Source organism: Haemorhous mexicanus, chromosome 3 (genome assembly GCF_027477595.1).
Source record: "Haemorhous mexicanus isolate bHaeMex1 chromosome 3, bHaeMex1.pri, whole genome shotgun sequence".
In the NCBI taxonomy this organism is placed as follows: Eukaryota; Metazoa; Chordata; class Aves; order Passeriformes; family Fringillidae; genus Haemorhous; species Haemorhous mexicanus.
Window position 1 is genome coordinate 106,807,751 of NC_082343.1, and position 285,597 is coordinate 107,093,347.

The 285,597-nt window shown below is 39.3% G+C and overlaps 5 protein-coding genes across 13 annotated transcripts; 3 read left to right on the forward strand and 2 right to left on the reverse strand.

Annotated features, from left to right (window-relative positions):
- The first annotated feature begins 83,959 nt into the window (after positions 1-83,959).
- Positions 83,960-169,237, forward strand: VSNL1 (visinin like 1). Of its 2 annotated transcripts, none has more exons than XM_059842921.1 (4): positions 83,960-84,059; positions 123,088-123,254; positions 167,091-167,306; positions 168,249-169,237. In XM_059842921.1, exons 2-4 carry the CDS (start codon positions 123,093-123,095, stop codon positions 168,444-168,446), a joined length of 576 nt encoding a protein of 191 aa, XP_059698904.1. In that variant the 5' UTR covers positions 83,960-84,059; positions 123,088-123,092; the 3' UTR covers positions 168,447-169,237. The 2 variants fall into 2 exon arrangements, with proteins under 2 accessions (XP_059698904.1, XP_059698905.1); XM_059842922.1 differs by lacking the exon at positions 83,960-84,059 and adding an exon at positions 87,940-87,956.
- On the reverse strand, positions 168,137-212,745 carry SMC6 (structural maintenance of chromosomes 6). Of its 7 annotated transcripts, none has more exons than XR_009485976.1 (30): positions 212,171-212,415; positions 206,897-207,045; positions 204,909-205,026; positions 202,835-202,940; positions 199,216-199,352; positions 198,588-198,649; positions 197,708-197,788; positions 194,984-195,085; positions 194,676-194,795; positions 194,493-194,588; positions 193,210-193,356; positions 192,761-192,849; positions 192,043-192,207; positions 191,139-191,317; positions 189,969-190,170; positions 189,734-189,848; positions 188,233-188,393; positions 187,124-187,259; positions 185,801-185,881; positions 185,003-185,173; positions 182,814-182,951; positions 181,944-182,089; positions 181,158-181,283; positions 180,399-180,504; positions 178,443-178,595; positions 176,645-176,742; positions 175,248-175,364; positions 173,985-174,186; positions 171,922-172,108; positions 168,137-168,422 (listed from the first exon to the last, which is right to left on the reverse strand). XR_009485976.1 is itself a non-coding variant. In XM_059842915.1 (28 exons), exons 2-27 carry the CDS (start codon positions 207,038-207,040, stop codon positions 175,256-175,258), a joined length of 3,288 nt encoding a protein of 1,095 aa, XP_059698898.1. In that variant the 5' UTR covers positions 207,041-207,045; positions 212,171-212,415; the 3' UTR covers positions 173,981-174,186; positions 175,248-175,255. The 7 variants fall into 7 exon arrangements, 5 of the variants coding, with proteins under 5 accessions (XP_059698898.1, XP_059698899.1, XP_059698896.1 ...); XR_009485975.1 differs by lacking the exon at positions 168,137-168,422 and adding an exon at positions 168,883-171,602; XM_059842915.1 differs by lacking the exons at positions 168,137-168,422; positions 171,922-172,108 and having other exon boundaries at positions 173,981-174,186.
- A 159-nt stretch (positions 212,746-212,904) lies between these two features.
- On the forward strand, positions 212,905-234,398 carry GEN1 (GEN1 Holliday junction 5' flap endonuclease). 2 transcript variants are annotated; one of them, XM_059842918.1, is made up of 14 exons: positions 212,905-213,096; positions 215,905-216,111; positions 217,600-217,786; positions 219,157-219,333; positions 221,926-222,036; positions 223,974-224,047; positions 224,527-224,618; positions 225,409-225,559; positions 225,680-225,716; positions 225,818-225,898; positions 226,666-226,796; positions 229,596-229,657; positions 230,201-230,344; positions 230,559-234,398. In XM_059842918.1, exons 2-14 carry the CDS (start codon positions 215,951-215,953, stop codon positions 231,962-231,964), a joined length of 2,814 nt encoding a protein of 937 aa, XP_059698901.1. In that variant the 5' UTR covers positions 212,905-213,096; positions 215,905-215,950; the 3' UTR covers positions 231,965-234,398. The 2 variants fall into 2 exon arrangements, with proteins under 2 accessions (XP_059698901.1, XP_059698903.1); XM_059842920.1 differs by lacking the exon at positions 212,905-213,096 and having other exon boundaries at positions 215,973-216,111; positions 217,646-217,786.
- A 14,642-nt stretch (positions 234,399-249,040) lies between these two features.
- MSGN1 (mesogenin 1) lies at positions 249,041-249,607 on the forward strand. Its single transcript, XM_059843404.1, has one exon. It carries the CDS (start codon positions 249,041-249,043, stop codon positions 249,557-249,559), a length of 519 nt encoding a protein of 172 aa, XP_059699387.1. The 3' UTR covers positions 249,560-249,607.
- An 8,797-nt stretch (positions 249,608-258,404) lies between these two features.
- Positions 258,405-274,132, reverse strand: LOC132325735 (uncharacterized). Its single transcript, XM_059843312.1, has 21 exons — positions 273,995-274,132; positions 270,815-270,867; positions 268,622-268,752; positions 267,673-267,800; positions 266,867-267,010; positions 266,195-266,278; positions 265,471-265,638; positions 265,305-265,401; positions 264,990-265,213; positions 264,096-264,249; positions 263,813-264,021; positions 263,611-263,728; positions 263,258-263,463; positions 262,676-262,793; positions 261,962-262,131; positions 261,145-261,218; positions 260,938-261,065; positions 259,948-260,137; positions 259,386-259,527; positions 258,728-258,824; positions 258,405-258,421 (listed from the first exon to the last, which is right to left on the reverse strand). Exons 1-21 carry the CDS (start codon positions 274,130-274,132, stop codon positions 258,405-258,407), a joined length of 2,790 nt encoding a protein of 929 aa, XP_059699295.1.
- Positions 274,133-285,597: the final 11,465 nt, after the last annotated feature.

Sequence of the window (285,597 nt, forward strand, 5' to 3'; positions counted from 1 at the left end):
AAAACTCTCTGCTCTTTCTTCCAAATGGCTGTGAACTCAGATAACTCCTCACTGTGCTCTCTGTGCCTCCTCCCAGCCCTTCAGTGTAAAGGCCCAGATTCAACAGGACAGAGAGTGAACATTCATATTTCAGCTTAGCTTAGAGCCCTGCAGCTTGGACCATTTATGGCACTGGTTTTGTTTTCCTGAATAAAAATACATGAGTTTGAGTCCTTTGAATTAAAGACCTAAAACTCAGTTTCTGTAATTTTTTGGCTGCTGCTTTAACCCCTATGAACTGCAGGAGAGAAGGGCTTTCAGAAAAATGTCTCCCTTTTTTAATTTACAGTTTTGTAGGCTAAATTTCTCGTTCTGCAGTTCCTCACCCAGGGAAGCCAGGTAAATCTAGTTTCCATACATGGATTTTAGGAATTTAACATGAATGTTTGAATTTCCTGTTTTCGTTCTATAACATTTGTTTAATCATGATGCTCCACTTAGCTGAACCTTTTTCCAGAATTGCTCCTAACTGTGGCTATGTTTTGTACTATATAATGTCGAGGACATATGACAAATACAATTTTCCTATGAAATTTCACAACAAGAATAATTTATTTCCTTTTTGTTTTTCAGTACAGCAGATCAAGAGTTGTTATGGGGAACAAAAATCATAGTAATTTTATCTCTGAATACTAGCTGTGAATGTAAAATTCAGATTGGAGAACACTGATCTTTGAGAGATTTTATTTTTTTACAAATTCCCCATAAAAATGATCTTCAGGGGCTATTTCATATACTTTTTATCCTGTCTTGAATGTTCTGGTTCAGATCACAGGTCCCAGTATCCGTAAAATAGCCATTTTATAGCTACAAATATTCATCTTTGCTTCAAAGACAAAGGATTGATGTCTAATGTGAATAAGTAAGGGTAATTAATGGCAACAGAAGTGCCACTAATTCACAGCAGGTCTATAAAAGGAAAAATAATCAGAAGCAGGTAAAAACACCTGCTCTAATGTTCACCTTTCTCCAAAAGCTTCCTGCCAGGACAGTGTCAGGATTATGTGCTCACTGTGACCCTGGGGAAATGCAGGAACCCAGCAGCTGTAAGAACATCTCAGAAGAATGAAGATGCAGTTGATGCAGGGACTGTGTCTGCACACCCTGAGGCTGCACTGTGGCTGCTGCTGCCACACCTGAGGTGTGCTGGGGGTGTGATCCATCTGCAGCTGTTGGTGAAATCCTCAAAATCTTGCAGAAAAGCAGGCATCTTGAGAAATATCCCCTGGTTCAGAACCACTGCCATGTGGCTGAGAAAGAGGACTACTGCACAGCATTGAGCCCCCAGGCTGGAGGGTTTGTATCAGTGGATCTCTCTCTTTCCATGCCAGGATGTATGATTTGTGCCCAGTATCATCCATTGGTGCTGCTAATTGCACCAATTTTGTAGCAAACAGGAAAAAATACAGGAGAAATACTATGCTTGAGCCTACACATAAAGAAATGTGTTTAAATTTCCCTTTAGAGTGAACAGAAATCTTTTCCACCCCTTTTTTACCAGCTTTTGGAAGACTTTGTGGTGGATTTTACAGACAATTTTTTTCCCCAGTATTGTACAACTCTGGTAACATTCACTGTCCTGTAAATATAAAGCCATTTAAGCAGACTGCCTATTCTCAGCCATTCTCTTTTCCCTTCTTCTCCTTTCCTCCAGCATCTTCATTTCCCTGCCTTGCTGCCCACAAGCTGCAGGCTGCCAGACCCAGTTTATTTCCACATGTACTCAGCCCTGGCCCTTAGTTTCTTCCTCAAGTGTTTACACTTTGATCAAATTTATCATGTTTGACATCTCAAATCTTTGTTTTCAACAGCTGCCATTGGCTGTGGGTCCTGGAGGAGAGAGCAAGAAGGGATATCAAGGGTTGGTCATTTCTTTAAAACAGCAGTAGGAAGCCTTTGGTTGCTATAGGGCTGAAGGACAAGAAAAGACCCCATACAGACTAAGCAAAGCAGAGACCCCCTTTCAGCAGGAGCAGCTGTGGTGGGAATTTTATTCTCCACATTCAAGGCCAAGGAACTCAGCTTACTCTACAGCAGCCACAGGGTGCTCATTACTGGTGGTAATGGGGTGGCACACAAGAGTTTCTCAGAGAAGATCTGTGTTTTACTGTAACTACCTTAAATATTTCAGAGCTGGGTAAATCTTTGGGGTAAACAGTGCATATTAAAAAAAACCACTAATTCCATGATATAATCTTAAATAAATTGTAATTTTAAAACAGCCCAGCATTAGCATATTTAAATTTTGTACTTTTATGAACTCTATTAGATAATATGAATTTAAATTAGGAAGGGTTTTTTTCTGTAATGAAAGAGAAAAGGATGTAACTTTTTACTAATTTGTTTTCTTCATTCTGATTTCTCAGCTAAATAATGAACTATATTAGAAAATACTTTATTACATATTTGCCCAAGAGACCTGAATGGTTCAATAGGAACTGCTTGTTCTTTCAGAGAATAGCCAAGCCAAGCTAATTAAATTCCAGGTTAAACTAGCTCATTCAGTTCAACTCCATCTGAATCTCTTCTCAGAAGTTCATTAATTCTACTGATTCATCAATAATTTCCCATAAATATAATTACTGAACACAATGACATGAGGCTGTTCCTTAAAATGCTGTGAAGAACATGAGTGCAGGTCCACCTGACAGGTCCCACTACTAGACCTGGTCTAACCCAATTGTGAGATTGTGAGAAAAATCCTGGATATGCTTGTGAGAAAATCTCATCAGTTGGCATCTCATCAGTTGTCTCCATGATACAAGTGGGCAGAGCAGAGAAAAGCCTCTGGGAGTCAGACAGGAAACAAGCAGTGACTCAAGGTCTGCTCCCACCCTAGGTGAGAGCTAAACCATTTAGCAAGGAATGCTCTTCCACTGCTTTTGATTCCCTCCTGGGAAATAATGATTATTTTAATTCCTCAATGCCTAGCTCCCAAAAGATGATGTTTCAGAATTAAGTAAAAAAACAGAATAAAATAGTTTAAGGAATTGTATACCAGGATGCAAGCAGCTCCAAAATAGCTATATGCCTAAACTCTGAAATATTTCCAATCACATCTGTGCTGGGTCAGTCCTGTTTTCCAGCTCCTGTAACATCCTTTCCTTTCTCCTCCTCACACCAGAGATATATCCAGAGATATAACTACTGTGGTGTTTGTTCCCCACAACAACTCTTGATCTGTACTGAAAAACAAAAAGGAAATCAATTATCATTCTTGTTGTGAAATTTCATAGGAAAATTATATTTGTCATATGTCCTCGACATTATATAGTACAAAACATAGCCACAGTTAGGAGCAGCTCTAGAAAAAGGTTCAGCTAAGTGGAGCATCATGATTAGGAGCACTCACAGTGTTTGCCAGAGGGAGTTCATCCTGGAGGGATCCAGTTGGCTGAGAGGAAGTCTGGGACTCCCAATAATACCAAAACACAGCCTCTTAGCACAGTGCAGCCAATTGTGTCTAAGCCAATGTTTAAAGCTGTTCTAAACAAGGCTTCTTAAATTTGTTAAGAAGTATTGCTAAAGGGCAAAATCATTCTCTGCCTTCAAACTAACTAAAAGGCAAATTCACAAAAGCACAACTGGGCTGAGGCAATGAAGCATCCATTCCTGCAAGCTCTCACTTCATACAGCAATACTCAAAATGGCAATGAACTTTAAAAAGATAAAAATAGTAAACTTAATGATCAGGGTGGCATCAGAGGTTTTGAGGAACGAGTATTATGAAAGGAACTTCAAGAACACTGTCCCTTGCTTTATGACTTCTGATTTCTGAGCAATATAGTTGCATACTTCTGAATCATTAGTGTGATATAAATATCTCTTCAGCTGACCTGTGAGATTATCTGCTGTGAGGATATATGTCATTTGGAAAAGCAGCTGCAAGTGTGAATGTTTTGACCAGACTTGAGCAAAAAGCAAACAAGAAAACCTCAAAATGGCACTTTGGATTTTGCCTTTATTATTTAAATTCAGGATCTGGCACAATATTCTACACCAATGACAAAGCCCTAGTTGTCTTCTAGCATGAAACATCAAAGAGCTAAATTGTAAAAATTGTGTTAAGAATAGGGTAGAAGTATCTCAGTGTATTAAGGTATGGGTTATACAAGGCAAGACATTTCTCTAAGTCTGATGCTTCAGACCTTATATCTTTCCAAAGTGCAAAATTCATAGTAACCAAGTTAAGAAATTTCTGGTTTAAAACACTAATTCTGTGGATGATTCATTGTGTTCTGAAAAGTCTTTCAGGAGACAAGTACAGCTTTCTGAGCAGGACAACACTAAAGATCTGTATGAAGACAAAATTTTTAGACTATATTTTTCTGTCACCTGTCTAACTGACACCACTACATGGAGTAACACAGAATCTTTATTAGCTAGCTTTTATAGATTTCACATTTTTATCACCACTGTGTCCTGTTTTTTGTTCTCTTAAAACAGAAAGTAAGCTGGACAGTTCTTGCAACCTGATAAATTTTTTTTCTTAGGTCATAATTATGTCATTAGGGGAAGAATCCTGACCATAATTACGTTTTCTAGACTGAGTATCTAAATATTTCTAGAGAAAACCTTTATTTATTCCTATAGTGTTTAGAATCAAGTTAATAACCCTCTTTTTTTGTAACTGAAGGGGGATGAGAGGAGAATTAATCATTGATTTATATACAGGCAGAAGGGAGAAATGAAACTGGATGAAGTTACAGTTCAACATAAAACATTACTTTTAAACTATTTCTTTTTCTAAAAGTTTTGTCCTCAAACATCTAGTAATGCATCCAGCTCTCAGAGAGTAAACAGATGTATGTGATGGGTTGACCCTGGCTGGATGGCACCACAAACACTCTGTCACTGCCCACTCATTTGGGCAGGAGAGAGAAAACACAACAAAAGGCTCATGGGTCAAGATAAGGGCAGGGAGAGAACACTCCCCAGTGACTGTCATGGCAAACTGGACTCAACATCAGAAAATCAGTTTAATTTATAACCAATCAAATCAGAGTTCGAGTAAAGAGAAATAAAGACCAAATCTTAAAACAGCTTCCCCCCCCTCCCCTTTTCCCAGTTTCAGTTTCAGTTTCACTCCAATTACTCTTCCTCCTCTCCCCTCGTCCCCCCCACCAGCACAGGGGGACAGAGAAAGGGGCTGAGGTCAGTTCATTATTTGTCTCTGCCACTCCTACCTCCTCAGGTGAGGACTCCTCAGGCTCTTCCACTGCCCTAATGTGATCCTCCCAAGGGATGCTGTCCCTCAGGAACAGGCTGGTCCAGCATGGGTCCCCCATGGGGTCACAAACCTCCTCCAGTGTGGGCTCCTCTCTCCATGGGCCACAGGTCCTGCCAGGAGTCTGTTCCAGGGTGGGCTTCCCACAGGGTCACAGCCTCCTTCAGACACCCCCAGCTCCACTGTGGGGGTCCTCCATGGGCTGCAGGTGGATCTCTGCTCCCCCATGGTCCTTCATGGGCTCTCAGGGCACAGCTGCCTCACCATGGGCTGCACCAGGGACTTGCGGGCAATCTCTGCTCCAGCACCTGGAGCACCTCCTGCCCCTCCTTCTGCACTGGCCTGGGGTCTGCAGGGTCTCTTCTTTTGCAGTTGCAGAGGAGTTTTTTCCTCCTTCTTAACTCAGTTATCCCAGAGCTGTTACCACCATCACTGATGGGCTTGGCCTTGGCAGGTCCATCTTGGAGCCATCTGGCATTGGCTTTGTTGGACATGGGCAGCTTCTGACAGATCCTCACAGAAGTCGCTGCCCCCATTACCAAACCCTTGCCATGCAAAACCAATTTAAAATATAACAAGAAATTTAACAAACAGTCTAGACAGGTTGCACATGGCCAATTTGAACAATTCTTTTCCCTCAGCCATCCGGTCAAATCTTGATTGTAAACTGCTGGAAAACTTCAATGGTGATACCACTTTTAATTTAATAAATTACCAGATGCATTCCTAGCAAACTTGCCATCAGAGTTCTGATTCACTTGTATTGGTAAGCATTCATTTCATACATCCTCCTCCTGAGCACTGTTTTATTCTTGGCTTGTTCCAAGGTCCCGTGGATTTCTGGCTGAAGTTCTCACAGCAAAATTCAGCAAGAAAGATTGCAGAGCCAGGAGATCAGAATCCAGCCACAGAAAGAATAAGAATTAAATTAGCAAAACTATGGATAGAAGCAACTCTTTAGAAATTAAAATACTAGAGCTGTGGTCTCAGTCTGTAATGTCTCTACAGAGAGTTGTAAAAAATTCTTTCTACAACTTGGTAACGTGATGTGTTGTGGCATAGGATGTGTGTTCACCCTGTTCCTTGAAGGTACTTTTTTTAGAACCTGGTGGCACATGTTGTACAAGGACCACCCTGAGCAGCAAGAAATAGCTGGCAGCAGGTGAGACTCGTGCTTGGAAAAGCCATCTGTTCCTGTAACCTGCCTCAGCACTCCCCAGGCAGCATCCTCCCAACTCTGCAGGCAAAGGTATGTGTGGTCTAATCCTTCACCACAACACCTCCCCATGGAGAGGCTGTAAATGCCCTTCCACCCACCTGCTAAATGAGATCAGATTGCTCTTCCAAGGTCACCAGTGATTCGTTGTTCATTTAGTTCTCTGAAGGAAGAAAATAAAATAAAATTGCTTTAGTTCAGTAACTGTTGGTAAAACCACAGTTCAACTTCACTGAAATATATTCAGATACAAATAATTATATAAATTCTTGAAAAGCAACTTTTATTGAGGGCTCTTTTCAAAAAGAAAGGCACAGGTTACAAATGAAGGGGTGAGAAAGAATAATGAACACTTGCACCACCTCTGATATCAGAATGATGCAAGAGATCATGCCTAGATGTCATACTTTGGAAAATGTAATCTGCTGACTTGATTTCATCTATTATTCACCAGTAACAAAGATTGTATATGACAGTCACAAGCAACAAGCAACTTAATTGAAACTAATTACTGTAACTCAGGAATGTTTGAAGAATCCATGTTAGTCAATTATCAAGATTGCTAAAGATAAAAGGAGTCCTGTACATGATTAATTCTTTTTAAGAAGGTATCTTTAATTAAATTTATTTATGGACTAATTAGCAAACACACTTATATAATCTCTAAAATTCTATTCTGTTCAAACAATAAGAGCTGTAATTTGGAGGATGCTACTACACTCTTTGTGGATAGCAAAGATATTGAACGCTGTTCTTGCTTTAAAAAAATCAGAGCAACCCTGTATACAGAGAAGAAAAGTCACCATAATAGTGAACATCACAGACATTGCATAACGTTTGATCAGATGAATAGATGTGTGTTACAATCTGACAGCATTACAATTACTGGAACACAGCAAACTTGTCACTTCATATTGCTCCATCATTTTGAAGCCCTGGAGCTGGTGTTGTTTTATCTATTCTTTGTCCTTACCTTTTTTTCCCTGAGAAAACCACATGAAACCCCTATGGTTGCATTGTATTCCTGTTTCTGTGCTGTATTACAAATGCCAAGCAGGAAATCTGAAGTTCATTAAGGGCACTAGTCAAAACCAAGAGGTAAAAAATGGGTTGTCATACAGGCATGAACCACAGAAAGCCATGTCATGTAGTTTTAGGGAATGCAACATCCACAACTCAGGAAGAGAGGTCTTAGAGCCATCAGTGTCATGCCTCTGGTTCTGTGAGCAGCAATAGCTGAAGTGGGACAGCAGGGCAGTGAGCAGTGTAAGGAAGGCTATTTAGATGGAAACAGATATTGGATAAAACTTTGGGATGACCAAAGTTTTTTTTATTATGGTGTGAAGTTCTGATTCTTTCCTTTTTTTCATTTCCCTCAGAAAAACAAAGTGGGATTATAGAAACTCCAGAGAAGGGCATCTAAATGTGTAAACACCTGCCTTAGAAAGAGAGACAAAATATTTTGAAACTTCAAATTGCCAAGATGAAGACTGGAGAGTCATATGGTTGGGATTTACAAAAAACATGAATAGTACATTAAGTTAAGATGGAAGATTAACTGTATGGAGACCTCAGGAGATCATCTTCTGACCTCAGAAAGTCATGGGGTACTACTTTCTTCTCCAGAAAGGACAACTTCAGATATGGAAGGTTGTGTAAATTTAGCATGGAATTGGCATTCACCAAGTCCAGCAATATTACAAATAAGGAACACTGAAACTGATTTGCAATCAGTTAAAACAAATAAAATAAAGTCCTTTTTTACTTAAAGAGTACTGAGAATTTCTGGAATGATGGGTTTTGCAGTCTAATAATTAAAGCATGTTCAAAAAGCTGTTAGGCAAGTTCACAGATGACAGATGCACAGGCAGATTACAAAGGTGTATGCAGGGATGGACCCTGTATCATCCCTAATCTAATTTTGGGAAACAGCAAGGGTGATGACCTGTAGAGAGTGGGGTTGCTCATGCTCTCTTCCCAAAAATCATCTCCAACAGTTATTCTTGGGAACAGGATAGATGGAGCACTGAACATCATAGGTAATTCCTTATGGTCCTATTCTGTCCTGAATAGCTCTGTTGAAAAGCTTATGTGCAAAACAGAAACTGTGTTTTTGTTTTGTTGATTTGGCTTGTTTCCTTTTTTTTCCTGACATGTCCTATATATGTCTGAATAAATATTTAGCCTGAAGCTTTAGAAACAGAACAGGCTTGCACGAGACTGTAGCATCACTGCTCCTTGTCCTTTCCCTGCATTGTGCAGGGCACCAAATCCATGAGGCTGGGATGATGTAATGCTGTGTTCTCAGCTGCAGGATGTGCAATGTCTTCCTGTCTTATGTAAGGTAGAAAGGACAGAGGATTCATCCCAGCTTTGCTATTTTTGTGAAATGCTCAAGTACCTGGTATATTCTAATCCTAAATGAAAAGCAAATGGCTCTCCTGCAAAGATTTCCATCTCCTGTTATTTCCAAAATAATATCTTCAAAATTACTTTCCTGAAGGAGTCAGTGAATATTTCTATAGTATGAGATTTGTTCATTTCAATTTACATACCTAAACCTGATCTGCTTCTTCTGGTACAGCCTAATCCAGACTTGGACTGTCTGTCAGATATGCATTGACTTGCATCTTGATCAATAAGATTAAAGAGCCTCTTTCTTACCTTGTTGCAGAAAAATACTTAAAAAGCTGTGATAAATGTTCTGTGTCTCAGACTAAAAATGATATCTCTCCTACATGCAGATAAACAATTTCCTAGGCAACTCACAAAAAAAAAAAATACATACAGAGATATTGCTGAAGACTTTTAATCTCTTTAAGATATTCATGCTTTCTTTTAAGTAGTCAAAACTTATTCTAATTACATATGGGGCAAAGAACCAATTAAAGGACAAATCTTGCAGAAATTCTCAATACTGCCATGCAATTTTTAATGTAGTTTGTTTCCCAAATTGCTATGATGATGACTTAAAGCCCATAGTATTTTGTGGGCATCAGAAAGTACTGCCTAATATCATATGAATAGAATAAAAAATATAATAATCTAATTATTAATAACTCCTTTTAAGATGAGAAGCTGAGCTCCATTACTGACTAATGAAACACACTTCTGTGCTGGCCAGGGGAATTTACAGTGACTGATTAGTGATCTCTTGATACATAGCTTCAAAGGACACATGCACTCCTCAGAACACACAATGCACAGGCATTCCCTGAGCACTGGGATCTCTCCTTTCACTTTTCTCTCCTATCCTTGTTCCAGAGGAGAGGAGCCCTCCAGTGCTTACAGGAGTTTGCATTTGGGTTGCTGGTGACCTACTTGAAACAGATGGAGAGAGAACAACCTATTCTTATCCTCATGGTTTGTGTGCTCCTCTCTGCAATAGGCTCTTTGAATTCAAATCCTGCATTTTCTCTGTCTCAGACAGACCTCAAAAGAGGTCTCACATTCCAGTAAATGCTTTCAGTAGCAGGCTGCACAACCCCCTGTAGGCTGTCACCACCTTATAGGTACCCGTGGAAGTTCAAGCTGTGAATCCCACCTTCTCCCAAGCCCCCTCTGCCAGGCTGCCAGGCAGTGTCTGAGCCCAGCAGACAGCAGGGTGCCTGGCCACAGACCTCAGTCCTGCAATGCCTGTCAGCTCCTTAAGCTTCAGTAGCTACCTCAGCAGTACAAATTCTGCTCCCAGAGCTCTTAGCTGTCAAGTGTGCAGACGTTGCTACAACAATGCCTACGTGTCTGTTTGAGTATAGCCCATGGGCTTTGTTGGCTTAAGCTTCCCTCTGGAACATCAGAATAACATCAGGTTCCCATCACTGAGGTCAGCTACACTAAAGAAGTGAGAAATGCAGCCATTCCAGCCCTGTCCTGCACAGTGGTGCACATCCTCAAGACAGGTTTTTGTGCAAAAGCTAACCTACCAAAAAAGCCCTTAGTCCAGCTAAGTGAGCCATCCTCAGGCACCTCAGTGAAATAAGAAGAAACCCATTTTCTGCAGGAAAACTTTTCACAGATTCAGCAAGAGTATGTACTTTCCTCAGTCCTAAGCCAGCTAGCTCCCATAGGTTTTTAGCAAGCCCTGTGCTGCTGAAGGTGCCCTCTGGATTTGTGTCATGATTTAAGTCCTATCTCTCATGTTGCTCAGTGCTCATTTTTTGGGTCGGCATAACGCTGTGGGGTTGGGGATTTTTTCCCCTCTGTGATATCTGTATTTTGAGTCCTCCTTTTATTCTTTTTGGCTCAGCCTTATAAAGCCACACTGTACACTTTTATAGCTCTGCAGATGTTACATGATCCAATCTGCTCTTCTGCCTCCTACACTGCAGTTTCTACTCTGGCCAACTGTTCTTGTTCAGTAATGTGTCTTGTCCTACAGCCCTATGAACAAAATCAAAGCAGTAACTCTGAGGTGGTGTGGCTGTTCAGTGAGTGATGCATCTGTGGTGGTGGTCTTTGCCATCTACCCAGGATTTGGGAAGAATGATAAAGCTTCTCGTAACTTGATAAATCAGTGATCTGGGAGCTGGTTCTTACTTTGTATTTTCAATGTTCCATTGGGAAAAGCTGACATACAGTGTCCAGTTCTGCTTGTGTTCCCCTTTGATTTTTTTGTTCTCCTTGATCTCTGTCCCAAAACAAAAAGTCGGTCATAAAATATCAGAACAAGTGAAGCTATTTTTTCTCTCAAGATAAGAAGAAATATATATATATATTATATATATATATATATATATTGTTTGGACACCTCTTTCTAGTCAGTAACAACTTATTTTGCAAAATTTTATTTGAAATACAAAGGAAACAATTCTGGAGTTTGGTACCATCTAATGCAAGGATAGAGAACACTGATCTCTATCCTTGTTTTAAAGACAAGCTTTCAGGGAAAGTCTTGAGATGGCTTCCTGGACTGTCTGAAAAGAGACAAGGCAGCTGTGCAGCAGAACTATTTCCTTTCTTAGGTTTTATTCAGTTCATGTAACCAAAGAAGCACCAACCCAGCCCATGTAAACTCTCCTGTGCACCCCGAGGTACCTGCTCCTCCCATTGACCAGAGAGGCAGAGAAGATGACAGGCTAGAACCTGAAGGCCTTAGAGTCAAGAGAAGTGAATCCATGCCTTAAATTTCAGAAATATATTTTAAAATATTTCTCAAATTTAATTTGTGATTTCGGGCTCCATTCTTTGGCGAGTGCACATCTGAAATTTACTTGGCACTAATGCTACTTGAATTCATAACAGAGCCAAGGAAAGGAAAATGCTTCTTTTATTTCTCTAGGAAAAAAACCAACATATTTTCAATAGTTTTATAGAAAACTCTTGGAAATATTAATATTTTGAAGCATGTTTGTTGCATTAGCCACAAAAAAGTGTATTAGAAATCACTCTCAAAACTTAGCCACAGAACTGAAAATGAAAAGAAATAGGAAAAAGAGCTAAGCAAGCCCAGTTGCTACTTGTCTATTGCTTCCCTAGGCCCAGGCATTAATTAATTCAAGATAGGAAATAGTCTCTGCAAATATATTTCTGCAGAATTTTAAAATTAATGATAGCTTATTCATTGGGGCAGACTACAAATTCTGCCCATGGAAACTCCAGCTGATTTTAAGGTCTTTCTGGTGTCCTCCCTCATGAGCAATACCACATGTTAAAGAGGTTGAAAACTGGTATACTGGTCTTTGCCACACTGAGCTCCTGCTGGTCTGGCCCGGTGGATTGTCCCAAGGATGTCAATGCCCTCCAGCAGCACTTAAAACACAACAGCAGCCAAGTGGCTGCACTGAATTTCTGCAGGGCTCAAAGGAGGCATAGAAACACTTCCACTCAGAAAGATGCATGTTTCTTCAGGAGACAGAGACCCCGTGCTTCTGCCTGCTAAAAACTGAGGCAGGGTAGGCAAGGAAAGGAAAAAAGACAGGAAGGTGTTCCCTAAAGTGTCCCTTAGCTTTGCTGAAAAAGATTGCAGGAAAATTCATTGCTGTAGAGCAACTGGATAGCCAGAGTCTTATTCTTTGTTCAGTCGAGTGAAAATGAGGAGCCCAGAGGCAAATGAGAAAGATAGCATCTGTCTTCTCCAAAAGCTTCAATTTCTGTAACCAGGGCAGAGCTCTTCACACCTCTCTAGCACTGGGAGCCAGGACATCCAAACCAGCCAGGGCTTTGAAGGGTTTTGTTCTCTTCAACTGAACACAGAATACAAAGAGAGCTATGAATTACTAGTTCACCATTTATGACTTCCTAAGAGAGAAAAAAACAAAGTAAGAGAGAATTAAAGAAAAAAAAAAAATTTGGAAAAAAAATCTCTTCTTCTCTGCGTCCTTGGAAGTTCCTTCTCCAATATTATTTTGAGTACAGCAAATTTTGGAGGCTTCCTGACCTGCAAAGAATTTGACACAGCCCATTCAGGAGCCTTTGGAAAATCCCCGTGATCTACCTATGGTCACCCCCCAATCTTCTCAGAAACTCCCTGGTCTCTGTGTCTCAGTCTATTTTTTCCTGTGGGCCATTCTCCCCCTCCTACCACATGCTGAACATCATAAAGTTATTTGTTCTCTCTGCAGAACAGAGATCCAAACCTTTATTCAGCAAAGACAAGCCTGGCATTATAAAGGCTGGCAATCTGTTCCCAGTTTTATTCAGGATATCTGTCTCCTCACCTCATGCTTTACAAACTTTTCCATGCAGATATCCAGGTATGTTTCACCTCATCAAAACACACATGCAGCAAAGAGTTTTCCAAAGCACCAAATCTTATGTGGTGGGAAATGCCATCTTGAAGTGACTTTTCCTTTCCACTGACTATAGAGGGAGACACAGAAAACCACACTTCTGGCCCAAGTAGTACATTGCTTTGTCTAACATTAGAGGAGATTCATTTGTGCCATATTATTTAAATATTTCATAGAGACAGCATGAAAATTAGTTGCATTTTCTGACATATCAGCTGCCCATCCCTTACCCAGTCATTTTCAAATCTGGAGATCCTTCCAGATGCATTTATTGTCTCAGAGGTGTAAGTACAGGCCTGGCATAACATATCTAGGAGGATTTTTTGCAGCATATGGCTTTGATTTGCACATCTGGCACATATCCTTGAGAAATCCTGCCTGAGCTTGAACTGCGAGGTGTGAGGAATGTGGTACTTTGAGGGTACATATACAAGCAAACCAAACTGTGGTGGCACCTGTCACTTCTCCTTTTGACCCATGCTACAAGGGTTAGTCCTCAGAATGTGCATCATGTGGAATGAGGGCTCACTACACAGGTAACCCTGTGGCACCAACAGCAGCACAGGTACATAATTTGGTCTGATGGTTCCTCCAGGGATAGAAATTGCATCTAATTTCTTACCGAGTAAATTCACATTTTCTCAGGAACAAGGTGTCCTTTAAACTTGAGTCTGATGTCATCAGAAGTGTCAGATTATGCCCTTTTCTGAATTCTCTACAAATCCATTTCCCACAGAAAGAATGTCTGGTAAAGCCAACTTTTTTAATTCAGTAGAATACACCTATAGGATAACCAGGATTAGTCTTTAAAGGTTAAGTTCAACAAGAGTTTTAGTTTCTAATATGAAGATAAATGTACTTCAAAATTTTCACCTCACTGTAATCTTCCTCTTGCAGCTTCCCCAAGTGTTACTGCTGCCTATGTCTATGCTATAATCACAGATGTAATTAATCCTCATTCTGGATTCTCCCTGTCCTATTCTGCTGAGAGACCAGATCAATTGGACTAAACTCCAATTGAAATCCTGAGACTTAACTTGTTGCAAAAAGTCATGATGCTTGACATTCCATGACCACAGCTGTGTCCATTTTACCCAGGTGCTAGACCTCTTACCTGACAGGTAGGTTTTTATTCCTTTTCTTCCTCAAGGTTTCAAAACAGGGATTTGGCCACACACATCAAAACAGATTTCTGATTCTCCAAGTTCTTGTTTTTCTGTGAAAATTACCCTGCATCTTCCATTTTTACATTATTTCAGTTAATGTCTTTACTTGCTAAAAGACCCAGAGAGAAAAGTCAACTTCTAGGGCTCTTAGTCTAAGTACTGTGAGATCTGAGAAAAAAAGAATAAAATTCAAGTTGCTGTTCCAGGGCTTAATGAAATATCTAAAACAGAGCAATTTCCATAGAGTGAGTGAGTGCTGTGCATCTCTGCACTTACAGCAGTTCCCTACATATACTCTTTCCAGCTCTTCAGAAAGTCTCTCCTTAATGTGCAGAGATTTCTTCCCATCCCCCTTGAACTCCCTCACCACTTGCTGTGTACAGATTCTGCTTGAGGGAAGGTATGGTTTTGTGTTTTCCGCAGTTTTTGTTTTCCCTGCTTTGAACACTGAACTCCAGAAGCATCTTAAACAGCAGCACTAAGCAATTCTGGAAAATTTTCACTCATTTGGTTGCTTTTATTTTGCCTAACCTTTTCTGAGGTATCAGGCATGAGAAGCTCATCAAGGTTTGCAGAGAGCAGAACACTCAAGGGTTAAGCATTTCAGCAGTGAGCTCTGTAGAGCAGAAGATTTTGTAGATTTATCTTCAGGCAGAGTGAACTCGAGTTCCCTATAGCCTTTTCTAAAAGGCTGTAAAGGACATGCAGTTTGCGAGATTCTGATAAACAAGAAAAGCTATGTACTAAAACCTGACCCAGGAGGAAATATGAATGGCATGGGAATGCAGTTAAAAAATAAATCTAAGACAAAAACCAAACCGTTCTACAATGCTAAGATATATGTTCTTTCAACACAAATAAAACACCATTTTCAAAACTCTGGATATGTTTTTTCTTGGCCACGGTCTTCTGTAATAAACATCTGAGAAAGAAACACCAAAAAAAGGAGGTAGTCTCTGATGAGCTAGAATACAGAGATATTGGTCCCCAGTTCTAGACAGTCATGTTTTTAAAATCACCTGCCCAAATAATTCTTAAGGAATAACAGTAGAGACAATTTCCAGCAAGCTGTGTGACCAGCTAGAACAGATGGGGCTGCACAGTGACTTCAGCTGATGCACACAAAAGCACTGCTCCTGCTTCTCCCGAGCACAGAGCCCGGGCTGCTGCACAGCTTTGCTGAATTGGCTTCCAGGTGGAAGCAGGAAATGTTTCTTCCTCAGAAGAAACCCCAGCCACTCTCATTTCAAAACAAAACACTCATTAGTAAGCAGATACCAAAAATATCTTTGCACTGTGTTTTGGTGACTTTCCAAAAGAAATTCCCAAAACTTTGATCATTGCTATTTTTTGCCTACACTGAACAAACAAACCATACATTTTACTTTCAGACAACACTAGACAGACAAACAATTCACAGGTCAAAGACAAAATGACTTTTTGACGCCTTTAGCTTCTGTGTTGCTACAGCTTGACACAGAGATCCCTCTGACCCCACTCAATTTTATCAGCTCATGGGAGCACACAGAGAAGAGGTAAAAAGAGGGGTCATGTCCTGGACACTTCCCTCTACCCTGCCTGTGTACCTCACTTATCCCTCTGCAGAATTTCATTCCATCAATAATTTTTTCTATAAAAGAGATGAATCAAACTAAAATCCTACCAACTTGCCTCCTGCCCTGCCTTTTGGTATCCCAGACTTTTTACATTTTTAAAGGACATCGAGAACAATCTTTCATTCAAGATGTACTTCAATTTTTAATGCTTTAAAACCTATGCTTCAGGACTTGAAAGAAAATATTTTTAATTCAAATGGAAGACTCAAAGTGAATATTCCAGTGCTTGCTTCTCCTCCCATTTCTTTTGATGGGATCCAGGAATACCTCAAGGGGAATGGAGCTGCATTTTATTAAAGTTAGCATAAAAAAGGTCAGAGTCAGAAGGTCTGAAACAAATGTATTGGTGCCTGAAATATCTGGGAGAAACTGTCCAGTGGATTCAGGTTGTTATAGCAGAAAGCCTTGTAATGACTGTAGATTGTTTGTAATAGAGAATCTCTCAGAATTCTGTGCCATGGTTTCAAAGTGTCAGTCCCCTCTTTAGCCTCTGCTTGTGTTCCAGCTGCCTCTCCAATCACACAAGTGTCCTCCTCATCACAACACACTTGGCAGTCAAATAGATACCATTATGTACTACAAACACTGGGGCCAAATCTGTGCTGGAAGTGGGATGTTTTTGTAATAACATAGCATGTGAGAAAACACAGCACAGCCACAAGGCCAGAAGGACCCTGTGGTTTCAAACCCTTCAGAACAAAACAAACCATTTCATTTACCTGAGCTGAACTTGTAAAACAGCTCTTAATGGAAGACTTATTTCCACACATCTCCGATTTGTAAGATGATGATATACTTTCTATGACAAAAGCCTGTTTCTTCAGGTTTTTACTCTGATGCATATGTGAGATCAAAGGCAGAAGCTGACCTTTAGATGTTGATTGAGGTAACTGTAGGAATAGACTGTGAAGAGATATTAACGAGCATCTTCAATATTTCTTCTGCTACAAAGGGTAGGGCAGGCATGCTGAATTTTTTCTACAAGATGTTGATTACTGATGACACTGAACAAGCTAATACAATTCCAAGATAATTTCTCATATCCCAGGTGAAGCTTTTATTCATGTCTGTTATTTAGAACTTGAGGGTTTCTGGGGGGGGTGGGTTTGTCCTTTGCCAGGTATCTGGTCTTGAGACAGAATAAATCTGAACTCAGAAGTGCCAGTTATCTATCCAGGATTGAATTCTTAGCTACTTTTCTTCTTGCTTGCAAGAAGTTTGTGATATCATACCTGCCTCAGGTCCCCTTATACAGATAGGGATATTAAAGGCGCCATAGAGTGAATATGAATGTAGTCTTTATTTTTCAATCAGTGCATTCCTTCTCACAGAAAAGACATATTTAAGACAACTCAGACACACTTTGCTATGCCTGCCTCTCCAAATGGGCTCATTTTCCCTTTCTCCTCCTAAGTTCCAAAATGCACTATGAATACCTGCTGCCTTTTTCTATTTCATCCCAGTGTCTCTCCAATCCATCTTATTCCAAGAACATTTAAATCAAATTATTGTTGTCAATAGAATCTACCCAAATATCTGTTTCTCAGGGGTGGTATGAGGTAGGTGTCTAAGTTCCCATTACACACAATGAATTAAATTGGAGCAGTCAGTGGAGCCTAGAGAGAAATTCAGCTGACAGGAAGCTTAATTCAGTAGACTAAAACATAGGTACTGAGTGCTATTTTAGGTGCCCTAAGGAACCTGAGACACTTTGTCATTAGGCTGACAGATATGACAAAGTACCTACAAGATACCCCTTTTATCCTTGAGCATGAGATGGGAGGCAGGTAAGACACCCCAGAGCATCTCAGATAGCCCTAGATTCCAACATCTGTAACAGCTGTATCCTCCCTTCAGTGTCTGTTTCACAGAGAAATATGTTGTTAAGCCCTATGCACAATTGTGGTCCAGCTTTTCTGTTTTCTTTCAGGAAAATAAATATTTCAGGTATTCTAATTGAATTTCTATTACATAATTTTGTAAGTAGGAATCCCTTTACTTTAGTGAAAAGCTGACTGAAGAAGGTGGGGAAAAAACATTTTTCCAGGATAAAAAATAGAGAAATCTGTCTCACCTCAATAAGTCAGAAGAAGGAGAAAAGCCTAATGTTGAATCTTAAATGCATACTCTGGGCAGATTTATTCCAACACAGGACAGTGAGCACAGAACCATTTATCTCTTCTGGAAAACAAAGCTGTATCCTGATCCTTTAGCTTACTGGTCCAGCATGATCATCCCCATACAGTATCTTACCATTTACAGCGGGGTGACTCCCTCTAAAATATGGAGAATAGTTACTGGGTGACTTTCCAAATGGTTCCTGAAACTGGGGGAAGTGCTGTCTGACTGTCAAAACCAATCAGACACTAAATGTTTAAATGTGATCAAGTTCCTGTGTTTAACTGACTAGTACTGTTGTCCAAGGCATAAAAGGAACACTCAGAGGTGAGAAAACCGTTTCAATGGATCCCATCAATTTTTGCCACAGAAGGAATTAGAAGGAATTCCACAGAAGGAATTTCCCACCCAGGAAACCTTGTGGGGGATGGAGGAACTCAGCAGTGAATTTCTGTGAGATTGAAGGAACAGAGGAAGTGAATATGGTATGAGTAGACCAAATGAACTGAAATAATTCATCAAAACCACAGAGAATTCATTAAAGTATTTTAAAAGATCTGAAGGATGGAACAGCTGAACTACTGAGATCTGTGTGTAAACTCTCACCTAAACTTCTTGAAAACTGAAAATGGAGATGAGAAAACCAGTGGCCAATCTTTAGAACTTTTAGAGAAGTTTGGGAAAAGTTTGGGCCTGTTAGATGAAAACTGAATAACACAGAGAAGGAGAAGTAGTAGGAGTACTACTAATAAATAAATAAATAAATAAACAAATAAATAAATAAACCCAGATGTGAAAAACCTCTTGCTGTTCTTTGAATGAGTTGGCTGAGCTGGCACATAGATAAAGATGAATTGTCTGAATTTCTTCAATCTTTTTTGATAAAGACTCTCATTCAAAGCTCTTAGAGAAATTAAGTAGTCACAACAGAAGTGAACAGTTGATAGGGGAAGGAAAAATGTGCCAGCTATTTAGAATGGTTAAATTATCTGCTAAAATATAATAAATAATTAAGGCTTCTCAACAGTGAAGAGAGGTCAACAGCCATAGAAGGTTGTGCTGTCCACTAGTTTTATTTTTAAAAATGGACAAACAAGAGAGCAGAGCTATGAACAAGTTTTTTGAAGTTGCAAAGTTCTTCATGCTTGGAAGAACAGGATCTAATTGTGAAGAATTACATAGGCCTTGAAAAATTTGCAAATGAACTTCAGTGTACACATGCGTAAAACTCTGAACACAGACAAATAAAATCCTGAATTCTAAGAAAAAAATACCAGTCTTTGAGATGAGCATTACTGCTCAGGAGTGAGACCTTGGGATTATGACAGATACTTCCATTAAAACATCATCTCAGGACTTAGTGACAGTCAAAAAAACAAACAACCCAGACCAAAAAATGTCCCTCCCCCAACTGTTAAGAATTATTACTAGAAAAATGAATGGCAAGAGAACAAACACAACAGTGTCACTCTACAAATCCATTACTCATTCACCATATGCATTTCTGTCTTGTTAGTCCAAGGAAGGACATACTGAAAATCAAAAATTTTCAGAAAAGCTTAAAAAGGATGATCAGCCTTCTGAGAGAGTATCCATGTGTGGAATAATGGAGCAGTCTGGGGGTCTTCAAACCTGGAAAAGAGATTACCAGGAAGTACATGACACAGATATACAAACCATATTTGTCATAGAAACAGAGGAGCTGAAATGTCTGTTTAATACCTCTTCATATAGTGTTTAATCCCAAAAGGAACTCTGTCTTTTGGATTGCAAAATTATAGAGTTTAGATCAGACAAAAGGGTTAATCACTGTAAAAAGAGCTGCCTGATATTCTTGATTTATTTCACCTTTTTAGTTCTCAATTTTGCAATACTAGAGATGTCCTTTTTATTTTTTTGAGAGAAAGAATTAATATCATATATATTAATTGCATATTTCTTTATATAAAGTCAAATATTGGGCACTAGGGATCATAAAATATGTTACATCAAGCTTATATTGTGTGGCTTCCTTTTGTATGCAGGAGCCCCACTGAATTATACAGGGAAATGGGAATGATGAAGCATTATTGCTAAGACATAATAATAATTCTTCAACTTTCATATCTCTGAAATAATTCTAAGTGTAGAGATAAACCACAAAATAATTTTATATATGAGAAAGAAAAATACTGAAAAAATATGCAGTGTAAGAAATGAGGAAATAGAGTGTTGTGAGTGTGCACATCTGCCTTTCTGGGTAGCTACAGCTCTGGTACAGCTGTGGTGCAGCTGAGCTGTGTCATTGAGGGGCTCTTGACAAGGGCATGCAGTGACAGGACAAGGGGAAATGGCTTTAAACAGAAAGTGGGGAGATTGAAATTAGTTACTGGGGAGAGATTCTGTGCTGTGAGGGTGATGAGGCACTGGCATCAGTTGCCCAGAGAAGCTGTGGATGCCCCATTCTTGCAAGTTCTCAAGGCTAGGCTGGATGGGGCTTTGAGTAATGTGATCAGTGGGTGTGGAAACCCAGGGCACTGGGAATATTTCTGTCTGCTCTTGGGTGCCCTGACCCCCAGGAGAGCACTGACTTTGACCCCCCTTCATGGAGAAAGTTTCCTAGACTTCAAGATGGACTAGAATCCACAAAAGTGTGAAATAGATTATAGAGAGTAGTGTAGGTGTATCACCAGGGGAGAAATTTAGGTTTTGGGATTTTTAGTGTGTTGTGGATGGAAGAAAGATGGAGGGCGCAGGGTGTAGCCCTGGGTTTCTTCTTCATGCTTCTTCCTCCTTCTTCTCCATGAGCTTGGGTGGCACTCTGTAATTGGGCAGAAAATCTGCATTGCAGGCTCTGTGAGATCAGCTATTTGCTTTAAAGGGAAAATAATCCAGGTGTCAGTATAGTTTAGTCTTAAAAGACCTTGTAACAAGAGATTGTTGGCCATTTTGTGCCTTCTAATGAAAAGCTGCCAAACTCATGGTTGTAGACTGTTTTACTGAGAAGAAATAATAAACACTTGAGTCCCACCATGAACCATCATCTCAATGCCTTCAATCCAGACCCAGAGAAACCAACAACCGGGACCCTGGCAACTGGGAGGTGTCCCTGCCCATGGCAGGGGGGTGCAACCAGATGATCTTTAAGATCCCTTCCAACCCAAACCATTCTCTGATTCTCTTGCTATATCAGTATGATCCAGAATAAAATAATTATGGACAGACCTAATAGTTTTTATTAGTCCAACAGGTATGCTCAGGAAAAGGCAGAAAATCTTTCAGGCACACAAGACCTATGGATGCAAAAGAAGCAGAGAGAAGTTGGCTTCCAATGCTTTAATAAAGCTTTGATTTCCCACAAGCTCTGCCTGCTAAAACCCAGACTGCAGCCAGACTTTTGGAGCTCAACAGATGTACAGAAATGCTCTAGGGGACAGATGCTCAGTGTGGTTATTTCCAAAGCCATGAGAAAATATGAAGGTAAAACCAATGATGTTTTCATGGAATGAGAATCAGATAAAAAAATTTTCTCAAGACCTCCCATCCTAAATTGATCCCTTCCACAGTCTTTTTTTCTAGCAGAAGGTATCTTCCATTTTCAAATTAATCTCTTCAAGACTTTCCTGAAGACAAGGGACACTGACTCTCTTCTCTTTCAAATAAGACTCTGCTGGAGAGGACACAAGATGGCTGAACAGTCTTTAAACAAATTGCAGGATGCTGTGGTTTAACTCCAGCCAGCACCAAGTACCATGCAGCCACTTGCTCACTCCCCCAGAAGCAGGATTGAGGAAAGAATCAGAAGAGTAAAAGCTGGAAAACTTGTGGAATGAGACAAAAACAGTTTAATAGGGGAAGAAAAAGCCACACATGCAAGTAAAGCAAAACAAGGGATTCTTTCATCAATTCTCATGGTCAGCCAGGTGTTCAGCCAGGACAGCAGGAGCCCATCACACATAACAGTGACTTGGGGGGACAAACACCATTAAACCAAATGTCCCCTCCTTCCTTCTTTACCCCCTCTCCCCACCATCTTACATGCTGAGCATGATGCCCCATGGTCTGGAATATCCCTTTGGTCATTTTTGGTCACCTGTCCCAGCTGTGTCTGCTCCCACCCTCCCATGCACCCCCAGCTTCCTCCCCAGCATGGCAGCATGAAAAGCAGAAAAGGCCTTGGCTCCGTGTAAACCCTCAGCAATAACAAAAACATCTCTGTGTTATCAGCCCTGTGCTCAGCACAAATCCAAAACACAGTCCCATACCAGCCACTGTGAAGAAAATTAACTCTATTCCAGCCAAAACCAGAACACAGGGGGAAAAAAACAAAATACAGACAGGGAAAAAGGCAAAATAAAATGTATTTGTGCTCAAGAAGAACTATACAACAGCTTGGGTTTGGTTACAAGACAGTTGTCAATGAGGATTTAAAACTCCTTATGAGCAAATAGTTCATGAGATCTTTTCAGAAACGAGCATCATTTGGTGACTTTAATGCTCAATTTTACATATTTCTACCACAGAATTAATTTTTTTACTACTACAAGTAGTCATAATTTTCACATTTCTAAAGCTAATCCTTTGATTGAACATCAAATGTATGAATGCATACAGGCATGGAAACTTATACAAAAAATGTTTGTCAAATGCCGTGAGAAATAAACAAGAATATTGTCATTTTAATACTGATTTTCATCACAATTCTTTCTCATAAGATTGTCAGGTGGGATGATGTTTATGTCACACTGATGGAAAGGGAAAAGCATCACCCCTGATCTGAGGAACTCACTGTAGGCACCACGTTTTCACTGCAGATAAGTTGTTTCACTTTTCACAGCATTAAACTGTTTAAATTAACCTTTGAAGTTTCTTTGCACATATTTGTTCATAAGCTCTTTAATCTGCTACAGCTCAATGCTACAATGAAAGGCAGAGCTGTAAACAACATATTTACTGTCAGCATTTCCACTTCATCTAATCCTGTAAGTTTTTGTTACCTTCCATCCATGCGAATAACAAAGATTTAGACCTTTCAGAATGACATTATTATGTATAATAAAAGCCATGCAATAACACCCAGACAGCAATACTTATTGATTTTTTACTACTTTGATGTTTTCTTTCAAAGTACAAAATTTGCATCATTCCAGATCAAGAAATTCTGGTGCCAAAAGGCAAGCCTGAGCAAATCCATTCTCCATGCTGTGTGCCAGCTCTCCTGACTCTGGCTCTTCAGCCAGATGGTGGAACAGGCTCCCCAGGAAAGTGGTCACAGCACCAAGCCTGCAGAGTTCAAAAATATTTGGACAAGGCTCTCAGGCTCATGGTAAGATACCTGGGGAGTCCTGCATGGGCAGGGAGCTGGACCTGGTGATCCTTGTGTGTTCCTTCCAGCTCGGGATGTTCTGTGATCCTAGGACTCTGTGACTCAGGCAGATGGGACCTTTCCATGAGCATCACATGTACACTGCAAATGAAGATGGACTTCAAAAGGAAGTCTGGAAAAGTAAGACTCTGCACACCACTTTTGGCAAAAGTTTAAGCTCAACAGCTTTAAATAACTTGTCTGAGGTCAGAACGAGCTGAATTTGGAAATAAGGCGAGTGAAATGTCAACCCTAATTAGAGGCTGTCATTAAAATAACAGCACCGCAGATGAAAATTCATATTGAAAGAGTTCAGTGATAAATGTTAACCCAGCAAAACATATATGGATACCATGATATTTTGACGATACTATTTAGAGATAAATCTTGGAGAACAGCTCTTTTCAGAATAATTGTCTTGAATATTAAGATTGCTTTATGTAAGTATCCCTAATGCCACAACAAAAGATAACACAGAAGATAAAGGGGCTTCTTGCTATGAGCAATTTGAATACTAAGTGCTAAAATTAATTTCTAATTTTCCATTTTTTGATTATGAGTAAATCAAATACAAAAATAGTGAGCAAGGGCACTTCCACATTTGTCTAAATGCATTTTATTTTAACTTGCTTTTCAGAGCAGACTAAGTAATTAAATCAACAAAACGTTTAAAAAAAATCTCAAGTGGCATTTTGTATTGTTCTGTAAAAATATGCTTTCAGAGTTTATTTTATTTTATGGTTATTTCAAAGAAGAGTCATTGTTTAAATAATTGAATTACATGCTCTTGAATTCTATGACATATTCTCATCCTGGTTTTGTAATTGCTGATTTCTGTATATTGCTCAGGAATACTTTTCTGAAAACTGAACCTGAAATTTCTAATTTGGTGTCCTGGATTAGCTGATAACCAAAATGTTTCCTCAAGCACGCCGTCTTCCTCAAAGCTTGTCATGCACTTAAAGGTTCTTCCATTCATTTCAAGATTAATCTTCTTTCTCAAGAAGATGAGTAAAGAGATGAGCTGAGATGGTCTTGGCAGTCCTTTGAGTGCTGACAGTCTTGCTCATTTCTTACAAGTACCGGTAAACCCTTGTTCACCAACGTCAGTGAACAAACACATCAACCCAGAGGCTTCCCTTGTTAAAATTATAATTTATTTATTTATATGCATTATTGCAGGATAAAGGTGCTAAGTATAAAGAAATTTTGCCTCTGGAATGCATCAATATGTGTGAGATTAAAGTCAGAACAGTGATAGGCTGAGAGTCTGACTGAAATTCCATAGGAGGCTCACATGAGGTTTGAAACTTATACAAAAAAAAATCCATTCATCTGTTATTCAAGGATTTTATATTCAAGACCATCTCTTTTACCTCTAAATTAAATTAAAGGCATTCAAATCATATTTAGATGATTTTTGATTGAATTTTCTTAACTCCATTTGACAGGTGGAAATACACCTTTAGCTTTAGCTTATTTATTTGTTATTTACTTATTGAGAGGCACTTATGCCTATTAGTGTAAAAGCCAGTGCTTGCTTTTCATATTGATTCCAAAATTGTTCCTCTAGAAATAAGAATTGCATCATTTCAACAGCCTAATGTTAGAGATATTTCTAAATGAGTAGTATTGAAGGGGAGAGGAGAAAGAGCAAAACAAGAACTGGTATAAAGAGAAATGTCTGAAGGGATACTGTATTATTTCCCTCACAACCCAACCAGAGCCATGTGTGCACACCTTTCCAATGAGCTATAACAAAATAAATCTGGTTTTCAAGATCAGTGAGAAAATTTGGTGACCCAGGCATCCTCAGCCACATACTTTGGGACACAGCTACAAACTGTGAGTGCAACTGGGTGTGAAAAGGCAGCCACATCTCGTTGGAGCCTGGGTCACTTTGGGATGTCAGTCTCTAGCCCAGAGCTGGAGCACTGGATTAGTGAACACTGACAGTTGTTACCTAACAATAAAGGTTTCATAATCTGGGGATGGGCACCAACAAATCAGCCACGTGTTGGTGTCAGATTATGAAAAGGAAGCTCTTTAACCTCCAGTTGCTGTAACATATTCCTCTTCCACTTAATGCATAAAATGCATTTAAGAATAAAATTATTTAATAGTACAGATATGGGCTATCCTGTGCTGTCCTCAATTGCTTAATTTCCTAATTAACTAATGACATAGCCACAAGATCTCTTTTTCTCCCCCTCCTCCACATCTTTCTAGTTGGATGGTTATTTTGCTTGAAATTTAATTGCTTCCCCTCATTAAAAATCTCTTCTGAATTGTCAAAATGTGTCTTACCTGTTTAAAACAGTCTTGAGACCTGAACTTATCACACTGTAGTGAGTTTTCTTAAAACAGCAAAATGAGTGTGAACCAGAATGCAATGAAATTACCTCAGTTGCTACTGTCATGAATGGTGCTATTTGGGGAACTGAGAAAATTTAACAGATTATGGGCAAACTTCGTGTGGGACAAGATAAATCTGATAAAAGGTTATATTCTTTGTATATTTCATTTGAATAAAATACACTATAACACCAATATGCATTGACATCATTAATAATACATGTGCTATTAATAAGAGATGAGATTTTCATTAACATATTAAGCAATCCCTAATACTTTCAATGACTTTTTTTTCTTATTCATTGCTTTATGGACTTAGAAAATACAGCATATGGATAAATCAGCTACAAAAAGTATTTCAATATTCTGGAACCATTTAAAAGGCTGTACTAGATTTTCATGGAATAAATATTTCAATGATCTCCAAAACAGAAGTAGGATTTCATTGATCTAAACTCTATTACGCTGTTAAATTGTTTAGAAAAAGACTTACATTGCTGGTGAAAGATAATCTAATACTTAGCAGATGGTTCTAGCTCTGATTTACAGATAATCTCTGTTAAAATGCATTTACTTTTCCAAGTATGAATTTTTCCACCTAAAATTTCAGTGACAAGAGTTTGTTTTGCTTATTTTGTGTATATTCCACACAATAAATTGAAAATATTTAAATATTTAACAGAAAACATGATTATGCCTGTTTTGGTGCCTGAGGTGTAAACCCAGATACTAAAAATCCAGCTGTGTCAATTCCTCTTAACACTAAAGAAACCTGTCCCTGCAACTGGGGGAGCTGAGCTGAACCTTTGTGACAAGAGGAGAAACTGTATCCATATCTATATGAGCTCATGGAATTATGGACAGATTTGGGTTGAGTTGGAAGGGACCTTAAAGATCACCTTGTCCCAACACCCCTGCCATGAGCAGGGACACCTTCCACTGATCAGGCTGCTCAGAGTCACATCCAACCTGGTCTTGAACACTTCCAGGGATGGGGAATCCACAATTTCCCTGGGCAACCCGTGCCAGTACCTCACCAGTATCCAAGCAAAGAACACCTAATCTAAATCTCTCCTCTTGAAGACTAAAACCATTCCCCCTTGTCCTATTCCCATCTATCCAGGTAAAAATGCCCTGGCATGCAGCCTCTTTTCAACAGAGAAACAGAGGTTTTCATTTTCTAGTGCCTGTCAAACTTCTATAAACACAGAAAATGCCTTTAAGGGTAAACACACTGAATTATTTAAATCTAAGAAACTGGTTACCAGTTATGCACATTAATAGCTGATCAGTAATAGTTTCACTTACATACATTAAGTTTACAGTGGATATCTGGCAGCTGCCTCCCCCACTGCCAGCATCTCCATTAATTCTTGGTGAAGTTTGTTCTGCAATTACTCATTTTCCAGGTGAACTGGAAAGCAACTGCAAGCTCAACAGCTGCTGTGCCATTTCTAAGGCATTCTCTTCTGTTAATAAATCAGAAAACAAACCACAAGACTAACAAGATGTTATGGTCAACCTTGGGGTTTTGTACCATCTTTTACTACAAATTAAAAAATTGAATTTTAGGATGTAAAGATTGGAATTAGGGTGTTGCTATTGATTGAATTATCTGAAATGATATATCATAGATAGGAAAAAAGTTTTGATAGCCAGGTACTAATTTTCTCTAGTTTTTTTCTGTAAAAGTTTGAAAATCTAAAAAATACTAGGTAAAGAGCTTTTCACTATGATCTATTTCAATTAAAGGTTTACAAAAACTCATGTATGACTTATGGCAATTTCAAGCATGTATTTTCTTGAAAAAGGAAATCTGTAGTTTCTCTTGCATTTCTATGCCACTCTTCCTTGGCAATATTTTTTGCAATTTCCACGGAGAGAAAAATAAAGAGAAAAAATAATCAGAAAAAGCCGAGAGCTTCATATCATACTAGCTTAGGGCAAACCAATCTCCAAGAAAAAATCAGAAGTAGAGATAAAGATGGTGGGCTAACCTAGTTCACCTTTTTCCTGTGCTACAGGGCAGGGGAAAGGAGAAGGGGCATGGGGGATGAGAGGGAATAGAAAGGAATGCTGCAAAAGCCAGGCAAAGGATTGTACACACTGAGCACCTGGATCTCAGACATGGATGCAAATAGACAATGCTGTGGGCCTCTTACAGCCTTCCTGAGAACTAGTTAACAAGATCTTAAAAGCAAACCAAAAAGAGTTTTGACAATCCCAGTGCTTTCCCTGATGGATAACTGGAAGAGTTCTTTGAAGGGCTGTGTTTGAAGAGGCAGGACCAGAATTATCATCTTTTGGATTCACAGTGTGGATAAAGAATGAACATGTGGCTTTGGATTTTGCTTTTTCACATGCAATTATCAGCACATCATTTCTGCTTTAATACAAGTGCAAATACATTATGACAATTAATTGAGGTTTCAGACAAGGAAACTGCTACTTACAGGAAAACTGAAGTGAGGGCACAATGTAATTCAAAATCTTCAAATGATATCTATAGAGAAGTTAAGAATGGGTATAAAACACAACCTATATAAAATCTGCCTGGGAACACATCTTTTCATGATGTTTCAGAAGCAGTAAATATTTACATATATCTTCACCAAACTGGATTCCAGTAGATAGATAACCAGAAAGTATCACCGTAATTTATTTTTCTGAATCAGTCTTTCCTCTCAAATCACCAGATCTCAAATCCCAATGGTGATGGGCTGTGGTTCCAGATCCTCATTTACTTCTGCAAGACTGTAAGATAAAATAGTCCACACAGATAATTCTACTACATTTCCCTTCTATTTTGTCTTTTCAGAGGACCACCAAGGTTTTCATTTCCACTTGTGCTGGCTGTGCATTACCCTTAGTTCCCTGGAGTTTGGTGAGTTCTGGGTTGCAGTGGAGTTAGCCAAAAGCCAGGTTCATTAATTGCAATTACCTCTATGAGGGAATAATTTCTCATACACTAAGACAGTTCCTTGTTTGAGGACATTTTAAATATCTTATGTAATTTTTTTTTTTTTTTGCAAAATAGGAAATTTCAGCAAATATACAGGATCTAATTAAAACCTCCTCTAATTTAACTTGATTCACCAAAAGCTCACTTGAAGTTAATTCACTTTTGATCTTCAAGTGCTAGAACAGCTCATTACATGAACTCAAATAATGGAAAAAAATATGTATTAAATTATATAAGTAAATTACATGTTTATTCTTGCATTTTAACATACATTGAATCAAAAAGCAGTTTTTAAGAGTTTGGTTTTGTTTTCCAGAAAATACTGATTTATTGGAAATGAAACCTTTTTTGCTAGGTTTTATTCAGCCATTTTTTTGGAGTAATTTTCACAAACAAAAAAAATTCATTTCACAGCTCATAGCATAAAAACCTGTGCAACAGTTAAATATTAATTTATTTGAACACTTTTTGTAAATGTTAAAAAATCCACCTAGGTTTCCTTAAATCAACTAATGTTACATCTACGTGAAAGAGGATTTTGTTATGGTGTCTTTTTTTCCCTTTAACATAGAATGAAAATAACCTTGATTTAATCACAGTGTGGAACAGGACTCTTTTTTGAAACACCAATATATTGCCAGATGATTTTCCACTGAGACCAATAAACAACACAAAAGGTTTTATAGAGTAAATTAATGGCACTACAAAAACACACAATCAATGTGTGTAGTATGTTTATTGGGGGAGGATAAGTTTCCCTCTTCACCCATGTAATGTGTTTCTTGTCCATGTAGGATAGTAAGCTGATTGGGAACTCAACACTTTTACTCACTAGAGATTTTTCCCTTTTAGTGAAAGTTTAAAATGCATCATGGGAACAAAAGCCTTAGAATTGGAACATTTTACATATAATTACATTTTACATATATAACTACATTTTACATATATTCACAGTAAAATGGAGAGCACTGTATATTTTCAGTTGAGACAGGCAAATACTGATCAGGTTTTTCTTGTACCTTCTAATCAGAAAACATTTCCACCTGTAAAAAATGGAAGCTGTTTATACTAGGAATATAACTTCAGAATTTCAGTATGACACTGGTATAAATGATTGCAGAAGTTCAACCAAAATTTTTTATTTTCCATTTTCAGGTTCCTAAAATTCAAGTGATCATAGTACAGAAAACTGAATAATTATTTGACCAGCTTTTCATGCACCTGTGCTGCTTCACTATAGAAATTAAATGTATAGCTAAATCAAATGGGAAAATGCGAGTTTGGTTTAGTCTCTTTTCACCCCAACAAAATCAGTATATATCTGTTCGGTGCATTTTATTTACTGAACTGGGCAAAGAATTACCTTGTAATGGTTGCTGGGTCACACAGCCCCATATATACAGACCCCTGCACATCCTCCCAACACCAGACCCAGGTCACTGTTTGATTTGTTGGCACAGATGTCACTTCTGTGTCCCAGTCATTCTCAGGATCTCTGTTAGCGGTGAAAATAAAACCCCAGTGGATGACAGGTCCATGCCAATGAGTGGTCTTTAACAATCAGCACTGCTTTGGTTTAGAAATATTCTACTCCAAAAGTCTGTAGGGAAACAGGAGAGAAACCATTTTGAGCAGAAGCCAGGAGAGGGAACAGACTTCTGCCACCGATGAACACATTAGCCTTGTTACAACTGGCTCCTGACTCACCAATAATTGACATGTCTCATCTCATATTCTAGGATTCCTCTAGTACATGGAAATGCATGTCAGAGAAGTTCTTGGAAACAGAGGTTCAGCAGAAGTGCTGCTTTTACGTGTCTGTCCCTCTAGGACCTCACTCAATGCCCACCTGCTTACATTACACAGCACATTACCATGGCAGGTAATCTCAGGTGAATTTGGGAATTTTGCTGTTTAAAAATATGTCATAAAACCAAGTTGTGCTTAATTTCAAAAGGAAAAGAAAATCCTCTATCTGCCTACAATATTTACTACTCCTTTGCAGCCTCTTTAGAAATTACCTGATTAAAACCAGGGCATGATAGATATGCCTTTCACCTTTTTGTCAAAGTAATATTCATTCATCCCTTCACAATTTTCCAGCAGTCCCAATAGGAAAGTACTAGAAAATGAAGGATAGCAGCATGAATCACAGTGAATGTAATCTGAAAAAGACAGCACAGCGTGCTTAGGAATTTTCCTTTTGTTTCAAGCATTTGAACTTCATTTCTCCGAAACACAAGGTGATGGACTTGTTGCTTTCTTTCAAGGTCCTTTCCAAAGACAAAGGCAAAAGTAAGGGCTTCTGCCTTTAGAAAGGTGTTTGAAGCGATACCCCCACCTACTTCTGGTGACCTTTTCTTGAAATTTAATTTTTAATCCTGCCCAGCTGGGAACTGCTGATCTGTACATTCAGAACCTGGGCTTTCTACTTCTTTTTTGCACTAAAGGTATCAGAGCTGTTCTAGGAAGAGTGAGTTGCCACATTACCATTTATTTCATGATCAGTTGGATGCTTTTCCTTCTCAATTTTAAATTACCTTTCCAGAAAATTATTTTTTACAAAAAGTAGGTTTGTGTGCCTGAAACAAGGGCAATCGCAACTTAGAATTTACTAATTTCTCAGAAGGAAAAATTATTATTTAAAAAAAGATCTAGTCAAGATTCTGGTTTTGAAGTAATTCTTTTAATACCCATGGTAATTTTTGGTACCAAATTCACAATAGAAGTGTATGTTTAGATATCAAGGGCATCATGCAAAATGAGAGGGCTTAATTGTTGCAGCTTAGTGAAAGTGCATGATGTGAAAACACAAATTTCATTATTAAAGAGTGAATCACTTTCCATCTCAGACATTTCCCATCCCTAAAAATAATCCTTTGACCTATTTGCTGTAATGCTCATCTCTAACAACTACATTTATCATCCAGTTGTATCCAATGCCTTTCTCTAGAGAACCTCTACGGCTCTTTCCTCTTGGACCCATTTTGGTCTCTGTCTAATGAGATGATAGATAAATAGCAAATAAAAATGGTAGGTTTTATTTTCTTATTGCCTCTTCTGCCCCATACTTCCATGCTGTGCTCTGTTCCTGGGAGTAATGATCAATGGTAGTGAGACAGGCTCTCCATTCAAACCCTGGCAATAAGATTTAGTTTATAGCAAAGCTTGCCAAACCCTAATTCATAGAAATACCATATCATCAATTACAAAGTTTTCAACTAAGCCCTATAACTCTTCTTCAAGAGCTTCTCTACTTCTTGATATAGGCAATGAATCCATACGTGTGCTCATGGTGTTATGCAGCTCACTGCCATGGCCTAAGAAATCCGAGTAATTGATAGCACGGATAAGTTAGACATTATATCCCCCATCTCAGCTAGCTGTGGGCACTTGTAGGAATTTGGGTGCCTTACATATCTCCTGAAGTCAGCCAGGAAATACGGACATCACTGGAAGCAAATCAACTCAACTCCAGTTTGAACTGTCCTCTGGAAATGCAATTCTGCTTCAATGGTTAAATAAGGTAGGATGAATCTGGGTTTGTGAGAATGTTTGGTATCTTAATTGGCAAGTTTGTTGGGAAAATAAAGAAATGAAAGACTAGAGTCCCTCTATCTCAGTTCTTGAATCAAATTGCTTTTTCTGAACTGGATGAGCAAACCCTCCATGTCAGTCCTTGGGACTCAATGGAAACCTTCCTGACTAACTGAGACACAATTTTTTAAAAAAGAAACAAAGAATAGTTAGCTGCTAATTCTTGTGTCAACCTGTAAAGACATGAAAATCACTGAACTCTCTATAGGAACATAGAGATACATGATTTCACTATTGGATTGATTATTTCAAATATAGAAATAGTTTTTACGCCTAGAAAATTCATTGGGGGAATAATATGTTGAATATATTTTGCTTTCAAAATAAATTGTATCTAATTGAGATATTTCACCTGACTTTGTCTGCTTCAGCTTATCCCAAACTAGACACAAAATAGACTAGACAACCTCATTTTGTTAGAGTTATTTACATTTTTGCACATAACTGGAACCACAGGAGTCTAAGCAAGTCCTGTTTCCCACCCTGGGTTGATTTAGAATTAGATTTGGTTCTGCTCTGCTGTAGTGCAGCAGACATGACTATGTCTTGTTTAGAGCACATTTAACACATCTGCTCAATATTTAGAGTCTCAAAAATGAATGCATGTCCACTTAGCAAGCAAAATCCAAAGAAAAAGCTGGAGTCTGACTTTTTTATAAGAACTTCACTGTATTTGGAGCACTCATGTAAGAGAAGCTCAGTTGCCACCTTATCCTAGAAATCCGAACCTTTCACACAACTCAGACTCTGCTCATTTCTCAGGAATCAAGAATGTGGCACTATGAAGAAGAACCTGGATCAAAAAAAGTGCTTCAAGCAGCAATATCCCAACACTCAACACAGAGTGTGATTTGGCTCTGAGAGCAAATCAGGATACATTTCTCAAGTGAGCTCCTAATTTCACAGCTGGCAGAACTTTTTCTTTGTTTTTATTCCTACTCTGTTAAAGTACAACTAGTTTAATTTAAAATCACAGTGGTTTCAGCAGACAAGCAACACCAGTACCTGTCACTCCCCACAGAGCTTGTTCTGAAAATATGTATTAGTTCTCATAGTGGAAGTCAAATATGTTTCAGGTATAGAAAAGTGAAAAAGGAGAAACCCAGCTAGCAGCTCTCTCCTGAGAGTCAGGAGGACTCATCTCTGCTGCCACTGCCAAGCCAAAAGTGGTGTGTGGCAGCAGGAACACTTTTCTTCCTTTGCTCTATTTCAAGTTAAACAGATTAATATAAACCAGTTATACAAACCACAATGACATAAGACAACAATGAAACACAACAATAACTTCATCTCTACCCAGTCATGGTTTCAATACCCCACCTATAAAGGGACACTATTTTACAAGCTTAGAATGATATCTGTGCAAGGGTATGAAAAGTTGCATCATCCTACTTGGACCCAGGGAAGTGTTTGGTGTAAGTGTCCCTGGGGCTGGTTGGCTGACTGCAAAGAGCTAGAAGATTGTGCTGTGTGCTCAAAAAATATAAACATGGTTTATACATTTGTCAAGAGACAGATAAACTGTCCTGATACCACAAAACTCTGTGTTGATATCCCAAGCACCACTGAGTGCTTATAAAATCCAATGAGAGTGATGACTGTGTTGAATTCAGATTCAAGAGTTTAATGAATGAAGTTGTGGTTTGGAACTGAAGGTTCTCTTATGACACAGAACTGAGGACATCTGAGAGCAATTAACTCTCCTGAGCCAACTTTAATGACAGAATTAACACATACCTTGGTATTTACTATTCCAGCACCTAAGTGTGTCCCTGGTGGTGAGATAGCATTTACAGGAATTATAAAATGAAATTCAATCATTCTCAACACTTCCAGGTTGACTGGATCAGCTAAAAAAAATCTATTTGCAGTACATATAACAGTGAAATTTAAAAAATTGTCTTTGTATTTTTATAAGCCACTTATAACAAAGTAGGGGAGCGTGGAGGAATTCAAGGTTTTTCCTTGCTCTCACAGCAAGGAAGAGAATGACCAGCAGCTTCTTTGCTCTCCTAACAAGTTCATTAATCCTCATTTGTAACTTACTGTAGAGAAAGAAGATACGTTTCGGTGATGGGAAGCTGCTGCCTTTACCATGTTCTTGAATATTAAATATTGTGCTGCAGCCCACAGAACAACCTCAGTTCAAAGATTCTCTGTTGGAACAGGTCTGGAGGAGGCCACAAAGTTGATCAGAAGGCTGGAACACCTCTCCTGGGAAGACAGGCTGAGAGAGTTGGGTGGTTCAGCATAAAAAGATGGCTGCAGGGAGACTTTATAGCAGTTTTCACTACACAAAGGAGCTTATAAGAAAGACAGAGAGAGACTTTACTTTTTACCAGAGCCTGTAGTGACAGAACAAGGGGCAACATTTTTAAACTGAAAGAAGTAAGGTTTAGGTTGCACACAAGGAAGACATTTCTTTATTATGAAGTTGTTGAAGCACTGGAACATGTTGCCCAGTTGTGGATGCCCCATCCCCAGAGGTGTTTGAGTCCAGACTGGATGGGGCCCTGAGCAAGCCTATCTAATAAAAGATGTCCCATGGCAGGGGTGTCGAACTGGATGATGTTTAAAGGTCCTTTAAGCATCAGCCCATTCTGTGGCTCTGTGGAAGATCATTGATGCTCATGCAAGTTATACTTCTGGCTTTAGTAATACTCTTGGAGCTAAGCCTGTATGTCCACTCTTCATGGCATGGAAAAATGCCCTCCTGCAGGCACAAGGATTTGCAGCACTCCCTCACACACTGTCCTCTGTACCCCCTGCAGGGAGAGCACCTCAGCTAACAGGGAGAAGATGCACTCCAGTGGATGGAGTTTGTTCTCTGCTCCTCATGCTACAACCACACCTTGGAGAAGAAAGATACTGAAGAAAGACAACAAACACTTCCATCAGATCCATGGACTTGCTGCTCCTCTTCTATCCCGGAGAAACTTCTCCTAAGGCTATAAGCAGCATCCATTGTAATATTTTTGATGTTTGCAGAGGGACAAAACCACTTTTAAGTGCCAAAGAAGAGAGTGGTTTTGGGTCATTGTGCTACAGGTGTCTTCCTTCTTCTGTTCCATTTATGTCTCCAATGAATTCCCAACTGTAGCTGCTCAAACCTTTCTCTGATGACTTACCCCTGGATGGAATTTGACCTGTGGTAACAGCTTCTTTTTGAAACAGGCAGTGAAATGGGAAACTCTCAGCAACTGAGTACAGAACCCTGCATGTGCTCCCCTAACAGGAGTGCAATGAGCCCCTCCCAACCCAGCATCCTGCCACAGAGTGAGAAGGGCAACAAGTGAGAGCAAGCGGGAAGGACAAGCTGTCTCCTTCAGAGGGCTTCTGTCACATTTACCTGGATAAATACTCAAAGTACAGGAGAAGAAGTCGCTATCTATACATATTATTTTTGCATTTTCAAAGGTTTTTTGGTTACATTAACAACATTAAAAAGTTTTCTAGCAGTCAGATGAGGAAAGTGAGGCACTCCTGCTCTGATTCACTTTTCAGACCAGTAAAAAAAAAAGGAGTAATGTAATTCCAGTTATCTGTTTGGCACCAGAAGAGCAGTGATACAATGGCTGAGCCCAATGAAGTCAGCAGTGATCCTAGAAGCCATTTGGTCTATTGATTTTAAATGGGCTTAAAATATCTTTTTAAAAAGGCCTTCTGGATTGTTTACTAAGCAGAGCCAAATTGGAGAGGCCTGCCTCTGCTATTACTTGCAGCAGTCTTGAAGTCTAGTGCCAGGCATTTCAACTCTAACAGTTAAATAACATAATATGTTCCTGAAGTATGTCACTGAACTTTTACAGGATGCCAAATAATTTGTGATCTTAAGCATTGCCACATTACTACTCTAGTAGTTACTGCACTACTGTTGCTTTGGTACATGGCTGTACTTTCCATAAATGTAGCTGAAAGCCAGCTCTCCAAAGTATTTAGCTCAATAAGAATAAAAAAATGAAAAATCAATCTCAAGTGTTGCAGGGTAGACTTCCTGAATCTCTGAATTTGTGGAAACAATTGCTTAGTAAAATAGGAATAGTTTCCTTTTTGAATTTCAACATTTAATTTACACATGGGCAGAGGGATTTCGCTATAATTGTTGATGCTCATTAAATAGGTAGGTCTGAATTGTCCTGTATTTCATAAAGACATTTGCATTTGTTCTTGACTTGAAATTGAAGTCAGAATCAAGCTCCATCTAAATATCCTAACTCCTGGAAAGTTTAGAAATATTCAGTTAAACTTTTTGCACTAACAATTTTTTCTGCTGCACATTGGTTTTGGTTTTTTCCTAGTTATCTTTGGGGATGATCACAATCTGTAAGAATGGCAATAATTTAAGAGAACAAAGTCAAAATAATCCATGTGCAATCCTATTATCTACATAAATATGAGAGATTCCAGCAAATGTGCAGCGAAAACATACAGTGACCAGGAATCTGAAGCTTGAGTTTTGACATATACAAAGATGTTTTTTGCCTGAACTGAAGAGTGAGGTTTCTGACTAGTTTTGAGGCAATGAAAAAAAATTATATACATTAATCATACCAGAAAAAAGGTTAGATTTCTGAAGAAATGTTCTGAGTCTAAGCAGCTTCTAGCTTAATCTGCAGTTCTCCAGCTCATAAGTGCTCAATAGAAACCCCCAAAGTAAGAACATAAAAACTTTGCTCAGAAGAGGTAGGAGTGATCACTCACAACTCACAACTGAGTACACAGTGGTGCAGGCCAAAAGGTCAGACCAAGATATTTGATTTTTATTTATTTTTCTTAAAACTTGTCAATAGTGACATCATCTGAATGATGATGAATAAGATTGTTTTATCTGAGTTCTATTACCTGTGGGCAACCCTGCCACTCCAGCGTAGCCTATGTCTGATTTCCTTACCATGGCATTAACTGGAACATACCTTGGACCATGGCTCCAGTTCTGTGGCAGAGTTCCTGGGAATTTAAAAATTGTGGATTCCTGGACATGAATTGGACACTTAATAAAAAGATTAATAAGTGCTATATGAAAAGTACCTTAGTTCATCCCCTCTTCTTTCATGTCAGGAATAAAATGTTATAGTAAATCTGCAGATTCCATAAAGAAATCATAACTTAAATTCATGTGTCATAAAATTCATTTATGTTCTCCAAATAATTTTAGGGTGATTTAAGTAGTAACTGCTTTGCAATCTTAAAATACTCAGAGGTTTCACTTTGAATTTGGAGATCAATAAAAATTAACAATGTTTGCTGCCACTATAGCCCAGAATCTTTTGAGACAAAATGATCATTAAAAAAGGAAGTCAGAAGTTTACTGAAGGAAGTTTATTAAAACTGCCATATCTTACTAAGGCAATTTGTTTATCAGCTTCTCACCACACTTTTAATTTTCTAGAACAAACAAATATATCAATCACCCAATTAATTTCGTTTCGGTCATTTTAAATGGCAAGATTAAAACCCAGGCACAAAGAGAAATCATTTGCAACTTTAAATACAGAGAGTGAGTGTATCATTAGAGTGTCCTTCAGGCAAAAGAGTCTGCCTTAAATCAGCATGATGTATGATGCTAAATTATTGGATTTCAGTTCACAGAAGGCATTCCTCATTGCCATGATGGGCCCTATGACAAACGCGAGTTTAGTATGTGTTTCATTTTTAATTCTCCCTAATAATAATGTGAAACAGATAAAATAAAACTCAATTATAACTGGTAGAGTGGGATCTTCCTTGTAAATTACCCTTTACACATTAACTGGAGGAAAAACAAGATAACACGATGACTTCATTTAGAAGTACTTGTTGCTATCCAAAGCTTGTCTAATAGCTGATAATTCTTATGTCACTGTTGTTCCTGACACTTGGTCACTGCTATCTGCTGCATGCTAAAAATGTCTGGGCTCTGAGGACAGCTTTGGCTCATGTGGGGTTTATGTTTGGGGTTTTCTTTCCCTTTTGAAATCTGTATCCAGGCATCAGTGTATAATTTTCTTTACCCCATCTGCTTTTAAATGCACATCCCCTGTATCCTCTGCATTGCAGATAAATGCTGTAGATCTTATTGATTTCAGCTGATGCTGCTCGATTGGTTTTCCTTAGTTTCCAGTAAAAATTAGAGAAATGTCACCCATGCCCTTCAAAATATTTGTCATGACATCTCTACACACATAAATACAAGAACTTTTATATCAGAAAACACATTATTCATCTTCTTTTTAGTATTTTTGTTTTTACATCAGTTTTTGTTATCCTTCTTAGCCAGTTTCACATGAAACAGTTTCTTAATATGATAAGCCATGCCTAGCATTGAAGAAGTCTGCATTTCAATTAGTCTGCTGTTTAAAATGTTAATGCTTTCAGCCTTTTGATCAGATCGGCTTTAGCAATTTTCTTGTGGGTCTGCTGCAACTGCTCATATCTTCAATTAGGAGAACCACTGATAACAGCTATAGCAAAGTATCTTTTAAAACTCAGCCAAATTATTCTCAAGGTAGAGGTACTATATATACTTGTACTGGACATCTGCCTTACCTTGAATTATACTCAAAAGAACAGTTTCATCTATTCACAGTCTTCATTTTAGATGCTGTTTATCCTTGAAAGAATGAGCAATGTGAGAAGTCTGATATCTCTCAGCATGTGAGACCGAATCAGACTGATCAGCCTATTTCATTCCATAAGAGCAGACACATACATTTTAATTTTCTTTCCTAGCAGACCGTGCAAAATACTTCTTTTTTTTCAGATACATCTAACTCTTAAGTGACCACAAAAATCTCTGTCACACTCAATGTAACTACTACCTGACTCATGTCAGATATATGGGGCAGAATGCACTTTCCAAAATCCATTTTAACCAGCTGGCTAAATCTAATCATCTAATCTCTTTTCTTTTTTTTTTCTTTTTTGTTTTCCTTTCTTTTTTTCTTTTTCATTTCTCTCTAAGAGATAACAAAAAGTGCCTCTGTGCATGCCAAGCCACCCTACTGTGATTAAGTATCAGCTTAGGCTGATAGGTATCAGCACATCTCTCTGAGGAGCCTCTGGGATTCTCAGACTGTATCAGATGCTGACAGAAGCAAACACCCTGCAGGAAACATTTGTTGCAGTACTATCTACCTTTCACACTGCCATTTCTGTTTGAAGTGGGATGAATTCTCTTTGCAAACTTAAGAGGTAAAATCTCCATCTCCCAATCACAACAGGTAGCTATTCCTGAAGGTAGAATGAGGATGGAGGATGATATCCTAGTCTTCCCCCCTAAAACAATCTCACTGTGAGAAACCCACTCAAATTTCTCTAGGCCACATTGCTAATAACATTTAGTAAACTTATGTTTAGGGGATTCAGTAGAAAGAAGAGACTTTTGTCTTGGTTTACTACCTGGAAACTACTTCTGTATTTTTTAATTAAATAGAAATCATTTCTAGGAACAAAAACTACACCCAAAACCATCAATGGGTTCCTTTGAGTTGAGTGCCTACTGATTAAATTATTTTTAAAATAAAAATAACCATTATAAACATTTTCTTTCTGGGTGAGTGAGCTCTGAGAGGTGATGCTTCTCCTTTATGTGTAGGAAATTGTCTTCCTACATGTAAAAAGGAGCTCCTCAAGGCTGGAAAACCCTCACTGTTAGAATATTTTCAAGTGAGGTGAAAAAACTGGTTTAAATCTGAGGCAAAAAACCAAATGGGAATGTTCCCATTATCTCAATTCTGTATTTATGGAGGTGTATATATGCAAAGTTATGTGGCACCATGTTCCAACCTGCACTTTTTGAGCTGGGAGGAAGTAAGAGTTGGTATCTCAGATCCTGACAATGTACCATGACAGTGGCCATGAGCTGCACCTTTCCTCCTTCAGCCCTGCTGCCTACTTTGTGTAGATAAAATATTTGCTGCATGGTTGAATCCAAAAACAAATTGTGAACACTTCTTCCCATGGAACAAAATGACAAGGGTGGTCTGTAAACCCACATCTGAGACACCTGAAACCAAAAAAGAGGACCGAGACCTAAGAGGTGCCCTTGTTGTCAGCTTTTTCTCTCCAGTTCTAGGAGGTTTTGGTTGGCATCATAACAGTTTTGGGTTTGTTCTGATGTAACATTTGACAGGAAACTGTATTTTCTCTGAAAAAAAGATCAACTAATTCTCTTTTGGAAGGAGTTTTAACTTTTGACCAGGGTGTTTGCAAGCCCAGATAAAATAGTTTTGACAAAAGAATGCAATGATTCTGTATAACTGCCAAGTTGCAAAACCTTTTATCTACCTGTGTTAAATTTCTTTCATTATGAGAGAGAACTGGTTCAGTGGCACCCAGTGTCCCTGTGGCACAGTGACCTTTCAGGAATCATCGCCAGTTCAGCTGGAAGCTGCTGGCATTTCGCTAGCTTGGTTAGAAATTCCACAGCACTTACAAAAAAAGGTAAGTCTGAATAAGCTGATTTGTGAACTTCAAGTCAGCCACCAAAGCCTCAAATGAAGCTCTGAATTTCAGACGCTGTTTGAGTCGAATGAAAATTATCACAAAAACACTTTTTATATGCAGGACACAAGTCTGCTCAGTGAGATTGATTTAAATAATAGCAAATTTTGCTCCTGTCTTTCCTATCCTTGTTTTCAGTGCATTTGGCATGAAAAAGCCCTGTGCAGTCTTAGAAAAGTCTCCCTGCCAGCGCCTTGAAGCCTGATCATGTGCCTGCTCTGCTAAGGAACCTCCTATCTTCTCCTGTGCCTGAATTGCTCCCAGTGTGGTCTCTGTTCCTTCCTCCCTCACCTCCAGAAGTTTTTCCCATCCATGAGCCCTCATTATCTCCCCAGGAAAGAGCAAGCCCACCTGTCTGCAGAGCTCCTCTTGAGGGCGAGAGCCACACAAAAAATTATGCCTAGGACAAAACCCCAACAAAAAGTGCAATACTATCCATTGCTCTTGGGTTGAAATAGTGATGATACACAAGCTTGAGTTAGCGATCCTTAATTGTCCCCTAGGGTTCAACTTGAACTTTTAAGATGGGCTTAAAAGCAGCTAGTTGTTTACAATAAATAACAATTTATTCTTATTTTGGGCCTGAGTTGAAGCCATTCCTCATTATATAAATGCTGACGTGCCCTTTATGTGCAGAGGTTTCACTTTTTGGCTGAAATGCGAAGTCTGCGCAACTTTCTTCTCTAATGCTCTTCAATTCCTTGGTTCATTCTTCAATTCCTTAATGCTCAAGTGCTACTCCTTTAAAAGTCAGGGGTTTGCTGAAGTCTCCTGGCCAAGCACCAAGTTGATGCTTGGAAAATTGTGCCCAGCTCCACTGGAGTTTCTGGGTGACACAGTGGGATTCCTTGCTGCCTCCAGCTGCTGATGGGGCTCTGCCTTGCAGCTCACAGCAGGCTGCTCCCCCGGGGTGCTGGCAATTCCTCACAGCCATGTAAATTTACAGCACTCTGGTGGGAACGTGTGTGTGTGTCTGCAGAAGATACAGCTTCTAAAAGGTTGTCTTGAAGTAAGAGAGATCTGACAGAGACAGTAAATCCTACTGCAAATTAGTTTTGCAGAAGTAGAAGGAAAAAAATTGGCTTTAATATGTACAGAAAGTTCCAAGGAAAGGTATTCAGTCCTGGCACAATTACCTTTTGGCTGACCTTTGCTAGATTTTGGAGAATGAATATTAATGAATCTCCAGCACAAAAGTAATTTAATGAGAAGAACTTACTTAACACAGGATTTTAGCAGCGGGAAAGCTACTTCCTAGTTACCTAATAGATCTATTTCCTACATTTTGGAGTAAGAGCACAAATGTACATTTAATGTTAACATTATAGTGGGGTCTTTGTTTCAGAGCATGATAAATTGGGAGCTTGAAATTGAAATAGACTTAGGAGAGATTAAAAATATTTCATTCAAACCCCAATATGAATTTGCATCAGGTTTATTTACAAATATTGTGTCCTGTGATCTTTATACTTTCTAATATTTGTTTCATTTTTTCACTCAAAAAACCAAAATCATAGTATGCCCAAATAATTTTTCTCTCAAGGTATAATTAGTTGAATTTTTTAAAGTAGGAATTATCATTCATAATTTATATCGTTTTCATTGTATATTTTTTATGCTTTAATTACAAGAAGGACTAAGAATTTACAGTTTAATTGCAGCTAATGCTGATTTCACTTTGTTACTAAATCAGTGACAGTGAAGAGCAAGATGTCTAGAAAGAGGCATCAATTATTCTGATTAAACATCAGGACTTATCCAAAGCACACAGATTAAATTAGTGGTATCCTACTGACTTCAAGAGGCCTTGAGAACCCAATCAATAACATCAATCAGAATTGGGAAGGAGTAGCCAAATCAGTTGCTGAATCAAGAAATAGCATTTAAAACATGCTTAAATGGTTACAGAAAAGTCAAAAAATGCCAAAGAATTTGGTCGATTGATATTTTGATGAGTCGTGTTCCTCAGCTAACAAAACACCTTTCTGGTTGTTTTATTTTGCTGATTTGGGAAAAAAACCCTTTTAAATTGGAACAAATTTGCCTACGCTACCACTGGAGAAAGTGTAGGATTAAAAAACCATTTTACAAGAAACATGTTGGAGCTGCCGTGGGTTTAAAAACAGTGGATTCATGATAGCACTGCAGACAAAATTATGATTTATACTGACTGCACTGATAACATCCTTTTTCATGGCATTTGCTTGTGTGTCCTCATATCCTCTCAGAACAATTTCAGGTTCTCAACCTCCATATTACTTTGCAGGATCAAAACCGAATTTATTCTTATCAAATAGATTGCATTAGAGTATTATAGCTGAAAACAAAAACAACCTTCTTAATCTACTGTAAAATAACATGTAAGCCACTCATGAATCTATATGAAATTGGAAAAAAAATATTTTCATCTTAAATTCAAGAATACTTTATGACATGTCAGATGAAAATTTTGCTAAAATTACCTGCTGGATCATACCAGCTACCTTCATCTGCTCCTTACTATTATTTTCTTACTTTAAACCTGTGGTTTCATGTGGCTGACATCTGCAGATTGCAGATCTGTGAAGAGATGAACAGATGAGTAATTGCAGAATATTCCTCTGTTTTGCTGGGTTTCAGTGTTATGCAAAAAATATTCCAAGCAGTGTAAGCAGCTTCACATCTGCTCTCAGTCGGGAAGCACAGCCTGATGCTCAGGCAACACAGCACACTGCTCTCTTTAGCCAAACAGTGCTCTCGCAGAAAGCACATAGATTTTGGAGGTTTGTGAAAAGATGTTCAGTCTTACTCTATAGGAAAGATTAAAAAGAGCCTGCATTTTGAAATCATATTTGCCTGATATTTTTTCCCCCCTTCTTTTTTTCTGACTGCTTGTATGATTCCCAGATCTATATTAAATAATTTTATCATCTTGTTACTCGCAATTTTCATACAATGTTGTTATTGATGGCAGCAATCCTCTAACTCATATCAGGAAACAAAAAATAAATAATGCAGCACCCTAAGAAATACAAGTAAGTGTGCATATTCTGGAAGTTTGCCTTGGTGTGGGTTCCCAAGACAATGTTATTTAAATGTTATGACTATCATACTGTGTTGTGTTTATCCCCAAGGAAGTATGATTTTTATTGAGAACAGGGCCTTGAAGGGTGCCAATACTGCTGGGGCAAAGTCCAGAATTATCCACCACAGCCTGCTTTAATGAGAGACTGAGGACTTCAGTACACATAACCTCTGTCTATGACAGGGAGATGGTTAAATGAACATCATGAATTCCTTGCCTTTATAGGATAGAATACTTTCTAACAGAGTGTCTTAAATTCTGAGATTCAGGAAATTAGCACAAACGTATGCTCTACATGACAAGTAAATGAGAGCATTAATAAAACACTCCAACTCCCTCAGTTTCCAAAAAGTGTCCAGACTATGAAAGTGCTTATCAAGATGTTCCAGCATAGCTAGGAAGTGCTGCAGGAACTTCAATTGCTGCCCCTTTTACCTGGACCACAGCCTCTCTTAAAACTGGTTTACTAAACTGAGAAAATGACAAGAGCAGTTTACAATGAAGGTAGGGATCTTGACAATCAGATCACTTTAATCCCGGTCTTCATAACAAAAAGAATGGTCTGAAACATCAGATTTGGATAATAAACAAATTATAATTTCAGCAGTTTCTAAAAGACTAGTTTAAATTCAGCACAGCTTTTAACTGTGGATAAAATAGCATTTGATACAGGCAAAGGAATAAAAAATAGTTTAAAAATGTTTCCATAAAAGTGAAATTAAAAGATAACATCTTTCTGGACAAAAATTATAATGTGGAGTAAGAAATACAAGGAAAGAAGAGAAGTTGAAGCCAATTTTCTAAATTATTTAAATATGAAGGCAGTGTGAAGGAGAACGCTTCTAACAGACTCAGTTATTATGATTTCATAGAGGGATATAATCTCAAATGCTGTGGTTTATCACCTGATATTGCTGAAATAAATATAAAAAAGAGGAGCTTTACTCCTTTGGACGGCTCAGCTCATGAGAGGGGCAGCTTAAAGGAGAGTTGCACTTCTGCTTTAAAATACTCATAACTAGAGAACTTACCTTTCAACATTAAATTATTTTTCCTGTCACTGAAAGGAAAAATGATGCTTCATAATGGGATTTGTTCAACTTCATCACCTTAGTATCACCATTTAAATGAGTGAGGTGGTTCTGGTTTGAAAGAGTATTGCCTGTGAAAATGGGTTGGACCCAGATTTATCCCACAGCTTGGGTTTTCAAAAGAAGTTTGGGAAAATAATCTTTAGCAGCAAATATTAGGGTATCATTACAGTGAACAGAAATAACATGGCTTGGAATAACACCCCCAGTTTAGTTATAGCTAAGCATAAGAGTTTTTATTCATTTTTTGAAGTATCAGAATGAAACAAGGAGAAAGTTTTGGAGACTAGCATTAGTTAAGAACATATTGCAAGCTTTTTAAAAGGTTATATACCATTATAACACCAAAATCATAACCTTTCTAAGCAGATATACTTGGATTTGACTGCTCTGTGGAGTGGATTCCAGTGAAACTGAGACTGAATACTTAGCTTCACATACTTCAACTTACAGTTGTCTAAAAACTGAAGTGATCAAACAATCAGTTAGAAGTCAATTTTTTATTCAGAAGTCACAACTCATTAATAATATCATTGTATCAGAAACTAATCCTCCTTCAAGAACTGATGCTAACTGCTGAGATCAAGATGGAAAACAAATTCTCTTGGTACATGCACAGCTCCTGCTCCAGGGGTCACTGTGCTCTGCACAGTTTAGAACTCAGTGACACAGGAAGATAAAAACTTCTCTATTACAAACAAAACCATTTGCAATTATGTTCAGCAAGGCCACAAGGAAATAACAGCAGTTTCACAGTGCCCACTTAAGAATGGGGATCTCAGAAACACTATCTCAGAACACAGTATGGGACCACTGCAGTGGCTGTAATGCTTTCTCAAATAAGTGGTTCCAGTTTCTTCTTCTGAAGCTCTTTCATCTTTGCAAATATTCATGAGGGAGGAAAATTCATAAGTTGAGAATGATGTAACAGGTTACACACACACTTCTTGAGAAGGTAGAACAAGCAGCTGTCAGTTCCTATTAAAATAATTACACAAAGTAGAATGTCTGCAGTGGAAGGACTGAGTGAAGTTACACCCATGCAATGTAACATCTAGAACATGCATCAGGCAGGCAGAAGGTGAAGAAGTGATGTTTCTTGAGGAAGGATTTAAATGCAAGCCCCCCACATTTTGTGCAAATGTCCTGACTACTCACTGAGGGCAATACTCCTGGACAGTTTCGTAACTGGTGCTTAACTTTTAGTACTGTAATTATATTGTTTACTTTTGTTAGCACAATCTCCTCTGCAAACAGAATGTTATGTTTAATGTTGAATTGTTTCCTTGATCCACAATGACTATCTTCCAGTACTCCACTGCTATGAGAAAAATTCTAAAAATAAATAAATCTACTGCAAAAAGAAAATCTTAAAAACAAACAAACAAACAACAACAAAGCCCCCTCCAATTCAGGCAATCCTTCTCAAGTTTGGCTCAGACACCAATCAAAAAGCAGCCTATTGCACAGCCTTAAGAGAGATCACCTTTCCTATAAGGGAACAGTATGGCATAAACTGTCAGTAACTCACAGAGGCGCTGTGAGAACTACAGCAGGACAGAGGGGGACAAGTGTGGGAGCAACAGATCCAGCATCCTGCCATGGGTCCAAAGTCAGTGCCACAACAGACAGCCTGGTAGTGGACACAGGCAATGGCAGGCTCAGCTTGACCAGCAGCAGCAAGGAACACAGAAAGGAAAGGTGAGTAAGCGGGAAACAGAAGAAAACAGTAGTTTAAACTTTTAAAAACCCACTGTTTTTTCCAAAGTAAAGCAAGGAGACAGTGAGTTGCTTACTAATGTGGCAATCAAGGGGAATCATCTCCCTGAAATGCAGATGTCTTAGTGCCAGAGAAAAAATATCAATTGCTTTCAAATTGGGAAGCCCAATATCAGCTTCTTTGGTAGTCCAGAATCATTGATGATGATAGAAAACCTCTGACACCACAATTTTCCTGAAGAAGTTTTTAATATTGATGACAGGTTTTTACACCCGTATTGTCCAAAAGCATCTATCTGCTGTTACTGAGACATTCCTGAGCTCTTTGGAAGAGACTGCCAAGGGCAAAGCCACAGCTGGCTCTGTGCAAATTCTAGTGCAAACACTGACAGACTCCTACTATGCCCGTGTGTGATTGCCCCAGAAGCATCTCATACCTCCCTGTCATATTGACAAGCATCCTGGAATTATGGATTCCTGGACAAGTATCTCCAGGAATCCATAAGGACCTAAGAATCTCTAAGGAGTCTCCTAAGGATCTCTAGGAATGTGGCTGATTTTGATTTTTCTCCCAATAGTTTCTTTGCTAGAGAAAAGCAGCTTGCTACAAAAAAAGTAGTACAAGTTTTGGGCCTAAAATCTCTCAATAGCCAAACAACCTCATATTTGACTTCACAATTTAAGAAATCATATCAAAGAGGGACTATTTTCTCTCTCCTTCCCCCTGTTTTCCTCCTCTTCTTTCCTTGGAAGCTTCAGAAAAATAGGAGCTTTAATAAAATAAGTTGGACTGTATGAAATATTGCTGCACTTAGGATTACTTTGTGCCCTTAATAACATATTTCATGTAGGTAAAGATGCATCCTAGAGATAAAAGCAATTAAAATACAATTCCATGTTCAATATTATTAGTTCAGCATTTCAGTAAATAGTAAGATTCCCATAATGAATCCTAACATGGAACTATTTTTATTCTCTGCATAATCTAATTTCATTAACTTATCTGGAAAATGCAGGAAATACATTATGCTGTTGTTAATGAATGTGAAAATACATTCAGCAATGTGCAGATGGAAACTTGTTGGTATGTATTTCTGGGGCAAAATGAAGGGTAGGTGGAGAATGAATATAATGAAAGACCTGATACAAGCTCAGACTGCTGATTTCTTTAATGGAAAATTTTTTAATAGAAGAGCACAAACATGTATTTTTTTAAAGCTGGATGAACAAATAGGAATAGCTCTGGGCAGATCTAATCTGCGTGGCTTGCACTTACAGTATGCATTAAAGAATTCAAGCTGACATTGACCTTGGCAGCACTTACAAAGGAAGAATTTTCACGAGGATGAACATGTCGTGCGCTGTGTTTCAGTTTTGTGAACAGTCTTGAAATTTTTTTCAAATGTTCATTTCTCATGGCTCCAGTCTTTGTACCCTATAATTATTTTCAAGCAATAGCATTCTAAATCTATGGGATAAAAGAAGAGCAGTGTAGTGTGGCAAGCAAGCTCAATTCAAGCTTTCATCATCTTTAAAAAAAAGTCCTCTTCTGAAAAATATCAATGGAGATCCTCTTCTGAAAATATGTCAAAATTTTTCTACAACTTTCCCTTTTCACAAAAGTTTATTTTTACATATATATTGATAATAAGAGGGTTTTTTTAAAAACAAATAATAAAATATACATATAAAACAGAAATATACAGGCATAAGAGGAAATAAGCACAGAAATATTCACAAACACTTTACAGGAAGCAAAAGTAGAGTTATATTTTAATTCTCACAGCACTCTCCTTATGACTGTGGCTCCAAAATCAATGTCTTGTTCAAGTCCCCTTGGCCATCACACTCCACAAGACCCTGGGAAATGGAGACTTCTAATCCTACTGATTTTTAGAACCAACCCTGCTCACCATCTCAAAGTTGGGTAAGACTTACAGAAATGTGGTGAGGGAAGAACAGTGAGACCATTCCCCACCCACCCATGGCCAAAGAACCTCTGTCACAATGAAAATATTGGACAAGACCAGTAGTTCATGACAGCTGCCCAGTTCTAGGGCACGTCTGTGGCACAAGCAAGGTAAGTTCACAGCTTTGGCAAGCACAGGCAGGTAAGTTTTACTGGAACGAAGCTGAGTGTGGGAAAGTCTGACTACATTTGCTTTCTACCAAAGTGGTGGAACTTCAGAAAATTCCAGCATAAAAGAAGTTAAGGAGAGGGAAGAAAGTGAGGCATGAAGAAGAACAAGTTGATATGTAGGATAAGGCACACAAAAGCTGGCCCAAATGGGAAATGTTTTCTCCAAAAAGTGTGAGATTGTTTGGAATGGATGAGAAGAATTAAATTCAGAATCCATCTCCAGACTATCTATAGGACACTGCCTTTGCCAGTAACAGTTGTCTGCCTGTTGCATACATGTAACCCATCTCTTCACTCATGACTCCATCAGCACCCTTCTCCAAAGAAGTAGAAATATTTTTAAATTGAAAGATTTTTTTATCTACCATGTAGAAATAAACCAAAGATTGCTTTCTTTAAAAACATTTTTTTTTCATTTTGCTGGCTTTAAATATCATAGTAATGAGCAATAACGAAAAGTAAATTTACAGACTGAAAAAAATTACTTGCAAAACCTCTGGGACAGAAACCAAGTCATTGTTGCAAGAGTGTGCAGTAAACAGTGATTTGTGAGCAGAGATCCTGGATGCTGCTTGAATACAGACCTAAGAGTAACAGAATTTCAATGCTAGAGAGCACTTTAAGTAGCTAAGTCTTCCACCCTTAGGTCCAAGTGACAGATAAAAAAGATTTTTCAACTCTTCCAGTCTGTTGAGAACACTGACTGTGGCAAAGCTTCCCCTAGGTGCCCCCACTGATCAATGGAGGAAGACAGTTCTGTCCCAAAGGCAATTCAGGTCGCCTTAGGGCCCACCTTACTTCATTGGCTGGGGTTTCCCAAATCAATTCAATCTGCTTCTCATCTCTCCACATGCAGCCATAACATCTGTTACAATTTCTGAAATCTATCATTGCCAGTGTGTTGAGTTACAGGCTTCAAAATGTCATTGGTAACAGGAATATATATTTTGATAATACTTTACACATGGTAGGTTATACATGTGCATATATATATATATATTTATATATACATGCTGATGCACTTATTTTTCACATTTGTTTGGGAAGTTTTGCATATTTCTGCATATTTAAGCTTTGACAGAAAGTGCTTTAACAGCAGATTATTCTATGCATCTTAGTTCATACATTGAATATGATTTATATCAAATTTTCACTACAGCTCCTGACTAAAAATATTTTCATAATTGAAGGGGCCTTGTAGTGGGAAAATTTCAAATAATGGAGGACACACTTCTGTGGTAACATTGACTCAGACCAAATGCCAAATGGTAGCATACATTTTATAAAATAATAATCTCTTACTTTTATTATTTTATCAGATTATGGTAAATTAATTTTTCTCATGAAATTAAACATAAATTGTTACATTGTTGCAGTTCATAAAGACAACTATCAACTGTTCATCTACCACACAGACTGTCAATGGACAAATGTTGAAACGAGTGCCCTTATTTACATTTTTACCTGAACCATTATTGACAGAAATAATTTTGAACAAAATTAACTTTTCACTTTCCCAGATATTTTAAAATGTACTTCTAGTTTACCTGACACTCCATTTAGAAATGCTCTACCTGTGGCTCAGCAGGAACACAGCAGGTGAAGAGACCTCAGTGTCTTGGCTAGGGGAAAACAGCAGGTACATGCTCCAGTGGTGTGTGGGAATAACATGATGGGATGTCCATGCTGGGAGAAGAAAATAAAAATCCAAACTGAATGTGAATTTTAAGACCAAAAGTGGAACTCCTCCCTAACCACATGAAACTTGGTACAGTGTATTCACAAAATGCCTTGGCACCATCTTTCTTAATGCACAACCTTTTGATAGATATCTTCATTTGAACATTTTCTCCAAAGCCTTCCCTGAAATTTGTCATCTGTTTTGGTTTGGCAGCTGTCTTCCAACAGTAGAAGTAGTAACAGGACTTCATTACCTGTTACTTCATTGCCTTCATTACTTCATTCAATTCCCTGATAGAGAAAACAGCCATACTTCTAGATACAGGAGTTGTTATTAAACAGGATTTCAATAATCTTGCTTACATTCACTCATTAATTGCCCACATTTGTTCAAACTACACTGAGAAGAGCAGTTTTATCTTTGTATCCAGTCATTCCAGGCAGACGAAAAAAATACATTCAATTACTATTTATTAAAAAATCACATGTATTGGTAGATATAATGGAATTCAAGGTTTTCAGTAGGCTATAATTGAATCCTTTTGTGTTAAACAAGCCCAAGATATATCTATTGTTCTAGCAGCTGATATAAAATGATTCAGAAATTATATTTAAGCTTTCCTGCATAATTATTAAAGTATAATGACACTGCATTTCTGTTACAGTCAGCATTAGCAAGCTTAGAGAACTTGAAAAACATCGCCAGATATGGTGTCTGAGATGGAAAAATTCAAAATCTATACATACTGCTTCAATCATATGCAAAGACATATGACAGGATCTTGGCTTGGCATTTTCCCGTGCAATTCCCAAAGTCCCTGGAACAGCGCCAGCTTCCATGGCAGCTCTGCACAGCTGAGTGCTCTTGTGCTGCTCCCCAGCAGAACGAGGTACCTGAACTGACGGTGGCTGGGGAAGCTGAAGCTGGCAGAAGGCCAGGCAGCATTCCCAGTGCCAACCCTTCCTCTGTTATTTAAGATGAGGGCATGTTGTTAGCAGCTCTCTCCAGCTGAATGAGCAGTCAGACATAAAGTTTACATAATATCTCAGCTGGACTATTCTACTTCTCTGCATGGTCCAATTTTTGTTGTTTTGTTTGACTTATTGTCTGGGTTTTTGTGTTTGGATATTTTCCAGACTCTTTTCTAGGATATCTGGGGACATTCTTGCACAAGCTGCACCATTAAACACAAGGGAGTTTGCTACTGAGTATAAATTCAGTGAATTAAGACTTTATCTCTTGTCCTGAAAAAGTAGCCTGTGTACCTCTGTCTTCTGCAGACAAGAGCACTGTAGTATTTTCTCATACAAGCATCAGATAAACCGACATATTTTAAAAACAGGTGAGTTCATTGATTTAAAAATAGGCAAAAGTGTTCTTCAGTGGAAGGATGATTAGCTGTATAAATAATGCTGTGGTCATTTCATGGAATCTTTCCATGATATTAATTTCTGCAGTTTTCAGACTGATCTGAGTTTCCAGGCATCCCAAATTTTACTATAAGGCAGAATAAAATTGCCTAAGTATTTCAAGGAACAGTTTATCCTTCAGTTTCAGAGTTATCTATGTGAATGTTCTTTACGAGTATGCTTTGGTGGGGTCACATCATCTCCATACATGACTTTGTATTGTAACTGATTTCAAAATGACAAAGGACATTTTCTTGGGTCTGTTGGACACTATTAACTAGGAATCAAAGTTGTGAAGCCTCCATATTAGGTATTTAAAATTACAAACTTTGACCAGTCTGTGGTGTGGAAGCTGCTGGTAGATACACATGGTCTGGTTGCCATCCTTGCCCTTATCTGTGAAGTTCTGTGCTTAGTGGCTTTTTAAGGCAGCTGAAACTTGGTATTGCCATGCTCTGAACAGTGGGAGCACAGATGTGATAGGACAGAAATTATATACCTTTTTCCAAGCCATGGCCACCAGAGCTCCCCCACAATCATTGAAAATGCAATGCTTTAATTATATTCCCTGTGTTATTAATGATCACAGGCCAATGGCACAAGAGGATATAGGAAAATGACTCTATGGGGTAAAGACATATCTCTGTGGGAGATGAAACAAAGAGAAGCTTTCCCAAAGAATTCCTAGAATGGGTTGTAAATACAGAAGTATCTCTCCCAAATCTTAAGAAATCCTCCTATTTTAAACATCAACCTTTAGAAATATGGCCTAAAAAGTTATTGATAAGACATCATGCCTTAAAGCCAGTTCATATCTGGCAGCACTTGAAAACTGTTTGCCCAGCTGTGAGGACAAAACTCTAGGGGAACATTCCAACGCCTATAGATCAGCTCCCCTTGCTCTGTGCCAGCATCCAATTAACAACACTCAGCTAAACGTTTGTGATCAGCTTCTTCTTGCTGGGATGCAGAGAAGCTTAAGTTGTTACTTCTTGTAAAGCACTGAGAAACCAGAATTCCTCTACTGACCCTCAGCTGACATTTAGAGATTGCTACCATTCATAGGCCCTCAAGCTGCTCCTCAGTGTCACCCTGTGGTGCCAAGTTACCCTCTCTGAGACAGAGATGTGTGCTGCTGGTGGTGGAGGTTCAAAAGTCAGCCATCCATCCATCCATCCATCCATCCATCCATCCATCCATCCATCCATCCACCCATCCATTCCTGTCCAGCTGCTGCCTCATTTGCATACTCCCAAGGGAGTTGTCTAATGGCCCTGCCCTTCTAGGAGCTGCTTCTGAACATGTGTCCCAGTTCTCCATTTGTTTAGCCCTTTTAAACTTTTCATAAATTAGTTATACTGATGAAGGATAATGTCTTGTCCAGAACTATGCTTTCCATTAGCATGTACACTTTTACATTTGCATCACCAAATTTTCACTGGGAAAGTTAGCAACTTTTGTTGTTTAAAATTACAATAAAATTTAAATTAAAATCTAAACCATTTAAAGGTGCACACCATTTACTGTACCTTTTGCACAATCTGAGGTCAATAGATCAGTTTAGAAACTTATTTCAGAACCAGCTGTTCCTAGAAACAAATTTTCATCTGAGATTCTTACTATTTCATACAAAAGGAACTATGAACCAAATTATAATTATTTTTCTAGATTTAATTTTTTCATTGATTTCTCTCAATACTGTGGACTGAATTTTTTTCATATTGAGATCCTTATAACATAAACATACTGATATGCTTACTTTTACATATGATATATCCTGAATGTCACTGCTAAAGAAATTAAACCTTCATGTTACTTAGTCTTTGCACTAGTGCTAGAGATTCTATAAAATATTTTATCTGCAGATAAATTCCCTATCAATTCAGCTTGCTCAGTTTCCTTGTGTCAGCTGCAACCACATAGTATTATTTTTATAGGGGTTTATCATCATTCCATCACTGTTCCATAACACTTTCTATACTGGAATACTCTCTTATCCACTGCAGGATGAAATATTCTCTGTCTAAAAAACTGTGCAAGAGGGTTTAAATCTTTCTTCTGAATACCTGAATACCTTCTGATTACTCTTGTTCTGACACTTCAGGAATTTTTGTCAGACTTCACTCAGGTTTGTTTCTTGCTGGGCTTTTATTCAGTTGAAACTGTCTCTATTCTTTGTAACAAAAATATCAGTACAATAACAATTATAAGATGTCCCTAACCAAGATCTGCATGCTTCAGAGCATTCCAAGTGTTCCCATTTCTCAAGATACATAATCTCCAGAATTTATGCACTGTTATTTTGCCGCCATGATGTATGCAATGGAATCAGTACCATCAGAATGAGACAATCTGTCTGTAGCATTTATAGCTTTATTCCTTTCCAACTCTTTGTCTAATGGGACAAGTACATGGAACTGGAAGTACCTCAAAGGAAACTGCCACTGAAACCTAAAACATAATCTTCCTTTTAGCAATCTAAACTTAACTTCCTGAAATTCTCTTCTACATCACTCTAAACATTTGTAACAAATCTCTTTAAAAATAAAGAGTTTTAAAAACTACATAAACACACAGAGGATTCAAAGGATGTATGGATGTGACAGAAAATTTCAACTGTATATTTTAATAGATGAAAAATACATGACAGATTTTATTAATATTACATAAACTTTAAAAGGAATTCACCCTTCCATTAAAACTTCTACTAGTAAACATTCATTATAAATCCCTTTGCTATCAAGTATTCACTGTATTTCCTAAATAAATCACTAGCAAATACTGAAATATTAATATATAAAACCCCCTTAAACCACAAAGATCAAAGTACCAAAAAAATTAACGTTAAAGCATCTCAACAGTTTTCAAGCAGAGTGATCCCAGATGTGAAGGTTGGTAAAAGAATCCAGGAAGTCATTTCAGATAAGGATGAAGCTTCTTTGGCCGAGCCTTTCTTGACAGCCCAATCCTGATGGGGCCCTTGCATGTTTTGAGAGGCTGTACTCTTATGATGTCACGAGACATAAAGTATCCTATATTTAAAAGAAAGAATAAAAAATGAAAGCAGACCCAGAATTCTGTATGATATAAATAAGAACTACATCCTGACAAGATAGATAAATTAGACCAATATTAACTAAGCAATCCTTTGCTACATCCTATCCCACCTCAACTCTGCTGCAGAGCGTCTAACGGATTCTTTCGGGCTGAGAAGGAAATGTTTGCGGCTGGGTCACGTGCAGACTCCTTCTGATTAGAACAATCCTCGACCCAACATTACATAACTTTCCTAACAGACTGCAAAGGCACACAATTTGATACAAGTTAACATTTCAGGACAGAGTGGACATGCTGAGGTGGATGCACTTCAATACTCACTATTAGTCTGATGTCTTGCTCTGTGCCACTCATTTTACATAAAGCAGAGTAGGAGGATGTCTGTTTTCTGTTCCACATTCTGTTAGGTAAGGTATGCACCAGGTAGTGATCTGAATCAGTGTAGTATCAGTCATCCTTTAGAAATTGTTTTGTTTTGCATAAAATAATATTCACAGGGGCAGAATAGAAGAACATAACCTCGTTAACTAGAGATTAAGACAATGATTCATCTAAAAGAAGAAGGGATCAAATTTCTCAAGATCTTTTCCAGTTTTATTTAGCATAATTCTATAAAATGATGAAGCACTGAGCAGTTAGCCAGAACATAAAATCATGAGTGTATAAGAGCCTTAGGTATTCACCTGGTATCCCAGTAATGGGAGAGAAAAATTTCTCTAAGCCTTTTTCAAGAATTTTGAATGGTGGGATGAGAAAAAATCCCAAAGTTCCATTCTTAAGTCAATGATGAGACAGCAGGGCTGCTATGTCTTTTCTAAGACTCATGAGAGCCAGCTAGAAGAGGAAAGGCATGCATTGAAAGTCAGTCAAGTGTTGTGTGTTTATAGGTAGCCAGGTTGTTATAGATAGCATGGTTGTTAGTCACAGTGAACTGTTAAGCTACTGGAGTATAAATCTTCTTGTCCCACCTAGGTACCTCCTTCCCAAAGCAGCCAAAGGTTCTGTGACAAGATGTGATGGCTCAGAATCCTACTGAAAAAAATAGAGGGAGACAGTCACATATCAGCATAGCTGCTGACATTAACTCCTATCAGTACAGTGAGTATAGTATTTCCCCTGACAAAACCTGGTTTCAGAATAACCTCCAGGACAACTTTCAGTGTAAATGGAAGAGAACTGTCTCTGCCAATGTACCTCCTCAAGGAAAGATGATACTCAACAGTTTCCTATTTGCCATCAACTGAGAAGGATGATGAGGCAAACATTCAATTTTTCAGGCTCTTTTACTGGAAGAATACTATGCTCCTGTTGATTTTGACAAAATACTGGAAAAAAGGAATAAAATGCCCTAGAAATATGCCACTGCCCTAACAACCTGCACAATTCCTCAGCAATCATGTAGGAAAAAAGAAGACACTCATTGCTAAGGTCGCTTCCAAACATTTTTGGAGAAGCTCAGATGGGAATTTAGAGAACACCAGAAAACAAAGGAAAGGAAATAGACATAACAGCAATGGAGAAAACATCTAATTTCCTTTGCCCTTGACCCTGCAGCCCAAAACAGCAGGGAAAGAAGAGGAAAACCATCCAAGTTCAGTCATGGGAGGAACAATTTTTCACTGAGCAAGCTTCAATCTCAACTGAACAAGATTTCCAAGAAGATGTTAATATCAACTCCCTTGGTGTGTTATGCACAATACAGCATTGTGGAATCTGAATTTCCCTAAGCAATAACAATACCTACTATGTAAGTCAGAGACTAGAATCCACATCACAAAAATTATAAAATCTTAGAGAGTAGTGACAATCAGCAAAGAAGTAAAGCAGAATTTTCTGTAACATTTTGCATGTGGTATATGAAATATTTTCACAACATGACATAACTTCAGTAAAATATAGGTGAAAAGAACACCAGAGGTCATTTTTAACTGTTTTTCAGTCTCTGTATTTCCCAGAATGGCATGAGTAAAGAAAACAGTTTCTGAATTCTTAAACCAGTAAGTTGTGCAACAGTTTTAAGAGATGCAGTGGGGAATAAAAGTCAAAATAGCAGTAGATGATTTCATTAAAAAAACCAGAAATTTATCTATAGCCTTTCCTTGACAAAGTTTTAGAATTTCATTTCAGAATAAACCAAATGCCTTATTTTACTGTTTCCATACGTTGGCTGAACTGCCAAAACATGCTTTTTGAAATGCTAAAAGATCACTACACAATACCCTTCTGAATTTCCTTCCACAATGAGTACAAAACTGCGGATCTTCAAAAAAAGTATAACGAATCATGTTCTCCCTGTAGTATATCTCGGCTATATCACAATGATTGAAGGCCCAGAGATGTTTGTTCCAAATGGCTCCAAAATAAGCAACAAAGGAAACCCCATGTTGTTAAAGTTCTTTTCTTCTCTCCAAAGAACAAAAATACTCATCAGCATGGCTTGTTCTGTGAACCAAGCTGAAGACAGGACACTTTTCTAGTAACCTACAATTAAACCAAATGTGATTTCTATAGAGATAGAAATAAAAAGAGAAGAAAACAAATACAAATGTTTGAGAAGTAAGTCTATTAGCACTGGGATTTGTGGTATAAATTGCAGAATAATAAAATGATTACCTCCTTCTTTTTGTAAATTATAGCATTGTTCCTTAAAAAGTGTGCTGGGTAAAAAAGCTGGATCCCATGTGTATGAATTTCTATAGGCTGCACCTAGTTAGTGTTAAAACAAAAAAATTAATACATTTAAGTTTTTAATTTGATCACTAGAAACAAATAATCTTGTAATTAATTTGTGGTTCTTGTTGATGTGATTAAAACATGTATGTATGCACTATAGGTAATGTTAACAAAGCTACAAAGTCTCATTCTTTGAGGCTTGCTAAAAGTTGCTTCTACACCTCAGGAAGTTTTCCTTTGCATAAATGCAATAATGCAGTTTTTAATCCTCTGGTGACATATCAGTTGCTCCACTTGGATCTTCTTATTCCAGGCTTAGGCAGAAAAGTGATCACTGGCTGAGCCAATTTCCCAGTATCTGTCAGGTTTTCACGCTCTGCAAAGCATTCAGGTGTAACTTGCAGCACATTATACTGTTAAAGCTCTACTGAACAGAATTCCTTCTGGGGTTTTTCTGTGACACTTTAACAATTTTTTCCCAGACACTACTTGCTTTCATAACCCCTCTGAAATGTTCACTTTATAAATTTAGAGCCAAATCCCTGAGAAATTTAGCTCTGATGACAATTTTGAGATAGCTACATTTTCATCAGGTAATTTACTAAATGTGACCAAAGCATAAACCTCACCAATTTTATTTGCAGCTGTGAGAACTCATGACATCAGCAAACTGAATTTCAGGTCCAAAATCTGATAAATACACTGTTTTAAGAGGGTTTTTTTAATCTTTTACTTATCACTTTTGAGTTATTTATACAAGAAGGTAAAGCATTCACTGGGTTTTCTTCCCAGTGTCCTTCCTGCACTCATTAAATACCTCTTGATTATGTTGCAAATGGGGTAGGAGTCTTAGAGTCTTATGACTCTAAGATATCTTATTAATCAGATTTCCTCATATCTTCTTTGGGATTGAGCTTCTCTAGGGAAAAAATTTTGAAAGTGTTAAAACCAGCAGCATTTAAATTTTGAACAAACATAACTGTATTTATATAAGTTGTATGAGTTATATAGATATATTCAAGATCAGGTTGGACAGGGCTCTGAGCTATCTGATCTATTTGCAGATGACCCTGTTCATTGCAGGGGGTTGAACTTGGTGACCTATAAATATCTCTTCCAACCCAAACTATTCCATGACTGAGTCCATGACATCAGTGAAACGAAACACTGTGAATTGTCTCCTTTGTAAAGGCTGTATCATGTTTTAATTGAGACTTTTTCTCTCTTTGAATGTGCATCTCAATGTGGGTTTGACTCTTTTAGGGAATTCAGGACCCATTGTGATGAAATCAGACAAAATGAATAATAGGAAGCAGAATGTGCATTAATACAGGTTGGAGCAAGCCTGGAGCTGACCAGCTGAATTCTGAGCTACACCTGCTACAGTACAGTGTGAAGGTAGCTGCAGTAGTGTGGGATTTTGATTTTGGCTATTCATAGGCAAGTATATTTGTCCACCAAACTCTGAATTCCATGAAAACGTGAAAATTATTTGAGTTGAGAAATATACATTTAAAGCAAATCAAATATTGCCTAAAATTTAAATTTTCTTAATTACATAAGAGAGTAATTCCATGTGCTTACCTTCTACAGGAGAGTGCAGCAATTCTTTGCTTGACATTCTTGAAATAGAATATTCCTTAGATACTTTCTGGTCTTCATTTTCAATGAATATCTTTTCATGTAATGGACTTTCATTATTATCAGTTATGTGTTTTTCTTTTGTGGTACCACAGATTGGAGAAGAAATACGTATTTTCTTTTCAGAATCCCTTGCAATGTTTTCATCTATTCCTTCAGTATTATTTAATTCACAGTAAGTGTTGGGCAAGTTTGTTTCCAAACTAGATAAATTGTTTACATTTTCTTTGCTAATTTCATGAAACATACGTAGCTCCTCTAGCACTAAATCAAATTTTCTCTTCAGTTCAAAATCGTGGGTGATTTTATTTTCTAAGGGTAAATACTTATCTTTTACATCTTCAAGATGTCCATTGTTCATTATGGATAAAGGCATTTTTAATTCCTCGTCTGCAGCAATGAATGTTTCAGATTTATCTTCTGAATATGACATAATCAAGTAATTCATAACAGTCTCACATTGACTTTCATTAGTTACATGCATTTGTTCATAATTTCTCTCTTCCTGTTCTTTTACATATTCAAGATGTTGTTTCAAAGTCGCTGGCTCTGAATTGCCGGTCTTATTCTTCTGTTCCTGGCCTTGTACAGAAAACTGGGCAGTTTCTTTAGCCTGTAACTGTAAGTATGTATCTGTCACAGCAGGACTGCCCAAGGATAGATACTGTACCACGGCAGGAATTGTTTCACTTGCCTTTTGTTTGTCTGCACTTGAGGAATTCCTGCAGTGCCCATCTTCACTTATTTCTCTGTTGACAAAAGAGCTGCTATCCAGTGGCAAAGTGACAGACTGATAAATATTTGAGGAACTAGGAAATAAATTTTCAGAAAATAAAGTATTTTGGTTGTCTATTTTTTTATTTTCTAGATGTGGGCTAAAAGTATCTAAGTCTTTGCAATTCTCAAGTTTGTTTGTTTGTATATCTAGCAACAGGACAGAATTATATTCTTCTGTGGGTGCTTTTGGCTGCTCAGATAGAATTAAGGCATCATTTGATTTAACAGGCAAACACTGAATTTCTTTTGAACCAGTGACTGCACTTTCTTCCCACCTTTTTTGGATAGAACTGTCTTGCTTTACAAGTGGGATCTCGTCAAAGTCTTCAGAATCAGTGGCTAGGGGAATTTTTTCATATGTGTCAAAAATAGAAAAAGATTTTTTAGAAAGAAAATCATGACAATTCCTTTGCATCTCTTTTGGATTAACACATTTTTTTTCATCAGCATTTCTATAACTAGAGTTACCCAAATATTTTTTCATGGTATATGTAATTTCATTAGTGACTTCATTTGTAAAAGTTATGCCATTTCTATATCCAGTTGTTTTGTGCTTCTTATTTTCATATAAAACAAAAGGGATAGCTTTAAATAATTCTACATGAAAAGAACTATTAAGCCTTATGCTTGCTTTGTTCTTTTCCTGCTTTAGAGTATTTACTGATATTGCCTGATTTGTACTTTTCTTATGTACACTTTCAAATTTTGGTTGTGAATCAGCAGGAAAGTAACTCCGGTATCCAAGACTGGCTCCTATCAGATACTGTACTTTTGTGATGCTGCAGCAATAGACCTTGTGTAGTGAAGAGCCCTGCAGCAAGATAAGGTATTTAGCAGGTAAAATTTGCTTCTTCACACTGTTTTTGTGGCTGACTGACCTCAAATGAGTGCTAAACCCTTCACTCACTCTGGATAAGAGGTGGTGTTTCCTGACATGTCTTCCCTTACATAATCTGCTTTTTTGGTTATGAAAGGGAACTCTTCTTTGAAGGAAAGTGTACTCTTCTTCACCTAAAGTTCTATAAAAGCATCTACTCTGGTGTCCCTTATGCAACTCAAAATCAATGCTTTCCACAAATTTAGAACTTACGAATCCTGGATAAGTTTCATTTTCTTTAAGAAATCCTGTGGTTTGCTTCAAAGAATCATCTGTGCATGAGTTTAACTGATTTTGCTTTCTGCCACATAAAGACTGTTTCTCTCCTCGCATAGACTTCCCCTCAGCTGTCAATATAGTATTTGTGCTACTGAAAAAGGAAGCGAGCATTTTCTTCAGTACCTCCACCTTCAGATGCTTTGAAACAACAGCCAGCAAACACATGAATATTTTATCATTGTGGTTCCTATTTATAGAGCTCCTTACCAACTCTTGAGACCCACACTGCTCTTTTAATGTGTCGCGGCAATGAGACCAAGGTGTAACACTGTCATCCTGACACGTGGGCACATCTTCATGGAAAGACTCAGTCCACATCCTGACCCACCCAAACAACATGTTTTGAAATAAAAACTTGACTTCGAGCATTTTCTTCCCCATAAATACATTGCAACTTACTCTCTTATCTGGAAAATCCTGCGCAATAATGCAAGGACAATTACTTTTAAATGCAATATTTTTTGTTACATCACTTTGGAAATCAAGTATTTTCTTTGTGGAGAGTTTTGATTCTGCTTCATACAAACAAATATCCCTGTTGGAATCATGCACACCACAGTGTACATTTAACTTATTTTTCTCTAATGCTTCTGTTGTTACTGGAATACTTATCTGCATATGAAACCTTCCCACACACTCATTATTGCTCTTCCTCCCCCTTCTCTGCAAAAGATCATTAGAGCTGACACATTTCTCATTCTGTACATTTTTAGCACTAATGTAAATGTGAATCTTTGACTTCTGGTCATCATCACTCTCTGAATTCTCCATTATTTTATCTTTGAAGTAATTTTCAGCAAATATTTTATTACATTTAGTGTCAGTGCTGTTGCATCTGAAAGAAGTTCCAGATACTTCTTCTGCCAAAGTGCTGTGCTCCTGTTTGTTAACTGGGGGGCAATTTTTTTCTTTAAAGTCAGAACCAGCAGTTGAAGCTCTTACACCGATTTTATCATTTTGCATTTTTTGTTTCCCTATCTCAGACATTTTTTGCACGCCAGGTATCTGTTTAGATTGCATTAAAGATGGCTCACCTTCAAAATTCTTCCAGTCTGTTTCCCTAAAGTTAGTTGATGATTGTTTACTATTTATTTTATTTGAAATCCTAGGAAATTGAAAATTAGGGATTTCCAGTGGTTGTATACTCTTAAGAGGTTTCAATGTTCGAATTGTATACATTGAATTCTTTTTCTCTTTATTATCTTTTTCTGCAGTAGTTTCCTTATTGCAACTGGAATAATTTTTATCTTCTGCAAAACATAAATTTTTCAGAAATTTACTTTTTTTATTTTCTACACATGAAAACACAGAACTTGTTCCACTCAAAAAAGGAATTTGAAAAAGCTGGTGTTGCTGCCACTTGTTATTGGAGACAGACTTTTGACTTAATAATTCTGTCTGAAACATGTGTCTGTTTAATGATGTAACTGAAGAATTTTGTTTGAGCTCATTATCTTCTTTTCTTTTATTATTTTGTTCTATACTGTTGTTCTGCTGCACTTGGGGTGGGTTTAGTGCCAGTAGATTTTGACATGTGTCAGCAGTGCTCGACACGTTGAGCAGCTCTGTTTCAAGGGGCTGTCCACCTACAGTCAAGGACATGTCATCTTCTATAGGACTTTGGTCTTCCTTTTCAGGACTCCATTTTTTGGTGAATGCTTCATTTTCTGATATTCTGCATGCTAATCCTTCATTACTACAAGTTTTAGAACTGAAAAACTCCCTCACAGAAGTTTTTCTTGCTGTATCACAACTCTGTTTTTCTAATGCCCAGTTGTTTTGTCTTTCTGACAAATAGAGGAGTTCACGTGGTGATGTTTGGTCCCCGCTCCCACAGCGTATGCTTTGTTCTAGCTTTTGCTGCTCCTCTTTCCCTCTGATTTTTTGATCACTTTCTGCTTTATTTCTCTTTGCATAAAGGTAACATTCAGTTTCATCTGGTGATGCAGATAAAAATCTTTTGGAATATGCACTTTTCATGCTCACAAAAATGAGTACTATATTTGCAGAGACAGTCCTGAAAGCTAAAAATATTAAATTTTTAGGCATAAATTGTATCTTAATGTTTTCAGAACTCTGTAAGGAAAAAAAATCAGTAGTTCTATCATCTGTAGAATCTATTGCCACATTTATATGTGCTATATATATGTACATTACAGACCTGAGATAAAGGCAGGATCACTGAATAACATTTAAAGCCAAGATCTAGAACTTCAGAAAAAAAAATGGTTTACTAAAGTTGAAGATTTTTGCAAAAATAAAATGGATATTTTGATATGTTGACAAATTAAGGAGATTAATTGCATTTTCTAATGCCTTTGTTCACAGTATTTTTGCTGAAAAAAACCCTGAATACTGAGAACAAATATCAAGAAAGTAATAACCATTGATGAAATCCTATGAGAGTGGATCCTTTAAAACTCTTAAAATTTTAATTGTTAAAAGAAATTTCCACTCTTGTCTTCACTGTGTGCCAAGTTGTAAAGTACAACTGTAGGAAAGTTTATCAAAAGCTCTCGGGTATGCCAAAACAGGTTTTATCCTCATATGCAAAGAGGTGGTGCTGTTGCAGGTACAAATCTGGGTTGCTAAATGTCCTGGTGCTGGTGATGTTTAGTGCATGTTTCTTCAAGGTAAATGTACCCATCAACTTCATTTAAAAAGTGATCTGCCTCGTGGGAAGAACATAAATTGAATTAAATTCTGTATAGTGATTGAGAGGATTTATCACACTTGTATCAGCCTGCCTCGTCAATGCCTCTGAACAACCCAGTCACAGCACAGAGCTGACACCTGAGAGACAACAGGGAACATGTTCAAAACCTTTCATTAACTACATAATTAAGACAACTAATTTTTTTTTAACCAGGACTGAGAGATTCAGTAATCACGTACTGTTCCTAACTTGACAGATTTACTTTTTTTAATGGCATAGGAAAATCTATTTTGGCAAGGAGCACAGTGACTGCGGGATATACCTGTAAAATGAACCCTCACATTCGGGACTTTTCCGCCCCCCTTGAGGCTGCTCGGACCCTCCCTGAGGGGCTCCCCTCGCTGCAGTGACAGGGTTCCCCTGTCCTGTCGCCGAGGTGATTTCCCTCTTGGCAGTCACCCACCCTCTTCCCTCCTCTGGGAATTACGTGTGAAGGCAGCCGTCTCTCCCTCTCGGCTTGTGTAATCGCTTGTAAGCTTTCCCTTTTAAGCCTTCCGCAGTGCTTATCCGAGAGTCCCGGTCCCGCCCTGTGGCACTCGCCGGCGGAGCATCCCTCAGGGTTCCCGCGCAGCCGAGCCGCCTCCCCTCGCCTCCTCCGACCCCTCCGGGCGTTGTCTCCCCCCGGGGCTCGGAGTTCCCGGCGTTCCCCTGCCCTCAGGGCTCGGGGCGCTGGACTGCCCAGCAGGGAACCGGGAGGCGCGGGCCAGGGTCCTGCCGCCACCCTCAGGGGGCTCCCGCCGCTGCCAGCGCCCCGGGGCGGGAACAGCCTCGGAGGCGGGAAAGCCCGGCCGCCCGCCCGCCGTGAGGGCCGGCCCTGAACCGGTGTCCCTGCCCCGGCGTCTTCTCCTCGGCCCGGCACCGAGCGGCCGGTTGGGATCCATGCGCCAAAGGCTGCGGGTCGAGGCGCCCGGCGGCACAGAGGCTGCGGCTGGGGTGGAAAATCCTTTATTTGCTGTCTAAGCGAGGCGTGCCACGGAGCAGAGCAGAGCATCCCGACGCCAATTATTTCCGCAAGCGGGATGTGTTTTGCCATATCCCCAGATTCCAAAAATATGAGGTCCTATGTGAGCAAAAGGTCCACGTTCCTTTCCAGAGCAGACGTTGCATCCCTGATCTTTCTTTTCATCGTATCAAGCACTGATCCATCAAGGAGTTTATTCCCAAAATAAGCAGTATCTATATAGCTCCAAGCTTCTGAAAAAGACCTCTCCTCTCCAAACACTGGAATGTCCAAAGGGTTATTTTTCAAAGTTGGCACGAAACTAGCAGGTCCCTGTAATACCATTACAGATGGGCAATAAAAATAGAAACATCCTGAGGGTCTGTTGCTACACATATATTTTTTTTTTTAAGGTTTGTCATCCAAACTACAGTGAACAAATCCACTGAAGCCCAACAGAGCCATTGTTCCTGGTAGTGAATGTTACACACAGGAATTGTATAGAGCTGAGCTTTAAAATAGCTTTCTTCTTAACAGTTCTGCTTTTATAAGTTAAGCCAGACTAAAATCTACTTCTAATACTTAAAAATATAATTAATTAATCAATCTTTACTTAACAAGATATAGATCCTATTAAATCAAGATCACATACAAATCTTAAAATATTTAAAATACCATATGGAATGAAGGTCATCATACAAACCAGAAACAGGATTTTAAGGTGTGTGAGAGAGATTCACCATGCTGCTTATATTTTCTACTCCTGTGTGTTGGAATAGCATCTACTTTCCTGAAGCAAACTCTTGTATTTCTCTGAACAGAAATGCTGGAGGTTTCACCACTCTTTCTAAAACATTCTGAACAGAATATTACCCTCCACTCCCACCTGCCTACAGTCTCTTACTGTGTTTGGTGAGTTGCAACTAAATAGGAGCCAGTTTAAAATTATTCAGGTGTTTGGCCAGTTAAACCAACCAGAATTACATGAAAAATAAAGAAGACTGCTTTTTCTTGCATCTACACAGCTATAAATAAAAATTGTTTATGAAACTCTATCCAGCTGTTCCACCTCCATGGCTTACTTTGCTGCATATAACTTAGATATCCAGAATAAACTGACAGACTTACAGTGGAGCATATCTTGCATGCTCTGCACTTTCCAATTTGCAACTCATGAAGAAGATTTATTTGTAAAGCTTATTTACTTCTAGTACAAATTTGGTATAGCATATTTTTTGTAATGGAGTAGAAAAAAAGACATAATGGCTTTCCCCACTCCTTGGTTCAGTATTATTTAATAGGATACAAACACCATGCTTTCATTGTAGAATTTTGCTATTTTCCAACTGTTACTTTCTTTCAACTCTTATACTGTGCTTGCAAGTTGATGAAGTGGGTTGTAGAGCAGTCTTTTGACAAAGTCATCAAAGAAGTTTTGGTACTGATGCAGCAGCCAATTCCTTCCCTTCAAACCATTATTTAAAACTCTTACAAAAGGTTTTGCAGCTCTCATTCTCTTTTATTTGGTTTTTTTTTTTTTTATTGAAAACTAACAAAGAAAAGCATTGCAAAATATTTAAAAGAAAGGTCAGGAATAAATTTTTTTAAATTAAGTTAAATATCCACAAAGACAGCACCAAAACCAATTATGCTATTCAATATGATCTGTAAGACACTAAATTCTGACAATCTTGATTTGTCAAGTGAAACAGTGCAATTTGGCTCAGGTCCTTTGTCTCAATTTAGCTGTGCTGGCTTAATGACTGCAGCCTTGTGCTTAGAATTCTTTGTGAGTAAACTGCCTTTTCAGAACCTGAAATTTCAAGGCTGAAGGACTGTTGTAATCCATCATGTTTGTATCATGCACTGTAATGCTATTATTTCCACTCTGAAAGTAGCTCACCTTATATAACATTGATTCATCAAAGGTCATAATTAATATTCCGAAGGAAATTTCCTGTTTGACTAGGAAAAGGTTCAATTTGATACTAGTTTTATGAACAGGATATTGGTCATCAACTGTATGAAGCTGCATTTTATAAATTACCTTTTAAGTCATCTTACTGACACTTCAGACAACCACTATTCTTATTAAGTAATTATTTAAAATAGTCATTAAAAAATTGGGGTGTGAAAATGCTTTCAACCTTTTCTGCAGCCTTAATGCACATGCTTCCTATGTATCCATATAATTTTGAAATAGCTTAAATAAAAACTTTAGTCCTTACTTTTTTTCAAGAGTATTTCATATTGTCCCCAATAACTAATACTGACACTTGTTTATTGGCAATAAACGTTTATTTGCTATAATAGAGCTAGAACCTCATTTTTACCCAATGTACTTTAAATCATAAGGAAGCTGTTCAAATTTCTGTTTGCATTGCAGGTATTAATTCCATATTCCCAACAGAGTATCCATATTGATTAAGAAAGAAAAAACATCATGTGGAAGATACTTGGTGTTATGATCAGCTTCCATGTATATGCAAGAAAGCATCCTGCAGTGATTCAGTGATACGTTAGTCCTTCCAAGCTGGGTCTGGAATAAAACTGCCCTGAAAATCAGAGACTCTCTGAAAAGTTAGTTAGTACAAGTTTATTAACAGCTCAGTAACATTTCTTGGGATGCTATTATTTTAATATTTCTTCCCGTTTTCACTTTTTCTATTTTTATAAACACTTTATGATCAACACAAAAGTAGCTTTCATAAAAGAAGGAAGCTGTTCCATAAATCTTTTTTTTCTTGTAGCTCCATACAAAGCTAAAATGAAAGTCAAGCAAAGAGGTTTTAAAATTATGTAAAATATGAGCTTAAAGGTGAAGATAGGACTAGATTTTCCCCTTTGCAGCATTTTACATTATTCCAATTGATTTTCAACTCCCAGTTTATTGCCCCATCTCATAAGGTCTTTCTACAATTCTTCACATGTAGTTCTCATTTTTACTCCTCTAAGTCCATATTATCAGGAAACTTTGTTACATTGCTATGCATTCCCCTTTCCAAATAATTTGTGGCTGTGTTGAATTCCTTTCTGGACTAGAACTGCGACATATAAGAAAAAGCACTGTTCCAGAAGCTTGACACGACCCAAGTACAGCACTTTTGCTATATATAATTGGAACAAAGGGTGTGAAGGGATTCAGAAGGCACTGTGTCTAAAGCCAGGAGTAACAGGAAAGTACAAGACAAAGCCCGCTCTTTAACTTTTGGGAAAAGGGCCCACACCACCTTCTCCTTGCCCTGGTCTTCACTGTTGTCTGACTACCACAATGACCAGCTCTGATTTCCAGTGGGAATAGGCTCCAGCATTGCTTTCAAAGGGAGTTCTTTTACATCTTGTGGGATCTGAAATGAACACACTTAAAAAGTGTTTAGGAACTTGAACCAGTTCTATTGAACTGGAGGGTGACTCATACCCCTCCATGAGCCCTTTATTTTGTCCACTGCAATGAAGTCGCTGCTTGACTGCCTCATCCTACTCATTTGACAGCTGCCAAGTTGAATAAAAACTGCTGTTTATTGGACTTGATATTTTGGTCACATTATCTTTCACCTGATACACTGCTTGATCATACTGCTCCCTTGCTGTCACCATATCATTCTCTGTTCTATGAGTCCCTGTACATCTCAAAGATGTTTTCATTTTCCAGTTGAAACACCTTGTTTGTAGCTTAATTTCAAAACAGAAGCAGAAAAAAAAGGCCCTTTGTATACGGAGCACTAAACATAGAGATACAAATGTTTTGCATCAAATTTTATTTGTTACTATCCATCTTCTTCATAAAGGGCAGTGAAAATAGTTCTGCCTGTCAGACAGTTCAAAACCTGTTTGTTGAAAGTCTGCAGTGCTGCTGAATTCAGGTCACACACATCTCGAGGCATTGAGATGCAGCAATCTTTCTTTCATTCTAGCAGGACAATTAACTCAGTGTATATGATCCCTAATCCTATTTTACTTTTGCTCTAGATAGTGCATAGAACATACAGGCTTGTTCACAGAGCCACAGATAATTTTGTTTGCAAGGGAACTTTGGAAATCATCTGGACCACACTGCTCAGAACATAGCCAGCTTTGAAGTTGCATATAACTTCAGTCCTTCATCATCAGGCTGCTTGGGGCTTTTCTAGTCAAGATCTGAATATCACTAGGGTTAGAGAATCCCCAATGCTTCTGGAGTGCTTGCTACTAAAAGCTGGTTATACTGCTAAATTTTAAGTGATCCATATTCTCTTTTCTACTGTTCAGTTATTTTACTCTATGCTGATCACATACGGATTAACTAAACCATGTGTAATACATTAGAAATACACATAGATCTTCTCTCAGTCTTACAGAATTAAATATTTCTGATCAAAAGGTTTTTAATAATAACAGATTACCTTTAAAAAGCAACTCTTTTTCTTTAAACACATAATGAAGATGCAAAATATCTGGACTTCTTATTTTGCTCTTGAATACTCTTTACAGATACATAAGTGATGTTTCAGAATCAAATAATAAAACATAGTATTAGCCATATCTGCTTGTCAGTAGTTCTTTATCCCCTTGGAAATAAGCCTGGTTGACAACAAACCTGGTGCCACGTCTGCCATTACTAGCCAGGTATATTGTAGAAGTTGCAGGGCTTAGCTGCTAAAGCAGCTTCTCAGACAAGTGGAGACATTCAAAAGGTGATAAAGTAATGCAGAAACTCTTGGGAAGTACAGTTTATGTTGGGGGGTCTGCAGTGTAAAAGTTAAGTTTGATCTGCACCCACAAAATGCTCCTCCAAGGCACATAATCACAGTGCAAAATATTCATGGGGCAGCGGAGGAGTTTCACGAGGTACTTTCCCTACATCCAGTGCACCTCAACTCCTGTATGAAAAAATGGACAGCTAACATAGATACTCTACTGCCTTAAGGCAATAAAACATTGCAGGTTAATTACTTGGGTCCCTGAACTCTTACACAAAGGTATTTTGCAAAAGTGTATTATGCATCATTTCATGATAGTTTGGGGCTGTATCAGAAACAGGAAAATGGTAAACTCTTCTAGTTCTCTTATCAGGGGAATTCTGAAGTCTTGTTCTGCCACTTCCCATCTAGCTTCTTAAAATTATCCGGATTATAATTCCTGCTTTGTTGGCAAGAACAGATGAAAATTAAGTGTACAAGATGAAAGTGCCTTTGAAGGAGAATATAAAAAACTGAAGTGCACTTTTGAGGATTGTGTATTTAGTTTACCTTTGAGCATCAAACTTCACATGAAAACAAACTGATGTGCCTGACAAACCCTTTATTTGTTCTCTTTTTATTTCTGAAAAGCCTGTGCTGAGAACTATGCTGTTTGACATACTCATAAATTACTTACTATGTAAGAAAGATCACAGGTATTGGAGGTAGTCAAAGATATAGCTGGTCAGAAAGAGCCCCAGAATCATCCTCCAATACTAAACAACAGCAAAATAATAAAATAGATCAATTTCATTATTGATAAAAGGGAGTTAATATATAAAAGAAATATAGCCTTCTCTTTACAGATACATTTAGTATATATTTATTAGTTACTTACTACTGTGAAAAAAAGATATGGGACATTCTACAGAAAATTTCAGAAAATGGTAATTCAACATCCACAAGCAATCAAAAAAAAAAGAGACAAAGTAAGAAATCGTTGGGAAAATTATATTTCTAAAATCCACAGTATGTTCAAATCTTTAACAATGAGTTGGACTCCAGTCATCCCACATTTAAAAAAAACCCAAATGAATAGAATTGGAAGATGTAGAAAAAGCAACAGTGATGATCAGTGTAAAAGAAGTTTCCTATGGAAAAAAGAGTATATATTTTAACTGAATGTATATGTTTTAACTGAAGAAGAGAGATCATTAGTAGTGAAGAAGATATGGGTCCATAAAATCTTTGATAGTATAAAACAGGGAACAAGAAAAGGAGTATTCATAGCGATGAAGAGAGGTCATATGGGAAAATAGTCATGGATTTCTTTTCTATATTCAATAGAGAGATATAGAGAGTTGTGATTACTCAGCCTGGAGGAAAGAAGACCCTGGGCTGACCATATTGTGGCATTTCAGTACCTGAAGAGAGCCTAGAAGAGAGCTGGAGAGGGACTGTTCACAGGGGCGTGTAGTGATAGGAGAAGGGGCAATGGCTTTAAGCTGGAAGAAGGTAGCTTTAAATTCTATATTAGGAAGAAAATTTTTACTGTGTGGATAGTGAGGTACAGGAGCAGGTTGTCCACACTAATTGTGGATGCCCCATTCCTGAAAGTGTTTTAGGTCCAGGTTGGATGGGGCTTTGAGAAACCTGGTCCAGAGGAAAGTATCCCTGCCTATGGCAGGTGGGGTGGACCTAGATGATCTTTAGTTGATGACGGTGTTCTCAGGGGCCCCAGGATGAGGGAAGAGATGAGAAAGTTGACTCCATGTTTCAGAAGGCTTGATTTATTATTTTATTATATATATGTTATATAATACTATACTAAAAGACTAGAAGAAAGAATTTCAGCAGAAGGCTAGTTAAGAATAGAAAAGGAATGAATAACAAAGACTTGTCTCTGACCGAAACAGTCTGGACAGCTGGGCTGTGATTGGCCCTTAATTAGAAACAACTAAATGAGACCAATCACAGATCTACCTGTTGCATTCTACAGCAGCAGATAATCATTGTTTACACTTTCTTCCTGAGGCCTCTCAGCTTCTCAGGAGGAAAAAATCCTAAGGAAAGGATTTTTCATAAAACATGTTGGTGACATTTAGTCCCTTCCAATCCAAACCATTCTATGATTCTATGATTTCTTTCCAATCTCCCTTTAATTCCACATAAACTTTTAGCACCCACAAGATTTAAGGTCAAAGAACTGCACTTCCAACTTCACCTCAACAATTTTACAAAAAATTGTTGAGGTGAAAAGACCTTGCTGTCTTGCATTAGAAATACACAGTGAACACTCAGTCCCTACAGAACCCTGACAGGCTATTCATGTTTCTTATTCCTCTATTACATCATAATGAGGAATCTATTTACAGATTGAAGTAGAGCCTTATTTGGTTGATGCCACTACAAGAAAATTCCACACTTTTGATAATCCTTGGTGCCCTTCTCTGAGCCCTTTTAAATTCTACCATACAGTCTGTAAGATGAGGGATCAGAAGTATATATAATGGTGAAATTTCAGGTGCTTCACATATTTAAGCATCTGCATATTAATATTATTTCATTTTAAGGTTTATTCTTTTCCCAATAATTTTTAACTTTTAGCTTGATTTCTTGACTGCTGATGATCACTGACATTTTAGCTGAACCATCCATCATAACCTGAAGAGCTGGCTCCTCTGCAGTAAGGGTCATTTCAGAGCCCATCATTTTAAATGTGAAGCTAGGACTATTTTTTCCTCTCTGCTGCATTTTACATTACTCTAAACAAAATTTCAATTTCCAGTTTATTGCCCCACCTCACAAGGTTTTTCTTCAGTTCTTCACTTGTTCCCTTTTTTGCTACTCTAAATTGCTCAATATCATCAGCAAACTTAATCAGTTTTCTTTGCATTCTCCCCTTCTAGATAGTTTCTGTATGAATCAAATAAGGTATTCCATATTCCTTGCAGGACCAGAGCTGGGACATATCACAAAAATTACTGCTTCAAAAGCTTAGTATAAGCAAAATACAATATTTTTCATATATAATTAAATTGTGGAACTCATGGTTGCATGTAGTTATGAGGATCAAAGATATGAAAGGTTTAAAAAACAATTCAAATAAATTCAGGAAAAGAGACCTCCATAATATATTAAGCACAATGACTTGACTATAAACTGAGATTTAAAAAATTGCAAAATGCTGATCATCAGAAGCTACAAGCTACCAACTGTAGTATTACTTTATATTTGGATAATTTCTTTTACACTTTCTCTAAACATCAGCTACAGGTCAGTGTTGGAGACAATAAACTGTGCTATCTGTATCCAGGGCCAACCCAAACAACTGATCTACTATGGGTATTTTTACTTTTTTTTTTTTAATTAGATACATATTTTGGATTGTTATCTATGTTTCAAAATTGTGCTGTATTTTTACATTTTCAGAAGATACCGTATGATGAAATGTGCTACTAATGAAAGGTAATCAGGCCTAAATATTTATGAAACAATAAATCACTGGCCTTAAAAACCCAATGCCCATTATACAAGTTGAATATCTATCCCTCTTTAAATATGTTAAATATGTTTGAATGAGTTCTTCCTTGCTTTTTTGATCATTCCTGTTTGAAATTTCCTGAAAAATGTACCTCTTTAGTGACAAAAAGAAGATATGTTGATCTTTCAGCAGACAGAACAGCATAATGGTACATTTTGTTCTCATGATAGACAGTTTTGACTTTGAGAACAATTGACTGGAATTTGTAGAGCACACTACTCCATGGCAAATGTTTCAGAGGGAGCTTTCATTACATATTAACATCCCATAAGTTCTTCAAATTTAAAATCCCTTATTTGGTCTTCAGAAACTGTTTTCTGTAATGGGATTACAATTGAATAAATAATATTTCTTACCAAAATCTCTACTCTCAATTATTCACATATGCAATCCATGGCTAAAGCTCTCCTCCAAACACATGCTCCTCTGTTCCTATATATAAGCAATGATAAATATTTTCTAATTTCTTTAATTCAGTGCTTACACTGTAAGGGAACAGGCACATTTTAACCAATAGATGCATTATTTTTCTTTTTTATTGTCCCTTACCTTCCTGATCTAACACAGAGTCTTAGTTGTGGACGTAAAATGTGAGCATAAAACACATTCAGTAACACACACCTTTTCATTAATTTAATATTAAACCACTGGAAGGATATTGTGGCTTACTGTAAATACATTAGATTCTATATTAAAAATTATGACCAAAACATGAATGATGCAAATGAGATTGGCAAAGTTGAAACTCCCCTAACTTCCTAAGCAGAAACATTGTTGATAGTATTTGAGGAAACTGTAGGTTATAATGATGAAATACTCTAAATGGATTATAATTAAAATCCAAATATTTTTCCCTGGGAAAGCACAATTCAAAATAATCTGTCAATAATAAGACTTTGACCTCTTGTGCAGTATTAGTAAGGTGAAACCAAATGAGTTAAAAATTTTTTATCCAGATCAATTTTAAACATAGTGGATGACTCTTAGCGTCTTTTAAAGCTATCTTGATATTAATAAGATGGTCTAATTTTAATAACACACATAAAACCCTTTAGATCAAAGTGCAGATTTTAATTTGTTAGTGTGCAAGACTGAAAAGTCTAAAAAAATGAACAACATGATACATTAAGGAATGGGAATGATGATAAAAATTGCTATGTGTCCATTCATATGAGCAATCCTTCACCTGTTAAATACAAAAGAAATAAAACGAAATAAAATCTATATTCATTTTTAGGATGTGAATAGTGTAAAATACTGGTTATACAACATTAAAAAAAATACATGATTCTGTGCTTTTATTTCTTTATTTCTATATTCAGACAATAGGTTATTATATTAAAAAAAACACTGCATTTGTCTCATTATCTTGAAAAAATAGCAGCCCTTTGTTCATGCGTTTTCATCTAGAAGATGCTCTCTGATATATACTATGAAATCACAGTGTGATGTTAATTTATACTCATCTATTTATTTATAAAAATCTTCTCCACGGACACAGAAAAACACTGGAAGACAGGAAAAGTTGCTGAAGTAAACAAACACAGACATAAAATGTCCACTCATCTGTTGAGTGGGCTGGATGGGAGTACAGTTTCCAACGGGAGTATATTTTCCTGTGATTCCAGGCATGCCTGGCACAGCTGTAAAGTGCCAGAGCGTTGTGCCTGTACTCAGCAAGCCCCAGGAATCAGGCAGAGCACACAGGTAGGCTGGCTGCTCCTCTCCTCTCTTTCACAGCAGGCAGTGATTTGATACAGCTGAAGGTCGACACTAGAAATGAGACATCCTAGCAACTGGTAAATGGTTTCCACACTGACTGCCTGCTAAAACAACTCGTAGACTACTTTGATTTAATAAGCAGCTCACTTTTAAATTCAGCAATTATTCTTTCTAATCTATTTTAATCTATTCAGGTGCTGCTAGTTTGAAAGAGACACAGAATTTCATTAATACTCATGGTATGAATAGGGATCAGTTAATTATTTAAAACAGAATCTCCCTTTTAAATGTTTTTCACATTTAGGTCTTAGGAAAAGAATATTGGTGGAGGAAATACAGGAAGAATTTAATGTCCTTTTTTCAAGAATATGAATCAGAAATTTGTGTTGAATTAAAGACTTAGGCGGTAAAATTCCTTAAGAGCGTGGAACTTTTTCTTAGGGTTGATGCTGAACAACTGCAAAATAAGAGAGTTTCTGGCTCCTTCTTGGCTCAGTCTTAAACATGGTCAACTACCAACATGAGAAAGTCTGCAGGCATTTATTCTAAAGTATCTTGTAAAATGATCATCTGGTCTCACATAAAAGATTGACTAATTACATACATACTGGCTTTATACCTGTATGAAATGATCATAGATATTTTTGTATATCACAGTTATGTACATTTACACTATTTTATATGAGGCATTTTTATGTGTAAACACATGTATAAATTAAAAATTACACTCCAGTAAGTCTTTACAAAACTCCTACATTCAACCCCCATTTCAATGGTGGATATAAATTAATAGACTCAACATGAGGAAAGAAAGCTGGTTAAATATCTGTGAAAAAGCTCAGATGCCCTGTAAAACATTTATGAAATATCTCAGACATTTTGTCAAACATCAACAAATTGGTAAAAGAGATCAATCCATAGGAAAGATAATTCCTATAGAAAAGTCTCTTTCAAATTACTCAGTTGCCTAAAGAGCAAACAAGAGGGAGGTAAGTAGTCAATTAAAAAATTATAAACAAATTTTGTAAAGAAGACAATAAATCATTTAGCACGTGAAATTTGGCAGTAAATAATACAGCTTTACAGTAGGTGTGTGTGTTTGTGTGTACTTGCATATACACACACTAATTATGTATGTACACTAACCTACATTTAAACAGCCTGGCACATTTGGTGATTTGGTGATTCTCTGAACTCATGTAGACCATGAGATAAATTTCTCAAGAGAAGCAACAGAATCTCAGTTACACTACTGCTCATATTAAATTAAATGGGACAAAACACTTATTAGGACTTTCAGTAGTTTGAAGTGGCATCAGAGTTAAGGAACATGAATGCATCTGTTTTGTAAAGACAAATAATCTAGAATACCATATGACATTAAAACCTAACCAGTGCTTTCCTATAATGTTGCCCCTGTAAGGGATCATTGTGGTAATAATGATCTAGATTAAAATTGAAATTCATCCAACTCAATATTGCTTTCAATTCTTTGCTGTTCCTGCTGTGATGCAGTGTTGTGCTGTAATGTACTGCCCAGTTAGTAGCAGCCTGCAGTCATATAATAAAGAACTAGGGGCAAACTTACTTTCACAGTGAGTTGATTTTAAACTAATGCAGTTAACACCATGATTTTTGGTTCACCTCCCAAATTACAGACACTGATGGCTTCATTATTTAACTAAACAGCACCTGAGAATGACTTTAAATATGCTGACCAGAACATTACACATCACATAAAAAATAATTATTGGGACAAAAATTATGATCATATGAAAATGGTCTGAAAATTGGAGGGAAATTATTAATATAGTGTACAGTGCTGTAAAACATGAAATAAACTGAATTAAAAATAAAATATCAAATAAAATATAAAATACCAAAAACTAGCAAAAATTAAATACTACATTAAAAAAATATAAGTAAATAGCCAGGTTGAAACTTAAAAAAAATATGCACACAGTAAATATTTATTATTGCCATACTATTCCTAAATTGGGTAAGCTAGTAAGTATGTGAATATTTTTCAATAGTTTCCAGGGACATAGATATCTCAGGCAGCCACAGACCAATAAATACAGCTGGAGAAATTTAGAATGCTTATTTGAGACAACAGTTCTGCAAAGTATCTGCTGCATTTGTTTTAAGTGTTCTGGCTTGCTACATATTTATTTGTTTATGACTGTCACACCTGACTGTTCTCCTTTCAGCTTTGTTTACTCTTCCATCAATGTTGAAAAAAAAATCACAAGAGCGAGTGAAAATATTAAAATTCTCCTTCTCTTGCATAACAAGATACATACATAAGATAATAAGCTATATCTTAAATTTAAAATAGAATATGTACACAGTCACTCTTTCTCACTTTTTGATAGGACTCTCCTCTGGGAGGAGGCAGCTGTTCTGGAAGAGGGAATGGAAAGGGGTTGGTCGGTGCATCAGAGAGCATGGGACAGGCCAGGGATGAAGGAGCAAACAATGATGCAGGATGGTCAGACAGGGACTTGAGACAAAAGTCACATTGAATGGAAATTTAACAAGAGCTACCCACAGGGCTTCAAAAGGGAGTGGAAGGTTTTCACGGAGGGAAGAAGAAACACTTCAAAACAGAGTCTGATGTTTGGCTAAACTACCTAGAATGGCTCTCACAGATAAATGATTTTCAAGTGCATAGTGTTTTAGGAGGTGGGTTCTGAGAACACAAACCCTCCTCGTCTTCCCCTCTTCATCTTCCCTCATCAAATTAGATAAATCAGTCCCCAGGAGCTCCTTGAGGTCTGATTGGGGAAAGGCCCATGAATTCTCTAGCAAGTATACATGGTGACAGAATATGCTACAGAACACTTGTTTTGAAGCTTACCTTTTTTAAAAAATCAGAATCAGTACAATTAGTTCAGTATTAATATATTATCTTATTATATTATGTATTTTAATGAATACTTAGAAATTAGCATTTTCAACATTACTTCAAATTAATATGTTGATATTGCTCAGTTATATTGCTGATATTGGTTTTCAGTGTGGCAGGACATTTTTCATCACTGAATATGAAAAATGGGTTCTAGATTAATGGTATGGGTAAATATCTTTTTCACATATCTAAAACTTAGTTAAATGTAAAACTCATTGCAACAGGAAGGTACAGAAATCACAGACATAAATCCCTTATTAACAACAACAACTCATTACTAAGTAGTTTATCCCTACCACTTAAGGTTCCTGATCCAAAAGTGTACTCCAGCTCTGCATGTTCCTAAACTTGAAACTGCTACAAAGAGAGGAGTTCCTGTAAAAGAAACATTGTGTAACTGCTTTGCTTTTGATAAGATTTTCTTAAGCTAAGATTTTTCTTAAGCTCTGATACCAGGTACAAGACCAGATACTGTGTGACGTATTCTGGGGAGTGAAGCAGTCGCAGGATTTTGACAAACAGAGATGCTGGCAATTAGAAAGGTATGGGCAGAGGACTGCTCTTATGTTAGGGGTTAACAGAGGCAGGAAAAGATGACCTAGCATTAGAAATTGAGAGATTTCATTGCAAATGGAATTATTAAATAAGTTTTCAACGTTTTGTTTAACATCTCTTTTCTCTGATGGTTCTTTTCTGTCTGTTGGTTCTGAACTGATTTTATGTCCAGTAGTCCACTTTCTGAGACACATCTCTGCTCTTAGCAGTACATCCTGCTCTTGTGATTATGGTCCAAGAGTGCTGATTCACTGCTGTTCTCTCAAACCAAATCATATTAAAAAGTATTACCTCTGAAATAAAGACTATCATACGAAGTCATCATGTCTCACAGGGCAGTTTATTTACACAAAGGTAGCTATCTATGTATCCACCAAGTTGTGAGTAAACTTTGTCCATAAGCAATTAAACAGTCTGCTTATTCTCCATCTACCATTCCCACCATTTTTTAGTAGAAAATACACTCATATCACAGCATTGAAGTGTCTTATCACACAGAATCACACAGATCTGTATGACAAACATTAATAATAAAAGTAATGGCACAAACAAAAAGCTGAGTAAGATAATCTGGTGTCAGAAAAGGTTAGGAAGACTCTTGTTTGCTTTGATGTGTGCTGGTTAAAGTAAGAATTCCATTAGTAACAAATCTGCTACCTAGCTGCAATTTGTGTCCTTTTCCTCTATTTTTAATTTAATGATTTGCTATTACTTCTACAGTTGTGTTCCAATTTTTCCATGTCATCATTATAATATTTTAGCTAAGAACAATCACCCACAGATCAAATAAACAAACAAAGTCCAAATGAAGTTGGAACATCTCAAGGCCACATGACCAGTGTGACTTCACAGGAATTATTCTGTGTATGTAAAAGTTCTGCCTTGAGCTAAATGGCAGAGGAAAGCTATGTTTAGGACATTTGTAGAAATGAAATGCTTCTAAATTTTGTCATTCCTATCCTTCTAAACACCTATTATTTACTTGAAGCTTATATTTCTCAGGTCCAGAATGTCAACCTTTTATTTCTGCTTGAGCAAATGCCTCACTTAAGAAGAACAACTGGAACAGCTTCTCTGGGAAGCAGCCTACTGGAGTGAAACCTGGGCTCATGCCATTTAGCTTCAGACATTTCATTTAGGTGCCAGAACTTAAATATTTCTTTTCTTGTCTCTTGCTAGCCAGGTTCCCAGCCTGAATCACCCTATTACAGTTTCTTTGTATTTTCATTGACATGAAAGAAAATGCAAGCAAATAGACAAGTATTTAGTATCAAATGTAGGCTCTAAAGTTAGGCATTGCACACACTCCCCAGTTGTGACTGTATTATACAACATCAGAGATGATGTTACATAAATGGTATTTTCTTTGCTTTTCATGAGCCTAAGAAATTGAAGACTAATAAATGGTCTCATTAATAAAAAGGCTGAATTATAATTTATTTGGTTTGACAAAAAGAAAGGTGATCTGCACGCAAGAAATCACTACATTTCACAAAGAAGAAAAATTGCATTTATTAGTAAAATAAGTTAATTTTGTTTTATCTTTATTCTTAGGGGCATTATTCTTATAAAAATATTTTAAAATGAGAGATGAAAATGAAAGATAATATGTATATATAAATGTCATTTTCATGTAATTATATATAGCATATTAAGAAGCAAGACAATCTACAGTCACTTTGAAAGTGAAAAAATCAGCCATGCTCATTGTTTGCTGTTGAGCATCAAGAATCTCACCCCTTTCCAACTGCAGTGTGTTTCAGCAGCTTCCTTTAATCACAGAGCCTTGAAGCAGCTCCCTTCTGCCAATCCTTGCAGCCGCATTGCTGCTTTCAGCTCCCCATCTAACAGACAAGTACATCTCACTGTGCAAAACTGCACCAAGGGAACACAGAAAGAAGAAAGAAAATCATTCCTTCAAAAGGCCTGGCAGAACATAAAGCATATAGCTAGAGATGTAGATATAGACTCAAACTCCTTCTAATTATATTTTTTGTGCTGTTGATTCTCGTAAAATATATATGCAAATATATTCTTAGCAAGTATTGAGCATTAAAGAGAGAGGGGAAAATGCAAACCTCAAAATGGTATTCTGCAATTAAATTGATGTCTGCAAAACAGGAGATCATGCTAAATTAAAAAAAAAAAAAAATCGCATTACCAGTAAGCCACCTGCTGAGATAGTGAGTCCTCTCAGAGACTACTGTGTCTTTTAATATTGAATTGTCTACTCTGGAGTGCAAAGGAGGGAGAGGAAAAAGGGGAGGAGGATCCTCGACTTCATTAGATTTTGAATTTCCTTCTGGAGGTGCCTATCTATCTCCCTTGGCAAGATCAGAGTCTTAGGGCCTCACTTGTCTTCTTTCAAAGGTACAAGCAGCACATTCAGGAGATTGAAAGCCAAAAGAAGACCCATGTAAGGCATGGAAGACTGTAAAAGAGCAGGTACCCACGTTGTTATGCTATTCATTCTTAAGCTAAGAATTCTTATATTTACACTATTCATACTGAGGGTAAAATAAAAAATATACACTTTCAATAGAAAACTTTGGGTCAGACCCTGACTTCTTTTAAATTGCTGTAGCCCCATTATGAGCATCATGTTATTTAGGTTAAAAAAATCATCTGAAGTTGCAACAATTAGTTGGCAACAATAAGTTGCATTTGCAAGACCCAAAGAACTGTAGAGCAAGAAATTAGAACATTCTACCATTATCTATCTTGAGAAGCAAGCGTAGTGAATGCAATTCTCCACAGTCTACAATACAACAGTATTTGCACAAATAAAAAAATGAATGCTAAGTGTCTGAAAATGCCAACAATCTGAATTGGTAAACTTTTACAACCAACTTACAAAAGCCTTCAGGAATTGGATGCAGTGTAGGACAGGACCATGTTAGACATGTCATAATAGCACACACTGGTAATGTCATTATTACCTTTCTAGTGATAATGCCACAAACAGAATAGAGGTAACCATTCTATTAAATTGCTATCTTATTAAATTGTTGATCTGCACCAAAATGAAGCTTTTTCATCGGAGCTTTTGACTAAGCACTAATAATGCAAGTGGAGAGGTTTTCTATGTATATACATTTTTCAAATGGGATTTTGAATTGCGTGGTTTCTGTGATGCAGTACATGTAAAAATAAGGCAGTTTTCTAGAATAATACTGTAGAGTACCTCTTTTTTAGGATGATCTTGTTTTCAAATGCATTTGAAAATGTAGTCTAAGTAAAATGATTTTATATGGAATTACCTAAATGTAGACAGGAAAGTCTTATATGAAAACACTCTACATAGTACATGCTTCTTAATCTACACCTTTTTGTAGCTAATAGGAATTCTGCCATTTAATTTGATTTAAAAAAATACTATGATGTTTAAAAAGTCCTATTTAAATGTCTTTTATCCACTTTTTTTTTTTTTTAATTCAATCTATTATTTCTGCTTTTTGAGGGTAAGCAAATGTTCAAGTTTTTGCAAAGGATGACCCCTAATGATGGGGAAATGGGCATCCTCTCTAAGTCCTAGTCACACAGTAGACAATCAAGCCTAAGGCAGATTTCTTGCAGGTGCCTGAAATAGTGCTACCTTGGAAGTTGTGGGAGAACACACAAAACTCAGCTAAGACACCAAGTACATACCTGAGTTTAGAGCCACCCCAGAGCTCTGCACTTCCATAGCTACGCTGCTGCCACTAGAAAAGTTACAAAGACGAGATGAAGTCATGCAGTAACTGCAATATGGACAAAATCAAAATAGGTCACACAGAGTGAATGTTGCACAGTGGTGGTAAAAGACAAACTTATAAAGAACTGAGCAAGAGACAAAAAATATGAGGTAACAATGTGGTTAAAACTTAAAAGCAGATGTTACAGCATTCTAAATTTCATTATGCTAGAGATGATTATTAATGATCTGCCAGGCCAAGAAAGCAATGAGGTAGCACAATATGAAGATGACAGAAAATAATTTGAATTAATCTGAACAAATAAAACATGAATTTCTGAGATACCCAGTGAAGTGTATCAAATCCTGTTTCTTTCTGCTAAGCCTGGAATAGAACTAAATTTTTAGCATTTTCAGGCGGTATTTTTACACATCTAGAAAATCAAAACATGAACTGAAGAGAGGGGTGCACTGGGAAATTTAAAAAAAAAAGGCATAAAATCATAAAATTGCTGGCCTACACAAAAAAAAAATTCTGGGAGCAAAATTGGTGACTTTCGCCAATCACAAAAAGACAACCTAAGAATTCAATTGTCTACATTAGCATACTGAAAATACTGTCATTTCTGGGACATTTGTACACATCAGCTTGTGTTATAATTTAATTTTTCGGGCATTTCAAAGGTAAATGAAAAATTATTTCCATCTATCACTTACTACACAATCTTCATGCTTTTGTCTTTCTGAAATAATAGGAGATAGTTAAAAACAGGCAAGGCGTAATTCACTCTTTTTTATAAATGTCATTATTTTGCCTCCCTTTCACCTCCTTGCCGTATCCATCTGCTTTCTGCAGTGTTGTGGTTAGGACATGCTAAATATGCTTAATTTATGTAAACAGTCAGTGACAGAGCTTGTCATGCATGAAAGTAAACACTGATGTATGTCTCTGCCTTAGAAAGGACCTACAGTTAGCTACACGCTGTGCAGCGTCTTGTGAAGGTGCCCTGATAGTTTACTCCTACCACCAAAGCTACTGCTACGGTGACAGCGACAAAAGCGAGGGCAAGGCAGCCTCAGTCGGGCTTTATATTGAAGAGCCTGACCAGCTGAATTTCACATTTCAGGGGATGGATGATGTTTTAAAGCTAAGCTATGTAACACCAACTTCCATGATAGTTTAAGAAGCTTGTGGACAAGAGCCAAGGTGTAAGCGTGGCTTGCAACGGAAGATGACGCCTACACACACGTGTGACAACTACAGGCGGCTCGGGGCACCGACAGCGCTGCCCTCCCCTTACCCACCATGGGAACCAGACGGAGATCGGCCTCTTCTCGCAGGCAACTGCCTGTACGAGGACACAGCGTTGGGCTGTGCCAGGGGATGTTTAAGTTGGACATTACAAAGAAAATCTTCACAGAAAGGGTGATTAGATAGCAGAATGGACTGCCCAGAGAGGTGGTGGAGTCACCATCCCTGGAGGTGTTAAAAGACTGGACGTGCCACTCGGTGCCACGGTCTGGTTGACAAGGTGATGTTTGGTCACAGGTCGGACCCGGTGATCTAATTGATGCTGTGATTCTGCGATCACCCCGCGCCACCCGCGCACACGGCGCTGTCCCCGCACGCCGGGCGCAGCGCGGTTCCACGCGTGGAGCGAAAGAGCCGCCCAGCGAAGCGCAGCCCGCCGGGCAAGGCACGGACGACGTCGGGCACAGGGAGCCTGCGCTCGGCCGTGAGTGACTCCGAGGCCACGGGGCCGAGCCGGTCGCCGTGCCGGGCCGTGCCCCCTGCCCGCGCCCCCCGGCCCCGCCCGCCCCGGGGCTTCCCCCGCTCCCGCCCGCGCCGCCCGGCCCCGCGCGCATGCTCGGAGCGCCGGGCGGCGCGCGGGGCGGCGGTCCTGCAGTGCGGGGCGGCGGCGGGCGGCGCGCGGGGCGGAGCGGGGGCGCGCACAGGAGCTGCGGCGCGAGCGGCGGCGGGCGCGCACCGAGGCGGCGCCGCGTGTCCCTCCGGCCCCAGCAGCGCGCGGGACCCCGGGCCCTGCGCCCTCCTCCGCACCGCGGACAGACCCCCCCGCCCGCAGTAAGTGCGGGGAGGGCCCGCAGGGGGAAAGGGGGGGGATCCGGGCTCCGCACCCGCGCGGTACGGGCGAGAACCGGCTGCCGGGCTGCCCCGCGCGGGGCTTTTCCTCCCGGGAAGGCGGCGGGATGGAGGCGCGGCGGGGCTGAGTGGGGGCTGCGCGGCCTCGGCGCTGCTCGGCGGTCGGAGATCATCCTCACCGGGAAAGTTGGTGTGCGCGGTCGGTGTGCGGGAGTTGTTCCGCTGGCGAGATGGAGGGAAATCGTACCCGCGGCGATTTGCCGTTAACTGGGGAGAGATGGGACCGAATCCCCCACCGATCCGGATATGAGCACCGACAGCATCCAAAGGAAGAGCTGAGCTGTCGCGTAACAATTTGCGCTTGGAAGCGCTTTGGTGGAAGAGGGAGTCTGGCGCTCGTGTTCGTTTGAAAAGGGATAGCGAAAAGGGCGTGATTTTTTTCCAGTAGGGAAAGGAGAAAAAAAAAAAAAAAAAAGAAGGGAGAAAAGACCGTGCGAAACCAAGCGCCAGAGCAGCCCTCACAAGGTCATCACACCACGAGGGAGGCAAAAGTGCTCCCGATCCATGCGATCGCTGTATAGCTTTTCATACTGCGTGTAAGGGATGTTTTTATTTTATCATTTAATTTATTTAATAGGCGAGGTGTCTGCAGGTGGTAGCGGGGTAGGTGCGGTGTGGAGGTGCCGCTCCTGCTATTTACTAGGGCATCAATCGGAGTGAAGATGGAGGTGGGAGGAGATAACAAAAGCTGGTGTGCGATCCTGGGCATCTCCCACACGAAGGCGTGAGAAGGAGGAGGGAAAGGAGACGGCAGGAGAGAATTTCATTTCCAAAGATCAAAACAAAAGGTGGAGCAGGTTGAGGCAGATCGTGAGCAGCCGGGGCGGAAAGCGAGGGAGGCGATTTCCGCGCTGACCCGAGCGGAGCGGAGTGCGGGGGCTCTGCGGGGGCCGGGATGTGCGCGGCTGCGGAGGGAGGGAGCGAGCGCGGGTGGGGGCTCCCCGACCGGTGCAACTTTGCGCGGCAGCATCGCTTGGAAATAAGCTGCTCCCACCGGGAGAGACGTGCTGCTTGTGTGGGGCGAGTGGAGGAACGCCTGCCGGTACCCCGAGGGCTTCTTCGCCCTCCTCCTCCATCCCCCGCCGGGAAGGAGCGGGTCCTAGCCGCGGGGTGCGGGGGGAGCGCGGTGCTCAGCGCTGCGGCGGGGACGCTTCCCCGGCGCCCGTGGTGTCGCGCCGGGACACGGGGGCTCAGCGCCGTGCGGGGCGCTGCCAGAAAGGACCTCAGCTCTGCTACCCTCCCGCACAGCTCGGTCCCCGGGCACCGCGAGCTCCTCGGTCCCCGCCACTCGTTGCCCTCTGCAGCGCTGCCCGTGCCGCCGGCTCCCTCGGTGCGAGGCTTTTTCCCGCCCGCCCAGAGGTGTCCCCACCCCCCGGAGTCCGCCGCTCTCCCCACTGCCCCCGCAAGAGAACGCCTCCCTCCTCCCACCCGGGCCAGGCGGTCCCCTTCCTGCATGAAGCCCCTTGCAAGGTTCCCTTCGCCCCAACTTCGCATCCCGTCCCCAGTGCCAGAGCTTTCCCCTTTCCTCTGCTAGGTGTTCCCCTGGCACCTCCCTGGCTTGCCCCATCCCGGGCTGGCTGCTCCGGCCTCCGGCGTGCGGAGAAACCGTCGGGGATTGGGAGGGAAAGGCGAAGGGGAAGGGGGGAGGGGGGTCGGTGTTACGCAACTGCAGACCCTCCGCTTTCCCGGCCCTGGAGGAGCCTGTTCAGAGGCTTTTGGGAGGTGGGACGGGGCTTTCCGCCTTCCTCGGGCGAAGGGCAGCTGGAGGCGGAGCGGGCGGAGCTCCCGCTGCCGCACAGGTACCGCGCTCCCGAATCCCGCACGACCCGGAGCGGTGCAGCAGGGCGGGGAGGGGGTTTACCTGCACCGCCAGGCTTTTCGGCTGACAAGCAAACGTGCAGATGAAAACACCTGCCCTTTTCATTAAAATTGAAGGGTGATTGCTTGGGCATTAAACCCATAGCCAATTATCAAAAGGCCAAACACATGAATAAATTCCGTGGTCTTGTACAGAAGATGTTAATGTAACAGATGGGTTTAAGCAATACAGATACTTCTCCTGGAAAGATATTTTTAGCAATGTTTTGTTACTGGTGTGCCTTTGGATAGACATTCTCTTCCTTCACATATTGGAAAGTTCAGATTCAGAGGTATCACTTATCTCTTTATGAAGAATAAAAAGATGGACATGTTTTATAACCAGAATATGATATGCAACAGATTAATCTCACAGCAAAATTAGAGTATGTGGAAGCTCAGTCTCTGTAGAATACATAATCGCTGTCCCTTTCAGAATGCGTACTTCCTTGTAGTTGTTTCTGTCACACATTTTCACAGTCATTAGTTTTCACTACTACCCTATTACTTGACAGAATGCCTTTCCTTTTTAAAGAAGAGAGTTCATTTAAGAACATCAGTTTGCTTGAAAGATCTTCTAGTACAATGTTCATGCAGCACAATCTATTTCAGGTTTATGGACTGCGATCAATTCTAATTAAAACTTTAATTATGTTTTTGTCCATTCAAACAAAGCATGAAGTAGTCTGGGCTGATGTTGCTGTCAAGGAAAAGTAAGGAAACATGTTCTTCATCTTGGTTATGTGTTATTCCTGCCTCTTAATTAAGGACTGAATCCTTAATCTTGTTATTTATCCACAACTTTTTATGACATAGAGCTGCAGTATTTAACCAGTTTTCGGGGTTGCCATGTCTTCTTGACTGATACAAAGGTATACCTGCACAACACTGATTTTTCAGTGTGCTCCTTGTTCTGGAACATGCAGCTATTGCCAGCAGATCAGTTGTGTCATCAAGCGGCATCTACTCCGGAGTATCACAGCGTTATGTAACTCACAACACAGAGCAAATGCCAGAGATGTCTCTGCTGCTCCCGTGGTGCGGTTCCCTGTGTGCCTTCCCCTGCTGTATTGTACCAGAACATTCAGAGCTAATACCACCCCACAACACCAGCTAAAGGGAATCTCTGCTCTGACTGGAATGATGAGCCCATGTCTAACTGGGATGTGATGGGGCAGGCTAGAGCAGCAGGGGAAATGAGGCTGTGCAGGATGGAAGCGGTGCAATGCCGCTGGCTTTGGTGCTGTTTGGAAGAGGCGCCACGTGTCCCAGGCTGCGACATCCCACTGACTGCAGGGTGTCTGGGGTCTGGGGGGATCCCGACGTTCCTTCCAGCAGGGTCCTCCTAGAGAGCTGCAGCACCAGTGTGCTGCTACGGGCCTCTTGGCTTTTCTTTCTGTCTATACACTCAGTATAGCTGCAGGATCTAAATACAGGTTCCCTTAACAAACACATGAACGTGGTGAACTTTGTTGTGGGTGATTCCGTAATTGTTTACATTTCAAGCTGTTGTCCTGGTTCTGTTTTTCAGTTTTGGAATTGAAATGTTATGTCTGTCTGCGCAATGGATTCTGAAGCTTTTTTGTATTGTATCTGTGCCTCACTCCCATTTTAGGTATTCAGTTCTGTCAACCTTTTCAGATGCCCATAGATTTCCAGAATTTTATGTCACTTGGCCAAAAACTGCTGGCTCATCCTCTAATTGTGAATCAAACAGCAATGTACACTAATTGAAGATAGAGTTAGAAAATTTAAAGCATGGTAGACAGATCTGGTTTTAAAGTCCTAGGCATTGAAACACGGAGCACTTATCCTGAGCAGCTGTGCTCCTCATCTGTGATGCTAAACATTGTCAGCACTGATCTTCATCCTTTTGTTTTTAATAGGTATTTTTTTAGCAGTGTGCATTGGGGCTAAATACCCTTTGACATTTGAGTGGTCTCTAAAGAAGCTTGTTTCCAGGTGGGTTTGATTGCCCATGGATGCTTTGCTTTCTTTAATTTTGTCTTGCATTGACAGAGAAAAGCACTGTGTGATCCTCCTGCATTATTTGTCGTGCCTAATTTTGATTCAGACTACTCTATAATGAGCCTAGACCAATTAATCTGTCCCCATTTTCTTTTGGGTTACTGTTACCTGCATTTGCACACCTTTTGCCATTCTCTGCATGCTTGGGCTTTTTCTCCCTTCACAGTGTAATTTTGTTCCTTCTTTTTTGTGTGTGTTCATTGCATCTTTGGGTCGCTTTCCACCTGACCAGTTATTTTCTTTTCTGTTTATTTCTTTCTTGGGAAAGACCATGGTTAACGCTATAGCTTTTCTCCATGGCATTGCTGAAAGCTTTGTGTGGTACAGGAGTACAGCACCAACAGGGAAGGCTGTGAGCATTTGCTCTGCTGGAAGATGTGAGGATCCAGATGGGCTCCCATCACAGGGCGGCGCTTTCTTACCTCAGCTCCAACTACTTGTCTTTATTTATAGAGAGAGAATCTTATATTTTGACTTTCATGCTATTGGTCTGAGAGTAATAGCTATAAACTGGTAAGAGCTATAAACCTTTCCAAGGAAAATTAAACAGATGATAAAAAGGATATTTGTTCATGGAGTGCAAAATTTGAATAGTGCTACAAATTTTTATTGCTTTTTAAGTTATAAAGTGCTAAAATATATATGTATTTTTTATTTTTTTAACTATGTTGATGCTATCCACAGGGTCTCTGCTTTCAAGAGCTTTTCCACATTTGGATGTGAATGTGACTGAAAGGACAATAGTACACTTATAGGAAATTAAGGCAGACCATTAGAGATGGTCTCATAGATGAAAGTTAAAAAAAGCAAGTAGTTTCAAGGAGACAGTTGAAGGAGAAAAAGATAAAAGCCACTTGGCAGTCAAATTCACTGATTTGTTTATAAAAATATCAAGCTGTTTTCCTTTTTGATTATTCCCCTGAGGAAAGTAAGGAACAGAATATGTTTAGTAAAATAACTTGTAAAACCACAGCTAATTGAAATAAATTGTGCTCCTTGGGAGTGAAAGGAAAGCTGCATCTTATTTTGAACTGAGAATGATGTGTTCTGAAATTATGATATCAAGGACAAAGGAATACACATCACAGATATTTTTGAAGATTTTCTCCCTGAAACAAACCCTATAAATTCATATATATATGATCCCAAACTAAAAATTAGTGGAATGTATTATAACTTTCTCATTTTCACTGTTTTGAAAAATCAGGAGTTTGCTACATTCTTGAGTTTGTCAAGAACCTACAAGCTTTGAAATAATGAGAAATGATAATTTGAGAGTACCACGTGGGTCTTTTAAGATAATTATAATAAAATAATTTCTTAATAGAAAGAAAAAGAATTTTAAAATCACTTTACCATTACAAAGCCTTTTGAGGAAGATTATCTACATAATCTGTGGTAAAAAGTCTGAGTTGATGTGCAGGAAAAAAGATGTAATGGTGATTCCTATAGCTTTTACACTAATATAAATATGAGATACTAAACTTTTTGGTTGAAATGACCTTTAATCACTTTTGGCTTAAAGCAGATTTAATCTTAAATAATTGATGATTTCAGAGAAGCATCATGCAGCACTATTAAATAACAGGAAAAAAACATTTTACATATTTCTTGTTCACTAACTTAGACTTTCTCAAAGTTCATTTGTGAAAAGATCTAAAAACGGAGATCCATAATAATAAGACTTACAAGTGGTGTTGAAAAATTCTTTTTTGGGCATGTCAAGGTATTTTCATACCTTGAGTAGTTGGGCATAAAAAATAGTATATTTTGTTTTAACTCCTAATGAGTTGAATCAACCAATATAATATCAACTAGTGGGATTCCTCTGATTGCTCAGACTTTGTCCAAGTCAAACTGTATACTCAAAACAATTTGTGACAGTAATTTACAGAGTTTTTAGACTAATAAATATAAGGCTCTAAAACTTTTGATGGAAATTACTTTTATTAGTTTTAACATCTAGCTAAATAGAAAGTTTTCTGTTAGAGAAGAAAGCTCTTAGGTTCATAAATGTTTAAATCTACAAGGGAGATTAATGAACATTTTAACTGTGTCTAGCAGAGGACTTAGCATTTGACTCAGTGATGCCTTTACTCTCCTTTTACATACAAATTTAGTGGAGGGGGGAAAAAATCAATCTTGATTTAAAGACCATGGAGAATGGAAAATGTATCTCTGTTCTCGCTAAGCTTTTTTAGTAATTAGTTATCCTTAGTGTTAAAATGTAATAGTTCTGGACTTAATTATGAATTCTTGAACAATCAATCCGCAAAGCAGTTTAAAAAAAAAATTTAAATAGATCAGCTGTTGAGCCTGGTGTGTGTATAGTACCTATGACTTGATTTTAATATCTGAAAATTATTTCACAAAGGTAATATGTTACTGAAGTTTTATTTTTTAAATGAAAGTTTAGTGTTCCACTTTAGAGAAAACATTTTTACTCAAAAGTAGATATTAAGCCATTCACTGTAAGATGGAATCAAATACAGTGAGGAGACATGAGTATTATCCTTTTTGTGAACTGCATTTGAGAATATATGTGGTTTAATTAGACTTTATTCAGAATGGAGTAGTCTAAAATTAGAAACTTGTTTATAAAAGCTCTTACATTACAGCATATTTCTCTGTACTCTTATCTGCTATATTTAGAAATACAAAGTAACTGAAGACTCTTAGAGAATGAAATATGAGATATTAGTTAGTAGTTAGAATTAAAATGCTTTTGTTTTTAGTAGAAGCTGGTATAAGTAGAGGAAAAACTTATGATTTTCTAACATTAGTGAAAGTGAACATTTTAAAAAGTTCTTAGCACTGAAAATAAAATCAGCTTACATAATGGATAATGCTACAAAAAGTTATTTGTGCAGTTATTGTTAACGTCCAGCACATATCCAGTCAATTTCATTACAGTCAATGTTCTTTCATTACACCAGAATATATACAATTTTTTAAGCAGTCATTTTTCTTTTTAAAATATACATTTTTAAAACCATACAAATGAGTATTTGTGAATGTTCTTAAAATTCATGTTTTGAATGGCATTTCAAATGCCAGTTTGGAAGACTGATAGCCTGAAAAGTGGTTTTAGTTTGATGCATGAAACATCTGATGATACTGATGATTTTTGCAAACCAGACTGGCTTGTACAAAAGGACTGCATCTTCAAATGTCTAACAAAGTTTGATCTGTTTTTTTTTTTGTTGTTGTTGTTTTTGGTTTTGGTTTTTTTTTTGGGGGGGGGGATTTTGTTGTTGTTAGGGGATTATTGGCGTCCTTTTTTTAATCTGATTTGGATATGTCACATCAATCACATTGTAAGGTCGAACAATGCTCAACATAGAGCTCCAGGTGATTTGAAATCTGGTCCCTGCAATCCATGTGCAATGAGAAAATTTAAAAGAATAGCATGAAATCAGTATGTTACATGTTAAAATTTCATATCATACATTCTTAAATAAAGAGAGTCAGATAATCACAAACTGGTTTTTCCATATGCATAAATATTCTTGCCTCCTGTCAGTGAAATCCTAACAATACACCACTGTTATTTAAATGCCAAAGTGACTAACAGAACTAGCTTCTAAGATTCCTTTTGCTCCTCAGGTATGGTAAGAAGACCACAAAGTAGCCTTGATCATTCTTCATAAATAGGTTTTGTTTGCAAGAGCTGTCCCCACACTGGGTGAGTTCTTAGCTGCTTAGTTCAGTGGCTGTTGTTTAGTCATTTTAATTCCTGCTTGGGAGAATAGGACAGTTGGAAGGGGCTGTGATGTTTTTACATTTTTCTCACGTGTCTGCCACAAAGAGGTGCTACTGGAACACAGATCAGTAAGTAACACTTGTTTCTACGTGGTTTAAGAGGTGAACATTACTCAGTCAGGCTTCCCACTCTGTTATATGAGAATGTAATCCTGAAGTGTCAACAGGTACTAACTGCCTCATGTCTTATCTCATCCTTAGCTTTTACTGATCCCTTTTTTCCTCCCTCTCTGGCTCTGCTTCCTGTCTTTGGCTCTGCTCCCAAGTCTCCTGTTGCCTAAGAGCTTCCCTCTCCCTGGCAATACTGGCTGTGCGTGGGTAACCATGGTGGATGCCTCCTTCATCTTGCATTTTAGCTGTGGTTTTGTGTTTGTTTTTTAAACTGCGAGATTTATGAAACAAGGATCTGGCCTTTGCATATGTTCTGGAAAGTGCAGCTGTATGTACAATGCTATAAGGGTGAATACTTTTATTTAAATTCTAACAACATACAAGATATGTACAATGCCTAGAGCCTGTGCAGAAAGATGTACGGGGCGGAATGGAGTGACTTTGAGCCAATCCATGCCTGGTAGCAGGGACTGGGTTTGCCTCCTGCAGAGCTAATTAGGATACATTCATAGGTGTTCTGCTTCCCCCCGTGGGGCTGTTCACAGTGGCGAAGCCAGAGAGTGGAGAGCTGGCTGAGGCACACGCTGTTCTCCAGCCCTTGGGCTGTGGTGTAGATAGACCCTAGAATATGTCCTAAACAGCTGGGTTTGTATATAGATAGCTCTAGATATGTACAAGGTATCTGGTACTTTCAAAGATAAGCCTGTAAGAAGTCACAGTACAATGTAAACAGATGTTGAGTACAGCTGTTTTCTTTCTGTGTGTCTGTCTGCTTTTTCTGTTGAATCACTCTCTTCAGTGCCTTAACTCTTTATCACAGTGCAAGACCCAAGATGTTCTTGTAAATCTGCAGAGTAGAAACACAGCCTGTGTACTTTTTTTTTCTGGGATGTGGAATTTTGGGGTAAGAAAATTCAATAGAGACTGAAAATGTTACAGTAATTTATCATGACATTCTCTGTGGTTTTTTTTCCTGTGCTATAAATAGTTCTATTTTATGTACCTATCATCTAACGCCATTGTTGTCAATTTGCTTAACAAAACCTATCACTGCAAGTCCTTCAGTTACAAAGCAGTTTGCTTTCTTTAGATGAGAATGAGCTGGAGAACTGTTGGCTAGTTACTTCTATTGTTTGTGAGGTACATTATTTTAGATTATTACCTTCTTCAAATATTTGTAACCAACTGTAGATTTTTTTCATAATGTTCAACTATAAATAAATGAAAACAATGTAACAAAGATCTGAATTGTTGCTTGAGAAATCCATGGTGAATATAAAATACAAGACTAACCTTTATTTCAGTATCACGTGGTCCTATCATTACTTTGTGTTGCTTTTTAATGTTGGTGAATTAAAGCCAGTCAATTTTAAATAAAAAAATAACACTGCAACTTCATGTGCTTCAAATACATGAAAAATAACTGTCTGACTATGATCTGAGTTTTAGTGGGTGTCTTGCATTGCACAGTCAGCTGAGGAGGAGACGGATATTTTTTAAATTGCACTTTCCATATAAATTGCAAGGTCTTGCAGTATGTGACTCACTTCAGCTGCTAGCATCTCCCTGTTGCCAACAGGGGTATATTAGTGAAGACCAATAACAATATATCAGTGTCAGCTCATCTCCAGATAAAAGAAAGTTCATGAAATGTTCAAGGTTGTTCTGCTGTTGTATGTTACAGAGATAGCTGGAGATTGTAGTTCTTGTATTGCCCATCCATTTACTGTTGACAGTATTGATATATTCAGAAGGTCTTCAACATCTGAAGCTGTGTGAGACAACTAACACATTCCCCTATTTTTCCAACTCTGCATTTTGTTACTCTAACTTATGAGATTCTCAAGTCTATGAAGACCAACACAGCAGCTTGCAGCCATTTCAGTCTTGTACTTTTGTTTTCATTTGAAAATACCTCCAAGACGTTGGCAGAAATTAGCATTTTTGGTTTGTTCTGAACGGGGAAAGTTAGTGGTATCACTCTGGGCGCTTGACGAATGAGGTACTCTGGCATAAACATTGAGTCTGGGAGAAAGAAACAAACAAACTAAAAAGGTAGCAAATTCATACAAGTTACAAAAGCAAAGTCACCCTCTGATAACTGCTATGCTACTTTGCCATGCTTTAAAAATTCAAATTACAGTGAAAGTGAGTTTGATGTAGTTGTTTAGTGAGAAGTCTGTGCTGTCAGTGGGCAGTGGCATTAGCAGCACTATTGACAAATACTGACATCAGGAAATCTTTAGGAACTCATGAAAAGATGGCTTGATGGTCATTGTAAAAAATTACCATAGAGTTAAATGTGAAATGGAGATTTCTGGGTTAATTCCCTTCCTGAAGTAACTGGACCACAGTCCAAGGCCATACAAATGTAAGGACTCATTCTCTGAGCTGATGTGTCTCATCCCTACTAGAGAAAATCTGGATCAAGGAATGGATTTGAATACTGCAGAGTACATGCTAAACCACCAAAACTTGTCTGTGAGTGACTGGATTTAAACACATGGGGAAATCTGTTGCTTTGAACACACAGAGTTGACTGGAAATGTAGGTGTAAGTGTTCAGCAAGCTCTTAGCCTAAAGGAGATGAGACTCGGGGAAAAGGAGAAGGTGTGATCATGAATCATGTCAGAGATGTAGGCAGGATCAGATCTGTGAGGATTTCAGTGCTAGGGAGATTGATTTTAGATGAATCAAAAAGGAAGGAGGGAACAAGGAAAAGGAGTAGCATAACATTTGAAGATAGCAGAAGGCAAAGGTGTCAACATCTAGGAAACACTGAGTGGAGTCTCTCACCAAAAGGGTGATTAATATGAAAAGGACTAACAGATGCACTAGTTTTTGTGATTTTTTTTAGGTTGTGAGAAAACTCCACAGGGAAAATTTGAATCTGCAGGAAACATTGAATTTAATGATAAATCCATCTGATTCTTGCCACTCTCCTCTGAACTGCTCCCTCTGATGTAGTAACAGACAAGCTGCATCAGAACTGTGCCAGAGCAAAAGCATCTGAGTTAGGTGCTCAGGGAAGCTCCTACTGAGCTGCCAATGACCACGTGAGCTGTGATAACTTCTCTTATACTGTGTGTCAGATGGGTGATAGCTGTGTAGCTGTTGGAGAAAAGGAAGGAGAATTGAGATGGTTTTAAGTCACATACGAGTCCTAAAAATGACCACAGAAACACCCCCAGTGCAGGCTCTCTCTGACAGTGAGCTCTGTGTGGGTGCAGGGAAATTTGCTCATCCAAAGGCATTTGGGACGTGAAACTAAGTGGGGAGAAGGATTGGAAAATAAAATGTGAAGTATTTGCATAAGACTTTATATGTTCTCTCATCATATGATTCATTGATCTTATGACTGAACAGCTGTTCTTAAAAATTCTTCTTTTCTGAAGTAAAAACCTGTTTGGAGAGCTGATTTTGAAGAATTTATGTGACAAGTTGCTCATTGTTTTGCATTTGTATTTATGTGCCACGTATTTTTTCACTGCTGATGTCAGTTTTGAATGGCAACTACAGTAGTGGCAAATTTATAGAATTTAACATGATTTCATTCACTTAGTATTACGTGATGATGATGCAGAAGGCAGAAATGTACCTTGTCCAGGAGATTTAGAGAATGGATGGCAAAGCAGAGGATGGAATCCCAAACCCTTATTCTCAGAGAGCTGTAGTCCCTGTTAGGCATGTGCTTGACCACAGTGCTAAAACTGAGTTCCTGTCGTGGGGGGAGTTCAGTTAGCACTGATAAATTTAAAGAGTCTGTACAAAACCTCAAACATTTTCTAGTTGTTGCAAGTCAAGGTGGAAAAACATTTGGCAACTTGTGTAAATTTTTCAATTCTAAGTACTTCAGTGCCATCAGTAAAGGCCAATCTCTGCCTCAGAAGAGTTGTTCACACCGTTCTGCTATCACTCCCATATCGATGACTCTCTTCTGTCAGAGACAAGTAGAAGAGGATTTGCAGGGGGGTGACCTCATCTGGGATTTTAAAAGAATGAAGATGCAGGACTAGAAATTTGGATGAAAGCAGTGTCCCATTGGACTTCTGGTGTGACACTGGTGTCCCCCAGTCTGTCTGGGTTATGTCTGACTGCCCCAGCACCAGGTGATCTCCTGGAAGCAGGAGGGGGAACATGGCACCAGTTTGAGCTGAGCTCTCCCTGCAGCTAACCCAGTCTTTCCTGGCAAGGCTTTATGGCCTATTTTTTTGTGGTTTATCTCACCCAAATGAACCTTTTTTTCCTTTTCTGGCTAAAGAAGCATGACCAGTTTTTCTTATCTACCTTGCACATGACCACACAAATCCTGGGATACACACAAGACATTAGGTAAGGAGTTCTTTCCAAAAGTGAATATGGTTCTTTGCAGAGTAGAACCCTTTTTGGCAGGAGAACTGAATTGTATCAGATTTAAATCAGTGTGTAATCATGCCGTGGTGCAATGGGAGCAGTACAGAGCTGTGATCAGCCTGTGACCTGTTCCTGAGGCTTGTCTTTCCTCTTGGCTCTCTGAGGTATTTGGTAGGAAGCTAAACATTGCAGTTTACTAATATTGGCAAACCTTATAAATTGTTACAGGAACAAATGCTTGTGTGTAGCTGACGAGCTAAGGATTTACCAAACTTATTGAGTAATAATAGTAAGTAACAAGTAATTTAAAATAATAAATATTGTATAGCTTACATTTAAATCATTGGTACCAGCAGAAGTCTTCTTTTGGAATGTTTATGGAATGGAAACAAGCAGGTATTTACATGTCTCCCAGTTTCCTGTGCTTTTGCTGGTGAGATCTGTTGGGTGGTGTCATGATAATGATGATCCACTTGGACTAAATCTGATGAGGAGTGAACTGCAGAGCATGGACTGGGCTCTTTAAGTAGATAGACAGGAGGTGCACCTCTCTGTTATCTCTGGCTTTTAATTACATTGCATTAATTCTGTCATGATATTGCATTTGCATACAATTCTTATGTCAGTTTCAATTATTAGTTAAGCCATAATCCTTGACATTTTTTTCCTTTTTAGGCTTTTGCATAGAAAAATACAGGTGTCAACATGTTCACTGCACATGCATGCAATGTTGTCAAAAGTACAATGAAAAAATAAGGTCAGAGCAGTTTCTCATTTGCATTTGAGGTTGTCCTTTAGAAAGAAGCATGAGACTGACCCCTGTGCTCTGTACCATGCAGCTAAATGGTAAAGCTCTATAATGTACAGACAAATTCCATTTTAGACAGGCTTTGTATCTTTTCCCCTTGGACATTAACATTACCTGGAACTCAGTTTGACTGTGAATGAGGAGAAATGTGAGGATTTCTCAGTACAATGCAGAGAACAGGCATAACCAGTTGCATTCTGCTAATCCAAGGGTTGGGCCTGAGATTTGTCTCTGCAGTAAGCCTTGGCAGGAGTGGCTGTTATCCACTCTTCCTTGCTTCAGAGGGGCATGGGTGTGACAATGTAAAGCCTAATAACTGGTAAAAATAGTGTTTTTAAAAGTACTAGAGGAGAAGAAAATGAAAGGTATGTATTTTATGTGCAATGGTCCATAAGTTGTGTACTTCCTGTTTTTCCTTTGAAAAATCCCTTACTTCTTTGGCCAGCTGTGGTGATCATAACTTCCCATTTATTATTATGGCAAATTATTTTTAAAATGGAGTCATTTGAGCACCAGTCATGCTGGATATAAGCCAGTTCAACTCCATCAGGCTCCATCAAGTTTTTATTAAGTGCTGTCCAAGTCCACATTATGGAAGACAAAAGAAAAAGGTTTGTCATATTTAAGAGTTGTTTATACATTTTTTTTCAGCACATCAAGACTCAGGAGCTGATACAGAAAACTTTCCAGCTTAGGTGTGTATTCTAAAAGTAGAACTGCAAACCCTGGTTGTTTTTTAACAAACAAACTTGTTAAAAAGTTTTACTCTGCTCCTGTAGCAGACTATTCAATAGGATTTTTTATCACTCTAAATGAAATATTTAAATTTATGCTTCAGCTGTAGTGGGACTTTGCTTTGGCTGGAACAGCCCCACATCCCATGGCTAGCTGAAAGGGCTCAGTCACTTGATACTTCACTTATTTTTTCTGCCAGAAGTACTTTGACAGCACATGCCCTAATGTGTCACTGCAGTATAACTTGTTCCCAGGGGAATAGATGAACAAGCAGGGAGGAAATGATCAGCCTGCCTCTCTTCCTGGGCAGCTTGCATCGATTAGTAGGCAGGGTTGCTCCCTGCACTCTGGCATTCCTGCAAGTATTTTCCATATCAATCTTCCACTCAGCCAAAATCAAAATAAGCTGCAAGTAGTGGAAAAGCAGAATATGGCTGGTGGGAAGTGGCAAGAAGCTCTTCCTGTGGAGAGCAGATGAAGTAGCTTTTAAAAAGAGTATGATAGGAATATAGTCACTAGCTTACTCAACCTGTCTCAATTTTTTCTCCTAAGTTTATCAGATGATTTCTTTGAGTTTTGTGGTATACTCTCCTGTGCATGTGTATTGCATATATTACCTTATGTCTAGACTCCTTTTGACTGGAATACATATATTCTTGGCTGGGAAGTAGGTGGTGTGCAGTGAAGCACAGAGGATGCTGCTGAGGTCCTGTTTCTGCATCTGGTGTGGGCACAGCCAGCAGCAGGTGTCTGCCTTGGGCAGGCTGGGAGAGCTGTGCTGGGGACAAGCCCAGGAGCTGGGCCAGTTCTGAGATCCAGAGCAACTCACCTCAGCACCCACCACTTAGTGACAGCTGGCACCTGCCATGCAGATCCTCCAGGAGATTGCACACCTGAAGACTGCACAGACAGCTTGAATGATGACATGTTTTTCCCTAAGATATGAACATCCCACATCAGTTATGCCCAGGTCACAAGTTTAACCTTGCCTTTTCCTGAGGTCTGTGTGAACTTTGGAGAAAAGTTTTCATGCTTGTCTGGGTCACACACAGACTCAGGATATTGTGCCATTACCTCTGCTCTGTAGGTTGGCTCTGGGAGAACCTGAATTACATTTACTTACACTATTCCTGAAGGAATTTGCAGATCTAGTGCAGAACTTCCATATGGTAGTGTATGGAGTATATAAATTATTAAAGTACTCAGCACCAGTGTGCATAGCTTGTGTGGGGATTTAGGGATCTGTGGGGATTCTTTTAAAATAGATTTAAATGAATTTAATTTAAATATTTACAAAAGGATTCTACAGCTCACTGCAGAATCTTTAACTCTTTTGATCATTTTTATGTGATAATTCTCTATCCAGTGTGGAGTATTTTGGAGTGGAACAGACCTTTCCACTAGACCAGGTTGCTCAAAGCCCCATGCAGCCTGGTCTTAAACTCTTCTAGGAACTGGACATCCACAACTTCCTTGAGCAACCTGTTTCAGTGCTGCACCATCCTCTCAGTAAAGAATCCTACTACTGATAATCTATTATAACAGTTTATAAATAATATGAAATTTATTACCGTTGGCATCTAGGTCCATGTGTCTTATGCCTTCTATAAGGAAGGCTTTGTAGCAGCCTTCCTGTACCAAAAGGGGTAAAGCTGCAGAAAGTTTTTACAGGCACCTGGGGTGATATCACAAGGGGTAATGGCTTTACACTGAAAGTGGACAGGTTTAGATTAGATGTTAGCAAGAAATTTTTCACTAATTTTTCACACCTCATTCTGGCTGTCTGTGCCCACACCAGATTTTTCACTATGAGCATGATGAGACAAGGTAATAAGTTGCCCAGAGAAGTTGTAGGTGCCACAGCCCAGGAAATGTTCAAGGAGACTGGATGGGGCTTTGAGCAACCTGATCTAGTGAAGGGTGTCCCTGGCCATTGCAGGGGTGTTGGAACTGGATGATCTTTAAGGTTCTTGCAAGCCAAATTATATGATTCTATGAAAAATGAGACCTCACATTTTTGTAGTAAAGTGAATAGCAAAGAGAAGTTCTCCTGTTCCAGATGTTCTTTGGGAAATGCTATTCCAAGGTAGTTCCATGTATAAGTACTCTTATTCTAGGGAATTATTATTCATTGGAAACATAACTGTATTAACAAGATGCTTTTCTGAAGAATAAGGAAGAATGGGAATATTGTCATGTTGAATTTCTCAGAAATGCCTTGTGTATTTCATATCCATTACCAATTTTAATTTGAACTATTGCTCAAGTATAGGCATGTTCATAACAATTAAATCATTAGAAGTGTTTAAAGGAATTACAGAAACTTCAAAAATACCAGTTACCAAGGGAGTAAAATTACTCCTCTATATGTAAGAATAGAAAGCTAATCCTGAGACTGAAGCCACAGCTCCATAAATGGTCTTGCTGCACATCATGTTCCTACCCACAAAATCCAGGATGCAATTACCTGGCTTTATTAGGCACAAAAGAAGGGCTGTCCCAGGAAGAAATTACCTCATCTTGAGGTTGGAACTGGGACAAAACTCCCTGATCCTGAGAAAGGTGTATTTGCCTTTCCCAGGGTTCCTGAGCTGCTCCTGAGGCAATTGGTAGTTAATTGGTGGTTAACATCTCCTTTTTGTCTCAGTGGCACAATCAGCCTCCGTTCTTTTTCTAAAAGCTCAGCTTTGTCTGAAATGCCACCATGTGACCGTGGAGCTTGCTGCTGGTAAGCAAAGCTTGATGGACAGCCTATGCTGTTTCCAGGGTGTAGGAAACATTAGGAAATACTGACAAGATCAGTGTGATGAAATAAATAGAATTCTCCAGCTGCTCTTTGTCTTAGTTTGAAAACATTACTTTTTATGGCCACAGATTTTCCAATGGGAAACACTGAATACAGTTCAGGACCAGCTTTATCTAGGCTTCCACTGGTCCTAACTCCTTGGCTCCTTGTGCTGTAACAGTGTTAGAATCAATTCTGGTTTCTGACAGAAAATCACCCTGGAGTTAGTGCCTAAGGCTGCTAATGTTAGTGCTGCATTTTTGCATCAGCATTTTTGATGCATAAATAACTGTTGCATTACATCTCTATCTAATATCCTATCTCAAGTATTGCATTTGGGGCACATTTAATGGTATTTAGTAATCTAAAAAGTGCTCTGTCAGAGCATACCACAGGTGTCTAGGTGGTGGATGTAGTGTTGCTATTTATATCATAGTGCTCTACAAATATTAATAACACTCTGCTTCAAAGTGAGCTATTGCCATAAAGCTGTAAAATAACTCCCCACAGTTCATCTTGATAGTCTGTTGAAATTGGACTGCTCTGACTATACCCCCTTCAGGCTCACTGCCAATCTCATATTTTATCCTGAAATTCCACAAGGAGACACTCAAAATAAACACTCCACTAGCAATTGCTTGAATTATACTTAAGGCAGTAGCAAGCATTGGTTTCACTTTAGCCTCTCTGTGGCTTTCTTGAAAATCCATGGAGTCTGACCTTCTGAATACATCTTGCTCTTATTTATCTCCCTTGTTGACTGCAGTAGGAGCTGAGAAGGGAATGGGTATATCATAGATGCTAACCTGTTATGACTAAATTATCCCTGTTAGTCCCACATTGCCCAGCCCCAGGAACTTTATACAGTGCATATCTCCTCACTAGCTTGCTTTCAGCAAAAATACAGCCATTAGATTTGCTTTTGAGTTTTCTTACGAGGAAAAAAAAAAAGAGCAAGCTAGAAAATGCAGTATTATTCCAGGCACCATTTCAGAGATGTTCAGCTTTTTGTTCTGCAAGTGCTTTTTCTTTGCTTCTTTTGAAAACAGCTGATCTTGTAGTTCACTATTAAGGCCTAAAGGTGATCAAAATAGCCCATCACCAAGGTCAGTATACCCTTGAATCAGACAGGTTTGCTAATTTTAAACCTCAGTGTTTTACAGAAAGTGGTGTGTTTAGCAAGAATAAAGAGGTAGAATGTGGGATTGGGACAATATGAATGTTCACACATCGCTGCCAATGAAAGCAAAGCTTGCAGGTCTAATTTTAGGCTTTTCAGCCTTGGTATTGTTCCTTACAGCACAGTTATTTTCCATATGATACAAAGCACTCCTTTTCTTTTCAAGTTTTATAAACTGCTTTAGAGAACAAAAGCAAGGACAAAGTGAGTATATGTCATGGTTGAAAGCAAATCAAAGAAGCTTAAGTAAGGCTGAAGTTAGGGATGGTTGCATGCCTCTATATTCAGAGGACAATTCCTGAAGGAAAACAAGACTCTTGAGAAACATGTCACAAGACCTGGAAGCAGAGTTACATGGTGTCTGAACTGGAACCCTTGGCTGTGACTGGATGTGCTACAACACATTTAGTTAATTTACACTGTGCTCAGATGCCTAGTAAGTTAGTCCTCTTTAAAAATGTCAGAATGACCTGTGCTGTTTGGAGAAGTAGGATTTTCAGGATACTTACCTACCCCTTGGTGCTCCAAACTGAGCATTGTAGATGCAGTGAGCATGTCACAAGTAATTCTTTATGTAACACCAGACAGATGCTCTTTTCTAAAGTTAACTTTTACTGATGCATTAATAAAAAAATATTTTATCCAATTATAGAAATATAATACTGTGGAAATGGTTGTATTCTTTCTTTTGTATTTTTTTGCAGATTAATTACCAAGGACTGGAACCAGTTGATACTAAGTCATTCCCCATGGAAGTGTCAGCAATGGTATTAACCTGCCAAAAACACCTTTAAAAATCATTAAGTTAATGTAGTCCCCATTTGTCATCTAAGAGAAGCTTATTATCTGCATGACTATATGACCTTGTTCAGAGAAATCAGAGAACATTAATCTGTATGATTTTGTTAGTGTGTCTGCTGTTTGAAGCTGGTTGGTCACTGGCTGTATTGGCAGAAAGAGTTTCTTGGGAAGAGTCTGTGCAGGGGCTGCTGTAATGCTGAGCTGGTATGTTGTCCCACAAGCTCAGCAAAGGTCCCCTGCCTTCACTGGGCTTCACCAGCCAGGCAGTACCAAGCTTTGGCTCACAAGGTGTGAAGCACAGTTTGGCTGGAGGCTCTGCAGCTGTCCCCAAACTGGGAGAGTCATCTCAGTCTGAGCTCAAGGGGTAGGATGTTTTTTCATGCCTTTCTAGCTGTCTAGGAGTTAAATGTTCAGTCTAAACTAATTGTGTAGACTTTTTTTGTTAGTCAAACAAGAGTAAGTATTTCCAGAAAGCAATTAATGCCAGTCACCTTTTATGTATACTTTTAGCATGGAATGAATTGCTTCTTGCTGAAATGGGTGCCTGTTTCTCTCCATTGCACTTTGGAGCCTTGATGACTAGTTTAGATTAGATATCCAACTTCTAATGGCCACCACCCAGCTAGAAATAACCTGGATTAATCAAGTTCCCTGCTACTGACTATAATGACTTCCCTGGTATTATTCTGTGTATGCTTTATGGATACTGTGTTAGAGGAGTACAGTCTTCTCTTGTTTTTCTTTGCAGTAATTTCAAATGGTTTGTCATTAATAGTACAGTTGCTCAGTTTTCTGTTGTTACTGATCATATGAAAGTTTTTAAAATTGTGGCATTTTTGTTATTGACTGTAATCATTAATAATATTGTAAAAAGCACTAATTCATTTTCCTGATGGAACAGATTAAGTTAAAGGCTGGTTGTTGGATGGTTTTCTGGATTCTAGCCAGCTTCTTGGAGTCATAAATCAATGTGACTCTTTTCAAGTTAAAGAAAGAAATGTTTCTAATAAAGTTTGGAGCACAGATAGTGAAATAGGGTGGGAGCATGACATTAGTGAAGAATAAGCCAACTGTCAAATGGCTTTATTTGGAGGCAGGCACTAATTTCATGGAAACTTCAATATAGTAATTATTTGGATATTTTTGAGATTGTAGCTCCTCAGGGCTTTCCCATGCATGTCAGATCTAAGATTTTTTTTCCGTTTTTTTTTTTTTTTTTTTTTGAAACAGACCTATATGGCAAGCAGAGCAGAGGAGTAAATTGAATGCTGCTTTTAAACCTAAAAAAGGTTTTTCCTAGATGTTCTGAAAAGTTTGTTGTTGTTTTTTTTTTTTTTTTTAAATATAGTTAGTTTTTAAAAGAGAAAGTACAAATGCTAGTGACATGACATCTCTGGCCTCAATGCCTTTTCCATTTTCATTATATCCTTTGATCAGGGCAGACTGGCATCAGCAACTGCAAGTCAGGTTCCTTTCTGCATTTGTTCTGGGGAAAACAAACACAACCAGTTTAAGCCTCTACTGAGAAACCACAGCTCTCTTCTTTGGTGTCTTCTCCTCTGACCAGTCTGTGGTGTTTTAGGGTACTTGGAGATTGTTTGCCCAGGTGTGAGGGAAACATTTGCTCTCAGTCTCATCCTCCCAGCTTCATCTGCACCCCCACCCCCAACCTGTAAACCACGGTGTTTCTGGTGTTTCTTTTGTGGCTGGCTTGGGTTTCTTAGGCTTTACACAACATAAATCACTAAGCTTTACAACCTATTTTTGACATAAAATTCTCTCCAATATTTTAGAGTTTTCAGCATCATTTAAACATGCTGCATCCTGCTGCCATGCCTCTCATTCAGCCTCTGCCTCTCTGAGTGATGCTGACAGCCCTGCTGGCAGCCTGGGCACGCATCCCTCTCTGCTCTCTGGGAGTGGTTGTGTTATCTTTGTGCCTGAAGATGCCAAGACTGTTTAAATGTCAACAAGATGTTGCCCAGATGAATTCCACTGTAGCTTAAACAAGCATACCTGGGTTTTTGTCCCTCTGCATCCATCTTGCATGCCATGAAGACCACTGCTCTCACTGCTTTTGCTGATGGAATGTCAGAGAAGCAAAAGACAAAGTACAGATAAAACACCAGGGGTGATGAGAATTGCCCTTGGGTAGGGAGTAAGAACCAGATAGGAAGGATGGAGGGAAGGAAGGCGGGGGAAAGTCAGGATGAGCTGGTGCAGATTTAGTGGGACTGGCTTGGCAAGCCAGGGAGCCAAAATACAGGGTAAGGATTGGACAAGGAAGAAGAAGAAGAGGGACAGCCTGGGCCTGGGGTTTACAATAAATTTGCTGTTACCTGCTTGTCTGTCTCAGAGCAGAGCCCTGGTAATGCTGTGCAGGCATCCTTAATGCTAAGCACATCTCTATAATAAAACCAGCTTAGCCTATATTTATTGTGTGTGTACATCTCTATATGTGGTGTTGTTTCTCAGCAGCACTTACAGCCCATCCTGTCACCAGGCTGCTCAGGCACGTGCTGTACCATACTCTGTTAATGTGCACTCCCAGCTTAGCACTCACAGTTACCCAGGACTAACACTGATATAATACAGGATTATTCACAGGCCTGGCTATTTTCATGAAGAATAAAATGCCACCCTGAATTTTCACAGGTTTGCAGTGGCAGTGTGTGAGAAACTGGGACCTTCAGAATGTTAAGAAGTGGTACCACGTGAGGTACCAAGGCACAGATTCACAGCCTTATAAAGTTCAGTGTCTGGCCTGCTTTGTATGCTGGTGTTGTATTCTTAGAAAGTAAAGGTGACAGAGTTTAAGTTGCATTTTGAGCAGGGAATGCAGCAACTAAATACTTGAGAAGGGATTTGCATAGCTATTTAGGTACCTGGTGAGATTTCTGAAGAGCACTCAAGCTGCCAGAGGGATGCTTGATACATTTGTACTGAACATCACCTTGATTTACTTGAATACAAATGAACCAGTGCAATTAGGCAACAATACCTACATTAGCCAGTAGTCCAGACCCACAGAAGCACTTACATGTTTTTTGCAAAGCTGGCCTTATATCACTTGTCTTGAAGTCTGCATTTTATCTTTCCAAGATATGCACATTTCCCACAAAAAAACAAACAAAAAACCACCAACAAACAGATAAACAAACAAAAACCCCACAAAACCCTCCAGATTTTTATAAGCAAGAAAAGAGATTTTTGATCCCTTTTCTTGAATCTATTTCTTGACACACACTCGCTCCCCTCCCTTCTTGCTTGGTCACAGTAACAGGGCTACTCTGATCAGGAAAGACAAAGGGTTTGTTTTTCACTATGGAAAAGCAGGTCTCCTGAATATCATTTATTCTGTACTCCCTTTTGTCTTGGAGATTGAAAAATATCACTACCAGAAGCCCATCATTTGGAGCCTTGTTCACTTCCAGAGGCCATTCTGTAACAGGTTCTTTTTAAACTGAATCTTTTGGGAGTAGTTGAGGGAAATGAAAAAAATTTAAAACAAGAAAGAAAAAAAACCCCAAACCCTGCTACAAGTCTAACTAGCTCAAACAGTTCTGCCTTCTGGCAGGGAACACTTCTTACATTACGGCCTCTGATTTGATTTAGTGCATGTTCCAAACTCCTGCTAAGTGCCACTATAGTGTTTAACATTACTGTGTTTTGTGATGCTGGATTCTGGGCATTTGGGGATTTTTTGTTGTTATTATTATATTTTATTCCACTTTTTTTCTTATTCCCAAACTGCAGCCTTAATCTATTTTAACTTTTCTTCTGTGTTGTCACACCAGGGAGAGGTAACAGCTGTACCAGCACAGCATTTAATGTAAGCAGGGCCTGATCCAGCTGCAGACCTGTAGATTATCTGTTCCTTTCAGTCAGGACTTTGAATCAAGATCAAGTGCCTATCCAAAAACTGTATTCTTGTTCAATGACAGATATTGGAGATGAACCAGGAATTTGGGTGTGAAATCATACTTTTTCTGCCCTAAGTGATTGCAACACTTCATCCTAGGTTGTTAAAATACAGGACTCCATGAAATGTTTTATCATGTTTTTAGCCTTTAATGATAACAATATGTTTAAGGTATTTTCTTTCTAGTATTAAATTTTCCAAGTTATGTGTAGTGCTTATATACACATAATATGGTAAAAGGTAGTAGACATAAAAACAGTTATCATACATTTTTGCAATTTATGAAGAATGAGGGAAAAAATGGAAAGTATTCATAAATTACTTGTGGAATTGTCTAGTGAAGTGAGAAGGTTTGTGTTTGATTTGAGATTACTCATAACAATTGGATTTAAATCTGACTATAAATTGCTGCAACATGACTGTAAAATACTGAATATAAAATGTCAGGTGGATTTATTGGTAATAAGAGGAAGGGAATGCCTGTGGGACAAAATACATTGATGACTATAACAAGTAGAAATTGGGAGAGGAAATGGAAATCAATGAGGACAGATCTCTGGAATTTCCAATTCATATCAAATAGCAGCTAAAATTTAGGAACTAGTATGACAGTAGAAATGTATTCTATTTTATAAGCATGTGGAGCATTCCATCTGTAGTTATAGTCACTTGTATGGTAAAGAATTAGTAGGTTTGTAAAAAGCCTAGAAAAAGGGAGTAAAATGGTTCAGAAATGTAGCACATAGGCTGAACAGAGTCTGGCTATTTCATGTCTGATCAGGAGCAGGTGAATAGGAAATAGTCACTCTTTCTCACAGTGCCAGAATGAGGGTCACCAATGAAATTATTGTATAACATTTAATTAAATTACAAAAGTGATTTCCACAGGATGTTGTGGAGACCAAGATATAAATGTGGCCAAAAAGGGATCAGACGAATTCAGGAAAGCTAATTTAATCAGTGATTATTAGCCATGATAGTCTGGAGAATCAATGGAGAGAGGACAGCACCTCCAAGGTATGACTCATCCCAACCTAGAAGTGTCTTAGATCAGCTTGCTGAGTCTCTCCCTGGAGATGACTGTGTCTCTATTGGTCTCAATTACTAACTTAGTACAGACACCAAAATTTGAGAGCATTAAAGCCAGCTGATTTCAATCCCACCAGAGATATTTTTTTCCTGTACTAAAGATGTGGGGCATTTTTGCAAGTAAAAAAGCTGTGGGTGCAATTCAGCTGGTGAAGAGAGTGTTTGATTATAAGAAAGGATATTTTCATATTTGTCGTTAAAGATATTTGTTTTCTTTCCTGCAATCAGTTTAATTTGTATGCTTTATAGCAGAAATATAATAAATATGAAGGAGATTATTTCATCCCCAAAGAGATTATATCATTCCCAGCCTCTGGAATCATTAGAGACAGCAACAACCATTTTTATATTAAACCTTTTTGCCTCCACATTCTCCAGCGATGAGTGAAGTAATCATGAGGTAATGCCAAGGAAGGCAGTGTTTGATATTTCTAGCTTTCCAGATTCTACAGACTCAAATAGTCCAGGGTAGCTGCCAGTGCAGTTCCTGCTCAGTATCATGGTTGGGAATTAAAATATTTCACCCGCTGCTGTCTCCTGTCACCTGGGAGGAGCAGTTGCTGTGAAAGGCACAGCCATGCAAAACCTGGCCAGGCTCTTTGTCCTAGCCTGTTACTTCCAACAATTCCCCCTCAGTTTGAAGAGATCCTCCTTGATCAGCTTTGGCAAAAGCCTTGAGGTTGTCTCTGCAAATGCAGGTCTGCTAGAAAATAAAAATGTCTTTCTATGGTTACCTTTCCTTTTTTTATCCAGCACCTTTGTAGTTTGGTTCCACGGACCTCAGCTATTCCTATGGACCATTAGGTGACAGACAGCCCTAAATTAGGAAAAAACATCCTGTCCCTTAAGAATTAGAGTTATATGTCATGCTTTCCAGGATTCATAGCCTACAATAATGTATTTTTCTTGCCTGTTTTTCTAAAATAGTTTCCTCAGTGGGTCCTTATCTTCCAAAGGTGGACAGTGAATCACAACAAAATTATATTTTCCTAGACAATTTAATGGAACTGTAGGCTGCTATTTTAGATTTGCAATTTTGAGACCTTTGGAAAGATTTCTGAGTCAGCTTGTCTGTGCTTAGCAACCTCCATCAATTGCTTTTTTCTCATGGTTGTAGAACTGAAGGAATTCAGAAAACAGTTTTTGTGAATTTCATAATAATTTAAGTGTTTATATAGCCTTTATTTGTTTTCCTCCATGTTTTTTATCTGCCTCACCATTGTTTTTTTCTGTTCTGCTGAATTTCTATGGCCTGTCCCAGAGCTGTTCCTTTGTAGCAGCTTTCCATGTACTTTGCTGAAGGAGTTCTGCCTGCACCAATATCAACCTGAATCAAAAATGTTGCTTACCTTTTTATGTCATCGCCAAAAATATAACTCCTGAACTCTGTGTCCTAGAAAAACAAGCATTTTAGAAAGTTATCTGAAAAGTAAGCATCTCTTTAAACTAAAAAAGCCCAAAACACAACAAACCTGTTGTCCTTTGCAGGATGAGGCACAGAAGTTGGATGAAGATGGATTATGTGGTACTACAAATGTGTGGTGTCTTGTATTGGTCTCTTCTGTTTTCTCTTTCTTCAGTATAGATTTTATTATTCTTGGCCATGGTAAATGCTACTGGAATTTAGACTGTATCTCTCTCTGTTTTTTCTTTTTGTATACCTTTTCTATTTCACAAAAAAAAAAAAAAAAAAGCATGTTTGCACACACATGGATTCAGCTGAGCAATTTATCAGCTTTATTAGCACAGCACTAGTAGCCAGTTTTTATAAAAATTTATTCCAGTAGAGCTCTCATTGAAAAACAGTTGGAAGAAATTGTTCCAATTACTTTTAATGTATGAAATTATGAAATTGTGCTGTCCCTTAGCACGAGAGGCTTTCTCTCTCTCCCTCCCTGTCTCCCTCTGGCATCTTCTAAAAGAAAGACCATATGCTATGATTTGTATTTGGGACCCATGGAATGTTGTATGTTTTTCTGGTTTTGTATGTATGTCTTGCAGAAGACAGTGCTGTATAAATGAAGTCAAAACTAGAAGAAATAGCTAACAGCTTTCAAATGCTTCATGGTTGAGATTTACTGGGTTGTATTTGTAATTAGTCTTTAGTTATGAAGGACATACAAAAGGCTCAGGGGCTTGCCATTAAGGTCATTAAATAATAATGAGGTTCCTGTACTGGGGACATAGAGTCTCCTCTGAGACAGCCAGCATTCCTTTTGCTTTGTCCTTTTTGCTCATTTTGCAGTTTCTATCAATATTAATGTCAGAGTGCATTCTTTTTTCCTCTCAATATAAAACCTTGCTAGTTGTTCTATCATCTGTAAAAATACATTTTTCCAGAACGAAGAGTTTATGAGGCTCATCTATATTATCTATGAGTGATTTCAAAGTGTTACTAATATGTGTTAATTAAGATGTATTAATTGTTAAATAGCAATGAGGAAACACCAACTAATAGTTATATGCATTATTGCTTTTTGATGCTGGGTTTGCCAGTGTAATGTATTCAGTCTGTATTAAAGCCATATTAAAATTTGAATCAATTTTGTGCTTTGTGACAGAAATTGGATTGGCAGCTCTGGAAAGGGAATGTCCTAGAGGAGGAGGCACACTTGTCAGTGAATACTTCTAAATTCAGTCCTGGTGGGATTCTTCAGTTTCACACATCCCCTGCTTTGACCTTTTTGCTCCAATATCCATTAAGGATAATAGTCAAGGCTGAAAAATGAGATCAGGTGTGGTTTGGACCTCTTGTGCATTATTCTGTGAAATAGCAGAGGGGACTTGGTGGTGCTGGGTTAAGGGTTGGACTCGATGTTCCTGAAGATCTTTTCCAACGTGAACGGTTCCATGGTTCTGTGGTTGGATCCATGCAGGCACAGAGAGCAGGTGAGTTGGCAGCTCTGCTTTGGGCACTGCTGGCACAGCAGCTGGCTGCACATGCCTCTTTGCTGGCTGGGTGTGTGCTTGCTGGAGTGGGCAGGAAGGCTCACAGCTTGATGTCTAGCACAGCATTGCACAGCAGCATCAGTCTGTCAAGTGGCATCAGAAACACCTTATTTCCCTCCCAGCTTTCAGATGCTGCCTGCATAGCATAAATGGGGATAGGGGAAGGCAAACACTTTTCATAAACTCCAGAGGGAGAGCCTTTAGATATAATCTTGATGAATCAATTTCAGGGAGCAAAGTTTCTCTGCAATGGAAACAGGGCACTGCAGCATTTAACTGTCAGGTTCAAGCTGCTGGTGGGGGTTGGTCTCTTTGCCCAGGTAACAAGTGACAGGGTGAGAGGAAATGGCCTCAAGTAGCATTAGGGGAAGTTTAGATTGGATATGAAGAAAAATTTCTTCACTCAAAGGGTGGTCAGACATTGGAATAAGCTGCCCAGGGAAGTAGTGGTGTCAGCATTCCTGTAAGTGTTCTAAAGGCACACGGATGTGTCACTTGGGGGTATGGTTTAGTGGTGAACACAGTGGTGCTGGGGTAAAGGCTGGAATTGATCTTAGACATTTCTTCCAAGCTAAAGATTCTGTGATTCTAAGTTAGGTGTCTTAAGTCTGGAGGGAAAGATCTCATTTGGCTGGTCCATCTGCTTAAGTGGAGGTGTCTAGTGCCACCTGAAAGGACCTAAGGTGTCTGAGACATCCACGAGGGACACCCTGTGTCTCAGCAGCTGAACTGACTGGAGTGGCTTAAGTCATTCCAGTGGTTACTTCTTAGGGCATCTCATCCTTGTTAACAACCTGTCAGCTTAGAGTTAGATTGAAGGAACTAAAATGTTATTTCAAATGAGCCATGCCACCACTCTAAGTAAAATTTTTACATTTATGCCAAACCATAATATCAAAAGTGTTGAAAAAAACCATGCATTTCATAGCAGTGCAAAGAAAGAATTTTTATTTGAAAGTTCTACCTTAGGGAAAGCATTTTGAATTTTTCTTCTGTCTTTCTGTCATAGTCAAAGGTACTTCTGATCGAATTTTAGATACCTTTTTCCTGTCCAAGCTGTGTACACGATTCATCTGTTCACTCATCTATATGAGTAACATTTTTGATCAACCCTGTGTCCAACTCAAAGGTGTAAAGCCATTGATTTCATTCTGCAGAATTATGATTCATCTTCTCAGTAATATATTTCCTCTGCATTTAATCAGGCTCCATCTGAAGCAGTCACAAGGGATAGTTCTGGAGATTCATTTGTAATGAATTTGGGGGGAGCGTTGCGTCAATGGATCACTAGCCACAAAGATACAAACACTTTATTTTGAATTTGAAAGGTTTTTAGTAAAATAAAAAGCTGTAATCTGCTTTCCTGCTAACCACTGCTGTTAACATCAGCTGTAACACAGCCATGTGGTTTTTAGTAATGTAGAGTTTAGCCCACAGGTCAAAATGATCTGTTGAAATCAGCTCATGCACAGCAGTCATGGGTGTGCAAAAGCCAGCTAACACCAGGGTGCTCCTTCTCAGGCAGAAATGAAATGGAAATGAAGGTTTGAAGTGTGTCTGTATGTGTTAGCTTATATTTATTTCAGTTATCACAACACTGTTTATAGACCATGTGCTGATACCACTGCTCAGTTTTACTCCACCCTTTGCGAATCACAGTTGTCATTACAGGACCCAGGAGCATGAACTAGATGAAAAGGAGATCCTGTCACTACTGTGTGAGTTGGGAACAGAGAGAAACCAGTCTGAGCACTGATCTGTTAGTCCCAGCTGACTGGAGGAGCGCCACACAGTGCTCACCATACCTGCTTCTCCCTGAGAATCCAGAGCAGTGAGACAGGGCTTTGCACCACTGGACATGGCTGCTAAAAGGACTGTGTTGGGTAAAGAGGGAGGTGGATACTAGAGATGAGTTGGAAAAATTAATATAGCATTTAGATGGTCAGAGTGAAATTTGTTGCAAAAGAATATTGTATTTAATAATAATAAAAAAATATTTTTCTTAAAGGCCAGGACTTTACTTGGTTAAGAACTATATTGAGGAAAAAGCAGGAAATGACAAGGGCAGAATGAAACAATCCTGAACAATTTGATCTCTGCAGTTCAGCTATTTAAAACTGTTTTGGTTTGTGGGGGCCTGGAAAAGAGCGGAAGAGAGTTTTTCCACTCTATGATGGACGTAAATAGCATTGTGGGAAGGATTGCATTTGGTGCACCAGCGTGTTGCACTTGTAATGGCATTAATCACACCTGAATAAGTGTTGTGATGCATAGGAATAGCAATGCACTTTGGCAAATGTGTGTTTTTCCTAGTGAGATGAAGAACAGCATTAGGTTATCCACTGCCAGTGAGCAGGGTGGGACTTTTCTTACGTCACTTTAAGCATTTAGAAATCCAGTTTCAGATCCAAGAAGGTTTAGAGGGCTGCTTCTACAAGTGGCAGAAAGAAAGAGATGCTTGCTGATTCATTCAGTCTTAAAATACACACACATGTATTCATCCTGCCTCTTTCAGACGTCTCTCCCTGCACGGGGTGAATCACTGAAATTTCTGTCCCTCTCCATTGACTGCAGAGGGACCAAAGATAACTGACTTTTTAAACAGCAAAGATTTGATTAATCCACCTTTGCAGAAGGCAGGGCAGTTGTTGTGATGAGGAATTTGGGTATAAGTGAAGACTAGAGCGTGTACTATTAAGTAAAGACAATGACTTATGAGTCAGAGTCCTAAAAAGGCACCTGATGGAGTCAAATTCAAATTAAAATGAGGCTGGAAGGTGAACAGTAAAAGTACTTCTTGGTAAGCATATCACCTTAGGGAATTTGGCTTTGCATGTATCAAACAGAAGAGTAAAATGACATTTCAAACTAACAATGAAACAAATTAATAGCAAATAAAACATCCTGTAATTTAAGAGAAAAAGCACATGTTAACTTTTTTAATAGCATTATTTTGTTTTTTAATAGCATTGTTACAGATGAATATTTATTTACAAACAAAAGAAAACTAAGAAAAAAAATTGTGCATATATGTAAATGAAGTCAAGGCAGTGGCTGAAGTCTAAACCTTATCCCCAAGTGTGAACCTTCTATAATGTTTATCTCAAAGAAAAGCAGCATTTTAATTGATGCTAGAATTGACACTAGTCTCTACAAATTGACAAAAAAATCTGTGTCTCGGGCAGAGGAAATGTTGATACACTTTGGCATAACAAAAGAAAATAACTGCTTACAGTCTACACAAATGTAGACTGCTCCCAGGACATTGGAACGTGCTCAGGGAAGCTATAATGTTCAGGCATGCCCTGTCAATCTTCCCCCAAAAAAGAGATGTTCACAGCAACTATCCCAGAAATGGTACAGTACTGAATATTGGACAGATCTCTGACATATCTAAAATGGTAAAAAACACTCTTGAAATGCAAGGCTCAGAAAGTGACCTTTATGTAATGCTGCTGTGTAATTTTCTCCTGTGGCCACTCTGAAGTTGTAATGTCCAGGAGGTTACAGATTTCTCATCTCATGAGAGAAAGACTTTTGGAAACCCTATTCTAGGACAAAATCTCAGAGAAAGCTATCAAAAACTCTTATATTTCATATAAGGTACAAAACAAATTTGTCACAGCAAAGCTGTGATGTGGGAGCATTGTGTATAATTAGGTGATTGCAATGCTGTTCATTCTATGAATTATTAGAGAAAGGTAAATATTCTGCAGGCATTTTAAGATTAATATTTACAAGGACAGGATTTACTGGACAAGAGTCCAGTGAAGAAAATACTCATTCCATTGCTGAAAAATCTTCCTCCTCAAATCATGCCTCTTTGTTAATTACTATCACCACTGTCTACAGACACTGGACCAATAGCAAAATGAAACTATGGCAACAGATTTACTCAAGTATGTGTCTGACACTCAGCATTAACAGGCTGATTGTTCTCGTCAGAAATTAATCACTAAATTCTGTAGAACATATAAATCACTAAATTTTATTGAACTCTTGGAAAAAATGAGGCTTGGAAGAAAATAAACCTCAAAAAAACTAGTTTGAGCTGTGATGTATCAAAGCCAAATAATGGAGGTAAGGGTGAAGCAAGCATTTTCTTAAAGAGAACTGAGCATTCAAAGCCTAAGCTTTCTTCAGAAAGGGGGACACTCATCCATGTGGTCTAAAAGAGCCTGAGAGAAAGAACAAGCCAAAGAAGGATTTTGTCCCTGTTTAAAACTAACTGGTAGAGCCTGGAAACTCTTCAAGAAAGTTAGACTTTGTCCAGTCATCTCTGTCCACTTGTAAAGGAGGAAAGCCAAGTATGGCTTTTGTAAGCAATTTCCCAAGCCAAATGAGAAAAGGGGGCAGAAATGAGACCCTGCCATGTCGTTCAGACCATGTGTCTGCAGGTTTGTGTGCCTGCAGCTTTGTTCCTACCCAAGCTGCTGGCTTCAGCCTCGGGCTGTGAATAGAGCCCTACTGTGACTCACAGGGCTGCATCAACAGTGGAGCTCCTTGGGGGTCTGCAATGGCCCTTGGGTCTCATGTTGAAAATGTACCCTTCTGCTTTATTCCAGAATGCACCCTTCTGCTTTATTCCAGAATTAACAGAAAACAAATACATACTTTGAATGAAATAAATTCAATGTTAGCTTTTTAGTCACCTAGAGAGAAAAACCCTACATATCAGTCATTGTTATGTTAGAGCATCCCACTGTACAGGTTTTACCCTTTCAAATGCTTTCTTTATTGCTTGAATCTAATTGAATATCCATCTCATTTCAAATAAAATTTAAAAATAAATCTCTCTTCTTTTGCTTAGACCTCTTTTCTGCATTTATTATTCAATTTGGTTGGATAATTGCATTCCTTAATGCCATTACTCTCTATTTTCCCCCATTTCTTTTACAGAGAGAGCTTACAGGCCTGAATCTGATATTTGGTAAAGCCAGTAAAGTAATCTGAAATCATTGGATTTATTCCAGTTTTTGCTGTAGTGCCACATAAATTGGAACCTAGCCTATTTTTTCATCCATAGTTTGAGGTTTATGTTATCAGCTGTAAATCATGACTGTTAATTTCAGTATGGTGTTACACAAACACAGAATGGGTCAGGTTGGAAGGGACTGCAGTGGATCATCACAAGCAGGGCCATCCCAGAGCTCATGGCCCAGGATTGTGTCCAGATGGTTCTTGAATATCTCCAGTGAGGGAGACTCCACACTCTCTGGGCAATCTGTTCCAGTGCTTGGTCACCTGCACAATAAAGAAGTTATTCCTCATACACACATACATCTCAATTCCTATTTTTTGATCATGGCAGGTTAAAAACTTAAAATAGAGCCCTAAGTTTTGTATGAAGGAGGGAGCTGTTAGGTCAGGGTCAGTTTTGTTTCTGGGTAAAGGGAAAAACATGGTCCTGATGTCACAGGCAATAGAACAATATGAAAGTCTTTATGTCTTCCTATACCTGATAATCCATTTTCTCCCACAACAGCTGCTGAAAGGATGTCTGCAGTTCTTGAATCTTAGAAGTGTGGAAGTTGGCAGGGACTTCTGAAGACTGTGTAGTGCTCAGCCCCACTTTGCAGGGTCAGCTAGAGCAGGGCCACTGTGCCTGGCATTGCCCAGCCCCGTTTGGCTGTCACTGTGCTGGGCACCTTCTGCCCTGGTACCTCTGCCAGTGCCTGCCATGCTGCCCCTTGCCTGCCTTTTCTGTCCTGACAGCAAACACCTGGAGCTGGATTGCTTTCATCTTCCACTCCTACAGGTTGTTACAGCCCTTCTTGCTCGTGGGCAAAGTGCAGGTGTGGAGCTGCTCTGTGTTTGGATCCAGGGGCTCTGAGAAAAGAGTAGGAAGATGGGACTGAGCTGAGTGAGGCAGTTCTTGTCCTGTGGGAATTTGGAGAGCTGCAGAGGCCATGACATCATGAAGTAAAGGCCTGTTCCAGGAGAGATAGTGAAAGGAGAAAGTCCCTTCTAGGCTGACTGACCCCTTTTTCAGAAGGTTTAATCATAGTGTAGGACTTATATTGTGTCAGAATCTTAAGAGCCATGCCACAGTGCCAGAACCTCCTTTAAAATACCTTCATTTTTTGCATGTATTGGAGAAAAAAGGACTTTACTGAGTGGTTAGGACAGGGCTCAGCATTATTCCTGCTACATGCAAGCTGACTTAGAAATTGTGTCGCCAACTGATGTGAAGAGGTGCTTCACTAATTGCTTAGGGAAAATATAATTGTATAACAACTTGGGATGGAAGGGAACTTAAAGATCATCTAGTTCCAGCCCCTCTCCCATGGGCAAGGAACCTTCCCTAGAACAGGGAACAGGTTGCCTATAGCCCCATCCAACCTGGCTTTGAACACTTTCAGGAATGGGACCTCTACAACATCTTTGAACAAGTTCCTGTGGGACAGTAGGACACCACTTTCTCTAAAATATGTCTTCCTTATATCCAGGGTAAATCTACCTTCTTTCAGCTGAAAACCAATGTCCCTTGTCATGTCATTACAGCTCCTAGTAAAGAGTCTCTCTCCATGGGGATGGCAAAATTCCTCTTATTTTCCAAACATAGCATTCCTTGGATACTTATTTCCACGGGGCTTTGGGTATGAGGCTGTTGTTTGTTTTGTGTATGAAAGACAGACTTTAGCTCCAAATTTCTTTTTCTGTGAAATAATAAAGGTATTTGAAGGAATGAGGCATCTGTGTGCCTTGATAGCCTTTCTATCTATCCTGCATGCTGGCATTAGTAGAGAGAAGGCAGTATCTGACACAGCCTGAAGAGAAAGGAACAATGCTAGGAGCTGTTAGGAGTTATCAGCACAAGGCTGGAAATTTGATAAACAGTCTGCTTAAAAATCATGTGAAAATTATTCTGCTTCTGTCGATTATAGACATAGGTCTTTGCTTGCCCCAGCATTAATTGTTTGGGGTTTTGTTGCCCTATATATGTGTGTATGTTGGAGTCTGTACACTGATGTGCTGTTGATAGATTTGCATTGGGTGAAAGACTGCAAAGGCACCCACCACTCCTGCTTGCTCCCTGCCTGGATTTCACATGTCGTGCCCAGGAGTCAGCACGTTCCTGTGGGAGCTCGTGGGCTGGGAGTGGGCACAGGGGTGGGGATGAACCACAGTTTTCCTTCCAGCCTAATGAGTGCCTGCCAGCACAGCTGAGCTGGCAAAGTGAGTGTTGTCATTTGCCTCTGGCATAGTCCACACGACTCATTCCCATTTCCCAAAGCCAGGGAAGAGCAAGAAAAACATGCACTATACAAGGAATTCATTTAATGCACAGACCTCACGAGGCTGCAGAGGTATTGGTTGACCAGCAGCTACCTAACTCCTGCAGAATTACTGGGAAAATGAGCATGTGGACATGGGCACGTGTCAAAGCAGCCAGAGTACATGGGAATAAGCTGGTGTAGCCTAAATCACTTTGGTGCTTTTGCCCAGGGTTATGAGGTGAATCTTTCTGCACTCCTGGAATCAGTGGGGGGAGGAAGGTGGCTTGGGTCACCAGTAGCTCTTCTCCAAAGGTTGCCTTGGAAGAGCACTTTTTGTCTCAGTTACCCATGTGGGAATTTAGTCAAATTAGGCAGCTACTGTGGATATCAAAAATAGGTGGTGTGGCTGACCCATTTATGTGTGAAACACATTCCCTGTGTTTCACAGAATGGCAGAATCACCAGGATTGGAGGGGGCTTCCAAAGATGCTCAAGTCCAAGCCCCTGCTCAAGCATGGTCAACTACAGATGATTGCTTCAGTTAGGTTTTAAATATCTTCAAGGATGGGGACTCCACAACCTTCTGGGTAATCTGTTTCAGTGTTGGATCACCTGCTCAGTAAAGAAATGTTCTCTTACATCAAGAGAGGATTTCCTGAATTTGAATTTGTGCCCATTGCCTCTTGTCTCACTGGGCACCTCTGAGAGGAGGCTGGCTCTGCTGCTTTTGTTCCCCTGGCTGGGGGAACAAAACCACACTGGGAAGACCCCCTGAGCCTTCTCTCCTGCAGGCTGAACAGCCCCACCCAGCTCAGACTTCCTTTCTATAACCAGTGCTCATCACCTTTGTGGCCCTTTGCTGGACTCCAGTAAGTCCATGTCTGTCCAGTGTAGGGAACCCAGCCCTGACACAGTGACCTGGGGAATGGTGGGAGCTGTCTCCCCAGTGCTGGGCAGAGGGAGGAATCACCTCCCTCAAACTGCTGCCAGCACTTTTCCTAAAGCAGCTTGGAAAGAGAAGGGGTTATGTAACTGTGTCTAAGGAAAGCAAGCAAAACAACACAGAGCTGGGTTATAGGGATACTGTTGAACATTGTTGGTGCTGTCTTCTCAGTGGAATTTGGGTCCTTTTTCAGCACAAATAGGAGATCTCAGGCAGCACTCAGTTTACTCTTCCTTAGGAACAGCCATAGTTAATTTGTTTGCTCTTGGTCCCTTAGAACACTGAGCACCTGCCAAGGAGGCCAAAGAGGAATGAGAGGAGGGGAAAGAAGACTGGGTACAGAGCTGTGCAAGCAACAGCTGGGGGGGGTCTTTTGAGATCACTAAAAAGCAAACAAGATTATGTAAGCCATGTTTTCCTATTCAAATTAAATGTTTTATTTCTTACATGTGTAGTTTAAATTTTGTTTTGTGTGCTCACACTGGCAGTTTACTGCTGGCAAGCCAAATGGGAGAGGCAGACCTGGTAAACCTGTGCAGGACCTGCTGTGAAATATTCTAGGGAAAAAGCCTTGCCACTGGCCAGGAGGTCTGGATGATGATGGAGTGGAGAGCTTTTGAAACAACACTGGCATGTGTGGGACATGACAACATTGCAGGAAATGCATCACGCAAACAATGCCAAGCCTCAAAGCTGGAGGAGCTGTCTGGTGTGAGCCTCCTGAGGTCCAGCAAGGCAAAGAGCAGGCAGATCCATCCTCAGGCTGCCCCACCTGCTGCTGGCACAGCCTGGACTGCCTTAGGTTGGGGATTGGCTGCTTAATAAAATTCCATCTTTAAAATCTTTCTATGGGCCTGTAAAAGCAGCAATTAAGGTGTTACTTAATGAAATTCTGGAGTAGCCTACCAAGTATTTCTGCAAAGCAATTTTCTCTGGATGGCTGACAGCCTTTTCAAGTGTTTCAGAAAAGTGATATGTTTTAAAACTCATCCTTCATTGCTCTTGCTACTTGTAGCACAACAGTAGAGTTTTAGTGTTTGTCTTGATCTCTAATTTGGATTGTGTTGCCCTTGCTAGTGTTAATAAGCATTCTCCTGCCAGAGTAATCTCAGTGGGAACAGACCTGGCATTGTATCCATGCTATGTGGCACCCACATACCTGTTTCCTTGGTTATCAGGAATCTCTCCCCCACGTTAAGCCTTTATTTTTTTTCCCTTTCATGATTTTATGCCAGAAAACATATCCGATTATGAATAGCAGTGCTTGGATTGTCACATTGCATGGTTGGAAATATGGCACTTAGAAACAAATTTATAGCTGAAAATTATAAAATTCACTAAACAAAAAAATGCTTGCAGAGTGATCTTTCCTGCTCTTGAAATCTAAGTGACTGTGCAGCTGCTCTCTCCTGTCTATTCCTAAGGCATATTTGTAGATTTTCACAAGGAAAAAGCTTGTTTGGGAAACTGTGGTTGTAAGTTAATTAAAAATAGTTTTCATTTTAGAAAACTAAATGTGTTGGCAGTAGCATGCTCGTTGCTAATGGGTGATTGTACTTTTTCAATAATAATAAGAGATTCAATGAGGCTTTAGAAGATGTTAGGATATGATTAACTAGATAATCTACGTATTTGAGTTTTATTCCCAAATAAGATGGATCTCCCAGAGCCAGAAGTCTGAGTTTATATTTGATAATTATATGAGACTCTTGAGCTTTCTTGCAGATTGTAATTCAATTTCTCTGAGAAAAAAGCTTTAAAACATGAAGAAAGAATGAGTGCTTCTAATTCCAGGAAAGCATTGTGACCAACTTGGTCAGTTTGCTTTCTCTGTCCCAGTCAGAGCCCAGCAGATTATTCACTATGCTGTACTGGAGCAGCAAATAAGAGTGCAGAACCCTGAAATCACAAATTATACCTTTCTCAAATACTGGTTTGGTTCTGTTGAAAAAAAAAAAAAATCTGAGGGTGTTTATCAAAATGTCAGCTTTGGTTTCCTTTACTAGGAGGTATTCTGTGGTGAGGTACATCAGAAATGGCTGAATGGGGTTTGGCACTTACTGGGCAGCCTGTGACACACAGGGAGCTGCCCAAAATTAGGGACCTGGATCACTGAGGCAAAAGCTGGTGACTTGTTTCTCTGACTCTGATGATAGGTTATGTGTGGATGTGTGTGTCTTTATTCCTGTACTCTTACACACATGCAGGCCCTCTCCTTGCTCTGTAGGTGTTGGACAGTGGATTATGTTCCCATCACTGAAAACAGCAGTGGTAACTTTGGCAGATGTGGCTGAGATTCACCACATCTGTTCTGTTCCAGCTCTCTGTAGTGCCAGGTCCAAGGGCTGTAAAGCTAACATGGATCAAAAAGATCAAAAAGCTGCTATAACTGAAAAGTGGACAGTCAAAACCACCTGACCTTTGCCCATTGAGGATGCTTTTTTTCATCCATAAATGTTGTTGAGTTAAATACTTATGGGGATATGAATCCAGGTGATTTTTGAATGGCTTTTTGAATCTACCTAGGTACTCCTAGGTAGAATCTATCTACTCAGATAACTGCTGAGTATCTTTAGGGGTTTTCTGGATCCTAAGCGAGCACCTTATGACTTCAAAAGGTAACAGAGTGTAAAAAAAAAAGAAAAAGAGGAAGTAAGCATGCCCCATAAAGAATAAAACAAATTTTAAAAACCTATCTGAGTGGAAGCTAGAGAAATAACTGCAATAGTATACTTTAGTCTCCATGGGATTTAAATTCAGATGTGCCAAACTGGGTCATTGTCATACATGAGAAGATGGAGACTTCAGAGATAAGGCTGGGGCAGTTGCTTTAAATACCATAAACTGCAAAGCCAGCATTTAGTCAAAATAGCTGATTTCTGGACATCTGCATGTGCAGTTTTTTACCTGCGACAATTAACTGCAAGATTGAACTCTCACATATTTGTGCTAAGTTTACCAAAATCTGTGAACAGGAGCTTGGCAGAGCCTCAGAGTAAGTTTAGAGCATGGAGTAGGTTTAGACCCGGGAGGACCTTGGCTAAAAGGGAGAGGGGCCATGAGGTCTTTTAGGAACAGATGTGGTGCTGCTGGCACTGTGGCACCAGGGGATGTGTTCACCACACACAGAGACCAGGAGGAATTACAAACTTTACACCTGCTCAAGGGACATTCCCATGAAGGAAATTATATAAATATATTGATTTGTTGGAACAGAACAATGTATGTCCTTCTGAGGAGAAAGAAACTTCTGCTTTGAAATAGGGGAGGATGCCAAAAGCAATAGATTAAAATTGGGAATGGCTGGTGGTATGGACTAGAAATCAATGCATTCAGTGTGGTGCAGTCATTAGACACAGATGCTAAACTGGAGATAAAAATGGAAATGTAAAGCTGGGCTCTGGAAAGAAATTATTCATTGCTTTGCAGTTCTCTACAGGACAAGTTAAGTGTTGTCCATCATCAGATTAAAAAGTAACTGAAAGATATCTGTCATGAAAAAACTGTAGCAAAATGGGAAAAATTAAAGATGAGGTTTTCTTGAAAGTTCTCTCAAGGGACATCTTTGGTCAAATGTCAAAGAACCTGAAGGTATCTCAAAGGGCCAGCATGAGTAGTACTGAAATTACTGTATATATCTACACACACATGCAAATTTTGTATTTCTTTTTAATATTTTAAAGATATACAAAATGTATATAACAAATGCAGTGAATATCTTCAGAGTTAATGATAATGAAATGTAAACAGTGATGAAATGTAAGCCATATAATGTTTATAAATAATGCATTAAATATGTAAATGTGCATCTGTTTATACATATGTGTATGTATGCATGTATATGCACAAATGCATATGAATTAAATTTATTTTTACAGTTTGCTTTCATCATTGTTTGAGACCAAGTTTGTGGACTCTTGCATTGCTTCCTCCCAGTGGAATACCTAATGCTGTATATTACATTCCTGTCTGTCCACAGCCTTGGACATGTGAGGAGTAGCTGCTAATGTAGCTGTCAGATCAGAAGATATTTTCAAGACAAAGAGGAGTTTTGTGGACATCCCTGAATCTGTATTTTTTTGTTGTTGTTAAATTCAAAGCAAAAAATAAGTAATCATTTTCAATCTTACTGTAAAGAAAAGCTGTAAATTGCCTAATTTTAAGGCAAATGAGAGTGATCTATCTCCAGGCCTTAAGATTCCTAAATGAGAGAGGAATGTTGCCTGTTTCACTGTTTTCAGCCTCCAATAATCAAGCCTGACTTAGGTTCACGTTCACTAGCAAATCAGTGAAGTTGTGTTTGACTGAAAGCAGCAGTGAATACAAAACAAATCTTCAAGTTATGTGGCTGTTTCCAGTTTAAAATGTTCACATTTGGCTAACTGTATTCATTTATTTCTTCCTAAGGCAAAATGGGGAAACAAAATAGTAAGCTGGCCCCTGAGGTGATGGAGGATCTGGTGAAGAGCACGGAGTTCAATGAACACGAGCTAAAACAGTGGTACAAAGGATTTCTAAAGGACTGTCCAAGTGGCAGACTGAACCTTGAGGAGTTCCAGCAGCTCTACGTAAAAGTAAGTTATTTACTAAGTTATTTGTTAACTTAAAATAAGTTATTTGACTGTAGAAAAACTTAGGTAATATAAAGCAAACAAATGGTCCAGAGCTGCTGGTCATTTAGACTGAGGAATAACTTTGCTTGGAGAAGCAATGGTAAAGATGAGACAATGAGTGGGAAGTGTTACCCTCTTCAGACCAGTGATTTGTGTAACTATAGTGACAAGAACCAAAAACAAGAACCTTTTTTTAGGAAAAAAGCTGTGATTTATTCACAGGAAATATAATACATTCTCTATGCCCTGAAATTCATGACATGAATTTCAATTTTAAAGGTGACATCGTTCACCTTTAAAGGATGGTCATGGTCCTGTTCAATATAAACCATTTAATTGCTGTATATATTTATATAAAAGTGGTGAAGTTTCGTGACAGTATGACCTGCAGATAAATTTTGCCTGTGTACAAAAGATTTCATCCATAAATTTTAGATATTGCCTTTATTTTTTCCTTGCTGTCACTTTTTCCTCATTTTATTGGGAAGGGAAAGCAGGCTGATCTGTTTATTTTCTTTTTATTTTTTATTACTTTGTCATGTTCAATGCAGTCTTTCCCTTACAATTATTATGTATTTATTCTGTACCAAGAAGAACGTGGGGGAAGCATAAAAAGTGTATTCATGTTACAAAGATAATGATATTTTAATTCAGAATTGGGTGTCGACCTAAAGGTCAGACACTTCAAAGTAATGTTAATTAGGACAAATATTGAATGGCAATGATGAAGTGTAGGATCATAAATACAATGTGAGGCTGAATAAAAATAAAGCAGCCTTTCAAATGTAAGTAGCTACTATTGAGCACCCTGGCAATTTCTGCAGACAAGTGGGACTGTCATTTTCCTCAAATGCATGCTGCAGTTCTTTCCTAAATTTATTCAGAGTTGAACCAGATCACTCTGCAAAGTATTACCTAGGCCCTTTTTCTGTCTAATGAATGGTTCTAGCATAAACTTCTAATTCAGCTTACACAAATAAGCTTCTGTCTTCATATTTTAATATTCATGGCTGAAGAAGGTGTTGCCTCACAATCCTATTCTTAAGAAACAAATGAGTTCGTAATGAATTATATTTTCAGATGAAAGAATCTGTACAGCCTCAGGTGTTGTACTTGTTACTGACTGATAATTTATAAGTTCCATTTCAAACAGTACTCACTGCACATCCAACAAGAGCAGACATCCAGTCATTTCTCATACATGTTTCTGGGAAAAGTAAACCTTCTTTAAAAAATTCTTAATAAAGTATGTCACCTCTTCATAAATAATGTTTTCTGTTTGTAAAATCACACTAAAGGTGCTTTCTGGGGATTTTTTTTGTTGATTTGTTTTTCTTTTTTTTTTTTTTTTTTGGTTGGTTGTTTGTTTGGGGCTTTTTTTGGCTTTGTTGTTGTTGTGGATTTAGGGGTTTTGTTTGGTTTCTTTGGTTGGTTTTTGATGGGGTGTTGGTTTGGGTTTTTTTATGATTTTGTATGCTATGAGGAAAAACATCTGGAAATAACTCAGAACTTCCAGGACTTCTTTCCTTCAAACAGGTGTTTGAAGTGTTCATAGTTGTTTCACAAGATACTTTACTCATGAAGACACATCAGAGAATAAATTCAATATCATGTTTGCAGAGATGGTAGTGCAAAAAATAACATGAAGAGCACAAGCAGTATTTTGCTCCTGAAATTTGAAGACAGTTTTGTAATCCTACTAAGCTGCAATATCCAGCTTTTAGTTTCATGGCCTCATGTATCTTTAGACATGGACATGAAATGTGATTCTCTGCCTTGCTTTGGTAGTTGGGGGTTTGATTTTTGCCATCTAATGGCACTGCCTTATATTTAGTCCAGTTTATTGTCATCCTATATTTAATGTCAATATGAGGCAAAATACTAATCTTGCAAGGAGAAATATGATTAGCTGCAGTAAATCCAGAGCTTTACTTCTCCCTGTGTCACAGAAATACTTGTAAAATAAACTCTGAGGAGCTCATAGTCTGAATGCTGGCCATGGTGGCAAGTACTTCTGTGTAGGACATTCTGTCTAGCCCAGCTTCTGGCTGCAGATAAACCCCCAGATTGAAATTTGATCTCTCCAGGAGGAGCCACCAGCAGGACACCCAAATCTTTATGATTACATTTATAGCACCTCACTTCACTTGAAATATATTCAGGGTGAAAATACATGAAGCATGTATTGATTTGTAATTCCTCTGCATAAACTTCTAGTTAGGAGGGATCACATTTATCTGTTTGTCTGAACTGGATTTTTTTGAGGAAGATTTCCATAGATCAATATATTTTGAAAAGAAATGCAAGACTTTCCTCCATTTCCAATTCATGTTGACCTAAGATGACATTGTTTCTTTGTGAGAGCTGCTGGGAGCATTTCCATGTGTGGTGATCAAAAGGTGTTGGTCATCTAACTTAGGTGCAAAGGAAACTCCTTTTTTTTTTACTCATACACAATAGAAAATAGCCTCAGCTTAAACAGACAAAACATTTTATATTAACAATACTTTGAAGGGAATTTCCTGGTTATCTGCCCTTCTCTTCCATCAGAATTACAGAGTGGGGTGCACAATCTTAGGGCATAGAACCTCTTTTGGGGTTTTTTTAATGAAGCATAACTAGATGTGTCCTGGGATCACACCTGATGTGTTACTGTATCTAATTCCTGCTATAAGCTTGAGTTAGTCTGAAAGGGAACTTCCAGAAGAGGTGTGATGTGGATGTCAGGTCCTCAACACAAACCCTTCCAGCTCTACATATTTGCATCAATTGTACTGGGCTGTTTACTGATGTAGATAAATACTGTATTGACTAAAGGGGGAATTACTCTAGCTTGGCTTGGGAACATTTGCTATTGAAGTTTCCATTATAAATACAAATCATCCAGTGCTTAAAATAAATAGCAGTTTCACCCATGGACTCTACAGAAAAATTATTTGCAGCATTTTTAATGCAAGTTTCTATAAAAATTTTAAAAGTACCTCTTTTAAAGAAGCAGTTAATAGGTAGAAATATACTTCATATTGTTGCATATTTAACATTTTCTGCAATATAGCAGGTTCATTGAAAATACTGGTCCATTTTTGGGTAGATAGATTCTTCTTGGGATACAAAATCCATGGCAAACTGTTAGGGCTCATGTTTCCCTCCATGGTGCTGAATGAAGTGAATGTTCTGCAGTTTTTTAAATAGTTTATTGAAGAGTTGGTTATGTACTGCAAGCCCAGAGCCACAAAGAGTCCTCAATACTGAAACACTGAGATAGCTGTCCTGAAAGTCTGCACAGAGCATGGGAGGAGGAGAGATCTGTGCATAGCATTCTGAGGAAGCTAAAACTCAAGCCAACGTTTTGTAAAGTAACATGCAAAACCACAAGGCATTGCTTAGGACAGGAGCTGGTGCTAAATTCTAAGTTTCTCCAGGGTATAGGAGTTACATCTTCCTACTGCAGAGAACTATCTAGAACAGTAGAAAAAGCAAATTCAACTGACTGGAGTCCATTTGCTTTCTCTCTTAAGTGACAAAAATAATGTAATTGCCTTACCTTTATCACAGTGGTTTGTGTACTCCTTAAGCTGTAGAAAACTGGGTCAGTGAGAGGAAGAGCATTGTCAGCAGGTCAAGGGAGGTCATCCTGCCCCTCTACTCAGCCCTGGTGAGATGTATCTGGACAGCTGTGACCATTTCTGGGCTCCTCAGGGCAAGAGAGAGATGGAGCTCCTGAAGTGGGTCCAGCAGAGGGTGACAAGGGATGAAGGGACTGGAGCATCTCTGCTATGAAAAAAAGCTGAGGGAGTTGGGACTGTTCAAGAAGAAATAACTGAGAGGGGATCTCATCAATGTTTATCAGTATCTGAGGGGAAGGTGTCAAGAGCAAGGACCAGGCTCTGCTCCCTGGCACCCAGCAGTAGGTCAGGAGGCAGAAAGTGATGCACAGGAAGTTTCTCCCAAATATGAGGAAGAAATTCCTTACTGTGCAGTGGCCACACACTGGAACAGGGTGCCCAGACAGGCTGGGGAGTCTCCCTCACTAGAGATATTCCAGAACCCTCTGCATGCAGTTCTGTGCCATGTGCTCTGGGATAACCCTGCTTGAGCAGAGAGGTTGGAGCAGATGTTCTGCTGTGGTGTCTTCCAACTCTACCCATGCTGTGAATTATCATGGCTCTGTCTGAATCTGCACTGCTTGCCCTCTCATTTATCTACCTGTGTGAGATGTGACCTTCTGGGCTGCTGGCAATATCCCAATTAACCTCTTTTTCTGCAGGAAATGGCATCAGACAAGCTGAAACCTAAAATTTCCTTCTTCAAAGAGAATATCCTAACTGTAAAGCTTAATCCTTACTAGCCCTCTTAATTTTCCTTTTTCTCTCCTAAAAAGTCCTTAATTCTTTTATCTTGCATAGAACTTAATTATCATTGCAGGCAGAGAGCTAATAAATTAATATACAAAGCTGTCATTAAAATAAAAGATACCAATAAAAAACTCTTGAGTGTTCCTATCATTCTTTAGGGTTTCTTGCAGTCTAAAGGGCCAAATACATTTTCCTTCAGATCTTTTGAATTCCCTGGGTTTAGATTAATATGCCCTAGAGTGGGTAAGTGTGCATAATCACTGCTAATATTCAGAGGAATTATGCATGTTTATTAAGTGGAAAATAGGCTTCTATATTGTGATACTTCTTGGAACTGGGTCACTGAACATGAGAAGCATATCTGCTCTGATAGAAACAAGCACCAATGGTCCTTTAGCTGGAAGAGCAGAGTTAGGAATGATCACAATATCATGCTAACAAGAATAAAGAAACTTACTTTGTGAATTTATTGCCCCTATATTATTTAGATGTTTTGGAGATTTTTAGGTAACTTTTAAATGAAGGGGGTAAAAAATAGAAAAAAGAATGCTATTTCATTAATTGGAATCAAATGGTTTGTCATATTTTTGGCTTCTATCTCACATTTCTGGCCTTGAAGGGAATTGATTTTTAGTCCTTCATTTTAATATGTGTAGAACAAAAGAATCTCAAAAATCTATTGAAATTTAAGTGGGTGTATTTGCAGCCTTTTTCAAGACAGACTAGCATCTTTCTAAAGATGGCACAGAGCTCCTCAAAATATCAGGTTAGAGCTGGATTTCAGGCTTTCAGTGGCTGTAAAAAAGTAGGATTCCAGAATGGCACAGCTGTGTTTACAGATGTCCCAAACATAGATGCAATTGTACTGGCAGAAATTGATGTTTCCTGGGATCATCTCTTAACTGGTAGAGCTGTGCTGGTTTTATGAGTGTGCTTTGGCCACTTGAGCTCTCCCTGTAACAGGAATACTTTTAAGGTATATTACACCAATGTTAAGTATATTATGCCAAATATAATTGATATATTTAGCATATTATACCAATCCTGTGTGGCTGTCGAGCTTCAGCATGTCTTGAAATAATGTAGATTATAAAAACATATTGATTTCTCTACCCACACAATGATTTTAGCCTAGTTGCTACCTTCCAGAAGATTACATCTGGTGTGCCAGCAGTATTCCTGGACAGTATGACAGGATATTTGCTTGCATGAATCACCTAAATTTACCTGCAACACAGAAAACATCATATGTATTTATTTATAAAGATTACTAAAAAAAACTCTTTAAACTTATTAACATTACTGCTGTTTTATTGAATTTTTCAAACTGATATGGAATAATAAAACTAATGCTGTTATTTTAGAAATTCTTGATGCAAACAAATAGAGCAACAAAGAGCACTGGTTTGGGGACATCACAATATGGCTCTCTAAGGAGCAGTGCAGATCTAGATGGGCAGGTAAAGTCTGGAAGGGAATGGCAGTAACATTATTTGCCTCAGTAGAAGCTTTACTTGTGGGGGGTAGTAAAACAGTTGATGAGGTAGAGATTCTTAATGCATTCCTTAAGCACTTAATACAAACCTGCACATCTGAGACAATTACTATAAATCATTAGGAAAAAATTCTCTTTTTCACCAGAGGTTCAGTGAAGTTGCTATGAAAAGAAAATGAATATAGCAGAATCTAAATGGCAGTGTGCTGAGAAGCAACTGGGCTTGTGGCCCAGCACTGTCAGTGGGGAGTGCTTTTCAGGATGAGCAATCTTCTTGGTGCTCCAAAGCTGTATTAAAACTGGGTTCTGATAACTTTAAAACCAAAAGTGATTGCAACTGCTTTTCAAACAGTGCTTGGCTAAAAAAAAAAAAAAGGTATGGTCTTGTTGCTTGGATGTTTTCCATGCAAAACTCTTTTTGGCATTATTATTTTTCTTCTCCTTATAGACATGAATAGGCAGGTCCTGTGCCAAAATGCAGGTCTACTCTTAAACCACATAAAAGGCTTATTATATATTTCAAAGAGAAGCTGAGATTGTGCTCCATGAATTTTAAAACAAAGGCCAGAATGCCCCTTACTTATAAAACCAAAATCAAACAAACCCCGAAGGCAGTGTTAACTTTGAAGCTGACTTTCAGCAATTCAGGTAAGGGGAAGATACTGGTGATGTGCCTTTCTGCTGCATTTCTGTCTCTCTGCTCATCCCAGGAAAAATAATGTCTGGGCTTACCATCATTTTGTGGAAGAGATTTTAAAATCTGTCTTTAGTAAACAGAGCTTTAAAGATCAGCAACCATATTGAAAAAAACCACACAGTAAAAAAACAGGGATTCTCATTTAAGCTGCAAAGCAAATTGAAAACAGTAATTCCAGAAGAGGACCAGCATGCTGGGTAGCAAACAGCTCTGAAAATATGGCTGTAAATCACAACACTGGATACGAAGAGCCTTTACCAACGTGGAATGGAGTCAGTTTAGATTGAAACACTAATCTCAGTGAAGCTAATGGGAATTTTCATTCCTGATCCTTACTTAAGCGCTTAGGACTGTACTGAGCTCCCAGAATTGTTTATCTTTGTGAGACCCGAGTGCTGTGAAGTCTGCTGCAAGCTCCATTAACCATTAGTGTCCAGTCCTACCAGCTGCATCTAGAGGCCGGGGAGCTCCTCTCACCACATGTGAAGGTGTGCACACTGGGAGCTGCAAGTCCTTTTCTCCTGGCAGTATTATGGCTAGTGGCTAATTTTAAAGGCTATAATATTTTTTTTTTTTTTTTTTTTTTTCCCCCTTCTGTTGCAGAGCATATAATGGCTCATATCCTCTAGACAATCTCCTCTGGAGACTCTAAAGCTGGGAAATGAGGAAGTCAGACAGTTTTAATAGATGAAATCTAAACAGCTAAATCTTAATTGCTCTGAACAGTAGCTTGTGGAGTATCCAGGCTAGTGGAATGAAACTTCCTAATGCTTGAACAAATCAGTAACATATGCTGACACTCTGTCTGGAAGAGGCAGGAATCATGGTCACATGAATCCAGAAAGCAGTCCAACTGTCCAAAGGCATCGTCAGGGCTTACAGAGTCAGCAGATGTGTGGGAATGCAAATATTTAGTCCAAACTTCTGATAATTACCAAGTATTGAATATATCTCTAATTCTGTGGCTATATGTGGTTCTTGGAGGCATTTAAAACTGACTCCCAATGCATTGAAGAGAGTACATCCAGACAGGACAAGATGATCCAGCCTGGAATGCTTAAAAATATCACCATTTACATGCATGCCCCAGTTTCCAGCATAGCCTGATAAAAGAATGCAGACTGGGTAAATTTTCCAACAATAACATGCAAATTACTTTCACTTCAGCTTTTATTTTGAAGGAAGTTCACCAGTTCCCAAAACTGTCATGCATTTTTATAAGAGACCTTCTCCCTTTGCAGCTCACCTTTCATCTATGTTTTATTCCTCTGAGAAATCAAAACAATGAATTTGGGATACTGTGATTATTTCTGAAGTAAAATACTGAATTCATTATTAAGGTTATCTAGAGGGTAATAAAGGAGTGCTGCAGCTTGGATGGAGAGAGCCATTGCTAACACTAAGAATGAAAGAGCTCAAAGAAACAAACCCAGGGAACTGTCAGCATCACATCCCATAGCTGTTATCATGTTCAGATCTGCTAGCTGCTGTAGCAATGCTTATTTTACCATTGTTACATAGGCCTCACAGCAGCTATCAAGACTAATCAGTGGTTCACAGCCTCTACACAATCTGTTGGAAAAGTCAAGTGTTTCAGACTTTTGTCATCCTGAAACTTCTGCTTCCTACCTCCCTTCATCCCACCTCAATGCTTTCCTTCTCATCCCAAGGAAGAGTATTCACAAAACCAGTGAAAATCCTTGAGGATGTGCAGGAGAGAGAAAGAGAGAGAGGTAATATTGACTGTACTTCTTTCAGAGATCTTCTCTTGCAATCAAATAAAATTGTCACGAATGAAGCACACAAAGTCTCTATATTATGTATGAACAGTTGAAATACTAAAGGTGTAAACCATTTGATGTCTTTAGCAAAGTCAGGATTGCAATTATTTCATGGGTCAAAATATGGGTCCTTTACTTCATTTCTTTGGAGTGAGGGTTTGTTCTTTTTTCCTACAGGATGGCTTAGCAATGCCTTCCTGGAGTTATGCACATAACAGTATGGCACTTCTGGCCAGATGTTAATCAAACATCTAGTTGAGATCTACACTGGTTTCTGGGCCTTGTAGTTAAAGTGTGACTATGTCTTAGTGGAAAGCTGTATTTTAGGCCTTCAGTGACCTAGATTTTGAAATGCAGATCATCCTTTTTGGATGATTTCAGCCTTGTTCTGGAGGTTAGTAAGCATGTGTTTTTGTTTCTTGAGACAAAGAGAACTAGGGTCTTTCAGGGATCTTTTCTTGTCACATTTATTGAACTATAAACATTGCTGTTTATAGTTCAATAATAGAGTTCAATATGGTTTTACAGGGTTCCTGAAGGAAGCATTAAAGCAGGGTACTTCATTTCAGCACTGGAATGAATTACTGTGATTTAATTTTTATTTTACTTTTAAACATTAAAGGGCTTTCCTCTAGTATCAAAGTGTGCATTCAATATCTCACTTGTGCACAAGGCCTGGAGCTGAAAACAACATTCTTATTTCAAAAGGCATGGACAGGAACTTGGTGCCCTTCACCTCACTGCACTGTCTCCAACTCCCTGCCTCACCTTCTCCTCCCTCTCTCCTCCCAGGAAACTCCTCAGTCCTGCAGAAAGTTAATTTACCATACTAATACGTACTGCTGGAGTGAGTCACTGTAGCTGGGTGTGAAAATCTCAAAAATGAAAGGGGACTCATTAGAGTGAGCCGTGGTGCTGACGGGCAGGCACAGCCGTGTCAGCCTGCTCCTCCTGTTGCGGTGTGCTGAGATGGCAAACCACTGTCAGCACTGCAGCACGTGCTGCTCTGGGAAGCCACAGCCATGCAGCTAATGAAACAAGTGCTTTTTCAGGGTACTGTGGAATGGGAAAGCTTTTGGGAGGTTGGTTAGTTATCAAGTCAAACAGAGATTTTATTATCCTGTAGATGTTAGTTGCCATTCCAGTCAGATTTCTGCTACTCGTAGTCTGAACGTCTCCAGTACCTTGGGATATCAACTTCCTTTTTCTTCAATGAGAGTAAATTTCCATATTTTCATGTTTAATTAAGGCTCATAGGAATAGACTATTTGCACTGACAAACCTAATGATTGCCAAATTGAGATGACTTACTGCTACCTGGCATGAGAATTAGCTAACTATCTTAATTTTATACTCAATCACAAACAAAGCAAAATGAGAAAAACATATGGTTTGGAAGATAAAGTAATCAACAGAAGGAAAATTAGACAGAAAGAGATTTTGCCATTTTACTAAATACATATGAAATGTTCTCAGAAAAATGTGGTGTGAAATCCACGAGGTTAAGAAGATGTGAAGGCTGGCTCCCTGATTACATGAATAGCCCAAAATTGAACATGCAGCTTTAAATAAAATCCCCCAGTAGTCCAGAGAAAGAGCAGTATAAACAAAAGTGTAAATAAATACTGCAGTTCACCTCAAAGTGCATATCAGTTGGGGATTATTATCATGTTAACAAAAAAAGGAATTAAAAATTCCTATGTCATTAATTGAAATAAAATTGTATGGGGACCTTTTCAGCAGCTTTCACGAGAAATATATGAAGTTATTTTAATTATGAGGTTATTTCTAGATGCCTCTAGAGTTCCCCTTTCATTTGGTAGGGTACACCCTAGGATTGTTGTTATCCCTTATTAGGATATTGCACACCTCTATGGATACTTATGACTCTACAGCTTTCTTTGACAGATATCTTCAAGTTTGCTCCTCCCTGTCAAACCATCAGGATAGGAGATGCATGAAACCCTACTCCAAGATACATGAATTTTGGCAATGTGGTTCCTGTCCCTGGTGCCAACACCAGATACACAGGGATTGATCAAAGGAAACAGTCCTTGAATTTGCTTTTGTGTTCACAGGCTCCAGCTTGTACTGCTAATATCCATGTTGGCTATACCTGTGTCCCTCTTTTAAATATCTTTTTGGTTCTGAAAAACTTTAATTGTGTTGGTGTTTATTAATGCAGCAATTATTGTGCCCTAATTTTATGTGTTGGTATTATAATACCAACACATAAAATAGATATGAGATAATTATAGCTTAAAACATTTAACTGAAATGATGGAGTTGTTTAAGTATGGATCAGCTAAAACAAGAAATTATGTTGTGAAAGCCTCACAGGACATCAGAGGCATGCAGATGAATTTAGGGGATGTACTTCCTCCTAGCATGGATCTGTTTTCACCAGAATAAACTCCATGCAGCTGCTTTTCATCCAGCTGCTGAATGCTGGTCCCTGGAAGGTGATGCTCTTTGGATGTGGCCCTGGTGAAATGCAGATATCCTTGGCTTCCTTCTGAGCCTTTCTATCCACACACACACCCCTTAGCCCTGACAGGAAAGGATGGAGTTGTGAAATCTCTGCTGCCCATCTACCTCCTGCTTCCCACTTACCCTCTCACCCAGCACCTTGGCAGGTGCTGTCCCCTGTGCTCAATTAACAATACTAATTTCATTCAGGAGGGAAGCACATCTCCTTTCCTCAGGGCCCAATTTCTACATTTCTGTCCAAAGCATCTTCAGCACATTGAGCCTTATATTACACGTGCATTGGTACACTCAGTACAAACATCATCGACACACAAACTTCTTGATTAGGACAAGCGATTTAGGTGGCAGTCACTTCTGAGCTCACAGTTGCTTAGTGATGACCAAATCCCACAGTTTTCTTGGAGGAATACAGTCATAGTGTATCTAGAGCCACAGAAGGACACAGCTGAGCATCATTAGTTTTTAACTCATGCACAATTGTTTTTCATCTCGTCTCTTCTGTTGCACATTTGTGCTGAACAAGGCATGTCTTAACACTATATTTATTACTTTTAAATGTCAAACTTCCCAATATTTCATATTTAAATATTTTTGATATTTATTTATTTTAAAATATAATTTTCATACATGACATTTGTTTGATTGTGTTTTTTTAAAAACAAAGTAATACTTCAATAACACCTGGACTGCGAAAGGTACACTTTCTGTGTTCTGTATTGTGGTTCTTAAAAGCTCAGTAAGAAAACTGTGGTTAAAGTCTAGAATATGATGCTGAAAATTGTAGTTTATAATAGTAATAATCATATTTAATTGTAAAGGTGCTATATGAGTCCTGGCTTGAAGAAGCAATTATTTGTCTGTTGATTAGTTCTTGCCACAACTGTAACAAGTATATGACAAGGGAAACCCAGAAAATTAGTGACCTTGTGTTAGAATTGCTTGCTCAGTGCCACAAATTAGCCCCTATGGTGTGTTAGTCTATCCACTCATTTATTTTTAAGATTCTTTTCCCCAGGAGCTTTTCTGTATAGCACAAAAATGGTGTTTAATGGACCTGAGGTTATTTTCACAGAGACATAAATTCTGGGGTTATTCTGACGTACAGCCAAGAATTGTAGGAATAAGGATATTTCTGCTTCCTGTATCTACCACCCTGGGGTATCTTTGAAACATGAAAGATCATGAGAAAGAGCACATGCTCTGAAACAACTGGAAAGGAAACCATATTTTCATTCTCAGAAAATTTAGTTTCTCATACAGAAAATCACCAGCAGGTCCACAGCAATAAAACTGACTAAAAAAGTACTGCTAACAAAAGGTAAATGCTGGTCTTTGTGCACAGCAGTTTCTTTTAAAGTGATGTACCTCTTTGTTACTTCTCTGCAAGAATAATGACATTCTGCCAAAGAAACAAAATCTGTTTCCAAAGAATGAATTGAACACATTCAGTATAAAAATTACATTAACTTGTAGCCAAATTTATTAAAAATACAAGATTCAAAATTATTAGTTTGGCACACAAGCTTCTAATAATTCTATAGAAGTGGACTATCTGTGGGAAATTAGCTCTTGAGCTCTATCCAGAAGGCAATTGTCAGTGGGAGAGAAAAAACCCCTGTATTCTGGCTGGCCAAGGCTGGAAATTTTTTCTGCACAGGCACAATAAATAGTTTTTGCTAGAAATAAAGAGACTGCCAAATCAACCTATCTGAATAAAAAGTATGTTGTGCTTTACACATGGGAAAAGTGCTCCAGAACAGTTAATCCCTACGAAAACATTATCCCTGGATTATCACCAGTAGTACTTGCCTTCAGGCAGTTTTCAGTTATTGGTTTCCATTTTCTTTACATGTAGCCAGTGTTTTTATTTCCATGTGACTGTTCATCTCAATCACTTTCTTTGCTCTCATCTATTCTGGGCTCCTGCGTGTGCATCTTGCATGTTGCCAGAGTACTTTGGGCTATATTTGCATTTCCAGATTCATAGAAATATTGTTCTACATACAATGCTGTGAAAGCCAGTACATAGTCAGAAAAAGGACACTGATTTCTGGGGGGTGGCCCATGTGACTGCAAAGTACACCAGTGGGCTAGAATGCCTTGTGCCATTCTCTTTCCCTCGTGTGTAGACGTGCAATAAAAACCCCTGGCAGTCCTTGAGTGGGTGGTGTGAGTGAGTTCAGGAAGCTCCCTGGCTGAAGAAGCCTCACAGGTTTTATTGCCAGCACATTGGTGCAATAGCTGGGTCAAGGGACAGCTGAAGTCGTGTTGCTATGCAGACAGGATGTCTTGGAGCCAAAAGAAAAACAAAGGGAAAGCTCTTTACAAGAAATGCAGTCCCTAGTTACCGTGTAGATACTTCCTGTATAACCAAAGGGGGTGGTCACATCTGCAGCGGAGTGGAAGCATTATGGTGGAGGGTAAGAGTTTGCCCAAAGTGAGGATAGTTCCATCAGTAAAATCCATGATGGATTAAAAATGTGCTTTTTTAAATTGCCAGAACTCATTTATTACATGAAAGCCTCAATTCTTGCTATCCTGCCATCCTAAATTGACAAAATGCGATATAATGAAAAAAATAAATGTTTTCCTCCTAAAGGAACAAAGTAACCTCCTTCTACCTGGAGTGCACCAGAAGATGCAGCCTTGGCATCTCCAAATTCCTGAACAATCCTGGCTGTCAGGCATGTGGAATCTTTAGATACATCCCCACCTTCTTCTTTACTGTAATGTGCTTTTCTTTTCTTCCCAGCCAGCTCATATCTTTCTTCCCTAGGGCACTAGCTAGATGAGTGGTGAAGCCTGGTGGGATGTCTGTACCTCTGTCCTTTTCTTCTCTAGCTTTTGAATTTCTGCAAACTTGGCTTTGTGACTGCAGCATAATGAGAAGCTTGCTGTTAGTCCTGCTCATTCAGCCTGTGATTGGGACTTGGTCATTTTATTTTCATTTCTCTCTCTCCTTAGTTCAAGACAAGGACAGTCCAATATCAGACAGCCAGCCCAATCCTTTATAAAAGAAGAACTTTGTATCTGGAAGCTTCTCTAAAATATAAGTCTAAAAGCTCTGGCAAGATGCTGCATAGCAAAGCAAAATGAATGGGCATAATTAAGTGTTTGTTATTCATTGTAATGGTGCTGAGAAACCCTTGAGAAAATAAACTATCCAGACTCTATTACCTGAACTAAAATGAAACGTATCAAGAAAGATTTTTGAAGTGCCTTCCTCTTAATCTTTAAGCATATACATTTCTAATTTATAAAACCAGAGATTGGGTCAGGGTCATTCTTTGTAATTTTTAAATTTTTTAAACTTATTTGGTGGTAATGAAAGTTATATACATGGTGGTATCAAACAGTACAGGCTTGAGACATGAAAGTAAATTTGAAGGAGAAGAAGTTGAGGTTGGGTAAGTATAAATTTACTGTAGACTTTGGAAGATTTAAAATTACATTTATTTTTATGAACATAAGGAGTTTAAAAATTAAGACAGATGATGAAGATTATGTTGTCAGGGGGACGTTATCTAGACAAACTATTTCATACCCATGGTTGTTCATCTATAATAAAACATGTGGTTGTGAGAAGACCTGCAGTTGCAGCCTTTAGATAAGGTTGTAAGTAAACAGATGAAATAGCCAGTGGTGCTGTTCAAATCCATGGGAGATTTGACACCTTCTGAGGGACCAAGGTTTGGCTGGCCTTTTTCTGGTTTCTTGTTTTTTGCAGAAGAATAACAGATGTCTGTACAGCCAATTTTTTTTGTGATGAAAATATGGTCACTTTTTGTCTCTTGTATGGAAATTCCTGCTTTTTTGGTAACTCCCACAAGCAAATAAGCCATTACCATGCTGTTCCTGAAGTGATAAACATAATATCTGGAAGTACAGAGAAGATGCTGGATGGGGCACTCCTGGGAACTCCCATTCAAGCCATTGTGGTTTTTTTTCAGTTCATTGGCCAAACAAATCAGATTACCACATCTGTTTAGCCAGATGGTCTTTCTAGTGTCACGAGGAAAGTGCAGTCAAAATACTATCTCTAACTAGCACAAGGATTGTATTGACTGCTTGATGAAGAAAAGGAGTTACATTACAGAAAACCCCTGTTGATGGGGTTTGATGGCAGTTTCCTTTTCTAACAGGCAAATGAACTGTGCACCCTCTCCAGCCATGGTTTGGGTAGGTGGAAGCCATCATGCACCATAGAGCTATGGTTGGTTTCTAGATTGCAAGGTGGGAACACTAATCCATTTACTATAATATTAATATATTAGAATAATAGAATCATAGCATTGGTTGGGTTGGAAGGAACCTTAAAGATCATCCAGTTCCAACCTGCCTGCCATGGGCAGGGATGCCATTCACTAGATCAGCTTGCTCAAAGCCTCATCCAGCCTGGCCTTGAACACTTCCAGGGATGAGACATCCACAGCCTGCCTGGGCAACCTGTGCCAGAGCCTCACCACCCTCACAGTAAGGAATTTCTTCCTAACATCTAATCTAAATCTGTCCTTTTTCACTTTAAAACCATTGTCCCTGTCCTGTTACAATCTGCCCATGTACAAAGTCCTTCTCCCTCCTTTTTATAAGCCTCCTTTTTATAAGCCTCCTTTAAGGCACTGCTATAAGGTGTCCCCAGCTCCTTGTCTTCTCCAGGCTGAACAACCCCAATTCTCTGCCTGTCACCTCAGGAGCAGTGCTCCAGCATTCTGAGCACCTTTGTGGCTTCCTCTGGACTTGCTGTTAACAGCTCCAGATCCTCCCTGTGCTGGGAGCCCAGGGCTGGGTGCAGCACTGCAGGTGGGGTCTCACCAAGCCAGGGCAGAGCAGAGGGGCAGAATTCCCCCTGCCCTGCTGCCCACGGGGCTCTGGATGCAGCCCAGGACACAACTGACTTTCTGGGCTGTGGGCTCATGTCCAGCTTTTCACACACAAGAACTCCTGAGTTCTTCACAGGGCTGCTCCCAGGGAGTTCCCAGTCTGTGTTCATACCTAGGATTGCCTCAACCCATGTGCAACACCTTGCACTTGTCCTTAATGAACTTCATGAGGTTATTTTGGGCTTTTGGGCCCCTTTCTCAAGTTTGTCCAGGTCCCTCTTGATGGTATCCCATCCTTCTCTTGTGTCCTCTATTAATCTTGGCCTGACCTGCTTGATATAGTATCAGACCTTTATGTGGTTTTTTTTTTTAAATTTTTCCAGCACTTGCCATCAAAAGAGTATTATGTATATTTTGGGTTCATTAGACTTCTCTTTTCTCTCTTCTGCTCAATCCACTCTACAAGCATTATTATTATTAGGTCTCTCCCACATAATTAAAAAAGAAGAAGGAAACTATCTTTCCAACTAAACAGAAATTACTTGAGATCCTTTTCCAAATTATCATTTGGTTCATTATGGCCTTATAAGGAAGATTCTCCCAGAGGATAATCAAGTTGTGATTGACTTCTAAGAATTTGCAGTGGCTAGCTATTTGTGATGGAGTCAATTGAACATTCAAATGTTGTATGACAATTTTATATAGCTAATAAAGTGGATTATGTCCCTATAGACCTTGAAAATTCCAGTATTATAGGAGAAATGTATGGGACTTGGCTGCCAGTGGAGAGAGCAAAGGCATTTTCAGTGGGAAATCATCTTATCACAGAATAGCTGTATGAGAGACATGGCAGAAATCATTCTTGGAAAGAACCCATCTACCTGTATCTAAAGGGTGCCAGTGGGCTCTCACATTTCTAGAACTGGGAAGAGGAACCCCGACCTTTGTAAGAGGTATTTGAGAGAAAAGCAATTTTGCATAATAACAATAAGAATTTAAAATTTATCCCAATTGTAGACTATCATATAGATTTCATAATGTTGTTTGGGATGTGTAAGCATGTTTTATATCAAGATCTCATAAGACTTTCTTAGCAACTGGTAAAAATCACAGAGATAATCCCACTTCACACATTCTTTATATATTTGTTGTTGTTAAATTCAAGTATCCACTGTGGTCATTGAAAAGAGTTTCTTCCCCTTTGGTGGAAACAAAATCAGATTCTGTGGACTCAGATGGACAGAGGCAAAGCAAAATCTCAGATACATGGAAAAAAGTGTGGTTTCAGGTATTTGTAAACTATTTATTTACTTATCTTAGAGCATATTCATGCTGGGAAAAAAAAGATTGTTTCTGACTTTTTATTAGTTTTGTGATAATTACAATAATTACTTTAAAAGTCAAAACCCAGGAAATTCTAAATGAGACAGTATAATTATAATATATAACCATAATAATGCTTCCTTCCATTCCTCACTTGGGTATTGTGAGGCTTAATTAGTTAATGTTTGTACAGCAGTAAAATGCAAAACACCGTAAAAGTATTAAGCATTTTTCCTGTTTCAGTTCTTCAGTATAACCAATTATCTTTCATAAGGTTTTTAAAGGGGATAATTTAAAAAGATCTATGTATACCAAACTGTATTTTATATCTGTCTTGCTGGGAGATGGAGTGGCAAATCAGTGTTTAATTGCATCAGTATTTCACATGAGCCTGCTGACACTGTGACAATGGATTTGGCCTAGAAATATTTGTTGATTATCATATTTCTGGGCCATGTAACAAAATTAAAGTGTTCTCATGAGAGCCAGGGACACAGCTGATGAAAATAAATAGAAAACGAGTGTCACAAGTTGACAAACCATCAACTTTAGAAGAGGGGAAAAAATAATGAATAAATATTATTCTGTTGAAATAAATAAAACCTTTTGTCAAATATTTAGAGTAGGAAAATCTGTTACTTCATCCTTTTCTTGTACAGAGTTCAGTGAAGAAAAACAATCTTGTGCCATATATAAATATGCAATGTATAAACAACAAATGGAGCTAGAACTCAGGAAATGTGGTCCTGAAGAGCAAAATACCAGGTTTCAAATTATCTTTAGGTCTAAGAAGTCCTGAACAAAATCTGTGTATCAAAATGACTGTTTTACACACTGTAAGAATCAGTCTGGGTTGGAGGTGGAAATAGACATAAATTAATTTTCAGGAGATCACTTGAACCTCTGGGGATGATATGCAGAGTCTGTCATTTAAAATCCAGGGTGTTCTCCAATAGATCATTGGTTATTTAGCCACCCTCATCTCTGCCATTGAGCTTCAACACAGAATCAAGGGTTGGGAATAATTTTGTCATCTGCAGGCTCATTTGTTATTTAGGCTGCACTAGAGTCAGTGGAAGGACAGAGGCAGTTCCATGGCATTATTAATTTTGTCTGCCTTATGCAGAACCACCTTTGTTTCTTTAATGGCTGCTGGACCAAAGGAGAGTTCTCAAAGGAATTAATCGGACCATAAACCCTTATTTTTGAAATAAATTAATGATGCTATGGAAGCAGCATTCTCCTTTCACTACAGAGGGATTTTCATGTTTCATATCTGTTTTTTAGACTTAAACAACTTGGATGAAAAATAGATAAATTGCTTGAGGAGTGTGGGCTCACCCCTCAACATGTTACATGCCAGCAATGCAGAAAATACTGAAGCACATGTAGAAAGGGACAGTTCTCATCATTGACAGGAGTCATTCTAAAGCTAATTTGTTTCAGTTTGGAGACCATTTTAGGTTCCCTTCTGCTGCTGGTTCTGTAGAATTAAGAAGCTTAGGCTGTAATCTGCATGTTTCTGTGAGCACATGGATCTGTCAAATGCAGATTAAAACAGGTATTTTTTTAAGCAAAGATGGAGTGCTAAGCATTTGGCTTTGGATCCACATTAACACTTGGATCAATGCTTTTCAAAATAAGAGATAATGAAAACAGATTTAGAAAATAAGAAATCCCAGTTCTATAAAGGTGGTGAAAGTTTTGCAGTTTACTTTTGTGGATCTATTATTTCACCCATAAAATGAAATTAAGAGTGGCCTCTTTTACTGGTGATCATATGATGGTTAAATTGCTGGAATAATCAATATGTAAAAGCAATCATAATTAAATATTGACTCTTACTTTTTTAGCCTCAGTCTCTATTACTTGCGTCAGGCCAGTTGGATATGTATTCAAAACTGTACTTGACTGGAAAGAAATGGTGCCACTTACTCCACTCCCAGATGATTTATAAACATCAATTTTCAGCAGGCAAAGGCTTTCCACTTTTGAAACCATGAGAATTTCCATTATTGCATTTACATGTGCCTCAGCTGCTGCTAAGCAACAGGGCTGTTACCTGCCAAAGCCTGGAGTTAAATCCCAGATCTGTAAAGAGGATGGATAGAAACACAGATGTAAAATATACTTAAAATAACAAGTGAGGAATGTGGTTTTGGAAATATGTAGAAATGTGGAGGTATAAGAAGAATACAATTCCATTCTAGAAATATGTGACTAAGGGTTATATAATGTGTTAGAGAAAGTTAAGAAAATCAGTCAATTTATCATGTTTTGGTGTTTTGTTCTTGAAAACACACGGTGGTGAGATTAGTTTTGCTTTGCCAAACCTTACCAAGAAGTGTTAGGTGTATATGCAATGCTGGATAATGGGCAGTAAGGAAGAGGGAGAACATCACCAAGAAAATTTAATTTATTTTCATGCATATAGTATTTCTAAATCGTGGAATCATAGAATGGTCTGGGTTGGAAGGGATCTTAAAGATCATCTAGTTCCAACCAAGTTTGATTCATAGTATTGTGCATAGTGATTTTGCTTCTTCTTTTAGAGACAAATATATTTATATTTGGATAAGAAATGAGTCAGTCTCAAGCACTTTTCAAAGGCTTGATTGGCTTTTTTTTTTCCATCAGTCTTTTTGGTGTCAGCTTTGGCTCAGCTGGGTGGGACTGTTTCTGAGAAATGGTTTGGGTGTTAGAAATGCTGTTGCAGTTAATGGCATTAGCCTCTAAGTCTAAGGGTGCATGATCAGCAGTGTTGCACCAGCACAAGGCATAAAGGATGGTCTTTACCCTGCAAATTAGCCTGCACTGGAGGAGGAGGCAGTGCACGGGGGGAAGGGACCATGAGAGTAAATGTGAAGAGTGAAACAACACCAAGAGCCCCAGAAGCCCAAATGCCATCAGCCTCATTGTCAAGCCTTGGGTAACAGCAGACAGACTCCAAGGAGACATTAAAGGAGGAACCATCCTGCAGTGGGAAATGCTGCTGGCTGTAATTGGTAACAGGACCCAGTCTGCATTTGTGCCTTGGAGAAGAAAGAGGTCCCATGAAGGCTGCAGTTCAGCTGACAGGACAGCTAAATGAATTCTGCAGCAGTGCTGGCATGGTGTGAACAGCGGGAAGACAAATTTTGTAGGACAGAGGAAATTTCCAGTCAGCAAGTTCAGACTGTTTGGACAGTGAAAGTGACAGATTTTCATTATGTTCAAAAGAAGCAGAAGTTCTTTATTCTCCTCTAAAATTTGTTCATATGTTTCCTTAGTTTTGAAGGCATTTTATAATTTCTTAAGGCATTCCCTCCTCTAGAATAACACTATATGCCATTTAACTTTTTAAATTTTATTAATCTTTATTAAAGCATGTAAGGGAAGTTTCCTAAAAAATGGTTACATTTTCCTGCACTGCAAGACAAGTTTGATGACAATATAACACCATAAAATGTCATTTTAGCCAGGCAGTTTATACAATAAATTCCTCACTCTTTAGTTCCCTTGGTTGTCAAGAAACCAATGTATATACATGCAATCCCTTAGGAATACTGTTGTGAGACAAAGCATTTTCACATGTATTGCTTGTACTTTGGGACACACTGCTTTACTAAAAAAACTGTTGAAATGAGGCAACAAAACTGTTGTGACATTTGGGACAAAATGTTTAGACTGTGAAAAACATTGAAACAAAATTCTATGCAGAAATAAGAAAGATACACATTTATGGCTGTGTACAATAAGAGCAGAACAACTGGATTTTTAACATAATTCCAAAAAATTAGGAATATTTTATCTCTTTATAATAAAACCAAATTGTATTTTTATGGAAAAAATGGAAAATGGCATGGAAAATGGGCATACAAAAATTCAGATTATATCAATGGTTCGGTCTGACAAAATTTTTTTCTTTAGCACTCAGGTAACTCTGTCCAGTTTAGCTATAATTCCCCTGTCTAGTATCACTAGTATGAAGTCTGAAATGTATCTGTTGCTATTTATGTATTTACAGTGTTCTGAGGAAGAGTCCACACTGAATTCTTTCCTTACCTCTTAGAGGTGTCTGATGGGGTAGGTGAACATCTGTGTAGAGACAATCTGATTAACACCATTTCCTTGACTTTCCAAAGAATCTAGCAAAGACCAGACTGAAATTAGTGTCTCCTAGATTTCTTATAGAGAAGTTATTGAAAAGACATAAAAATTCTGCCTAGAATCACCAAGAACAAGAATATTTCTACTGAGTGCAGAGGAACTTTGAGAAACAAAGTGCACCTCAGAAAACCCCAGACTTTCAACTGCTCACTTTGACATCCACACAGGGTCTTTATTTTCTGGATTTCTGTGCCTCACAATACTTTTTTTTTTTTTAAATTATATTATGTTAATGCTGTTTTGAAAGGCAATGTATTCTTAGCTTTAACTTTTTTTTCCCCCCTAAGGATATATTTAAAGCTGTAAGGAGAGGCTATGGCTATCTCATTTGAAAATCTTACTGCTGTTCTCAGAGCAGTAATTGCATCTCATAGAGCAGGGCTACCTTTTCTTTTCTCATATGTGTTATGATTCATAAAGGAGGATCATATTACTTCTTGAATGGCAGCCCCTGAAGGTGCCAACCTGAAGTGCTTGGAATAAAGAGATTGTGTCATCAGCACCAGTGGAGAAAAACCGTGAGAAAAAAATAAATCTCTTAATATTTTGATTATTCCTCATGCTAGCACTTCCAAGGAATGTTCTCACCGGCACCCACATGTTTTAACTTAACTGAAGGAATTCAAGCTAATGTACCCCGGGAGAAGTTGAAATACAAGTTGAAATAGGATCATGGGTCAGAAATAAAATAAATACTCGTAAGAAAAAAAAAAAAAGAGCCAAAAAAGGTCATGTAGACATGGTGCTTAGAGAAGTGATTTAGTCATGGTCTTGCAGAGTCAAGTTAACAGTTGGACTTGATGATCTTAAGGGTTTCTCCCAACCTAAATGATTCTATGATTCCATAAAAAACACATCTGGATGACATCAATCAAGGCAACAACTCATCATTCTTTCCAGTAGTACTGTTGGAATGGAGGAACTGTGTCCTTGGGTTAACCATCCAAGAGAATGAGTCTGTTAATGGCCCTGATTTTGGATGAGAGCAGAGCCTCTCTTGCACCTGTTCTGACAGTGGGAAGTTGTGTTTGCCAGTGGTTGTGCTGGCAGAATTTGTGCTCACCATGACCCCACTTGGGACTCCTTGGGGGACAGGAGTAATGTTGTCACTCTTGAACCAGCAGCTTTTGAAGCTGGGACCATAGGGCAGATCCAGAAAGAGCAGGTAGCCTTAATTCCTATCCTCTTCCAGCTGCCACCCAAAAGTGTCTTTGCAAATTGCTCCTCTGTGTTGGAGGAGTGAGGAACAGTGCTGTGAAGCTGGCAATGCTGTTTCACCTACAGAGGAAATAGAAGCAACCTCCTGCTAAAATTGTCCACTGGTGAAATGGGAGCCATCTACAACTACCAGAAGTCAGAGTCAGATGGACAGGTTGGAGTCCAAGAGCTGAGGTGGTTTCAGTTGCCAAAACAGTCTTGAATTCCTCTGGAGAAACCATCACTAAATTAAAAAGAAATAAATTATTGTCTGGTCTTGTGAGACAGTTTTTTAACTCCTAAAGGATGGCCTCCTCTCATTGGCCTAGTCTTTAAAAGATATCTCCCTCTTGCATAAAAGAGAATCTTTCTGGCAAGAAGGCTTACTGATGTCAGCTATCCCTCCACCATGTGCAGCCAAGAACATGCAGTTTTTATTTTCCCTTCCACTGCTAGTGCTGGGCTCAACACACGGTGTGTATTTAATAACTTGTGTGAGCAGTGCCTATTCTGCATGGTAAGCCTTACTTCTTACAAATCAGAGTCCAGTTCATTACAGCATCTGTGCTTGGGTTTGATCTTTTTCTCTCTGTGCCAGCATGAGAAAATATCATTCTTTGTCTCCCTTTGCCAAGATAAAGGGACCCAGGATGGATGATAAGATAAGAAGGTCTATGAGTTAAGCATCCCTCTGTTATACTCAGAATTCAGAAGTCAAATCCAGGTGCTGACAGTCTGTATCAAAGTAGTGAAGCACTTCCACAGCAAAAGCTGTGAATTGCTCTAGTGGGCTAATGTGGGAAAAGGAGCATGAACAGCCTGTATAGATGAAGAGCACTTTTGGGAAAAATTTGTGCAAACAGCATGTCCACAGGAGATCCTGGGTGTACCAGCATAATGGAGATGTTAAAGAAACAAAAAATGTACAAATAAGCTAACTGGATGGTTTCAAGGGGAAATATATTTTCATTTTTTCTTCACACAAGGTGTATTTCTAGGTGCTTGCTCAATGTGGGGGTCAGCTTAATCACCTGAGCCGGTGTTTTCAGGGAAGAGCTGATTTTCCAATGAAAAATGTGCAGGAGTAGAGGGTTTAGATCTAGCAGTGCTCCCAGGAATTATGGGATTCGTGACAACTGTGTCTGTCAGTTTTTGATTCCAAGAGTGAAGAGCCCTTCCTGGAGCAGGGCACCACAGCAAAATCAAACCTTTCCATAAAAGCAGTGGTTTTGTTTCCTCTAGAGCACATAAAGTAGTGCCTTGAAGTATCCTGGGGGTTCAGATGCAATTTGCCACCACTGGAAAGTATTACTTCAGCTTGGTTTTCTGAGCTGCCATTAAGGTCCCCTTGACACTTGGCATTCAAGTGGCTTTGTCAGTCTCCCTCAGCCTCTTCTCTGTGATGCTGAGCAAAGGCAGCAGGGCTGGGCTGTGCTAGGTCAGAGCTGCTGGCCAAGGCCACTGGCTGGGGCTAGAGCTGGTCTGTCATATCAGTCTGGGCAATATTTGCTGTCTCCTTTCTTAAGAGAATGCAGATGATGCGATTGAGCTGTGTGCATGCTTGCAGCCTTCTGGTGTATCAGACAGTTCCCATGGGCTCTCAGCTGTGAGACACAATGATGAGTTTCTCTGAGCCTGATGCTCAAGAGGTTATCTTTCCCCTGTTAGCAAGCTTAATAACTTGTTCAATATCGTACTTAATAATGAAACTAAATTATTAACGATTTCAATAAAGTATTTGATATTAACCAATTAAGATTATGAAGCCTACGGAAGCAATCAAGTACTTGTTTCTCTCCCATTCTATTAATAATTTAAAACAAGATAAAATGTATTACATTATTTTTGTCTTATCATTATGATTTTAAATTTATTGCTTAAACCATAGCAGGTTATGATTATGCCTTACATACAGATCTTGATAAACCTTCATGTTTATTTTAAGTTTGTAATTCAAGGTTTCAGGCATGCCCTGCAGATTATTTTCATGGCTTTTGAGTTGTGACATATCCTGTAACTCTCCAGTGATGTGATGCAGTGATTATGTGTGGAAGAGGTCTTCATTAATAAAGGCAGTAGCTCTTATAATATAACTGCTTTTGCTCAGATTTCTGCATGTTTTAGAAGACTTGTTAGATTGACTTTTATTTGGGATTCATGTCTGATTTCTGAAAAATTACCACTTCAGTGCCTCAGACAGCATTATGCATGTTCAGTGCTTCCAGTCATGAAGCAACAGATGAAGTCCAGTGACTTCTCTCCTGATATTCTTCACTGGTGATATCTTGAGCAGCATCACTCACTTCACTACTTGATGAACTGTATAGCTTGCATTAGGAAATAACTGCTTATAAAAGCAGTACAATTAGGGCATAAATAGAGATAATATTGGCTGGTAATATCAATAATCACTAGAAACTGTGAGCTTGCTATATGACTTTTGTTGTGTGACAGCTGAGTTTAATAGGTGCTTCAGTACAACACCTCTGTTTTTATTAGCAGAGAATAATCTTTATTCTTTGCACTGACAGCCAACTCTGTAAGTATCCATGTAAATTCAAGTGGTTGAAAGATTGTGATGAAGGAGACTGGACTGTTTATTACATCACTTCCCCACTGCTGTCCCATCACAAGTATACTTCCCTCTTGGTTCAACTACTCAAATGATCTTTTCTCAGGTTAGATCACTGAAATAATCTTCTTTGTTTCTAATCTGGGATGATAAGCTTTAAATGAGGTTTGGAGGGGTAGGGCTTTCCATTTGCCTTCTGTTACCAGCTACTGGTGATTGTATTGGAATTAAAAGTCTCTTGAGTTAAGCTGTTAATGCCATAAATTATTGATTTATTGTCACTCTTTGGAAATGAGTTTATCATGGGAGGGAGCTGAGATCTCTCTGTGTTGTTGAGTGAAGGGGACAGGTTCTCAGTTTTTAAAAAAAAAACAAAACAAAACCAAGAATCAACAACAAAACAAACAAAACAAAAAAAAAAAAAAAAAAAACAAAACAATACAAAAATCCCAACCTAAAATAAAGCCTACAGAGGAAGAAGGAATGATACCAAGTCTTGGTGCAGGCAGCAGAACCGACGGCTGCTGATCCCAGCGGTGGCACAGGAGCAGAGGTCCCAGCTGCTCCCTCTGGGAAGGTTTTCCTCCCTCCCTGTTCCCTCAGCATTCCCCTGGTTGGCTGTGCAGGACTGATTTCAATATTCCCATTAACATCCAAAATGCCATGTTGCTGTTTCAGATGATGATGGGGAGAGGATTTTTGAGGAAGATAAGTTGTTTTCAGAAAAAAAACCTCTTCAGCATGGAGGAGCTCTTGACTGCACAGCCTCCCTCTGCTCGGGGACTGCGTGCTCTGGGGACGTGGTTTGCAGAATGAGCTGTGTAATCTTGGTCCATATCAGCAGCACAAGTCAGAACTGGGCTGCCAACTGTAGCACCTTTTAAAATGAAGAGCTTTTAAAATGCAAAATGCAAGAAATGTATGTAGAGGAGACTCTAGATTAAAGTATACTTGAATAAGTAGTTCTACTTAATGCTGAAAAAGCCTTTGGGATACAATCCCATTTCATCCAACCTGTTTGCAAATTAATTATGCTAAGCAGGCTTTTTAATTACATTGCTTGAAGGAAGAGCAGCAGAACATGTAAATTCCATAAGAGAGGAAGCAAAAAGGTTCCCACTGCCAGTTATGGAGCTAAATTTGACAAAGGCAGCTGAACCATGACAGGGCAGAGTGTGATTATTTTAAATGAAATCTAGGGAAACGCCCAAATTCCTGATTTTTGTTTTTGTAAATGTCCTGCAGTGCTCAGATGTCTCACACTGGGCATGACATTTTCCCCAAGTTTTAAGACTTTCCATTATGCAGCTTTTGACAGTAATACAACAGCCTGTAGCAAGTTAAAGCACTTGCTTCTTGCTTGGAGTGGAGTCCAGGATAATGTTTGACTTAGAGCACAGTGGAGTTTCCACAGCTTCCACGGTGTGCCCAAGTGTTTCTTGTGAGGAAGCCAGCCAAGAGGTGCCATGTACCCTGTGTGTGGCATCCACCACCACCATCTAGTGGTGGTTACCTCCCAGCCTGATGGACAGCTGCTTGGAGAGTACTGTGCAGAATTATCCTGGAAACTGGGGAAATTCTCACCTGGGGCTATTCTACATTTTCAATACATTTCTGCATCATTTATTTGTTTACTTAGTGAAAACATTCAAATAAAAAAAAATCTGTTGGGAAGTCTGTCCCTGTATAACAGCTGGAGAGGCCATGTGAATGATCAGTATAGAATGAAAAATGCAGTATGAAAGATCACTGGTATTTATAAGATATTGCTGAATGCAAAATACTTGCAAATGTGACTCTTGAATGTCATGTACACAGTTCCAAAAGCAAGTGGAGGAGTTTTAAAGGGAAAATACTTTTTAAAAAATCCAAACAAAACCCATGACTCCCTTTTTGGCATGTTTCTTATTCTGAACAGTTTAAGCAACATTGGTAGTTGTGAAGAAGTATTTAAACCCATCATCTTTAACTCTCTACTATCCTTTTTAGACACATATTTGATTTTTCATTTTCACAAACAACCTTCAGACAATCTATCTATGATACATAAAAGCACTGTGCTTTACATAATAGCATCAAGTGCACACTGATCAAGGCAGACCCCAAAATAGCCATGCAAAATGTCCATAAAATGCTTCCAGAGTCACTCCAGGTTACAAAAGATTGTGTTCAACTTACTTTACTTTGTCATGTTGGAGTCCAAGCCAGGTATGCATTGGGCACCTCCACAGACCACCACCTGAGAGGAGAATTCATCCTACCAATTCCAAACATCCTCCTAGTTTAAGACGAACAATCTCCTGTTGGAGGTGACTGCTTCTCTTCATTCACTATAGAGGGAAGCTTGATAAGTAGCAAGATGGAATACCTGGGTTTGGAACAGATAAAGTCAGATAAATTTTGTCCAAAAAACAAAGGCACAGTTATTAGAGAAAAATAAAAGAAAAAAAATCACCATTGCTCTTATGAATCAAAACTGAATTTTTAAACCTGGCCTTTATTAAAAAAAATTTAAAAAAAACAAAACCTAAACAATATTTTTTTTAGTAAAGCACAGAAATCAGAGCTTTCTCTTCTGATATGCAGTTGGGAGGGTTTGTCTTGCAAGCTGTAAAATAATCTCTTCTGTCATTTCCTGAGGTGAATGTCAGGTATGTCACACGGGCTTTGGAAATCCAGGCCTTTCTCCTATTGTAAAGAAAAGGCTTTGAAAAGGCAGCAGTGAGGAATGCTGTTTACTCATCATTTATGTGTGGACCCTTTATTCCAGTCACGTGAATTCCAGCTTTAACCTCTCCCCACACTGTACTTCTCAACTGGCAAGTTGCTGAGACCCTGGAGAGGGACCCTGGGCTGGGTCAGTGGAACATGGCCAGGCTCTTTCTGCAGCCCTGGTGCCCCCTCTGACCCCTCGTGAGACAGAGTGGGACCAAGAGTGCACATCTTAAATTCTTACTGCACCAAGATGTGCAGACCAGCTCCATATGGGGAAAGGCCCATGCTAAGGTCATCTTCTGCACTGTCAGCCTCTAGTCTTGTTCAGAGCACCTTTTTTCTTCTCAGTCTCTTTTCTGAGGCCATGATCTGCTCTCTGCCTTCCTTCCCTGGTTCCATGTGTCTGCCCTTGCATCTGCTGGTCCTGGCTTTGTGCTGCCCTTGCTGGAAGGAGCAGGGAGCAGCCCTGGGCCAGGGTGCACTGGTGTTGTACTGGCACTTCAGTGGAAACACCAGCTGGGGACGTGGCCCTTGCTCTGAGTTCAAGGCAGCAGAATTACCACAGCTCTCTTTGAACTGTTTTTTGCTCTCTTTATCCTCTGTTCACCCACAAAGATTTATTACCCTTGAGATATATCAGGTTGACACTAATAGGAAATGAAGCTTTTTGGTAAGGGGGTAGAGATCATCTGTCAAAGCCCAGTCAGTCCTTGACCTTCCTGCTTAGACTTTTTTCAGCATTGCAGTTCTGTTGATATGCTATATTTTGCAGATACCATTAGCAATTAAGCAAAGACCACCATCTCATTCTACATGGCTGCCAGGCAGCTGTCAGATATTAATGACTGGAGTTTGCTATGAGCAGAGCTGGATTTAGAGGGGTGACCTACATGTGAAAGACTTTGTATCTCATTTCCTCAAGCTATTCACCCCTAGACTTCTTTGAAATGTAATGCTGTTTCCTGGCTTGCTCTTGATTAATCACGTTTACTGGTGTCTGCCTGCTTTAGTCAGTGAAATGTCTGGGATCGATATTTCATGGTCCTCTTTCTTGGATCACACACAATTTCTACCCATCCTAATTTTTATTCATTCTGGTTGACCTTAAGAGATCTAGAAACTGGATAATAAACCAGGAATAAGAAGATCAAAGCTTTCTACATCTAGGTCACTTCTAATAATCCAGGGGTGGTCATTAGAGCATATGCTTAACAGCCGATGTAAATTCTTTCAATCCCTTTCCTTGTGGTCACAAAATAAAATGTGTCTGCTTGATTGGCATTTTTTTAGACTTCAGAGGGAGTTTGACTAATTAAGAACAAATCTATGAGCAAGGCATCTATTCAGGATTTGACCCCGGTTTAGTAAGCTGCTTGACTGCTATTGTTTCTGTAAGATGGGAACCAAATGAAGAATCCAGTGATGAAAAATTAAGATGCTCCAGGCTGTCAGTACAGTTTAGACCTGCCTTGCCATGTGCTTCCATTCAGGGGGAAGATAGCTGGTGTGGGGGTCCTACAGAAAGCCTGCAGCTGCTGCATGTTTCCAGAGAACACTGAAGAAATAAAGGTTCTAGGCAGAGATCCAAAGCAGGGATGTTGCCAGGGTTCAGCCTGCGTTTCAATCCACTAGCATACAAATTTTCCAGACAGACTGGTTCAGCAGCTGAGGTGGTTCCACCCCAGCTCCTGGACAAAGTGTGTGGCACATGACACATACACGTGTGAGAGGCAGCCCTCTGTGCTGCATCGCTGCTGCCAGACACCAGATGCCGTGAAGGAACAGAGAAATGCTTTGAATTTTGTCATGCATGCTTTTGGAAGGAGAGTGATGTTATTAGCAGCAAGATTGTCTCCTGAAATGGAAATACATAATTCAGTTTGTGGTTCAGTTAGTTCTATTAAAACTTTGTCTTTATTTCTGCTGTCAAAATATATTTAGAACAAAACCTTCAAGTTGAAGGCAGGAAAGATTAAACTGCTTTTATCTTTTCAAGTTAAACTGAAAAGAGATGATGGTGGCAGGGGCTTCTGAAGGTACAGCAGTGCTGTAGCCTCCTTGCATCCACTCTCCAGGCAGGGAAGGACATGCCCACAGGATTTTGATGCAAGCAACATCACGGGGCGACCTTCCTTCCAGTGTCATAAATGTTTCCAGTGAAAATGGTCGCTATCTGCAGGGCTCCAGAGCTCTGCCAATTCCCTGAAGCTTCTTGGGATGCTGCCTAGCTTTTAGCAGCCCAGAAGTGTTGAGCAGCATCAGATGCTGAGACGATATGAAACCGGCCCCCCACTGTGGGAGCTCCTGGAAGATCCTTCACACTTCATACTCTGCCTCACCTTTGGACAATCTTTAAGTAAAGCTGAAAACCTGGCAGTAAACAGTGCCATGGAAAGCAATGAATGGCACAGTATTCAAATGTAAGTGGCTGGGACTTGTTCAGAAACATAACAGAGACATAAAAGCCTCATCTTAGCTCATGAGTTGGCTTTGGCATTTGTTACTAATGCCTAAAACCAAAAACCAATCTTTCCATGAAGAATTTGGAAGAAGATCAGATTCATGATCCAAAGTATTTGGAAACCAAGATCTCACCTGCTTTACATGGAAACTGTAATTCCTGGGCTTTTCAGAGCAGCCAGAAATTTGCCTTCCCTCTCAGTAGAGTGCTATTTGCTTTCATGGTTGGAGAGCTGTAGATGATTCAGATGTGATAATTGTTTCCAATATCCAAATTCAAAAAATGCTGTTTCTTGTACTTGTGTTTGGACTTCTCAGTAATCTTCCAGGGGAGAGTTACGTGCTTCCACACCACGCAGTGTGAATAGCAGGTGGCTCCTCCCAAAGTCTGTATGTTGTGTAACTGATGTCTGTATGTTGTATAACTGATTTGCACTGCAGCCATCAGCTTTGCACCTTCTGGCGTCAGTCCTGGGCATCTTGTTCATGTGCTCTTTGACTGCAGAGCATGGGCAGCCACCCTGGTGCTCCTGGTACGTGTTATACAGGCTCTGCCTCACTGGGGGCTCAGTCTGCAAATGCAGGATGATCCTTTATCTGGGAATTTGAGTTTTCCTAATAGCTACTTAAATTCCATGCTGTTTTCACCTGAGAGTCCCAAGCAGATGGATCCAAAAAATAATAAAGTGATAGGTCAGGTATAAAAGCTGGTAGATTGCTTATTTATGTGTGATCCCATGAGCTCATTTGTTTTGTTGCTTGGCTTTGCAGGTTCTCTGGTGTCCACCCATGTGCGTAGGCTGTGGGATTAGATTGATGCCAGCACAGCACTTTGGGATCACTCAGAGTTCTGTAGGTGTGAAAACAGCTCTTTTTTAAATTGAAAACCTGTTATTAAGTACACATCTTACAAATTGGCATAGCTGGCTGCATCTACAGATTGTTGTCTCTCCTGAGACAATGGGAATGTTGATATCTGTCAGGGGAAAAGCACAAACTGGTTTGCTGTGACTAGAAAATGTACATTGCCCTCTTGTGAAAACACAGCTCTGCTGCAAGAGAAACAGCCAAGGATACATTTCAGTTGAAAAGTCAACATATTCTGCCGCTCTATAATTATATCCCAGGTTAGTTGTTGTTTTAGACTGACATCTCAGTGTGCTCACAGGACAGCACAACCAGATATTTTCTATTTATGTACACAGGGTAGGGAAAAAAACAGCTTTTTTTTTCCCCTTGGCTCTGCAGTCATTGTGGATTTTAGTCTCTTCATGAGCATGGTGAACTGTGCTGTCATTGTATTGCTGTGACAGCTTCACTTGTATTTCAGCTTCATGACAGGTCCCAAACACATGATGCTGTGGCCTCAAATTTACATTGTGCTCAAGCTTCAGCACCACCACCATCCATCCCTTTCTCTCCCTGTAATTTCAGATCAGCACATGAAATAGGTAGCTGTAGATTGCAGATATTTATGCATGTTACTGGACGTGCAGCAGGACTGATGTTTGTTGGTAAATCTGGAAGAACTACAGGTACATCATCAGTTTAAGACAGAATGAGGAAATAGCACTTTATATTTGAGTTGAGAATTAAAATCTTACTCTTCACTGAGATATTCATGCACTCAGCCTGTAGTCATGCAAATCTTCATGACCCCAAGAAATCACAAAGTTCTCTCCTGGAATGGGATTTGGGTCACGCCTACGTTGGGCTTTATAACCTTGGGATGACCCCACTAAGAGGCAGCATCTCTCTCCACTGAGCAATGAGCATTGAAACGGTGTTTGTTGGGCTAAAGGGGCCAAACCATTTCAACACTTCAACTCACAAAAATATTTTTTTGGTGAACAGTGCCACCAGAGGAAAAGAGGGTATATTCCCAGGTGAGATGTGTAGCTCCTGTGGCACCAGTTGGATACCAGGACTTTTCCACAGCTGAGAGGGTGTCCAAAATGGACTGAATGAGAGAAGTTAGATATAAACATTTTTTATGGTATGGCTGGAAAAAGTATTGATGCTGACTGCAGGTAGAAGTGATTAAATTTGAGACCTTCTCTCTCTGCCAGCAGGGCTTAATTTAAATTGAATTTAGACAATTTCCTTCATTAATAATCTGGACAGTTGTGAAAAATCTACCTTTTTAAGTGCTTGCTTTGAGTATACGCTCACTGTTTCCCAAATGATGAGAGCCAAAACCTTGACACAAGGAGTCTCCAGCTGGCAGACTTCTGTGAAAATATCATTCAGCTCTGGAGCTTCCAGAGAGCTGGTGGTGTGCTGACATTCTATCAGGAGAGACTGAGCCATTGGAGGTGCAGGCTTTTGCCAACACTTGTGTATGAAAGGAAGAGCAGAGCTACCTCAGAAAACAATCTCTGATTGACATTCATAGATTTCAGAGAATTAAAATACTATTCCTAACTGCTGATGGTGTCTTCTTGGGTGAGTGCTTAAAATGTTGCATTTGAGAGCTCTGGAGCTGTGGTTTAGGATTTTGCCTTCTTTCTTTATGCAGTGTCTGTTCCCAGGGCCATAGCAGATGATGCTGCTAAATCTGCCCTGGCAGCTGCACTAGGTATCCTCTGGGCTCCATCCCAGGTGCAGCAAGAAATGCCAGTGTTGTGATTTCTAGTTGGACCCTAGACCCTAGCCTGGCACATAAAATTGTCTGCATTTTGACAGCACTGAAAAGTATTGTCACCCATTAGCTTGGTAGGCTGTTGTTTTTCCTTAGACACGTCCTGTCCACATTTCAAGTTTCTTCTCTCCTATTTTTTAACAGGGACTAGACACAATTCTCCTGTATTTCTTGTTCAGTCAGTATTTGTTACTTCCTCAGAGACTGGCTGCTTTGTAGAAGGTCATTTGCAGGGCATATTTCACCCTTAGGTGTTTGGATGTCACTGACGAGAGATGCAAAGAATTTTGAGATTTCTTTATGAGGAAATCTGATTGTAACTTTAGTTCTGAAGATGTTGCCACCTCTTCATAAAGATCTCATGCTATGAGAAGGAGGAGGTTGCCCTTTTTTTGTAAGAACATGAACTATAAAGCAGTTGAAATGCCAGCCCTGTCATATATTTTTAAATAAGATGTCACATGGTGTCTCTGTGAAACTCATTGCAATCTAGAGACAGCTGCCATAAGAGAGTGGTTGTTCACTGAATGCCTCTTACAAATGGGTTATTAAATGTTTAGAGTCTTTGACCTCTAAAGTCCTTTGATCATAAAGAAGACTCTAAGATAGGAGTGTGTTGAGAAAATGCAATAGAGGAAATTCATAAGAGCCCCCCTGCTGGAGAAAAGACCTCTTACCTCTGTGAAATAGCAAACAATTGTGAGAAAGCTTTCTTGTTTAATTTTCATCTTCTTGTGACTTTGGTTTTGATATTTTTCATTTTTTGAGAATTTAACACCTTTCTAGAATAAACTCATTATATTTTATCCTTAATTACATCTGGTATGAAATGTGTGTCCATCAAGTCTGAAATATATGTTGTCACTGTGCCTCTAGAAACAATTTGTCTCTAGAGAGCATTAGATGTAGTCAGCTCACAGAGGAGATGTGAAAGAACTTGTGGATGTCGGGAGCCAGGCTGTATCCCCCAGCTGTAAACTTTAAAAGGATGCTTTGGGAGCTGGCTTCACCAAGAACAGTGTTCCTGGGAGGCTCCCTCTGGGCAAGCATAAACCAGAATCCTTTAGGAAAGCAATTGGTAGCATAATAGGTTGGCTGTGATTATACTGTTTATTGTCCAATCATTAATGTCTACACAGCTTTTTAATCATCTTCATTGACTCTGGGGTAGGAGAATATTAAGGATGATACAGCGTGCTGCTCTCACAAGAAAGGAGAGTGAACTTGTCTGGAGGCACATATGACTAATCAAACCTCCTTTGAGTTCTCACCCCCATACTGAACTCTTCTTTTGCCATTATGGTTGTTATTGTGTTCTTGTGTGCTTGCTAAGGACTGAGTAGCTGTTGTTGTGTATTCATGAAACCCTGAGGTCTGATTTATTTAACATGTTTACCAGAATACTTGGAGGGGGCGGAGGAGCACAAATCTATTACTCATATTCGTTAATCAGTGTGGAAAAGTAAAAGTTGCTCCCCAGTGTGAGATAGTTGCTATAATTATAGTGCTGGGCAGTTCAAATTGCATCATTCTACATTTTTGAGCGTGTTTTTGAGGTAATGTTTGCTAATGGGAAACATTGATTATGATCCATCCCTCTAGTTACGCTTTGCCAGATCTATAAATAGATATTGTATTTTGCTACTTGCAATTTTATTTAGTTGGACTTCCAGGTTTTTAGTAAAAATGATGGGAAAAATTCTTATTGATCTGATTTTGAGAAGAAATTTCATTCACCACTCCAGTGAAGATGTCAGTTTTACATTTGTCAGGCTCAGAATTTTGTGCTCAACTGAAGTGATGCAGAGATCTTCAGCCCGTCTGGTGCACAGACAGAAACTTAATCCAAAGGAAAACATGTAGCTACACTAAGTTTTTGTGATAAATAAAGCAGCAAAGAATCAACATCAGAGAAGTGTATTGCTTAAGTACTTTTTGTTGTGTCTTCCTTACAGATGACTCCCAATTATGTTATTGAAACTTTGGGCACTGTAATGATGTCAAATAGTGCATGCAATGAGATTTCCTGGTGTTGGAAGGATGGGCATGGATAGTAGCTTTCGTTTGAGCATGCATATTGATACTTTTTTTGTGAGTACAGTCCTTCTCACTTTTTAGAAAAAGATCATTTTTAATTAAAGGTAACTCATTCTCTCCAGATTTTAGAATTTGTCTTATTCTATCCCTTTTTATGGTCTTACTGCATTCTAGTGTTAAGTTTTTCATAGACTAAGTATATAAATAACTATAAGATCTTGAAGGAACCAAGTGGCAGGTAAGCCCATAGCTGGTTGACTTTTCTGCAGCAGAAGAGGTTAGTCTATTCATAGTCTTTTTGCATCAGTGGTAGTTTAATCATGAGAAAAAGAAGCTGAAATTTAAAGTTACCATGCACTGAAGGATTTAAGGTTACATCAGCAGGCAAATGCAGGAGAGGAGGCACTCTTGCCTCTCATCTGCAGTGCTCTAAGTCAAGCATCATGATCCAGTTCATAGTTTAGGTTTATGGATTTCCCTAAAATGAGCCCTTGTGATCCTGTCTGATACCTGGAAGAGTGGATAAACCCATAAAAACCCACTGGAAGCTGATAATACCAAGTTACCCTGGTACAAAGTTACTGAGGAAACAGAATCTGTGGGCAATTTTCCCTCTCTGAAGATCCACTTCATGGAATGAACAAAAATCACAAAAATCTGCATCCCCCAAGAGTTGATTGGAGTTGATTGGGATGAAATCTGGGAGGAACTCTTACTCTGTGGCATGACACTGCCTTCTTTAGACAGCTGGCCTGTTCCCTAAACAGGAGACACCTTTGGGGACCATCTAGTACTGAGTATCACTAGTATCAATATCCACATTTTGTCTCCATTGGCTGAGCATGGCCAGTACCAGCACAGCAACAGCATGTTCAGGGAGATGGCATCTCTGTGTGAAAGCAGTTATCCACATGGCCCACAGGGAGGGTTTCTACATCTCTTTCTATGGAAAGAAAAGAATACGTATGATAGAAAAAAATGAATTGCATATGATGAGCATTTTCCCTTCTTGCACCATTTTACACAAGGAACAGGAGTGTGATGCTCCTTTTTATGATTCCAGGCATCCTTTGAAAGTCTTTGTTCAAGACATTTTCCCCTTAGGGGAGCTGGTCTGTGAGGCTAAAGCCAAGTGTACCTGGGAGCTCTCATTGCCTGAATACCTGTGGTTTATTCTAGGCCTGTCCGTGCAGCTTCTTAATTACCAGGAGGTGACACAAAGGGTTCCACTGTTCCTGTCTTCTTTCCCACCCCTGTGAAAATCCTTTCAAGTCACAAATAATTGTCTTCCAGCCTCCTTGCACTGTATTTTCCTCTTTCTTACATGCTGAGTTTCAGGTGTTATCCAAATGCTGCTCAACCAAGATTCCTAGATACTGTGACTATCAATAACAGCAATAATAACAGTTATCCATGTGGAACTGCAAATGTGCACAGCACTTCGTGTAAATAAAAGTGGGTTTTCTTAAGCATCAGTGAGTTCAACAGTCTTGTCCCATTTCTAAACAAGAACTGATTTAGTCCATCCCCTTGATGTATGTCTCTGCAGATGTACACATATAGATTCTCTAGGTGTATATGTAGATATAGATGCATGATACCTTGCAGAATGCTGATATTTCAAGGTTTTTATATCCTGTTGGACTTGTAAGTCTTGGCCTTGACCTTTGAAAGGGTTTATGCTATTTGAGAAGGATAGATATGGACAAAATACATTATCTTGGAAAGCTGTCTTCTTAAATCTGCACTGTGGAAAAAGAGTCTCTTTTTATTAATATTAGTCTTCATAAGAACAGAATTGGGTTACAGAGGGATGAATCTCATAGGTCAGGCTGTACAGAATTTTTGCAAGGCTACCTGAAAACCTGTCTGCTCTCAGCCTCATTGCAGAAGAAAAGCTTTAAGACACACCTTGCAGCAGTTAAAAATGCAGGCTTGATTTTAAATTATTCAAGACTTCATTTCAGTACAGTTCCTCTGTGAATTGCTGGATTGCTTTCAAACTCAATACAGAAACTCAAAGTCAATAGGATATGCTTAGGGACAACAGGGAAAAACTGACCACACCAAGTTGTTGCCCACCTGTCTCTTCTGTATTATGCCAACTATTGCTGCTTTTGCTGCCACCCAACTCTCCCCTTTTGGGGTCCATTCCATTCTCTTACCTCTTCTCCCTTTTGGGAAGTATCAGTTCTCTGACAGGCCCAGCTACAGCCATTTTTCTTCTCTCTCTGCAGTTTCCTTTCTGCAGTACCAGGCTACAACAACTCCATATGTAGAGGAATTTTAGGAGGACACATTACATAAGTATATGAGACAGTCGGATATTTCAGGCACAAGTATTTTTTTTTGTAGTTCCATCTGTATATTCATGAGATGGCTGTCTCAGACTTTAGTGACTCGTGTTTCAAATCCCTTTTTGGCTGGAAATGGCACTTACTGAGGCTTCTATAGCCCTGTTCTTTTGGGAAATTTGCACTAAGGACTTCACAACACAGCAGGTGTAGCATTCAAGTTAATACTCTGAACCTTGGGAACTAAAATTCACTGGGAAAAAAAAAGCCTCTTTCAGAAATGAAAAGAAGTCAGATGATCTTTACTAGAGGGGGGGAGAAAAAAAAGGAGAGAAAAAAAAGGATATATCCTAGTGTATCCTCCATTTGGTATATTCCCAGATTCCTGGAGAGATAACATGGTGTCAAGAAAACGGAAGCTGTAATTAGGCCAGGACAGAGCCACAACAGAGCAGGATCCTGACAGCCCTGTGCTGTCGCTGACCTTGGGGTAGTGGAAGACTGTGCCAAACTTAAAATAAATAAAGTGCTCCAGTGCTGCTGCTCAGTTAAGGAAGATCAAAGAGAAATAACATTTAATCAGTGGTAGTTGTGGTGTTAAGCACTAGCAATACTAATTGTTTTGATGAGAATTCTCCCTGAAGATTTTTTTTTTATTAGCACTGAGTAATAGCTGAGCTGCTAGTGTATTGACCTATAGCACTACCACAGCTCAATTAAGTTTCTTATTGTCCAAATCTAATCAGAGAAAAGCTGGGATTGAAAATCGATTCATTTCCTGCTAGTTAATGACTAATTCCCCACAAATGTGAATATAAAGATTAACTTTTCATGTTGAATGTTTTTTTAGAGGTAGACCCTGCCAGATGAGTGTTTGTGAAGAAGAAGCATGGCTCCTCTTTTCCCATCCATCTTCCTCCAGTCTCTTGGAGTATTCTAGCTATTTGGAGTCTTCTCTCAGCCTGTGGTTTGATATTACTCCCTGGTCTCTTAACTCACGTCTTACACAATTGAAAGGAGCTGCTATTGATAATTCATGGTCAGCTCCTAAATTCTCAAATAGTTCTTCTCCATATTCTTCAAATGAGCCTGTCCTTGGTGGTTAAAAGACCTGCACGACAGAGCAGCTTAGTCCTTAACCATAATGTAAGGGCTAGGCTCAGTCTTTGAGGTCTAGATGAGACACAAACTCTTAGCTGATCCCACTTCAGCTTGTACAAGTTGGGAATTTTCCAGGTGAACCAACAGAAGAAGTTACATTTCTTTGTTCATCTAAATACTTCTTTCTGTAAAGCACTAACAGCTGTTCATAAACCTCCTCATGTGTCTCTGCATGCACACGTGTTCACAGCACTAAAGCTACTGAGCAGAAACATGAGCAAACATCCCTGAGGTTTGGCAGCTCCCCCCAGTTCCTGCCAGCTCTGTGACTTCCACTGCTGCAGCATCTGAAACCATCACAAATCTTTTTTTGTATTTATCCTCCCAGTGCACCTCAGAGGTGGGGACAGCTCACAGATTTACACGTGGAGAACTGAGCCCTGGATCTAAACAGACATTTAGATTTAGATTTAGATTTAGATTTAGATTTAGATTTAGATTTAGATTTAGATTCTTTGGTGGTCCACAAGATTATCTTCTCCAGAGGCTCAGCCCTGTGGTTTAGCTGCTGCTAGTACTACAGACCCACAGCCGTGGATGGTCCCTTCTCCTTGGGACCCTCTGGCAGACTGAAGCCAGGTATCTGGGATATTTCTGCCTTAGGTGGGATATTTCTACCTCACACTGCAGATGTGCTGGAGAGTGCAGCAGTCAGGTCTCTTCCAGAACAAGGACAGATGTGTGGCTGTGTCTTTTTGTGCGGGCCTACTTCTGCCCTTGTTACATCAGTTTTCATTTTATAAAGAGGTGGTGGCAGGGACAGGCTGCAGCCCTGCAGGTCACCCTGGTACCCGAGTGGCACAGCCTTCCCAACAGGTCCTGGCAGCCACAGCCTGGATTCCTCTTCCCCTTCTGGTGTCTTAACAGAAGTGCAAGAGTACAATGCATTGTAGAAAATTTCAAATTATTTTTTTTCTACAGGAGACAGCTAAAGAGTAATCTTTTTTCCTGTCTCATCAACTCCTGTGTTGTGCTGCTGGCAGGAATGCAGAACTTCATCTTCTTGGAAAATTTGCGAGGGGAAACGTCCTCCCCGTCATCATAGGCATTGTCCCCAGTGAGCTCAGTTCTGAGGAGCTGTAAGACCAGGCTAGACCAACAGCTATCTGCAGCTGGGTTCAACTTTAAGAGGTTTGCTGTTAAAAAATACCTGTCTGAGCTTCCAAAGGCAGCCAAACTTTCTGATTCTCAGAGTGCTCATGTTCCTCACTGACAAAGTTAGCGTGGATGCCTAGCAGAATTACAAAATAAAACCCTGATAAAGTAGATAAGAAGAATAGGTAACTCCTTCCTAAAGCATAACAGCAAAAAATGTTTGAGGTTTTTCCCATGAGAGCCAACTGCTTGGCTTGTTTCTATGTGCTGGCCCTTGACAATGGCTGTTCTGCTCCTTGCACTGGCTGTGCCCCCTCATTCCCCTTCTCTGCTTCAGCTCTCAGCAGAGCTGGTGGTGCTGAGCCCCCAGGGGCTCTGACAGGGGAATCAGCAGCTGCTTCTTCCATCCTCTCCAAGCCTGGGGTACAAAGCCCTGTGCCATCTCCTGCTTTCCCACCTCCTGTTCTGTGCCCCAGCTCCCACACCAGCTGTGGAAGCTGTGACCTTACATCAGTGACCTGGGCATGTGTAGGCAGCATGCCCTGCTTTCTGTACACTAGTGAAATTCCAGTTTTCTCTATTTTATAGCAGAATTTCTCTTTTAATAGAAATGCATCCCAATATCCCATGATAAAACATCATGTGGAAAACAAAGCACTACTCAGGCCAGTCACTATAGATTCACTAAAGGATGGAGAGGCCTTTTCTTTCCTAATCCCTCCCTATCACTGGGGAATTTGGGGAAGTTGATTTTGAGGGTTTTTTTCTTTAGACATGCTAAAATTTTGTTTTAGACACATGCTAAAATTTTAGCCATATGCTTTAGCATATGCTTCCTGCTTTTGCAATAATTCCCTCCCAAAGATGATCTGAATTAATTGATCACTGGGTTGCCTGTGAACAGCATCACTTCAAAGAGGCTAAAGCAGCTGCAGCCAAGCAGATAAATATTTCCAGGTATTTGATCAGTTTCCCAAGAGTTATGTAAAATTTGTAGGTGTACAATTTATTCACTAGCTATTCTGATTCCAGGACTGATTGAATACCCCCCAAACACCAGACAAGAGTCCAGAAACACAATGGGAGCTAAGAATCTGCAAGACAATCCTCATACAAAATCTGGAAACAGATTAAAGGATTTTTTTTTTAATCTTCCTTTTTCTTTTCTTAATTGGCAGTTGACTGTAGAGAAAACACTGTTCACACCCCAGCATGTTGATCTAACTGTTAGAAAATACAGAGGCCAAGCAAGAGAGGAATCCTAGAATGGTTTGGGTTGATAGGGGCCTTATAGATTACCTAGTTCCAACCTCCAAGGAAGGCATGGGCAGGGACTCCTTTCTCTAGACCAGGGAGGCCTTTCACTAGATGAGGCTACAGAAGCAGAAACAAAGGAATGAACAGTGTTGGGTCACCCATGGGAGTGGCTGGTATAGTTTGTCTAGATTTTTGGACAAAAAGAGTAAATGAGGAGTCAATGCTGCTGCATGGAGGGCCCTTTTCAGGCAGGTTGCAGTAGAAGGGAACTCGTTGCTTTCAAATGTAGATTGATCACCTGGTCAAGGCTTTGCATGGAGCACTGAAAGCTGAAGCTGTATCTGAAAATCCCGGTTGTGTTTCTTTACTTTTTTTCTGAAGTATTCACTGAGCTCATGCAAGAGGCAAATTAAACCATCCTCCTCATATTCCCTCTGACAAAAACTTGGTGTTTGTCTTTCAGGGATCCCTGTCTCCCACTGTCACTTGGCTTAGGCTGCTCTGAAAGTAGTTAAAGCCTGTGCCTTCATACTTTGCTAAGGCCTCACTGTGTTTTAATAGTCAAAAAATGTTTTACCAGAGCTGGCATCTTTTGCTCTGTAATTGTTTTAGTTTTCTTTACTTCATGACTTATTTATGAATAGTTTCAAAACAGGCCAATGGAAATCTTCAAGTAGGTTTTCAAACAAGTTTTGACAATGTTTTGGGGTTGTTCTGAGCTAAAAATAATACAAATCAGCAGGTACAGACTGGAGAACAGTGCCTTCAGTCCCTAAAGGACATTTTACTGCATTTACTCCCTACAGGAAGACAAATAGGAAAAAAAAAATCAAAAACAGGTTACAGTTCCATATGATGCTGTAAAGGCCAAGACTTAGCTGAGCAGTGCCACTGTCTTCTTCACCTCAAAAAAGAAAAAAAAGCATGGTCTTGTCTGTGATTAAAAATTAGAAGGATGTTTTCCTAACTTCTACATGAGGCTAATGGTTTGACCAGCAAAGAGGTAGGCACAGCTTGCTGATGCTGCTCCGGTGGGAGACTGAGAAATATGTTCCAGAACAACTTCAAAATGGTTTTCAGGATCTCCAGCCACTGACCCAACCTAATTCCCCACTTTCTTCTTGGAGGACTCCTAATGTTTTTGGGGGTCTGACACTTCTTCACCTTTTGTGTAGGTGTGCTTCTCCATTGTACTTTCCTTCTTTGGTCCCACCAGTATGTTGGCACCATTTCTGTATTTTGGTTTTCTGGGCAGTGAAAAGAGCAGTCTCAGTTCCCTCCAGGTATTGATCTTTCTTTTCTAGAGACTGTAGAGTGACAGTCACAGGAACAGAGATCAGGCAGCATCCTCAGCAGCAGTCAGCTCTGAGCAAAAATACTTGGAAAGACTGAAATTTTGAAGTGTTTTGTTCTGTTACACATGTGTCACAGGATAGTGTCATCAGCAAGGATTTAAAAAGCAAAAGATTTGTCCTTTCAGCTTTGAACAGCCAGCAAACTCTCAAGAAAAAAAGGTGGGGGACATGGAATTCATGGTGGAATACAGGCCATGAGAGCCATTTCTTAACCTCTCAGCAGGGGACTGGAGAAGGGCACATTCTACACATACACATAAAATTAAATATCACCTATGTTAACATTTGGAGCTGGAACAGGAATTGGAGGGAGAGCTGGGTCATGGACAAGAGGAAGCAATGAGGAACCTGAAAATAACATCCAGGTTTTGGATAATATTTGCAAACTTTGTTCTGACCCTGAATGCCAGGCTCTGAGCCCAAGGAGCCTTCCCATGGAGGGAGCTCTCCTTGCTTTGGCAAAAGGTTGAGGTTGTCACTAGAAGAACAATTGAGCAAGGTCTGGTAACTGCACCCACTGAAATCCTAAGTTGTATCAGAGAACCCAAATATCTTTGTATCTGTTGATGAGCCCAATCATGATCATTTTTAATGGCCAGAAAGCAGAAAGTACAGAAGGATCTGCAGCAGCACCTCAACCTCTCCATCAGTTATGATTATCAAAACAGAAATAGGGCTTGAGTTGAGTACAGGCACAGAAGTTACATTTTTAGGAGGAGACAATACCAAATGCTCTTTCAAAGAAAACAGAAAATTGAAAGGAAACTTTCAGGTTGAGACCCCCTGTGGCAACACAGCAGTGTCTCCTGACATGATCCACATGGCCACATAGTGCAAGCAGCTGGCTGAGCTCTAAGTTTTGCATTTTTAAGGCAAGACACAGCTCTGGATGGGGAAATGGAAAATTGTAAAATGCAGTTCCACTTCAGCTGTCCCTGAAGACTTTCCTTCAAGCTTACATTATAAATGCAGTACTTAATAAGAATTGGAATTTTAAAAAGAACAAAATAAGATGGCTCTCATATGGGGAGTAATGCATGTTTATATTTTGGGAGCAGGAAAACCTCCATGAAATTGTGCTGGGAATATAATAACACTCTGGGAATATATAAACACTCTTTGTGTATGGTCCCTGCACTGCAATAACACTTCAACACTTTAAAACTCCCTTTCTTTAGGGGTGTGTTTTCTGAGTCTGGCCCACAGAAATAGCAACTACCTGCCCAAATGTCTTAAGCCATACATTTCCTGAGGGGAAAATATATCAGCTGAAAACCTACATGTTATAGTCATTTAAACTACTTTGTTAAGCTACAGTCAATTGCAGTGCTCAGTGAAGGATATTAGGATATTAAACATGAAAAGCATTGCACTGTATTGTTTAACTGAATCTGTGTTTTCATCTTGTGTACTTGAACACTGGTTTGCAGAACGGAACATATGTTCATGTGGGTTTTTTATGCTACATGTGGATTTTTTTTTTTAAATAAATGAAGTTATATAACAACAATCCCACACATATACTTGGTTGCAACATTTCAAGGGCTGGTTAAAATTCTCTTAGAATGCATCCAAGCGTCTTTATTTCATAGTCAGAAAATATTACGCACAATCTACCATTTACACTCTACTTCACTTTAAGATTCATCTAGTTAATTTAGCTTTAAAGTAGCATTATATACATTTGTATTATAGCTTGTGGAAACCAGAGCAATTTTTGTAGAAATAAGTTTTTAATAATCATTCCAGTGTACCTGTTCGGGAACCTTACATTGCAGATCCTCAGTTTCCCACAAAGCTCATCAGCCACTCTTCATAAGGGCCTCACTTTGGTGTTTTGCAGTCGTGTATAGAGCTCTCTCCTTTGCATTAACACAGTTCTATATATTATTTTATTTTGCAGTTCTTTCCATATGGAGATGCTTCTAAGTTTGCCCAGCACGCCTTCCGAACCTTTGATAAAAATGGAGATGGGACCATCGACTTCAGAGAGTTCATTTGTGCCCTGTCCATCACCTCACGAGGCAGTTTTGAGCAAAAGCTGAACTGGGCCTTCAACATGTATGACTTGGATGGTGATGGTAAAATTACAAGAGTGGAAATGCTGGAAATTATAGAGGTGAGATCAATATGACACTCAAAAATGTCACAACGTTAATAGAATTTGATTCTTTTTTCCCACAGACTTTAGATTTTAGTCTCACTAGAGGCTGTAGGGTACATTAAATGCACATTACACACATTAATCCTGCACTGACTGGTGCCCAAGTGGTACAAGCACACTCACATGTTTGTTAATAGATGTAATCTTGGAGAATTGCAGAGAGTACATATGTGCATATAAGCTTTTAAACATCCTGAGATTTTTTTTTTCCCCTGATGAATGGATTAATCACAAGAACAGCACAGGATTTACAAAGCCCATCTCAGTCACTTGACACCCATGAAATTATTGAACTGTAGCTCAAGTAGGTGAAGCCTTACTGGAGATTAACTTCAGATGATTACAGAAATTTGCCGGGATAACAACACGCTATTTTAAGTGAGCTCTCACAGATGGGCTTTAAGATGACCACAACTTGTAAGAGGAAGGATGAAGTTTACCACCTTCGTCATCTGCCACAGTAGTTAATACCAGATTGTGCCCACATGTACCACAGAATCCTATTTAAGGGTGGTGACTTCTGAAACCAGTTATTCAGAATTTATGTGAAATAGTTCAACTAAACAATTGATTCAGAAAGTTAGTTACAAGAATTTTACACTGTGAAATAGGAAGCCAAAGAAATTCATTCTGGGATGCAAAATGTAACCATCAAAATAAACCTAAAGAAAGTAAAATATATTCTTCCTTTACATCTAAAGAAAGTAAAATATATTCTTCCTTGTTTTAAGTGTCTAGACTTTGGATCCTAAGAAAGAAAAGTTAAAAAGAACCCAAAACCAATCTTTAGAGAAACTTGCAATCATTTTATTGTTAGAACATATTTCCAGAATTTGATCACATCAAAAAATTAGGTTGAATTTCATGTCGAATTTTCCATTTGGTTTTTTCCTAAAGGCCATCTACAAAATGGTGGGCACTGTGATAATGATGAAAATGAATGAGGATGGCCTGACGCCTGAGCAACGGGTAGACAAGATCTTCAGTAAGATGGATAAGAACAAAGACGATCAGATCACACTGGATGAGTTCAAAGAAGCTGCAAAGAGTGATCCGTCCATTGTATTACTCCTGCAGTGTGACATTCAAAAATGAGCTTGTGTACGACGCGTCATAGACTGCACAGAAGTTTAATGTTCCATTCAGTTTGCAGCTATTTCCACACACACAAAAATTTGCTTGGACTACCTATAAATGGACTTGCTTCTTGTGTTTGAAACACTTGTGTGCATGAGAATGTCATTTGCTAAAGAATTTTAAAAGTATATATTATAAAAATAAACTGCCACAACGTGATGTGTGCAATGTCATTTCATAACAACCCTCTTCCTCTGAATCCTGTGCAGCAGGCCTGTGCTGCAGTGAATTATATTATTTATTGTTCATGTTTTACTGATGCTAGCTCTGTGTCTCCTAGACTGAGTAATGTTAGTGACACTGAATTCCCATGGTAATGTTAACTGTTTATTATAAATCATGTCACCATTCTGCTGTAAAGTAGTACTGGACAGACAGAAGGGAAGAGCTTCTCGGCTCCCAGGTCTGATCCACACGTGCTTGTATTGTCAGTGGATATAAATGTACTTCATTTGCATGCCTTTTAGGTTTGCCTTAATTCTTACCTCATTTGCATCCCTTCAATATGGAAAGAGCTATGTCAGAGGAATGCAGTATATTAAAAAAAAAAAAAAGAAAATCCTGCTAAAATCAACCCTTTAATTAAAAATATATATAAATATATATATATATATAATGTTTAAAATATTGTTTTATTGCAAGTTTAAAGGTTTTATTGGAAGTGTATTGATCTTTGCCAGAATTTTCAAAAGCTTCCACAGAGGTTGCAATATATATGTCCCAAAATAAATTTATAACATTTGACCTTTTCCCCTAATTCTTATTTCATGTCTTCAGCATGGTAATAAAAAAAGAAAAAGTTCAATCTCTTTTAATTATCTGTCACTGCACACTGGGAAATATGTATTTCTTTATTGAAGCATGAAGAAAACTACTTTACACTCACTCACTAGAAGAGTCATAGTATACAAAACCAAAAATTGTAGTTCTTGTCTTTAAGGCTGGAGCAGCTGTTGATGCTCTAAGATGCTGCTGCTAAGATTTACCCACACAGCTACTAAACCTGAGCTGATTTTTAAGCTGTGTAAGTGAAATGCAGTTTATTTGCTTGGCCTAAACCCGGTTTTTAATGTTTTTTTCCTCCTGAAGTAAGAGACTTCCCTCTTACCATCTGACACTAAACTACTCTGTGGTTAATATAAACAAACATGATGTTAAAAATCACTACTGATAAATTAACCATGAAGTATGATGATAAAGGAGGGATAGTGAGGAGAACCAACTTCCTCCTCAATTCAATTCTGTGTGCACAAATCAATTTCTCTCTATCCTGTGACAAATTCTGCACAGCCTTGGGAAAGAATGAAGAACTATCAGACTGCAGAAACTGCAGATGAAGAAACTCCCTATGCCCTGTTTCCCTGATGCTTTAAACAGTTGGTTGCTTGCTTAAAAGGAAAAAAAAAAAAAAAAAGCAATCTGAACACCTTACAATTGCATGTTTGATATTTCTTCCTTACCTTATGAAGAAACGAGACCGTACTTTTAATAGCTAAAAATCAAACAATAAAACATGACACAAGCCAAATAATTCTCTGTATTTTCAAATTTAAAAAGCAAAGCTCATCTTAAAATTAAACGGAAAAGAAAACAAGCAACAGAAAGCAGTGTTACACAGCTTGCTAAGAGTTGTTGTGGGGGGGAATCACAGAATGGCTGCCACAACCACAGCCATACTCTCATTTTTGGGTTGCTTTGCATTCCAAACAGCAAAAGCAGAAATGTCAACTACAATTTCTACACCAGAATTTTACTTAGACTACACATATAATAGGGAATTAATTAGCAAATTAGGGAGAAGTATACTTCATGCGTTTGGCCAGAACTTAAAATACACATTCTAGAAATTACATACTTCTGAGAATGGTATCCCCAAATTGAATACTTCTCAGATTTTATGCCTCTGGTTTACATACATGAGAAGCAATTTCTCATTCTATGTTTCCCTGCACATTGAATTTATGTAGCTAGACAGGCTTCATTTACTTTAGAGCAGCATTAAGCAATGCACTGCCATCCAAAATGGCCAACAACTCAAAAACACAGTCAAACTCAAAAATGTAACATCAGCACTGCAATCTTCTCTCTAGGCAGCCACTACAGTAAAATCTGTATTTAAAGAACCAAGAATATGATAGTTTGGAAACCTTATAGGATCACTGCAAAAATTAGTGCATCTATGCAAGGGCTTCAGTAATTGTTTATTCAGAATTAATTCTCCACCATGAAAATATGCTTCTAATAATTATACAGTCAAGAACACATCTTCATCAAGTACAGGGGTAGATTAAAATAAATACAAAGTACTGATTTGAATGAAAGACCAGAATTGTTTCCACCTCCTCCAATATTTCAAGTCTATAAAAGCTTGGGAGAAAGCTGAAGTGTTAGCTCCGTAGGAATGCTTTAATTTTCCTAATCTCTTTTCTCCACAAAACTCATTATAGAAGACTAATGAAGATAAATGCTTTACTCTTTTCTGCCTCTGCACTTTTGCCTTTTTTTTTTTTTTCTGGATACTGAAAAGAATCAGGAGGAAATAATGCAATGCCATTTTATCCCATACTGTAAAAAGGTCTAAAACTGACCCCAATTTAATCATAAAATTGAGTCAAGCTCCACATGTGGCTCATGACCATGTCCTAGAATCAAAGAATTGTTTGGGTTGAAAGGGACCTTAAAGATGATTCAGTTCCAACCCTCTGCAGGCATTAAAACAGGTTGCTCAGGGCCCCACCCAGCCTGATCTTGAGCACTTCCAGAAATGGGGTGTCCACAACTTCTTTGGACAACCTATTCCAGTGCCTTATCACCCTCTAACAATAAAGAATTTATTCCTAATATCTAATCTAAATCTACCATCTGTCAGCTTAAAGCCACTCTCTCTTGTCCTGCCACTGCAGGCCCTTGTAGAAAGTCCTTCTCCAGTTCTCTGGTAGCCCCTTTAAGTACTGGAAGGTGCCGTGATGTCTTTCTGGAGCCTTCTCTGGACTCAACAGATGAAAATCTCAGTTTGTCTCCATAGCAGAGGTTCTCCAGCTCTCTGAGCATCTTTGTGGCCTCCTCTGATCCTGCTCCAAGAGGTCCATGCTCCCAATGCTGAGGACCTTCACCCTGAGAGCAGTACTCCAGGCAGGATGTCACAAGAGCAGAGTAGAGCAGTAGAATCACCTCCCTCAACCTCCTGTTTCCAGACAAGTTTTGCCAAGCATGCACTTTGTAAGGTGCCCCCCAGTATTTTCACATAATCCTAAAGGTGTAAGTACCTTGAATCATGGAATTATAGAATTTTTCAGATGGGCAAGGACCTTCACAGATCTCTTTCCCAGCTCCCTGCTTGAAGGAGATGCAGGAATCTATTCAATAGACTCCAAAAGCTTCCAATGACAGAGATTTTACAGCCTGCTTGTGTAATACCTCAAATACCTCTTACCTTCATCATGAACAATCCCTCCTGGTTTGCTCAGCCAGAACTCCCCACTTCAATCCATGACTGCTGTCTGTCTCTTGCAGCATGCACATTAACAAAAAGCCTGGTGCTCTTTGTCAGTGACCTCCTCACAGCTGCCAGGAGTCTGCCCATTACCCTTGGGCTGTGCGAGGTCTGCCAGCCTCAGTGCCTGAAGAAGAGCACAAAAAGCTGAATCTGTGTAGCAGTGGAAGCTTCCCCAGTTATGGATGACTCGGTGAAGAGCTTGCTCCCCTGCAGCTGCTGGATCACTGAAGCAGCTGTGTCAGAGGCCTCTGGACAGCAGGGCATGGTGAGGGCAGAGGTGGCTGTGCAGGTCACAGGAGTGCCTGATGGCTCTCTGAGAGGCTGGGGCTGACAGAAAGTTCTTTTGCAGAAGGTGTGCTGTAACTGAGGAGCTGTTGCCAGGTGGAGGGGCTTCAGGAGGAAGTGAACAGACTATGTGGTATTCGAGTGAACAAGCAGCAGACAGGTTATTTACAGAGATGCCACAGTAGCAAGACTCCCAGGAGTCTCAAACCTCCACTGTAGTGGAGAAACAGGTGGACTCAAAACCCTGTAGGGTAATTAGTCAAGGGTGTTTTAGTCAAGGGTCTACTCAAGATGAAGGCTGGAAGCAGGTCACTCCACATACTGGAAGGAGGTTCCTCCTCCTGAAAACAAGGAGGACTGGAACCTTCTACAGTAGGTATTCCAGAGGCTCTGGAACAAGGCCAGACAATGAGGTGGGCAAAGGTTCGACTGGGACAGAGGGGCCTCCTAAAGCAACACCTCCTGTACCCTGCATCGAGACCTCCTCTGATAACACGAAAAGAAGAGTAGCAGTAATAGGCCCTTCCTCCTCTAAGAGGAGGGAGGGCCTGACATGCAGACCAGACCCAACTCATGGGGAATTCTGCTGGCTCCCAGGGGCATGGATAAGAGAAATTACTGGAAACCTCTCCAGCTTCATAATGCCCTCTGATTAGTATCCACTACTGGTTGTTCAAGCCAGCAGGGATGAAAAATCAAAGGGAATTCCTAGGACAATCAAAAGAGACTTCAGGTTGAAGGCTGAAGGATCAGAAGCACACATAGCAATTTCCATAATCCTTTTGGTAACAAGGAATAATATTGACAGGAATAGGCAGATCCAGCCAGGCCAACACATGGCTCCAAGACTGGTGTAAGCAAAAGGAATTCAGGTTTTTTTTTACCATGGGATTATCTATTGAACACCTGCTCTACTGACACCTGATAGAGAGGGAAAAGAGCTCTAGCACAGGAACCATTGACAGAACCACTGACAGCAGGGCTCATTGAAATTTAAACCAACTTGGAAGAAGAGACAAAACCAGGCTTGCCAGTGGGCTGCGATGGCATGGTGGGCAAGAACTTGAGAAATCTAATGGGATCCCACCATCTCCTTCAGGTTTGTTGGCTGCAAAGCACCACAGCTGAAATGTTTCTACACTAATGCACACAACATGAGGAACAAGACCATCTCAAGCCTTTGGCCCAATCCCAGAGATTTGGTATCACTGGCATAAATTAACCTGTGGGCTTAGTCCTGTGATTGGAGTGCCCTGCTGGATGGTTACAAGCTCTTCAGGAGGGATGGGCAGGGCAGCAGTGGCTGGGGTGGCATTGTAAGTCATGGCAGGGATGTAATATATGGAGCCTGCAGTTGGAAATGGCACAGTTGCAAGCCTCTAAGAGTCGAGGGACATACAAATAATGCAATGTCATCTTGGGAGTCTCCTACAGACCTCCTGGCCAGGATGATGACACTGAGGAATGGTCTCTGAGGAACTAAAGGACACTTCCAGCTCAACTGCCATTCCCCTTATGCAGGACTTCAACTTGCCAGAAGTCAGCTGGGAACACAACACAGCTGATGGGTCCCTTACAACTCAGCATTTTTTATGGATCCATGATTCTATAACGTGTATTTCCTACCTAGCTTCCATATTTTAAAGAAATCTACAAGTTTAATACTGTGCTGTGACTGAAAACAAGCTATGCTACAAAGTCAAGTTAAAACTTACACTGTAATAAGATTTTATTGAGGAACTGCTATTCAGTAAAAAAGTGCAGAAAATGCTGAATGTCGTTCTCTGAGTAGTCTCAATGGCTCTTGTATTCACGTAACATCAAACAACAAAAAATCCCCCAAAACAATAAAAAAGAAATGCAGCTGAACTCTAAAAAGTGGGGGGTTTTTTGAGAGTTGCCAAAAATTTCAAGTTCCTGGAGAAAAAAAAGAACAGGAGAAGAAAAAAAGGTTAATTTGAATGAGTTTGATTTTGAAAAATCTGGTTCTTCTTTTCCCTCTTATCCCCAATAAATGCTTGCAATATCTAAACAAATCAAGTTTAAGTACTCTGGTCCCAGGGAAATGTGGAAGGGGAGAAAGGGCAGGCAGACCCAATGAAACACAGCTCTACAATGCTGTAGAAAAATTAAAGTATTATTTCCCAAAATTCTTATTCTACTTCATTCCTATATATTGGAAAGACTCGTGTCTCTTTAGTTTACTATAATAAAATTATTATTTAGAGACTTATTCTTTAGTTTATTATAATAAAATTAATATTATAGACTTATTCTGTACCTGGAAACTCAAGAGTGTGTAAGAACCAGTTCACTGGAATTAAGAATCTAGGTTTATAAAGACACAGCTTGCTAGGTTTTGTAAGCTCATGTCCAAAGACACTCAAACTTGTTAAGAAAGGAATGAAAGAACTATTTTTCCACCAAGATAATATACTACATATAAAATTTTCCCTTTTCTATTTATGAAAGTATAAGTTCTAATAGTTGCTCATATTCAGCTACTGTGGTTTCTCGGGAAAAAAAAGAAACACATTTTACTGCATGTATTACCACACATTTAAGAAATAAAGCATAGCTAGGAAGAAAACAGTATTTGTAACTTAATGCTAATTTTAAGTGTGTAGAGACACTAAAACATTACCACAAGTATCCGTTCAAACAGTTTATTAAAATATTATTTATAGTTATACAAAATATATTTCAAAATTTTCAGAAGAAAAATCAGAACAACAGATAAAAAATTCTACAGTTGGTAGCTAAAAATATCAACAGAACATTCAAAATTTTCTCCTCATCCAAACTGTGCTTATTCTTCTTCTGTGCACACACAGTCATCCTTTAAAAAATAATTAATAACAATACAGAAATTTCTTCCTGAGAGTATCTAACAATTTATCATCTTTTTCAGTATCAGGAAGCAATAATTTTACATATATTATTACACATTTATCCTCAATATAATGCCATATTCATACAGAGATACTTATTGATCTTCATCTCCATCGTTCCTATTTCGGAAATTCAGAGTTCTTTGGTCTCTTGGAGGGTCTGGCATGCGGAGGATTCGAATATGGGGACTCGTAGGCAGAGAACTAAAAATAAAGGATGCATCATTTAAACAGTGTTTCTTCTCCAAGAATTTTAGTACTTCCATTTGATTCTTTACATTACATATTTTTCTTTAAATAACTCTACCTTTTTTCTTTGACAGTTTTAAAAAACAGTAACATGAGGTGAAGTCTGGGCTTCACTGAACTGATCCTGGGCCCGAGTTGAGTAAAATCTTGAGGTGAAGACAAGCACTCATTTCAATCACGATTCTTAACAATTAGACAGCCTTAACTAGAGAAAAGGTACTTTTACCAAAACCTCCAAATGAACAAATGATAGAATCCAAGTAAGGATTTGCCTTACAGATACTGAAGTAGCATACGCTATACACACATGTAATCAATCCCACCATATTAAGAATGAGCTAATTTACTAAACATAAATTCACACAGGCTTCACCACTGATTATCCTAAATGGATTTTTCCTGAAGTTGCCCCCATATTTTTCTTAATGTTTGTTGAACATGAAACATGGAACAATGTAACAAATTCAAACTGAACTTGAATTTCTAATTTTTTCAACAGTAACCATACAAAAAAATCCCGTGTGTTTACTAGTTTCAGAAAATCTCCACAAAGCATTTCCACTGAAATAACAACAGAAACAACTACTCTACTTTTTACATTCTTTAGTGAGGGAAGACAATTAGGAATAAATCAACTTCTTTTTGAAGACTGCTTTAATTACCCTCTCAGGCTTCACTAGTTACACTGGGTTAATAGAGAGGAGCTAGCTGCACAAGGTTAGAGATATGACTGTCCCCTTGAACTGGGAATGGCTCTACCAGGATTTTATATAGAGGTTTTGAAAGAATTTTGAACCACTAGATGACAAATTTCAAACATGGTGTAAGCTATGACTATCTAGATCAGCAACATTAAAACCCAGAAAATGAAATCAACTGAAATGACAAACCTCTTTAAATAAGTATAGCATTAACAGAAAAATCCCTTCTTTCATTATTTTTGGTAGAGGAGAGGGACATACAAAGCTAAGCTAATAAGAGCCTGTTTGACAAAACAGACATTTCTAAAAGCTGTTATTTCAGATAAACTGATTCAAGTCCCACTGAATTACGATTACGTTAAAAAAACCCTTTAAATTCGCAGAACTGCTTCATTTCTTATGTTCCACTGCGACAAAACGCAGAATTTCTTTCTCCTCACATTCAACTTTTTCAACTTACACTCCTTGCAAGAGTGTAAGTTGAAAAAGTCCCTTGCAATTCTTGTATCCTGAGATAAACTATAGGAGTATTACCTCATGTTCAGGGGGGTGAACAAAATGAACTGTCGATACTGCTGAAAATCAGCCCTCTCCAGAATCATGTCGATGGCAATTCTTCTGTTAACCATATCCTAAAGACAAAAGATTTGTCAGGTAATGGTACTAACAGTAATAAATACATTAGAAAGCATGATTCTAGAAAAGCTACCAGAATTAATTGCTATACAGTCAAGGCTGGCTAAAGAAAATATCAAAGTAAGACTAATAAAAACTAAGAAAACCGGGAGAAACATTAGGGTAAAAATCTAAAAGCTACAAATTATAGCCTGGGAAATTCTTAGACTGTACTTTTTAGCACACATGGGCAATGGAAAGCTTTTTCAGAAAAATCACACATTCATCTAATTATAGTGTTTTTCTATCATCTTTGATGTACATACATACTTTGATGTACTTCTTACTTTATTGGTATGCTGAGATGAACTCTATTTCAGCAGAATAATGTTTCCTGTAAACAGGAAAACAAAAATCCTGCCTGAAAAATCACCTGAAAGGATTTAAGGGCTCCATGAAACCTATGATATTATGATATTATGGAGCTTTTTTTTTATTAGGATTATTATTATCATTATTACTACTTTGAATGGAACCTTATGCATTAGGTTTACTGAAAAGGATGTGCAATAGAAAGCTGTTACTAGGAGGGACCAACAAAGCTCTACTGCTGTGCACTGCTCCTCATGAAAGCAGAGATCTCCCACAAAAACACACCATGGAGTCCCCATGTGGTGGGGCTCTGTGACTACACCAAGACTACAGAACGTGTGGCCAGTAAGGCTGCATTACTGGCACTGTGGTGGAAAGACAAATTGTGTGTAATAATTTACAGAATAAATCACATGCAAGCTCTTTGCAAGGGATACAGTTCTGAGTGTCCATCCTTTTCTGGAAAGATGGACAAACTTTTGCACAACTAACGTTTAAAAGAGGATCTAAGATTTGAAAGTTGTCTGAAAAATTACTGTTCTAGATGTATACTGTCCTTTTTAAAATTCTTTAATAGAAATTGTATTATCTTTGTTCCCTCTAAGTGATTCCTAGTAAATAAATGACTGATGAGGGACACTGAGACAAAATTAAATAAGGCAGTATCAAATCTTTGTCTCACGGAAGTAAATATTTCCTCAAACTCATACCACCCTGCATATTTAATAAATAGGAAATAAATCTTAAAAAAAAAAAAAATTTCAAAATGAGTTAGTGGCCTGTCCAGGGAAGCTGTGCACAAAAATATGATTTATCAGTTTTACCAACATTAGTATTTATTGTTCATTATTCTGCATTCCAACATCTTGGAAACATGCTCCTAGCGGAAGTGTAAGTTTCTATGAAATGAGTACCAACAGTGAACCCAATTGCTACATTTGCTCTGTAAAAAAACCCACACTGATCTCAAAACTGGCAGAAATCAAAGCACATGTCAAGCCCAGAATGTCCCAGCAATATGCAGAGTCAACCTCTGACAAGCACAGTACCAGATGATTTATTATTTTTGTGCTGAACAATGGTTTGAGCACATAAATTAACAGAAAGGTTCATATTTCTGGATACCAACTTCAGGAACACAATAAGCTTCAAAACTCACCAAAGAAAGTGAACAAGATCACTAACAAATTTAGTTTCGGGGGATTTTGATTTTGGTTTGGGGGCTTTTTGTAATTTGCAGTTAACCATAGTGGTTTTAAATTTAATCAAATACAAGTAACAACCCAACTATTTCACTAATTTATACAAATCAGAACGGAAGATATAGTTTAAGTTTAAACTATACCATGTAGACATCAAATTCATCCATGCATCTGAAAGGAGATTCAGAAATGTTCCACAGAGAAAGAATGAAACAAACTGTGGAGAAGGAACGTTCACCTCCTGATAAGGATCTCAGATCACTACGGACAGCATTTTCTTCCTCTCGAGGCTGAACCTTGAAATAAAAATATTGGAGCAATTTTTAAATCTGAGATGAAGACATACTAACAGAATCATTAATTTTAACAGCAAACACATTATACATGAACAGAGATCACTTGAAAACACTTTTCTGCGTTTCACTGCAACTGCCATTCTGGAATGGGGTGGGCCCTAACCATTTAGTAACACATTTCTAGGATCATTGCAATTTCTTCAATCACAGTCATACACACGGAACAGATTGAATGACTCTGCCAGAGTTTTGTTATTCAAATCTCTATTTCTAACAGCTGTTACATGGTGTTTAATAAATGTCAACTTAAATGTTTACATAACAGTAAAATCCCAGGGTTACCAGGTACAATAGAAAGGCAGGTAATTGATTTACAGAAGAATTTTAAATGAGGAAGGGATTCTTTACATGGAGTACATGAAACATTGTGAATAGCCATTTGGTTACATTGATTATGATGACATCTTGTGGTGCTCCCTCTGTAAGATGAAACTTGGGCATTTTTTTGCCCTGCTAACTGCAATGCCTTTAACAAGTTAAGCAGGCAAATAAGGATTCTTTTGAAGTGGAATCTTTTTTTGCAGGGAATTGTTTGCTTTTTGCAACTTATATTCCTTGACTAAATACAGATCTCTTTTGTGAGATATGGGAGACATCAGCTATTAAAAAAATGTATTCTGATAAAGCCAAGTAATGACTTCATATTTTATGGACTGAGTTTAGATCTTCAGATACATGTGCTTCACCTGTCTAATTAGGACTGTGACATGTATTTATGTTGCCACTGCACATTTTTCCCCTTAATCCCTAAAACTGAAGTCTGTCACAGAAACAAAAGTAAATAAATCAATGATAAAACTTTTTGGGATGTATGTTAAAAAATACACAGAAAAAAAACCTACCAAAGCTTACCTGCATTAAGTTGTTTAAATAACAACTAGAGCCATTACAAAATCACACAAATACTGCTGAACTTCCTATCAATGATCCAGGAATGAATTATTTTTAAAGACTGGATGACAAATCCACATTTATTCCTTGTAATCTAGCAACCATTTAAAATGGCAATGTTTTCTGTCCTTGCTTGTTTTCAACAACATCCTACTGTCACCAAATGGGACGAAAGAAACTTATCCAACACCTATTTGTTTTGATTAAGAAGACGATTCTTCACTGAGGCTTTTGGAAACTCTTCCAACATGTCCCACTCAACAGAAAAAATCCAGCCATTTTTACATACTTTTTCTGCTGAATCATTGTTACATAAGTTGTTTTACATACTATGCATATATAATATGCCCACTTAAATACAACCTTTGCAATGACTGGTTTTGTTAGTTACATAACGTTATCAGCATTCTTATCCTAAAACAATCATTGGTCATCTCTACTGAGACAGACTGACTGGAATCGTTGATATTCAAACCAAGATGGGAAGGGTAGGGGGTTTCCAAGCAGCCTAAGTGGTGCGCATGACAGTCTCCATAGTTTCTTAACCAAAACACAGAAGTCCAGCAATTTCTTGCTGAGGTTCCTATGGCTGCATATTTCAAGCACAACACTCCTAATATTTCTACACCTTATACTTCACATTTTTCTACTTGTAATCATGACTAACTCTTTTATATGATTAAATTGATTACTTGATCAGAATATTCATAACATTACAACTTAGTGTACCACCTTTTGCAAAGGGAAAACCAATTTATGGTACCATTTGCAGTGCATTTCTAGTATCTGAGACTAAAATAGATAATAATTCATTATGTATTATAGTAACTGAAGTACTATAAAATAACTTACTGTTATGGAAAGTGTCTCATTCTTGTGATCAAAAATTATATGTCCAGAGCAACCTCGAGCACGTAATAAGTGCTCAAAGTGGAGTTTGCATCGCATAGAAAGGCTCCTTAAATCAAACAAACAAACATTAGGGGAGCAAGTTTTTAAATACATGAAAAAGTGACAACAGATTTTCATCAACAGTTCCACATCATTAAGTATTTAGCCCTCCTCCAATAACAGTATTCCCCCAAAATCAACTGCACTCTCAAGTGGGTGGCATGAGACATACTGGAGAGAATCCTTTTGAAGAAAGGCAACAACCAAATCATCATGGATAGGTATAAGATATTAAGGGACTGAAGCAAGAAAGAAGAGGTGCGCACAGTAATGGAGAAGCAGCTTTTAAATTACAGAAACTGAATCAAAATCTTCAAAAATTTTCAGCAGAGAGCAGAGGAGAATCGTTTGGCCTAAAATGAAATTATAGGAGCTCAGCACCACTGATTATAATCAATAAAAATGAGTGACAGCCCAGATTATTTCAAGTCCTAGTATGTTGCTGACATTTTACTGTCCAAAACCAGCATTTAAACAGAACTGCCTTGGATGAAGTCATCACAGTTGAGTCTTTGGGATGAAGCAAAATACAGGCTCCACTATCTCACTGCTTTTCCAGCTGTCAGTGCAGGCTGCCTCTAAACTTTTAGGCATGATACGACTGAAAGTGGGAGCAATCTTAGGTTAAAAAGATTGTTATGAACACTGTCCCAAACTCACCTTAGGAATTGCCGATACACTTTGAGCCTCTCTGCCATCACTTCATCCAGCACTGCAATAAATCTCCTTAAGTTCTTTACTTTATTGCTTGCATCCTCATATCTTTCCTTTGCATAATGAAATTGCCTGTTTTAATTAACAGAAAGGTCAGGAGCAATATGCATTACATTAAAACTGAGCAATTGTTGTAAACGCTGAAAATCATTTTGATAACCAAAATATTCAAATGAAAACTTTCTTGTGAGAATTTATGTGAAAGCTAAAAGCATTTGATAAGTAAGACACTGTTCACAATGAAATGTGGACAAAAATTAAATCTTAATTCTATTGAAAATAAATTCTTTCACCAAGGAGAATGAATGACTGGTTTCTCCATGCTCAAGAATATCTGAGGGGAGCGCTTCCTTGAAATACACTCAAGAAGCTTCCCAGCTTGTGCATTAGTTACTCAAACTAGAGTATGCTTAATCCTCAATGCATCACAAAACAATGGCGAGTTAAATTCCTGTTGTTGTAACTGGGATACTTCAAAACACTAAGAGGGTATCTGATTATTGGTAACATCATATATATAGCACAGATGCTGCTTAAAATCCCTGGAAGGTGCTTCAGGACTCTTAAGCTTGTTCAGTACAGGGAGAATCAGTACAAAACATTTCTACAGCTTCGGAGAAAGCTTAAGTAGTAAAAACACACATTAACACATAGTGAGTCAGCAAGAAAACTCTTCTGTCCCCTCTCTTTTCCATCCCACCTGAACTGTTTTAGACAGTAAAGATGACTTACTGGATTATTTCTTCTCTGTTTCCACGGTGACTGCTTTCTAAATTTATCTTCTCTCTCAAGCGATTCATTTCTGCATCAAGACTTTTAACAGTTCTGCTGACCTTGATGGGCTCTGAGAAGATTTGCCTTGCTTTTGCCATTTTTTCCTAAAGAAATGTTTGAAACTCAAATAATTGTCACATTTTTCAAAAATCTGTTTAGTCTTCACAACAAGTATTTTATGCTACAAACTCCGAGCAAGAACAATGTTTTTGTGTTCTGTTTTCATTACAGCAAACCCAGTAAACAATTTTATTGACAACATTTATACATGAGTAGTTATTTCAGTGCCAAGATTTTTAATACAATCACAGTTATTTAACTAATGCAGACAAATAAGGAACCAAAATCACCATATTTAAATAGGGCAGTCTTCCAAAAGTCTTTATGGATGTGATTTCAGAGTTATTTAATAAAGCTCAATTAGGTAACTCTTCAAAAGACCAGATATGGGGCCTGTACAAGGAAAAACCTACCACCCAAGAAACCAAAACAATGTTATTCAATTTAACTTAAGCCGCAAATTTTAAGTAATTTTAATCTTCTCATTGCAAAAGATGGAAGAAATGTTCCTAGATGGATGAACCCTAATTTATCTGTCAAGAGAGAACTGGTGTCCTATCAGAAAAAAAGAGGTCTCAATTCACTTACACAAAATTACTCAACTAGCTTTACATAGTCAGTGTAGGACATAGCTGAGAGAATACTCAGTGCAGCTGACTATATTAATATGGTCTGTATGTTATACAAGTGGAATGATTTATTATTCAGTATTAGAAGAATCATTACCATCTGACTTCAAAAGCTAAAAAAACCCCCCACCACACATACCTCTAATTCCTTTTCTTTGGAAACTAGCAAGTCTTTGTGCTTATTTATGCAAGCCACGTGTTCTCTCTGTTTGTCTTCATAGCGCTGCAAATGGCGTTTACTGTTTTCCACTTCTGACTCAGCCTGGTTTAATTCAGCCTGTTTGGAACGAATCACGATGTGAGCTGTTTGGGGTAGATTCCTGAGAATCTCTCTAGTGTTTACTGACTTCTCACAGGTTGTTCTAACTTATTTTGTTTTCAGTAACACTACTTCCAGACTCTGAGAGCTTTAACAGCAGCTTATGAGAAAGTCTATGCTCAATTCCGACAAGGAACAAATACATGTAATGATTTTAGGAATTGTATCTTGAGGTGATGTTTTAATCTTTAAAAAACCCTATGCTTTCTCCTAAAGCTCAAAAAAGTGCATTTATTTTTTACACTACATTCTATCTGGAACTTCAGATGCCTGTGTGTTATCAGTCAGAACTGCATTTCTGTGTGGAAATTCAGTATCCTGCTACACCTGTAATATAAAATCATAGAATCATAGCATAGGTTAAGGTTGGAACCTTTGAGAACATTAAGTTCAACCATCAACCCAAAACCACCCCCATACACACCACTAAACCACATCCTCCAGTACAACAGCCATAGGCTTCCAGGGATAGCGATTCCACCACTTGCCTGGGCAGCTTGTTCCAATGGGTTACACAACTCTTTCCATGAAATTTTTTCTCCTCATATGTAAATTAAACCTCCCCTGGTGCAATTTGAAGCCATTTCTTCTCCTTCTGTCACTTGTTACCCAGAAGAGACTGAGCCCCAAGCCACTACAACCTCCTTTTAGGTGGCTGTAGAGGCTGGGAAGGTCCCCCTCGAGCCTCCTTTTCTCCAGGCTAAACAGCCACAGCTCCCTCAGCTGCTCCTCACAGGAACTGTGCTCCTGACCCTTCACCAGCAACCTCTATTCTGTGTAAGTACTGATACTGTTGAAGTGATACATCTTTCCAGAGAAGCAAAGAGGTATAAAGAATGACATAAATTAGGACATATTTTCTTCTTCATCCCTGTCAACTAGATGCCTTGTCTTAACAAAAATAAAAAACACCAAACCAAACAGAAAAAAAACCCCAAGAAACAACTCAAAAGAGCAACAAACAAGTAAACCAACCATCACCAACAATAGCATATGCTCTTACTTTTTTCCAATTCTTTCTTAAAACCACAACTTGCTATGTGTCAGTTGAACAACTGTAGAACACCTAACAACACATCTGATTTAAAACCTCTTCAGGAATTTCAGTGCTTCCCTCAATTGCATTCAGTACTCTAAATAACAAGCAATAATGTTTTCATATTCTGAATAAATCTCCTCTCTTTCCATACAGAGTGGTTCTTTTAAAATAGGTAGTATCTCTAGAATTTCCATATTAGATACATTAGAACTAACACATTTATCTGTTGCTTTGCTGCCCCGCTTCCTTACTCTTTTTGTCTGATCTTTTAATTTGGGCTGACTACACAGCAATTTACAGTTTAAATGAAACATGTAAGAGACTGCCATAGTCATCTTTTAAGTTTTCTTCATTTCATCCTTCTACAAGTTTACAGTACTATAAACCTGAACTCTTATTTCTGTTTTCTATTTTCAAGCCATAAGTTCTTCTTGCCAAAGTGAGATTGCCTTCCATTTGCCAAATCTTAAGTCTTGCTATTTTTCTGCAATTTCCAGGTGCCTTCTGTAGTCTTGACTAATTAAAACTATATAACTAGTACCTTCTCTGATTATGTAACTTCATAAAATAACCACCAATTCATATAGAACTTCAAATTATATTCTGAGAAATTAATAGTTATGAACATTCTTAGCCAAGGTTTCTTAGAAACAAAACAAAAAATATGATGCATGAGAAAGGAAGGTCAAGGAAACTGTTCTTCCTGCCTTTTCACTCCATGACTAAAGATACCTGGAAATGAACTCTTTTTGAACACTACAGTGACTACACATAACAATCAACATCACCTTCAACATATTGCCAAGCTTATTTCCCAACATGTTCTAGATGGAATGCTCCATTTCCATTTTCTAGGCAGACCTTAAGTATATCAGGGACAAAAAGTTCTCCTGCCTCACCTCTTCTCAACCTCATTCACTTTGACACACAAATGGAACAAATCAAAAGTACAATATAAAAGTATTGCTACCTTAATTGGGCCAGCAATTTCTTCCACTTGATGAATTTTATCTTTCACCTCTTCTAATTTTTTTTCAGCTGCTTGGAGACTGTTTTTCAGTTCTTCCATTTTTCTGCTTTGTAGTTGCATGTCTTGTTTCACAGATTCCATCCTACCCTTATTTTCTTCAGCTTCGTCTTGCTGTCAAAAGGTATCAAAGTTAAGAATAATAAGAGAGACACATTTGCAAACTACTGTACCAGATTTTTTTACTATCAGTAATAGGGTACAGTATTACACAAAGTACTCTGTAACTCTAGTAAGAACAGGAGCTGCTCAATGTAATTGTCACTAAAGCCTGACAAGAAGAGAACTGACAAATCTTGTAGAAGACCACTAAATCAAACTGCAAAATGAAAGTGGAACTTCATATTTATGTGACTGAAAATTAAGAGGATTTTATTTCGAAGTTGTGATGAAAAGACTGAAAAGAACAAGGTAACTTCCCTCTGGATCTGTGGCCAATATATATCCATCATACAATGCAATGCAGGAAGAATAAGTGAATTGTTGTCTCCTAGAAAATAACATCATTCCTATGAATTATCATCATAAATACTTTCTGATTCAAAAAGACAAATATTGCAAAATCTGGGGAAAAAATTAAATCGCCAAAAATAAATAAAATCACTCAATTTACAGAAATGTTTAGAATTATGGCAAGTGTTCCATTCCTCACTATCCAACTATGCATATTTCAAAGCACTGCCAACATTAAAAGACATTATCCATACGCTGATTAGACATAATTGCATAATCTGTTCTTACTAATATATGGATGTCTGCTGACTGGTGCTCTTCCACGTTTTCAAGATCTGCTATCTCTGCATTTGCTGTTCTTATTTTTACCTGGGAAGAAAAAGAAAATATGTTCTGAAGCTTAACTATAGAGAAAAGTTCAAATTTGTTTATTTAAGTCATCACAGGAAAGAAGTTACTTGTACTTTTTAGCTTTGTTAGTGACTAACAAGAGACACAACTCTTCACACCCACCTGTCGAATGCATTTTCATGAGATATAACTTGTTCTGAAAGTCATGTGCTTTAATTAATGAATTTATCATATTTCCATTCAATATGACAATTTAATAAAATACACTTTATTTTTTCTCCGAGTATTTATCTTCAGCATTTCAGACTGCATGCTAGGGGTTTTTTTTGCTGCTTCTTACTTATTAATTACTGAATATAACTTATATATTACGTATTAGCTTACACTAACTACCTGGAGCACCAATGGCCACCAAAAATATATATCCTACCTAGAAGTACCAGAGACCACAGAAAAAGGCTAACAGCTGTAATGTGGTTTATAAAGAAATTAAAATTAAGAGAACTTACAGAAGAAATATTCAGTGTATGGTTAAGAATATACTAGAAGAGCATGAAGATAAACATGACTCTGGGAATGAAGAGGCAAGGCTCAACAGAAATAAAGGAAGCAGAAGCATTATACGATGCAAGTGTCTTTTCTGTGCAACAACTTACTACTAGTGTCAAAAATAGCAGTAGAAATTTGTAAGATTTAGCACAAGGCGGGGAAAGATACCGAACAGAAAAAAACAGCATATGTAAGGATTGATGTGGCCTCTATCATTCTGTCCTCAACTGTAAGAGCGTACTACAAAAAAACCCCAAAACATGAAAGCAAACAAGAAAAGTAAGGATAAAAATTAAAAGCTATCAGGCACTCCAGAGAGATTGCAGAAGTCAAAACGAAATAGGAAAAGACTGAGGAGTGTGGATGCCATAGGACAGAGAGAGAGAAATGGCATGCGTTTCTCACAGCAGCTTGTGAGAAATTTTAGGAAGCTGGAAAGATGTGATAACCTGTTGACTATAAATAATTTGCAGGTGCTGTTTTTCTACTTTATTTTTCTGTTCCTTTCAAGGACAGTGCATGAGAAAGATGTTTCTGTTAGTTAGCCAATAGAAGAGAATCTATCCTACCACTCCATAAAAACTGCATGGTTCTTTTGAATAAAGCCTTCTTCGCCTTTGCTACCATCTGGCCTCTCACCTGTTCCTGCCCCGACCCCGATGCACGAGTGACAGAGGAGTTTCTAAAAACTAACACTGTACCTATTTTTACCTGTAGTTGTTTTTGGTGTCGCCGATGACCATTGAGATGATCTTCATTCTGCCTAATCTCACCTTCAATGGAATGTAAGCGTTGCTGAGAGGCTGTCAACTGTGCCCTTTTGTTTTCAATTTCCTTATCCAAGTGACTTTATAAACAAAGTGTGATATTGAGATGTTACATACTACACATATATTATTTGTGACACACACATAAAAAAAGAAAAAATTAAATGCATGACAAGACAAAGGGTAAAAATGCACTCCTTTTTAACTAGCCCACATCATTCCCCCATAGCAAAATTGGTAATGGAATGCCTGTAACACTTTGAAAGTTAAAATAATTTTTGAGTGAAATTCATTATATATTGTTACGAACAAACTACAATTAGCTGACACATTTAAAACTTTTTGAGTTTATAAAAATAAATTTTAACATTCAATTCAGTTTATACTATCAGCTATTAATACTAAAATTGCCTAATATGTCTCTAATATAATCTGAGCCTCAAAATGAAAGTATTCTATTGTCAAAAATTTCATTGGTGATAGCTCAAGTTTGTAATCTTTGAAGTATATTTTGCTTTTTCAACTACCAATTTGAAAGCAATGAGAGAAAAAAACCCTAAAAATATAAAAGGTGAGGGAATTCTCAGAGATACCTACCACAAATGAAGTCAAAAGCCTGAGGAAACACAGATGCAAAGTTTGAAACCAACAGGAGGATATGTGCTAACAACTTTGGTTTGAATAGTCAGGCCTCCCTTGCAGTAAACTATGACATCTCTGTTCAAGTAGTGTATCTTTAAAGAAACTGCCTTGACTCCATACTCTTTTTGACCAAGCATACAAAAGAAGGTAGCTAGATTTCCTGGAGTATTGAGCACAGAAAATCCCTGTTTGGTGGGTAAGATCTACATGCCACAAGGTGAAAGATAACTAAATACAATGCAAGTTTGTTCGTATCACAAGAAGCCACTGAAATTTTCTAGAATTTCAAAAAGGAAGTATAAATCTCAGAAAGAAAATGGAGAAATTAGAGGGTAGTGTACATGCAAATAGAAAAATATGCAATTCATGCCAACAAGTGCACTTTTTACAAACATGTTACAAGATGCCAACCTGATTTCTGCTTCAACATCTTGACTTAGGAACTTGGGTCTGACAAAACTGGAAGAGTAATAGCGCCGCTCAAATACTTGATCACCTTCAGCAGTGAAAGCTTCTCTACAGTTTCTCGGGGGCCGATTGGCCTGCATGACCTCACGAGCCCTACGGCTACTCTGAAAAACAAAATGGCCTTGTAATACCAGCAGAAATGCAACCATAATTAAAGGTAAGAATTTAAAATTTGTCTAGATGTTTTCACCCAGAAATAATTTCAATTCTAATTGAAAAGAAATACATTCATGAAAGAATGTGAAAGTTATCTATAATGTCAAGAATCTACTTTTCTTAGTTGAGTAAGACATTCTCAAGAACCCACTAAGTTTAACTGGTCATTTTCTTGTGAATTCTGTAATCTAATCAGTCCCTTATAATTTGCCTTGGGGAAAAAAAAATCACTAACCAGAAGGTCACTGTGCACAGATTTATTCAACTGTCAAAAACAAATAAACATAGAGAAAAGAAGCTTCCAAAGCAAGGTATGAAGGACATAAACAAGATTTGATTAAAGTTTAGGGAAACATTCTGGTAAAAAACCTCAACACTGACAGTGCCAGATAAAGTGGTCACAAGTGCCACTGTCCAAGGCAAGCCCGTTATCGATTCCAATGTATCAATTTTTCCACAGAATACTTCTTTCAGATTCAGTTGAAATTGTTCAGGTAGGGCTCAAAGGTAATAATGTTAAGAAAATTACTGATTAGTTCAGGCAGAGAGGGAAGAAGGATCCCAATATTCCTGCCATGAGAAAAGCCTACAAAATTCAGCTGTTACATAACCCACTCAGTGTCAGCCATGCTTGATTAACAGTCAGCTCTGCTTTAGACAGAGCATGAACTGCCTCTTTCCAGTAAGAATATCAGAGGATAAACTGCAGCAAGAAATTTTGGAGAAAAATAAAATTCACAAAAAGTAAGTATCATTAGCTCTGCTTGCTTAGAGAATACCCTGCCTTCTCTAAATAAAAACATATACACCTTATTTTTATCTTTGAACATTTTATCTGTAATCTTATCTGCAGGACCTGGTATCTTCAGTACTAACAGAAAATCAAAAATCAATTAAGATCAGAAATCAGATAGTGCCAGAAAACTTAGCTACCAGCTTCTAGGTACAACTGCTAAGGGCAGCTTGTAAATTTTGGTAACTCCCAGACTACCCAAAAGCGGCACATCCTGAACCCACCAAGTAACAGAGAGACATGAGGCAGAGCCAGCAGTTAGGAGGCTGACTACACACACGGACTATTTAGACTGGGAAATTACACCACTTAGAGGCACAGAAAGGTAGTGGCAAACAACCCAGAAATGAACAGGGAAGGTCCTGAAACGCATGGGGCAGAGAGGGAAGCAAAACTTCCTCTACCTCTTTTATCCATTACAGACACTACCAGTGACGACACCATAAATGCTCCATGCTCTTTCTTTAAAGATCAACAGGGAGCATAAAGCCTTACTTTAATCAGCAGGACTGTTTCTATATTCCTCATATCAATCAAACAATTGGCAACCACTGGATTTTCTATTTCCAATGCTGTCAGAACTGTTGGGAATTCTGGATGACGAACAGCTCTGAAGAAAAGAAAAAAAAACACCATTCATAAAACTCACATGAGATTCTTAAAAAAAAAGAACTGCAAATAGTTTTTTTCAATCATCAAGGCTAAGCAATAAAATTCAAAACATACTTACCTCTGACTAGTATCATACATTTTATTCTGAAATTTATTTACAATTATTTGAGGTCTGTGTCCACGTGCATAGTATTTTGACATTAGTGACTGAAGAGTTCTTTCATCGCTATGATTATCACAGCAAAATGCCTGAAGAAGGCCTTTTAAACAGGATTCAATAGCCAAGATCAGTTCAGGATCTTTTGGATGAATCAAAGCACCTAAATAAACATAAGAAGCAAGGTTTAGGTGCTGTATTCCATGACAAAACATTCAGTAGAGCATTTTTTCCACTCAAGGTTTTTGTTTTGGTGTATTGCAGGTTTTTTTAAGAGTCTAAAATAAACCTTTCTTATAGGTAGAAAAAAAAATTTAAAAAGACTCTACAAAAGACCTGAGAACACAAACATACAATTTCTCTGCCTAGAGACACCTACATATAGTTGCAGGCCTGTATTTTCTTCCATTAGTGTAGCCATTTTATGGCAGCTTAGCAGAAATGTATCAAGGCAAAGACAGCTTATCAACAATTTAATGCTTTAATGATGAAGGCAGTGGAACAATTATACTGCAAATTAAACAAACATGAAGATTTTCATTATATCACCTGTCTTCAGTAGCACACATTCTTACCCTGCAGTAAATGCCATGTACTTTACATCCAGAATATGCTGAAACCTTTCCTCCCATTCACAAACTGAAAATAACAGCCATTGTCAGAGCTGGACAGAAGAAAAATAAAAGACAGCTTCCCAAGAAAATCTCATTTGTGTCTGTCAGACCTGTCCCTTCCAAACACCTCAAGTCTGAGAAACCCACAAGTCAGCCACTGGACATTTTGAACAAAATCTGTCCATGATCTGGACAGTGCCATCCACTGAGGAACAAGCAGTCAAAGCACAGTTCCCTGATGACTTCAGGATGTGGGGGAGTTGGAGAGATGCACTGAAAGTTCACCATTGTAAAATACCTCAACAAAAATGGCTGGAAATTGAGGAAAGCCAGTAGATGTTAGTGACTGCATAACAGAAGCAAAAGATAACCTGGCAGGGTAAAACCTTTAGTCCAGGAAGTACAGAAGAAAAAGATATTTCTGAAGTCCCTTAAAGAGCTCTAAAAGACCACTACTTACATTAGCAGCCATACAAAAATATCCCATGAGAAAACATGCTTCAGAAATTGTTCTTACCTAAAGGTCCAAGAGGTTTCTTTCTAAATTGTCCTTGTCTATGGGCTACTTCAACTGCTTCAAGAAATGCTGGTATATGTGGTCCAAATCTTTTCAAAGTGTTTGTTTTACTATCTTTCAGGTCTCTCAGCTGCTTCTGCTGGGCATCCAGTGCTTGCTGCACTTCACTGCTTTCTCTCCTAAGATAATAGATTTTTTTTTCAGCAGTTATAGAGCCTAAAGTGCACTAAAATAATTATAAAGCCTTGTTTTTCAATTACTAATAGAATTCCGTATCAAGGTATCAGTAGTTCAATGTAAAGCTAGGTACACAGATGCAGTAAGATTTTTATAGTTTCAAGAAACAAGAGGGAAAAAAAAGCAATAGAGGAAACTACTACTTTACAACAGTTCTATAAGACTTTTTTATTTCTAACACATTATAATAAATTTATTTTATTTCTAATTATCGGTTTCAATTTCATTGTCTTCAAAGATCTTCAGCAAAACACACAGTAAGCATTGGTTATAATAACTGATAAGAGGCATTTAAATTAATACACCAGCTACAATAAGGAACAATTCTCAAAACCTTTAGGACAATAATTGACATTGCCATAATCCCCTTCAGTAATCATTGTTCAAGTTCAGCTCTCCAAATCAAAGCCAGAGTGCTTTGTCTTTTCTATTTCGGGTATGGGCTAAATTCATATTTGAACCTCTTTGCCTCAAAGCCCTCTGTGAATCTGCCTTACCTATAGAAGCAGCAATTACTCCTAAGTCTATCTATTCTCTTATAACATGAAAAATAAACTGGAGCCTAACACCTCAGGGATCACAGGTACATTAAAAGGGATACATAAAAGAAGGGATTCTCTCTAACTTGAAACAGAGGCAAACAATTACATTCAAAAAGCAAACTTACCTGAGTCTAGAATGATCTTCCCTACACTTAGATATAGCCTGCTGAAACTGATCCAACTGCTGACCAATCATTATTTCTTCATCATGGAATGCCTTTAACTGTTCCCTTAAGTATGCAATTCTCCTTTGTCTTTCCAATTTCTCAGGCTCTGAAACCTGATTAGCACTAGAAAAGAACATACATCCATATTTTAAAACCATACAGATGATTTGCAAGTGACATGAATTTCATTACCTGTAGCATAGAGAAGATATACTCATCAGTTACATTTAAGATTCTGTTAAGTTGCAAAATATACATAACAATAATGCCCATTTTAATTTTTTTAAACTTCTAATCACATGTAACTCCCACCAGTTACATTCTTATTGCATTTAGTTTAAGACATATTTGTTTTACATGGAAGCTAGAGAAGATCAATTATCACCAAAAAAAAAAGCAAAAAAAACAAAACAACCCCAAACAAACAAACAAAACCCCCAAACAAACAAAGAAAAGCCACTTTTGACATCCAACTGCCTCTTCTTTTGACATTCTAGTCAAAATTTTGGTATGGAAAGAAGCAGGATCAGAAATATCCAGGTATTTAACTGGACCCTGCTAAAGACTAAATAAATACTTTCTATTACTGCAGGTTTTCTCAGTAATCAGAAAAGTTCACTTCTTTTCCACCTAGATCGTAATAAACATACACCAAAATCACTGTATCTGTATTTACCAGCTTTTCAGTTCCTCAATTCGTTTATGTAGCTGTTCACTGTCTTTCTCCAGACGTTTTAACTCTGTTTTGGAACGATTATAAATGATCTATCAAGGAAATAGGATACAGTAGTTTAAGAAATAGAAGAAATAATTTCCGAAAGAACTACAGTTTTGAGAAAATACTGAACTGCACCAAACCAGACAAACATAACTTGATTTTCAAAAATTACATCTATTTATTTATTTTGACCTAAGCTTAACACTGTTTAGTAACTATGTAAAGGCATAAACACTAGGGACCCTGAACAGTCACTACTTGCCAGTCAGGCAGGAAATTGCACCTGTTCTGAACTCACCATGGACTCAAGAAGCCAAGACACAGGTGTAGAATTAGAGATGGATAGAGCATGGACAAGTTTATAGCTTTAAATTGGTATTAACTTCGAAAGGGTTTTTTTTGCCTACCTCAGTTTCATTGACTGTTTTTCTTTTTGCCTGCACTTCAGCCTTCAAAGAAATACACTGAGGATGAAGGCCTTGTGCTTCTTCACTTACTGTTATCAATTTGTCTTGTATTGCTTTGTACTTTTTTTCTGCTTCATTTACTTTTGCCTTTGGTGAAAAAAACAACAAAACAATTAGTAAAGGAATAAAATTTTCTTCAAAAGCTCTTAATGTTATAAGACGAATATCTCTCAAAAGAATCCATTAGACACATTTCAATTGTTTGAGTTCTGCTGGGTTTCAAAAAAAAGAGCAAGACATTGCCACCATGGATATGCTAAGATGAAAACTCATAAATGTTCCTTTTTGGGAAATCAACAGACTACCAAATCTGTGACACAGACAGCAACCTTTTTTTCTATCTCAAGGTTTACTCAAACACAGGACTTTTAATACAATAAGGTCAAGTACCATGACACCAAAAGAAATGAAACCAGCATCTAGACAATGTTCCTTTATCGCTACATAGACATGCTGATCATAAAGCAAAAATGTGAAATTGTGAAACACATACTTTTTAAAAGAAAGAAAAAAAACATTAAAAAAACTTTTTTTAAAAAAGGAAAATAAGTGCTAACAAAGAAAGTTTGGAGGAGTTTTAATAGACTGAGAAGTTTTGGGGCTGTTCAGCCTGGAGAAGTGCAGGTTGCATGAAGACCTCATAGCAGCCTTTTGGTATCTGAAGGGCAGTGAAGGAAGCTGGAGAGGGATTCTTCATTATCTGTATTGATATGACAATGAATAATGGGTTTAAACTGAAAGAGGGGAAATTTAGGTTAATATGTGGAATTCATTCTTTACTGTGGGGGTGGTGAGGCAATGTCACAGGCTGCCCAGAGAATCTGTCGATGCCCCATATCTGGAAGTGTTATCAGTGCCAGGTGGGATGGGGCTTTGAGCAGCCTGATCCATTGGAAGGTGTTCCTGCCCATGGCAGGGGGCTTGGAACTGGATGATCTTTAAGGTCTCTTCCCACGCAAACTATTCTATGATTCTAGATTCAAAATAATGATGCCTCTTTCTCTGCACAAAGTGTGTTTCATATGTGAATCAGAATGTATGACAAAATTATTCTTTCTTGCTACCTACAGAAGCCTTAAGAACCATCCCAAAACTCCCAGATCTCTCCTGAAATCATTGCTCTTTTCTAAAGGCAATGACACCCACAAAAACCTTCACAACAGATCTCTGACTTGGGGGGTGACTACAGCTAGAGTGCTACATGGTTTAGACCATATACGTACCTGGCATTCTTCGACCTTCTGAAGGAGCTCTGTATTTCCTTCTTCAGCTTTGATACCTTCTTTGAGCAGCTCTACTTCTTTTTCCATCTCACTCACCTAAAGAAGCCCATGTTAGCATACGCACAGGAGACTGGGAATGAAGCACATTTCACATGAACAAATATATTTTAGAAAGACATTTACCACTGCCCACGCAATTTGATGTTTCAAATCTTTGAGACGATTTTGCATTTCATTCACAGACGCGATGCTTTTGAAAATTTCCTTCTTTTCCAAATAAAGCTGCTTAAGTTCTTCAAGACGCTTAAAAAAGAAAACAGGGGTTCAATCATGACTGCAAAAAGCCGTGATATAATATGAAATTTTAGAAAGATTTGGGTTTTTGAAATTTAATGTCACTGAGACCTAATAAAATGAAACTACGCAGTTTAACTCCTGTACTTCCTTCACTGCTCAGATCTGTCCTAATAATTACTTTAACTTTTACATACCTCTTCCCCTTGTTCTATCTGAACACGGGTATTTTTTTTAGTTTTCCCGATAAATGAATAATCTTCTTTCATTTGTTCCAGCTGAGTAGCCTTCATAAAAAACTGAAAAGAAATAAAAAGATGCAGATGTGAGATCAGCACCATATCTAAGTGGACCTTCAATAATTACAACATTCATCCCAACATCCCTGTATGCTGAATGATATCCAAAGTGAAAAAACTGGCCAGGTTGTGGTGGTACAACTTCTACCCCCTCCTCAGGCCACAATGTGGTATTTGAAATGTTTGTTAGCTCCAGCCTTGATGAACAGAAGCTGGGCTCAGCTCCTCTTGAGTTTATCAGAAACACTCTCTACTCCCAGGAACTTACACTGTCTGACAAGCTCCTCTTTCTAAATGAAGAGCCTTTGAAACTTGTTTTTCTTGCCTGACTAAAAACCCAAATAGAACAACATTTTTGTTACTGAATTTTCACAGAAAGTTACTGACTTGAATTATGGTCAGGGTGAAAATTTACTATTACAACCCTCTTGTGACCCTATAAACAGTGGTCCCAAGGGAGATCCACTGAACTCTCCTGGACCACAGTGGGCTGTGACAGCATCTCTCTCTGAGTGAAACACCACTGTGAGCCAGAGTACTCTCAAGTTACTTGGAAGACTGCTGCCAGAAGCTGACAGAGCCTGGGCTGATACCCCCATTCCTCAGGGATCAACTCTTCACCTGCTGAGAAGATCCAAAGGCATTTGACATGAATACTTCTCTGAGTTGCAGGGGAATTTTTCACAGGTATACATCTTGTACACAATCTTTAAGTCTGTTTACATACAAGTGTGCATCTGGTATAGCAACTGTATTATGAATGTTTCTTAAGATTCTTAAGTACTTAGATGAGTAAGAAAATTAGGCCTATGAGTCAGTTACCATTGTGCTATAGTAAATTCTCTAAGAATTGTCTGTCAAATTGTTTAAAGCAGGCTACTAATTAAGTACTGTTAAATTAATGCACTGTCAAAACCTTTAGGCCTAAACTGTGGTCAAGTCCAGAGCTATGTTTGGCAAGGGGATTCATTCTGAACCTTGCGGCTGAATGGGAAGGTCTCCCTTACTCCTTTTTATCTATACCTTTTTCCCATTCCAACCTCCACATAGATCATTTTAGGTTGATTTTAGTTTTAGATTGATTGATTTCAGGTTTTAGTCCAATTTTCCTCTTGTGCATCTATGTAAGTAGGAGAGTGAACCTTGCCAATGAACCTAGCCACACTTTCACTTCAATATTAAACCTGTTTTTGCTGATACCTGTGCCAGTGGTTCTCTGGGTGACTTAAAGCACTCATTTCCAATAGGGGTACTTCTGAATAATGAACTAACTCAGAAGAGCCCTAAAATTTAAATTTATCCATCTCTTTAGAGAGAAGAATCTTCAAAAATATCGTTCATGCAAGTGGATGATTAGTGCAATCAGATACTGCACTGGCTCTGGTTGGGATGGAGTTGAATTTCTTTACAGCAACTGTTATGGTGTTTTATTTTAGATGTGTGATCAAAAAAATACTGACTACACACTCATATTTCAGCTGTTGCACTGAAGCCTCCTTTTTCTCACTCGGCCCTCTCAGTAAATAGACCAGCTGGGTGTGCAGGAAGTTGGGGAGGTATACAACCAGGCAAATGATACAACCAAGCAGCTAACGAGATATGCCACCTCAGAAAATGTCATTGTGATGGTTTAGCCCCAGCCACGTACTCACTTTCCCCTGGGGTGTGACAGGGAAGAGAATCAGAAAAGTAAAAGCAAGAAAACACATGGGTTGAGATAAAAAAAAGTTTAATACAGCAAAAGCTGCACATGCAAGCCAAGCAAAACATGGAATTCATTCACCATTTCCTGGGGCAGGTGTTCAGCCACCCCCAGCAAAGCAGGACTTCATCCTGCCTAATGGTGACTTGGGAAGAAAAACACATCATTCAAAACACCCCCCAATTCCCCCTTCTTTGCCCAGCTCAATATGCTGAGCATGATGCCATATGGTCTGGGATATCCCTTTTGTCAGCTGGGGTCACCTGCCCAGGATGTGACCAAAGCCTTGTGCACCCCCAGCCTCCTTGCTCATGGGTGGAAAAAGAAGAAGAAAAAGCCTTGACTCTGTGTAAGGCCTGCGCAGCAGTTACAAAAACAGCAATAAGGAAAACATCTCCCTATTATCAACACTGTTTTTAGCACAAATCTACAAAGCAGCCCTATACAAGCTGCCATGAAGAAAATTAACTCTAATCCAGCCCAAACCAGCACAGTCATGCTCACCAATAAAAAACAGGTAAGAGAGGGCTTAGGGGGATTAGCCATCTTTTGCTTGGACACTGGCTGAGCCTCAGTCTACCAATAGGAGGTGGTGAGTGATTCCATTTGCATCTCTTATTTTGTTTCACTTTCTTTCTCTCTCCTTCCACCTTTCACTTCAGTTATCACACAAATTTTATCTCATCCCTCTAATTTTTTTTTTTAAATTTTTACTCTTCATTTCCCATTCCCCCAGCCCAAACTTGGGGGCAGCACAGAAGGGAAGTGAACAAGTGGTTGTGTGGTTTTTATTTACTTACCTGAGTTAACCCAAAACAGGTGATTAAAATTAAGGAATTTGATTTTTTTTTTTCCAAATGCTCTAAAAATTTGCTATTGGTATTTTAATGTTTTACGACTATGCTAAATTTATTTCTTACCTTGTACTTGTCCCCTTCATTTTTAGTCTGTAAAAACTGTTTACTCATCTCTTGGGTTAAAACAGACACAGGATTATCTACCTGCAAAAATAAATAATTTTTATTTTATTTTAATTACAAGTTACCATGTAACTGCAAATCCATGAAAGTGAGAACTCTGTTTCAGTCTTGCAACTTATTACTAAGCTGAAGTTGTGAAATCAAGCTTGCTAATCCTCTCACATCTTCAAAAAAACCAAAACATAACAAACAAAACCAATAACAAACAGAAAATTAAAAAACTTAACTATATCAAATATAAAATAGAACCACAGCAAGGACAACTAAGCAACTGCTTCCAAGAGGATATGTGACTTCTATAAATCAGTACCTGCAAATTCCATTTATTTAACAAAATCAGCATTAGAAATTCTTGTTGCGTCAAAGTATTGCAATAAATACAATTAACTGACTCATATATTCTTACAGACACTGTCACAAAATAAAATCAATACATACTAACTGAAATTTCTTTTATTTGAAATTCTAAGTAAGTTGAATATTTTAAATTTCATATGCACTACCTAATCTTTTATTAATCAATTAGGCAGAAAAATCACATTCAAATTTCTGAAACAGCTAGAACTGAAATAATCAGCAGAAAAAACCTCTTCAGATACAAAAGAAACCTACATATGTCAAAACTTTTATCAACAGGACACATGACTCATAGCTCACAGATGACAGCAAATACTTATCTGTCTGGGACAGAATCCTATTCTGCATTGCATGAGGTATGTATTTTCAACTCTCTCCTTTAAGCAATAGTACATTTCTTTTTATAATATCACATACCAATGTCCTCTTAAATTGCACAGGATTTAAACACTAGAACAACTACCTGTATATTAAAGTGATCTAGTATTCCTATGAGTTCCTCTTTCTTTGAAGAAATTATGGACCCTAGTGGTAAAAAAAAGAAAGGAAATATATCAATAGGTAAAATGCCCCAGAGTATTTTCTTCATTGCAGAGAATCTAAAAAATGAAATCCATCTTTTTGTAACACAGATTTAGTCCTAAACTAGAAACACTGCTTAGGGTTTTTTTTTTTAATTATTACTTTTTCAATATATTTTCATTTGCACAGAAAGACTTCTAATTGAAGTCCTCCTTTGCTTCATAAACCCTCTGTGACAGAATTTAGATAAATCAGCAAATTCAATAAAACCTCAAAAAAGACTAAAAAAACTAGGTTCAGCCTCATCACAGAAGCAGATTTTTGTGAAAACAAATACATAATGCTACACCTGACATACTAAATAATACATACCAATAAATACATAATTGCTTTTGGCATACTAAAATATTTTTAGTTTGGGATAAAAACAAGAAAAATGGACATTGTCATCATCCTTGAGTGATTTCATGAAAAGAAAAACATCATCCTTTACTAACTTCAAGGCATTCAAAGCCATTAACAAGTTTAGAGAACTTCTAAGACTGAGAACAAAGCCAACTACCACCAACCAGATTTGCTTTTCAGTTTGCAAGTTCTGCTTCCATCCTGATTAATGCGCTGATTCACAGTTATAGAGGTACCATACAATTCTGGTTTAAAAGCATCTCTTCCTTGGTTTCGCAAAGTTATGGAAATATCTGCAGAACTAAAAAAAATAACAAAAATAATTTTAAAACCCCTGAAATGAATTTCAAATCTAAAAACAACAAAAAAAATCAGAACATTTTAATTTTCCATGCAAATTGTCACGTGTCCTACAGGTCACAGCTGCAAGTCAGTCACAGCACCAATCAGAAAAACACGTATTTATTTGGTTTGAGCCGTAACAGCATTAGAAACATTGCTGGTTTAAAACCCAGCAGTAAAGTAAAAGTAAAGTAAAGGGAAAAGTAAACCTACTCAAGCTGTCCCCTTTCCTCCACCCCCTTCCCATAGTGGAGGAAACTACAGAAGAGATTATAAGATGAAATCACAATTTACAGCAAAATCTCAAAACCACAACAATATTAGTAAGAATGTACAAAACAGAGAATGTTTTACCCACAGAAGGGTATTCACCACTACACAAAAATGCTTCCCCAAGACAGGACCTGGCATGGTTTCTCAGACAAAGGCAGAATGGCAACTGGCCTCGTGCTGGGCCATGTAGTGCATGATAAAACAAAGGCACTATGTCACGGATGCTCATGGCTTAACTTTCCCCTTCCCCAGCCCAAAAACAATGGGAAAACAGGGACAAGACAAAACCTGGTGGGACCTGACAGGGCTCTGGATCAGGTCAGAGGACCCTTTTCCTGGGCCTGACTGGGCACAAGCAGGACTGGAGCACTCGGTGGTTCTGGCAGCAGTAGTGCTGCAGTGCTGTGGCCACAGTGGCTGGGGCTCCACACAGCTTGGCTGGGCTCTACTCCATGCTGCTGCTGTTCCCACCCTTTTTCTCTGAGTGGCATCTTGAGCTTGCCGGTGCTGTCTTTCAGCACCAAACCAGAAAAGCCATGGCTCAGGGGAAGGAGAAAGAGGCTGTGTCTTGGGGTGATTTTATGACGATGCTCTATTCCTGACTGTCTGCTTTATGCCCAAAAATGGCTGCTGTGGCTTTAAGGTGGGTCCAGAGGAGGGGCATGAGCCTTTGGGGGCTCTTGTGCAGACTTTGTGTTCAAGACTGACTCCCCAGCATGCTGGGTGCTGCTGCAGAGATAGGCAGTTGCTCAGCTGCTTAGCTAACTTGATTTTTTAGTAGCTAAGCAAGAAGTTTCCTTTTCCCCCCCCCACCCCACCTTTCCCCTGGACAGCAGTATCAATCCTTCTGCAGGTGTTTTTTTTTTGTTTGTTTTTCTTGAACTGTTTCAGTTTGGTTTTGGTTCAAGATCAGATAATCAGCAAGACCAGCAGTGGGGGCTACTCCAGCCAACCCAAAACCTCAGGCAAAGATGAACCAACAAGAGAAAGGACACCAAAATCCATCAGCTTTATCTGCTGTGAGGAGGGGACCAACACCAGCCAACAGGGTCCCGTCTGTTTTGCCCAAGCCGCTGCACAAACTTTTTCCTCTTCCCTGAGACAAAAGCCAGCCACCATTTGTCCCCCCTCTGCCATGCAGCCAGATTGTTTATTTCTTCCCCTGGCATTCTGAAGTTTTTTTTTGTTGTGGTGTGGGTGGGGATCTATCATTTATTCAATTTTTTTTCATGCTGTGCAGGCACTTTGTAAGTTAATACATAGGGTTTTTTTACTTTCACCTGCTGGCATTCATTTTTTCACTGGCAAAAGGGATTACTGAAGCCATTCTCTTCAGGAGATGCTCATTCCAGAGTGTTTTTTTCCTAAACCTGTCTCTAAACCAAGACAGACTGCCAGTGGCAGAGACAGGCAAAGTCTGCTGGGCTGACCCTGACACCTACACAGCCCCTCCCTTGAACCTGGGAAAAGCAAAAGCTGCTTTCAGCCCCGGCTTCCTCATGCTGATACCACAGCCCTGCCATGACATGGGATGGTATGGAATCAAACACCACCAGAAGTCCAGCCCTCTTCTCCGTAACCACGACAGACACACTGCTGCCATACACTGACTGCTTGCACCTCATATGCTTCACCTAAATAATGAGCCAAAAGCAAGTATTTGTGAGAGAGTTCTTCAATCTTCCCTTCTCATCTGATTGCCTTCATTTTACATTGCAGAATCGAACTGCTTTTTGGTAGTTCTCCTTTCTTCAAATTGGTTTCTGTATAAAACAGTTATCTGGCTTCTAAAGCCTAACCAAACTAATATATAGCAGAATGCTTAAGCTTTTCTTCTAGAAAAGATGAGATGCAATTTCAGTTCCAAATTCTTATTTCCTGTTTCTCAAGTGAGTGCTGAAACATTAACACATATAAGGCAAGTACTACCAACAATTTTACTCTTAAGCACCTCTGAAAGGAAAAGACTGGGATATGTGACTCTGAATAGCAGCTTCATGTAAATGTAAACTCATAAACCTCCTATCTTTTTATTGGTTTCCCGAAACACATTATCCCCAATCTCACAGCAGACATGAATCTACTTCTTGCATGTTCAAATATCCAGCTGTAAGTCAAGGTCTTTACACTCATTCACATCACCAGAAAGATTGAAAAATAATTAACCTCACTGCTTGCAAAACAATGATAACTAGTCACCTACGAATTTTTCTAGTGGACGCCATTTTTCTGAAGTGGCAAAGTGGAAGTTACTACACAAGAGCAGGGAATATAGAGAACACATCACTATGTTAGCTAGTTCAGTGTCCCAGTTTCAGGAAGGACAGAGATAATTTTCTTGCCATTACTGTGAGGGGCAGACCCCGGAGCCATGTGTGTGCTGTTACTCTATACCCCACACATCATCCCTGGGGACGCAGCTTCAGCTGGAAGAGAAGGAGAACACGAAGTGGAACTGCCACCATTTTGTTCCCTTACTCCAGAGAAAATGAAGCAGTGAAGCACTGGGGTGGCTGCAGTCCTAGGATGGGGTTGGTGTGTCATCGTTTTTCTTATCTTAGGCTTGGGGAGGGAGTATGGGTGCAGATGATTTATCCACCATTGCTTCTTTTTTTTCACAACATGGGCACAGACACTTCCATTTGCCATTTTCTTCTTTGTCTCAGGAGATGTCTGACTCGGGCTGTGGTGCAGTTGCTTTGCATCAGACTCAGTGAACATTTTTGCTTGTAATCACCCTCTTTAATACACTGTTGATTTTAGTATTGTTGCTGTTACTGTTTTTTTTTTTTTTCTTTATTTTGTTGATGGCTTTTTTCAGCATGTTTTTATTTCACCACATAATCTCCACCTTTATCCCTCTCTCACTGGAGGGGACAGAAACCAGCTGTTTGGAGTTTTAATTTCCAGTTGGTTTCAAAATACAACATTCAGGAATGATATACAAGTGGTAACACTTCTGAAGTTTTTTGTTTTCAGGGTCTGGGGTTTTTTTGTGAGGGGAGAGTGTTGTTTAAATATGGTCTCTTCAGTGTTATCCTCTTTATTCAAGTCTGTTGGATCCCACAAGAAGATGCAGAAAATTAGCATAAACAGAAAACTCATAAGCTAACCTCAATGACAATCACCAAATTACAAATGCAACTTTTAGATTAAAGTTTAACTTACGTCTCTCCTTTTTGAATAAACATTTTTAATGAGGATCCTCTGTTAGTTGCAGTGGCTTTTCCACCAAGTCCAACAATTAGTGCTGTTAATACAGAACTTTTTCCACCTGTAATTGAAGCATTGAAATTGTTTTAAAGAGAAGATATTGTAATTTCTACTCCACCCATATTACAGTTTTTGACTTGCTATATATTCATGCATTAGAGGTCCAAATTCTGTCTTTATTGAACATATAATGCTAATAAAGTATCTGCCATTTTCAAGATTCTCCCTAAAAAAACCCAACATGCTGACCCAAACTTCTGTTACTTCTCTTTAGCAATTTGGATTCACCATGTTGTAAGTCAGAAGGAAGCAATCTCCCCTTTCTAAAAAGCATAGTGAAAAGGCATATACAACAAAAAAAAAATCAAACACACATTACCATTTATCTAACTATCTGAAAGCTTTTAAGCTCTCTTTCAAAATTTATGTTTATGTTTTTTTAATTCTTCCTCCTGAAGAAACAAAATTGTATAAATAGGTATCACTTCCTTTTCCTGTAATAGTTTCTATGTCCTGGGTTAACTGGGATAGAGCTCCTTTACTACCTAGTAGCTTGTACAGTGCTGTGTTATGAGCTCAGCATGATAATGCTGATAACATGCTCATGTTTTGGTTGTTGATAGGTAGCAAAGTTGAGGACTCTTCAGTGTCTCATACTCTGCCACTGAGGGGTGCACAAGAAGGCAGGAAGGAGCCTGGCCAGAAGAACTGACCCAGACTGGCCAAATATTCCATGCAATAGAACATCGTGCCTAGAGCATAAAATGGGGGATGCTGTCCAGGAGCCACTGATTGCTGCTCACGGATGGGCTGGTTGTGAGCAACTGCATTATGCATAACTTGTTTTTCTTGGGTTTTACTCCTCTCTTTCTTTCTGTTTTTCATTACAGTAATTATTATATTTTATTTTATTTCAATTATTAAGCTATTCTTATCCCAAACCACAGGTTTTAACTTTTTCCAATTCTCCTTCCTATCCCACTGGAGGACATGGAGAAGTGAGTGAGTGGCTGCATGATATTTAGCTGCTAAAAGGGATTAAATGACAACAGTCCTTTCTAGCACCCAGTGTGGGGCTCAAAGGGTTGATATAACTGACCAGAGTATGTTAAAACAAATTTGCTCTAAGCATTCATGACATTAGCTTGATAGTTGCTGACCACAATGCTGATTTATTTGCTCTCAGAGCTGTTGTGCTGGTTCTCAGAGCTGCATTATGTAACACCTTCCTCATAGCAGTCACTCCCTACTTAGGTGTTTATCACCTTTGGGGCCTGGGCTAAGGCTATAATTTTGAAGTACTCTGCAATGCTGGCTGATAAAATATGATACGGTAAATGACCTGATATGACACGATAATATCTGATATAATAAATGACATGACGGACCTGAGGGCCGTGAAACTCGCCTGGTCCGCGCACTCGGCACGCCCTCACCCTGGGCTGCGGCAGCCCTCTAGCGGCAAATGTCCACAATTACACCTTTCACCCTTCCTTCTCCCAGAGCCAGCCTGGAGAGGACACACCTTCTGCCCCTTCTCCAGGCTAACCACAACAGCTTGTCAAAATGTTGGATGTCCTCGGGAAGCTCAAACCACAGGAAGCAGGATGTCGCTGAATGTGCTTCAGATCAAGTTTAGCATTATGCAACTATCAGCAGTACTTCAACCCCCCCATTACAACCATTGTGGCTCTTCCAAACTCAGTGATGGGCACTCCAGGCACTTGGACAATTATAGGGCATTTAGTAATAAACATATAAGTACATGTAGTTCAAATAAAAATTTGTGCATTATTTAGCTATTAAAATATTTATATTCACATTATCTTTTGCAAAAATCTCCAATTTTAAGACCTAATTCACCAGCCTTTAACTACTGGGATAGACCTGTGTAGTACCTCATTTCAAAAGTGAATCCTTGTCCACACCTAAAAGATGGCCAGTAGTTCTTTTTCAAATAAAAAACTACATCTTCTACATTATTAAGAGAAGTGTTCTTTGACAAAGATTCTATGCAATTAATACTTACTTCCATTGGTTCCAACAACAAAATTGAGATTTGATCCAAACTGAAAAGGCCCTAGGTTTGAATGGCACATGAAGTTCTTCAGCTGGATACTTTCAATTATCCCAACCTCACCGTCAGACTAAAGAATGAACAATTAAAACTCAAGTTATATATGCATTTTAATGAGATTAAGTTTATATATTTTAAACACAATGAGAATTAAAATGACAGTATGATAGAAAACATTGATTGTTACAAGCCACAAGGAAAAAGAAGGGTTTCACAACACTGTGTAAGGTCACTTGCTATAGAGCAGCTATTTACTAAAATAAAAAGCTACCAAAGTTGATCTCTCACACACATAACTTACAGTTCTCCCTATTACTAACTTACCATCAATACAACATAAAATACTAGATAAGATACTAGATCCACAATAGCTGGCTGACCAAGTTAAAGCATGTCATTAAGGGCATTGTCTAAACATCTTGTAAATACTGACAGGCTTGGGGCACCTACCACCTCTCTAGGATGCTGAACTGGCTTTGGGTTGTGGTAGCAAGGACAGGAAGCTACAGGGGTGGCTTCTGTGAGAACCTGTCAGAAGCTTTCCCATGTCTGACAGAGCCATTGCCATTCTCCATCTACCCCCAAGACAGACCCACTGCTGGCCAAGGCTGAGCTCATCAGCAACAGTGGTAGTGCCTCCAGGCTAGGGAAATTGCAATTGCAGCAACTGAAGCCAGAGAAGAGAGGAGAGAGAATATGTGAGAGGAACAGCTATGCGGACACCAAGGAGGGGCAAGAGGTCCTCCAGGCATCAGAGCTGAGATCCACCGGCAGCCCATGGAGAGCCCTGTCCTGGAGCAGGTGGATTCCCAAAGGAGGCTGTGACTCTATGGGAAGTCTACACTGGAGGAGGTTTGCTGGTAGGACCTGTGAGCCCATGGCGGACCCACAGTGGAGCAGGCTGTTCCTGAGGGACTGCATCCTGTGGAAGGGATCCACACTGGAGCACAGAATGCGTGGGAGTCCTCCTCCTGAAGAGGAGTGAGTGGTAGAGACAACATGCAATGAACTGACTGACAAAAGCCCCCATACCCCTGTGCTGTTGGGCTGGGGGGAGAAGAAAATTGGGAGTGAAGAGGAGCCAAGGATGGGTGGAGGGAAGGTGTTTTAAGATTTGGGTTCATTTCTCATTATCTCTCAAACACTGATTTGACTGTAAATAATTCAGTTAATTTCCCCAGGCTGAGTCTGTTTTGCCCGTGACAGTCACTGGGGAGTGATCTCTCCCTGCCCTTATCTCAACCACAAGCATTTTGTTGTATTTTCTCTCCCCCATCCAGGAAAGGAGGGCAGTGAAAGAGTGGTTTTGGTGCATACCTGGCACCCAGACAGGTTCAAATCCCCAGAGAAACCTGGTCCAGTATCTTAGCACTGGTAAAGAAAAGTTTCCTAATGTCCAATCTAAATACACAGGACAGTATTTACAATCTCAAAAATTACTTTTTTTTTAGTCATCTATCAAGCTAAAATTCAACTACTAAAAGAAAAGCGTAAAAAAAAATTCCTGTTTTCAAATTTATTTCCCATCAAAATTTTCATTTCAAACACCAGATTTTTTTCAGATATCCGAAAGTGTCAGCAATGCAAAACAAACAAGTATTTGGCACTTCTTTTAGTAAATAAATAATTTTCCAAATATTTTGTCTGCCTTTACTACAACCATAAATGAAATATACCATAGTTCTACCAAAATCCATTTCCTTCATTTACTTCACAACTACAGTAGTATTCCTTCTATTAAATCAGAATATTGTTATGTTATGATTGACTATTATAACTAGATGACCCAAAAGAAATAAGGTAAGAATAGCCTCATGTAGAAGTCCTCACCACAGAAGTTATCCCTAGCTTTGTTCTATTGATGCCTACATCCAAGACATTTGTTTCAACAGGAACAGAACTTTTCTTACATCTTCATCTCTATGATTTTTTATACTTACCAGCTGTGAAGAGGCACCGCTATTAGCTGAGAATTCTAAAGTTTCTTCATCATTAGATTCATCACTTTGTTTATCTGTGTATTCTTTTCTCTGCCTTTTCTGGGACCCAGGAGTTAGAACACTTTCTTCCTTTCTCTTACCCATGAGTACTGAAAAATGAAAGTAATGAAATATTATAGGTTTCAGTTTTCTAGGTGACAACATACCCACAGGTGATAGCACATAAATACCAAATTATTTACATTGGTAAAATAAATATAAAAATCACAGCAAACATTGCAACACATACTGTCCCAGAACTGAAACCTCAGTAATTTAAGGCTATGCTCGCTCTGAAGGAGTTGCATCAAAACAAAAGAAACACAGCTTCATTATTGTAATCAAGCTGAATAAATAAAATCAACCTTGATTCTGTTTTCCTTGGTACATTAGACTTTGGAATACATGCTAGAATTGGTTTTGGTTAGCAATGGAATTGAAGACTAGCGGTAAAAAGTACATAACTAACACAGTACTATCAGCAGCATCATTACAGTTGATTGAAGTCAACTGCATGGCCAAAAGCAAAGTGTATTAATTATTTGTAGTTGATGGAAGCCCAGAAAATTAATATGCAGAACACATAAAAGTAGAATAAAGGAAAATTTAGATTCATAGCACTGTTCCTGAGCTGTTTCTTACACTACAAGGTTGTATAACATGATCATAGTAAACAAAATGCTCCTAATAAAGGGTAACTATTCTCTCTATACAGAGGACACATGTATAAATTCTCTCTACAAATCAATAAACAATGCACAGACTTTCAGCACTAATAGGACTGGTCTGAAACAAATCTTGCAAAAGTAACAAGCTTTACTAAAACATACAAAAATCTCCTATTTTCTGTAATCATACGCTTATGGCACGGTTTTTATTCCCTCAAAAGGACATATTACTTTCTTCATACCTACAGACCCAAAGACCTACACAAAATACAGAAGTTGACATACTTGCCCTAAGTAGAAGCAAGGTGCTATTTGCACAAAAGCAATACACAATCTTTTTATTTGTCAGCAGTTAAGTCGGCTACAGCTAAGTATCTAAAACAAGCTAAAACTAGTATCAGTTGCACATTTTACTGACATCAAAACTTTTCTGAAATGGATTATGTTCTACTCAGCTTCCTTTGCTGGAATTTCATTTAGAGCTCTACTGTAAGAAAGATGACAACCAACTTTATTGCACAGCACCAGTTCAAGGAAAATTCTGAGGCAATAAATGTACTTAATATTCAGTCCTATAGAAAGATCACTGAATGACACATGGCTTAAGAATAGGCTGCTTATTTATAAAAATAAATGTAAAAAATATTATTTTTGGTGCAGAAAAGAATGACCAGCATTAGAGACATAGCATGCCCAAAATTGGTAACACATGTCTAAACACACCAGGGGCTTGGAGGCAAGAAGACTCCGCGTCATGAATACAGGTGATGACAAGCAAGCACTTCATTGTCCCTCAGGACAGATGGCATAATCCAGGAGAGAATTGATACAGGTCAGCCTAACAGTTCCTACCAGGATCTCCTGAGGGAGGTGACACATTCTGTGAGAAAGCTGGGTGGGTCAGCACAGCAGGTCCAGCTGCAGTGCACAGCCTCAGGACCCCAGGGGCCCCCTTGTCAAAGCCCTCCCAGAGCTTCTCAGCAGTCTTGCTCTACATTCTCTGATTTAAGATTAGTTACTTGGAGAATCTACAGAGAATTCAATGAAATAAAGACTGATAAAGTACAACTTTAGTCACAAGAACTTGTATTACAATCGAGGGGAGCAGTCTTTCTTCCCTCTTCTCATTCTGTCTCATCCCACTGAGTGCAAGCAGCTCTTTACACAACAAAATAATAAATCACCTCAAGTCTTTGAGTCTACCAAAAGTAATGCAGGAAATAATTTATTTCTTTTAACATTAGTTAGGTGAGCTCCTAACCACCTCACCATGCAGGTCTGTAATTATGGGTCACTGTGGAGAACGAGAGGTTCTCTCAGCAGTTTACTTGTGGCAGTCTAATGCTCTGGTCAAACTATTGCCTGAATTCAACTGACGAGAGGTCAGACAGCTTATACTACCACGTACCACAGAGAACAGCATTTACTGTAAGAGACACACGAGACATCAAAATTTCCTACATCATTACAAAGAATATCTAACTTCTAGTCTACATATTTGTTGACAGCTTTGCAAAATACAGTGTCTTATGATCCCCTCATTAATTTTCTATGGCACAGCATTTAAAAGATAAAGAAAAAACAGTATTAATCCCTTTCCATTATGTGGAATGGACAACATTCAAAGTAAATGCAGAAATGCACTAAACTTGCCATCTGACACTCCTGCAATAATTTTTATGGTAGGGATTTCTTTATCAAATATTAGAGGAGCAAGAAAAGAAGGATGATGATGTTTATAACTGATGATTATTATTACTATTACTGTTATGATGATGATGCCCATGAAGTATTTACAGCAAAACTATCATATCCACTTTATGTTATGTAGTTTAATACAATACACAAAGAAATCAAGGAGCAAATACACTTCATGATTCAGCTTACATACCTTTTGCTATGCTACTCTGGGTTTACTACAAAAACATGCCTTCATGCCAAATTACTCAGACCAGGAATCAATCACTTGCAAGCTCTTGGCATCCATCACCCAAATATGAAGACATACACATAAGCTTCAAATGCTGTAATTAATAACATCCAAACTAAAGATGAGGGCCGTGAGTTCCATTGCTATACAATTTGAACATTTAAGGAAAAGAGAGTATAAGAGCAGAAAACAGAACAAAATAATCTCATGTTATCTAACTATGAGGAAAGCAAAAGACAGAACCATCTGCATCTCAAAACTGTTAAAGAGCTAGTACTGAAAACAAAACTTAACTGGAACTACAAGCAAACTCAGCCGCAGAAATTATGACAAATATCAGTGGATGCAGAACCTTCCCTGAGTACAAAAAACCCAAAAGGAGCAAGAAACTGACTGCAACCACAAGGAACCCATTAATAACATTTTACAAGAAACAAAGTTTTAAAAGGCACAGGAAGAAATAACCAACATTTAAAAAAATAAATACACAGAAAATGACGTTTGAATTTTATCTTCCGGCCATCTTGATATTTTTGACAAGAAAATAATTTTTTTACATTAATCACTCCCAAAACTCCTGCACCAAGGCACCCCTAATTTTCTACGTTAAGTTTTTAATTGAAAAAAATATTGCTTTCATTCTCTGCACTACTTAGCCTAACTTTAGCAACAGTTCAGGAATAACTATTCAAGGCAAAGGAAAAGCAGCTGATCCAAGCTATCTGAAGGTTGTTAAAGTATGAAATACTATACCAGAAACAATTAAACTGGCAAAAAAATACATCAATACATTTTAAAATATTTAAAATACATTGGCTGAGGAGCCAACAAAGGACAGTATTGACAAATGTTAACAAAAGGATTTTTAAATGGATAAGGTATCACACCTAAAATCTGAAGTATAAAATATACTTTAGTATATTACAATATAAAGTAAGACTATGTTAATGGAAACTTGTGATGACAAAGTCAAGTTAATTAATTCAAACAAGAATCCAACAGTCATTCAGGAAGAAAAATCAAGAGTACTGATTTAATAAAAATAAACTTCACTATCATGGAACATAAGAGTATACAGTTAGGTATAAAAACTGGATCTATTAATTGGGAGCAAATAAATGCAAGACAGCTTCAATTATAAAAACAATCAAAGGATCACTACAAATTACAGCAAGCAATTGTTATGCATATAATGAGAGCACAAAAGAAAAATGCAAGCCCCAAATGTCCTGTATAAAAAGAAAAGGACTGCTACGTGTTAGAGAAGTACTTACCCTGTACACATCAAAGGGTATGAAGGCAGAGGCTGCATCCACTGATATTCACCCACGTTTCAAATTAATCAATGGCCTATCTTTCCACAGTATTCACTGCTATGGACTTCCACAACTGTTTCCCTTTTCCCTGCCTAGCTGGTCACAGCTTGGCTCATCCAGGGCTGACACAACCAACCTGCTGTCACCAAACCCATGAGTGGCTTTCTAGCAGCCCTGGCTGGCCTGGTATGCACATAAGGTAGGAAGGTATCCCATCTGTCTTGTGGGACATCCACTTTAAACACTCTGGACACAGCCCAGCTATAACTCTGCCTTCCACCCAGCTGGCAAAACAGAGGTAAAGCAAAGACATCAGAGCAGACCTATGGCAGGATGAGCACAAGATACAGTATGGAGAGGAAGAAAATAGTTGAGGTCTAGCTCATGTATAGCACACTACATTTAACAGCCACAAAAATAGCAATAAAATTACAAATTAACATCTGGTACTGGTCATAGAACTAGTGAGGGGGGATGCGGAGGGGAAGAGGTTTTTAAGGGAATTTGAGTAACATTACCTTTGGGGGTAACAACTTGGTTTACAGCAGACAAACAGAACTTAAAGGGAGGTATTTCAGAGGGCTGAAGTCAGAAGCCCAGTCTCAAGACACAGCAGTGGAGTGCTCTACATTTTTGGACTATCTGAGCCACATGTTCTATGTAAGACTGTATGTCTGATGTTGACAACTCCTCTCCTAACACATTTGCAGCCAGTGCATAAGAAGCCTATACTGTCCCATCAAACACTGGAGAAGCACTGCCTGACCCACAGAATCACAGAATGGATAAGGCTGGAAGTGAACATAGCAGGTCCCTACTAACGCAGGGTCATCCCAGAGCACATAGGACAGGATTGTGTCCAGGCAGTTTCTGAATATCTCCAGTAAGGGAGACCCCACAGCCCCTCTGGGAAATCTGTTCCAGTTCGTGTTCACCTGCACAGCAAAGAGATTCCTCCTCATGTTCGGGTGGAACTTCCTGTACATCAGTTTCTGCCCCGTGCCTCCAGTCTTATTGCTCGGCACCACCAAGGAGAGCCTGGTCCATCCTCTTGACACCCTCCCGTTAAACATTTATACAGACTGAGGTCCCCTCTCAGCAGTCTTTTCTCGAAGTTGAACAGGTCCAACTCCCTCAGCCTTCTCCTCGTAAGAGAGATGTTTCAGTCCATTAATCATCTTTCACAGCCCTCCACTGGACCTCCATCTCTCTCTTGTACTGAGGAGCCCAGAACGGCACTGTGGCACAGAGGGCAGTTCTGCCTCCTCTACGGACAGCGAAAACGAAAGCGGGGCACAAATCCCCTCAAGTCCACCATTACCTGTTGCTTTTCCCAATACCGCACGACCCGGAAGGCTCCCCCACTCCCCAGAAAAGAGACACCGGTCCCTTGGCGGCCGGAACGCCCGTGCGGCCGCCGCTCCCGCTCTCCGCCATCAGAGATGGGCACCTGAGGGAGCGCTCACACCCGGCGGGGCGCCCACGCTGGGCAGCGGGTGACAAACGCCAGCTCCGACCGCTAACTGGCCCCGCAGAGCCACCTGCGATAGAAGAGCGGCGCCAGGCCGGGGGCAGCGGGGGCAGCGGGAGGAGCGGGTGGCAGCCGTTGCCCCGCCTTGCAGCCGCCAGGCCGCCCTCCCCTCTCAGCTGTCCAGAGAGCGCGGCGCGCCCGGACAGCGCCAGCCGGGATCTTCGCCCGCCATGGTCACCTGTCCCTCGTCTCCCCTCCCTTCGCCCCTCGCCTGCTCCGCGCCCCGTTACCTGGGACAGCTCCCGATGCCCGCACGGCGGGGCGGACGGGGCGGGACGGACCGGAGCGGGCGGAAGAGCCGCCTCTGCGAGTGCGACGCCTGCGCGCTCCGCTCCCACGGCGTGCGTTTCCGTGCGCGCGCCATTTTCGGGTGTGGGGGGGCGGAGCGCCCGCCGCTCTGGAGCCGGTCAGAGCGGGCCCGGCGTTCCCCTTTACGGGGCCGGGCGTTCCCCTCACGGGGCCGGGCGTTCCCGCTGCTCCCCGCGGAGGCGGGCCCGCTCCCGGGCCGAGGCTGAGCAGCCCAGGGCAGCTCGGGCGCGCCTGTTCCTGTGGCCGCAGCGGGGCGGGAGTTTCAAACGCTGTGTGCGGGGAGCCCGCGCGTCCGGGCACTTGGCTCGCCGGCTGCGGCTCGGGGTCGTGTTCATCCCGCCGGAAAGATCCGTAGGCGCTTGAGGAGGAATCCGCAAATGCTGGAGCGCGCCGCTGCTGTCCTTCGGGTGAGCAGGTTTATTAGCAAAGCTGTGCTGGCGTAATGCAGAGAGAGAGAGAGAGAGAGGGAGGTAGTTGTTAAAAACGTCAGGGCTTTCGTGTTTCCTCTGCCGTGCTTTCCTCCTTTTTAAAGGCCTCTGGGTGAGACATAAAATGTATGCTTAGCTGTCTTTTAAGGTTACCTTGGTCATGTGTGAGAGTATCTCTGTATGAATTGAATTTCAGCGCTAAATGCTTTCTGTGTTTATTTTTAAGTAACTGGCATTTCTGCCAGTGTAAAAAAACTTAGTAGAGCAGAATGTAGTCTTAAAGCCCTATATACGACATAAAAGCTTTATAGGTTTAGCACAACCTGGCCTGAAGAGACATTGAGAAGGTTTTGTAGGGTAGAGGTTATTTTAACTGTTAACGATCTTCAGTGATTTCTAACTATATGGAAATAAATCAAGTTCAGTCTTGCTTCTCTGGCAGTTGCCATCTCTCTAGGGTTGGAGGCTTGTGGTGAACGAAGCTGTTAAATAAAATCCGAGTAGACAGATCATTCATGTTAAGAGTAGTTGAGCTATTTGTACACTGAATTAAAATTTAAATATTTTATGAAATACACTCAAAAAAACCAAAGACTGCTACCAGTCTTGTAGTCTTTCATAGCTCACTGTTAGTTATATATTCAATGTGATGTGAAAAACTTAAGTCTTCAAATAGCTATACTTTATTACAGTGAAAAAGTCGGCCATTTTTTTTTATGGTTTTTTACTATTATTTGTAATCTAACCAGATGTAGGGTGTTTGTAGTGTATTTGTCTTTCCCATTAATTAAGTACTATGTGGGAGTCCATAACAATATTTAGAAACTGACTAACAGTTGCTTTTTAAGAAATTGTATTGATGCAGACTAACAAAAACCAAATTATAACACCAAAAAGACATCTCCCTTCTTTGTTAGGTGTTCTCTCACTGAAGATGAATTATTGTGCTTGTCTTTTGGGAAGGTTTGGATACTTCTCCTGTGCATCAGAGAAACTAATTATCCTGGACTTCAAGAAATTGTACTATGTAGTTGTATGCTTGATTTGTATTTTTGACTAATTGTTATGTGCTTGGCATACAACAACAATAGCAATACTTTGTCTGCGTACGACTCAAATGAGGTTGAGTCATTGTAGTAGTTAAAGAAATGGATTAGAGACCTAGATTCTGTTGAAAGTAAATCTTAACATGACAACTTGGTTTAAAAACAACCTGGAATTGAATAGCTGACTTGCTTTAAAACAGAATTAGAGTATGAAAGAATTGCTGTTCTGACAGACTCTGGTGTTAAATGTGAGAGACCACACAGTGGCATAGCTCCTCATGTGTCTCAAGCAGATCTCTGAGCACTGGTAGCTCATCTAGTCTGATTTGTTCTAAGGAGCATTTTAATTTACCTGATTGTACAGTAGTGTCAAAAGCAGAAAGAAATACAAAACATTCCAAGTTGTATTTGATTTTTATATTCTAATATTGGGAGAGAAGAGAGAAAATAAATAAGCATGAGACAAATGTAGTACCATAAGGCAGTGTGGGAATAAATTGGTATTGTGAGGGTGGAAAGCAGAGTATGTGCTAGAGGCCTTGTATAAAACTGGCAAGACGTGAAAACCAGAAGAATAATGAAAACAAGAAAATAAGTGTGGCAATGGGGTAATGGAGCTCTGTAAGTTATATAAGACAAAGAGATCTACCTCCTAGTGGGTGTATGTTTTCCACTGGCATGCATTATAGGTAGTGCTAGTCACACAGTACCAGAATGGACACAGTGAAACACACACTGGTGTGTTTCTGCAGTCACAGTGCTAGAAATACCAGGACATTTGTTTGGAAGGGAAATTCAGAAGTCATCGTGTTGCACTCAGAGCTTAGTAACAAGTTTGCCCAATTCCTGTTTAAGGGCTCTGTGATTGCCTGAAGTGCTAAGTTTGGACTCTGTGCCCTAAGTAAGAAGTTCAGGAAAAGTAACAATTTTCTGATGAATGTGGATATCCTGGTCAAAAAAGACGTCCTGAGCCAGGTGTGCACGTTGCACGGAGCTATTCCCCAGGCATCCAGGGCCAGAATGAAGTACTGCCTCCTTCTTAATACTGCACTGGAGTTCTCTCCCCAAATTTCAGTGCCAGTCACTGCTGATTCCTTGCTCAGAGAGGCTTCCATTAAAAGTAGGACAGCATGGCAGCTGGATGTTAAGAATGTCTGCAACCTATGAGCAACCACAGCAGCAATACCATCTCTTTTTTCCTGAAGTCCAACTTGAATTTCCCAAGCCAGAATCTCTGGGTGTTGAACCCTTTTGTATCATCTTGGAATGCAAGGAAAGTTTAAATTCTGTTGTCATTCTAACTATTCCTCAAATAGCTTTAAGCTGCTTCTATTTTAACAGAAAATTTTAATGTGAATCCTACCTCAAAACGGGAAGTAGATTCCTTAAGAATTCTCTGGTTTGTTTTTTAATAAAACTTGGATTGTGTTTATGTAAGGGACACATAAGACTTGGAAATGAATAATTTTTTCATTGTTTTTTTTTCCTTAACTGAGTTTCATTTTATTTATGTTCCGCTTATTAGTAATGCAACTGTTCCATTCAAAGAAGGTATTTGGTAATAAACCATCTGTGAACTGCAGTCACTACACTTAGAAGACTTGGAAGTGGATTGGACTCAAAAAAGTAGGACTTGTAGTAGCAAATATATTTATCTTCTTCCTTCTTATCTTCTTCTTCTTCCTCACAGTCATAATGCTTCACTTCATGCCATATGCTGAAACTGTTTTATTTTGTTCAGTCTCCACAGTTAAAATCTACCTTCTGACAACAAGGAAGCAAAAACAATGGGAGTGACTTACCTGTGGCAAATCCTTGAGCCTGTGAGACAACCTGTCAACATAAGCAGTCTCAGAGGGAAAACACTTGCTGTTGATTTAAGTTTGTGGGTTTGTGAAGCACAGACTGTTAAAAAGATGGTTGGAGTAGTTACCAAGCCACATCTCAGGTATCCATATAAATTATTTGAGCCAAATGTCTTGGAGCTGTTTAGTTTAAATATGTTACTTATTCAATAGACTTCTAAGAGTAGCTCTGAAATTCATATGACTGATGTTTTGATTCAGTTATCACTTGTGCTACATATATAGAGGGTTTGAAGTTAGTTCTAAGTAGATCCCCATGTTGAATTAAATATGTTTAAATAATTCTTCAGGCATTTGAACAAACTTGAGGAATATGTATATATTTTTAATTTAAATTACTTATCTAAGGAATGAGCATGTTTAAGCATCTATAATTTCAAAGTCCTGTTCTCTGCAAACAGTGCTAACAATAATGAAAACATTATTGAAGACAAATTTTCATCAGCGCTTGTTGTTAGTTCCCAGTGTAGAATACTGAGTTACTAGATGGTGTTATACACTCCTGTGACTTCTGTTGAATTCAGCACAATATAAAATATCAGCATGATACAAAATCTCAGCATTTTCTGAGAATAATGTCTTAAAATGTTTTATACTTACAAACTCAAATGGATAATTATCTATAAAACTGGCAGCATTACCAAAGTCATTACATCAGTCTGATAGGATGTCCTGTGTCCAGTGGAATGGAAGCATCAGTCCAGACTTCCAAAGCAAGACAAGGAGTTGAACAGATTTCTTCCAAAAAAATGTTTTCAGACAGTTGAAAATTAATTTTTTTTTGAGAATTTGTATTTTCGAGTAACTTATTGTTTAGATTGATTTTTTACATCATTTGTGAAAATAGAGCTAACCTCAAAAGACCAGCTTACTGGCTTTTGCTAGTAGTAACTGTACAAAATTAAATCTAGTGTAGTGGTCTCTCCATGTCTGTCAAAGAGACATAAGTGTTTGATCTACTCCTTTAGGAAGATTGATACTGGAATTACTGGTAAAAGCATATGCTGTTTGATATGACTGCTGTTTATTCTACTGTTGTAGTCCAAGTATTTATTACTGCAGCCTTGTAAAACTCCACCCCTCAGTGGTGCTGGTTTGCATATGAAATAAATTGGCATTGTAATGGTATCTAGAAGTCTGTCCAGTACTGCAGCATTCAGTCACTTGAGGTGTACTTGTATTGATAGATTTGGGGTTAATAGTTGATATAAAATAACCAATGTAAATACGTGTTTGGAGGCAGATTTTGGATATTGAATATATTTTTATTAAGCCTTTTAAGTTTGCTTACATCTCTACACCCAAAAAACATCCTTTCTGTTCTTATATGGTATTTTCTTGGGAATTTTGTAAAGCTGCTATAATTTCATAGTATGGCAATTTCAGCCAAAGACAGGAATACAGCTCACAGGTTTGTTTAGACTGGGATTGAAAGAATCATTAGAGGTAAAGACAATGCTAGGGTTTTCCCAGTGGTAGGGTCAGGAAAACATAAGGGATATAAGGAAAATGTCTGAAGAAATCAGTCTTGACAAATAGTTCAACATATGGAACACTTTGCTTTATTGCAGAAACCTATTTTTTCGGTTCTCTTTCTTTACATCAATGGGAATTAAGCTAGTGTTTGTCATGGAGGGAGAGGCCCCCAGGCTGAAAGCAGACACCATGAGCAAGAGGAATGAGATGCGCTATGGGCCTTCAAAGAAAGCTGCAGCTGTAAGAACAGGGAGATCTTTATTTAAAGCCATGTTAAAAGAGGTGAGTAACTGAGTGTTAAAGTATTTTTAATGTGATAGAAAGAAATCTTAATCAAATTAAATACAGGAGCTTGAAATAATTGATAGTTTTTGCTACAACCTACCCCTGAAGGCTGGGTAACTGAGGTTGTTGTTAAGAGATTCCTTCAGGGCAAATTAGGGTGAAATGACTCTGAATGACTGGTGTGTACATTTTTTACAGGTGAGCCAGTTGTGTAAAGGAGGAAATCAGCGAGATAAAAAAAGCATTATCCCACTTCACAGGATCTGGTTATTGTTGGCCTCACCCAGCTCAAAAACCAGTTTGTTGCTAAACAAAAGCTGTTTTTTTGTTGGCATCCTCCCATGGTGGGTGTGCACCCCCTGTGTCATACTGGATTGGAGGTTTGGCCAACACATACCCAAAAATTCTCCTGCTCTTTGGCTGGGGGTGCAAACATGGCCTCAGCAAAGCACCTGCTGCTTTTTCAAGTGACCACTTGTTTGAGTTATTAACCCCTAATATTTCAGTGTCTCACAGCTTTATACACAACGAATGTAAACAATGTTTTGAGGTTTGAAGGAATGTGCACCTTTGAAATCAGGCCTTACAGAATCTGTTAAGTGTTATAGAAGACAGTGTCAGAATAATTTTCTTACTGATATATTCCTGTGCATGTTGTGCTGTTGTGATTGACAACCGTAACTGAGGATTTATTGCAAAATTTAACTTTGCTGTTCTTTTATGGTGTTAGTATCCATACTTCTTCATATACTCCCCCCGTCCATTAACCATTTTTGTCTATTCAAAATTCTCTGAAGTAGAATTTATGGGTGTTCAGGGCTTCACTAGACTGTGCATACCAATTCATGTTTTATTCTAAAATTCTAAAATAAAATACTTTCTCTGAAATTTGTAAGTATTTATCTGTGTGTCTTGCACAATGGTCCAGTCTTGGTAGGATGACAGCATTGTACTTTTCTGCTTGATATTCTTGGGAAGTTTGGCACCTGTTGGAAGATGTCTGTTCTGGCTCAGCATTACTGCTTGAGTAAACAGCATTACTTCTCAAAGATAAATACTCCTTTGTTCCAACTCTTCTGAAAACATCCTAAATATCTATTTCAAGTGTAAAGATTTTTATGAAGGAGTGGCCATTAATCATGTTGTGTTCAAGTCCTCTAATTAATACTTAGCTCTTTGTGGATATCTACTTTTCACTGATACAGGAAATTATTTTTTGCTGAAGTAGTGCTTTCATTGATGAGGTGTTACATAGCAGAACAACGGTAGCAGTTTTTAAATGCACTTGTGTGTGAGAAAAAGCATGCTACTAAGTGAATGTAATAGCTCAACATTCAACCTCCTTCCTTTTGTGTTCCTTCTTATAGTGTCTTGAACTGCTGGAGTGTTTAGGTGTCCCTTGGGTTCAAGCAGCTGGAGAGGCAGAGGCAATGTGTGCCTACCTAAATGCAAAAGGACTTGTTGATGGCTGCATTACAAATGATGGAGATGTTTTCTTGTATGGAGCTCAAACAGTTTATAGGAACTTTGCCATGAATGCTAAGGTAATGTATCTCACCCTGTTCCCACCCTTTCTATAGACTCTTTACAAAAATGTAAATAGAAGGAAGGGACTTGAAAAAATACTTATGTTATTAAACTTACCTTGTAGTAGTTTGGTTTGTTTAAAATAGTATGTTTAAGACAGGAACATTTTATTTGATTCACTGGTAATTCTTGTATTGGCTGTGAGAGGAAAACCAATGAGAACAGGGTAATATTGCCTGTGTTTGTAGTACCCTGTGGTGTCTCATATAAAGCTAAATGACAAATTTTTTTCCCCATTTCCTCCTTGTATGTGGAGAAGTTGAGTGAAGTAATTACTTCCTATAAATTTTACCCTTAGGCCATATGAGAGTGATCAGCCTCCTGGGTCTAATAAGTGTTCAGATACTTGCATCTTACAGGTTTATTTTATTATAAAAATTACTTGCAATTAATGCTGTTCATCCCAATTGAATATGAATAGTGTAGAGATTGTAATCTGTATCACAATCAATTCTTGTGATCATTCAAAAAACCAAACAATTTATGGCCTTAAACTGAAGTGTTCATTTGTTAAGAATACAATTTTCCAGAAATGGTGAAAGGCTACCCCAGATTTCTGTAATTTATAATGTTCATCTCAAAGACTTGTTGAAAAAATACATCGGAGATATCAGAAAATCAATAGAACAAAAGAAGTGCACCACAAATAATTAACTTTAAAAAACTAATTAGGGTTGATGGAAGGTTATTTGCTTTGACACCATGTTTGAGTTTTTCCTTGACCTGGTTCTTTCATTCAGCTTCCTTGTCATTTATCACCAACAGTGAAGGAAGTACACCTTTCAGGGGTACATGAGTACGTATATAGGTCAGCATAAAAAATAATTTGTGAGTGTGCAGGGGGCACACTGTCAGGCGCAGCTCTTCTAGCAAAATGGATCACTTTGGTTTGTTGGCTTGTGGGGGGATTTTTTTGTCATGATTGAGGAGGAAGGCAGTGGCCTATTTTTTAATTCATGTTAATCTCGATTCCATTTTGTGTTTGAGTCCCTTTACCTTTTAAATATTTATTTAGCTTATGCCTAGTATGTTAGATAATATTTTCATTCTTTTTCTTTTATTTTACCTAAATAGTACATTGAAATGTTTACATGCTTTTTAAAAACTTCACTTTCTGAAATGACTTTGCACAGCCACTAGGATTTGATAATGTTAGTTTTGCCACATTTTTCTTGTAAGAAACAATAAAAACACCTAGAGTCATGGAATATACTGAGTTGGAAGGGACCCATCAGGGTCATTGAGTCCAACTCCTGGCCCTGCACAGGACAGCCCAAGAGTCACCGTGTGCCTGAGAGCCTTGTCCAAACACTTTCTGAACTGTGTCAGGTGTATCTTGGTCCTGTGACCACTTCCCTGGGGAGTCTGTTCCAGTGCCCAACCACCCTTTGGGTGAAACACATTTTTCTGATACTCAGCCCAAACTTCCCCTGACACAGCTTTATGCTGCTTCCTTGAGTCCTGTCACTGGTCACCAGAGTGAAGAGATCAGAGATGTATCTGCCCTTCTCCTTCCCCTTGTGAGAAGGCTGCAGCGAGGTCTCTCCTCAGTCTCCTCCAGGCTGAACAGACCAAATGACTTCAGCCACTCCTCATACAGCTTCCCCTCAAGGCCCTTCACCATCTTTGTTGCCTCCTTTGGGTTCTCTCTAATGGTTTAATGAATTTTTAATATTGTGGCACCCAGAGCTGCCCCCAGCACTGGAGGTGAGGCTGCCCCAGTGCAGAGCAGGACAATCCCCTCCTTTGCCTGGCTGGAGATGCTGTCCCTGATGCCCCCAGGACAGGGATGGCCCTCCTGGCTGCCAGGGCACTGCAGCCCATGTTCAACTTGCCATCAGCCAGGACCCCCAGGTCCCTTTCTGTAGCAGTGCTCTCCAGCCCCTCATTGCCCAGTCAGTGCTCACAGCCAGGGTTACCCTGTGCCAGGTGCAGAATCCAGCACTTCCCCTTGTGAAACTCCATATGGTTGGTGAACTCTCATCTCTCCAGTTTCTCTCTCTGCCCTTTAGGCAGTCAACAACTCCTCCCAATTTAGTGTTGTTGGTAAACTTACTTAGTATTCCTTCCAGTCCTGAAATTGAGTTAACACTTTTGGTATCAAGTTTGGGATGATAATGAAGATGTTGAGAAGTGGGCTGAGGATAGGAGCCCTGTGGAACTCCTCTTGTGAGAGGTTGCCAGCTTGATTTAACCCTATCCACTGCAGCTCTTTGTGCCTGACCTGTGAGCCAATTGCTCACCCTTCATGTAACATGGTTATCCAGCTGTGTGCTGGACCTCTTGACTTATTTTAGTTTCTTTCAACAGCTGATGCCCATACTTGAAGTTCCAGAACTGTAGTTGTTCATGTAATGTCCATGCATTATATTATAAATTTTAATGGCAATTTTTTTTTTCCTATTAGACCCCTTCTTTGGGGTAGAACCCTTTCCTGTGGGTGTGGGTGAATAGGGGTGAGTAAGCAATTCCAACTGAACATGGTTCAGGGCAGTTCCTTCCCTGTAGCAGGTGTAACAGAAATAATATGTAGTAAATTTCTCTTGCAGGATCCACATCTTGACAGTTACACAATGTCCTCTATTAAAGAGAAACTTGGTTGTGACAGAGAGTCTTTGATTGGGCTAGCAGTTCTTCTGGGCTGTGATTATCTTCCAAAGGTAAGCAATATAATTATTTTTATTTGGTGCTTACACTGTCTTGAAAAACAACAAAGTGTATCAAGGGAGATGTGCATGCTGGGAAAGCTTATGCAATGCATGATTACTGAGATCCAGATGTGTAGGAAGTCACTGTAAATTCTATTTGTAAAGTCTATTCTTTAGTCTTCTAAAACGCTAAAGATATTCAAAATGGTTCATGAACATCAGTCTTTCTAAGACTATTTTGTCTTGTTCCAAATCTTTTCTATAATGGAGGGGAAGGCAAAAGTTTAGATGCTGATTACATTGAGCCAAGGTGTGAGAACTCCATTGTGTATGAGTATGCTTTGTAACAAGTCACATACAAGTGCATCCCTGGCAGAGGAGCTGTGGAAAATGAGAAGAAATGGCTTTGTCTGTGCTCTTTGGAAGACTTAGTAGTGATGGTTTTGAGCTGTAGTTATTAGTAAAGGCAGTTCTGGATACAGTTTGGATGTATTCCTGTTCCATTGTTTGTAAATATATAATTTATGAAGAATTAGAAGTGATCTATTTGGAAGTTTACCTAATTAATTGAGAGGAATCTCACCCATTGCTACTTCACTTCTTTCTTTTTTTCCTTTCTGTAAACTCTTGAATTCTTTTTTGAGATGTTGAACAGAAGCTGTTGCAATGGCTGTTTGAAAGGGAGAAGAAGTGGGATGCAACTTGATTTCCATACAGTTCATCATGTAGTGACTTCAGGCATTGATTGCTCCCATTCAGGCTTGCAGCAGATACCAAGTTATTCTTAAGTAGTTGTGTCCCAGCTTGATAAAACTATCCTTTAAACAATTGATACTGCTGGAAAAAACAAACCATTCATTATTTTTGTTTTGGGTTTTTAAATTTTGCTTTTGTTATAGGAATCTTTAAATAGTTTGTTACTACTGTGTAAAGAGAGGGAGTAAAAACAAACAGTGGATAATCAGTGGTTATTGTACCAAAGCAGCTCCTGGAATGCCAGGTTCTTACAAAGTCTTAAAATGTCACAATTATGTGATGCCAGATAGAGTCTTGGAGTTATTTCAGCTCAGCAAAATAGATGAAGACAGAAACTTGTTAAGATAGCTGAATTATGGGAATACATTGGGAATGGAGATTGGCAGACCAGGTAAATGAGAATACCACGTTATAATTGCACTTATTTTGTTGAAAATAGATCACAATAATCCTTTCCTTGCAGCAGCTGAATATCTGACTTTACTTGAATGTCTGACTGTAGTCCAATGAGGACTTGGTTTGAAATTAGATTTATTTTATATGGTTGTATGTATTCAGTTGTGCCATTACAACTGAATATAGATTTATTTGTAATGATGCTGTAGAAAGTACACTCAATACAGTCTTCATAATCAGGTGTATTGATTCTTGGCAAAATAGGGTGAAGATGGAAAGAACTGAAAAACAATGTGAGTGTGTTTTAAATCATAGACTGATAAAATAGTTTGGGTCAGAAGGGACCTCTGAAGTTCACTTAGTCCAACCCCCCTGCAGTTAGGGACATCTTCAATTAAACCAGGTCACTCAGAGCTCCATTCCAACCTGACCCTGAATATTTCCAGAATGGAGCATCTACCACCTCCCTGGGCAACCCATGCCAGTGTTTCTCTACTTCATTGTAACTTCTCTTTTCTGAATTGAACTTCTTTTAGTTTATTATTGCTTTCCACTTCTTCTTTGCCTTGTTTTTATCTCAGGTGCTGTTGAGCATAAGAACATGTTGTGTGTTACACTGGCAATACAGCTGTAATCTGTCACCTTCTCTGCCCTTAAACTTGGTCAAAAATATTTTTCGCAATTTATTTTCAACATCTGGAATCACTTGTCATTTCTCTACACTATGTAATAAAGATGTTTTTGTGAGAATATGAATATTTTGTTTGTAATTAAATAATATTTCATATTCACTATAGGGGGTTCCAGGAGTTGGGAAGGAGCAAGCTTTAAAGTTAATTGAGACTCTGCAAGGTCAAAACTTACTGCAAAGGTAAAATGGAAATTTACCTAAGTGTTTTTTATTCAAAGACCTAAGAGTATGTACTTCAATTCCAATCCAAGACAATGTTTGTAATATTTTAGGTTAGGGAGGATATTACCACATTCCTTACCTTGTGTTTGCTAAAGGAATTGTTTTGCTAGGCAAGTCTCATATTTGTTTTAAACATGAGCTGACTCCTAGCTTTTGAGCTAGCTGGTACAAGTTGATACATTGAAGTGAAAGTTGTAGGGACTGATGAGACTTGCTGATTTTTTGTTGGGTTGTGGATTAGGATTTGAGATACCAAGTGCTTTCTGTGTTATCATGTGTGTGTCAATGCTAGAAATCCAACATGATATGCTGTTTTTCAACTTATGCTGTTTCATAAGTTGAAAAACTTTCTCTTGGATAAATGCTTGACAAGTATAAATAAATTATTTTTCAGTGGTTTAAGTGTGAAAGCTAAAAATATTTCTTGATCCTTTTAGGTTTGAGCAGTGGAAGGAACAATTTCAGCATGATGATAATCCACCTTTGGCTGTTAAAAGGGTAATTCACTGTTCAGAGTGCCATCATCCAGGTCAGTGTGAAAAGTGCTGAGCTGTACTTTTAGCCTAATTGTTTACTTTTTATTATGGGGTGATGGGTTTTGTTTTATTGGGTTATGGGGTTTTTTCTACTTCTTCATGTTTTCAATATTGTGTATATGTATCCTTATATAAACACTTCCAAGGCTTGGGACAAATTTTCTTCAAATGTGAAGCTAGTGGACAGCATATGGAATGTTTTCATAATACTGTTGTGGGATCCCAGATATTTGCCTTTTTAACATGATCAGTAAAGACAGCATACTATACTGCTTAGCAACTTCATCTTCAGTTGCTTGAACTGGTCCTGCATCAAGAGGACTGAATCTCATCATTGATGAAGTACATGGCAGTGTTTTTTCAAGAAGAAATTAATCCCAAGTACTCTGATTTTGGTATCATCTTTGATCAGTGAACTCATTTAAATCCATCATTTGGTGAAGGAGAAGCCTGATTCAAATATATTGAAATATATTCAAATATATTACTTATGAGTGTTTTCCAGGTTATCACACATTACTTCTGTAGTTTTTTGATAATAAGTTTCCAGCTTAAGATCTGAAACTCTTGAGAGAAAAAGTCTTCAGAAAAATGGAAGCCTGCATGTCTTTTGCAGTTTTTACTATAGATTCATAAATGCAGCTAATGCCCTCAGACCTGCTTACAGCTGCCATTCACATCACGTTCATACTTGTTCTGAGCTTTGTATTTGTAATACTGCCTTTATGGGTTTGGAGATTTTGCAACCCCTTTTCTCCTCACTTTGTGTGTCTGTTGCTATAGGATCTTACAAAGAACATGAGCACAATGGATGTAAATTCTGTGAAAGTGTGAGACGCTGCAAACCCAGTGACTCCAAACATTGCTGCCCCTGTGCATGGCATCAGTGGGAGCGAGTGAAACAAGCAAATGCAGTGGAGGACAGTATCAGAAAGTAGGAATGGCCTGAAAATTTAACTGCTTTTCCCTGCATTCATATGCAGGGTGAGCATTTAGATGCATCATTTTTGCCCATTTTTTCCTCAGTTCCTAATACATTTGTTTTTACCTCCAGAAAAGCCATGAGTTGTGAGGGCTTTCCATTTTCTGAGGTAACAAACAAGCCTACTTAATATCAATTGTTTTAATCAATTAGCTAAAATTTCAGCTTTCTGTCCTCTCTTAAACTGTTTCTTTTATGTTTTATCTCAAGGTTATCCACGAGTTTCTTGTAAACAAGAATAAATTGATCAACATAAAGGAATGTCGAAGGCCAAATTTATTGTCCTTTCAGGTATGGAACATAATATTGAATATTCAACTTTGTAGTCTTTTATTCATTACTAAGGAAGTGATAATGGTGATCTTCATTGGTAATTTTACTTGAAATAAGAATTTAAGAACCTTGCTACTACATCTTACTAGACCTCACTGTTTTGAAAGCCTAAAATTGAAGACTTTAAAAAAAAATCAGTTGCTGTAAATAGCTAGATAGAAAAGTAGAAGAAAGAGAAAGCTCACTTGTCATTGTTTTGTTTTTCATTGTCCAGTATTGCTAGATGGGGGTGAGGGTGTTAATATATGCACATTAGCATTGTTTTCTAGGAAGGCTTTTTACTTCTTTTTTATTGGCAAAATCGGATCTCTTACAATGTTTCATTTTTTGGGTTAGATGACAGTGTAAGAATTACGGATAGTAGAGTAGATCACAGTTAAACAATGTGGCTTTAGTGGAAATCCATGTTCATTGTCTCACGTGAAATCTGTAACTTTCACAGCTCCTGGTAGAGCTGATGTGAACCTGAGAAGGTGTTTAACAACTGTCTTATCCCTGCTGCTGCCACCACACAACTGTTCTCTTGGCTTGTCACTGACAGCTGATAAATGTGCCCTGCTAGGGATGCCTGTTGAGGTATTGGTGGGCATTACACCAATGTACAAAAGTACTCTAGATATTTTAACTATTTAGCCCAGTGTCCCAACTACATAACTATCTAAGCATGATATCTAATAGAATAAAGAATGTTTTAAAGTTTGGGTTTTTTTTTTTTATACAAACAGCTATTTGCTTCAGAGAAGATGGAATGGACCAAACATTATGCTTGTAAGAAGCTGTTAGCACTTTTGACACGTTATGATATGATCCAGAGAAAATCTGGAAATACTGACTCAAAACAACTGCAGGCAATACGGTAATGTTCTTGATTTCTTGAACTTAATATGTTTACTTCTGCTGGCAGATAAAAACCACAAGGTTTTCCTGAAAAAAGGGAAATATGGTTTTCTTCCATCTTTGTTGCAAGTTTTGTGCTTATGTTGAATAGAGGCAAAAATTCAGATCAGTGCACCAATTCAACTACTGCTGCACAAATACATAGAGCAGTATCATTCTAACTGGCAGTGCTTGTGTTCTCCTGAGGTTGCTTTTTGTTCATTTTCCTTAGATCTGACTTGGTCCTCTGCTCAGGTTCTTAGCATACATTTAATTGAATTCTGTGTCTCAAAATAGGAGTTCAGGCTTAGAAATGAGCATCTGCAAAATTAGTCATAGTCTCTGATTGCTTATCAGACCTAGAAGCTGTCATTGTATTATGTGTCAATGCCACTTTTCATTCAGGACTGCTACATTTAGGAATTTAAAAATGGCCAAGTTGCTAAAAATGGACATGCAGGGAAGAAAAAGCAAGATAAACATGTAATTATTTTCTCCCAGAATACTTTCCCACTCTCCAGATTTCTGTAACTTAGGAATTTACTGAGCCAGAATTAGCATTTTCTTATTCTGTCAGCCCTCAATGTAATTATTTTTTTTAATGATCTAATCTCTTCTTAAGTCAACTTCTAGAATCTACAATGTCTGTTGGCAAATCTGAACTTCACTTTGTGAAGGGAATTGTGACTCATTTTCACTTTATCTGATGGTTTCGTTTCCCAAATGAAACCCAAATTCTCCCTGCCTCCCTAATCCTTTTATTGGAAGAAGGTTAGTAATTTTTCATGCTAGTCAAGGTTTTTAGGCATTAATTTTGGGGCACGGGAGGACAGTCAATAGCAGTGTGATAGTATCACTTCTGGGTTGATGTGTCATAGTCTTGAATTAGTACTTACAGAGATGCTGATCTGTTCAGTGTTGTCTTTCAAAAGATTGGGGAGACTGGTTGGAGAATGCTTTTAAAATAGATTGGCAAGATAAATTACCAGTATTTACCTTTATGAATTATTTCAGTGACATTGTCTGTTTTGAACACTTTCTGGTGTTTCAAGAGTTTAAGAGATGGTGTGTGCTCTGGAAGATTTCTTTTGTTAGCAAGTGTTTAAACATGCAGTAATGGTTCAGCAGGATCAGCATGATCCTACTCTTCATGCATAGGAAGCTACTAAACTGGGGTGTAGATAGACGTTTTAGAAAAACCTCAGTGACTGACTGTCCCTGCTCAGTTCAAGTTGTGTCTCTATCTTTTGCATGAGAGCATGAGGACAAATGACCCTGTCTGATCATTCAGAACATTACTGTCCAGGACAACAGCCTTCTCTGGCATTAGTATCTATTTGGTTTGGAGAAGTCCAGCCATTACCCTGACACTGACAAGTCCACCACTAAACTGTGTCCCTCAGTTCCACACCTACACATCTTTTAAATATCTCCAGGGAATGGTGGCTCTGGGCAGTTTGTTCCAATGGTTGACAACCCTTTCCATGAAAAAATTGTTTCTAATATCCAGTCTAGTCCCCCTCTAGTACATCTTGAGGCTATTTCCTTTCCTTTTTTATCACTTGTTACTTGGGAGAAGAGAGTGACCCCCACCTGGCTGCAGCCTCCTTTCAGGCAGTTGCAGAGAGCCATGAACTAAACACCCCCAGCTTCCTCAGCTGCTCCTTTCACGCTTGTGGTCCAGACCCTTCATCAGCTCCACTGCCCTTCTCTGGACATGCTCCAGCACATCCAGTACCACCCCTTGTGGTGAGGGGCCCAGAAACAGACAGAGGATTTGAGGTGCAGCCTCACCAGTGCTGAGTGCAGGTGGACGATCACTGCCCTGGTCCTGCTGGCCATTCTATTGCTGATACAGGCCAGGATGTCAGTGGCCTTCATGGCCACCTGGGCACACTCTGGCTCATGCTCAGCTGCTGTTGACCAACACCTCCAGATCCTTTTGCTCTTGACCGCTTTCCAGCCACTCTTCCCCATCCTGTTGCACTGCAGGGGTTGTTATGATCCAGGGGCAGGACTTTGCCTTGTTGAACCTCACACCATTGGCCTCAGCATCAGTCCGTCCTGTCCAGACTCCTCTGCAGAGCCTTCCTGCCCTCCAGCAGGTCAGCACTCCTGCCCAACTTGTTGTTGTCTCTGAACTGACTGAGAGTGCACTTGATCCCCTCATCCAGGTTATTGATAAAAACATTGAAGAGGACTGGCCCCAGTAGTGAGCCCTTGGGAGCCCCATCAGTGATTGACCTCCAGCTGGATTTAACTCCACTCACCACCCCTCTCTGGGCTTGACCATCCAAATAATTTTTAACTCAGTGCACCTATCCCAGCCATAAGCAGCCACTTTCCCTAGGAGAAAGCTGTGGGAAATGGCATCAAGGGTTTTACTGAAGTCTAGGCAGACAACATCCACAGCCTTTCCCTAATCCCCTAGAGTGGGTCACCCTGTTGAAGGAGGGTCAGGTTGGTCAAGCAGGATATGCCTTTCAGGCAGATCAGCTGAAGATACCAAACTGGTGTTTGTAGGAGACTGCATTATGTTTGTATCTTAGAGAAAAGCTTTTGTATTTTATGTGGATGCTCTTCTGAGTGTCAAATAAAAATGTTTCAGTAGTCAAATCTATACTCCAAATTTTGCTGTATACAGAGTAGTGTATTTTATTTAAAGATGTTGTAATTTCATCTTCATGAGAAGATTTTTTTTTTCTCTGATCTTTGCAGATAAGAATATTGAAATTTAAGTCTAGATTTCAGTAATTCAATGGGCTTCCTCTTCTTACAGGATTGTTAAGACACGTGTTAAAAATGGAATTCCTTGTTTTGAAATTGAATGGCAAAAACCAGGTGGGTCTGGTTTCTATGTACATTATGGAACAAAACAGTTAATAGAAAAAGATAAAATTAAGCTTTAAAGAGGACAAGAGTTTGGTAACACTCTAAGGCAATGGAATGTGGGCAAGATTGGAAACTTCCATGGAAATAACAGGAAATGTGCATCAAATTTCAAATACCCTGTCAGAAAAAGCAATGCTTTAAAGAAAACAAATTTACCTAGAAAGCAAGGGACTCAGTCTTCAGCTACTTTTTCTGGTACTTGTAAATAAGACTTGAACTGTGTATTTCATACCTTATTTCACTATGTACCTGAAGTTGTCACTGTTTACTAGTTAGAAAATTTTCTGTGCTGCCAGACTCCTCCTTGTAGTGTGTCCATTTGTGCCAGGAGACTGGCAGGAAGAAAAAGACTTCACTTGTAGATAAATCTCAAATATCATACTATTGACTTTGACGTACCTTCTTTGTATTCAAATCTTTGCTGTTTGGTTTTTCATTCCCTACTCTGACATGTGTATATTCATATTAAAAGTACATTCATTATTTTTTCAGAGCATTATGTTGATCCAGAAGATGAGCCTGTGGAGTTGTTTGTAGTCACAGTAGAAGAAGAATCTTTGTTTCAGGCTGCTTATCCTGATGTTGTTGCTCTCTATCAAGTGGAAAAGTCAGACATTCTTCAGAAGAAACAGAAAAGTAAGTCCAGAAACTTATTTCTTATGAATCATCTATCTGTCTTGCCATAATGCAAAAAAGCAAAAAACATTTCTCCCACTCTTGAACAATATAATGCCAAAGCAAGATGAGGGGACTGTGCTTTAATCTTACTATTCTGTACTTTTGCACTAAGAAATATGAACTGTGATTTATATGCCATTCAAAGTGCACTTTTTATTATTTTTCTTTTCAGAAAAGAAAGACAGATCAGAAGAAAAGGAATTAACAAATTCCTATGATGAAATTACCAGTCTTCTGTCTCAAATTAATTTAAAGCCTACACACAGAATTCTTCCTGTGCAACACTCCATGTCAGATACAAAATCTCCCCCAGAAGATCAGACACAGCAGCAAAGTACTGGATCAAAAGATGTAGCATTACCTTCATCTTCCCTCGTAACAACTGTTCATGTGTCAGCATCAGCAGCTGCTCTTGCTGATTCATCTGTGCCCTCACAGTGCACTAAGTATTCAGGGGTATCGTCCTCTTCCTTTGTACCTGGTCTGCGAGTGAGCAGTACTGATGGGAAAGGAGCTTCCTTCAGCACTACACCAGCCCATGGAGGTGATGACCATGATCCAGCAGCTGACTTAACCACATGCATAAAATACTCGCATCCACTAAGTCATGAAAGAGTAAGAAATAGCTCAGAGTATTCTGATGTTACACAGTCTGATATGCTTTCTGATAGTGAAGATGATTTGTTCTCAAATGATGCTATGGGACAACTTCAGGAGTGGTCTTTAAGTGAGCGAATACTTAAGAAGGCTCCCATTCCATCACAGCCTTTGTCTGAAAATGCAGTGCAACTGAAGTCTTTGAATTGTTTTAAACAAACAAAAGAAACATTGAATCCTGATAGAAATCATGTCTCTTCCTCGTGTCAGTTAAATAACCCAGTGCAGGAAAATAAAAATGTTCTATCAGAAAACTCTGTTAGTGAATCCAGCCTACAAATCTATCAAGATGCATACAAAAAAGCTGACCTCCTGGCTGAAATGGTGCAAAAAGACTCTTCTAGAAGTGGTTCAGCGTCTCTAGCCTGCAGTGGGAAAACAACAGAGACACTCCATCCTGGGTGTGAAATGATTCCAGCATCTCAAAAACCAGCAGATGCAACTGGCTGTCAAATTAAAGAAGCTTGTATTGAAACTACTTGGAAAGCTTCTTTTAAGAAGAGTGTGTGTCAGAACAGATGCTCTTCTAGTGAAGACAGTGATGATGGGCACGTGGATAAAATCCTGGTTTATGAGCAGCAGAAAAGGCAACTGAACCCTGGCCAGTTTAAGAAATGTTCTTCAAAGAAAAAGACTAGTATTGTTACTAGCAAAAGGACAAACAGTGACTCAGCCCTTTCAATTAAGGGGAAGAAGAAAATGACCAATTTAAAGAAAGCTGTTAACAGTTTCTCTGTGCAAGTAGCTCCAAAACCATCCTCTGTAGAGGAAGTTAATTGTTCCCAAAGTCCAGAGCGACCAATTGAAAGATTGGGTTCTGATCCCACACAGCAAGAGAAAAGTGCTGTTCTGACTTCTGTGTGGGCAGACAGCCCCCTTCCCCTGTCTGAAAGACTGAAAGGAAGAATCAAAATCAATTAGGTTCTCCATAACATAGATTATGATAGCAATTAATTGTCAGTTCTTGAAGAGTTCTTTCTCAGAGTTTCTGCAGTATGCTCTCAATCTTATGTGGACAGAGTTTTAGTGAATAGGACGTACTGACACTGGAGCTGAAGTTTGAAACTAAAATGTAAACAAAAGTGCCAAAGAGATGACTGTAGGCAAGTACCAGTCATTCTGTGTGTGTTTACATTCTGAACTTGATACATAAGCATCAGGATACAGTATGCAAGGATGAGGGAGATTTATTTAAGAAAAAGGGTTTTTTCCCAACCTGTTGTGCAGATTTTGTGTACAGCTATTTGTCTTGCTTACAAAAATGCTTACTAGAAGAGTGCCTGCAGTGCTGTTGGATTTTCCTATTAAGGCAAAATGATGCAGCATTTTTAAACTGAATTTCTCCATTCTTCTCCACTAATTTAATTTTGCAAGTTTTGAAATGGGTTTTGAAATCCTGTGTTCCTGGTTTTATTGACCATCTCTGAAGGACCAGATAGAGACACACAGCAGATGTACCTCACAGGGTAGCTGAATATATATCTGCCATGCCCCATAATAAGCTATTCTTCAGGGGTGCACCTCTTCCAAAGAGTGGAATAAGCCATGTAAGGATACTCTGGTGTTGTAGCTGTCATATCTAATATTTAAGGAAACTTGATGACTAATTTAATTAACTTTAATTAGGGCATTTTTTTTTAAAGAAGGTTGAAATCTCATCTAAGAGGCACTTCCATTCATAATAGAGTGAAAGTTAAGTTACAGAAAATCTAGTTATCATATTGCAAGTTCTTTTAAAAAACACCCAAACATGATATTATTCAAAGAGGAAACTTGAGTACAATTACAGTTTTGAAGGTGCTCTTCCTACCACTTTATTACAGAAGCAATCTTTGTTCATACACCAGAAAAAGTTATTCTCAACAGTTGCCTGTTGGAGGAATGCCTCCTTTTCTGTATTAGGTGTTTGTAACTCCTGTGCACCAGCCAGAAGGAAGACAATTCTTGCCAAGACATGTTGGTTACAAGAGAAATTTACAATATCTGCCTTATTTGCCTTAGTGAAAATGTCAGTTCTTCATCATGGTCAAGGACCAAGATTGAATTCCAGATGTCTTAAAGTAGCCTATAGCTAATACAGTCTGTAATTAGACAAAATGGTACTTTCTTAGTTTACTCTGTAGGAAGATGGAAAAGTTTTATTTATCATTGATTTTCCAAATGAGAGATGTATTTTGGAAATGAGGAAAAAAAATTGAAAATATTGGAAACTTATTTTCAGTTTTGAAGATGGTCTGATTTCTGGAGCTTCTTAAGTGCCTAGCTGATGTCAGAAGGTAGCTGGAAGAACAGTGTTGTGAAGGAGAATAAGAGTCACTGGGAATTTTAAAGGGAGAGATTCATTTCATGACAGAATGGTTTGGGTTGAGGGGGACCTTAAAAACATCCAGTTCCAACCCCTGTGCCAAGGGCAGGGAACCATTCCTCATGCAGTGGTCAGTAATGGAGACATCCAAGTGGGGTTTTTTTGTGGAAAAACACTGCTTTTGGTTATGTACGATTTTTTTTTCCTTGCTGATGCTTTTGAAATACTGAAACTTGAAATCAAGTGTTTAAATTTTGATTAATAAAAATGCCAACATCATGTGAACACACTCACTTTTGTTCCCTCCCAGGGCATGGGAATGTGCTCTTTTGTTAAAAGGGTCATTCAATTTCATCCACAATGTGTACATTTCTGTGATTTAGAGCTTTCTTTGGAATCGGGGATTTTGGAGGGAATTTTCTTTGTTTTCCAAATCTGCTTGAGATGACTGCTTCAGTGGATGAGTAGGTGAAAATAACTGTCAGAATTATGAAAGTCAGAAATGAGATATATTAACAACTGCAGAGGAAAAATTTTTATGTTGCTTATTTTTCCTGCTAATTAATCAGGTTTCACAAGTTACAATTCAAGCATGAAAAGCAGAAAATTCTCCATTTTTTTCATATGTAATGCATCCAAATGTTGTGCCAATTTTCTGCCACTACTTTAGAACAAGCAATAGATGTGGGGAAAAAAACCAACTGTGTAAAATGCTCCCTCTATTTATGCTGTAGCTGCTCATTGCAGTAAATAAAAACATTTATCATTGGGGGTGACTGTTGCTTGAATTAAACTTGTGATTCATTACAGAAGGGTAATTACAGTTTTTAAATTGTTTTGGTTTCTCATCTTTATGTAATTTACTCAATCCAAAGATTAGGGATGGTTTTTCTTTGGAGCTTTTACTGTGCTGACTGCTTTGCAACCTCTCACACTTGCGAGAATGATGTTTAAGTAAATTGAAGGGGTGTAACATAACTTTCTTCTGCAGAGAATGTTTCTCCAGGATTATGTTAAACTGCCTGTAAGAATAAATCAGTTGATGCCTCAGCCTCATGAGCCTGAATAGATTTTCATTTATCATCTGTCCTGGTCTGTCTGAATAGGCTCTACCAGGGTGCTTCATACAAAGTAATAAAAATGTAGCTGCTATGGAGGTGAGGCCGGTAAGGGCTCGTGGTTCCTGAAGTCTTTTTCTGAAAGATTTTCTGCACAACTGCTGTCCCAGCCCACGTGTTTTACCTGATGTGTCATTCTTGCTGGCATCCCTCTAGCTTAAGTGATGCTCACAGAGATCTAGAGCAGAGCCATAGGTTGTGACTTAGCAGGGTAAATATTATTTCTGCCTACAAACAGTATTAAACATTAAATGCAGCTCATTGGTTCAGCATAGCTTGGCAAAGGGAAACATTTACGTGTCATTCCTTAGGATTGTAACTTACTATTTCAGGTCCACAATCAACATGAAAGGAAAATAAATGCTGTTTATATGGAATTTATACATAGAGAGCTAGAAAAAAAAATATAATTTAAAAGATCACCTCTCAATGTCTCTGTATCCAACTGTAATTTTTCCATTGGTAGAGATTACTGAAATACTTACCCACATGTGAACCTACCTAACAAACACAAAAATTTCATGAACATAATAAATCTTTTTCTAGACAGAAATTTCCTAATTTGAGAAGGGATTTATTTAACTTTGCACAGCCTTGTTCTGTGCTCTTGTGTCAAGGGAGATGCTTCAAAATGGAGTGGCAAAGGAGACTAATGGCAGCTGTTACTTGAGACAAGATAGTCTTTTCATGTCTAAAAAGGTGTCAGGCCCTGCCATATTATAACAGCAGATAAAAGGAAACTGCAGTTAGAATATTACTGGGAGTTGTTGTAAACCCAAGTGCTACTGACAAAACCATAAACTCGGTGCTAGATTTGGCGCTTTTTCCTTCAGGAAACAAAACACTTTAACTGTTTCAAGAAAACAAAATTACGATCAGTGACAGAAGCACTCTGCACAGTTCTGCTCATGTATCCTGCATTATAGCTACCATCAGTACTGAATTTAATTTAATCACATAGGAAACTTGAAAAGTTCTTTGAGCCCAAGCCTTGTCTCCCCTGCCCCAATTTCGCTTGACCAAGTTATAGAGGTTTTGCCACTTCAGAGACTGAGCACAACTGGAGAAAGGGACATATCTTTGAAAATCTTGTTCATCAAAAACAACTAGCCCCACTAAAATTCCTGATGGATATTTAATTTTCATTAGCTGCCTGAATAAAAATCAATTAAGGAAAAGAAGTTAATCAGGAACATTTTAAATGCCAATGTAGTGTAGAAGTAGCTCTACATTAGTATTTGTTATTTTAATATCTTATTCTTAAATGCAATTTGCTCTGCTAGAGCACCTCTGCAGCCAAGCTTGAAGCCCAGCTTGTTGTCTCACCAAATATTTTTCACAAATGTTGGATCTGTGGTAAGTTTTGGGTATTCTTTGGCACATGGTAGAAGGAATTATGAGTGTGGTCTGTTTTGGATAATTTCAGAGGCAAACTAGATAAGCCCTTGCATGCTGTCTTAGTTGTCCCTCCCAAGATCCCAGTGTTCCCCTGGCAGTGACACCAAATAACAAACAGATGAGATGGGCCCAACCCTAGAAATGGTCCAAGTTTTAACTGCCTCAAAACCATGAAACTTGTGCCCCCTTTGAGGCTGAATTCAGACTGTCTTTCAGTCCAACATGACTGCCACGTCCCAAAGCAGATTGAGCCTTTAAGCCTCTCTGTGTCTCAGCCCACTGCAGTGTATTGTAGACATTTTCTTTGAAGCTTTTACACTGGAGAGTTAAATTTGCTGTTTGATCTACTGCTGGGTGGGTAAGAGCCCTGAACTCAGTCTCAGAATCCCCAAAACCTGGAGTTTAATGGAACAAAGGGCTTTGAGAGTGACAGCCACATGCATACCTAATGTACAGGGGCTTCACGGGACTTCATCTCCAGACTAATGTGTTGCTAGTTTTTCTAATTATTGAATGCTTCTTTACCAAATCAGACCTGCCAGTTAGAAATGTGGAATAGAGTCTGACTTCTGCTAATTAGGGCCATGCCTTCCTGATGGAAAGAAATCCGCAGTGGTTCTGCTGACAGTCTGCTGGGCAGCCAGCTCACATGTGCTGTCCTGAGCTGTGATGTGGGCTGTCTCTGGCTGTCAGTCACATCAAAGAATATAGAGGGTACAGGAGGGGTGCATGAGGATGTAAATGCTTTGCCTTGAGGAGTTATCAAAAAACTGAGAAAGGTGATGCTGATATTACAGAGTAGTTTAGGAAATACAACAGAAGAGCAGGGAATAGTACAGTGGGGTGGCATAGGGCATCTATGAATCCTTCATTCCCAAGCACTTGTGCTGCCAGATTTGGTACAACCTCCTGGGAAAGCCCAAGGCATGCATATCAGCAACTCTACTCCTTTGTACAAACCCAGCCAAACTGCTGTCCTCCCTGTGTATGGCTCCTACAATGATTTTTAGTGAGTCATGCGCAGCCCAACACCTACTCCTGCTTTTCTTTTACCTTTTATCCTGAAAAATACAAGCTTTTACAGCATAGTGATTTGTGTTCTTTGTGTTTATTATTTATCATGAGATGTGTAGGATTTGTAGGTGTTCTTCCTATCAGTCAGGTCCAAGGGAAGTTGATGGGTTTGTGCTCATGCATCTCCAAGCAGAAATACACCATTGTTCTGGAGTCTAGTGAAATGCCATTATCAAAGAGGATGTCACTTTGTTTCCCTTTCTAAAAATCCCTTTTCTTCTTGAAGATTGCTTAGGATTTGCAAGAAAGATATTTGGGAAAAGTTGTAGCCTCATGATTTTTGTTTGTGATTTCTAAAGAAATACTGTTTTCCGTTGATGGCATTTTGTTGTTTTTCTCCACTATTACAGTCAGTTGCTGCCTGCTATGGTTTCTAGTATGGTAATGGTAAAAACTCATAGAATATGTTATTCTGCTGTTCTGTTTTAAGAACATTCTTTTTAGCAATACCAGAAGAAAATGGTACAATAATCATATAGATAAGGAGTTCTGAGATATAATAATGAACTCAAGCAGGATGAACAGTGATATTTTCTGTTTGGGGTTGGTGGTAGCTTTTTCAGCTTCAAAGGCCAAATTTCTATTTACCAGACAAACCTTTATCCAGAACCTTCTAATCCAGCACTTTACACATTGTAATCTCTGGTGTTAGTGGTTTGGAAACTGGGCTCAAAAATATCCTGTAATAATCGATTAATTTCTGTATAACAACCTAGCATATTTAATAATTTTTTTTTTTAAAGGCCAGTAATTCTTTACTTGTTCTGTTCTCAACAGCTCACCACTGAGGTCTTAAGGAGAGAACATTCCTCTCCCCACACTGATAATCTGAAGAACTGTGTAAAATATGAGTGGCTCTGGCATTGAAAATGTTTGAATTTTCACAGAGAACCGAATGAATCCACCAAGATTATATTCCTACCAATAACAGAGGTGTTATCTTGAAAAAACTTCTTTGTGATAATATATTTACCTTGTAGGATTCCAGTAATTTAAGTGTGGGATTTTTTTTTTTTCTTTTTCTACTACAACACAAACTGTTTGTGCTGGGAAGCCATAAGTTACAGATTCAGGAAAAGTCTCTATCAACTATCATTGGTGTCCTCCAATGGCCAGGGCACTCTTACCACAGAAGCCAAAGACTTGAAGCTGCTCTGATATGACAGTGAACAGGAAGATTTGGGGTCTTCCTCCATATGATTTGGTATAGCCCTCTTGAATGGAAATCTTACAACCTTGTTACTCCTGCCTGGGAAAAAGACCTGAGTTCAAATATTGTGATTAACTGTATTGATAACTTGGAATACAACCTAAGCAAGAGATTGTGTGGGATGAATGTTTCAGAGAGGGAATATATTAAAAATCTGACCAACAGAAGAGCCAGTGAGGTACAAAGTGTCCGTGGTGAAGACAGAATTTACCAGCAAAGATATTCTGAGAAGTCCCACCAGACCCACCCAAGGACATCTTGTGAAGAAGCTTGTGGAGCTCAGGGTCCCCAGCCAGCTCCTCCCAGACACTGCCTTGTCCAACCCAACCAAGAGCTTTCTGACAGCAGTCTATCCTCTTTCAAGTTCCAAATAAAGTTCACTTAACAAAACCTCTCTGCAATTGTTCATTTAATAAAATACAGTGCTAGGACTTTCCCTTATAAATAAAGTACAGTGCAATTGTGGGGGGTTATAACTCTTGCTCTTCTAGTCAATTAAATTGATCAAATATTCTATTACATCACTAAAACTATTCATAAAAAACTCCAAGACATAGTACCTCTTGGAAAATTTGCAGCAGAATCATCTGCAGAATGACAGCCAATAGTAAAGATGGGTACAGCATCTATCTGGAGAACAGACAGTTAAGGAAGTGCACATTCAAAAATTCCTCTAAATGTGATTCAAGCTTAGAAGCCAGTTTATAATTGCTATTATATCAATCACAGTGGTTCATAGTTTGGCAATGAAAAGGAGTGCTTATTTTAAGTGCTCTTTTATTAATTTATTGTCACAGATCTCACTTTAATAACAACATTATGTGATCGTGTATTTTATTTATGGATTATTTGAAGAATCGGTTATGCAGATATTCGGATTAGTGGGCTATCAAACCATTAGCCAAATAAATCTAAAGGTAATAAAACTCACAGGAAGATAGATGGCTTTCTTTTTCTTGTTCTTTTCAGCTAATTCAGGCTAATTTAAGTCTTTCACAGAATGGTGATAATGAAGGATTTGTTCTCAGCAGCGTTATGGCAGGTGATTTGCATTTGAAAGTTTGACACATTTATAGGCCTTTGATCTTTTCCCCTCAGTGCTTGTGCCCCTGGCCGGACACCTACATGCACGTTTTACCAGGTGGAAGATCCAGGAGCAAAAGTAGCTCTGAGAGTCACCCTGAAGACCTATACTAGAAAAAAATAATTAAACTATTTGTGTCCAGAAAATATTTTATTGCTGAATTTGAGTGGTCTTTATATAACACTAGAAATAAAATACTTTAAGACTTCTATTATTAGAGTTTATTTTAAATTAGAGGAAGTCCTCATGGAAAATTTTAAAGAATGCAGTCTGGTGGTCCACTAGCTATAAAGATTGATAAAGATTGGCTTCTTCCATAGATTTGAATTTATAACTGAAAAGAACTTCTTGCAGCAGAACACTTGAAGAATTTTGACACCAAGTGAGAAAAGAGTGGCAGCCATGGAACCACTTATTAAATATTATTTAAATTTTTGCTTTGCTATTAAAAAAACAAAACAAAAAAAAAATTAACTCTCTGGGCAATAGAGATATTTTTGGGCTAGAAGAGGAAGCCTTGAAAAAAAAATCAGGGTGCTCCTGGCACCATGAGCATGTATGAACACATGCAAACACACAACCCTCGGATATAGAAAATATGTTCTTAGTATTTACTATCTGACCCCAATGTAAGTAGGAAGCCTAAGGATTCAGTAGGAACATAGCTTAGCATTTGAAACAGGAGTATTGTATCCCTCATGATTTTTTTAAAATGTCACAAAACTAGCTGATTCCTTTGCTGGATTGTAATGATGAATTCCAGGTGTGTGAGCCAGTGCCTCATTCTCATCACAGATTTGATTCCTAAAGTAATTTTTTCACTAAATAAAAAAATTCCCTGGATCAAATTCCTTCCTGTTCCATTAGCAAATGATATTTCTACAAACTGATCTTTTCCTCTGAAAGAATACAAGGCTTGGTAGGTTCCTTGGAGAGGGACAACCAGTCTGATCCCAGGAAAGCTCCAAGGATGGAGGTGTGTGGCCAAATAGCCTCAGGCTCTAGGTTTTATTTGGGAGGATGCAGTCTGGGGTCACCACCCCAGAACACTGGGCCTTTTTAAAGCTGTGTAATGAGTACTGATTAGCCATTGTCTGGAGCATACTGAAGGTAGCAGGGACTATGTAAATGTTAGCTTACTTTGGTGCACATCAATAGGGAAACCCCAAGAGCCCTTCTGAGTTCTGGTTGTTATTGGTTTGGGGTTTTTTCCCCTGCCTCTCCTTTAAAAGATGCTCCTTCAATCTAAGAGTTAACTTCAAGTTGAATGTACTTGAAAATTCAGTTCTCGGTACATTTTGTTCTTCAAAAGGAACGCCATCCATCTGTGTTACTTTGCTTTTAAATGATCACACAATGTCAGATACCAGATAAGAGTGAGACACTGATGAATGCGCATCCCAGCCTGACAGGGCAGGTCAATGTCAGGGAAATCAACGTTCTCTTTTTTTTTTTTTTTTTTTCCCCTTTGTTTTTACTTTTGCTACAACCCATTTGCCAATATTTACTGTAGAAAATCACTTCTCTTGAAGCTCAACTGGCTTAAAGCAGAATCAACCGGAGAATTTAGATTTAATTGCTTTCTATTTCCGTCTCCATTTTATACAGTCTTTTAAGCTGACCGCTGTGGTGGGCACTACAGAGATCTCTGCAGAGAGGCAATCCCTCCCCTGGCACAGCCTGTCTCCAAGGAAGGGAGAGATTTGGGGAGCAAGGGCAGAAGACAGGGCCTCTTTGGTCATGCAGGTCAGTGGCAGGGGGAGAACGGGACACTGGTGACCTGAATTCCCGTCCTGATTGTGACCTGGTTGTGCTGCCTCCACGGACAGCGCTTTACTGTTTTCCCTGGATTGCAGCAAAGTGGATGCTAAGGGAGGGCAGTGGTAGCCAGGACCAGCTGCCTCCCGGATTTGCATACCTGCTGTTGTGAGATCTACCTGCTTATTCATGCATGCACCGCTTTTACACATCCAATTACCATTAACTAAGCAGGAACTCAGGCAGGGTGCAAACCAGATGTCTGTGTCTCCTCAGAGTGATGGGGACAGCAGCACACAGCTAAATGGGCTCTCAGAACGAAGGCAAGTTGGGGGTTTGATTGGTAATCCTTTTTCCCCTCTAGTTCTACATTTTACCTTCTCTTTGTTTGACCTGATGATAGATTCCTAAGTTTGACTTATTGGCCCATACTTAGGTATTCTTGGTTGGAGTTTAGGTTTTTTAGTCTCTTTTGTGTTTAAAAACAGAAAGTAAAAAATATTTTTCTACACAGCAGTGACTTAAAGTAATTTTTTTTTTCAACTTTATAACCTTAACTGAGTCCCGATCTGTAAATACATACCTAAACAATGTAACTGTTTGATAGGCTGTGCTTAGGACTGCCTTAAAAACCTGTTTCAAGTGGATAATTATGCTTCCTGTTTCTAAGTTAACTTTATCCATGCAATTGACTAGATAAAGAGAGATGTATGATTATCTGAGCAGGAGATGTCAAGAAAAGGCATAATTTTCTACTGTCAGTACCAAGAAGCACAAAAAAAGAGTGAGACACAGAAAATCAAGTAGATGAAACCTTAAAGAAAGGGAGAGAGAAATTAAATTAATTAAATGACAAACAAAAGAGGAAAAGGAATAATATTTAGTGATAGATGGAACAAACTAGAAGTAGAAAAATTGAGAAGGGGTAGAAAATAAAAGTTGATTATGAGGTATAGAAAAGGAGCTTCTTCAGTGGTAGAGAACACAGACCTCTGCACCTTTCATCTACTTGATTATAATCCAAACACAACTGTTCAAAACTATAATCAGGCAGGAAAAATATCTGTGTCTTCTATCACCAGCAGGAAACCTATATTGCATCACTGCAAGGCCAAGGGCTTTTAAGACTCAGAAATGGTGTTTGCTGCCTTTTTTCTGCAGCGTGCAAAGAGCTTGGTTGCTCTTCCTTTCACCTCCCACCAGGTAGTTGCAATTGCAGGCAGAGGTAAGGCCTGCCCTGAGCTCCTCTGTCCACACACCACATTCCCTGGTCCCTCAGACAGCTTGGTGAACTTTTTCTGGACTCCAGTGTTTCAGCTCACCAGGCTTCCCAAGTCTTCCAAGAAGATGCCTCCTGCTTGTTTCCCTGAGCCTGTGCTGCTGCATGGGGTTACCCCAGCCAGCACAGGGATTTGCTTTTGCTTTCTCTGCACATCCCAAGGCTGCTTCCAGATAATTTTCTCCAGTCCCTCTGATGGAAGCTCTGCTCTCCAAGACATTAACCACTACCTATACTTCAATATCATTTGGAAACCTCTGCATATGCAGCATTACCTAAAAAAATGTGAACAATTTTACTCAAATGTATTCATGGGACTCTTCTAGGACCGAGTTTAATTCAGTAAGCAAAATTCATGTAAGCACTCTGAGCAAATGCAAAAGAAAAAAAAAAAAATCCCCAAATTAACATGCTATTTAGATTAATCAATAGCCTGAAGGACAGACTTTCGGTCTTTTTTGGTGGGACTGAATGTGACTTAAATTAAGATTTAGCAACTTGCCAAGAAATCTAATATTGCAGTTTGAAATCAATGGTCCTTCCCCAGGGCTAACCACGTGCCCTGAAAGGCGCTCAAACAGACACACAGCATTTTATTTCAGAATATGAAATATGTAACTGCTAAATAAAATCTGTAATCTAACACTTGTATGTTGTCTCTTATCCAGACTATTGATCCATTTTATAATTATTAAACTGAACAGAGACTTTGCCCAGAGCATAACTTCATTTAGCATGGAGATGAAACATGGTTTCTGTTAGCAGCACACAGCAATTCTGCCCATCAGTCCTAAGATATGGGGGAGGAAGAAATGAGCAGATACTGATAAGGAGGTTCAGTGGACAAAAAAGGAACAGCCTGAACTGAAATATAATCACAGAAATTGAAAAATAGCTCCCTTCACAAACACACAGCTTCAGCTCCGCAGCTCGACTACAGTCACAACTGAGCTTTCAACAGAATTTTCCTGGCTATTGGAATTTCTTGTATTATTTACCTAGTTTTGGAAAATTCATCATGTTGCAAAATGAATGCATGAAAGCCCATTTTATTAGCAGGAAAGCAAGAGTGCAAACCCTTAGGTGCTATCCCAGTTTTTTAATAAGGCTGTGAAACAAACCACTGTCACACATGGCAAAGGAAATCATCCCACTGTTCATGGGACAGTAAAATAAACACTTGGGGATAAAATATATAGTACTTCATAATTTATTAAATTTGAATGTATGCTTTTGGGTAGGAAAGGAGGTATAGCTGATCTTGAAATACTTGCAACAGGTAACCCTCCACCTCTCCCACAAAAAATGGAGGAGATATATCTCCTCCATTACAGCACACAACAGTTTTTAAAACTAAATGTGAAAGCTGACATAATTAGCTTCACTAAGTGCTAACAGAGTTTTCCTTCAGAAACAGCTTCTATTATTTTGATAATATCTGTTACTTCTCATTTCTGAGCAAAATGAATCTTATTAGGCTCTCCTTCCTCCCCCAGCTTTGCCCCTTCCTTCTGGCTGAAGTAACCAGTGGACATTAAAGACCAACCACACAGTTGAACCTCCTTTCAACTTCTGTTAACAGGGGTATTAAAAAGACATTCCTAAATATCAGCTGAAAACCACTAGGTAATAAACTCACTACTTAAAAGGTGGGTAGGTGTAAATTCCACACGTAGGGCTTTTCATCTGGGAAGCCAGTTGCTTGGAGATCAGATGTTTTAAATGAATTGCGGAGCTGATGTCACTTGTCAGTCGATGGGGACTGACACTATTTGGAGGATCAAATACTTACATTTGAGGATGTAAAGCAAATAGATAAGTCCTGATCCTGCCAGCCCAACACCAGAGAGATGCTTGTTCACTATGAAAAGCCCTGGAGAAATCAGTGATACTCACTTGACTGTTTCTTCTCCATGAGCAGAGTCCAGTCTGGATATTTTGGAGCTGCACCCTTGAGAACATTAAACATTTTAAATCTCTATGGCAGGATTTTCTAACAGCATTAGAACTAGACTATTTCTGATCTTACTACAAATTAATAACTACAGTTTCTTCTGTGCTAGCCACAGATTTGCTTGACCAAAGATGGTCTAGTGGTCTAATAACAATCAGACATCTAATTTACATATTATTTTCAGTGATTATAGTAAGGGTTTTGGCCTCCCTGTTATACGGCTGGACTTAGAATTGGTACTTGTTCTCTTACTGCCTTTTTTACCTCTAGGAACTGTAAGTGGCTATGCATCTGCATTCTTCAGCATACTGACCTCAAAAAAACCCCAAATATAGGATTTGTTGACCAGCTTGCTTATTCAGAAGTCTTATTTGTTTCAGTTGAGGTTGGAAGTAGATTAAACCTTCTTCCACAAGTAGGAAGGGAGCTTCAAGGTATAAAAATTCTAAAAAAAAAAATTATTCTATCCAAACTGAGGCAAAACCTTAAAAAGGAGAGAAGCATTGTCTGGTGGCTAATGTGAGTCTGGATAACAAATGTGGTGGATCCTTTCCTTCCTTTATTGCCAGCTTGGATGTAAACAGAGGTGTTCAACACTGTTTTTCAGAAGTGTTGAACACCTGCTGCGTCTGCTGAAGTTGGTGAGACCTGCAGCTGCTTGCCCCACATTTTATATGTGGTGATTGGGTCCTTGTGCAGGAAGGCCCACAGACACCTCCACAGCGAGCGGGCGGCGCTGCAGCCAAAACCTGGGGAGCCGTTTGTAAAAGAGGAGGTGAAAGGACTTTAAAAGCTTTTGGGAGATGTATTCTTTTTTTTTTTTCACCTTACAAACTGCAAGCTGAGACTGTATCATCTAAGTGCTCTACAAGGATGGTAGTATGATCTGCTTCTTGTGAAAAATAAGCCTAGACCTCTATCCCGATTGTAAAGGAGGCTGACTGTGATGAGTTTAATGTTATTTAAACACATTTATCCATGTTTACTCAGTTTCAGCCTGCATTCTTCCCAGCCACTATAGTTTTTTACTCCCTGTATGTTTCTCCTACCAAAATCACAGTATGGTGGAAGTACATTCTAATATAGAAAAAAAAATTGTATCAGTTGTAAATTACTGTACACAAAAATGAATTTTTTTTACTATACATAATCATGCCATATTATGCCATACATAATATGGCATGACTTATTACATAATATTAAGTCTGGATTTCTTATTTTAAATTTAAACTCTGAAGCTCTAGAAATTTTCTATGCCATGGGTGGTTTGGGTTTTTTAAATGGAAAAATTTTTGCACCTTCCATGCATCCAGGTTCCCGTGATGAATTCAAAAATATGACCAAGGAACATTTAATTTTAAAGGAGATGAAGATTGAGATGTTAGCCTTTGTACTGCAGAATAGATAATTGAAATGAAAATCCAAACTATCGGTCAAGAGAAAAATGCCTTATCATTTTTTGTCAGTTCATATTTCACTGGTGTTAGCCTAGTATCTCACTTTCCTTCAATGTTTTGACATTATTAATGGATAGAAAGGAAATTCCTAAAATTTTGATGATGCAAAATAAAATAAAGATGCAAAACTTATTTCTTTTTCCTTTTTCTGTGTATTTAATGTCTTGGAAGAGGCCACCTGAAATACTAGACTTTCTTAGTATTTGAATAAGAGCATCCAGTTGTCATAGGGTTTAGAAAAATAAACCTGGTATCCAGCCTGTAGCCTTACCTTCCTCTGTATGATACTTTTTAAAGTGTTATAAATTACACTGAGAACTGTTCTACCATTGCCATTGATTTTTGAGTGTTACAATTTTCTGTACTTTGCAAGATAATTTCCTAAGTGAGAATTCTCATTCTTGTGGGTGCAAATGTAGCATCGTCTAAAACTAATTACTCCAAGAACAGCTACATGCCACGAGACTCTGCTGACTTACACAGGCTGTGGATCACACCAGGATCACGGGGAGGTGTTACACAGCTTCCCAATTCAGCCAAAACCGAGCACGCTTCCTTTGAGTCTTCTTAGGGAACCTGGGGGCTGTGGCAAGAAATGGGAGGCTGGTTTTCCAAACAGAACCTCTGTCTGCATCTCCACCAGCAGAGCAAACAGGGCACAGCCCTTTCTTTGGCTCTGAAGATGTGTTGTGGCAACGCTTGCTTTAGTCTGGGGAAACCCTCTGCTCGCCCCTGTGCCCTTGGTGGCCTCTCCTGGACCACAGCCAGGAAGCTTTTGGGACATAAATAAGTGTGCCCAAGCTAAAACAGTGTCAGGGAGCACAAAAGGATGCACAACAACTGCAAGGCATTAGCCCCATAATATCTATTAATATAGAAAATCCTGTAAATATCTCTTGCTTGTGTAACAGTTCACAAGAGCATAAACTTACAGGGTACAGTGATTTTTCATGCAATTATTAGAATAATCATCTACATACTCACATATCCTGCCTTGGATGCTCTAAACATTTACTCATAAGATATAAGAAAAGATATAGCCATTGCTGTAATGAGTCTTCCTCTTCCCTGCCTAATCTCACCTGAATCCCAATATATAAGAACACAGAGATGAAATCAGAATGTGATAAGTCTCCCATTCACAGCAAAAATCTGTACAAAATCTTGGATGTGCACAAAATCTTTCCCCCCACCGGTGTCTGAGAAACACTTTCTGTGATTTACCCATAAACTAACAGGTGAGGTACATTATTTATAGTCAGCAAACAAGTGACTGGTTGAAGGTTTTGCTTCTAAATTTGACTGCTTAAATTGCTACTTGGTTCCAAAATGAAACTGCTGTTCAGAACAGTCTATCTATGTGCTCACTATGTGTATTTTTAATATATTTATATACTCCATATGTATATATTATGTACATGTAGATATGTATACATGCATATATAGATACATATATTGGGAAGCTTCTTTCCCTTTTCACACCCTGACAAAAGTGCTTCCTTTTCCTCCTCCCCTTATATTTCTGTATTTGTAGTCTTTTAATTGCTGTGTTAAGAGGGGAAAAAATAAAAGACATGAAATAAGAGCAGGGGCCCTATCAAATGGAAAAGACACTATAAACACAAATACAGGGAGGAAAAAGGAAAAACAGTTGGACAGTACAAGTTCCCTATTTATGCAAAATTAGATCCTATGTGTCTAACTTGTGACATTGTGACCACTGCCTGGGTACTCAATGAAACCATTCAGACCACTGAAGTCACAGAAAATACATGTCATCTTGTCATAATTTTAGTTTTTAGCAGTAAGTTTTAAACCATAAGATGCCTCCTAACATTTTGATACCTAACTCACAAAGCCTTCCCAGTGACTATGCTGAGTATTTTTTTGTGTGTGTGGTTATAGTGAGGATTTCACAGAAAGAAGTGGCATGTTCCAGAAAACCTCTGTGTGTAACTCTGAGGCATTCCCTGCCTTTGTTTGGAGTGGATTATGGAGCACACAAAGATCATTACACAGAAGGAAACTCTAAAATAAATCCTACTTTTATTCTTCCTCCAGGCTGACACTCTTTCTCCCCTTCTTTTCATTATATATTACATTTTGCTTCCATTATGTACCAACTCAAAGTCATGGCTGCTCAACAGCTGCAGAGCTCTGGAGTTTTGGACAGTTTTCCTGGCTCTCCTAATGCTTTGCTCCGTGATTTGGGGAAAGCTCCTCCTTGCCTCCACTTATCCATTTCCCCAGAGTAATAGAGAACATTAATCATCACTGGAAGCTGTACTGAAGCCTAGAGATGAAAAGTGCTTGTTATTAATGATATTAATTTACAAGTTATACATTTTTCACTTGAACTGTGTAACATATAACTGCTGTTGCATTGAACTGAGGCTGGAAAAGGGCTTTTTTGCCAGAAGAACAGAATCCTAAACATAGAAAATTTTACAGAAGTAGCTTCTACTCTTCTCTAACACATATATAACCTGTATATTACTTTGAATTAAATTTCCATGGAAAACATTTGTCTGGACCCAAAGTTTATACAGTGTATATTTTGCTTCCTAGACCTTTCTTTTTAATTACATTTTCCTATTTTTTAATGGGACTTTGACCTTGTTTACAATTAGAGATTTCCTTTTTGATTTCCCAGTCATATTAAAATAGCATATAAAGCTACAAACTGCAGGGGAATGTATTGCAGTTCTTTCCTCCTTTCTCATACTGAAAACCAAAGTGATAGGTTTCTCATAAGTTGCAACCTCAAGAGAGGAAAAATCCACAGAGAGCCATGACATACACAAATCCAAACAAACCATCTCTGACTTTCGCAATTAACATGCAGATAAGAGATAGCCCAGCCGCACTCAGCATGGGTCACATATTCACTGCTGCAGTGCCATCACCTTCAGTTACCCAGAAATCAGGGCTCAATGGCTTAAATTTAGGGTCTGTGTTAGTGACCAATAAATTCTAGATCTGTAAATTGTTTTGTAAAAACGTTGATTTTCTTTTTTCCTCTCTCAGGACTTCCCCCCTAGTGCAACGCTCAATGTAGATGCGCAGCCTTAATCGGTTTAGTTGCGAGAAGATAATCTTTTTTTCTCCCTTTCTTGCTGTTGCCTGTTAGCTTAAAGGCTTTTTAGCTGAAGGTTGATAATTATCACTGAGAAGAAACTAGCACATCAGGAGTTCATTTTCTATCTTAGCACTTCTGGCGCTCCTTTGAACTCCTCGCACCAAGCCCGTGTTCCCACTCTGTCACTTTCCTCCCTCCATCATAAAAAGGTCTCGGCAGCCGGCGGCTCCAGCCTTTGCTGGTGGGCAGAGAGCATCGCTTCTCCCGAGCGCTCCTCCGGCATGGACAAGCTACACGAGACATTGATAAACATGGAAGATGCTCTGGGTTCGGAACACTCCGCCTGCTTGTCATCCTGGGACTGGAAAAGCTCCGCTGGGCCTTTCGAGCTGCACCCCATCTCGCCCCCGCACAGCCTGTCCCCGACGCCCTCCTTCGAATCCTACTCCTCGTCCCCGTGCCCGCCGGCGGCCGAGACCCCCTACAGCAGCGGCGGCGGCAGCGGCCTGGCGGGCTACGGCCTGGTGGAGTTCCCGCCCGCCTACCTGCCCAGCCCCGGGCAGGCCCGGCTGCCCAAGGGCACCAAGGTGCGGATGTCGGCCCAGCGCCGCAGGAAGGCCAGCGAGCGGGAGAAGCTGCGCATGAGGACCTTGGCGGACGCGCTGCACACGCTGCGCAATTACCTGCCCCCCGTCTACAGCCAGCGCGGCCAGCCCCTCACCAAGATCCAGACCCTGAAGTACACCATCAAGTACATCAGCGAACTGACCGAGCTCCTCAACAGCGTCAAGAGGGCGTAGAGCCCGCCGGGAGCGCCTGCCCCGGCAGCCCCAGGGTCTTTACAAACAAAAAACATCGAAATTTCTTCCTCGTCAGAGTACGGCGGGGCCCGGTGTGAGAGGAGGACGGCGCCAGGGAAGGGGAAGCACCTCTGTGCCTGGGACGCAATGCTGGAAGGTGATGTAGGATTGCCTGTAAACCTGAGCTGCAGGTTGCTGAGACAGAAGTCTTACTATTTGCCTTTTTTTTTTTTTTCTTTTTTTTTTTTTTTTTGTTTAATAAGCTTTTGAGAAATATCAAACCTAGTCTGTTACAAAAGTAAAAAAAAAAAAAAAAGACAGCTGATCTTCCTAGGATTTACATATCACTGTTCTGACTGAACTTCTTTTAGAAGGACAATAGTAAATCCATAGATGTTAAACAGAATTTTAAAAAAATGACAACAGCTTCATAAGAATACTAAGTGTATTGATTTGTAGGCACTTTAATCATAGGATGAGGAAAAACACGTTTCTAGTTCATGTATTGTCTATTTATCCACCTGTCCACTGTACCTAAAAGTCAAGTAACTAAGTAATAGTGAGAGCATCTTTGCATGTAAACAAATAAATATGTCATAGTCTGTATCCTGTATTATAAATCTGATTGTTAGATAAGTAAAATCTAGTGATGACAGCTAAATATTGAAAATGAAATATAAGCAAACTAACATTCTGTATAGATAAACTGCTAAGTCCTCTCCTCTTTATTAATATATACAGAAGTATATAATTTTTCTGTATTTAATGTATAAAAAACCCCTTATCCGATGCCAATAAATGATGGAAGACTTTTACATCAAATTCTTAAACAAAAAAGATTAGGTTATCTTACTCTCTGACATGAAATAAATTGATTCAGGTTTCACAAAGATGTGAAGTTCTATTCTCAAGGTGTCCTGAAAGCCAGGAGGGCTCTGGTAATCCTGTCATTTTATGAAAAGCCAATCAAAGATCAGCTGTTTTCTACAGCCTGTCACAGTCCTGTAACACATGCACACAAAAGATTAAAAAAACCCCGAACAAACAAAACAACTGGAGATGCAGTTTTAATTTTTAATGACTTTGACTTTCAACTGATGGGCACCACACCACTGAAAGTATGTGCAGCTCTGTAAATCTCAGTGCTTGACTGAGTCATAAGACTTGGCCTATGAAAGAAGCCAGAGAGGAGCAAACCCCAGTTGTGGGGAGCTAATTTAGTCATATTTATTTTTTCTGCTGGGGGAGATGCAAGGCATAGAGAGCACACCAGCTGGGAGGTGACAGGTTTGTCTCTCCACAGATCAGCATGGTGGTGTGGGACAGCTGGTTTAGATTTGTGGATAAATCCTGTAGCAGAGAACCACAAAGCTAAAACTTCATTCCCTTTTTTTTTTTTCTTTCCCTCTCTTTGTTTAGAAGGAATTAAAATTATCTTCATACATTTTTTTCTTCCAAAGATCAGCCTCGGCTGATTCAGTGCTCTTCTCACATGGTATGTGCATATTGGGGCAATCAGAATGAAATCCAGCACTATCACAAAAAAGCAACTACCCTCAAATTTATGCAGGTTCTACTGTCACTCAGATGTAACCACATTTAAGCATATCACATATGCTTCTGTTTGTAACTAACCCATGTTAGATTTGTTACAGGCTTTAGTGTTTCAGCAAGAGTATAAGTAAAATAATTTTTTAAGGCCCTATAAAATTGTCAGATTAGAAATATGAGGTGGCAACACTGATGGCAGAAGAGCATTCCTCAGTATAAATCTGTGCAGCTTATCCAGATTTCAGCAGATTTGCCACATAGGGAAAGTCAATCTGAATATTTTACAAAGGACTGAAACTGCATGATACCCATGGGACCTTGCACAGAACCATAACTGAAAGCCTGATCCCACATTCTTTCTCAGAGTTATGGGAAGACTTCTAACCTTGGCCTTTAAATGTTCTACACCTGAAACTATAGGTAGGGACTGTGCTCTCCAGCTGTGGAAGCCTACAGTCATGGTTAATGCAGAGAAAGGGGGACCTAAAAGTTTAATTGTTATTTTATTCATGACCTTGGCTGGTCATCCAGCATTGTTGCCTCAGTTTACCCATCTTCAAACAAAGATGAATGCCTCAGAAAGCTGCTGCTCACAAAGCTGGGTGATGCTGTATGGAAGAAGGCCCAGGAAGAAAGGTACCCTGCACCTTGGAGAAGTGGCTCAGTCAGCATTCCCCACCACCCCAGTGAAATGGGGAGGTAAATGCCCTGAAGCTGCTGAGCTGTAACTTTTTACATGCCCCAGGAGTTCCTCTCCTTGCAAGTGCAAGGTGGAACAACAGCTCTAGGTAAGCCATGAGGCAAGGCTGTGGGTCCCAGAAGAACATGGTACTGCCTCTGTGTCAGGGAGCCAGACCTTGGCTGTGTCTACTCCCACTGGCCCAGGCTCCAGCAGGACAGGGCTGCACCTCAGCTGACCTTGGGGAAAGAGCTGCACTAAATCACTCCCTGTGCCACAGTGGGGCCAAAGCCCACATCCACAATGCAGATAGTTTATTAGAATTGGTTCTGCTCATGCACAATTTAATCTGTTTGATCCCCCACAGGAGATCTCTCCTTTCACCTGTGGGGATGGTGGGAATAGGAGGAAGAAGTAGGTTTAGTACCTGCACATGGCTGAGGTTTCCCAGGCTGTGTCAGATTTGTTCCTCCCCTTCAGAAAGAAATAAATTCTTGCTCTGCCTAACATGAAATATTTCTATAAGCCCCACCTTTTGTAATTCTTCCCCTTAACACACATATTTCACTGATCCAGAGAAAATAATCTGAATTATTGTAGTCAAAGTACAAGATGGTACAAGGCCTGCTGCTATGAAATGCTGGATTTTATTATTCTCAATAAAAGTGAATACATTTCAGGTTCATCTTCTTTTTCCTTTAGGCCGAGGAGTTTAGGATATTGTCCTGGTTTAGGGCAAATTTGGGAGAGAATCCCCAAAAAGGGCTTCTCCAATAAACAAACCCACACGCCCCTCCCCCAACCGGTTCAGGAAGAATTCCTCGGAGAGAAGTGGAAAGAACCTGTTTATTTGATAAGCACAGCACCCCCCAGCACACACAATGAACAGTACCGGATGACACCACTCTTCCACTGCTCTGAAAAAGATGACAAATTCAGAAAAGTCTCTCCTGGGGGTTTGCTCTGTTATCAGTCCCTCCGGCGCCGAGGCAGCTGCTGCAGTCACAAGGTGTAAACTCACTCTCTCCGTGTTCCAAATCCCAGTCCGGAGCAGTTGGCAGGTCCAACGGGGTGGAGGGAACAGTCCAGAAAGGAATTTGGACTGTTTAGCTAAATTAACTAATGGCGGGGGGGAAAGAAAGCAAGAGCAAGCAAAGCAGAAGCGAAGCAGAAGCAAGAGAGAAAGCAAAAAGCAGGGGCAAGAAGCAAAAAACAGCAACATGCACTGGTGCTATCTGGATGTCCCGCCGAGTGGCTGATAAGAGGCCAGAACAAAACCTTCACTCCACCAGTCTTAAAGGCACAGAACATAAATATCCAGCATAAATTACACACACACGAATGGGGATAACAGTCACCCTAGGACAGATATCCAAGTGATGTGAAAGGGATCAAGAGATTCCTCACTTATGGTTATGAGATCTAACTTTCAGGAGAGTAAGGTCCATAAAGCTGTATTTATTCTAACAGCAATAATCTGCAGAAAAGGGGCAAAAATTTGAACCTCAGTCTGAAAAAGTTGCACAAGTCATAGAAGCAGAGAACATCTCTCACATACAAGCACCTTTTTCTTAACACGTGTTAAAAATGTACATGGAAATAAAGCTAAAATGGCTGAAAGGCCATGGCTGAAAAATTCATATATACTCTGTCTGATAGAGTTCAGCATGCTGAAAAGGTACAGGAGAGGCAACTGGGGTTAGTCCTACACAAATTAACGCTTTCTGTCCTCAAGAACTCACCTTTTTGCAGGTTAGTATGTCATTGAAATTCCTTATTAACTTGGAGAGCAGAACATGGATTCTAAAGAAGAAACCATCACCACTAAAATACAGTTTTCCATCTTCTCAGGTACATGAAATCATACTTCTCAAGTGATACTAGCCACAAAAATGAAAGGACAGCAGGACAGTCCTCAAGTGCTAAAGAAAAAATGAATAAAGTATATTATAAGATCTACAGAAATTGATTATTGAAATGGATTTTAGAACCTCAGGAGAAGCCTTGAGATATAGAAGGCCTTGCAATTTGGTTGAACTACCAGTCCTTTTCTCTCAGTTTATTGATGAGGTGATTAGCATCAGTTGCTGAACATGAGTGCATTTTTCTGCCTTTTAAACAAGTATTTCCACACTTTAAAATACACACTTTTCACTGAGCCAGAGACCAGCTCAGAAGCAGGCTGAGGGCAAGAGAAATGAGCAAGTGGCACCAAATCAGGTGAGATGACTGGACCCCAGCAGCTGTATCCAGGGGGCTGGGCTGTTCTTCATGCTGAGTTGTGCCCCTGCCTCCTCTCTGGGTGAATTGCTGAGGGGGGACCAGGTGGAACCACACAGTGCCAAAAAAATTCAGAAGCCAGGGAAAAGAGCCCCACATTCATCCTAAACCTTTTATTAGGGAAGAAAAAGGCAGGGCAGAACAGACAGTTACATATAATGGAATTTATACCAGTTAACTCCTTTGGTGCTGGGAGGCAGTTGGTGCTGCTGGAGGGAGCAGTTGCTGGTACCAAGGATATGACAATAGACTCTGGGCTCATTTTCTACCTCAGGGACCAGAGGCTGTTCTGGGGCAGCTGGAAGGATAAGATACTGCTCTGTTTAGCAGGAGGAATGGCAGTGCAATGGAGGAGGCCTTGCAGGCAGGATTAGCCCAGGATTCAGGAGGCTTGCACAGCCTCACTTGGCAGGGCAGGCTTTCCACCTGGATCTGGGAGCTCAGCAGTTTCTCTGCCCACTCTGTACAAAGGATTGTACAGCAGCGTTGGCTGCCAGCAGCAGCAATACCTAGACATAGACCCTGAGGGGGGCAAGGAGGTCAAATCACTTCTTGAGGACAAGAATAAGTACCTTGGAGAGAATATTCCCCAGTGGTTAAGGGCTCACAGTGGAAGAAGCTCCCTAGGCAAGCCCCAGCTCTGTGATCCATGGAACTCACCCCCCACCCCCCAAAGCAGAGGCGAGCCTGAGGCCGCCCGCACACACACAGGGCTTTGAAATTCTATGCTGAGGAGCACCATGTAGGTGCCAAGAGGTTTTATGGTGACACATTTGGGCTGCACATAGGTGTGCTTGGGACAAAGAAAACCTCTTGCAAATGGGCTTCAGCCAGTTCCTTGGGAGGGCTGCTTCTCTGGAACTGCCATATCCCCTCCGACTAGGGAAGCCAGGAGCTATGCTTCCAGCTCTGCCTAGAAGTAGCTAAAAAATACTCCACAAAACCATAAATACCCCTCCAGCTTCTAAGGGCTCAGTGACTGATTTTTGCTCCCCAGCTTATCTGCCATGCAACTACAAATCCTCTTATTACCTTTAACAGGCAGGAAACTGGAAAGAGAATTCACAGATCCCAATAAATCTGTCTGTTTCTAATGAGCTATAGAAGCTGGATCCTTCTGAGCCCTCATCCCTGATCAAGCCCCTGACTTTTTGCTTCTTTATGCACCAACATCAGCCTAGGCTTGCACTCTTACAGTACTTGATGTAATGTCAAGGAGGAAGACTCACCTTATTTATGTTTTCAAGCATTTCTCTCCAAGCACATGCCCTTCCAGCATTCTAGCTAATACTGTGTTTAGGTGTTTCTAGGCTCACAGGCACAAATAAAATGACATTATATGGAGGTGGCTAAAAACTCAAATAGATTTGTGGCAGAAGCCAAGACTTCCTTAAGCTTTCCAAATCATTAGAGCATTGTCAGAACATGTTTTCCTCTGGATAGAGGTGCATAGCATTCACTGAAGAGTTTGGCATCTAAAAGAAAAAGCAAAGGAATATGCCATGGAGAGAAAATGAATTGGGACAAAAAAAGTAGTTGGCACTTTTCTTAGCTTTTCAGTATTAGTAATAAGTTGTTGCTACTTTAAGTCACCAAAACAGTAAAGTTTTAAAATACTGGCTGTCATTGAATACAGACTACAGAAAAGATGAGATTTCTGTCCATCAGTGACTAGATAGGAGGTTACTTACTAGCAGTGATTTTTCAACATTTACTTGAAATGGAAATAACTATCTGCAGTACATTTCTGTTATTGTTTCTATTTTCCTATAAAAACAAATCACACCAGACTTCTTTTCCCTTACCACTTTTGTCATTCACCTGTTGAAATTGCAGAAGACTTTAAGCATAAACAAAGAAGATTGATCTGCTTTCAACTTGTGTTAACAGGGATATAAAAATAACATCCCAAATACCAGGGGAAAAGCATGTGGTCATAAAATATCCACTTAAAAGGCAAAGAGGTGTTGATAAAACACTTGAAGATTTTTTTTCTTTTTTATATATATAACCAGGAAGGCAGCTCCTGAATTTTAGTATAAACAGACACCTCTGAGGTAGAGAGAGCACTACTGTCATGTCTTTAAAAGATTTTACTGATATTCAAATGGATTTTGTGTGTCTCAAAGGCTGCTGGAACATCTGACAAGAAGCTTTATATAAATCCTTGTCTAACCATGGAGGGAAATGTCCTTGAATTTTCCCACATATCAGAAAGGTTAATAGAGAAGATGACTCTTTACATAACTCATCCTTCAAAATGGCACCAAACAATGCTTTTAGAAGAGCTGAAGAGTAGAGCCACAGTGTACCTGGGCATCACCTTGCTTTTCTACAATTTGTAAAAGCCCATCAACAAAGAATCTCAAGGTGTCAACTAAGCTTATGAAAATAAATGAAAGTGTCTTAAAAAAGATTGTAAATACCAGATTTCTATGTCTGATGATGTCCTTGAGTCTTGGTTTGAAGAAAAAAAACCTGAAAACGCAGGAAGCCGTAACCAAGGACAGAGTTAACAGTACTGAAATGGGCTGCTCATCTGCAGGCTTGGTTCTCCCAGCAGTCTCCAAATGTTACACTTTTCCCCCACACAAATATAAGAAAGTAGCTCAGGCTTCTCAAGGCAGCCTGTGCTGTGCTGGTGAAGGCACATGACGATTGTCACTCACTCAGCTGGAGAGAACACTGCTTAACAGTCTAATTTCTTGGGGAGACATGAGGTTTCCCATTTCTTGTCAGCACCATGTAAGACACAGGGAAGTCACCACACCACCCTGGCAGCACAGTAGAGGTGTCTCCCTTGATTTCTTAATGGGTTTTGCCTGCAGCCTGAACATTACCCAGTCCTCAGACCAGTGGGCTAACACAGGGGAAAGCATTGGGCACCAAGTCATTGACTTGTCAAATCTGCTGACAGGCTTATGTGTTCTGCATTTTCCCACTATTCTCAATATTCCTCAATATCACAGCTCTATGGCTTTAGTCTTCACCTGCAACAGGGATAGCAAAATTAATCCTTCATCACAATAGCCTTCTCTACTAAAAAAAAAAAGTCTTGACATGATTCTCATCATGAAGGCCACACAGATTTTTCCAGAATTGACAGTAAGAGATCTATTACAGATATGCTTAGCAGGCAACAAGAAGACAAGACTTACATGAGCTGCAATTACAGCACAAACTGTTTAGTGGGATCTCTGTACAGGTAGCAACAGAGATACATTTTTTTTCTACTCCATGCTGTCTCACTAAGTGCTAATAGAATCAGAAAATATGGTCTTGCTCAAGTTAGCTTTCACAGAAATTTCCTGTTGTATAATTCTCTTTATAAGTTCTCTAAAGTTAAAAAGCAAAACACCCATTATTGTGTGTTTACTTCCAAGGCATCAAGATTTATGCTAAGCAATAGCTTTCATTACAACAGGAAAATATAATATTGAATCCAAAACCTCTTTTCTCACCAGTGTTCAGATGCAAAGAGGAAACCAAGAAATTTTTTATCCATTAAAAAAACCAAAACAAAACACACAGAGGAAAATCTGACAGGAGCCCCTAAGCATCACATTCCCTAGTAAGGAAAAATCCTCAACACTTTGCAGATAGAGTCCATGTACTGTCATTATTACTATCACAACTCTTTGCTAATTTTTTTTCCCTCAGCCAATCCTCAGTGAGGATACTCAGCTAAGCAGTCACTGATGTTACCTGTGAGTGATTTGACCCACCTAGAAAAGGCAACTTGACATTGCAGAGCCACAACATCCTACAAGAATCACAGTTTACAGCCTTCCTGTCAACAGCCACTACAGGATCAAGGACGTTCATCCCATTTTACTCCAAAAAAACCCACATTCTTTTACTGACATTAAACTGTCCCAGTCCTTTGTTCATACAGAAGCTTAAAACCAAAAAAAAAAAAAAAAAACAAAAAAAAAAAAAACCAACCAAAAAAACCCCCCCAAAAAAAAAACCTTGAAGTGATTTACAACTAAGTTCATACTTGTTGCCATCTTCCTCCCCTACTCCAAAACAGGTGCTTCCAACTGCAAAGCAGCACAAGGTTCAGACACGTTAGCTGAGCAGACTAGGTCAGATGAACACACAAAAGCCTACGAGTTTAATGCTGTAGAGGAACACAGAAGAACAATACAATATTTTAAGTTAAAGTTACACCCAATATTGGTTAACTGACCCTTTTCTCCAGAGACTCTGATAATCTATTTATCCAGTAGATACCACAGAAACAATTTTGCTTGTGAATCTGGGCAGCAGGCTGTGCTTGCTTAAGCCACCTAACTGCGACTTCATAAAGTGAAGTAGTTCTTGTTCCGTCTGTCAGTTGGTGCATTCACCTGCAGGGAGAAGAGACGTACACAGAAATCTGTTACCTTGCAGCAGCAGTACTCTTGGTGTTCCAACAGTGTAATTTGAGACTGACACCAACCTCTCCTTATTGTTTTTCTTCCTAACAAGCACTGGTCCAGATGACACTTGCCCATGTGGATGTGCACTGTGGGCTGTAAGACATTTCAGCTTTTAATTCCCTGGACAGCATAATCTAGGACTAGAAGTCTGCAACCTGGCACGATTAGTGAGAGCACATGCCAAACTGCTCAGCAAAAACACAGGAGAGACTTGAGACATGCCTGTTTTCTTACCAAATCTGTGCTTCCCAGGATTGCATCTCCTTGGACAAAAGAGGTCTAAAGGCTGTTGCTTAGTATTGCAGATCACCACACTGCAGTGGAAATACAACTACAAGACAAGAATATTTAGATTATTTAGGGAAGTCTTATTTGGAATCCAATGTGTACTGATCACAAAGAATATGAAGGTTGTGTCAAGGTGGGGGGGGCTCTTCTCCCAGTCAGCTAGTGACAGGACAAGGGGAAAATGGCCTCATAGGAGCAGTTCAGGTTGGGTATTAGGTAAAAGGTTTTCACTGAGAAAGTGACAAAGCATTGGAACAGCCTTCCCAGGTAAAGTAGTAGAGTCACTATACCTGGAAGTGTTCAAAAAATGAATAGATGGAGCACTTCACAACATCATTTAGTAGGCATGATGGTCAAAGATTGGACTTGAGAATGTTGGAGGTCTGTTCCAACCTGAGTCTATAATTTTGTTTTGTGAACTGAACAAAAGTGGGTGGCCTTTATTCAGCCCTCCCAGGGTGTTATGCCTTCAAGGAGGTGTCCAGTAGCCCCAGGCAGCACTGGCTGGCTGAGCCCTTACACAGCATTGGCTGCATGCATCACCCTGGGCTCACCTGTCAGGACTGCCAACAGCTCATGACAGAACAGAGACATCTGATCTGACCTGCTCTTGTAACAGAGATGTGTCCTGGACAAAGGTGAACATTCTCACTTCAAATCTCTTGAGGTGCTGGGGAAATTTTACTCTGAGGTTGTAATTAACTTTGTGGAAGACAGTTCTGTAGGAGTCTGTGTTGTTTTCACACCTGCTTGGGAAATACATGAGAGGAAATGTATTTGATCTAAACCTTCAACCAGATCTTCAGACACAGCAAAGAGATGAAATACAGCAGAGCTTCCCTCCCCATTTTCCTTGGGCCACAGGGGAATGAGTAGGATCTCCCCAGTTCATGATCCCTGGCTTTGCCCACAGTCAGGGTTGCTTCTTGCTCTTTCTTTCCGGCCAGAACTGTTAGCTAGAAGCACTTCTGGCCACTCACATGACCTGCTGGCCCCAGAAAGCACAGCCACTGTGCTGACACCAACACATGCCCCACAGATCAGCAGCAATTGCCTCCAAGGTGACCTCTGCCACTTGCGCCTCTGCCTCTTCCCCTTTCCTCCCACCTGAGGTACAGCACCTTGTGCTGAGCAGTTACCAAAGAGAGGAAGGAAGCCTTCCTCACCCATGTGTAAGGATGTGCCATTGGGGGAGGCTGTCCTGGCTTTGGGAGTTGGTAGCCCAACAGTCATCCAGGTTTAGGTCCAGTCTTGCATCTTTAGGCAGGAGCAGTTCAACTTCAAAATACAGAGCCTCCCCCAGGTATTTTACCACAGGATATTCTGATTCCTGGTAGGGCTCTGAATAGGATTTCTCTGCAAGAAAATACTGATATTAGGAGCTTCCTTTTTATGGAGGAAGTATCTGCAAACTTTCTGCTTCCTTCTTTTTTCCACTACCATTTACTCTGGCACAGTAATACTAAAACCTGGGACAGCATACAAATGTCAAGAATTTGGTATAGAATGGCAAGAAGGCAAGATCAGCAATGAAAGCAAAAATCTCAAACATATTCCCTGGCTCAGAGGATCCAGAAATGAAACACTCCTTCTGCAAAAAGCCATTAATATTGTTATTCAAAATTGTCTCGAAGGTAGTGAGAAGGGAAAATTAATTAAAAAAACCCCAAAACATAATGGCCATTCCAGTCATCATAAGTGTTTGGTTCAGGCTTCACTTAACCCTTTCTGCTGGCATAGGTACCACTTTAAAGTAGGATCTTTGATACAGGTTACAACCATTGCAGTGAGTTGCTGAACCTGCTTAGCAACACTTCAGGAGCTCATAGGAGAGAAAAGCTGGTGTCACATTCACTACACAAAACTTACATCATGCCCAGATGAAGCAGGAAAACAATACATGTGTCAGTGATGCTAAGTCTGCTCCACTACCAATATTCAACCATTTATGTTGCATTTTGGAAGAGACAAGTTCTGTTAGAGGCCTTAAAAATTTTTCACTTCATCCTTTGATACATTTAAAAGTAATCTGCACATGGTGCTGGGGAACATTTTCTACACTGCCCTGCTTGAGCAGAGTGGATGAGTAAAATCAATCTCAGGCCCCTTCTGGCCTCAGCCATTCAGTGATTTTAGAGTCTAATCATAGATGTTACCTTTGAAAAGCTTCAATGAAAGAGCAAGACAGCCAGACCCTGGTTTAATACTGGGTGGTGGGTTCTTCTTAGACTCATATGGAACATCAGCAGTCTGCTCGACTGCATAAAAGCAGAGGAATTTCAGTCTGAGAGAAAAGATTTAGCATTAGATTTTTTTACAGCCAAAATAACATGTACAATGTTTTGTTAGGGAGCAACACTTACTGGTATATGGGTATGTCATTGCCAGGTCTGAAATAGAGCACCTCGTTCTCATATGTCACAGTTGTGCTGTTGAACTGAAGGATGTACATCATTACAAACAGGACAGTCACATTAGAGTCTGATTTGAAATACCTACATCCCTCTGCTTGACTGCCAGATTGCACTGAGTGGAGTGTGCTTAGAAATAGGCAGAAATTACCAGCCAAAAGCCCAAGGCCCACTGAACTAGAGCTGACAGCTATGCCATAGTCAAGAAGAAAGTTTATTAGCTTGAATATGACAGAGCACCCTAGAAAGGGAGTGCATGGGTCCTGAGAAAAAGAGCAGCTGTGCTTATTTACTGAATCAGTGAGTAGAATGAAATGCAACAATGCAGAAAGAAGCTGCATTTATGGTGATCTGAATTTAGGCATGTTCTGATTATTTGTTATTTTGTTTGTTTTCTATTTGTGCGATATTTGGTGATACAAATAGTACCCACTCTAGTCTTTGGGCATGTAGTCATTAGCAATACCCAAAGAGCTTCTGCAAGGTGCACAAGTATATCTGACCAGCATAAACTCCCATTCAAACCCACCATGAAACAATTCAGAGGTGTCAAACTGAAGGCAAGTTTCAGAAAGCACCTCTGACCTTGAAAAAACTTTTACTCAATAATAAGTTCTGCTCAACTGAATTTAGTAAGCTAAGAAAGAGTATAAATGTACTACTGTGCTAGTTTCAGCTGTGACTTCCATGCAGCTTCAGCTCAGCTCTGCCAGGCCTAGCAATAACCCTACCCCGATGCAGAGTAACTTTGATGTGACTAAGTCCTTACCTTTTTACTTGTTCCACAAGCGTTCACATTGAACTTGAAGGTTGCAGTCCTCTCTGTCACTAGACTGGGTTTGCACTGTCTGTCCCTCAAGACAAGCAGAGCAGTGTCCAGGTCTTCACCACCTTCCAGTTTGACTGCAGTAATAATCACGGTGCCATTGGGCAGGCACTCTGAAAGAGAAATATACATTTTCATACAAATCAGAATTCAACCTCCTTTTGTAGCCCAACAACAAACATGTTCTGAATGGATTGGCTGGTAAGTTCTTTTGGCAGCTCACAAGGAGCTCTTCAAAAGGATTTTGCTAACCAAGATATTCCATACATTTAATACTGATGAGCTGTTAAAACTCATAGTATCTAAGGTTCTAACATCTTTAGAATTACTACTTTATATGCTGATTGTCCTCACATTCCACCAAAACCCTCCACTTCATTCAACTCTCAAAACAACCACAAAAACCCTTTAAATAGCTTCTTGATTCTGGAGGTGTGTGGGGAAGTAGACTTCCCAACTTCCTTCCCCTGTTCCTGTACTAGGCAGGATAGACACTCCAATGTTTAATTTGACTTGCCTTGTGGCATATTAACTCGTAGGAAATCTGACAAGCAAACACAGTGCCACACAACTCTAAAACCTAGAAACATTTCAGACTGCATGGCTTAGTTTTGCAACTCAAATAGCATTAACAGCTAATCCCCAACCCGCTATTACGTATTAGCTCTGAAGGTGAAAATAAGCAGGAAACTGAGAAATCTCTCCTCATGGCCAAGGTGATGTCATCCTTCAAGGTTAAGCTGAATGAAGCCTTTATTGCAGAGGTATGAAAGCCCTAGGGATGACAATCACAGGTTAAAGAAGAGAATAAAGACACTGTTCAGCTAAAGCATTCAAAAACTAAGAGTGCAGGTTATCACAAGCCAAAGATAATGGTTCTTGAGCAAAGTCAAATCCATAGGATGTATTTAAACAGGATGTTTTTAATTCAGAAGCTCACAGGGTGAGCTTTTTCAGTTGTTTTGCAGAAGAATGCAATACAAACTCCACTGCATGTATAGTTGTCCTTAAAGATGCTCAGCCATACAGTAAATGCAGAATATGTTTTTCTTGCCCATTTCTGCCAACATTATCTAAGGGAAATGAAAGTTTTCTTACAAGGACAAAAATAATCCTCCATTATACCTTAGAAGACTGTCTCAAAGAAAAGTTTTATTTTGCTTTCAAGAATATACTGCGTCTTGTTGACATCTGACAGCTAGAACATGCCTTTCAATTGCTACATGTTGGAAGCCTTACCTCATAGCTCACATGGGGAGAAAGGAAAGGGACAGAGATTTCCAGGTGAGTGCCATTGTCCCTCAGAATGTAACTGTACTTCTGTGCAGCCTCTTGGGTCAGGTGCCAGTCTGAGATGAAAGGTAGCCAGTTTTGGTCCACATTCCCACGAGTGATTATGAGATGAAGGTTCCTCCCATCACAGAGCCCTGTGGCACTGGGCAGTACTGCAAAACAACCAAGAGTCAGCCAGCTGCCATCAGCTTAGTGCAGCTCCCTGGGACTGGCAGTATCCCTGGCTGAAATCAGCCCAGCTCACAGCCAGAGTTCACAGCCAGGTTGGTGCAGTTTCACCCAAGTTCCACAAAGTTTACCTGCATCTTTCACAGCTGACAGTACAATTACTGGGACAACAAAGGTCTCACTTGATGGACAGGTGATGAATGTGAGTGTGACATTCAGGGTGTATGCTCTCATGTCCTCTCTCATGTACTAGGAAAATCATATTTAGACATTAAAAGTCATCAAGTGATATAATTTCTATACTGTGGGATGCTGCAGTACCTTAGTACACACCTCTTTTTTAATACTTGGTGCATCAAGTGAGACTTGTAGTACATATGCTTTGCTTCCATTAGCATAGCTGGTCCTGTATATTAGGTAGCCATGCTGAACAGCTTCAGGTACAGCCACAACACCCCCTTCAATGGTTAAGTTCACAAGCTCAGCATCTGGGAGGAATGTTCCCACTGTAACATTCATTAGCCCTGCACTCAGATTGAAATCTGAAAAGAAACAAACAGCATTAAGCTCTTAACAGTACCAAAACCTTTGGTAAATTCAATGTTCAGCTACTTACTACTGGTTATAGCAACTTCCGCTTGTTCAAATGGTGTTTCTATTTCCTTGATGATAGTATGTTTGGTTAGTCCCCATTTGTTGTCTTCCCACTGGTGTTCCAAGAACAAGTTGATGGTGTATTTTACCCCAAGCTGTCCATTGCTCACAGAAGTCTAGAATTCAAATCAGTACCCTTTAGTATGGCTTGATTTTGCATTAAAGTTATGTTGGAGCATCTCAAGGTCAGTTAAATCTACAGCCCCAACCAATTGCCCTTTTTGCTCAGGAATCCTGAACTCTTGTATCCCTGTTTAGATTATCTCAGAATACTCACAAGACTTCCTTTGGAAAATGATCTCCCATTCCCCAAGATTGAAAGGAGCAGGGGACTATTTCACAGTGAATAGGGTTGCTTATGCAACCTCACCAGAAGTTCAGTTGCTACATTTGCCCAGACTCAGTTCACCCCAAGCAGCTAGATTTAGATGTGTAGTCCCAACCCATCCCAAGAGCACGTGGTCTGCTGGGCTAATAGGCTATTCCCATTCTCTTAAGTGGTCTGTGTAAAATACAACAGAACCCATGCATGCTTTACAATCCAGTTAGAACCATCTCAGAGGAGTATGACACCAGGAATAATAGGTGAAAGCTCCATGTTAACCCAAGTAATTAATGAATCAATAGTTCTGTGTAGGATTCTGTCTACCTGTGCCTGCAAGAAAATAAATTCTTCATAAAATGGTGATTACAGATACTATCTTTGACCAGGGCTTCTGGAGTTTTGACAAATCCTTTGTTCTGCCTCACTCCCATCTTTCATTTGAAAGGCACAAGATGAAGAATTATTCCTCATCAGAAAACAAACATACATCCCAGAGTATTGCTTGCATGGCGCCTAATAAAAGTCACCAACCTTGTAATAACCACCTTCTGCACCTATTGGAATCTTCATTGTAATTGCTGTTAACTCGTTCAATAACACATGTTTCCTGGCAGCCATTTCCTTGGCAGAGAGTTTGTGTAGATCCACACCAGCTTCCACAAGCACATCCTTAAAGCTAGTCATTCCAGCAGACAGTGGTGGAATATACTTTGGAACAGTCCAGGTGATTGTTTTGTTCATGTAGTCCACACCATCTTAGGGACAAGAGATGAAAGCTGTCAGCTCACTGGTTGTGAGTCTGTCCCTGTACATTTTGGCATTGGAGCATGGTACCACACTCCTTACCTACAGGACATGCCACAGCAGTATCCACCATCAGGATCACCCACTGGTATTTGTAAAATATACTTGATCTCAGCAAAGAAAAGGTAATTCCCTGATCCTGTAAGAAAGGAATCTGGTTAGACCTGCACAGCCTGGCAGCTTGTTGGGCCAGAAGGAGCACACCAACCTCGACCAGCTGAACTTGGGCAGCAGTGTATGGCACTCGCAGCAGAACCCTGGAGTCTGAGTAGTTGAGTCCATAGCCTGCACTCCAAGCATTGCTCACTAGCAGAGCCCTTTTTTCTTCTGGCTGATGAAATACTATTTGCCATATTGAGGCTTCTTCTGCCTTCGCCTACCCAGAGAAATGGATCAATAGTTCAAACATGATGTTCAAAGTAACAGGTTTATTGCGTTGAATGATTTACTGTGTTGAATTGCCCAGCAGTTTTGCTGCCTTACTTTGAATTTTACTAGTGGGATATCCCTCCAGCTTTCCCCACCTCATGCATACAGAAAAGTTTCCATATTAAGGGCAACAGATAATAACTAATGGCACTAACCGCATTGCTGCAGACTCTGCACATACAAGAGTCAAGAAGAAAAAAGCCTCTTCACAGTTTTTTTTCTGGGACATGGAATTTTAAAGAGGTTTTTGTTTGTTTTGTTTTTTGCTTGCTTGCTTTTTGCACAAATCTCTTGTCTGAGGAAGACTTGATTTCTTCCTTGGAGACACAGCCTACAACTCTCTGTACTTCTAGTCTATAAAACTATACTAAAACCATTTGATACAGAAGTTCTGTTATTGCTACTTAAGTACTTTTTAAAAGTACTGCATGGTTAATGAAAAGAAAGATGGTTGTGGCAGAGGTAGCACTAGCTTTTGCTAGAAAGAAAACCTGTGGTTTTACTTGTGGAAATACAAGAGTCCAGTCCTCAGGTTCATCTTGAACAAAGTCTTTTATAGTCTGTGGAACCTCCCTCCTGACAGAAACCTGAGGGGAAAAAACATCTGTAAGGGGTTTGCTGATAGCACCTATTTCCTTGTTGTCTTCAACACCCTACAGGCCTTTTGCAAGGGAAGCCAGGATTTCCTAGACAGAGATGCCACCATGCCTGGTGATTCACCTACAGTCTGCTCATTTTCAGTTTCATTTTCCACCTATCTTCTACAGTCTATTTCCACTTAAGATTAGAGTTTGTTCTTGACTCCAATGTCCTCTTCCAAGAGGAGTCCATTTCCCCTTCTGCATTTCTCCCCAGCAGGGACACTTCCTTCAGGAGCTCTACATTCTCTGTTGTCTCAAATAAGATTTATTGGGGCAATATTCAGTGACTTCAATCTACAAGCTTAACCTTTTTAATATGATTTTGCAGCTTTATTAGCTATTACTGCTAATTAAGTTACACAATCATAATATAAATGTATCACTTAAGATGCATACTGCACACTCACTAACAAGCTGCTCATGATGGGGCAGTATGAAGCTGACAAAATTCTAGGAATACATATTGGAAACACAGTCTAAGAACATCTTGCAGTACCTACCTCTTTACTTCTAGCACTTTCCATAAGTACTTACCTCCATGTAGTTATTTTCACATTTTATCTCTCTGGGACTCCACAGACCATAATGGCAACTTGCACTTTTGAGATGAGTTGTAGCATTGCTCATATCAGGAGTGTGAGATGCTTTGATTTGTACAGTTACTGTGAACACATCTTTCTGTGTGGGCAAATGGAACATTTGCCTGTTAGACTTCTTTTCCCTACCTGGGCACCACCTGTCCTTGTGACCCTAAATTAATTTACAAAATACACCCAGCAGCCTCTGCACAGAACAACTCCACACTGAAGCATTATCACTTTCAACTTCATTAACTGCACAAGATATATGCACATAGCTACGCAGCAACATAAATATTTTGGGCAGCAGGTTTGCTCCTTTTGCACAGCCCCAGAATTGAACAATAAGAAAACAAACCAAAGAGATGGCTGATTTTGTGTTTTATGACATAGTAGCAGCGAACCAGCAACCAAAGTTTTAGTTTTTACTGTGATGTGTCTCAAGACACTAAATATTGTTAGGGCAGAGTGCAACACAGCTGCCAGATAAAATTCTCTATTGTAATCCAGAAGAAAATAGTTGCCCTTTAAGGGCACATGTGATATACTTTGTGTGTTTATCTGTACATTGTTCCATGGTACTGCCATTTGGAGAACATTCTCAGACCTCTGGATACATTTGAAGAAAATTTTATTATTCTCTGCTAACAGATACTCAACACACTACGACAGCTCAGTTAATGTCCATTAATAATTCAGTAATTTCTCACATAAAGTTAGTGTACAAGAGCACTGTAGTCAAAGTGTCTGTAACAGACTTACCTCTAAGTGAGAGTGGCAGCTCAGTGCAGAAGCACGGAGCTGAATGCTCCTGCAGGTGGTGTAAGTTACTGCATAGCCACACTGTGCTGCCATGGCCTCATCAAGCTCCCAGGCTGTGCCAGACTGATCTACAGGCAAATAGAGAGCAAAGAACTGTGTTAACAAGTATAACTCCTGCTCTGCTAACTCCTTGAGAAACCTGCTCTGGCATGAGAGCGTTTTTGTGTATGAGTGAAGATGTCTGAACAAAGAACACATTTTAAGTGGGTTTTGACACAAAACCTACTTCTAGAAAAATGGATGTCATGGAGAGCTTTTTCAAGGCCAAATTTACATTTATACATATGATCTTAAAGCAGGTGTTTATATCTCAAAAGTATTATCACTGTGCCCTTCCAGGGCATTCTGTGATGCTTTTCACAGAAATGTACCACATGCTGACTACTAAGTCCATAGCTAGAGGGCCCAGATAATTTTTCTTAAACTTCATTAAGTATATGCCTCAACCAAGCTGAAGCCACTAGTACAAAAATAATGTTGTGCCGGCATCAGCTAGTGAATTTTCAGAACAGTAAGTGCTGTTACTAAAAAACATTGTTATCACAAAGGAAACCCATGAGATTTTCCATGAGATCCAGCTTTAACATGCCTAGAAACTACTGTGTGCATTTCAATTTGAACCCAAAATCATGTCTGATCATGGCTAAGTTATCAAAAAACAAGTCGACAGTATAGGTTACACAGAAATCAAGGTAGCAGTTGGGTTTGCTTACAAAGAGATCCAGCCTACTAAGCTCTATAATAATAGAATAATCTAGTATTATATATCTAGGGAATTCTAGTATATATAATAAAATATCTGGGGAATTCTAGTATAGAAACACCTCAGAGAACTTTAAACATTTCACAATATGTACTTTTCTTACCAAGTTCTTCTACATCAACTTACCAACAACAAAAATAGATAAGTATTTGTCTTCAATGTATTCTGCACTCAGTGTTATCCTCAGAAGGTCCCCCAAGCACTCTGAACTCATGGGTCCTGTGTCAGATTTTTGGAAAGTTGGTAAAACGGGGATTCAAAATAAGAGACAAACAAATCTGCTATTTCACAGATTGCTTTATGAAGTCAGTGTTGTGACAGTCATACATCTCTGGTCAATAGTGGTGAGAGGTTGTGTTTGCACTGGCAGTAATTCCAGGAGAAAAGCTAGCTCCAAAATTAGTATCCTATTAGTAATGGCATTTGATGATTTGGCAATGCCACCTGCAACAGCCAGTCATGGAAATAGGATTTTGGAACACAGTCAAAAAGGTACTGCATTGGCTGCCCCAATCTGAACACCTTAGATGAAATAAAACAGAATGTCAAAGTCCTACACACTCCTGAAAAAAGGAAAAAGTCCAACATCTAAACCAAGAAAAAAATCCCAACCAACCAAATCCTACAAACCAACCACAAAATAACCAGAAACTTCCACCTGTACCCCTCTATTCACAAGAGCCAGAAGTCTGTTTGGGTGGAAAGCAGCCACATAAGCTGTGCCCTTCCATCAGCCTACCCTGGTCACTTGCCCAAGTATCAGTGCCAGAAGCCATCTGGCTCATACTGGGAAAGGACCACCCAGGAACAGAGAAAATGGCTTGAGAAGCTCCAGACCCAAGCTATCACCCCAGCATAAACCAGGCTATGGCTCCCAGACCTCTTCCAGGCTGTACACACAGTCCTAAGTGCAGGACTAGAGACCAGAGAAGGCTTCTCACTTGACATGCACATCTAATAAATGGGGATTTGTTGGTTCAACAGGAGTTTCTATAGCATCATGAGCTAACACCAGCTAGACCTTTTACAATAATGGTGCATTTTAAGAACTAGTAGGATTCTTTTTCCTAGGATTTCTTTTTCCTTTTATAATAATGGTACATTTTAAGAGCTAGGAGGATTCTTTTTCCTAGAGGGTTCAGCACCATAGGCTGAAGTCTACTAGTGATGCAATTCCCACATCAAAGATGGTCATACTAAGGAGCAGCAGACAGATGCTGGTGAACATGACCCTATTCCACCCACACTCCAAGCTACCAACTGGATTCAGTACAGAAACTAGATAATTGCTCCAAGCTGGATAAAACCTTCTCCAGTATCTATTTGCTTTGATCTTTGGGGATGGCCAATGCATTTTATACAGGACCCACAGTGAGTAGGGCAGACAGTCCTAGAAACAGTTCTCTGCATCTGCTGCTCCAGGACCAGCTCTGTTTTGTAAGGAAAGACTTTTGGCTGAGAAAACTGTTTCCTCTGAGATGAATCACTGCTGTCTTTATAATATTTTGTCCTGATTTTGTTCAGTTTCTTCCTAGTAGCTGGTACAGAGCTGTATTTTGGATTCAGTCCAAGAATTATGCTGATAACACACTGAAGTATTGGTTGCTAAGTGGCTCATGCTGTGTCAGGGAGGAGGTACACAAGAAGCCAGGAGATAGCACTGTCAGGTCAGCTGATCTGAACTGGCCAAATGTATACTCTATACAATAGACTGTCATGAACTCTATATAAACTGGGGGGAATTGGCTGGAGGCACCAATCACTGCTTGGGGACAGACTGGGCATCAGCTGTAATGAGCAACTATTGTGCATCACAAATTTTTCTTAGGTTTTATAACATTAAAAAGTAAAATTCTGATTATAATTAGTATATTTTACTTAGTTCCAGTTATTAAAATATTGTTCTTAATCCTTGAGGCTTTTCCTGAGTCTTCTCCCCATTCTGCTGGGGTGAGAGAGGATGAGGAATGAGCAGACAGCTGCCCAGTGCTTAACTAGGTTAAACTATGATAGAAGACCTTACATACTGTATGGTGACTAACAACAACTACACTCAAGAGAATAAGAATAAATTCCTTGTTAATTCATCAGTACTTGTTACCAGAGTGAGGAAAGGTAGAAACATTTGCTTAATACAGTGACACATGAAACTGAAGAATGCAGATTCCAGCAAATCCCTGTATGTTTAAAGTTTCACAGAAAAACAAAAGTAAAGCTGCCACAAGAGCTTCAGACTTTTCTGAAACACACATATAAGCCTAGATAACACCTATGGAAAAGCCTGCAAACTGATGTGAAATCAGTTTGTAGCAGCATTACCTGGTGTCTCTTGAGTCCATATTCCAGAGAAAAATATCACTATTAGTAAGAACCTGCAAGAGAAGACAGGGATTAGCAGTAGTTTCAGCTGTGACAAGTTGATAACAAATTTCTTACTCAGAAAGTTCTCCTCAGAATATTAAATTAGCCTTAAGTTTAGGCCATCAGTTGTAGACTAGGCAATTGGAAAAATTATTTTTCCTCAGTCATCACTAGGAAATTAGGGAAGATAAACCAGAAAAGTTAATACATTTAACACCTTAAGTAAAATAATTTATGTTTAGTAGCCATAGAGCTCTCACCTCTGCACCAAGCTCAGCTTCATTGTTCCTTTACTCAGCCTCTATGTGTGGTGCTTTTTCCTTTATAGCACCACACCAAAAAAAAAAACAAAAAACAAAAAAACTCCTTTCTCAGTTTTGCATAGAAATCAAAACCTTTCTGGGTTTTTGGTCTTGGGTTAAAGAGGCTGCTACATTTATATTGATGTGACCCTTTTTCAGCTGTTTATACTCCTAATTATGAACCTGTAATTCACATCACCTGATTATTTGCTTTATTGGTTAAATCTGCTCCTACTTGGTTCCTAGGTCTCTCTTTTTTTATGTCTGTCAGCTCCTAACTGTCAAGTTCTCAAGACTAATTTGGTTACAGCAGGTTGCTAATAATGCCAAAGTTGTGGATTTGATTCCCCCTATGGGCCATTCGCCCAAGAGTTGGACTTGATGATCCTTGTGATACCCTTCCTGCTCCGAGTTATTCTGTGATTCTGTGAAATTGGTGCTGTTCTGATAAAGCATGAGCTGATCCATCGTTTTGCAGCTACTGTGCTCTTGTGTGGTGGGCTGGCCCTGGCTGGATGCCAAGTGCCCTCCTCAGCTAGACAGGGGAGAGAAAATACAAGGAAAGGCTCATGGGCTGAGATAATGACAGGGAGAGATCAGTCACCAGTGACTGTCTTGGGATAAAAAGATTGACTTGGGGAAATTAGTCCAATTTACTGCCAATAAAATCAATGTACGATAATGAAAAATAAAAACTAGATCTTAAAAGTGCTTTCCCCTTACCCATGCCTTCTTTCTGCACTCCAGTTTTTCTCCCTCTTCCCCGCCAGCAGTACAGGACAACAGAGAATGGTGGCTGTGGCCTTCTGAGTCCTCCCTCCTAATCAGGGGAGGACTCAGAATCCCAGCATCACCAGGTTGGAAGAGACTGTCAGATCATCGAGTCCAGCCCAGCCCTAACACCTCAACTAAACCATGGCACTGAGTGCCACATCCAGTCTTTTTTTAAACACATCCAGGGATGGTGACTTCACCACCTCCCTGGGCAAACCATTCCAATACGTTATCACCCTTTCTTTTTCCAGAGACGGCAACATTTTCCTAATAAAAACTTTTTCCTAAAAATCTTTTTCCTAATATCCAACCTACATTTCCCTTGGCACAGCTTAAAACTGTGTCCTCTGATTCTTTCAGTGCTGCCTGGAGAAAGAGACCAACCCCACCTGACTACAGCCACCTTTCAGGGAGTCGTAGAGAGGGATAAGGTAACCTCTGATTCTCCTTTTCTCCAGGCTAAACACCCCCTGCTCCCTCAGCCATTCCTCACAGGGTTTGTGTTCCCAGCCCCTCACCAGCCTCATTGCCCTTCTCTGGACGTGCTCAAGTGTCCTTCCTAAACTGGACTCCTCACAATCTTCCCCTGCTCCAGTGTCCCTCCCTTAGAAAACTGTCCTACATAAACTTTTCCGACCTGAGTCCTTCCCACAGGCTGCAGTTCCTTGCAAACAGCTCCAATGTGATCCCTCCCGTGGGATGCAGTCCTTCAGGAAGAGACTGTCCCCCACAGTGCCACAAGTGCTGCCAGCAAACCTGCTCCAGCACGGGTTCCTCTCCCCATAGGCCACAGGTCCTGCCAGGAGCCTGCTCCAGCAGGGGCTTCCCACAGGGTCACAGCCTCCTTCGGGCACACACCAACTCTGGTGGGATCCTCCTGCAGGTGGACCTCTGTGATCCCAAGGACAGCTGCCTCACTATGGGCTGCACCAGGGGCTGCAGGGGAATCTCTGCTCCAGCACCTGGAGCACCTCCTGCCCCTCCAGCACTGCCCTTGGGTCTGCAGGGCTGTTGCTCTCACATGTTCTCACTCCTCTTTCCTGGCTGCAGTGGCATAGGGCCCTTTCCCCTTCCTAACTCTGTTATCCTTGAGATGCTGTCATCATCCCTGATGGGCTCAGCCTTGGCCAGCGCATGTGTCCTGGAGCTGGCTGGAATTGGATGTTGGACGTGAAGGAAGCTTCTGGCAACTTCTCACAGAAGCCAGTCCTGTAATCCCCCTGCTATGAAAATGTTGCTGCTCAAAGCCAATTCATCCTGTCTGTGGAGGATTTTGCATAGCCTTCCCTGGACACCTGAAGTCTGCCAGAAGCAAATGTATAAAATGCAGTTTTAAGACAATTGGGTTAATAAAATAGGAAGAAACTGTTGACCTTTAAAATAAGAGGTCAAAACCAACAGTAGAAGGGAACATAGCTAGAGGATGGGTGTCACAAACTAAATGAAGGTTAGTATCTTATTGGGCGATGCGTAGAGAACCCAGAGCAGAAATGATCCTCAAAATTGGAGAAAATTAACCCAATGGAGAAGTGAATCTGAGCAGAAACAGATCTGAGAAAAGGAGAATGCTGAAGGCAGAGAAGTTACACCTTGGGCCCTGAGTCTGGGTGAGTGACAGTATCCCACCAGGTGAGCAGGAGTGCACTCTGGTGACCTGATGTGACCAGGTGAGTGACGTGTGTGAGCAGGATGCTTCTGGGGCTGCTGGGCTGAGCTGCTGATGCTCAGAGCATGGCCAGGTCACATAGTGAGCAAAAGGGTTATTGTGGTGTCTGTTCACACTGTAGGTAAGTGCTGAGCACCGCTGGTGCTCGGCATTGTTTCCTAAGGAGTGCTCAGAATTGCCTGCATCCCTCTCTCACTGCGTTTCGGATCGAAATGAACCTTATACTGGGGATACTTCTGTCCTAGGCTTGTGCCTGTGACATTCGGGGTTTGCTCCTCCCTTTGCTCATGAGAAGGCTGCGGGAGCCACAGAGCTGGAGGATTTTTTTGTAATTAAGCCCGATGTCCTGGAGAGGGAGCCGGAGGATCGCCCGGCTGCTCCCTCCGCTCCCGGCACCTTCCCGGGAGCGCAGCCCGGGTGGCGGGAGCTGCTCAGGATTCGCCCTTGATCCCAACCAAGGTGGCACAGGATCGTTTTAAACTGCCGTGTATTTGTGCTGCTGTCACGGGTAACCTCACTGAACCTCTGGCACATCTTCAAGAGTATAAAAAAAATTAATTGAATATGAAACCCGAAGTTGCCGTGCTCCAGAAACAACTGTTATTCCCAACTGGTTTGTGTCGCAGTTGTTTCCTTCTGAAATTCCCTGTGTGATAGATTTTTAACTTTAGAAGGTGTTTTCCTCAAGTATATAGCATAAATAATGAGTTCTAATAATAAATAAGCCCATGATCAGGCAGTCAGGGCTTAAATATTGGACAGTATGACCCTGTTTATTATTGTTAGAGCTGAGACCATTTGAGTTATGGATTTATTTCACTGCACAGTGTGCTTTTACAATATTACAAAAGGGTTATTCTATTTTTCCCAAACTTGATCTTCGGTACCACCAAGGAACTGCCTGAGATTTCATCTAGTTTGCATGAACTCCACTGGACATTTGAAGATCTGCACTGTTGACAAGCACATCACAAGTCCTGGTAACCTTGGCTCAGGGCAGTGTCAAGGTTGCCTATGCTTTTCTGTCCCGAACAGATTCCAGCCAGGTTTCTCTTAATTCTTACACCTGCCTTCCATTCTTCCCATGTAGGCTTAGGCTATAGGGCAAAATGGCATTCTAGAGGTGTCTTATTCACTCCTTGGAGTTTAAACAGTATCACAATAATTAACAACCATTTACCAGAATGGAAGAAGAACTGCAGTAGGTCTGCTACAGCACAGCCTTATCACAGTGTTACTGAAACATCACACAGCTAGTTTACCCACACAGTCACTCTCAGTCACTCTTTGTTTCCTTATTTTTCTTTTTTATTTTTTTTTTTTTTACTATCAACTGTAGATTAATTTCTGTACGCTTTTATGCTTCTGAGTTGTGGAAGAAAGCAAAAAGTCTTATTTGTCACAATTTTAACTGCTAAAGATCTAGTGAAATCTAAAAAGCTTTAGTCAGACTGTATGGTCAAAATGTTCAGTATAAGAGAAAAGGAATTCCTTTTGGCCTTTCAATCTGTATCAGGACAAGAAGAGGGAGAAAGGATGTGGAGTTATGCACACTCTCAGTGCTAACAACTATGTACAGGGTATCTTAAAATCACCAGCCTTTCAGCTGATGGCTAGCAGCTCTCCCACAGCAAGCAGGTGAGCCAGAAGGAAAAAAAGCAGTCCATACAATTTAATATGTCTGCTAAATAGACCTTGACAGTTATTCTGACTGCATGCAAAAATGCACGCTAAATTAACATCAAAGATAATTCTGTGTTAATAGGAATAGCAAAAGTGAGAGAGATTTTGCACTCTCACCCTTATAAAGTGACCCTTGTAAAATGTCCACCAGGAAATGCATCACTCATTTTCTTCATAGGGTTGCAATGCAAAATAATATATTCAAACTAATACTCCATCTGTCTCTCTCTGTTAACTCCTCCTCCCACAATTCTGTTCCTAGACAGTGTGTTTATGTGCTAGCCTAATTCAAATGTTTTCCATGTAAAAAAAATGGGAAGGCAGAAAACACACAGTTCATCTGTGAGTGAAATCTCTAAGAGCAGACACATTAGATAGACTCAGGCCATTAACTAAAACTCAGCAACTTATGCTGGACTGTCTCTGCTGCAAGATATGCCTCCTCTGGGGATACAAATTATTTCCTAAATCATCACTGACTTGATTTGCAGTGAAGCACAGTCCTGCTGTGGGAATGCAGTAGTTCTAAGACCTCAGAGAGTCAGGAAAGTGCCTGTCTCAGAGGCATGAATGGTTTTCCTAGAGCTCCCCTGTAGCCCAGGGCAGTAGGAAAGATGATTGACAGAATTTAAAAGGACAGAGGTTCTGAGTTAAAGCTTTAGAAGGCAGGCTATGGCAGTCCTTTCTTTTCTGAGCAGGGAACAGCATGGCCTTTGAAGCAAGCTTCCCCCAGGAGTGTTGGTCACGACCGTACAGTTCACACAAAGCACACATGAAGCCATGGCATCACCCCTCCTCCTTCCTGCTCGTGCTTTCATCCCCTCCAACATGGAGCAGTGGATGCCCTCCCCAGAGCCAGCACCATAACCTAAGTTATGTACAAGATCTCCTGTAATTGAGAACATCAGCCTCAACGTTTGTCTGCATCAATAAAACTGAGGCAAATTAAGCCAAAGAGTTACACCAGGAAGTAATTTGGCCCTTGAAGCCTAGATGGGATTTGAGAATAGGAATTTATGTATGGTGGAGGAGAGCAGTGTGTGGAAATGCCTGGAACCAAATGCAAAGCAATTTAGATTACTGTGATAGCACAAAAGCGCTTTGTGTAGACGATTTAAGACATCTGCCCACGGTCCAGACATCTGTGTGCAGTGAATACCAGTTCTGAGCTAGCTCTGTATTTATCATTCAGTAATGTCCATTAATAATTGCTGCCCCCACACAACCCTCTCTTTGTCTATATGTAGTTATATATGGTTACTTGATGAGTGTAATAAACAAGGGAAGAATGACTCGTTCTTAAATTGAAAATACAATCTATGATCTAGTTCCATTTCAAATATAGACAAACACATTTTACTCTTCCCTCCCATTCTCTCTCTTTGTCTATATTTAAAGATGCTATTGCACATTTATATCCCTCAAAGTAATGGACACAGAAAGTAGCTCCTGTCATACAGATGGGTCACACAGTGAGAATCTTTTAGTATTTTTAGCTCATCTTCAATCCTCCTCCTCTTCAGACAGATTTCCTTGGTGACTACCAATACTTCTCTGGATTTATACTCATATTTCACTGATTTGGAAACTTGTCTTTATTTATATAGAGTCTTGGAGACCTTGTAATATCTTTTAGTTCTCCAGTAAGTCTTTGGTGCTGTAAGAAGGTAGAAAATTTTCTCTGGTGTGCAACCATGCACCAGTATTAATTAGACTTTGTAGCAACAGAGATAGTAAGTGAAAATAGTGTGTAATCACCTGCAAATAAAGAGATTTGATCCATCTGTTCAGTAACTCCATTTCTTCTTAGCAATTCAAATGAAAACATACATAAGCAAGTGAAGAGTAATCCTCCCAGAGTGTCTTCATAAAATGTAAGTCTAACTGTAATTTATTTAAATACATTTTTGTGCTTATTTATTGAAGTCTTATGTTTGATGCTACAGTCTTGAACGAAAAACAATCTGATCCTCTTTGATTTTGGTGACTTTCGAATTAGGGTCCCAAAATATGGAAGATGTGTTCCTAGCACACTGTAATCAGTGAACAACTTGGGTTTAATGGTTGATTTCTTTTGAAAATTTGAATTTGAATAACTGTCTTCAATGTCATCACTGGTTATCTGTATTGCATTGCTTACAGAGCTCCATATTCCTTGTGGGAAGAACAGGAGTCTAAATTCAGATGATGCATCTCCTGTCCCTGGAACTGGCAGCTGTTCAGGGTAAGTTAAAGGTTTCACTGCATTTTATCATGATGGTTAGGAAAAAATTCTGTCTTTTTTCCAGATTTCCTTCTTCTGTGGAAAGAGACTTTAATAATAAAACCCAAATGATGAATGGCCTTTATGCAGGACCATGAAACACATGGATAAGGTGTGGGAATATCCCCATCTTGTCCAATGGAAAATATAGGGAACCAGTCTCATATATGAAGAACACTTTATGAATAAGGTCAGAATGATAAAATGGTCTTAACCTCCAACTGAGCTCCACAGGATGTGGGAAATACTGTGCTAATCAAAAGCTTGTTGAGTCTTCCAAACTCTTCTTCCATTTTTTTCCTTCTTCTTCTTGAGCAGTAAGACAAACCAGGAATTATTGTGCTGAACTAGAACATTCTACTGAGATTTGGGCATTCTGTTTCAGATTTTCTAAGTGATCTTGGGAGTCTCATTAGACACCAGTATCTACGTTCCCCATTTATAATACAGGGGTAATAATGGTTCACAGTACTGCTAAGCAAGATACAAAAAGAGTTTGTGAACTGCTTTTACACTACAGAATACATGCACCAAAATGGCCAGGTAAGAATGGAAGATCATTTGTGATCTACAGCAACATCATTATTTTAAATTAAATCAATCTAGATTTACTCTGTATTTGGGTGGATGTAGGGGAAATATGCTCTAGATTATGTATTTTACAGAAAAAAAGTTTGTGGCCTAATGAGATACTGGTCACATCTGTTCTGTGTTTCATTTACTCTATGGATTCCACAATAAATGTCATTGAATGTTCAATAGTTTCAGTCAAAAAATGGCATTATGTCCTGGTAATAAGTTGGACATTTGTTTGACTCCAAAACAGAGATAGAGAGAAGAAATAATGAAATACTTAGCAGAAGAGAAAGTTCAAAAGAACTGAACTTCAGTCTAGAGAGAAAAAGAATTCACAAGAAATTCAATCTAGAAGAATCTAGGGGTTTTATTTCAGGTTGCTTAGATGTTGGGCCAAAATCTCTTGCGTTTCTGGATATCTTTTGGAGATTATAGACTAAATGTCTTTAGGATTGGACTTGCTGATCGTAAAGGTCTTTTCCAATCCAAATGATTCTATAATTCTGTCATCTCACATCTCTCCATAGTAGGCCAAATTTCCTTGCCAGACTTCCCCAGCTGCAGTGGGCTCTGATGTCTTTCCTGCATCCTGGAAGTTTTTGCATGGCATAAGACTACTTTCCATGGAGAGAAACTGAAGATACTCAGCAACTGAACCACAGCTCCCACAGGGTACCATGATGGATGATGACAGAATGCCAATACCGAACATTTCAGAATTCCATGGACACTTAGTAGTTTTGCAGTGTCCTGGTTCTGGCCAGGACAGAACTAATTTTTTCAGTAGCCAGGAGGGAGCATGGCCAGGACTTGGAGGTTATTCTACATCTCAGGTCATTGCTGGGAGCAGAGAAAGGGGGTCTCTTCCTGGGAGAAGGGGTTCCTTCTGGTAGAGGGAATGTGATGGGGGAAGCTGTGGGGTAGTGCCTGTTCTGAGGTGGAGGGGGCAGCTGGGCTGGCATGGCTGCAGTTGAGTCAGACTGCAGGGAAAGGGGCAGGCTCCAGAACACTTGCAGTGAATTGCCCACACCATCATATGGGGCAACACAACAAAAGAAGCTTTTGAGAGAGGGGAGAAGAGAATCCAGAGTCTCCCGAAGGCTGGTATTGCCATAAGGCAAAGTAAGGTCAAGGGACCTCCCAGGAGATTGAGTTTTTAGGAGTAAAATGGCAAGATGGATGTTGCCAGACTCCAAAGGACATGACAAAGGAAATAGCAACTATGTCCTCACCAACCAGAAGACAGGAAAGACAAGCCTTCCTAGGCACTGAGGGTTTTTGGAGGATGCATATTCCAGAGTTAGGTTGTAAACTTGCTCCATCATGTGGAATGGGAGAAAAATTTTAAGTGGGGTCCTGAACAATAACAAATTTTTGAACAAATTAAACAGGAGGTTGTTCATGCAGTAGCCCTGCTGGGGTTCCACCCCAGCCAGCAAACAAGCCCCTTGCAGCTGCTTGATCACTCCCCCATCAGTGAGATAGGGGAATCAGAAGGATAAAAGCTGAAAAACTTGTGGATTGAGATAAAACCAGTTTGGTAGGGAAAGCAAAATCCATGTCCACAAACAAAGCAAAACAAGGAATTAATTCACTGCTTCCCATGGTTGGGCAAGTGTTTGGCCATCTCCAGGGGAGCAAGGCCCCATCAAGGTAACAGTGACTTGGGAAGACAAACTCCATCACTTCAAACATCCCTTCCTTTCCTCCTTCTTCCCCCACTTTATATACTGAACATGATGGCCTGGAATATCCCTTTGGTCATTTTGGGTCACCTGTCCTGGCTGTGTCTCCTCCCACCCTCCCATGTACCCCTCACCCCCCTGACAGCATGGCTGTACAAGAAGCCTGGGTCTGTGTAAGCCCTGCTCAGCAATAACAAAAACAGATTTATGTTATCAACCCTGTGTTCAGCATGAATCCAAAACACAGCTCCATGCCCGACACTGTGAAGAAAATTAACTCTACTCCAGCCCAAACCAGCACATTCCACCCCTTATTCCAGACCATTTGCATCATGCCCAGGTCACACACTGTTCAATAAAACTTCATTACGCATCTCCATCTCATCCTTTGAGTGTCACAGTCTCCTTCAGGCATCCACCTGCTCTGGTGGGGGACTCTCCATAGACTGCAGGTGGATCTCTGCTCCATTATGGACTCATTCATGTCACAGTCCCTTCAGATCAAGTTCCCACTGGAGTTCCAGCCTGCCCAGTACAGCAGAACTAAAGAGCAGCAATGCCCTGGCCAGGGGGGATTCCAGCTGGGGAGTACTGGCTTGATGTTTTTATGGTACCATTGCCACATCCTAAACAACATACAAATATGCCATTCTAGACTTTATACATACTAGAGACAAGACTACTATAATAAAAGAAAATCACATTACAGTTAGTGATATGACTTAATTTTACAGAAGGTGAAATTCCCATCCAGTACCATGGTCAAATTAAAGAGCAGCACTCTGACATCTGCATCAGAGTAAGGTGGAGCTGTCAAAACTATCCATCAGCCTGATAATATTGCATGTTAATCCAGATGATGTCCCAGATTTTAGAATTTCTGTGTGTAGCAACTGAATCCTGTGTTTGCAAAGCAGTTTGCTTTAAACTCCCTTGCCATCTCTTTATAGCTCAGCATTGGAAAGCAGCACTGATGTTTACTTTCTTTCAATGTGCTTTGAATATCTTCATCCCCTTAAGGTGATAATTTTTTTTTTTAATCTCATGCAGTCAATGAGCAGTGGCTGGTGTTCAAGTAAGTATTAATAAAATAACAGATTCTGCTGCAACTACTTTAACTCAGACACTTGGAAAAATCCAAATGTTATAGGGAAAATATTTTTCACACACTTGTAGGGTATGAAAGCTCATGTTTTGATACTGTGTTAGAACCTTCATAATTCATTCAGATAAATATTTTACTGAGTTCTGTACTATTTATTGCATTTGTACAGGAGGGTACTACAGTGCCATTAAACCCAAGCTCACTGTGGGATTCATCTATCTTCCCATTAAGGAATCAGGTTGCTCTATACCTGATTTATTGTTGGCCTGCCTGTTTTGACTTTGGTAAGACCAGTCTCATCAGATGTATTGCTTGCATCTATGTTTATCTAGTGCTTTCTCACTCAAACTGGGCATATAAATAGATTCTTGTTGCTGAAGGAAGCAGTTCTTAAAGTACCTGATTTTAACCATGATAAGAAATTGGACATAGCATTAAAAGCATTTTTGATCATGCTGACAAATCACAGCTTCCTTTGTGCAAATGTTAAATGGTACTAGTTTAAATTGGAGGTTTTCCACATTTCCTTGCAGTGGTATCCTTAAGAATCTCAGAAGTTTATGAGTCCATAAATCTCTCTACTTAGTACTCCAATATTCTAGGCAATCTTCTAGACAATCATTTTCACCAGGTTCAAAAAACCCACTCAAAAAACCATTGAAGTTTTTTCCTCCCCCAAACTCTCTATTGAAAGAATGTTCCAGACCTTTTTTTCATTGGCATTTGGAAATGTTGTAATTTTTATCTAGACTGGGTTCTTGAGCAGTTTGGATTGATTCATTCTTGTACCAGTACAGCTTATGAGTCCAATTTACTCTTATTCCCCTCTTGATTTTTGCCTCATTTTCAAAAGGAGAACTCATACTGCTACTCTTTATTTTGTGGACTGAAGCACCCTAATTTTTCACATCCTGTTTTACACTTGATTCTCCATTCATCTGAACATCCTGATAGCATGTTTCTCTGTAATAGAGTTCACTAGAACACAGATGAGGTTTTACCAGAACAGTGAATAATGATAGGAAAGTTTATCTCTGCTGAAGATACCTTGGGATTTTTATGGTCATGTTCTGTTCATGGCTCATGGGGTGACCAGTTACCTTAATGACACCTTTCTCTACTCTTTCAAGTCTAAACTCTGAGCAGATGGGTTCCTTAAAAGACCTTTCCACTCATTGCATTTGAACTTCTGCATGCAAAATAGTTCCCACCTTCGAGCAGCACAAAACTAACAAACATTTTATATGCTGTGCTAACCATAAAGCTAAATGAGATGTAGCTTGTTTACACAAAAAAGGACAGAGAGGCTCCACAAAAAAATCCCGTGCGCTATGAAAAGTAAGTCATAAGTACTTTTGACAATCAGTCCTGCTTAGCCATTCTTTGCTGGGAATTGACCTGACATGAGTTTAAAGCTGGGGTTTCAGAGATGTTCATGTCCTGGGTTCAGGGAGATTTCTGGGGAGACTGTAAAGCATAATGCAACAGATTATGTTGCTGTTTGATGGAAAATTAGATAACAGCCAAAGGAGACTTTGGCAAAGTAGAGTAAGACATCCCATTTGATCCCCTTTCTCCACTCAACACCTACATTTTTACCCTGTTTGTAGATACAGTGATGAGGATGGTTATCAATTCTTTTGAGGGCAGAACAAGCATTCCCTTCTGAATGCTAGTGTTTCCTTTTTTGTCATCAAGAACATGTTACTGTCTCATCTGCAATGATCTGTGTAGTTATTTTGTTGATGCTGCCTTTTTTGGTGAGTGCTTCTTGTGCAACTGCTTCATCACAAAAAGTCATGTAAATATTCTTTGTCTTAACCAGAAAAAGATTTCCCTGTTTTTTAATCACATAGAACGTGATTTTTTTCTACATTACTTTTAATCCTTTGATTTTAAGTTCCTAGCCCAAGCCATTAGGCTAAAGCTTGTCCTGTACTCAATCACATGAAGATGAGCACCCCCCCAAAAAACAATTCCTCTTATCAGGGACATGTTTAAGGTACATAGAATACATCAAACCACTTATCACTGATAAAAATAAGGTCCTGTTTATCTTAGGTTGAAGACCTAGCCTTTGAAGGGATGCAAATAGGAGAACTTCTTATCATTTCACTAAAATGCAGTGTCTCTAGAACTGAAAGACTTCTGTATCAAACCGCTTTGGAATTTCTGTAGTAGTGGTGTCAATGCTCTGCATCCATAGATTCTTCAGAATATGAGCTTCCAAAATGGGGACAAAATTCTCACCTTTTAGTGTTCTATTTTTTTTTTTCCAGAGCACAATAAGTGAACAAAGGATGGAAATGAAAATGTAGTAGTCCCTTCATGTTCTCACAAGATTTTTTTTGGCCATTCCAGCCCCACAGGAATGCCATGATTTCTTTCATTATTCATGAGAAGAGCAAGGTAGAATGCTTTCAGATGTAAATACCCTTACTATGCCAGTATAGCAATATTGATTCCTGGCCCATTTTTCTCTGAAGTACTGAAGAAAATCTTTGCAATCCTATTTTTCACCCACACAGGTGGTGACAGAAAGTCGGAGAAATGGACATGTCAAGGACTTTGGAGCTGAGCATAAATGCAAAGTAATGAAAAATCCCCAAAAGGAATGAAAAGAAACTAGAAGAAAAAGTATTGTAGATTTGAAGAGAAATAAAAGAAAATAATTAAGGAAAATTGAAACACTGCTGTAGCTTTACTATTGCTCTATTCATTTTAGCATGATCTTGCCTTCCAAACCCTGATCTTTAGTTTCTTCTATAGCCCTGTCTTCAGAATTTCTTTCTTTGTACTTGACTGTATCCCAACTATCCAAATGAAATTATGTGCCTGGACTGAGGTTCCTGAGGGACTACTTTAGTATTGCCAAATAGTAATGGAGTTGAAAATGGAGAGGAAAGACAGCAAAGGTGGAAAGAAAAAATAAGAGAAAAAAGGTTGACAAAAGAAGGCCCCACCTTCTGCTGCAGCTTCCTAAGCATACACACCAACTCCTTCCCCTGCCATAAACTTGTAATAGAAATTAGAAGATTATATACAAGCCATTTTCATCATTCTTTATAGACATTCTTTTCCCATTGAAAGACTCTGTCATCGTTTACCTTAGGAACTATGTTTTCCCATTATTTTTGAAAAAGGCATAGCTCTGTAAACCCCAGTGTATTTGTTGTAAACAAGAATTCAGCTGTGGCAGGCAAGCCAGGTTACACATCTGAAGTGTAATTACTGTACTGGTAGCCTGTGTAATGACAGCTGTTGCATTCAACATTTCCACAGGAGTTGTTGTTTATACATTGTGCTCACTTTAGACACATCCTGCTACAGGTCACATTGTAATTTGAGAAAGCTTTGAGTTAGAAAATGTACCAGGAATTTCCTACCTACTTTGCTGAGTAGTGATTCAGTAATTTGCTGTTCATCTTTTGTTAAAAAAGGTTCTGTGTTAATATGTTTTCATAGTTAATGGAAAAAATAATTTTCAGAAATGCAATATGTTTAATGCACATGTACATTTGACTTATCTTTCTAAGAACTGTGTCAATAGCCTGGTAACCAGGGAGCTGACAATGATAAATTTCTTACCTTCTGCTTAATTGAAGAACTTTTATGGTTCACATATTCCTAGCAACACTTGCAGATGCTTTTAAATTGAAATGCAGTGTTCTCCTTTTACTATTCATAATTTACTAACAATTTCAGCATTAAAAAATAGTAAAAAAACACTCCAGAGCTCTAAGTTCTGTTCCTGGCTCTGCAGCAGATGCAGTTTTTCCTCAAGTTACTGGATCATACTGCCTCCCAAACCCTTTAAAACCCTTTGACTTTCTTCTGGTAATACTTTTTTTATTATTAAAAATATTCTATTTAATGAATTTAAGGCACTAGGTTACATTATATGAAGTTATTTTCTCAGGATAATTAAGGAGAGGTCCTGCCATTGCCAGATAAAGTTTATCTTCTTGAATTGAATAAAATGAATTGAAAATTCCCACTGACTTTCTTAAATCCAAACAGCATAAGGCAGGTCTGGAATACAAAAGCAAACACAAGAGGGTTCTGTTTACCTCTGTTTACCTGTGGACACTTGACCTGTGACAATGCAAAAACATAATACTGCAACAGCAGTTCCTCTGATTTGTATGGGAGGCAGGACTGAGCTGTTGGAGGTAGTGCAAACCCCATGTAAAACTCCATTGACTGAAATAGTTTTCATCCAGACAGGGTGCAAATCAAACCCAGAGTCCTGCACTGAGGCACATGTAAGTCAATGGGAGTGTGAAAAGCTGTGATTTGTGTCTGTTTTTGTGCAGCAAGTGGAAACCCCTGTGCTGGCTGCTGTGGTGGCTGTGGATGGTCACCAGCAGGCACTGCAGGGGCTGCAAGTGGTGTTGCAGTCCCTGTCCCACGTGTCCCTGGCAGGCTGGAAAGGCTGGGATTGCAGCAGGCAGAGTGGAGCAGATTCGGCTCTCACTGACAGGAGGGTTGCCATTCTAATCACCTTTTTTTTCCTTTTTCCCCCCAAACAAATACCTAAGGCAGAGTTACTCTAAATTTGTCCCACAGCTGTGCAGCTTAAATTATGAGTATTTCTTCAGGAAGAACATTGAGTCCATTTGTCTTTAATAGAGTCCCCCTGGTGTAACTGCTGACATATTTTGGTTGGATGAAGGCAATTCAGGGA

Bases quoted from the DNA above. Each gene is read 5' to 3' on its own strand.
- GEN1 (XM_059842918.1), top strand. From the start codon at position 215,951: ATGGGAGTGACTTACCTGTGGCAAATCCTTGAGCCTGTGAGACAACCT. The intron at 225,560-225,679 runs GTAGGAATGGCC...TTTTACCTCCAG, and splicing joins GTGGAGGACAGTATCAGAAA to AAAAGCCATGAGTTGTGAGG. The intron at 230,345-230,558 runs GTAAGTCCAGAA...TTTTCTTTTCAG, and splicing joins TCTTCAGAAGAAACAGAAAA to AAAAGAAAGACAGATCAGAA.
- MSGN1 (XM_059843404.1), top strand. From the start codon at position 249,041: ATGGACAAGCTACACGAGACATTGATAAACATGGAAGATGCTCTGGGT.
- LOC132325735 (XM_059843312.1), bottom strand. From the start codon at position 274,132: ATGTGCCAGAGGTTCAGTGAGGTTACCCGTGACAGCAGCACAAATACA. The intron at 265,639-266,194 runs GTAAAACCACAG...TTCTCTGGGTAG, and splicing joins GGACTCTTGTATTTCCACAA to GCGAAGGCAGAAGAAGCCTC. The intron at 262,794-263,257 runs GTAAGGCTTCCA...TGTCATCCCTAG, and splicing joins CTCCCCATGTGAGCTATGAG to GGCTTTCATACCTCTGCAAT.
- SMC6 (XM_059842915.1), bottom strand. From the start codon at position 207,040: ATGGGTAAGAGAAAGGAAGAAAGTGTTCTAACTCCTGGGTCCCAGAAA. The intron at 192,850-193,209 runs GTAGGCAAAAAA...TTTCCTTGATAG, and splicing joins AAACAGTCAATGAAACTGAG to ATCATTTATAATCGTTCCAA. The intron at 181,284-181,943 runs GTAAGTCATCTT...TAATTAAAACAG, and splicing joins AACAGAGAAGAAATAATCCA to GCAATTTCATTATGCAAAGG.
- VSNL1 (XM_059842921.1), top strand. From the start codon at position 123,093: ATGGGGAAACAAAATAGTAAGCTGGCCCCTGAGGTGATGGAGGATCTG. The intron at 123,255-167,090 runs GTAAGTTATTTA...TTTATTTTGCAG, and splicing joins TCCAGCAGCTCTACGTAAAA to TTCTTTCCATATGGAGATGC. The intron at 167,307-168,248 runs GTGAGATCAATA...TTTTTCCTAAAG, and splicing joins AAATGCTGGAAATTATAGAG to GCCATCTACAAAATGGTGGG.